The sequence below is a fragment of the Bidens hawaiensis genome, unplaced genomic scaffold, assembly GCF_021521415.1.
Source record: "Bidens hawaiensis isolate Kalapana, Puna unplaced genomic scaffold, B.hawaiensis_p1.1 tig00027057_1, whole genome shotgun sequence".
Classification (NCBI taxonomy): Eukaryota; Viridiplantae; Streptophyta; class Magnoliopsida; order Asterales; family Asteraceae; genus Bidens; species Bidens hawaiensis.
The window spans coordinates 1-257958 of NW_027494356.1; the positions used below are offsets into that span (position 1 = coordinate 1).

Genomic DNA, 257958 nt, shown 5'->3' on the forward strand with positions numbered 1-257958 from the left:
GTGATTCTTGACTTATTTAGTTAAGATTATCATAGCCTAGTTGTGAGTTATGACTATCTATAATAATAAAAATAAAATTTTGCAATTTTTTTATTTCTTGTACACATTAATTATGGTGTTTTTCTAATTACACTTTACATTGAATCAATAGTTAATACAACCTTTTTTTAATACTAATTGAGGAAATACTAATAAATACATATAATCAATGACAGTATCATACTCTTCTAATAAAGTAAAATACTGCTAATGATGTGTTAAGCCCATATTCTTTCTTGATATATTTTTTCTTCAAAAATCTTAATATTTTCTCTCATTCATTCTAGATAAATAAATCCATTGATCAAATAAAATATACTACCAAAATTATGGGATTTGAAATTAATAACTAATGGTCAATGTTTTTTTTTTTTCAAGAATACTAAACATAATTTGATACCAAAATTGAAAAATATATACATATAAATTTAAATTATTTTTAAAATATACATGTTTTAATAATACTTTTTTCTAAATATAATTTCATGATTTAACTAAATATATATTTGAATTATCTTTTCTAAATACCTTCGATGTATATTTCTTTTTATAATTGTAGAACCTCCATTTCAAATCATTCAAATGATGTTTCGATAATTTTAGATAATATATATTGAAGAATTACAAGTTCATCAGGAACAATGCAAGTTTAATTCATTTGATTTATATATATATATATATATAAATAATTACTAATAATTGATTGATTGGTAATTAGTTTGTTTCATATGTTTCTTTTACCTTTAATTTTATCTTTTCTTTCAAATAATTCATCTTATTTCTTTTTTAATACTTGACAAATTTCGTGTATTACATGGGTTCAAAAGCTAGTTAGGATATATTGTTAGACCAAGTATAACACATATAATGTTCTCTTTTCTACCGATTATAGTGAGACTAGGCTTTTGGGAAAACCCTCACCTCTTTAGTTAGCTCCACACGATAACTACAAACCAAGTATATGAGAAACATGAAGAAACCAAAGATGTGAAAAACTCAATCAAATGGATTCCTAAGTCTAGAGTTCCATAATTCACAAGAAGCGGGAATGGTGATAAAAAGTAAATTAAGTGTTTTGGTCGAGGTAGTAGTCTGAAACAACAATCTACAATGTAAGAAACTAATATCAAGAGATTGATCTATAACTAATTGGTAATTGGACAAAATATTCTATGTTAGGTCGGAAACAATTTTAAGAGTAGAAGTATGGTAAGATAACAAAAGCACAAAGCGACTTATCATTGCCTACATCAACTATTTCCAAACAGAGGTAGGGTTTCATCGTATCTTGAACCTTACAAATATCTCATGTCATGTAAGTTGTAGTGTCAAAATTCGAGATTGAATCCATCTGATTGTTAAGGAGTCCAAATAATGAGATATTTAGACATGAATTTATTTGTAACACTACTAACCACGCTATTGATTGCAAACTAGATATTGTTTAGACTAAGAGTTTTGTCAAAGGAGCTAAGTCGAATTAGGTTCGAATGAGATTTGAGTGGTTGGGTGCCTTGAACCACCATGCATGTTATTAGGGTTTTGATTTGAAGTTTGGTCAAAGGATCTGACACGCGTGTTAAGGAATGGATCAAGTGATTCGGTGTACACAACCAACTTTCCTGGCAGTGCCAGTTTGGAGAGAAATTAGTGTTGCAAGAGGCATCGGTCTTCCACTTAACATTTGCAATTGTTTCAAAAGAAATTGGAGGTGTTCAAAAGATAATCAACTTTCCAAGCAACATGTGTTGTTGATTCGAAGGGGTTTAACGATGACTGACCCCTACAACCCGCTTTGGGCTTGTCCTCGGTCACGGTTGTTGCAGAGATAATAATATCAACTGTCTTTAACATTGTCTGATGTTCATTTTGCAAACGTGATCAAGTCTAAGCGAGCTTTGATACCATAAACACAAACAATTAATGATTCCATAAAAGCAACACTTAATACATGCCTACATGGTATGCTTATGGACATGTACTTTCCATATACCATCATATATATATGTGATGTGTTTTTCAACTCAAATTAAAAGTTATAAAGACACTTACAATGGATCAGCTACAAGAAGTTGAAAAAGGTGTTCACAAGGACATGGTCCACTAACATTAGTGTAATAAAAGTTAAGGGGAAATCGCAACTGCTCTAATAGTGAATATATTGTTACTTTTAACCAATCAATAATAGAGTAAGCATTGGACAACGAGAAACAATTGAGAAAAATAGGTCCCAACAATTTTATGAATATTTACTATATGAGTTAAGTGTGTGGGTGAGTGATTGCGTGGTTAAGGACTATATGACCCTACAATACAACTTGCTAAGGACATGGGACCCTACCAATTTCATGAGTTTTGCAAGTGTAGCCGCCTCCAAAATTGAATATTAGACATGCACCTTTTCAAAGGACTTTAATTCCAAAAAGATAATCATAAATAGCAAAGACTACAAACCATGCATCAAGTTATTAAATTTTATGGTGTTACGTTTAAAATACAGTAAGGTTTCTATGAAATATAACATCTTTCATCTTAATAAAACAAAGGGGAAAACTTAGAAAGAAAGAAAAAAAAATGTTATATTCTTTGCTTGATAGATTTCTATTACACTATTCTTTTTCCATCTCATATAACTAGAACTAGCATCTGTCTATCTCAATCTCTCATGGTCCCATTTTGCTTTCTTTATGTGCTTTCTATAAATTATTGATCTAATTAAAATGTCATTTAGACATTCAGACTTCAGACTGTTTGGTTGTAAACAGAAAAATATCTTAATGGTTAAAATTAGGTCTGAATCATTCAGACTTGTTGTTGTTGCTGAATGAGACAGAGGCTCATTAAGATCTGGATGAACCAAACAGCCCCTTACATGGCCCCTGCCTCTTAAAACTCTTTTTAATAAATGGAAAATTACAGATAACAAAAGGGTATTTAGTATTTAGTGGGCCAACGTTTAACATGGGGATATTAAGGATTTTACAAAAGGCCCAAATTAAAATTTTCCAATCGACTCATTCCATGAAGGAGAAAAAAAAGGTATTTCACCCGATAGGCCGATAAATGGCACTAAAAATTTAGAAAGATGGTGTTTGGGGGCTGAAATTTTGGATTTCGGGTTTCTGAGGTCAAGTTTTTTGGGTTTGGGATTTTTAAATTCAAACCCGAAACCGACTCAAATCCGTCATGGATTTTTCAGGTTCGTCTAATTTGGGTTCGGGTTTTATCATGCTGGGTAAATCAGGGTTCAAGTATTTGAAAAAAAAAAAAGAAAAAAAGTCAAATGCTTAAAATTATAACAACATAATTTTCTTCACTTGTTAACACAAATAACCAAATAAAACACCACCATGACCTAAAAATACAACCCGTAAACAAGTAAAATTGAAAAAAAAAGGTCTAATGATTAAAAAAAAATGAACGTAAACGCCTTCAATCTTCAAGTCCGATTCTTTACTTATTCCTCTATTTTCTAATGCTATATTAAAAAAAAGGTCAAATAAAATAAGTACTAGAACTTTTAGATATAACATGAGCAAACATTAAAAATAATAATAGAATTACATTTATCAGTTGTTTTTGAAATTTCATGATTGAAGTAGAAATCTCTTTAATTCGGGTTGACCCGAAACCTAAAATTAATTAGAACCAGTAACTGACTCGATTCCGGTTGGTGTTTTCTCTGGTTGGGCTTTGTGTTTTGGTTAAAAGTGATTGGCATGATAATCGATGATAAGCAATGTTGCAAAAGTCGCTAGGCGGTCCCTAGGCGGCCGACCCCTTGGAGAGAGTACTTGGAGAGTACTCGGACGTGATAAATATAAAGAAAATTAGATTTTGGGTAATATATATATTTCAAATATCATACGTTTACTAATATTTATAACAAAATAAATTAATATCAATATAAATAAGAGAAATACATTTTTAAACACTAAACTATTCATAAAATGTTAATCATTAATTAAAGATAATGACATTCGTTCTTTAATATTATAGAAATACGAATTATGTTGTATTTCTTAAGTCAAAATAGACCCAAGTTAACCGACTAGATGTGATTCAGGCTAATGGTGACCACCTTTGACCAATTTTAGTAACTAGACGGAGTTAAAGAAACTCCACTCGGCACCATACCTTGTAGCGAGTACTCGGGCCTTGTAGACCTACTTTTACAACATTGATGATAAGTATTCATGCAACTTAAATGCATTTAGTTTGATTGTTGATACTTTGCTTTTCATAGTTGACTGGCATAATAAGCATGCATGTATACACAATGTCTGCAAAATAACGACGGTGACCTAAAAGTCTTAATCAAAATTTTCATTATAAGTTTCGAATCTTTAGCAAAATCCAGCCAGCCAACAAAGAATTGAGCTGCGGGAATGAGTCAAACTAGTTTATAATGCATGCACAAAGTCGATTTATAATTAGTGCTGACAACTTCTTATATCTTGTTATTAAAAACTTTAGATTAACATTATTGTTGTAAACTTGTAATTGGACTTCTTTTTATGTTAAAGCGTTTTTATAATCGTGTTGACACTCAAAAATAAAAATGCATGTAAAATGTTACCGGTCAACCTATCACTTGATTAGTAGGGAGTATTAAACTGGCCTTAAGAGCATCCACAACAACAAACATCCACAAACCGCCACATAATAGCCACATCAGATTTCAATTTTTTCTCAAAAACTTCAACTTTTTCTATAACAACAAACCTTCACAAACCTTATTAAAATATATTATAATTGTATATATATAATATATGTATATATGCATGTGAGAGAGAGAAATGTGTGGCCCCATAAACATGCCACCTTGTAAGTTTGTTGCAAGTTTGCATACACAAACCCAACCTTCACAAACTTGCTCCACAACAAGAGACGTTTGTCATCCAAGTCCATTCTTTTGCCACATAGATTCAAACCTAGGAAAGTGGAGCTTGTTGTGGATGCTCTAATGGTTGCGGTATTTTCACTTCTTGATCTAGGATTAGATCAAATGATCATCAATGCTTATGGTTTTGCAATTATTATTGACAAGACTTATAACTTACCATTATAACATATAGACATTTTTCAGTGGGGAATTAATGTGTTTGGACAAGGAGAAACAATAAGGCAATATGGTGAAGGCTTGCCTACATGTATATGACCCTACAATGCAACTTGTTTATGGCACGTAGTCCTCCCTATAGCACGTTCTTACATTTTTTTTAAATGTCAAAAAGACATATAATAACAGATTACAACGACCCTTGCCTTCAGTAACCGCTTTATAATAAATGGAACATACAATGAAATAAATAAATGGTACCTCATTGTATTAAAGGTATAGTAGCATGCCAGCGTGTTGTGATTCAGATGTTTTACTTGTAATTTGCACCAGTATGATTGGTCATAACTCATAAGTCTGTCAAAATAATAAAATAACTTTACATGCTATATTTGCTTTCATGGTGGCTTTTAGATTGATAATAATAGAGAAGAGTCGAGGTCGAGAGTGTGATCATTATGTGTGTTACAGTATTATATATACTATATAATGAGGAACTTATATAATCCTACATAAATCCTACATATAGTTACAATGAACAACACAGGCGCGCATCGATCGTGTAGTGTAGGCAACTTACATGGGAAGCTAAAGTAATCCTACACAAATCCAACACGATAACAATATATAATGTAGGCACCACTAATGTAGTTTAGACTTTACTACTTTAGACAGCTTATATGTGGAGCTTAGGTAATCCTAGACAAATGATACCTAAAAATATATAATTTGGTGCCATTAATATGATCTAGGCAACTTGTATGGGTAACTAATGTGGTGTAATCTTATACTTCATGCTGAGTGGAATGTCAGACTTAAAAAGGGAAAATCATCTTGATGATGTATATATGTTCAAAAAACCAACACAAAAGGCCTAATTACCCTTTCAAAAATAAATAAAAGTGTATGTTTATTCTCTTATGTGTTACATGTTTGTCATTATTATATACCATTATTTACAAATAACCAACAATTTTTTAGGAGGGTTTATTTTAGGTCTCTAATCACATGGGGTTGGGTATTTATTTAAATAAAAATGGGGCCATAGCTTTTACTGTTGATGATTAACATGTTTGTGTAGGTGTGTACGTAAGAGGTGTAATAAAGAATGCTAGTAACGTTGTCGATCAGCGAAAATTTTCTAATTGCTATTCGAATAAGTCCTTATTTCCTTAGCTTGCCACCTAGCCCTTTAATTTCAGGTAGCACGGGAAATTAAGGCCTTAATCGAAGATAGTATTGACGAATAACCTTATAACATATACCTAGCTTCTTAATCTCTTTTGATAGGGTTTAATCACCGTAGATATTGGTGATTCCTTGAGACTTGAGAGTATACTTAATCGCCAATGCCAATGGAGATTAAGCCCTTATTTGCCAATATCAAAAGAGAATAAAAAGCAGGACTTATTTGCCAATAGCATATGGAACTAAGGTTTTTCACTAAGAACATTACTTACATTCTTTGATCCATCCTTACACAACCACACAAATATATTATTCTTTGAAACGGGTTCACCCGCGTATCGTCACAAGAAATCTCTCAGGATAACACAACATCTCACATTCTCACCGCAGCCAGCGTCTCTCTCGTTAACCACTATTTGTTTTCTCCATCTCAATTGCGGTTACATTCTAACCTAACTTGATAATCTAATTGGGCATTCGAGTGTCTAATGACCGATTTTTGTGACCTAGCTTAAATCTGTTCGAAATTGGAAGCTTATCAGAAAACATTCATCATCATCACCAGTACTGGTAATGCTTTTAGAGTCAATTACTAAGTCCATTGATTATTAATAGGCGTTAATTTGCATGCATACTCTAGTGTAATGTAGGTTAAATATACTTGCTGGTGAGTTTTATAAAGATTGGTGGAATGCAAAAATTGCATGCATACTAAGTCCTGTTTACTATTCTCTTTCTTAATTATAATATTGCTTTCTTTTGCATTGCTACCATGACTTGCTGGTATAGATTAAAGTAATTTTCATTTTAGATTAAGTAAAACTATACTATAAACATGACACAATTCATTTAATTACCGGTTTGTGTTACTTACTAGTGCTATCTCTAAATTGCTGTCCCGTGGATGCTGCTACCTAAACCTTTCATTTTATAGCCACAACATAACAGGGTATGTTATTAATATTTATTCACCATGCAAGCACACACTTGTTTTTGTTTTCTTAAGATCATAATATCATATTGTCGGGCTCTTTATAATTTGCGTGTGATTTTTTATGGCTTTTTCAAGACATCATATTAATGTGTGTGAGAAATTCAGCAGATTCCATTTTTTAGGAACCTATTGATTAGGATTTATGCACTTTGTGTTCCTAGTTTGGATGTTAATAGTAATTTTATGTTGATTACCAATATTATAGAATCATACAAGACAATCTTAAATGAACAGTTTGGCCACTAAGAATAATCTGATCAGCAATTGACTTTGACTTTATAGGACCAGTAATTGACCTTGACTCTAGTATTACTGTAAAAACTAAATGATAATACACTTGTCTTTCAGCTTGGCGCATTCAGAGTTGTCAATTGTGTTTTATGAGAAGGTTCTTCTTGCTTGGGATAAGTTCCTCAAAATAATAATATATGTGGTTATTATTATTATTATTATTATTATTATTGGTGTAATCATGTTCATCTTTGCAATGGTTGGAGTGTTGCTTGTGATGCAAACCTTAAGTTCGTTTTTACATCTGTATGCTAACTGTGCTGGAATGGCGAACTTATCCGGGTGTGGTTTAGAATTACCGAGGCAGTCTTTAAGCACAAAGTGATGAAAATGAAGGTACTTTTTAGCAATGTTGCAAAAGTCGCTAGGCGGTCCCTAGGCGGCCGACCCCCTTGGAGGGAGTACTCGGAGAGTACTCGGACATGATAAATATAAAGAAAATTAATTTTTTGGATAATATATATTTCAAATCTCATAAGTTTAGTAATATTTATAACAAAATAAGTGAATATCAATATAAATAAGATAAATACATTTTTAAATACAAAATTATTCTAAAAAATGTTAATAATTAATTAAAAAAAATGATATTCGTTCTTTAATATTATAACAAAATAAGTGAATATCAAAATAAGTGAATATTTATAACAAAATAAGTGAATATCAATATAAATAAGCCTCGTTCTTTGTCTCTCTAACTGGGTATCGGTGAATCCTAGTGAGAGATTATTTACTGCACTTGCCCCAGCTTGGGTAACTGGGGTAGTGTTCGTAAAAACTGTGTAGTCGCCGGTATTCCCCCCAGTAGATGGGGTTGTGGTTACCGGAGTTTCTTTAACCATCTTTCCAGAAGTTTGAAAAAACTGAAAAGAAATGAAGTTCTAGCTTTTATGCACGGATGGCGCCAATGAAGAAACACTAAATGACCCCGGGCAGATTACGGATAATCTGGGGGTTAAATAGATGTTTCCCACGAGGGGTTAGACCCGGCAAAGATGGTTCTTCTGATAACCTGCAAAACAGACACCGTGAGCTCGTCACTGAGAAGGGGGGGGGGACCTCCTTGTGACCACCATCCGGCGTGAGAATCAGACTAGATTGCTCTTGAATATAAGTGTATATTAAAAGATTGCTAGAGCAGATATCAGGTATAAGATATAAGATACAAGATAAGATGAGATGATCATACCATTTGGGGTATTTTTAGCCGAAGGTAGGTTTCCAAGAAGGTGTAGCCGGCTGAATAGTATTCATGTTCTACCAACTGTGGCCTACGCACGTGCCATGCTGGTAGTTGGTGGGTAGGCAGCGGCCGACAGTGACCAGGCCTGCTGTGTACTATTCCTTTTCCACCAACTGCAGGCTATGCACGTGGTATGACAGGAGTTGGTGAGTAGGCAGCGGCTAATAGTGACCTTCAGTACAAGAGCATGCTGCTCGCCATACTGTTGTCAATGAGCTGTCGTATCTCTGGTCAGATCTTTTGCCCATACCTCGTCAGGTACAATACAAAAGATCCTCCAGTATCGTACAGACTGGCTCATTTGGGCAGGAGTATTCCCCCTCCCGCCTTTGTGCGGGATTGTTCCCGGCTTTGCTCATTCCTTCAGGTGACTACTGAATTATTGAGAGCTAAGTGCCTTGTGCGTGTAGCCTTGCTGCGCGGGTGGCCTTCCCTGATGGCTTGTATCCGCAGCTGCGGGAACAGGCGGAGTACTTCACCATTGGGAGGCATTTCCTGCGGGAACAGCTTGCGTACTGCGCGTAAGGACGTCACGTCTCTGAGCATGGTGGGTCCTGCGGATTCAGTTGGTTTCTGCGCAGACGTCTCTCTTCAAGGTGAGTCATGCGGGTCCAACTGGCTCTGCTGGGACCTACCTCTTCAGTAGACATTGGAACGTGCATAACTAACTCCAAATACCAGAACACATGTTACAACCAAGACACTTGAACCTACTAAGGTCTCATAAAAAACAAAAATATTAGAAGTAACCATTGTTATACATTACTAAGTTATCAAATACTTTATTATGATTATTATACATGTACTTTTTTTAGGTAATAACATATAAGCTTGATGATCAATGTACATACAAGCCACACATATTCGGTTTTTTAGGGCGTGACACCGAATTCAAGGGTTTTGCAACTAAATAAATTTATCCTATCAATTTGAAACTTTTGTAAAAGCTTTACCAAACACTTTTGCTTTTTAACAAACCAATAAACAAGTTTTAGAAGCTCACCCAAACATCCGCATAGCAAAGGTGTTGTCGCATAAGGGTATCAAAGGAGAGCGATCACGATGGTGGTGTTCAGACGGAGCTCAAAGATTAATGGAAGGGATCAAGGTTTCAAAAGTTGATTAAATGAAGATAAATTGAGACTTTCGTCACCATTTATTCTACCTAGTACCTAGCTAGTTTGTTTTAATTAAAATGTCACGTATTTAGATATTAGCGCTAATAAATGTCCTAGTGTATTTTATGTTTTATGTAATATATGGTATGATAAACATAAAAAAGAAATTATTCTAACTTTACACCAACTATCAAAAATTTCAATTATTACTATGTTTGTACTAATTGGCATGTTCATGATGTAACTTTTGTCTTTTGTTGACATGACAAGCATCAAAGATAAAAATTCACTATTATCTTACACTTATAAAGATTTGAACCAACAACGTCATATTTGTGAGAGGAGACACCGTACCACTAGACAAATATTTGATAAGCTACTTTAGGTTAGTTATACATAATAACATGAATTAAATATTTGATACCTTAAAATGCATGTTTTAAAATTTAAAATATTAATAAAGGTTAATCTATTATTATTTAGTTAACTCTAATATATATATATATATATGATCCAAGAAGTTGTTCATTTTGGCCTTGTCCACACAACTTGGGCAACATACCACATGCAATATTTATTCTGAAACCTTGCATTGTTTTTCAAAGGTATAAAAACTTACATGTGAACATGTTTCCACTCATCTTTTGTTAGATGAAAGCTGGATTTTGATGCCAACATAGTTCATATGGATTTTGAATATTATAAAGTAAATAAATAAAAAAATAAGACTTATAGTTGTGTCAGGAGAGTAATATGCTTTAAGATATTAAAAAGGAGCATTCTTTTTATATTTAAGGTTGTAAAACTCATGCCTAGGCATTATTTTTATATTTAAGGTTGTAAAAATCATGCCTAGACGCTAATTTAACTGAGGATCGATTGAGATTGAATCTTAGACAACCTCTAATCATCATCTCAATTCTCAAAGAAAGCTTAAAGATATAAAAACTAAACCCCTAAATAGATAAGACATATGAGAATGCAGCTGATATTGAAACTCATAGGTTGTATAATTTTTTTAGAGTTCAAGTTTGACAAGCCATGTCACCATTGATTTGAGCTAGTCCTCTCAGTATTATCAACAACGTATGGAATACATAAACTTAAGTTACAAAATCACTTGTTGCTTAAAGTTTGACCTATGTGTTTTGAAACACCTATACTTATGAACATCATATCAACTTTTAACACCAAACAAGTATCAATTTCAATATTTCATATATTTGAGTTTAATTCTTTGACCCAACATACCTATTTCTCCAGGAGCTCAAACCTTTTGACTACATGCATGTTTTATTTGGTTTTTGCTACTAAAAGTCGTGACAAAATAGGCATGCAAGAATATCAATAAGATTTAGACAACTAGCCACCTCTAGACACTACACACCCAAAAGTACATACTTAAACCCAATCCCTAATGGCCTAATTACTCAAATTTGTATATTAAAAGTAACTGCCTTGAGTTTTCTATGAGCTTTGCCGGAATTGTAGTCCACTCTCTCTACTAAAGCGATGTACAAAGGGATACATAAGCTTTAAACACCTTCATGTTCACTGTCTTAGACTCCTCTCTGTAAACTCTGTATTTTTTATTTTTTTTATTTTACAAAGTACAAACTTGAGTCATAACGAATATAATAAGTATATAATTTTTAACTCCATATTATCGAACAAATTTATCATTTAAGGATAAAGTTACCATATTTCCCGTAATAATCATATTATCGTAGTAAATAACCAAAATGTTCACTTTGACTTTTATCACATTTTCTCATTTTCATGAGAATTTCCTAAGCAAATTTCGAATTATTAATTGTCGTTGAGTAAAATACCTCTATATAATTTTGAGTATGATATTATCATAGTTTCTTTTCAATTAAATAAATAAAATTTTACGTATAGGCATTTGCCGTCCGGTTTTAATGGTTTTAAATTAAACCATGAGTCAAGCCATTTTTAACGGTTTTTGGTCACCGAAACTGAAACTAGGCCGCTGAAAATTGAAATCCAACAAAACCAAACCATTAACAATGGTTAGGTTCCGTTTTCGTTTGTATTTCGATATTAAATTGAGTTTAAAATAAGAATTATGAATCTACTTATAACAATAAATTATTTCATGGTTACAACGAAAAAATAAGCACCCATAAATCTACGTGATTACCAATGTCTGTATTCCCCGCTGCATGAGGCACCCGTCTAGTATTGTAAAAGATTCTAACCTCTCTTAAAAAGGTAGTTTTGCTGGAAAATTATCTTTTTCTTAAAACAAAGCACAAGATTGTTAGCAAAACCCACTATTTAACTAGTGGTTGTTATATTATTAAATGTGTTTCAATAATTAATGAGGATTGTTGTTTGTTCCAATCTTAAAAAAAAGACATGAAAAGTTGAGTTGTCTAGAAAATATACGAGGACGAGATTTATGGAAAACAAAACATAAAACATAAGACGTGGGATGCTTTGTTGGTTTGTGGAGTTTGTGAGTGTTGAGTGCTCCTTCACTATTCAGCCTCTTCTTTTAGGTGATCATTGATACTTGCCAAAGGTCATGCTAATAGATAATCATCTAAAATTACATAAACCACCCCTCGAGACATCCCCACTTGACGTTTTGTGTTTTGATTTTTGACTAACCTTAGTCAAAGCCATTATATATCCATTAGCCATCAAAACTAGTTTTATACCCGTCCGGTGGACGGGTTGTTTAATGTTATAAGTATCTTTCTTTGTAATATTTTTAAGAGAGAGTATTTGTTTATCAACTTCAAAATTTTTCTTCAATAATCAAATTTAACTTGAAGATGTGCTTAATTTTTCTTTTTGTCACCAAATTACCTTATTCTTCACTGCTTTAGTCTAAGACTCTGGTTCAATGATTAGATTTCATATGATAATTGGACATTAATAAATCTAAAGTTGGTTCCTCACCTTACAATTTTTTTAAAACTCAAAACTATAATAACCACTAAATACTGATATCCACAACTAATATAAGCCTATATATGTGACATTGATTTGTGGTTTTTTTCTTTGCAAGACGCCCACACTTCCCTCATATTTCTCGGCTCATGAATTTCCATAGGCCACTCCAAGTCAACACTACCATCAATCCCATATTCTACCTTCTCACCTGACCATGCTTGCATCCATATCTCTGATTCCTACTCGCTTGGGGTCCGTTTTGAATTAGGATTTCCATCAGACAAAAGCAAATAAGGGTGACCAATGTGCTTGCTAAGGTAGGTTTCATGGAAACAGCATACTCCGCATTTTGGCACTCCAATGTGCCAACAATTTGTTTCACTGATCTTGGTATTAAACATGCTTCTAACAGCAGCTCTCCATTTGGCCCACTCTGAAATGAAATAACATTGGTTATGTCATATTAACTATTAAAATAAAGGATTAATACATAAGCAAAGGCTAATGTACTATTAAAATATAAAATACCTTGGCTTGTCTGTCCATAGACAAAAAGCGGTGCAATTGAATACTTCTAACACTTCATTTGCAATTAGAATAACTTGTTCGTATAAATCTTTTTTGCTGAATCGTTGGGACAAAAAAACATGTCATAAATTTTGAAAAGTCAGAACCATTATTGCTCTGGATTTCTGACCTGTAAGCAAGTGACTAATACACTGAGCTGTTGAGCTACTTTAGTTTATTGTTTTGGATTTCAAATACTCCACTCATCCAAAACAAATAGAAACAATGTTCATGAAGTGAGTGACTAATATCTTTTGCTACAAAATAGACATACAAAATAGTTTTGGGACAAAGACCAAACATATCAATAAAATAAAAATACTAGAAGTAAAAAGATTTGAAAGAGCCATGATATGTGAAACTAAAAAAAAAATAGTACATATTTCAATTAATCAAATAATGTAAAACTAAGTAATGCATTTCACTAACCTCTAGATCATTTAGAAATCATTTGACTTTTAAAAATGATATATAAAAAAAAAAAGAAAACCTTTATTTATGAGGCATCTATGAACAGTTTATTATAAATAAAGTTAAGGTCAATTATAGAACAACCATAATTTCTTTGTATCTATCATATACCATACACGTGTTCCATTGTCTCAACTGTAGCTGCTGTTGTAAACTGCCACTCAGCTTTATCATCATGAAAGTCAAAATGTTTCAATATAATTATAACTGCAGTTACACGTTTTAATTTGCCACAAAGTAACACAAAATTTATAAACAAACGTACTAATATGATGAATATCCCATACCAGTGTCGTTAGTTGTGATTGTGGTAGTCCCAAATGGAGTAAGAGCTTGGAAAGGGATCATATTGAGTCTAGAGAACTTGTGACTTCATCTAGAAGCAAGATTTTTGGTTGTGTAATTACTTAATTAGTTCCGTTACAATTGAGCTCCTTTCTTCTGACATGCTGACATCTGTGTTTTTAGTTATCCAAGCTGAAAAAATTAAGATAAAAATTATCATTTTACTCTATTTTTGATATTATAGAAAGAGCTATTTGCATAAAATAGAAGACAAATTTTGGTTCAAAGTAACCAACCTTTTTTGTAGGCAAAAAGCCATCAAAGTTGGTAACTTTTAACCATGTTGACTTTTTTGGGATGAAACTCAGTTATTGTAGGTAATTATCTTCACAAAATGTTTTTTCTATAACAAAATAAGCTAGTTACCAAGTACCTAATCAAAGTTGGTAAGTCTTGATTTTAAAGTTAACTTTTTTAAAACCAAACATTCTGGTCTTGGATGGGTATGCAAAGACAACATCCTTAAACTTCAGCCCACTTTTAACAGCATATATCTTTGTTCCATGTTTGTATGTCGAGTCTATGTTCGGGACACGATTAATAATTTCATTCACAAGTGGGGCTGAAATTATTGCTTAAACAAAATGTTTTACTATCATTAGAGAAACTCCAGGACCACTACAATAGTTAGTAAGATTGCTGTTTAAGTTGACTAATTTGTTTATTATATGTTGGTCTTGTTATGTAAAAGATATGACGCATATACCTATTACATCTCTCCATATGCAATGCATACACCTGCACGGATGATATCTCCACCTTTGATTCCATTTTTCATGACCAAGATGCCCCCAAACCTGATCATAAACGCGAAAAGAGAAGTTATAATTCCAATGCAACAAAAAACCAAGACTCATGAATACAGGAATAACTTTTTTTTTTTTTTGTTAATACTTGTCCGGCTTATGATTTGTTAATTGCTATGTTTTAGCATTTAGTCGATGACAAATGTACCTTTCCTTTGAAGATGTCAGCAGAAAATTCCATCTTTGTGATTTGCAATCTGAAGATAAAGAGTATTATAAACATCTAAAAGCATGGAATTGAAGGTTAAATGCAAATTGAAAAAAATGACACAAAGATGATGGCAGAAATGAAAGTCTTACCAAAAAAGACATTCAAATTTTGATTTTGGGATGCGTTTCTAGTATCTTTTTCATTTTCCATTTTGTACAAAAGACCTGCAAGACAAACAATTTCAAGTTTAAAACTGATGATTATAACAATTGTTAGCAGCAACTTAAAATTAGGTCAACGAAATATTTAAAATTGGGAAAAATTGCAAACGAAGAACAGCTAAGCCAAATTTGATGTTTGGATTGCAAGCTAACTGGAAATTTGTTTTTCACTCTTCGAATTAAAATCCAATACGCATAGTAATCGGGTCAAATCAACATAAGCGACCCGATTTATGTACCGCACCTTAGGTATTGTCCTGCTAAATATATGATCTTAGTGGTTGCAGTGGCCGATCAATATCTTCTCGGTAGAAGGTTGGAGAAAAGAAAAGGAAGAGGAAGAAATGAGTATTGTATTTGTATTGTATCCAATATGAAGGTATAAGCCGGTAAATAGGGAAGCGACGTGGGGAGGGAAAGGAGGAGGAAGCGAAAACCGCCTGAGCGTATGTAACCGTCGTTAACTTCTCTTAACCTCTCCTTCTAGAATAAATCTCTGGACTTTAAACGGCCTAGATTTAATTTCAGTATGATCCAACGATGACAATTCATCTAAATGTTGGTTACATTCGCCGGAAACAATATATTATATAATTTTGAGGGTAAAAAGCATTAGAAGTCAAAAGTTACAACCTACTTTTCAATTTAATGTCCATACCAAACTTAGTTGAACACTAACATACCATTTATGTTCACATTTAAGTTGAAGTTCATTAAGTTAAAACTAGTATACAATTGAGTGAAAATTTTAAATTCTGTAAAATTTTAACTAAAATAAAAACTAGAAGTCTAAAACAGTTAAATTACTCTCACTCTTGAGTCAGGTGACAAGGGAATATCTCATTTATCACTAGTACGCGCCTAACAGGGGCGCAGCTTCACTAGGGCCAGAGGTCCCCCCCCCCCCCCCGTTTTTCCGCTTAGTAGTGTATATTTTCTGATATTCGGCCGAAAATTTGTATACGTAGTGTAAATTTACCCGTTTTTGGTCGAAAATTTGAGCCCCCCCCCCCCCCCCCCCCCGAGTTTATGATTTTCATAATACATTACCCGTTTTTGGCCGAAAATTTGAGCCCGACCCGCCCGAGTTTATGATTTTCACAATACATTTTGAGTCCCCCCCCCTGACAAACTTGTCCAAGCTTCGCCACTAGCGCATAATACAATGTTCATACTTAATAGAGTTACACAAACTGAGGTGGTCATGTATTCATATTTCATAGTCATGTCAAGACTCATAGTCCGGATATAGGAGTATTCATAGTCTGTTTGGTTGTTTCGATAGAAAATGTCTTATCAGAAGCCAAAAGTGTATGATAAGGCAAGTAGCCCAGTTTGGGTATCTAAACGTAAATTCTACAAAGTGGATACCCGAACAAGGGTGGTTATATAATATATGTGGTAACTGGTAACGGTCACTAGTAATTGTTTTGTAAACGTGCAATCAAGTCTAGCTAAGTTAACAATATATTCTTAAACTTCCATGACATAACCATTATAAAATGCAACTACTGAACTACACAAAACTAAATCAGAATGACAAGATTAAATCATAGCGATGTTGTTCCATTATAAGAAGACTTAACATATAAGCATATACACATGTTCTTTCATGCTCATTTTTTTTATCTCAAACTTTTTTGGGTTTTAGGTTTATTGGCTTCTCATCAAGCAAGTCAACTCGCTTTGTTGGTTTTTAATTGTTTTAACAAAATGCATATATTTCAGAATCTTATATAATATAAGAAATGAACATATTATTCCCTATATAAGGCACAGTATATTATATAAGTAGTGTCGATTGAGTTGAGATTAAAAGAATCCGATATATGGCCATACTTTATACAACTCTCATGTGTTGTAGTTGTTGCCTCCAATACAAGGCTTCACATCTTGTGGATTTGGTTGTCTGCTAACTCCAACTCCAACTCCAACTCCAACTCCAACTCCAAATCATTATCTTATATATATGGTCAAAATGGTACGAAAATATATAAAGATACCAAAATACATATATTTTATGCGAGAGGTATAAGTGTCCATATATGACTGCGTACTAGGTTACAAAACCACATATTAGGTTTTATAATTGTGTACAATATATAATTAGGTATCATTATATCGTGGGTAATCGCATACCAAGTTACATAATCACGTATAGCCACACACCAGGTTAAATAATTACGCACCATTTAAAAATTTTCAGAAACCGTAGCATTATTATACTCGAATTAAAGATAATAAAGTTTTGTATTTATGGTGTAATTTCAAAAAGTTAAATAAAGCATTAAAAAGTTATTCGAATAAGAAATGGTAGAAGTTTTGAAATTTTATTATTTGGTAACAAGCAAGCATAATCAAATAAATTATTATCAACTCGAATTCACACCCAAAACGATACATGTCGAGCTAGACTTGTAGATTGGCTTATAAACTTAAATTCTAGTTGGTGAATAAGTATAGACATCTGAAGAAACACTAACCGAACCCCGGGCAGATTACTGGTAACCTGGGGGTTAGATAGATGTTTCCCACGAGGGGTTAGACCCTGAGAAGATGGTTCTTCTGATAACCTGCAAAACAGACACCGTGAGCTCGTCACTGAGAAGGGGGGGGGGGGTTCCTCCTTGTGACCACCCTCCGGCGTGAGAATCAGACTAGATTGCTCTTTAAATATTAAGAGATTGCTAGAGCAGATATCAGGTATAATATGATGATACAAGATAAGATGAGATGGTCATACCATTTGGGGTATTTATAGCCGAAGGTAGGTTTCCAAGGAGGTGTGGCCGGCTGCAACAGTGTTCCTGTTCCACCAACAGTGGCCTACGCACGTGCCTTGCTGGTAGTTGGTGGGTAGGCAGCGGCTGATAGTGACACAGTACAGGAGCATGCTGCTCGCCATACTGTTGTCAATAAGCTGTCGTATCTTTAGTCAGATCTTTTTCCCATACCTCGTCAGGTACAGTACAGAAGATCTTCCTGTATCGTACGGACTGGCTTATTTGGGCGGGAGTATTCCCCCTCCCGCCCTTGTGCGGGATAGTCCCCGGCTTCGCTCATTCCTTCAGGTGACACTGAGTGATTGAGAGCTAAGTGCCTTGTGCGTGTAGCCTTGCTGCGCGGGTGGCCTTCCCTGATGGCTTGTATCCGAGGCTGCGGGGACAGGCGGAGTCCTTCACCATCGGGAGGCATTTCCTGCGGGACCAGCTTGCGTACTGCGCGTAAGGACGTCACGTCTCTGAGCATGGTTGGTCCTGCGGATCCAGTTGGTTTCTGCGCAGACGTCCCTCTTCAAGGTGAGTCTTGCGGGTCCAACTGGGCTCTGCTGGGACCTACCTCTTCAAGTCCCCCCAGTCCAATGTTCTTCTCATGAGTGTTTAATAAAGTGAGGTGAACTTTTGGACTTTAAGCAGAGGGTTTTGAAAAGGGTTTTTTAAGGTTTTCCATGGGGATTCTTCCCGCGGAAGTCCTTGTCACTTGCAGAAATTCCCGAGTTTCCTGCTTGGTCTTTGGGTATGATGCGGGTAGGCTGTAACCTCCTCGCAAGTCAGGAGCGTTGAGTCCCACTTGTGTGGATTCTCCGTGAGGTTTTGGTAGTTTTGAACATAGTGATCAATTATGTTAAAACAACCAATTCCATCCTGGAGCTTCAAACAACGTAGTTCTCGACGTTCCCGCTATGCGGGGATGTTATTTCCGTTTACGCAAGCATTGCCCAGAAGATCCTTCTTGGTTTCAATTCCTAGCGGAGCGCTAGGTATGTGAAGGGTTTTGCCTTAACACTGTACCTGCGCTCGTCTTACGGTTACTTTACTTCCAAGGTATTCCTGGCGTCAATTCCCTGCGGGTGCTAGGTATGTGAAGGGTTTTGCCTTAACACTGTACCCGCAGCCGTCTTACGGTTACTTGTTCGCCAAGGTTTACTTGGCTTCAATTCCCTGCGGGTGCTAGGTATGTGAAGGGTTTTGCCTTAACACTGTACCCGCAGCCGTCTTACGGTTACTTGTTCGCCAAGGTTTTCTTGGCTTCAATTCCCTGCGGGTGCTAGGTATGTGAAGGGTTTTGCCTTAACACTGTACCCGCAGCCGTCTTACGGTTACTTGTTCGCCAAGGTTTTCTTGGCTTCAATTCCCTGCGGGTGCTAGGTATGTGAAGGGTTTTGCCTTAAACACTGTACCCGCAGCCGTCTTACGGTTACTTGTTCTCCAAGGTTTACTTGGCTTCAATTCCCTGCGGGTGCTAGGTATGTGAAGGGTTTTGCCTTAACACTGTACCCGCAGCCGTCTTACGGTTACTTGTTCGCCAAGGTTTACTTGGCTTCAATTCCCTGCGGGTGCTAGGTATGTGAAGGGTTTTGCCTTAACACTGTACCCGCAGCCGTCTTACGGTTACTTGTTCGCCAAGGTTTACTTGGCTTCAATTCCCTGCGGGTGCTAGGTATGTGAAGGGTTTTGCCTTAACACTGTACCCGCAGCCGTCTTACGGTTACTTGTTCGCCAAGGTTTACTTGGCTTCAATTCCCTGCGGGTGCTAGGTATGTGAAGGGTTTTGCCTTAACACTGTACCCGCAGCCGTCTTACGGTTACTTGTTCGCCAAGGTTTTCTTGGCTTCAATTCCCTGCGGGTGCTAGGTATGTGAAGGGTTTTGCCTTAAACAATGTACCCGCAGCCGTCTTACGGTTACTTGTTCGCCAAGGTTTACTTGGCTTCAATTCCCTGCGGGTGCTAGGTATGTGAAGGGTTTTGCCTTAACACTGTACCCGCAGCCGTCTTACGGTTACTTGTTCGCCAAGGTTTACTTGGCTTCAATTCCCTGCGGGTGCTAGGTATGTGAAGGGTTTTGCCTTAACACTGCACCCGCAGCCGTCTTACGGTTACTTGTTCGCCAAGGTTTACTTGGCTTCAATTCCCTGCGGGTGCTAGGTATGTGAAGGGTTTTGCCTTAACACTGTACCCGCAGCCGTCTTACGGTTACTTGTTTGCCAAGGTAAGGGGTATTTTCCCGCCTACTTTTTGATTTTGAATTTTGAATTTTGAAATTCGAAGAGTTGGTGGAAAGAACAGTCCAAAACTCTGAAACGTCGTGCGACGGTTTCTTCTGACTGTGTCAGATCGTGCAGGAAGTTATGGTGACGTGACAGTACATGGTCATTCCAGACGCTTTTACAGGCGCGTGGGCGCGATTTTTCGGGCGCGTGGCCGCGAAATTAATGGTACGCGTCCTGTCAACAGCTGTTGCCAGCTTGCTTTTTGCCACGTGTCATAGTTTCATTGCACCTTCGATTTCTCTCTCCTCCGCATTAAATTCATCGCATTAATTGCGATTAGTATATAAAGGGGGAGAGGCCTCTTTATAATCCACACTTTCACCCTTCTCTTCTTCTTCTTAGCGATTTCCGACAAATACTCACCTTTTCAGGCAAGCATTTTCCCGAAATCGTTTTCTTCTTTCTGCAAGATGTCTTCACGTGATCTCGAGTCTTCGGCCGATGACAAGAGTACTGCTGGCGAGTGCCAGTGTGCTCTGCCCGGCGATCTGTACCGGTATGTTGTCAGGAAGTTCATGCTCGATCCTCTCGAGCCTGAGTTTCCTGAACCCCATCCGACCGTGTACGATGCCCCCAGAGGCAAGATCGGGGTTTATGCAGCATTCTTTGTCTATGGGAATCTTAGGTTCCCATTGACAAAGTTTGTTTACCGTGTCCTTCAGAGGCACGGTGTTCATTTGACCGAGTTGCACCCCATGGCGATCGCCAAGATTCGCCATTTCGAGTGGGTGTGCCGGATATTGGGCGTTGAGCCCTATGTTGACCGCCTGATGACCTTCTATACTTGGAGGTGCATCCAGGGGTGGTATACCCTGACGACCCGAATCAAGGGTTTGAAGATTTGCGCGACCGAGCGCAGTCTTCGCGCGTGGAAGCAGGAGTTCTTTTTTATATCCGCTCGCGCCATCCCCATTGCCATGAAATTCAAGAATGGGCAAGCGCTCCCAAGCCTTCACGCCTCCAGCTATCAGGAGGCGGAATGGTTCTCTAAGATATCTCGGGTCCAATCTCCGGTTTACCGGTTTGCGGAGTCCGGGATGGTGATGTTGGGGATGAGCCGGGTGTGGAAGGCTGCCGATGCGCAAAAGATCCCAATCGTCCTCGAATACGGTTCGAACTCTGTTCCTTACGGTATGCTTTCTTTCTTTTTGTTGATTTAGAATTTCTTCTAACTTTTTTCCTGTTTATTTCAGAGAGGAACGACCTGCAGTCGCTCCTAAACCCGCGGGAGACTGACGGTCCCGCTCGGATGGGTACTCGCGCTCTGGATGAGAACGAGTTGCCTATCCTGGAACAAACGGCGGATCGGTTCGTGGAGGTCTATCCGCTAGGCCATGAGATCCTTAGCGCCCGTCGGCCAGGTAAGGCGCTATTCGACCCTCAACCCCTCAATGTTGAAACCTCTGCTGGAATTCCTGTAATCGTATGTTCTGATGAGGAATCCGCAGATGGTCCTCCGTTGGTGCGGAAGAAGAAGGCTGCCGGCGGAAAGGGGAAGGAGAAGGTGGCCTCAACAGCCGATCCAGCGCCTCGGTCTGACTCGGAGACCGAGAGCGAAGAGGTGGCGGGGAATCCCGGTGGTGACAAGATCATTCCAGAGGCTGTGACAACTGTCACCGAAGAGCCCAGGATGACAACGGTAACCGGCGTGAAGAGGCCGGCTCCATCGGGTCCGTCCCCGCCTCTCCGTACCTTTAGGCTCAAGAAAACCCGTAAGTACAACTTTCCTTTGTTTTTTATCTTTAGTTTAATATCGTTTTAACACTTATCTTCTTTGTGCAGGCGTGGATGTTGACGCATTCCAGGGTGTATCTCAGAGTAGTACTCCGCCAATGACGGTAGGCTTGGTCAGCCTACCTGAGGCGACGACCCAGGCGCCTGCGCCTGCTTCCGCTGGTCCAGTTGCTCACTCCTTTGAGCCGACTGTTCCAGCTGAGATGACGTCACCGCCGGCTGTGAGTGCGATTTTTACAGCATCCTTCACCGAGCCGGCGGTAACTTTTGCTGCGGATACCGCGGCGGCGACCGCGGCGGCTGCTACCATGCCCCCGCCATCGGCAACAACGGCCGATCCATCAGGTACGCATGGGACTTCTCGCCGATCTCTGCTACCTTCCCATCTGCCTGACCTCTTGGATGGTTTTCCTTTGGGTTCAGGTGATGGGTTCGGCGGTTATCGGCCTGTCATTGACCCTACAGGTGCGTAGGGTTCTTTTGGCCCATTATATATATATATATTCTTTATCATCTTTTCCTAACTGCTTTGTGTTTTTTGCAGTGTCGGATTCCAATGAAGTGTATGTTCCACGATGGAACATACGCCGAGGAACAACCCTTCGAACCCCTGTGGAGTGCGTGGACTGGGCTCGTCACGCTGCTCCCAGTGGTGCGTTGGGGGAAGCCATGGCTAGCTACCAGGAGGGTAGGCTTAGCAATGAGCTTCGGGTTCTCCTGGCCCGGATGCAGCCGCGTGTCGAGCTGCTTTGTCGTGAAAACGACAAGTTAAAAGCAGCTCGCGCTAAAGAAGTATCTCAGGCGCGGGCTATCCGGGAGGAGAACCAAAAACTTTCCGCAGCGGCTGCGGATAAGGAGAAGGCCTTCAAGGCCCTCGAGGTTGAAGTTCAGGCTCGACTCGAGGCCCGTTCCAAGGCTGCCCAAGCTGTTAATGAACAGCTTCGGCTGGCTAAGGAAACTGCGAGGAACGCAACCGAGAGGGCCACCAAGGCTGAAGCTGTTGCTGAGCCTCTGCGCGTGGAGAATGAAGAACTTAAAGCCAAATTAGAGGCTCTCCAGCAGGCTCATGATGCCTTGGCGATGGAGGATGCTAAGAAGCTTCAAGAAATCTTGGACCAGAGGGGGGTGCTTGACCATACCGAGCGTAAGCTAAAGGGCGTCGAAGAGGCTGCGGCTAAAGAAGTGTTGCTTGCCAACCTCAGCAAGAATGAAGCCGAACGCGCCCATAACGAAGCTCAAGCTGCCCTCCAAGAGGCTCTGGTTGCCAAGGAATGGCTTCTTCGAGAAGCGTTGTCTCAGGTAAGTCTAATTTCATGTCTTCACGCTTTTCCTTATAAATAGAAAAGGTTCTGACTTGTATATATTTTTTTTGTAGGTTGTGCATCGGGTCTTTGCTGAGACCTCTTATGATGATGCTATGAGCGCAGCCCTCAACGCTTCTCACGAGGATGGGGAAAAGGTCGGCTTCCTGCTTGGTCTAGGGTTCGTTGAGAAAGGCGTCCCGCCATCCAACTTCCCTTTGTACAATGTTGATACTGAAGCCATATATGACCAAGCAGTAAATCAATACGCCGCCTTCCCGCATCCGGTGGTGGAGAAGGTAAACGAAGTTGCTGCTGCTGATGATGGGCTAGCTATCCTCAAAGCTTTCCTTGAACTGCCACGCTCTACTGATGGGGCTGGTCCAAGTGGAAGTGGCCCTGAAGCCTGATCCTGAAGATCCCTTCTCGCTGCTAGGATAGATTTAGTTTGTATAGATTTCTTTTCTTGTAGGCGGGTAGTTACCCGGCCATTCTTGTAATGAATACTTATGAAATATGAATCTTTGTGCGGGTAAGACCGCTACTTTTGTTGGGTTCCTTGCTTTGTAAACGTTATATGACTTGCATACTTTAGTTTAAATTAGCAATTTTCCAAGTGTTTAGAATAAGTTAACCTTTGAACGTGGTAGATAGGTGTGAAGCTCTGCTTCCTCTTCCGTGATTGTGCGGGTAGGACCGTCACTTGCACGTAGTAGGATGGCTAAACTTTACCATCTGACCTGCGTGTAGGTTTTCCTTATCTTTTGAGGATAAGTTAACCTTTGAACGTGGTAGATAGGTGTGAAGTTTTGCTTCCTCTTCCGTGATTGTGCGGGTAGGACCGTCACTTGCACGTAGTAGGATGGCTAAACTTTACCATCTGACCTGCGTGTAGGTTTTCCTTATCTTTTGCGGATAAGTTAACCTTTGAACGTGGTAGATAGGTATGAAGTTTTGCTTCCTCTTCCGTGATTGTGCGGTTAGGACCGTCACTTGCACGTAGTAGGATGGCTAAACTTTACCATCTGACCTGCGTGTAGGTTTTCCTTATCTTTTGAGGATAAGTTAACCTTTGAACGTGGTAGATAGGTGTGAAGTTTTGCTTCCTCTTCCGTGATTGTGCGGGTAGGACCGTCACTTGCACGTAGTAGGATGGCTAAACTTTACCATCTGACCTGCGTGTAGGTTTTCCTTATCTTTTGAGGATAAGTTAACCTTTGAACGTGGTAGATAGGTGTGAAGTTTTGCTTCCTCTTCCGTGATTGTGCGGGTAGGACCGTCACTTGCACGTAGTAGGATGGCTAAACTTTACCATCTGACCTGCGTGTAGGTTTTCCTTATCATTTGTTAGAAATTGTCTTGAACCGTTCGACGCGCGTCTGTCAATAGGTTAGTGTTCAGTTCCCTTTTTCATGATTCATGCGGATAGACCGGCACTTTCATTTAATGGGAGGACTGAACTTTTCCCCTTCGACTGACCTGCGTGAAGGTTTGTCGTTTATTGGGTTTATGCGGGTTTTGCCGCCTTCCCCACGCAACGACTTTCCACGCATTTATGCGGTGAAAACCGGCATATCCGTGTTGATAGTTCATAAAAATGTAAAATCATCAGCGTCAATGTTTTAAGGAGAATCGTTTCCATTAGAAGTGGCTCTTGGCCTTTTCTTTACAAATTTGGAATTGATTTACATGCAAACTGTGTAAATGAGCTCCCTTCCATGTTGTTGGGATGGGAGTGCCATCGAGCCGATACGCACCTGGTTCGGGATCTCGTTCTTTACGCAGCATGTAGTCTCCATATTGAAGCTGGAATTCTATTCGTGTTTTCCCCAGCTGGGGTTCTACACGCATCCGCCTGCTCAGCGTTCATTGCGCCACGAGGTGCGCGAGCGTCCCATCTCTGACGAATGCCTCGACCATGTCCTTCACGTCTATGCATTCTTCGGTGTTGTGGCCTTTTGTCCTGTGAAATTCACAGTATTTGCTCCGATCAGCATTGTGGCGATGTCGGATTATTTGAGGCTTTGGCCATGGGAGCTCCTCGGTGGCGAATATCTCGGTGACACTTTTAATGAGCGGCGTCCATCTGGAGTTCTTATTTGACTGTACGTTATCCCTTCCGCCTAACCGATGCTGCAAGCCGGATGAGGTGTCAAAGTTTACCCTTGACTGCCAAATGCCTAGCTTTCGCTTTTTGTTTAATCGGGCGGTGAGAACGTTGTCTTCTCTTGTTTTCTGGGTGTAGAGGTTTGTGCTATGTGGGAGGTCTCTACCCAGTTGCCTCTCCGTTTCCGCAAAGCGTTTAGCTGCTGTCATGATGGCATCCCATGTGGATGGCATGCCATCTTTACCCGTTAAGGTGCGGATGAGCTCTGGGTCGTTCGCGCCCTGAATAAAGGCAGCGCGAACAAGATCTTCGCTAATGTTACCCAGGCTTAGCTTCTTCGAGTTGAAGCGAGTGATGAAGTCCAGCAAAGATTCATCTTTTTCTCGAGTGCACTTGAGGATTGTCCATTGCTCCTCGGTATACTTTCTTTGCTGGCTGAAGTGTTGGCTAAACTTCTGTTGGAAGTCAGCCCAGTCGTAAATGTGGTTGACCGGTAGACGATCGAACCATGCTCTAGCAGCCCCGACCAGTGTCATTTGGAACATGTAACACCATGTAGGTTCCGTCCAACTACTGACGGTTGCTCCCGCTATGAATCTGTTCAAATGATCATCGGGGTCAGATATACCGTCATATGTGCCTATGCTTGACATTTGTTTGGCACTTTTTGGGGCGATCGCTTCCGCAATGTCCCTTGCAAATTTGGACGTTCCCGCATTTGCAACGTTTGGTCTGAACGTTTTGGAGAAGTCTCGTGGACTTCCACCTGTGCTTTTTGGTTTGAAGGCTTGTCCAAAATGCCTTTTCGGTTGGGAGTCCGTTTCCTTACACTTCCCTTTTGCCCTATGGCGAGGGTTCGTGTCGGAGTCGGATTCCTCCGAGTCATCCCCTAAGTATTCGAATTCGTCGGCCTGTTGTACGGAACGCAAGCGTTCGTCCAACTCAGCCTGGAATTCCTTTTGTCGTGCCTCCGCCCATGCCTTAACTTCATCGAGAGTTTGACGGGGGAGTCTTCGTTTCTCAATCTGGGTATCGGTGGATCCCAGTAGGTGATCATTTACTGCACTTGCCCCAGCTTGAGTAACTGGGGTAGTGTTCGTAAAATTTACTTCACTTGCCCCCGCTTGGGTAACCGGGGTAGTGTTTGTAAAAACTGTGTTACCGGTATTCCCCCCAGTAGCTGGGGTTGTGGTTACCGGAATTTCTCTAACCATCTTTGTAGAAGTTTGAAAAAACTGGAGAAAAATAAAGTTCTAGCTTTATGCACGGATGGCGCCAATGAAGAAACACTAACCGAACCCCGGGCAGATTACTGGTAACCTGGGGGTTAGATAGATGTTTCCCACGAGGGGTTAGACCCTGAGAAGATGGTTCTTCTGATAACCTGCAAAACAGACACCGTGAGCTCGTCACTGAGAAGGGGGGTTCCTCCTTGTGACCACCCTCCGGCGTGAGAATCAGACTAGATTGCTCTTTAAATATTAAGAGATTGCTAGAGCAGATATCAGGTATAATATGATGATACAAGATAAGATGAGATGGTCATACCATTTGGGGTATTTATAGCCGAAGGTAGGTTTCCAAGGAGGTGTGGCCGGCTGCAACAGTGTTCCTGTTCCACCAACAGTGGCCTACGCACGTGCCTTGCTGGTAGTTGGTGGGTAGGCAGCGGCTGATAGTGACACAGTACAGGAGCATGCTGCTCGCCATACTGTTGTCAATAAGCTGTCGTATCTTTAGTCAGATCTTTTTCCCATACCTCGTCAGGTACAGTACAGAAGATCTTCCTGTATCGTACGGACTGGCTTATTTGGGCGGGAGTATTCCCCCTCCCGCCCTTGTGCGGGATAGTCCCCCGGCTTCGCTCATTCCTTCAGGTGACACTGAGTGATTGAGAGCTAAGTGCCTTGTGCGTGTAGCCTTGCTGCGCGGGTGGCCTTCCCTGATGGCTTGTATCCGAGGCTGCGGGGACAGGCGGAGTCCTTCACCATCGGGAGGCATTTCCTGCGGGACCAGCTTGCATACTGCGCGTAAGGACGTCACGTCTCTGAGCATGGTTGGTCCTGCGGATCCAGTTGGTTTCTGCGCAGACGTCCCTCTTCAAGGTGAGTCTTGCGGGTCCAACTGGGCTCTGCTGGGACCTACCTCTTCAACATCACTTGTATTCAACTCGAGTCTGAACCTGGTTCGATGAGCTGACTAGTTTTCTATAATGCATGCGTATTTTTTATACTAGTTTTAAATATCAAGGTAACGACAATCTAAGATTACAAAAATTTGAAATGTCATCATGAGCTAGCTAGGTGGTCAAGGGGTTTTCTAGTTTACCCATCGTTCCCGGCTACCGTCAAACAGTATAACCATTGTTCAAGCTCGCCGCACAACTAATTTGTGCCCCTATGGGCCCTAGGCAAACAAACACCCTACCCCCTTCTTAAGGCCGGCTATGCGTTTTCAACTAAGTGGTTTCCTTTTGAGGGGATCTCCGGCTCAGTCCCTACTAAGTGCAAATTCTGTAAATATGGTTGAGCATCACTAAGAAGTATTCGAACTTGGGGTAAGGAGAAATTGATAAGTGTTATCATGGTTTGACAGAGACACCGCTGCCACTAAGCTATCACCATTTAAAAAAACAATTTACAAATATCCAAGGAAAGTTGAAACTGTAAATTGAAAAATGTATACGTGCAAATCAAAGAACTCTAGCTGAATTTTGAGCATCTTCTACAAAATGGCGTGCCCCATTAGGCCCGGGTGTTATGGGCCATTTTATGTTTCAAATCAACCATCATTCTAAGCACTAAAAGTCTACAAATATCTCAAAAACATTCATGTAGCAAACATATATCGACCTATGTTCCTATGTATCTATCAACTGGTCTTTAACGGCTCGTTACTTGGCTTCTTGTACATTGCATTTTTTTATAGAAAGAATCTTTTTTCCCCCCAATTTTATTGATTAGAAAAACTGAGAATTGAGAAGAATGAACCCATGATGTAAGACCGTAAGTGATTGCTACATTAAATCTAGTCAAACTAGTAACACTAATCATCAAAAAGGAACACTAGGATCATCAAAAACCCTTTTAAAAATGTAATCTTGATGATCTTTATAAATTAGAAATTATCATCAACAAAAACGATCCAATTGAATAATCATCACACTCGTATCATCAAGCGAGCCTCGTGAAACCGAGAGTTCAACTAGCTTCTTGCAAGCCGAAATTGCATCTAATTTATGCATCAAAGGTCGAGCTAAATCAACCGCTTCTTGATTGCTAACTTTCTCCCATAGACCATCGGAAGCCATGATCAAAAACTCAAATTCGGGCACGATTTTGAAAATTTTGGTTTCGGGTTCGGCTGTAATCCATTGTTTTAAGCTCCGATCTCCAATTCCTCTCGAAACCGCTAGTGTCCCAAGAACTCGAGAAACGCCTCGTATAGAATCGACATAACCACCCTGCAAATTATCCATAAAGATTCATTAATCCAATTTTATAAAAAGTGTTGCAAGTAATTAAAACTGTAAATATTACAGTTGTGGAACCGGAACCCGTGGTCATAAGGGTCTGTTTGACCCTTGGGTTCCGGTTCCATCATATGTATTTTTTTAGTGAATTCTTACCAGTGATTCGATTCGTTGTTTTTCATCCGGTCTTGAAGGGCGGTGATCCGAAGTGAGGGCTTCGGCTGCTCCACCTCTACTAACAACCGCTCTACAATCACCCGCATTCGACACAACAAGATTCCCAGAGGTAATAACCGCGGTTACACAACACGCCCCGCCCCGTTGTTCTTGTTTTAAAAACTCTGAATCTGTAGTCAAGTAACCTTGTTTAACTGCCTCAACTATTTCAACTTCACCCATCTTTTCCACTTCATTTTTAATATTCTTTTCAAGATTTTCCGACGCGAATTCAGCCGCTTTCGATCCACCATGACCGTCAAAAACACCAAAGAACGCCTAAAAACATTATCAAAAACAAAGATCAAAACATGTTTTAAATAATAATAAAAAAATATAACCAAAAGTTCTATTTTTTTTTTCTTTTTACGACAAATGTTAGTTATACTCTACTTTACTGTCTTACTTGTTTATTATCTCCGTTAAAATCGACTTTAGCTTTAAACCGATCTTCCATATGGTCCCTCTTCCCTCTCTTACAATAAACCGAATACCCATCTTCATCCACCTCCACCTCCTGCCACCGGTCCTCCACCGCCGCCGCCGTCGTTGACCGGTCAACGCCAAAAGTCAACGACCCAATCGGAATAGCTAACTTAGTTGGTCTCTTTCTCTTCAATACCGTTACATCTTCGTTTGATGTTCTAATAAGTCCACTGACCGGCGTCGGCGGTCTTTGCAGCCGGAACTTGAACGGAGACGACGGAGATGAGGAACATGATGATGGGGAGGCTCTTGATGTCGGTGAGAAGACCGGTGAGTTAGATATTGCAACGGTACACATGTTTGGTTGTTGTAAGTTCGTAACGTTTGAATTTGTGTTTGGTTTTTGATGGAAGTTGGTTAATGTTTTTTTGAGGTTATATAGTAGTTAGTGGTCAAAGTGGGTCCCAGTATTCTTCTCCGTGTTAGATTTGTGTTCGGTTCTCATTGCTGTACCAATTTATTTTCGTTGGAAAATTGCCCCTTCTTCTTCTTCTTATTATTAGCAAATGAAAGGTATGATTAATTTAAACTATAATAATAATAATAATAATAATAATAATAATAATAATAATTTGTTTTTCTAAAATTGATGTTCTGTTTTTTAAACATACTAAATATAGGTAAAACCAAGCATATTGGACCGGAACTAGACTCCAAACTAGTTTAGTTGAGAACTTAGGATGCGTTGAATTATGTTTTTGTTGGGTTAACCGGTCTTTACAAGTTTGGCCATTAACGGGTGAACTACTTCAGTTATTAGACCGTTTTACTTGTAATATATAAGATTAAACCTAAAGCTAATAAGATTGATACTCGTAACCTTTCATACACATATTAATTAGTTTTAGGAAAGAAGTCATATGACTGATAAACCAAAAATTGACCAATTGGTTGTTAGCAAATAATGCATACAGTGCACAATGCTGATATTTTTTTAAATAATAAAGGAAGAAAAGTTAAAGAACCGAATACACTGATTTGATTTATAATATGAATTCATATAGTCTTTATTTGCTTTCTAAAAATAAGAAATCAATATATTTAAAATTGGTCAAATGCCAGTCAAAAGAGGAAAGTGGTCAACGTATTTGAAATCACGCTCAACTTTTTTTATTAAAACTGATGAATAAATAATTAAATACCAAGCCACTCGACTTTTACTTTTTAAGATTTTGACTTTGAATTCCAAATAAAAAGGATTTTGACTCTGTAGCCGTTCAATATTTTTTCTTTTCGTTGACATTTTAAAGGGAGTTCCTAAAATAGCAAGACCAGCTAGATCGCTTTTACTTTTGGTGAATGGTTATAATAAACATGTAGGAAGAGAGCACCCGTTTTTAAACTAGGCTGTTTGATAGAAGCCGATTCGAGATGGTTAATCCCCCAAGATAGTGACCCTTTGAGCGGGTTAGACTTCAAAGAAATAATAGAGAGAACGAGACATTGTTTTATCAATTTTCTTTTTAACATTAAACAAAGTTAAAATGCCTTATATAGGCTACAATGCAAAGGAGTTAATAAACCAACACTACTCCACTACTCTAAATTCTAGGAATGGAACATGCAACATGGAAACATGCGAACTAAATTAAAGGTTCATAACTTAAGCATGCGAATGAACGTGATTAATATGTTGTTGATTTGTTCGGCACGTATCGCTGTTTATATAATTTATATAAAATCAATAAAGCTATGCTTGAGTGTATTTTTTATGAAATGGGTGGCAAATTTGGGGCGATGAAATGGGCGATAAAGTGGTGAGCGACTAGAAAAAAATTTGTCACATGCGTGTGTTTTGATTTAATATAATTATATTAAGTATGTGTGTATAATATATATGCTATAACACCACTACACTATTTAAATAAAGACCCTTATATTGTTGACTGGGCGTCATATAACACAAATCACCTCATTTTATGGCTCCTTCAATAGTCACTACACATAGCCTGATCACGAATTGACACTAGTAAATCTAAAGATATTACCTCATTTGTCAAATTTTTATTTTCTACTTCACTATTTGAATACCTCCTAAATTAATTGTCCACTTCATAAAAAAATAATTAAAATTTAATAACTTTTATTGCTCATCTTTTCCTCCCCCCCCCCTTTTCCTAAGGTCTACCTCTACTCAATTTGTGTTAAGATAAAATAAAAATTTTAGCATGTGTCATTTATATTTTAACATGTGAGATTATATAATAACAAGTCTGAATGATTCAGACCTGAATAAATGAGTTAGGTCTCAATGAGCCTCTGTTCCATTCAGCAGTAACAACAAGTCTGAATAATTCAGACCTAATTTTAACCATTAAAATGTTTTTCTGTTTGGAATCAAACAGTCTGAAGTCTGAATGAATCAGATGTTTACATCTGAATGGTTCCATTCAGTTGTAAACAAACAGCCTCTAAATTGACGTAATTAGTTTTGAAGGGCAAAAATGTCAATATCAAAGGTCAAACACGTTATTTGCTGGAGGGATGAATAAACATTAATATTGGGTGTGCTTGACTCGTTACACTCCTCATGTTGCTTTCTCAGCTTACCAATATTAAAATATCTCTCAGCTACTAGTACATGATGCACAATTAATTGTACATAGTATTTATTTTTGGTTTATACTAGTTGGTGGACCCCCGCAAGGAAAACCATATTTGACAATTTCCATATGAATTCACAATGTTCTCTATTAAGGCCAAATCACAAACAAAACCGTACGGGATTGAAGCAACATACATGTGTATTCTATTGCATTTGCTTATACATACAAAACACAAAACACAGTATCCACTTCCCCTGGCCGAATAACACCCAATAATCACGGTTCATGAAACAACATTTATCTCAGGCATTACGTTGAAAATTTGGTGTGCAACAACAGCGTGCCTGAATTTTGCATAAAACTTCATTAAAAAGATGGCAATGCAGGAATCTGAGGAGTACCCATTAACGACTGCATGTTGGTGTAATGACACCGGTTAACGATTAACCCATCTTTTTTAGTTGGAAGAGGAACGGCTTGGTGGCATGATGTAATATTTTCACTCAATAATTAACTAATGAAACTAATTAGCATAAACCAATTGTGCGGAAAAAGCTTCTGATTTTGCTAATTGTTGGGCAAGATTGAACTTTATCAACATCCTGAATTAGACAAAAAAAAAAAAAATGCTAAATGGGATTGTCGACTGACCACAGTATTTGCAAAATTTTCGATAAGAACATCTATATGATTGACTAATTGTTTGACTAATTACGGTTGGAATTTGTTACCTGTGGAGAAATCCTAGAAGCTGAGTAACCAAACCCTAACTTATCCCCCAAAAGCAAAAGCTCAATGGCTTTTGGGTGTAGGGGTCAGCCATTGATTACGGAAAACAAACACGTAGCAAGAACCACTAATAGTTGGCAAAACCATGATGAGGAAAGCAAACAGATGTCAACACATCAAATATGTTATATGAGGTCAGCAAGGTACAAGTATGAAGAGCACAACTTACAACTCATGAAGCACACAGTTAGATGAAAATAGTGTACAACAAATATTGCCTACGTACATTTGCAAATGTAATATATATAATTATGTTTTTATATTGTATATTTTATATTATAGCTTCTTAACTGGGAATAGCCTACAGACAGATGGCACGTTTTAAAGGGATATGCATCTTGAAGGAAACTACAAAGAAAGTTCACTCTTTGACAATAAAAATATTATTATTATTTTTACTTAAAATGGCCTGTTAAACATGCGTGTTTTTTGGGTAGGAGTCATAGTGGACATTAGTGGTGTCAATCTAAGTCAAACTAATTTTTGTAAAAATAAAATTAATTACAGTGTTTATGGTAAGTGTCGATGTTGAGAACATACGACAAGAACTAAAGTCTCAATAAAATTTATGTTGATCATATCATAAGTGACGGCAAGACAACTGTGTCAAGAGTCAAAGTCGGTTGTAAACCTTCTAATATAGACGGAAGAACAAGTCCAATGTCACATTACACACAACGTGAATAAATTAGAATCACTAAACCGACAAAAATAATTCATTTTTAGTTAGTGGAAAACTATATTCTACTAAAACCAATTTTTTTGTGGTTGGTATTTTGAACTTTATTAGTATACAATGATAAATATGTAGATATGGACTAAATACCAAAACAAGTGTCTGAAGCAGTCATAAATTTATACAAAAACTTGCTATAAAAAATAGTACTATCTACTGATTATCAATACTCTTAACAGATGTAATGATGGTTTTGTTAATGTTAATGTGTATGCTACTCATGATCAGCGTTAACATATATGGGTTAAACCTCTACACATGCGAAACTCGTGTGTGGAAACATGGAAAACATTGGGGCGATTTGGATGAGGTTTGAAACTTCGAATGCCGGATGATAGAGTAAATTTGAATTTTTCTTATTCGGGTGTGATGGCATAAAATGATTTAAGTACGTATGGATTGATGTAATATTCGATGGGCGATTCCCGACTCACCTATACGTCATATGATGGTTAAAACAAAGCAAATTCAGCAGAGTTCTAGTTTGTGCTTAATTATCAATCGATGGTCATACACATCTTTAAATGATATTCCAAGATAATGCTTAATTGGGTCATTTTGCCCATTATTACTAATTCTATTAAAAGTATTTTTTTTGGTCCTCCCGCTTTTAGGCTCCACAATATTTTAAGATTGGCTATCAAAAATTGTAGCTAAACAGAAAAGGACCCAGATCGGGGTTGGATACAGTGATACACCATGTGAGCCAAAGAGCATCCACACCATTAGGCCGAAAAGGTACCTAGGGACCACCCTCCTTAACAGACTTACCCGGAGACGGAGTACAAGTGGTATACGCACATACCACCATGTTCGACCGAGACAACTGGGTAGGGGGGGAGACTAGGGATGAGATTGAGACCATAACCGTACCTGACCCCGAAAGTACATGTACCTAAAATCAGTAAATTTTGGTATCCATACCCGTACCCGAATTATATGGTACGGGTACTGGTATAGGTACGGGCGTACGGGTACTTTGGGTACGGTACTCGCTTTGGTACCTCTTTGTTCTTTTTTAAAATCTCCACTAAACTAGGTATCAGTAACGGTACGATACCGACAATCAATTATTTATAATATCAAAACCATAATACCTCAACCAAAACATAATACCAAACCCAAAAATGAAACAAATCAGTCATAATATAAAATTCATTTCATTTTTCTTTTTTTAGTTTATTGCTTCTTCAATTTCTATATAAAAACAAGAGAGAAAGCTAATATATGTTATTTAATTATATACACGATTACACATACATAAAATAAAAATATACGAATATACACATATAAATTGAGAATGAACTTATTCAACTAATATATATTATGTTTTGAAATCTTGTTTGAAAGTTAAGTTATAAGTGTTGGAAACATAATAAAAACCCATATATATTCTAAACGAGTATCAGTACAACCTCCAGCATCTTAAAGAAATCAAGTTATTAATTTTGAACTATGCATTGTAATTTACTTATCAACCCTCCAGCCTTATTTTATTATCATTTTTATTGAGTTAATGTTATCTAACAGGGTTGATAAGTATACTTATCAACCCTGTTAGATAACATTAACTCAATAAAAATGATAATAAAATAAGGCTGGAGGGTTGATACCCTCCAGCCTTATTTTATTATCATTTTTATTGAGTTAATGTTATCTAACAGGGTTGATAACAACACTTATCAACCCTGTTAGATAACATTAACTCAATAAAAATGATAATAAAATAAGGCTGGAGGGTTGAGATGCATTGTAAAATAAGGCTGGAGGGTTGATAAGTAAATTACAATGCATCTCAAAGAATTCAAGTTATCAATAAAGCAATGAAGAGCTACAAGGAGGAAAATACACATACAACTGAAGAAGGGCAATAGATTTGAGTTCATGAATTCCAAAATCTTGTGAGGGCATCGTCACAATCATCAATCCATCTATACTTCAACTTACATGGTTTGAATTTTGAAGTTTATTTACAAACAAGTACTATATCTTTTAATTATTAACTAAAATTGGGAATCTTGATGGCCTAAAATAGTTGATTTAGAACATTCATTGGGATAGAGGATTGTGGATTGTCACCCAAAATTTATGTGAATACAACTAGAAATCTAACATATATAATAGTAGTTTTACATCATCTAAATACAGTATAAACCTACAATCTCTAACTTTTAATGGATTTTAATCAAACAATACGAAAAATCAAAGTTTCAAATTACTTGTTCGATTTGATTAGAGAATCATAAACACAACTCAATTACTTGTTATATACATTCAAGTTCATAAAAAACAAATCCTTTTTTTGTTATTAATGTCACTAGCCCTCAAACAAACACCTCATAAAATAAAATTATAAAAATGTTCATAATAAAATTATAACGCTAAAAAATTCAACAATTAATTTGCAGATGTAGTTTCCCAACGTCCAAATGCAACATTAATCGTAACACCGGATAGCGAGGGGAACATTTTTTCTAGGCTTCAATCCATAGAATAATGGAAACACTAATTAGTTTTACCAAAATCCTCATTCTCATATTAAAAAGCCACAAATGGTTAATATAAAAAGATTCAAACGAATAAATTTGACTCAGTCCCCTAGATGTTCATAATAATTGCGATCATGCTTGCAAATCATTACAGGTCTGTATTAGCTCATCATTGTCAATCCCTCCCCGAATTGTATAAGGCTGAGGGGTGTGGGGCTTCAACGGGGGCGCTAGAGCCCCTCCGCTCGCGCCCCCAGGCGCTAACACCACACCACCGGGGCGCTAACGCGAAAATCAATGCAGGCGTGAGCCTGTTAGCGGGAGAAGAGAGAGAGGAGCTTGTTGAATTTTAGAAAAAGAGCCGTTGGGCTCTTATTAAATTAAAAAAAAAAAATTCCTATATAACCCATTTCACCCATTTTTATACCACAACTTCAAACCTTCACCCAAAATCAATTCATCTTCTCAACTTTTTTTTAAAAAAATGGCTGGAAATTGGTACCCAAACCTTGATTCAGATTATATTGACGACGGTTTATGGTCGTCACCGCACCAACCGATGTTTTATTCGGAGCCGCAAGATTCATCCGGCTTTCAACCATCCAACACACAACCGTCTCCTAACTTTGTTGTTCCGGAGACACAAGAATCACACGGTGAAGCTACGGGACCAAAAAGACGAGTCCACCGGAAAAAACAACTTGCAACGGACGGGTCGGGATCGGCTTCGACTCCGAGGACGAAACGGAAAGCCACTCCGTGGTCATCGGATGAGAAGGAAGCCTTGTGTCGGGCTTTGATAGTCATTTCTGAGGATCGGCGTTGCGGTAATTGTTTTAACGTTTTTAAAAATGATTTTTAATAAAAAAGTTAAATATAAAAGTTAAATGGAAATCTAATTTATTTATTCATTTTGCAGCCGACTAACAAAAGAGCAAGATTTTTTGGACAAAGGTTAGGGAGACGTTCTACATGCTCGTTGGGAGTACAGAGCGGAACGCCGATATGATTTCGGGTCGGTGGTCCGAAATCAGAAAATTTGTCGGCTTGTTTACTAATCTTTTCAACAGGAACAGCGGTCATATAAGACCAAGTGGCAGTGATGATTTGGCGGTTTACAATTTCACGGTCGAAGAGTGGAAGCAGGAGTGTTTGCGGAGGTATGGGATGGTGAAGACGTGGGACGATTTATTGTTGTGGGAGAGGTTGAAAAGGTGTTCCAAGTGGGTTGAGCTGGTGGCGCCGGACTTTGATGCGGAAGTAAGGGCGAAACGGACTAAAACTAGTTCGTCTGGAGCGTATAGCACTTCAACCGGGTCGGATTGCCGCGTTGGATTCGACCTAAACATTGCGGAGGAGGAAACGTCTTCACCGCCGAGGAGGCGGCCATTGGGAAGGGACGCCAAGGGGAAAAAACCGGCTGAGGGGGAAGCCGTAAACATCGCCAATCTTGTTGAATCCCTCAATAAATTCAACAAAACCATGAAGGTGGTCTCTAATGACAAAAAGGAAAAAAGTCGAATGAGAGATTTGGACTTTCTTACTAGAGACTTCAGTAACCTAAATCCGGTCGATCAAATGCTAATGGAAAAGCAAAAGGAACGTATCCGAAAGAGGTTGATCGAAGAAGACCAAGCCGAAGAATAAGAATAATGTTTTTTTTAGTACTTTAATTTTTATTTTATTTTTAGATATTAATGTGTTTTTTTTATTAATGTGTGTTTTTTTAATAATTTATGAGTTTTTTTAATAATACGTTGTTTGAATATATTTATAAAAAAATAAAAAAAAAATTCGCTGGAGCCCCTCCACACCAGGGCCAGGGGCTCCAACACCCCCCTTATCCAGTTTCTTTCTCTGCCACACGTCATAATATTATTGGTTGGAGCCCCCATTAAAGCCCCCCCACACCCCTCAGCCTAAGTAATCAATTCCTATATAATAAACAGTACATTTAAAATAGGTATCTGTACCACACATCAGAAAAATTATTGTAAAATTTTTTTGGTTAGGTACAGATTAGGTACAATTTAAAGTAAAAAAAAAATTATAATTGAAAATTTGTAAAAACATGAGAAAACCAAATACAATAAGTACTAGTTCGTTATAGTATTGGTACCGTACGATTACCCTAGTGTAAATTCATAACCTATGTAGCTGCCACAACAAGTTCATCAATAAAAATCTATTGAAAACTATAATAAAATTTGAAACAGCACAATTAATATTGCTTCTAGGGAACGAGTCAGACAGAAACTAGTTAAATTCATGCCGACCAGATAAAAGAAGCCATATAAACAAGAAAACATGTTTTGTTGTTTAACCTAATTCTAAGTTAAGACTTAGTGTGGAAAAGACGGCTTGTTATATAGTGTGCGAACATGTAAATCTAATGGTTGAGATTAGTGTTAAGAAATAGACGGCTGAAACTTGAGAGTGATAGTTACGACTTACGAACACAAAGGCCCAATAGATATGATTGGTTATTATGAATACAAAGGCCCATGAAACAATATATCATGTGGATTGTGGATAGATGCTACAGTAGTTGTGAATAAAAAGGCCCAAACAATTGACAGTTTTTATTTTTTTTAGAGATATTGGTTTTTATTACTTTCAACTTTTGCTTGTTGGTAGATAACACTCCCAACTTTTATTTTGTCTCTCACCACTCCCAACTTTTACCCTATTTGTTTTTATAACTCCCCCGTTAACTAAAGACTAGCGTCGTTAGTGGAGACGCTGACGTGGCTTTTTTTTAATAAAATAAGAAGAGGTGTTATGCCTACTTGGAAATTAACTTTTTATTTTTAATTTTTAGTCTTTACAAGTCATCATATTCTCCACCATCCAACCTCCTACTACTAGCACCACTCCGATTTGGCCGGAAAATGATTTAACTTGACCGGATTGTTAAAAGCTTTATTTACGGATGTTTATTTAAATCGTACTTCAATTCGAATACATTGTATGAATTTATGTTCGGGTATCGTCTATCCGAGTCGGATCCTTACCCGAACATGATTATGAATTTTGTTTTAAAATTAAAATAATTGAATTTCAGACATGTATTCAATTTAAGAGCATTCTCATCTCATCCTCTATAGTTATGTGTGGGGAGTTTGCAAATTATAGGATGAGATTATGAGTGATTGTGACTTGTGAGTGTAAAATATAGGGTGAAGAGAGAAATGTGGTGGTTTTTTGTAAATTTGGGAACATTGTTTGCCCCTATTTATTTTTTAGTATTTGTTGGATTGGTTGTGAGTAGAGGAGGGAGCAAACTGTAATTATAAAGATATAAAAATATTATTTAATTGAAAAGAAGAGAGAAATGTAGTGTTTTTTAGTGTAATTATAGATATATGGATAAAGAACATTCCCCACTTGTCCGACTGTTGCTGAGCAGTTTTTTGATATCAAACGGATAGGTTGAGAATGCTCGAAATGAAACCGAATTTGAATTTTTTTTTATTCCAAATCAGTTCGACTTCTATTTAAAAATTTTCAAATAAATACAATATTTTTATTTATTAACAAATACAATCATAAAATATATGTCGTATAGACATATAGTATGTTTACATATACACTATAACAATAATTTAATATGTATATAAATACAATTAAATGATTAAAAAACAATAAAACAGGACGATTTAAAAAGCCCTCACGAGCCAAACTTAAGCTCAAAAGAATCAAACTCAAGCTGGAAAATAAACGAACTTAAACTCATTTCATTGGAACAAGCTGAACTTTAGTTTTAGACAAGTTTAGTTTCGACTTACACCATTAGATATACAATATAAAAAATATATAAGATTAACAAGAAACTACCAAATTCTTTAAAACCCGCACACAAATTACACTTGATTGAAGGTGCTTAAAACGTTTAAGAGGTCCTAGAAACCATAACCTTAATTCATCCCAATAAAAAAAACAAACTATAATACATTTTCATAAACCACCTATACATGCAAATCAGACACATAATGCAAGAACAACAAAGCCGTGTAAAAGAGTTGGTTCCATGTGTCAGGCAAGCCAGGAAGACACCAATGACTACAATCAGCCGAGTGGTCCGGGTTAGCCCGTTGACGCGGGCTTAAATCACCCGAGTAAATTGATGGGTGTGCATCTTTTCTCATCGCCGACAAGGTTGTGATATCGAGTATGTATGCTGGGTATTTCATTTCCCGAATCACTGTGTCAATGACCCTCATTTGACCCGGGTAGATCCCCGGGTGGGTGGACCCGCTCATCGGGCTTGTCTCACCGTAACAACTTTTTCCAATACTCGTGGCACCGACACTCCATTCCGAAGGGCTGTAAAGGTTCCACAGATGAGTCAGTTATTAATTATGGAACAAAAAGTTGGAAAAACCGTTGATTGATTTAATGCAAAAAAAAAAAAAAAGTGACACACAAGAGATGCAAAGTGTGAATAACATCAACCACTCAATTAATTTCTTATTCTATATTGGATATCTTTACCACCTATAACATTTAAAGCGGGTTGATCATCGTGTCTTAAGCAGCTTTCTTAAAGTTTCTTGTTTAACCGGTCCTACTAATCATATTAAAGGTGAACTTTAAATTGGCACCTAACATACGTAGTAACATCCAAAAGTCATATAATTGTGGCTAGAAACCAGGGGCTAGTAATAACGGACCCAAATTGAAGTTTTGAACAGTTACTTATTGGTTGATGGACCATCCTATGGATCTACCAGCCGACACTATCCTTTTCTCACGTTTATTTACCAACATATTTATTTTTTTATCATTTAAAAATTAATTACAAAATGTTGATAATAATGCATTTGTACCATGTCAGATTAGAGATACGTACTTGTAGTGAGTTGGGGAAACGGATTGGAAGAATATTCGAGTGTTAGTGGATTCAACATGTGAATCAGCCCATTGGGCCCATGTTTTCAGGGCTGTGTCCAGTGCAACCACCCGATCCATATCTTCATAAAAAGACCCACCAAACTCCATCCTGTCCCACCTGCACCACCACCAAGTTAATACTATTGCTAGGTTACTATAGACTTATAGTCCCGTGTATTACACACTTACACTGATTGAATAATAAAACGGCATGATTCGTAGATATGTAAATGCCTTTAAAAAAGTGATGTAACTAATATTACACGTTGAATGATGAAAGAAATGTTAACTTATGTAAATGTTAGATGAACTAAATTAACTTTTCTTTTTAAATAAAAAACGTTTTAGGAAACGAGTTTAGGGAAATCATTATTATTCTATATGAGAGAGAGAAACGGAAACAAAAAAAAGTTATATCAAAATATGTAGTATAGAAGTATCGATTTAGAAATCTTTATCTTTTATAACCGTTCCTAGTGTACAACTGTTAAATCAACCTAGATACCTCCAAGTCAAATTGTTATATGCATTTTATTATATAAAACTAAATTATTATATCACACTAAGTTAATACGAGAATCAAAAGAAACATTGTTAAATCATTTTTTTAATTCACAATTTATATTTTTTACATATAGATATACGTGTTATGTATGAAAAGGCCTTTGGATTAACGGTACTAAAGAGTTAGAATAATCGTTAGAAATGTTTTCATTTAGAAGTAGAAATAAAGTATATCAGTTACTAAAAAAAATTGTATGTGTATTATGTACTAAACATGTTTTTTAAATATCTAGGTTTTATAGATTAACAAAATTTGATCATAAACTTTTTTTTTGTTTGAAGAAATATTTGATATTGCAACTTAAATAATTTTTTACATAACAAAAATCTACATATTCTAATAAAGTAAAATAGTTGTGACACGTGTCAGCTTATGGTTAATCCTCATCATTTTTTCCCCTCCAAATCTAATATATGTTATATGTCATATATCAATAATTATTCACTTTTCTTTTACACCCCATTTATATTATATCTATAACATTATTAAATTATTCATTTTTTATAAACTCTATTTATATTATATCTATACACTTTTATAAAAAAACATTTACATACATTTGGCTCAAATTTGTTACGGGTAAAATAGGGGTAATATGAATATTTTATAAAATTTGATAGTGCAAATAGATTTATCGTCAAACTTTTTACGTGTTCAAAGTTTTGACTTGAAAATATAAAACAAATTAAAGCTAGAATTTAAATTGTGATTGAGTTTCAAATTTATTTTTAAGGAAATTTTTGGAAATAGTCAAAATATTTGATATTTTCACATTGAGTATTTTTCTCATGACTATTAAAATTTAAGAAAAATTGACAAATACTTCCATATGCCACCTCTAGACCTGTCAACGCTTATAACTTTGATTAAATTAGAAATATTTGTGTCAGCATTAACTTTTCCTTGAATAGTGGTCAGAATGTTGTATGTGAAATATATCGTACAAAATTATGCTCAAGTGAAGCAAAATATTCACAAAATTGAACGGGTTAACATGTTATTTTTGTCAATTGACAAAGTCGAGAAACCCCTCACACTTATCAAAATCTTTTTCATAGTACAGCTCAAAAATATTATATACGAGAAGTATTCTCCGAAATTGGCTCGTAACCAAACTTCTTTCAATTATACATATATGACACTGGGGATAAGTGTTATTGGGTATGTTTTCGTAGGTGCAGTATTTTTTTTGTTAAGTTTATTTCTTTTTGAAAAAAATTATTTTGTGATATAAATAAAATCAATTTATGTATGATTACATATGCATAGATGTAATAATTTTTTCCATATAATGTATTTCTTTATTTGTAACTTAATTATTTTGTTCATTTTGTGTAACTTAATTATTTGTAACTTAATATTATTATATGAGAAGTATTATCTGAAATTGGTTCGTAACCAAATTTCTTTCAATTATATATATATGACACTGAGAATAAATTTTCAATAAATAAAGTGTTATTGGATATGTTTTTGCAGATGCAGTATTTTTTTATTAAGTTTTTTCTTTTTTTTGAAAAAAATCATTTTATGATATAAATAAAATCAATTTATGTATAATGACACAGGCAGAGATGTAATACATTTTTCCATATACATTATGTATTGATTTATTTGTAACTTAATTATTTTGATCATCCCGTCATGTGTTACACGGGCGCTAAAGCTAGTTAAATAATATACTTGTTCTTCGTGTTTTGTAACATACCATACGATATATAAAAATAATAAAAAAGTACTAACCCTTGAAGTGAGCCTTTATGAGTCCACCAATGACCGGTGTTAAACAATAACACGTCGATAGCCATCCAAGCCTTTGAATTCTTTGTAATATCCTCCAACTTTAGCACTCTACGGCCACCGACGACATCAATATCCACCAAATACGGTGCCCGGTAAAATGACACATGGACCAAAATCCTAAATTCATTGCCATCAAATTCAAATCAATAAATTACATTCTTGCCTCGTGTGTCAGTCAGTAAAAAGTAGAAACTAGAGTATCAAATAAAAGTCGTTTAGTTTTGTGTAGTTTTAAGTTTTATCTTATTTGAATTCTTTTAAATAATTTCACACTACACAACCGAGCTCTAGCCGAGCTTTGCCACATTTAAGGTACTACACGAGCTGATCAATCTAAGCTTAGACTTGCTTAAGGTTTTTCTAAAAACATATATAATTTAATTAAATAATAAACAAGTTAAGTTCGAGCTCTAGTAAGTCAAAACAAGACGAGCTCGAGTTTGGGCTCGACTCAACTTATTTACACACCATGATAAAAATTTTAAATAATTAAACACTTTACCAGAAACTTAAATGTGGAGAGGGGATCCCCTAAAATTTTCTTGGTGGGCGTCCCGTGCACCGCCGACCACGTCATACAAATCAACGACTCCCATTGGTTCTTACCCAGTGAATCTCCCACGAACATCACCGTTTTCTCTCTCATTTTCGTAAGAAAATCCAGGCCGTTGAATCTGATAAATAAATAATACCAATAGTTTTTTTCTTAATATCAACTTTTGCAACTTACAATTAACTGATTAGCCAGAATTGGGTTACGAAATTAACCTGAAAATATATTTTATTATATGAGTCCCTTCATTATTTTAATCCGATCATTTAAGAGATTTTCTTTTACAATTTTAATAAAGGGACTCATATAATAAAAAACAGAAAATATGTTCTTTTTTATTTACGAAACATTGTTTAGGAACTTTACGAGAGATATATATATATATATATATATATATGCTAAGTGTAAAAAATGGTTAAGAGACTTTTACTAGAAAAAAGTACGTTTGCCCGAATTTATCATCTCCTAGAATTAAATGATTGACCAGAATTGGGATACGAAATTTACCTTGGTAGTTCACAATTGGCGGGTTTCCATCTATACTTGAGGTAATTCGAGTCGGGTCGGCCATACATTTGGCAATTGAACTCGGCGTCGATAATGCCCGGGCAAGCAGAAACGTTGTAAATCGGGTAGGATTCGTCATGAACCCATGAACAAAGCACATTTGGATTGGTTCGACTGACGAACTGGCTGCCTATATCCACCATGTTTGTTGATAGGATGAACTGGCCTTAGTGATGAAGCTAATAACACTAAGTTGAAAGATAACAAGGATAATAGTAAAAGATATATAGAAGGATTGAAAATGGCCATTGATGAAGATGTGTGTAATGTGGTGGGAATGTTATGGGATGAAGAAGGTGGAAAACTAAAGAAAGGAATTTGGATGGATTGTTAACTTTTGTTGTGTTGTATACTTCTTCTATGCATGTGAATTGAGTAAAGTTTAGGATGATGTTATTCTTCATGTATCTCGTGGATATATAGTGGGAGTTTGGTTTGGAGATGAATCAAAAATAAAATTAAATGATATTGTGTAATAATTTATTATAGAAAAATGATTTTTTTTTCCTAAATGTGATTCTTGACTTATTTAGTTAAGATTATCATAGCCTTAGTTGTGAGTTATGACTATCTATAATAATAAAAATAAAATTTTGCAATTTTTTTATTTCTTGTACACATTAATTATGGTGTTTTCTAATTACACTTTACATTGAATCAATAGTTAATACAACCTTTTTTTAATACTAATTGAGGAAATACTAATAAATACATATAATCAATGACAGTATCATACTCTTCTAATAAAGTAAAATACTGCTAATGATGTGTTAAGCCCATATTCTTTCTTGATATATTTTTTCTTCAAAAATCTTAATATTTTCTCTCATTCATTCTAGATAAATAAATCCATTGATCAAATAAAATATACTACCAAAATTATGGGATTTGAAATTAATAACTAATGGTCAATGTTTTTTTTTTTCAAGAATACTAAACATAATTTGATACCAAAATTGAAAAATATATACATATAAATTTAAATTATTTTTAAAATATACATGTTTTAATAATACTTTTTTCTAAATATAATTTCATGATTTAACTAAATATATATTTGAATTATCTTTTCTAAATACCTTCGATGTATATTTCTTTTTATAATTGTAGAACCTCCATTTCAAATCATTCAAATGATGTTTCGATAATTTTAGATAATATATATTGAAGAATTACAAGTTCATCAGGAACAATGCAAGTTTAATTCATTTGATTTATATATATATATATATATATAAATAATTACTAATAATTGATTGATTGGTAATTAGTTTGTTTCATATGTTTCTTTTACCTTTAATTTTATCTTTTCTTTCAAATAATTCATCTTATTTCTTTTTTAATACTTGACAAATTTCGTGTATTACATGGGTTCAAAAGCTAGTTAGGATATATTGTTAGACCAAGTATAACACATATAATGTTCTCTTTTCTACCGATTATAGTGAGACTAGGCTTTTGGAAAACCCTCACCTCTTTAGTTAGCTCCACACGATAACTACAAACCAAGTATATGAGAAACATGAAGAAACCAAAGATGTGAAAAACTCAATCAAATGGATTCCTAAGTCTAGAGTTCCATAATTCACAAGAAGCGGGAATGGTGATAAAAAGTAAATTAAGTTGTTTTGGTCGAGGTAGTAGTCTGAAACAACAATCTACAATGTAAGAAACTAATATCAAGAGATTGATCTATAACTAATTGGTAATTGGACAAAATATTCTATGTTAGGTCGGAAACAATTTTAAGAGTAGAAGTATGGTAAGATAACAAAAGCACAAAGCGACTTATCATTGCCTACATCAACTATTTCCAAACAGAGGTAGGGTTTCATCGTATCTTGAACCTTACAAATATCTCATGTCATGTAAGTTGTAGTGTCAAAATTCGAGATTGAATCCATCTGATTGTTAAGGAGTCCAAATAATGAGATATTTAGACATGAATTTATTTGTAACACTACTAACCACGCTATTGATTGCAAACTAGATATTGTTTAGACTAAGAGTCTTGTCAAAGGAGCTAAGTCGAATTAGGTTCGAATGAGATTTGAGTGTGTTGGGTGCCTTGAACCACCATGCATGTTATTAGGGTTTTGATTTGAAGTTTGGTCAAAGGATCTGACACGCGTGTTAAGGAATGGATCAAGTGATTCGGTGTACACAACCAACTTTCCTGGCAGTGCCAGTTTGGAGAGAAATTAGTGTTGCAAGAGGCATCGGTCTTCCACTTAACATTTGCAATTGTTTCAAAAGAAATTGGAGGTGTTCAAAAGATAATCAACTTTCCAAGCAACATGTGTTGTTGATTCGAAGGGGTTTAACGATGACTGACCCCTACAACCCGCTTTGGGCTTGTCCTCGGTCACGGTTGTTGCAGAGATAATAATATCAACTGTCTTTAACATTGTCTGATGTTCATTTTGCAAACGTGATCAAGTCTAAGCGAGCTTTGATACCATAAACACAAACAATTAATGATTCCATAAAAGCAACACTTAATACATGCCTACATGGTATGCTTATGGACATGTACTTTCCATATACCATCATATATATATGTGATGTGTTTTTCAACTCAAATTAAAAGTTATAAAGACACTTACAATGGATCAGCTACAAGAAGTTGAAAAAGGTGTTCACAAGGACATGGTCCACTAACATTAGTGTAATAAAAGTTAAGGGGAAATCGCAACTGCTCTAATAGTGAATATATTGTTACTTTTAACCAATCAATAATAGAGTAAGCATTGGACAACGAGAAACAATTGAGAAAAATAGGTCCCAACAATTTTATGAATATTTACTATATGAGTTAAGTGTGTGGGTGAGTGATTGCGTGGTTAAGGACTATATGACCCTACAATACAACTTGCTAAGGACATGGGACCCTACCAATTTCATGAGTTTTGCAAGTGTAGCCGCCTCCAAAATTGAATATTAGACATGCACCTTTTCAAAGGACTTTAATTCCAAAAAGATAATCATAAATAGCAAAGACTACAAACCATGCATCAAGTTATTAAATTTTATGGTGTTACGTTTAAAATACAGTAAGGTTTCTATGAAATATAACATCTTTCATCTTAATAAAACAAAGGGGAAAACTTAGAAAGAAAGAAAAAAAAATGTTATATTCTTTGCTTGATAGATTTCTATTACACTATTCTTTTTCCATCTCATATAACTAGAACTAGCATCTGTCTATCTCAATCTCTCATGGTCCCATTTTGCTTTCTTTATGTGCTTTCTATAAATTATTGATCTAATTAAAATGTCATTTAGACATTCAGACTTCAGACTGTTTGGTTGTAAACAGAAAAATATCTTAATGGTTAAAATTAGGTCTGAATCATTCAGACTTGTTGTTGTTGCTGAATGAGACAGAGGCTCATTAAGATCTGGATGAACCAAACAGCCCCTTACATGGCCCCTGCCTCTTAAAACTCTTTTTAATAAATGGAAAATTACAGATAACAAAAGGGTATTTAGTATTTAGTGGGCCAACGTTTAACATGGGGATATTAAGGATTTTACAAAAGGCCCAAATTAAAATTTTCCAATCGACTCATTCCATGAAGGAGAAAAAAAAGGTATTTCACCCGATAGGCCGATAAATGGCACTAAAAATTTAGAAAGATGGTGTTTGGGGGCTGAAATTTTGGATTTCGGGTTTCTGAGGTCAAGTTTTTTGGGTATGGGATTTTTAAATTCAAACCCGAAACCGACTCAAATCCGTCATGGATTTTTCAGGTTCGTCTAATTTGGGTTCGGGTTTTATCATGCTGGGTAAATCAGGGTTCAAGTATTTGAAAAAAAAAAAAGAAAAAAAGTCAAATGCTTAAAATTATAACAACATAATTTTCTTCACTTGTTAACACAAATAACCAAATAAAACACCACCATGACCTAAAAATACAACCCGTAAACAAGTAAAATTGAAAAAAAAAGGTCTAATGATTAAAAAAAAATGAACGTAAACGCCTTCAATCTTCAAGTCCGATTCTTTACTTATTCCTCTATTTTCTAATGCTATATTAAAAAAAAGGTCAAATAAAATAAGTACTAGAACTTTTAGATATAACATGAGCAAACATTAAAAATAATAATAGAATTACATTTATCAGTTGTTTTTGAAATTTCATGATTGAAGTAGAAATCTCTTTAATTCGGGTTGACCCGAAACCTAAAATTAATTAGAACCAGTAACTGACTCGATTCCGGTTGGTGTTTTCTCTGGTTGGGCTTTGTGTTTTGGTTAAAAGTGATTGGCATGATAATCGATGATAAGCAATGTTGCAAAAGTCGCTAGGCGGTCCCTAGGCGGCCGACCCCCTTGGAGGGAGTACTTGGAGAGTACTCGGACGTGATAAATATAAAGAAAATTAGATTTTGGGTAATATATATATTTCAAATATCATACGTTTACTAATATTTATAACAAAATAAATTAATATCAATATAAATAAGAGAAATACATTTTTAAACACTAAACTATTCATAAAATGTTAATCATTAATTAAAGATAATGACATTCGTTCTTTAATATTATAGAAATACGAATTATGTTGTATTTCTTAAGTCAAAATAGACCCAAGTTAACCGACTAGATGTGATTCAGGCTAATGGTGACCACCTTTGACCAATTTTAGTAACTAGACGGAGTTAAAGAAACTCCACTCGGCACCATACCTTGTAGCGAGTACTCGGGCCTTGTAGACCTACTTTTACAACATTGATGATAAGTATTCATGCAACTTAAATGCATTTAGTTTGATTGTTGATACTTTGCTTTTCATAGTTGACTGGCATAATAAGCATGCATGTATACACAATGTCTGCAAAATAACGACGGTGACCTAAAAGTCTTAATCAAAATTTTCATTATAAGTTTCGAATCTTTAGCAAAATCCAGCCAGCCAACAAAGAATTGAGCTGCGGGAATGAGTCAAACTAGTTTATAATGCATGCACAAAGTCGATTTATAATTAGTGCTGACACCTTCTTATATCTTGTTATTAAAAACTTTAGATTAACATTATTGTTGTAAACTTGTAATTGGACTTCTTTTTATGTTAAAGCGTTTTTATAATCGTGTTGACACTCAAAAATAAAAATGCATGTAAAATGTTACCGGTCAACCTATCACTTGATTAGTAGGGAGTATTAAACTGGCCTTAAGAGCATCCACAACAACAAACATCCACAAACCGCCACATAATAGCCACATCAGATTTCAATTTTTTCTCAAAAACTTCAACTTTTTCTATAACAACAAACCTTCACAAACCTTATTAAAATATATTATAATTGTATATATATAATATATGTATATATGCATGTGAGAGAGAGAAATGTGTGGCCCCATAAACATGCCACCTTGTAAGTTTGTTGCAAGTTTGCATACACAAACCCAACCTTCACAAACTTGCTCCACAACAAGAGACGTTTGTCATCCAAGTCCATTCTTTTGCCACATAGATTCAAACCTAGGAAAGTGGAGCTTGTTGTGGATGCTCTAATGGTTGCGGTATTTTCACTTCTTGATCTAGGATTAGATCAAATGATCATCAATGCTTATGGTTTTGCAATTATTATTGACAAGACTTATAACTTACCATTATAACATATAGACATTTTTCAGTGGGGAATTAATGTGTTTGGACAAGGAGAAACAATAAGGCAATATGGTGAAGGCTTGCCTACATGTATATGACCCTACAATGCAACTTGTTTATGGCACGTAGTCCTCCCTATAGCACGTTCTTACATTTTTTTTAAATGTCAAAAAGACATATAATAACAGATTACAACGACCCTTGCCTTCAGTAACCGCTTTATAATAAATGGAACATACAATGAAATAAATAAATGGTACCTCATTGTATTAAAGGTATAGTAGCATGCCAGCGTGTTGTGATTCAGATGTTTTACTTGTAATTTGGCACCAGTATGATTGGTCATAACTCATAAGTCTGTCAAAATAATAAAATAACTTTACATGCTATATTTGCTTTCATGGTGGCTTTTAGATTGATAATAATAGAGAAGAGTCGAGGTCGAGAGTGTGATCATTATGTGTGTTACAGTATTATATATACTATATAATGAGGAACTTATATAATCCTACATAAATCCTACATATAGTTACAATGAACAACACAGGCGCGCATCGATCGTGTAGTGTAGGCAACTTACATGGGAAGCTAAAGTAATCCTACACAAATCCAACACGATAACAATATATAATGTAGGCACCACTAATGTAGTTTAGACTTTACTACTTTAGACAGCTTATATGTGGAGCTTAGGTAATCCTAGACAAATGATACCTAAAAATATATAATTTGGTGCCATTAATATGATCTAGGCAACTTGTATGGGTAACTAATGTGGTGTAATCTTATACTTCATGCTGAGTGGAATGTCAGACTTAAAAAGGGAAAATCATCTTGATGATGTATATATGTTCAAAAAACCAACACAAAAGGCCTAATTACCCTTTCAAAAATAAATAAAAGTGTATGTTTATTCTCTTATGTGTTACATGTTTGTCATTATTATATACCATTATTTACAAATAACCAACAATTTTTTAGGAGGGTTTATTTTAGGTCTCTAATCACATGGGGTTGGGTATTTATTTAAATAAAAATGGGGCCATAGCTTTTACTGTTGATGATTAACATGTTTGTGTAGGTGTGTACGTAAGAGGTGTAATAAAGAATGCTAGTAACGTTGTCGATCAGCGAAAATTTTCTAATTGCTATTCGAATAAGTCCTTATTTCCTTAGCTTGCCACCTAGCCCTTTAATTTCAGGTAGCACGGGAAATTAAGGCCTTAATCGAAGATAGTATTGACGAATAACCTTATAACATATACCTAGCTTCTTAATCTCTTTTGATAGGGTTTAATCACCGTAGATATTGGTGATTCCTTGAGACTTGAGAGTATACTTAATCGCCAATGCCAATGGAGATTAAGCCCTTATTTGCCAATATCAAAAGAGAATAAAAAGCAGGACTTATTTGCCAATAGCATATGGAACTAAGGTTTTTCACTAAGAACATTACTTACATTCTTTGATCCATCCTTACACAACCACACAAATATATTATTCTTTGAAACGGGTTCACCCGCGTATCGTCACAAGAAATCTCTCAGGATAACACAACATCTCACATTCTCACCGCAGCCAGCGTCTCTCTCGTTAACCACTATTTGTTTTCTCCATCTCAATTGCGGTTACATTCTAACCTAACTTGATAATCTAATTGGGCATTCGAGTGTCTAATGACCGATTTTTGTGACCTAGCTTAAATCTGTTCGAAATTGGAAGCTTATCAGAAAACATTCATCATCATCACCAGTACTGGTAATGCTTTTAGAGTCAATTACTAAGTCCATTGATTATTAATAGGCGTTAATTTGCATGCATACTCTAGTGTAATGTAGGTTAAATATACTTGCTGGTGAGTTTTATAAAGATTGGTGGAATGCAAAAATTGCATGCATACTAAGTCCTGTTTACTATTCTCTTTCTTAATTATAATATTGCTTTCTTTTGCATTGCTACCATGACTTGCTGGTATAGATTAAAGTAATTTTCATTTTAGATTAAGTAAAACTATACTATAAACATGACACAATTCATTTAATTACCGGTTTGTGTTACTTACTAGTGCTATCTCTAAATTGCTGTCCCGTGGATGCTGCTACCTAAACCTTTCATTTTATAGCCACAACATAACAGGGTATGTTATTAATATTTATTCACCATGCAAGCACACACTTGTTTTTGTTTTCTTAAGATCATAATATCATATTGTCGGGCTCTTTATAATTTGCGTGTGATTTTTTATGGCTTTTTCAAGACATCATATTAATGTGTGTGAGAAATTCAGCAGATTCCATTTTTTAGGAACCTATTGATTAGGATTTATGCACTTTGTGTTCCTAGTTTGGATGTTAATAGTAATTTTATGTTGATTACCAATATTATAGAATCATACAAGACAATCTTAAATGAACAGTTTGGCCACTAAGAATAATCTGATCAGCAATTGACTTTGACTTTATAGGACCAGTAATTGACCTTGACTCTAGTATTACTGTAAAAACTAAATGATAATACACTTGTCTTTCAGCTTGGCGCATTCAGAGTTGTCAATTGTGTTTTATGAGAAGGTTCTTCTTGCTTGGGATAAGTTCCTCAAAATAATAATATATGTGGTTATTATTATTATTATTATTATTATTATTATTATTATTGGTGTAATCATGTTCATCTTTGCAATGGTTGGAGTGTTGCTTGTGATGCAAACCTTAAGTTCGTTTTTACATCTGTATGCTAACTGTGCTGGAATGGCGAACTTATCCGGGTGTGGTTTAGAATTACCGAGGCAGTCTTTAAGCACAAAGTGATGAAAATGAAGGTACTTTTTAGCAATGTTGCAAAAGTCGCTAGGCGGTCCCTAGGCGGCCGACCCCCTTGGAGGGAGTACTCGGAGAGTACTCGGACATGATAAATATAAAGAAAATTAATTTTTTGGGTAATATATATTTCAAATCTCATAAGTTTAGTAATATTTATAACAAAATAAGTGAATATCAATATAAATAAGATAAATACATTTTTAAATACAAAATTATTCTAAAAAATGTTAATAATTAATTAAAAAAATGATATTCGTTCTTTAATATTATAGAAATACGAATTATGTTGTATTTTTAAGTCAAAATAGGCCCAAGTTAACCGACTATATGAGTTATCTTGAATACAAGTAAGAAGAAACAAAACAAAAACAAACAGAACGCTTCCTTAACATAACATTAAAATAGATATAAACGAGTGTCTTATTTATCTAACTTTACATGGTAATAAATTATTGTAATGTTTTTTTTCTTTCCAATAATATCAGAGCATGTTGTTGGGCTAGGCTATATTTGTGCCAATAACCGGACCTGAATAGGCCTTTAACCTTGATATAACTGGGGTTGGTTTGATTATACAGAAGGATAGCCCAACAACTAGGACCTGTATTGGGCTTAAAGATGTGTTAACGAATAAATGTTGTTAATCGTGTTTAATCTCAATACATGTAATAAATAAACTAGACGGGTGCCCACGCGATGCAGCGGGGAACACATATCTTTGTAATTATGTAACAAGTTTGTGGGTGCTCGTTCGATTTGAAACCAAAAAACGTTCAAACCGGACATTGGTTTAATTTCACCATTGATTTTTTTCATTAACTTTTGGCCGGTCGTTTAACAATTTTCAAAGGTTCGTTTCGGTTTTCGACGACAAAAACCGGTTAATGGTTTGACTCACGGTTTAATTTAAAAATCATCAAAACCAAACCAGATCGCAAACGCCCCTACGTAAAATGTTATTTTTTAAATGAAACAAACTATAACAATATGATATTCAAATTAAAGAGAAAAACATGCTCGTTTTTATGGTGTAATTTCTTTAAAAAAATATTAGCTCATGAAAAAGTTTTTAATGCTTAAAAATCATGAGGGAAGTTGAGTTAAAAATAAAAATAAAAATCACAAAAGAGTGAAAGATCAAGGATCATAGTTGTAACAATTTTTTTAAAATTTACAAAAGTTAAGCAAAGTAAAGGGGTTAATGTTGTAACTATTATTTAGTAACCATATTTAACTTTTGTAGTTGACAAGTTTACCCATGTCCTAGATGTATTAAAGGTTGTACTATGTGTTGATTGACTTGTAAATCCCTTAAAATCAAGGTGTCTTAATTTGCCCTCCTTTCATACATTATATATAGTATAGATAATTGGTTGTGCCACCACAACATATCACAATCTTGTGATCCTAAATTTGTTTTCACCCAATCCTCTTATTTCATTTATTTGTCTTTACTAGTATCTAACCCGTGTGTTGCTGCGGCGATTACAATTCGCAATGCGATAGTTACTGATCATGTTGGATATATTGTATAGTATTTCTTTTAGTTATGTTATTTGTATAAGAGTTTACAAAAAAAATCTTACGTTTATTCTTGATTTTTCTTAAATTTTTCATGTTAGTTGCATTTATGTGGTTGTATCATAGGCATCGTTCATTCATGCCAATATTTGATTAACTTGAAAAATTAAAATAAAATAAGCACTTTTATTGACCATTATTGTTGTATTTCAAAATTGTTCTAATTTTGAATACGAGTATGTTCACCCAAATAATGTTACAAAGTGACCAAATAAAAACATAAAAAAAAAGAAATTTTGATTTATATAATCTAAGCTATTAACTATTGACATATAACGGTCGCAATTAACGAAATATCTATTGATTGGTCTCATATTTTAACATAACGATCTGCTACCAACACAATCCTAACACTTTAGGTCTCTGGAAAACATTTTTGGCCGAAAATTATTTTTATGGTCGGATAACTCAACCTTTTTAGGTGGTGGTGCTCAATGGTGGTGTTCAAATTGAGTTTTCCGGTGAAAAGATTATGTTTTCATGTCAAAACGTTTTTCCGGCGACCAAAGACTAACGATGTTAGGATCTTGTTATCCGTGGATCGTTGGGAGCAATTATATTAAAAGATAGGACTGTCAGCCAACTTTTCATTAATTGTAATTGTTATTTGTCAATATTCTGTTGTTGAAATTATTTAAATCCAATTTTCTTTAAAAATATATAGTTAACTTTAAATTCTAAAATATAAATGTGAACTACTTGTCAAATTATTTTCCTTTCTACGTTCTCCTTTGGGTCTTAAAAGTTAAACCTTGCTCGCCTCAACATGAAACCAAAGAAATTTAAAACAATTTACTAATTAGTTTAGTATGTACTATAAGTTTTGTAGTAAATATAATCCGCATATGAGCAATTACGAATTGGCTAGGACATGTATAAACGAAAATCTTTTCCTTTTGATTAAAAATGTTTTTCGTATTTAGATAGTTAACTCAAGGGGTATTTTTCATTGGAAATCGGGTTTTGTGGAAGACCAACTCGTGACTATTTTTTTCTATTTTAAGATAGTTTTTGAAATTATGCAAACCTACTTTTTTTAAGTTGCTATATAAATGATCTTATTATAAGTTGATAAGTCCACCGTAGTTCAAAATAAAGGTATGATTACACTTTTTTTAGAAAGTAAGAGAAGGTTCATGTACATTATAACATTAATATGAGAAAGTATGAAATAATACTAATTTATAAAAAAATTAGAACGTAAGAAACAATACCAACTACAATATCAATCTACATAAACAATAATTGATAATAACAAAGAAAAAAACCTAAAAATTACAACAAAAAAATCAAAATCAAGAACAAAATAATAACAACAAATACAAGTAAATATATATAACAGCAAAAGAAAAAAATTTAATAGTAACAACAAAATATAAATCAGCAAATACTTATAACGTCTCATAATATAAAATTAGCAATTACGAACAAAAAATAACAACAAACACCTATAAAAATAAACCAAATGATAACTAGAAATTTATTCTCACTGTTTTCATGTTATAAATAAAATGTATTTGATCATGTTTTTAGAAAGTAAATTAATTAAATTGTTACAAATTTTTTAATACAAATAAAAAAAATAAAACAATATTTTTATTACATATTCATTTAAAAGGTACATTAAATAATTTTGAATATATTTTATTAATATATCAAGTTTGTAGTAGAACAATATTATTATTTTTTCCTTAAGTTTATCATTTTAATTTTATTGTGGACATTCCACGCATATATGTAGCTCCAAGAATAACACATCATTGGTTATTATATATGGAGGTTTCGTTTGTAAAAATAATCAAAAGTTACAAAAAAATATAGTCTTAAAAGACTTGTACGTTTATGCACTACGACTTGTACATTGTAACCGTACATTGATAATAACCTTTATATAGAAACGTAGACAAAAATAAACACTTTGTGATTATACGTTGGAATTGTTAAAAAAATATTTAAAATATATAAGAAAAAAACAAAAAAATAAAATAAAATGTTGTGGGTATTGTAAAGTAAATATCTTAATATTACAGGGGCATTTTGAAATTTCGAATTTAATCAGAAAAAATATTTATCTTAATAGACTTGTACATTGATGCAACATTGGCTTGTACGTTATGATGCACGTATCAACATTTAATAAAATTTACATCAAAACGTATACAAAAATAAGGATGCCGCAATTGTATGTTCGAAATTTGTTAAAACTTAATATATTAAAAAATATAAAAGAAAAACAAATAGAAACTAAATTAGATAAATAAATAGGTAAACTTGAGAGGGTGTATAGGTAACTATTGAAGGATAAAAGTTGTAAATATAATTAAAACAATTAAAGTCGTGGATGGGTGTTAATTAAAAGATCAAAACACCCTCTTAACTTCCATAAGGCATACATTAGAATTAGTACCATAATCAAAAATATTTATACCTCTTAAAAATTAAAAGGTCCTTGACTTTTCCATTATATATAGTATAGATAATAGCTTGTTGAGACTTTTGACTTTATATATATATATTAAGCTGTCAGTTACCAATACATGAGTTTCAATCATATCTAGCCGGTAAAATAAAATGAGTCTGTTGACTAAATCAACCTGATTAAGTCTATAAAATAACAACACAATTTTTAATTTTGCTTTTAAGATTACAGTGTACCATATAATACCATATAATTTCAGTGTGTTTTATTAGAAAAATAAATTACTTTGACTTGATGACATGACAACAAATGTTACGTGTGGAGACAAAAGGACTAAGATTTTTTTTATTAGCAGAAACGATGATCGAACTTGTGATTGATAAACAACAAATGTCAACAGTTTTCATCTGTTATATTTTCCTTCAGTCAATTACATACCACTTTGTTTCATCCAATCAATATATTGACGATGACCTAGGCTAAACAAATAGACCGCATGCTAATGGAGCAATAACTTTATACCATAGAATTGACGGTTTTTCCAAATGAAGAGCCCGTTGTGAAATTGAGATCCACCCATATATACCATATATATAATGAAATAGTTACCATAATAACACATAATTTAAGTTTGTGTGTCATATAATGTGTCAACCTATATTCCATTTGTAGGTATGCCACATAAACTTGAGAAAAAAAAATTAAAATTAATCGAACCTTTTGTTATTTAATAGTATTAATAATAATAATAATAATAATCCAATAAACTAAAGAAGGTATGTCTAACTTTTTATCTTTATAAAAAGGTGACAAAAAGCGGTGTCATGTGCTTATAACAACAACACTGGAAACCATCAAACAAACACAAACACAAACACAAACACAAACACACTCTTGATCTATCTTGTCTTGCGCACAAAGAAAAGAGCAACCAAACAATCCTCTGATTCAATTGAATGAATGGCGTGTGTGGATGTGGCGATGAAAGCAGACGACAAGTGTTGTTCAAGGCCCAAATCCGGTGAGGGTTTGAGGCAGTATTACCTCCAACATATCCACGATGCTCAGCTTCACGTCCGCACAAGACCCATAATCTCAATCGCCTGAAAGCCCAGCGTAACGACCTTAATTCCACAGGTAACCCAACCCTACCCTACCTTTATTATTATTATTATTGATATTATTATTATTATTATTATTATTATTATTATTGATATATGTGTTGTTTTAATGGAACTTGTTGGTTTCAAATTAGTATGTTAGATATGTATCGAATTTGGTAGTCAAATCTTCTGTTGTTTCGATAAGGTCTTCTGTTTGTTTATTTCTTCATTAACGTTTTTATTAGTGACTTTTCTAATTTAATGATATAGATTTGAACAAAATTATTATTATTATTATTATTAATTAAAATATATACGAGTGTTATGTGATTATTTTATATATGAGATAAAAAAAACACCAACTTAAAGGTATCCGGAACGAACACGGACAAGAAATTTCGTTTGTTAACAGTTTGCTTGTTCGATATAAACGTACAATAACAGGTCCTTGTTCGGTTCGGCTTAATATGTTTACAGCCCTAGTGAAATCAGAATTGTTGAACGATACCTGCTATGTTTTATGATCTTGTTAGTTAGTTATGCTTTTGGGTTTGTATTCTCCGTGGATGATGTTGTTATGCTTTCGTCTCCACAACAAGAAACCATAATAATAATACTGACATCTTTAAATAGATTCAACAATTCAATCAAAGTTTCAACAAAACTAATTTTACTACCAAACTGTGTTGCTATTGAATTTCAAGTGTTACTGTATACAAGAGCGAGCTTGTTATTAATAAATATTACACCTTATATTATAATGTTAAAGAAATACAGTGAGGACGCTTAAGGAAGAGTTGCAGCTGCTTCAAGAGCCTGGATCTTATGTTGGTGAAGTTGTTAAAGTCATGGGAAAGTCCAAAGTGCTAGTCAAGGTTACTGAACTCATCTTTTATAAATATTATTTAAAACCTAATCAAAATATTTATTATTTCTTTTCTTTTATAACAAACAGGTGCACCCAGAGGGCAAATATGTTGTTGATATTGACAAAAGCATTGATATCACTAAGATCACTCCGTCAACCCGAGTAGCCCTTCGCAACGACAGTTATGTCCTTCACTTGGTTTTACCCAGCAAGGTTGACCCTCTCGTCAACCTTATGAAAGTTGAAAAGGTTCCTGATTCTACGTATGATATGATTGGTGGCCTTGACCAGCAAATCAAGGAGATTAAAGAGGTTGTTATTTCTAGTTTCTTTGTTTTTTTATTCTTCATCTGGAACATTTCATTTGATTCTAATATTTTGGAAAATGAAAATTCAGGTTATTGAACTTCCAATCAAGCATCCAGAGTTATTTGAGAGTCTTGGAATTGCTCAACCCAAGGTAACGATGCACACAATATCTATAGATACGCTTGTAAACCAAATCGAATGCAGCATGAGTTCGTTTAACTTTAATCGATCAAACTCTTTTGTTTTGTATACAAAGCTTATTGTTTATAATATTATATTGTTAATGTTTTAGGGGGTTCTGCTATACGGGCCACCTGGCACAGGGAAGACCTTGTTGGCAAGAGCAGTGGCTCATCATACTGACTGTACTTTCATTAGGGTTTCTGGTTCTGAACTAGTTCAGAAATATATTGGTGAGGGATCTCGAATGGTCCGAGAACTTTTTGTTATGGCCAGGTTAGTTTCAGGGTTTTGATTTTACCATTTATGTTTGAAAGTTTTTGAGCAAAACATGACCCTAATTGAAACTTTGGGCCTAAATGCTTTTGCTCGTTAATGATTAATTTTGTTTGTTGTTGCAGGGAGCATGCTCCATCAATCATATTCATGGATGAAATAGACAGTATCGGATCTGCTCGGATGGAGTCTGGAAGCGGGAATGGTGACAGTGAAGTGCAACGAACGATGCTTGAGCTTCTCAATCAGCTTGACGGTTTTGAAGCATCAAACAAGATTAAGGTAGTTGAAGGAATCATGGATGTGTTTGTTTGACTAAATATATACAGCATTGTTAATTTTTTTTTTAATGTTTTCAGGTTTTGATGGCTACAAACCGTATCGATATCCTGGATCAGGCTCTTCTCAGGCCTGGGAGAATTGATAGGAAAATTGAGTTCCCAAATCCCAATGAAGATGTGAGAATCTTTTGACTTTAAATATTTGAAATTTATTTTATTGAGACTGATTTTTGTGTGTGTGTTTGTAGTCACGATTTGATATTCTAAAAATTCATTCAAGAAAGATGAACTTAATGCGTGGAATTGATTTGAAGAAGATAGCTGAGAAGATGAACGGCGCTTCGGGTGCTGAGCTTAAGGTCAGTTCCTGTTCACTTTGACTTTTGACTTTGAAGTTTCTATCTCTTATAGTAATAATTAGTAGCTTTATGATAAAAAGTAGGCATTAGGGTTGTGCATGGGTCGATTCGTTCTGTTTCAGTTTTACTATATGGTCTTGAAAATAATGAGTTTGTTAATTTATGATTGATTTATTGTTATACATTTAGGCTAAAATATTTGAGACACTTTTTGTTAAATTCTTGTAAACTACTTAACATTCAAAGATCAAGCATGAAAATTTACATTCGGTTTGGTTCGTTTTATTTACATTTTAAAACTGAACCTGACCTTAAGTTTGGGTTTTGTGAAAACATAATAATACTCAACAGTCTTTTGTATGGGTTTGGTTATGTCCGGTTATTATGAGTGGTGTTCTTTTAGTAACAGGTCAAACTGACCCAAAATATTATGTCTCCTATGAACTAGTGTGTTAAATGTGAAAATAATAATTTAATTTGTTTATAATTTTTATGTGGTTGTGTTACTATTACAAATACAGGCTGTTTGTACTGAAGCTGGAATGTTTGCTTTGAGAGAGAGGAGAGTTCATGTGACACAGGAAGATTTTGAGATGGCGGTTGCCAAGGTTATGAAGAAGGAAACCGAGAAAAACATGTCTCTACGCAAGCTTTGGAAGTAATCAATTAAGTCAACGGCTTTTCTACCTAGTATTTGTTTTCAAATGTTTAAAACTTTTATGTTCGTTTGACTATAAGTGGTTTGTTTTGAATTGCGTTTATCTTTTGTATCCTTACCATACTGATATTACCTTTAAAGAATTAAAGGTGAACTTTTAAAAACACAATTGATGTAGATGAAAGATGGTATGAGAATCGTCGTGTTTTAACATTGAGCTTGAATACGTTGCAAGAGCATTCTTGTTTGCTTCTCTATCTTTATAATTACACTAAAAGATATTACATTTTTTCTCTGATATACAATTAAATAAGACTTTTACTGAATTGAATATAAAACAAAATTAAAAGAACTAATGTGTGACTTTTGAAGACATATGAACCACATATACACAGTTAACTCCATTCTCAGTTATGTATTTCATACTAATAGGTAGTGTAGCTTAACTTTCCAAATAACACTTTAGAGCAGGTTAAAAAATTCCATTTTAATGTAACACAAAGTAGAGTCTAACCTTAGATTTTGTTTTTTCTCATCGTTCATGACTATTTTTCACCTCTTTTCTATTACCTTTACAAGTGGTATCTGGGAGAGAAATCTGAGAGAGAATGGCTGCAGAGAATGCAAGTTTTCAAGTTCCAAGTGTTCCAAAGTTTGACGGCGACTATGAACATTGGAGTTTGCTGATGAAGACGTTAAAATCGAAGGAACACTGGGTTGTGATCGAACCTGGTTATACAGAACCACGTGAAGGTGCAGAACTCACTCCGGCTCAACAGACGAGCCTAGATGCTATGCGTCTCAAGGACTTGAAGGCTCAGAATTACCTATTTCAATCCATTGATAAGCAAATCGTGAAGACGATGACCCGCAAAGACACGGCGAAACAGATATGGGACGCCATGAAAAACAAGTATCAAGGAAACGTGAGGGTGAAGAAGGCACAACTGCAAAGGCTTCGAAGAGAGTTCGAGACCTTAGAGATGAAAGAAGGAGAAAGTATCACGGAGTACTTTGGCCGGGTGATGACAACGGCCAACGAGATGAGAAACTTCGGGGAAGAGATGGATGATGTAAAAGTGGTAGAGAAAATCCTCCGGTCTCTAACTGAAAACTTCAATTATGTTGTGTGCTCAATTGAAGAATCAAAAGATACTGATGAAATGACAGTAGATGAGTTGCAGAGTTCGTTGTTGGTGCACGAACAAAAGCTATGTAGAAGAACAAACGATGACCAGGTGCTAAAAACTGAACTCGAACCCACTGGCAGAGGAAGGGGAAGAGGACGAGGTCCATCCACGAGGGGACGTGGTCGGGGACGCGGAAGATCCAGACCCGACTTTGACAAATCATCCGTTGAATGCTACCGATGTCACCAACTCGGGCATTTTGCGTATGAGTGTAACCAAACAGAGAAGTTAGCAAACTATACCGAATTCGATGAAGGCGAAGACCTGCTGCTAATGACTCATGCCACATTGAAGGAGGAGCCGAAGAAAGGTTTGTGGTTCCTAGACTCTGCTTGCTCGAACCACATGACTGGGAGGAAGGATTGGTTCATGAACTTGGATGAAAGGTTCGCGCACACAGTGAAGTTGGGCAACGATCTTCGACTAAATGTGAAAGGAATAGGAGATGTGAAGTTGGAAATAGGAGGTGTCTCTCAAATTGTCTCGAAGGTGTACTATGTTCCAGAACTAACCTCTAGTCTCTTGAGCATAGGACAACTTCAAGAGAAAGATTTAACCGTTGTGATTCGAAGAGGTGTTTGCAAAATATATCACCCACACCGTGGTGTGATAATAACTTCAACAATGACCAAGAATAGAATGTTTTTGGTAAATGTGAATGTAAGAGTTTCTCAACACAGGTGCTTCAAGACAGCAAGTGATGAAGAGGGTCAAATGTGGCATAGAAGGTTTGGACATGTGAACTTCAAGTCCATTCGAACCATGCAGTATAAGGGCCTTGTGAAAGGTGGTAGAACCTACTACAAATTGTGAAGTGTGCAACCTAGGCAAACAGCAAAGAGAGAGTGTGCCAAAGAAAAGTATGTGGAGAGCTAATGAAAAACTCCAGCTCATTCACACTGACCTTTGTGGTCCAATCGAACCAGAATCTCCAAGTGGCAAAAGGTATGTGATGGTCCTTATTGATGATTATTCTAGAAAGGGCTGGGTGTATTTTTTGGGCAAGAAAAGTGAAGCTTTGGACCACTTTAAACAATTTAAAGTGATGGTAGAGAAAGAATCTAGGTTGTTCATTAAAGCATTAAGAAGTGATAGGGGAGGTGAGTTTAACTCAAAACAATTCAATGAGTTTTGTGAAAGTTCTGGAATTAAAAGACAACTTACTACAGCCTACACTCCACAACAAAATGGAGTGGCAGAGCGCAGAAATAAAACCTTGATGAATATGGTAAGATGTTTGTTAATTGAGAAACAAATGCCAAAATGGTTCTGGCCAGAGGCAGCAAATTGGGGCTGCCATGTTTTAAACCGTTGACGTGGGAGGAGGGCCTACAGAATCTAGTCAGATCCTTTTAACTTGATTTATCCCTTTATCTCTTGATACTTTGTGCTATGTGTACTTGGAAGAAAGAAGGTTTTCATTAATGCTCAAAACTAACATGCAGATGGAGCTCAAGAAGACTTCACAGAAAGTTTTGCATTTGCTCTAGTAAATGGTGCACTCGGAGTGTTTGAAGTTCATGGACGAAGGATCCGAGATTTCAGGTACATGTTTCTTAAGGATATTTGGAATTTTGTAGTCCCATTTAGGTCTAATGCATTCACTCATGTTCAGTTATGTCTTCCCTTTAAGTTGTCATGATGATTATTTCCAATTGTGCAGACCGAAATGGCCCGATGCATCATTTATATCTTCTGAAGGACTGATTACTGCAATGGCTTATCGTATTCCTCATGTGGTTAGTTTATTCTCTTGTGTATTTTCTTCAGGTTTAATATCATAACAAAAACAACATGATTTGTTTGTCAGGTTATGGGGGACAAATTAGGGAATGTTCGGTGGTGGGACGTGACAACTGGACAATCTTCCTCTTTCAGCACTCACAGGGAAGGAATTAGAAGAATCAAATTCTCGCCCGTTGTTCTTGGAGACCGTAGCCTCGGGCGTATCGCTGTTTTGTTTAATGACAATACATTCTCAGTATTTGATCTTGTAAGTGAGAAAAGTAGCATTTTGCTTCTTTTCTTACTTGTTGTTTTGCAACATATTTTTAGGTACATAATATTTGAATAATATTTGTCAAACCATATATAATTGAATTAAAATCTCACTTTCAGGATTCACAAGATCCATTAGCCAATTCCTTATTGCAGACTCAGTATCCAGGAACCCTTGTACTGGAACTTGATTGGTTACCGGTGCGAACCGATAAAAATGATCCTTTGATATTATGTATTGCTGGAGCCGATAGTAGCTTTTGTCTCATTCAGGTTAACATGTATGCATCACATCACATATCACTTGCTTTGATTTCTAGTCACGTTAAATAATAAAATAATCATTTGAGTGACAAAAGAACCAGTAATGTAACGCATCCCGGATGTGTGAAGGAACGTTTTCGACCAATGCCAATATGTTCTCCTGTATTGCTTCCTACACCACATGCCATGGTGATATAATATTAGCAATACTTTATTTGTCCTTTCATTCTGAACATGATAGGGTTAAATTGTATTTAATTTTGTAATAACAGGCATTAAGGTTGATCTTGCAATATAGGGTAAAGCCCTCATGGTTTGATACACATAGTGCAATTCCAGATATTAAAGGGAATCCCCAAATGTTAAGAAGTTCGTCATCTGTTGGAGACCTTCGTAGCTATTTGATTGACGCGTCACCTATTGGTGGCTCGGTTGTCCCCGAGTTGCTTCTTAAAGCATTAGACCCTTACCGAAGAGAATGTAAGATTTATACGATTAGGACCATTTCATAACTTTCAAATAATTCAGAAACTTTTAGAACTATTAACAACTAATCATTTTATTCATTTATTTTATATATTTAATATTATATGATGGTAGTTTTGTCATTTACTATATGTAGTAATTATGTGATTGCAAATGTGTAATCACAAGTTTATATATGCATAATAGCCAGATTGCGTATTTACATATATGTGTAATAACCAACAAAGATATATGCAATCAGAAATTTCATATAATATATGATAAAACTATCCTCCAAGAATATTAAATACATAACCTAAATAAATAAAACAAGTTCGTAAAGTTCTTAAGTTTCTAGGAAGTTCTGAAATGATCATGATCTTATACATACATACATATACATATACATATACATATACATACATATATGTATGTATATATGAAAAAAGTTCATTATTTTTTTTCTTTTTTTATAATCTTTTATATATGTTTTATCGAATCAGGTTGTGTATTAGATGACGAAAGGGTGCGACAGTATGCTTCTATACTCAATAAGGGTTCTGCTGCAAGGTTTTCTTTTGCTGCTGCAATATTTGGTGAAACCTTAGAGGCTTACTTTTGGTTGCAATTGCCGCATGCATTAAAACACTTGTTGAACATGTTATCTAACAAATCTTTAAAACGAGCACCCGTAAAACTTCCAACTACATCAGTTGATGATACAGCTACTCTAACTAGGATGTTTACCAAAGGGAGATCTAAAGCAGTGTCAACACACACAACTTCAGTGGTACATTTATGCTTCTTTACAACAAAAATCACACAAATTTAGTGGTAACATGATTTATGCTTCTTTACAACAAAAATGTCAGTTTGTTTGAGACATAATATGGTATCTGTCTTGGTAGAACGATGGCCAACTTAGGATGATGGCTTTTGACCAACAAGAGTTGTGGGAAAATGCGAGTGAACGTATTGCATGGCATGAGCAACTAGAGGGTGAACAATCTATACAGAACTGTGTACAATAACAGGTCCTTGTTCGGTTCGGCTTAATATGTTTACAGCCCTAGTGAAATCAGAATTGTTGAACGATACCTGCTATGTTTTATGATCTTGTTAGTTAGTTATGCTTTTGGGTTTGTATTCTCCGTGGATGATGTTGTTATGCTTTCGTCTCCACAACAAGAAACCATAATAATAATACTGACATCTTTAAATAGATTCAACAATTCAATCAAAGTTTCAACAAAACTAATTTTACTACCAAACTGTGTTGCTATTGAATTTCAAGTGTTACTGTATACAAGAGCGAGCTTGTTATTAATAAATATTACACCTTATATTATAATGTTAAAGAAATACAGTGAGGACGCTTAAGGAAGAGTTGCAGCTGCTTCAAGAGCCTGGATCTTATGTTGGTGAAGTTGTTAAAGTCATGGGAAAGTCCAAAGTGCTAGTCAAGGTTACTGAACTCATCTTTTATAAATATTATTTAAAACCTAATCAAAATATTTATTATTTCTTTTCTTTTATAACAAACAGGTGCACCCAGAGGGCAAATATGTTGTTGATATTGACAAAAGCATTGATATCACTAAGATCACTCCGTCAACCCGAGTAGCCCTTCGCAACGACAGTTATGTCCTTCACTTGGTTTTACCCAGCAAGGTTGACCCTCTCGTCAACCTTATGAAAGTTGAAAAGGTTCCTGATTCTACGTATGATATGATTGGTGGCCTTGACCAGCAAATCAAGGAGATTAAAGAGGTTGTTATTTCTAGTTTCTTTGTTTTTTTATTCTTCATCTGGAACATTTCATTTGATTCTAATATTTTGGAAAATGAAAATTCAGGTTATTGAACTTCCAATCAAGCATCCAGAGTTATTTGAGAGTCTTGGAATTGCTCAACCCAAGGTAACGATGCACACAATATCTATAGATACGCTTGTAAACCAAATCGAATGCAGCATGAGTTCGTTTAACTTTAATCGATCAAACTCTTTTGTTTTGTATACAAAGCTTATTGTTTATAATATTATATTGTTAATGTTTTAGGGGGTTCTGCTATACGGGCCACCTGGCACAGGGAAGACCTTGTTGGCAAGAGCAGTGGCTCATCATACTGACTGTACTTTCATTAGGGTTTCTGGTTCTGAACTAGTTCAGAAATATATTGGTGAGGGATCTCGAATGGTCCGAGAACTTTTTGTTATGGCCAGGTTAGTTTCAGGGTTTTGATTTTACCATTTATGTTTGAAAGTTTTTGAGCAAAACATGACCCTAATTGAAACTTTGGGCCTAAATGCTTTTGCTCGTTAATGATTAATTTTGTTTGTTGTTGCAGGGAGCATGCTCCATCAATCATATTCATGGATGAAATAGACAGTATCGGATCTGCTCGGATGGAGTCTGGAAGCGGGAATGGTGACAGTGAAGTGCAACGAACGATGCTTGAGCTTCTCAATCAGCTTGACGGTTTTGAAGCATCAAACAAGATTAAGGTAGTTGAAGGAATCATGGATGTGTTTGTTTGACTAAATATATACAGCATTGTTAATTTTTTTTTTAATGTTTTCAGGTTTTGATGGCTACAAACCGTATCGATATCCTGGATCAGGCTCTTCTCAGGCCTGGGAGAATTGATAGGAAAATTGAGTTCCCAAATCCCAATGAAGATGTGAGAATCTTTTGACTTTAAATATTTGAAATTTATTTTATTGAGACTGATTTTTGTGTGTGTGTTTGTAGTCACGATTTGATATTCTAAAAATTCATTCAAGAAAGATGAACTTAATGCGTGGAATTGATTTGAAGAAGATAGCTGAGAAGATGAACGGCGCTTCGGGTGCTGAGCTTAAGGTCAGTTCCTGTTCACTTTGACTTTTGACTTTGAAGTTTCTATCTCTTATAGTAATAATTAGTAGCTTTATGATAAAAAGTAGGCATTAGGGTTGTGCATGGGTCGATTCGTTCTGTTTCAGTTTTACTATATGGTCTTGAAAATAATGAGTTTGTTAATTTATGATTGATTTATTGTTATACATTTAGGCTAAAATATTTGAGACACTTTTTGTTAAATTCTTGTAAACTACTTAACATTCAAAGATCAAGCATGAAAATTTACATTCGGTTTGGTTCGTTTTATTTACATTTTAAAACTGAACCTGACCTTAAGTTTGGGTTTTGTGAAAACATAATAATACTCAACAGTCTTTTGTATGGGTTTGGTTATGTCCGGTTATTATGAGTGGTGTTCTTTTAGTAACAGGTCAAACTGACCCAAAATATTATGTCTCCTATGAACTAGTGTGTTAAATGTGAAAATAATAATTTAATTTGTTTATAATTTTTATGTGGTTGTGTTACTATTACAAATACAGGCTGTTTGTACTGAAGCTGGAATGTTTGCTTTGAGAGAGAGGAGAGTTCATGTGACACAGGAAGATTTTGAGATGGCGGTTGCCAAGGTTATGAAGAAGGAAACCGAGAAAAACATGTCTCTACGCAAGCTTTGGAAGTAATCAATTAAGTCAACGGCTTTTCTACCTAGTATTTGTTTTCAAATGTTTAAAACTTTTATGTTCGTTTGACTATAAGTGGTTTGTTTTGAATTGCGTTTATCTTTTGTATCCTTACCATACTGATATTACCTTTAAAGAATTAAAGGTGAACTTTTAAAAACACAATTGATGTAGATGAAAGATGGTATGAGAATCGTCGTGTTTTAACATTGAGCTTGAATACGTTGCAAGAGCATTCTTGTTTGCTTCTCTATCTTTATAATTACACTAAAAGATATTACATTTTTTCTCTGATATACAATTAAATAAGACTTTTACTGAATTGAATATAAAACAAAATTAAAAGAACTAATGTGTGACTTTTGAAGACATATGAACCACATATACACAGTTAACTCCATTCTCAGTTATGTATTTCATACTAATAGGTAGTGTAGCTTAACTTTCCAAATAACACTTTAGAGCAGGTTAAAAAATTCCATTTTAATGTAACACAAAGTAGAGTCTAACCTTAGATTTTGTTTTTTCTCATCGTTCATGACTATTTTTCACCTCTTTTCTATTACCTTTACAAGTGGTATCTGGGAGAGAAATCTGAGAGAGAATGGCTGCAGAGAATGCAAGTTTTCAAGTTCCAAGTGTTCCAAAGTTTGACGGCGACTATGAACATTGGAGTTTGCTGATGAAGACGTTAAAATCGAAGGAACACTGGGTTGTGATCGAACCTGGTTATACAGAACCACGTGAAGGTGCAGAACTCACTCCGGCTCAACAGACGAGCCTAGATGCTATGCGTCTCAAGGACTTGAAGGCTCAGAATTACCTATTTCAATCCATTGATAAGCAAATCGTGAAGACGATGACCCGCAAAGACACGGCGAAACAGATATGGGACGCCATGAAAAACAAGTATCAAGGAAACGTGAGGGTGAAGAAGGCACAACTGCAAAGGCTTCGAAGAGAGTTCGAGACCTTAGAGATGAAAGAAGGAGAAAGTATCACGGAGTACTTTGGCCGGGTGATGACAACGGCCAACGAGATGAGAAACTTCGGGGAAGAGATGGATGATGTAAAAGTGGTAGAGAAAATCCTCCGGTCTCTAACTGAAAACTTCAATTATGTTGTGTGCTCAATTGAAGAATCAAAAGATACTGATGAAATGACAGTAGATGAGTTGCAGAGTTCGTTGTTGGTGCACGAACAAAAGCTATGTAGAAGAACAAACGATGACCAGGTGCTAAAAACTGAACTCGAACCCACTGGCAGAGGAAGGGGAAGAGGACGAGGTCCATCCACGAGGGGACGTGGTCGGGGACGCGGAAGATCCAGACCCGACTTTGACAAATCATCCGTTGAATGCTACCGATGTCACCAACTCGGGCATTTTGCGTATGAGTGTAACCAAACAGAGAAGTTAGCAAACTATACCGAATTCGATGAAGGCGAAGACCTGCTGCTAATGACTCATGCCACATTGAAGGAGGAGCCGAAGAAAGGTTTGTGGTTCCTAGACTCTGCTTGCTCGAACCACATGACTGGGAGGAAGGATTGGTTCATGAACTTGGATGAAAGGTTCGCGCACACAGTGAAGTTGGGCAACGATCTTCGACTAAATGTGAAAGGAATAGGAGATGTGAAGTTGGAAATAGGAGGTGTCTCTCAAATTGTCTCGAAGGTGTACTATGTTCCAGAACTAACCTCTAGTCTCTTGAGCATAGGACAACTTCAAGAGAAAGATTTAACCGTTGTGATTCGAAGAGGTGTTTGCAAAATATATCACCCACACCGTGGTGTGATAATAACTTCAACAATGACCAAGAATAGAATGTTTTTGGTAAATGTGAATGTAAGAGTTTCTCAACACAGGTGCTTCAAGACAGCAAGTGATGAAGAGGGTCAAATGTGGCATAGAAGGTTTGGACATGTGAACTTCAAGTCCATTCGAACCATGCAGTATAAGGGCCTTGTGAAAGGTGGTAGAACCTACTACAAATTGTGAAGTGTGCAACCTAGGCAAACAGCAAAGAGAGAGTGTGCCAAAGAAAAGTATGTGGAGAGCTAATGAAAAACTCCAGCTCATTCACACTGACCTTTGTGGTCCAATCGAACCAGAATCTCCAAGTGGCAAAAGGTATGTGATGGTCCTTATTGATGATTATTCTAGAAAGGGCTGGGTGTATTTTTTGGGCAAGAAAAGTGAAGCTTTGGACCACTTTAAACAATTTAAAGTGATGGTAGAGAAAGAATCTAGGTTGTTCATTAAAGCATTAAGAAGTGATAGGGGAGGTGAGTTTAACTCAAAACAATTCAATGAGTTTTGTGAAAGTTCTGGAATTAAAAGACAACTTACTACAGCCTACACTCCACAACAAAATGGAGTGGCAGAGCGCAGAAATAAAACCTTGATGAATATGGTAAGATGTTTGTTAATTGAGAAACAAATGCCAAAATGGTTCTGGCCAGAGGCAGCAAATTGGGGCTGCCATGTTTTAAACCGTTGACGTGGGAGGAGGGCCTACAGAATCTAGTCAGATCCTTTTAACTTGATTTATCCCTTTATCTCTTGATACTTTGTGCTATGTGTACTTGGAAGAAAGAAGGTTTTCATTAATGCTCAAAACTAACATGCAGATGGAGCTCAAGAAGACTTCACAGAAAGTTTTGCATTTGCTCTAGTAAATGGTGCACTCGGAGTGTTTGAAGTTCATGGACGAAGGATCCGAGATTTCAGGTACATGTTTCTTAAGGATATTTGGAATTTTGTAGTCCCATTTAGGTCTAATGCATTCACTCATGTTCAGTTATGTCTTCCCTTTAAGTTGTCATGATGATTATTTCCAATTGTGCAGACCGAAATGGCCCGATGCATCATTTATATCTTCTGAAGGACTGATTACTGCAATGGCTTATCGTATTCCTCATGTGGTTAGTTTATTCTCTTGTGTATTTTCTTCAGGTTTAATATCATAACAAAAACAACATGATTTGTTTGTCAGGTTATGGGGGACAAATTAGGGAATGTTCGGTGGTGGGACGTGACAACTGGACAATCTTCCTCTTTCAGCACTCACAGGGAAGGAATTAGAAGAATCAAATTCTCGCCCGTTGTTCTTGGAGACCGTAGCCTCGGGCGTATCGCTGTTTTGTTTAATGACAATACATTCTCAGTATTTGATCTTGTAAGTGAGAAAAGTAGCATTTTGCTTCTTTTCTTACTTGTTGTTTTGCAACATATTTTTAGGTACATAATATTTGAATAATATTTGTCAAACCATATATAATTGAATTAAAATCTCACTTTCAGGATTCACAAGATCCATTAGCCAATTCCTTATTGCAGACTCAGTATCCAGGAACCCTTGTACTGGAACTTGATTGGTTACCGGTGCGAACCGATAAAAATGATCCTTTGATATTATGTATTGCTGGAGCCGATAGTAGCTTTTGTCTCATTCAGGTTAACATGTATGCATCACATCACATATCACTTGCTTTGATTTCTAGTCACGTTAAATAATAAAATAATCATTTGAGTGACAAAAGAACCAGTAATGTAACGCATCCCGGATGTGTGAAGGAACGTTTTCGACCAATGCCAATATGTTCTCCTGTATTGCTTCCTACACCACATGCCATGGTGATATAATATTAGCAATACTTTATTTGTCCTTTCATTCTGAACATGATAGGGTTAAATTGTATTTAATTTTGTAATAACAGGCATTAAGGTTGATCTTGCAATATAGGGTAAAGCCCTCATGGTTTGATACACATAGTGCAATTCCAGATATTAAAGGGAATCCCCAAATGTTAAGAAGTTCGTCATCTGTTGGAGACCTTCGTAGCTATTTGATTGACGCGTCACCTATTGGTGGCTCGGTTGTCCCCGAGTTGCTTCTTAAAGCATTAGACCCTTACCGAAGAGAATGTAAGATTTATACGATTAGGACCATTTCATAACTTTCAAATAATTCAGAAACTTTTAGAACTATTAACAACTAATCATTTTATTCATTTATTTTATATATTTAATATTATATGATGGTAGTTTTGTCATTTACTATATGTAGTAATTATGTGATTGCAAATGTGTAATCACAAGTTTATATATGCATAATAGCCAGATTGCGTATTTACATATATGTGTAATAACCAACAAAGATATATGCAATCAGAAATTTCATATAATATATGATAAAACTATCCTCCAAGAATATTAAATACATAACCTAAATAAATAAAACAAGTTCGTAAAGTTCTTAAGTTTCTAGGAAGTTCTGAAATGATCATGATCTTATACATACATACATATACATATACATATACATATACATACATATATGTATGTATATATGAAAAAAGTTCATTATTTTTTTTCTTTTTTTATAATCTTTTATATATGTTTTATCGAATCAGGTTGTGTATTAGATGACGAAAGGGTGCGACAGTATGCTTCTATACTCAATAAGGGTTCTGCTGCAAGGTTTTCTTTTGCTGCTGCAATATTTGGTGAAACCTTAGAGGCTTACTTTTGGTTGCAATTGCCGCATGCATTAAAACACTTGTTGAACATGTTATCTAACAAATCTTTAAAACGAGCACCCGTAAAACTTCCAACTACATCAGTTGATGATACAGCTACTCTAACTAGGATGTTTACCAAAGGGAGATCTAAAGCAGTGTCAACACACACAACTTCAGTGGTACATTTATGCTTCTTTACAACAAAAATCACACAAATTTAGTGGTAACATGATTTATGCTTCTTTACAACAAAAATGTCAGTTTGTTTGAGACATAATATGGTATCTGTCTTGGTAGAACGATGGCCAACTTAGGATGATGGCTTTTGACCAACAAGAGTTGTGGGAAAATGCGAGTGAACGTATTGCATGGCATGAGCAACTAGAGGGTGAACAATCTATACAGAACTGTGTACATGAGTGAGTTTATATCGTTGTTGAGTTTTTAGATTGATGGGGATGATTCATAATAAACCAATTGGTAACTGGATTTCCTAATAATATATATATCAGGCTTGTGATGGTTGGTAATTTGAATGCTGCTGTGCACTTACTGCTATCAACTCCACCAGAGAGCTCGTTTTTCTATTTGAATGCTTTGTGTGCGATTGCTCTTTCATCTGCAGTTTCAAGGTCGTTGAATGAACTAGCGGTTAAGGTAGTTGCAGCAAATATGGTGAGGACTGACAGGTCATTGTCGGGCACGCATTTGCTTTGCTCTGTTGGGAGATATCAGGAAGCTTGTTCACAGGTTGTATTTTAAGGAAGTTATTGTTTCTGATAAATACCTAAAACATGATACTTTGATTATCTGTTTATGATTGATTCTTAAAGCTGTCTGTTATGTTCATATGTTTGCTCCAAGATGCTGGATGTTGGACCGATGCTGCAACTTTGGCAGCAACACATTTGAAAGGAACTGACTATGTAAGGTTCGTTTATGTTCGTTCATTTAAATTTGTTTATGTTTGCTCCCTTATGTTCGTTAGTTTACATTTTTTAAGTTAGTCTGGTTACGTCGTTAATATATTCATTTAAATTTTGTAGGCTCATCACAATTTTGTCTGGTTTTAATAACTTTTTAACCCAATAGACCAAGACATTCTTGTTCACGTGTACTTTGAATTGATTTTAGCTCAGTTATGTTCGTTCTTGAGCCATTTGTTTATGCTATTAACGAACGAACACAAACACGTTCAATCATTCATATTCTTAGTGAACGAATGCGAACAAGAAAACCTTGTTCGTTAACTGTTCATGTTCGATCGCTTGTTTGGTTAAAGTTAAACACCGTTGGTATTCGTTCGGTTCGCTTACACGCCTAGTTGTACAAAATGATAAGGAATCTTATAAATAGGACAGTTCATGTTTTTATATTATTAAACTGTGTATATTATTATCTTCTTTTTGTTTATTCAAACTTAACAAGGCAGAATATGTTATTTAGATATATTTTATATGTATCATCTCATTTGTTATATTTTTCAGGGTAATGCAAAGATGGGCAGGACATGTCTTAAATGCTGAACACAACATATGGAGGTATAATTCACTTATAAATATTTGACCTGTCTTAACCTATTCAAATAGCTGGACTTCTCTTGAAACTTTGACCCGAATGGTTGACTGATTATGGAATGCGGGGCACTAATAATGTACGTAGCAGCTGGTTCATTGCAAGATGCATTAGCAGCACTGCATGAGGCTCAGCAACCCGATACAGCCGCCATGTTTATTATTGCCTGTCGGGAAGTTCATGCTGAATTTATAGAAAACTTAGATCCTAATGAAGACCCGTCGGTCAAGGAAAAGTTGCTCGTATTAGATGGATTAAACCCACAAAACGAAGTAGTTATCGCGGTTGGTGAGTTATACACCAAGTACCAACAGAACCTAGTCCATCTCTGCATGGACTCGCCGCCAATTTCGGAATAATTCAAGTTTTTTACAGGAAACTGAAGCCAAGTAATGGATATGTAAAGCTTCCGGTACGGTTACAAATAATATGAGTGGTGTTCTTTTAGTAACAGGTCAGACTGACCCAAAATATTATGTCTTATCTTAACTAGTAAATTCTATGAACTAGTGTGTTAAATGTGAAAATAATAATTTTATTTATTTATAATTTTTATGTGGTACAAATACAGGCTGTTTGTACTGAAGCTGGAATGTTTGCTTTGAGGGAGAGGAGAGTTCATGTGACACAGGAAGATTTTGAGATGGCGGTTGCTAAGGTTATGAAGAAGGAAACCGAGAAAAACATGTCTCTACGCAAGCTTTGGAAGTAATCAATTAAGTCAACTAGTATTTGTTTTCAAATGTTTAAAACTTTTATAAGTGGTTTGTTTTGAATTGCGTTTATCTTTTGTATCCGTACCATATTGATATTACCTTTAAAGGTGAACTTTTAAAAACGCAATTGATGTTGATGAAAGATGGTATGAGAATCGTCGTGTTTTAACATTGAGCTTGAATAGTTTGCAAGAGCATTCTTGTTTGATTCTCTATCTTTATAATTACACTAAAAGATATTACATTTTTTCTTTGATATACAATTAAATAATATTTTTTTACATCTCGCAATAAATAGAGGATGCGCAGAGTTCTTTCAAATTTACTTATCTTTTTAAAATTTTCTCTTTCTTCAAATCACAATCACTTAACATCTTTTTAAAAATATTTAGACAACTTACGTAATGCTGCCGAGAATGCTCTACTATCTCATGTGCTCTCATAGCATACTCTTGTATAGAATCTGATGTTTCTTTATGGATTAATTTAGTATGGAATCTAACTTCGAATAGTGCCAGCGTGTTGCGGCGGAAACACATCGAAGATTTGATCAATATGGGTTTGGTTAGTTATGGTACCGGAATTTGCTATAGCAAAATTCACATTCCTTATAGTTTACGATACAAGATATAAGAGTGCTTTGCGGCGAGTATGAAATGTGGCCACGTCACTGTTGGTTATAGGAATTTAAGTGCTGCATCAATGATGGATGTTATAGTCATTAGGGTGAGGAAATGGTTCACCTATTCAACAAAACTACTAACTCAACAAACAGGCAATCCACTCAACCCAAATACCTACTCGACATTTATTTTTTAATTTCCTATTAAACTATATAAGTTATTTAAATAAGAAAAGTGATGTCTCGGGCTCAGTTGGTTAAAGTGATGCCTCGGGCGGGTATGTAAGTTTATTATCTTCCAAATTAAATAACTTAACAGAATGTTCACATGTGTTTCTTTTGTTTTTTAGTCAACCCGTGGTTTAAGATCACGGTTTGATCTAAGTATTGTTTACATGTGATATTGATAATTTTGCTTTTTTGCATTGAAGTGACACTACAAGTGAATAATGAATCCGTGAACCTTGTATTTTTAATTGAATGATTCTTTTGAAATCTTATATATTATTCGTACATGCATGAGGCAGGTTTAAAATAAATCATGCAATATATATGTGTGGAAGTTGATTATGAATTCTATTTAAAGCCATCCTATCATTTCTACAATTAAATTGTTAGGAGTTTCATAACCTGTGTTGTGAGATTAGAAAATGACTCCACGAGTGTTTCCTGGTCCAAATAGTTCTGATTTGTTATTTTTAGGTGAAAATCACCGAGCCTACCATTTGTTTCATAATAACAATTTTAGTCAAGAACCCCTAACAGTTCGTCGTGGCGATCAAAAATTTTGGGAATGCGTTAGACGTAAACCAATACCGGAGAACGTCATGCGCCACATACGTGTTGCTGGTTTTGGCGGTGTTATTGAATGCGGTGAACTTTTTAAAACGCAATTAAACATCCATGTAATATTGAATTTTGTATTGACCTTTCCTAAGTTGACCAGTTCCATTCTTTCTCAGATTACCACTGTTATCTTTCATTTTTTGCGTTAACATTAAGTTAGTGGAAGTTCGGATTTCCTCATTTCCGAAATCAATCCAGGTTCTCCACTTCCACCGGGATCTTAACCAAACTTGGATCAAAACACCTAGGAAATAAGAAAATGAACAAAGCGGCATCAGAGGTGGGGTAACTTAACTTTCTAAAACTATACTGAACTGAATATAAAACAAAATTAAAAGAACTAATGTGTGACTTTTGAAGAACTATGAACCACATATACACAGTTAACTCCATTCTCAGCTATGTATTTCATACTAATAGGTAATGTAGCTTAACTTTCCGAATAACACTTTAGAGCAGGTTAAAAATTTCCATTTTACCATTCATACAATTTAACCCATAAATGATAAATCAACATTTTTTTTGGTATTTGTGTACCATATATAAACTTTAATATTTTCTGTTTTAACACAAATATATACACTTACATACTTGAACTATACATACGAAAGTTCCAATTCATGCCTAGCTAATACATGGTCTTAATTTCAAAATAAGTCAATCTTATCTTTTGATCACAAATCTTGTTTTATCATAACTTTGAATTCCTTCAGACCATACATGCAAAGACTCAAATGGTTCATATATGTGCTGTGAGACCAAAAGTTGTCATATTCTATTATGCAAATAATGATCTTGGTTGCATCAAGATGGAGTCTATTTTATTTTATAGTAAAAAGATAAAAATTATTATTTGTAACGGTACCGGAAGCTTTACATATCCATTACTTGGCTTCAGTTTCCTGTAAAAAACTTGAATTATTCCGAAATTGGCGGCGAGTCCATGCAGAGATGGACTAGGTTCTGTTGGTACTTGGTGTATAACTCACCAACCGCGATAACTACTTCGTTTTGTGGGTTTAATCCATGTAACACGAGCAACTTTTCCTTGACCGACGGGTCTTCATTAGGATCTAAGTTTTCTATAAATTCAGCATGAACTTCCCGACAGGCAATAATAAACATGGCGGCTGTATCGGGTTGCTGAGCCTCATGCAGTGCTGCTAATGCATCTTGCAATGAACCAGCTGCTACGTACATTATTAGTGCCCCGCATTCCATAATCAGTCAACCATTCGGGTCAAAGTTTCAAGAGAAGTCCAGCTATTTGAATAGGTTAAGACAGGTCAAATATTTATAAGTGAATTATACCTCCATATGTTGTGTTCAGCATTTAAGACATGTCCTGCCCATCTTTGCATTACCCTGAAAAATATAACAAATGAGATGATACATATAAAATATATCTAAATAACATATTCTGCCTTGTTAAGTTTGAATAAACAAAAAGAAGATAATAATATACACAGTTTAATAATATAAAAACATGAACTGTCCTATTTATAAGATTCCTTATCATTTTGTACAACTAGGCGTGTAAGCGAACCGAACGAATACCAACGGTGTTTAACTTTAACCAAACAAGCGATCGAACATGAACAGTTAACGAACAAGGTTTTCTTGTTCGCATTCGTTCACTAAGAATATGAATGATTGAACGTGTTTGTGTTCGTTCGTTAATAGCATAAACAAATGGCTCAAGAACGAACATAACTGAGCTAAAATCAATTCAAAGTACACGTGAACAAGAATGTCTTGGTCTATTGGGTTAAAAAGTTATTAAAACCAGACAAAATTGTGATGAGCCTACAAAATTTAAATGAATATATTAACGACGTAACCAGACTAACTTAAAAAATGTAAACTAACGAACATAAGGGAGCAAACATAAACAAATTTAAATGAACGAACATAAACGAACCTTACATAGTCAGTTCCTTTCAAATGTGTTGCTGCCAAAGTTGCAGCATCGGTCCAACATCCAGCATCTTGGAGCAAACATATGAACATAACAGACAGCTTTAAGAATCAATCATAAACAGATAATCAAAGTATCATGTTTTAGGTATTTATCAGAAACAATAACTTCCTTAAAATACAACCTGTGAACAAGCTTCCTGATATCTCCCAACAGAGCAAAGCAAATGCGTGCCCGACAATGACCTGTCAGTCCTCACCATATTTGCTGCAACTACCTTAACCGCTAGTTCATTCAACGACCTTGAAACTGCAGATGAAAGAGCAATCGCACACAAAGCATTCAAATAGAAAAACGAGCTCTCTGGTGGAGTTGATAGCAGTAAGTGCACAGCAGCATTCAAATTACCAACCATCACAAGCCTGATATATATATTATTAGGAAATCCAGTTACCAATTGGTTTATTATGAATCATCCCCATCAATCTAAAAACTCAACAACGATATAAACTCACTCATGTACACAGTTCTGTATAGATTGTTCACCCTCTAGTTGCTCATGCCATGCAATACGTTCACTCGCATTTTCCCACAACTCTTGTTGGTCAAAAGCCATCATCCTAAGTTGGCCATCGTTCTACCAAGACAGATACCATATTATGTCTCAAACAAACTGACATTTTTGTTGTAAAGAAGCATAAATCATGTTACCACTAAATTTGTGTGATTTTTGTTGTAAAGAAGCATAAATGTACCACTGAAGTTGTGTGTGTTGACACTGCTTTAGATCTCCCTTTGGTAAACATCCTAGTTAGAGTAGCTGTATCATCAACTGATGTAGTTGGAAGTTTTACGGGTGCTCGTTTTAAAGATTTGTTAGATAACATGTTCAACAAGTGTTTTAATGCATGCGGCAATTGCAACCAAAAGTAAGCCTCTAAGGTTTCACCAAATATTGCAGCAGCAAAAGAAAACCTTGCAGCAGAACCCTTATTGAGTATAGAAGCATACTGTCGCACCCTTTCGTCATCTAATACACAACCTGATTCGATAAAACATATATAAAAGATTATAAAAAAAGAAAAAAAATAATGAACTTTTTTCATATATACATACATATATGTATGTATATGTATATGTATATGTATATGTATGTATGTATAAGATCATGATCATTTCAGAACTTCCTAGAAACTTAAGAACTTTACGAACTTGTTTTATTTATTTAGGTTATGTATTTAATATTCTTGGAGGATAGTTTTATCATATATTATATGAAATTTCTGATTGCATATATCTATGTTGGTTATTACACATATATGTAAATACGCAATCTGGCTATTATGCATATATAAACTTGTGATTACACATTTGCAATCACATAATTACTACATATAGTAAATGACAAAACTACCATCATATAATATTAAATATATAAAATAAATGAATAAAATGATTAGTTGTTAATAGTTCTAAAAGTTTCTGAATTATTTGAAAGTTATGAAATGGTCCTAATCGTATAAATCTTACATTCTCTTCGGTAAGGGTCTAATGCTTTAAGAAGCAACTCGGGGACAACCGAGCCACCAATAGGTGACGCGTCAATCAAATAGCTACGAAGGTCTCCAACAGATGACGAACTTCTTAACATTTGGGGATTCCCTTTAATATCTGGAATTGCACTATGTGTATCAAACCATGAGGGCTTTACCCTATATTGCAAGATCAACCTTAATGCCTGTTATTACAAAATTAAATACAATTTAACCCTATCATGTTCAGAATGAAAGGACAAATAAAGTATTGCTAATATTATATCACCATGGCATGTGGTGTAGGAAGCAATACAGGAGAACATATTGGCATTGGTCGAAAACGTTCCTTCACACATCCGGGATGCGTTACATTACTGGTTCTTTTGTCACTCAAATGATTATTTTATTATTTAACGTGACTAGAAATCAAAGCAAGTGATATGTGATGTGATGCATACATGTTAACCTGAATGAGACAAAAGCTACTATCGGCTCCAGCAATACATAATATCAAAGGATCATTTTTATCGGTTCGCACCGGTAACCAATCAAGTTCCAGTACAAGGGTTCCTGGATACTGAGTCTGCAATAAGGAATTGGCTAATGGATCTTGTGAATCCTGAAAGTGAGATTTTAATTCAATTATATATGGTTTGACAAATATTATTCAAATATTATGTACCTAAAAATATGTTGCAAAACAACAAGTAAGAAAAGAAGCAAAATGCTACTTTTCTCACTTACAAGATCAAATACTGAGAATGTATTGTCATTAAACAAAACAGCGATACGCCCGAGGCTACGGTCTCCAAGAACAACGGGCGAGAATTTGATTCTTCTAATTCCTTCCCTGTGAGTGCTGAAAGAGGAAGATTGTCCAGTTGTCACGTCCCACCACCGAACATTCCCTAATTTGTCCCCCATAACCTGACAAACAAATCATGTTGTTTTTGTTATGATATTAAACCTGAAGAAAATACACAAGAGAATAAACTAACCACATGAGGAATACGATAAGCCATTGCAGTAATCAGTCCTTCAGAAGATATAAATGATGCATCGGGCCATTTCGGTCTGCACAATTGGAAATAATCATCATGACAACTTAAAGGGAAGACATAACTGAACATGAGTGAATGCATTAGACCTAAATGGGACTACAAAATTCCAAATATCCTTAAGAAACATGTACCTGAAATCTCGGATCCTTCGTCCATGAACTTCAAACACTCCGAGTGCACCATTTACTAGAGCAAATGCAAAACTTTCTGTGAAGTCTTCTTGAGCTCCATCTGCATGTTAGTTTTGAGCATTAATGAAAACCTTCTTTCTTCCAAGTACACATAGCACAAAGTATCAAGAGATAAAGGGATAAATCAAGTTAAAAGGATCTGACTAGATTCTGTAGGCCCTCCTCCCACGTCAACGGTTTAAAACATGGCAGCCCCAATTTGCTGCCTCTGGCCAGAACCATTTTGGCATTTGTTTCTCAATTAACAAACATCTTACCATATTCATCAAGGTTTTATTTCTGCGCTCTGCCACTCCATTTTGTTGTGGAGTGTAGGCTGTAGTAAGTTGTCTTTTAATTCCAGAACTTTCACAAAACTCATTGAATTGTTTTGAGTTAAACTCACCTCCCCTATCACTTCTTAATGCTTTAATGAACAACCTAGATTCTTTCTCTACCATCACTTTAAATTGTTTAAAGTGGTCCAAAGCTTCACTTTTCTTGCCCAAAAAATACACCCAGCCCTTTCTAGAATAATCATCAATAAGGACCATCACATACCTTTTGCCACTTGGAGATTCTGGTTCGATTGGACCACAAAGGTCAGTGTGAATGAGCTGGAGTTTTTCATTAGCTCTCCACATACTTTTCTTTGGCACACTCTCTCTTTGCTGTTTGCCTAGGTTGCACACTTCACAATTTGTAGTAGGTTCTACCACCTTTCACAAGGCCCTTATACTGCATGGTTCGAATGGACTTGAAGTTCACATGTCCAAACCTTCTATGCCACATTTGACCCTCTTCATCACTTGCTGTCTTGAAGCACCTGTGTTGAGAAACTCTTACATTCACATTTACCAAAAACATTCTATTCTTGGTCATTGTTGAAGTTATTATCACACCACGGTGTGGGTGATATATTTTGCAAACACCTCTTCGAATCACAACGGTTAAATCTTTCTCTTGAAGTTGTCCTATGCTCAAGAGACTAGAGGTTAGTTCTGGAACATAGTACACCTTCGAGACAATTTGAGAGACACCTCCTATTTCCAACTTCACATCTCCTATTCCTTTCACATTTAGTCGAAGATCGTTGCCCAACTTCACTGTGTGCGCGAACCTTTCATCCAAGTTCATGAACCAATCCTTCCTCCCAGTCATGTGGTTCGAGCAAGCAGAGTCTAGGAACCACAAACCTTTCTTCGGCTCCTCCTTCAATGTGGCATGAGTCATTAGCAGCAGGTCTTCGCCTTCATCGAATTCGGTATAGTTTGCTAACTTCTCTGTTTGGTTACACTCATACGCAAAATGCCCGAGTTGGTGACATCGGTAGCATTCAACGGATGATTTGTCAAAGTCGGGTCTGGATCTTCCGCGTCCCCGACCACGTCCCCTCGTGGATGGACCTCGTCCTCTTCCCCTTCCTCTGCCAGTGGGTTCGAGTTCAGTTTTTAGCACCTGGTCATCGTTTGTTCTTCTACATAGCTTTTGTTCGTGCACCAACAACGAACTCTGCAACTCATCTACTGTCATTTCATCAGTATCTTTTGATTCTTCAATTGAGCACACAACATAATTGAAGTTTTCAGTTAGAGACCGGAGGATTTTCTCTACCACTTTTACATCATCCATCTCTTCCCCGAAGTTTCTCATCTCGTTGGCCGTTGTCATCACCCGGCCAAAGTACTCCGTGATACTTTCTCCTTCTTTCATCTCTAAGGTCTCGAACTCTCTTCGAAGCCTTTGCAGTTGTGCCTTCTTCACCCTCACGTTTCCTTGATACTTGTTTTTCATGGCGTCCCATATCTGTTTCGCCGTGTCTTTGCGGGTCATCGTCTTCACGATTTGCTTATCAATGGATTGAAATAGGTAATTCTGAGCCTTCAAGTCCTTGAGACGCATAGCATCTAGGCTCGTCTGTTGAGCCGGAGTGAGTTCTGCACCTTCACGTGGTTCTGTATAACCAGGTTCGATCACAACCCAGTGTTCCTTCGATTTTAACGTCTTCATCAGCAAACTCCAATGTTCATAGTCGCCGTCAAACTTTGGAACACTTGGAACTTGAAAACTTGCATTCTCTGCAGCCATTCTCTCTCAGATTTCTCTCCCAGATACCACTTGTAAAGGTAATAGAAAAGAGGTGAAAAATAGTCATGAACGATGAGAAAAAACAAAATCTAAGGTTAGACTCTACTTTGTGTTACATTAAAATGGAATTTTTTAACCTGCTCTAAAGTGTTATTTGGAAAGTTAAGCTACACTACCTATTAGTATGAAATACATAACTGAGAATGGAGTTAACTGTGTATATGTGGTTCATATGTCTTCAAAAGTCACACATTAGTTCTTTTAATTTTGTTTTATATTCAATTCAGTAAAAGTCTTATTTAATTGTATATCAGAGAAAAAATGTAATATCTTTTAGTGTAATTATAAAGATAGAGAAGCAAACAAGAATGCTCTTGCAACGTATTCAAGCTCAATGTTAAAACACGACGATTCTCATACCATCTTTCATCTACATCAATTGTGTTTTTAAAAGTTCACCTTTAATTCTTTAAAGGTAATATCAGTATGGTAAGGATACAAAAGATAAACGCAATTCAAAACAAACCACTTATAGTCAAACGAACATAAAAGTTTTAAACATTTGAAAACAAATACTAGGTAGAAAAGCCGTTGACTTAATTGATTACTTCCAAAGCTTGCGTAGAGACATGTTTTTCTCGGTTTCCTTCTTCATAACCTTGGCAACCGCCATCTCAAAATCTTCCTGTGTCACATGAACTCTCCTCTCTCTCAAAGCAAACATTCCAGCTTCAGTACAAACAGCCTGTATTTGTAATAGTAACACAACCACATAAAAATTATAAACAAATTAAATTATTATTTTCACATTTAACACACTAGTTCATAGGAGACATAATATTTTGGGTCAGTTTGACCTGTTACTAAAAGAACACCACTCATAATAACCGGACATAACCAAACCCATACAAAAGACTGTTGAGTATTATTATGTTTTCACAAAACCCAAACTTAAGGTCAGGTTCAGTTTTAAAATGTAAATAAAACGAACCAAACCGAATGTAAATTTTCATGCTTGATCTTTGAATGTTAAGTAGTTTACAAGAATTTAACAAAAAGTGTCTCAAATATTTTAGCCTAAATGTATAACAATAAATCAATCATAAATTAACAAACTCATTATTTTCAAGACCATATAGTAAAACTGAAACAGAACGAATCGACCCATGCACAACCCTAATGCCTACTTTTTATCATAAAGCTACTAATTATTACTATAAGAGATAGAAACTTCAAAGTCAAAAGTCAAAGTGAACAGGAACTGACCTTAAGCTCAGCACCCGAAGCGCCGTTCATCTTCTCAGCTATCTTCTTCAAATCAATTCCACGCATTAAGTTCATCTTTCTTGAATGAATTTTTAGAATATCAAATCGTGACTACAAACACACACACAAAAATCAGTCTCAATAAAATAAATTTCAAATATTTAAAGTCAAAAGATTCTCACATCTTCATAGGGATTTGGGAACTCAATTTTCCTATCAATTCTCCCAGGCCTGAGAAGAGCCTGATCCAGGATATCGATACGGTTTGTAGCCATCAAAACCTGAAAACATTAAAAAAAAAATTAACAATGCTGTATATATTTAGTCAAACAAACACATCCATGATTCCTTCAACTACCTTAATCTTGTTTGATGCTTCAAAACCGTCAAGCTGATTGAGAAGCTCAAGCATCGTTCGTTGCACTTCACTGTCACCATTCCCGCTTCCAGACTCCATCCGAGCAGATCCGATACTGTCTATTTCATCCATGAATATGATTGATGGAGCATGCTCCCTGCAACAACAAACAAAATTAATCATTAACGAGCAAAAGCATTTAGGCCCAAAGTTTCAATTAGGGTCATGTTTTGCTCAAAAACTTTCAAACATAAATGGTAAAATCAAAACCCTGAAACTAACCTGGCCATAACAAAAAGTTCTCGGACCATTCGAGATCCCTCACCAATATATTTCTGAACTAGTTCAGAACCAGAAACCCTAATGAAAGTACAGTCAGTATGATGAGCCACTGCTCTTGCCAACAAGGTCTTCCCTGTGCCAGGTGGCCCGTATAGCAGAACCCCCTAAAACATTAACAATATAATATTATAAACAATAAGCTTTGTATACAAAACAAAAGAGTTTGATCGATTAAAGTTAAACGAACTCATGCTGCATTCGATTTGGTTTACAAGCGTATCTATAGATATTGTGTGCATCGTTACCTTGGGTTGAGCAATTCCAAGACTCTCAAATAACTCTGGATGCTTGATTGGAAGTTCAATAACCTGAATTTTCATTTTCCAAAATATTAGAATCAAATGAAATGTTCCAGATGAAGAATAAAAAAACAAAGAAACTAGAAATAACAACCTCTTTAATCTCCTTGATTTGCTGGTCAAGGCCACCAATCATATCATACGTAGAATCAGGAACCTTTTCAACTTTCATAAGGTTGACGAGAGGGTCAACCTTGCTGGGTAAAACCAAGTGAAGGACATAACTGTCGTTGCGAAGGGCTACTCGGGTTGACGGAGTGATCTTAGTGATATCAATGCTTTTGTCAATATCAACAACATATTTGCCCTCTGGGTGCACCTGTTTGTTATAAAAGAAAAGAAATAATAAATATTTTGATTAGGTTTTAAATAATATTTATAAAAGATGAGTTCAGTAACCTTGACTAGCACTTTGGACTTTCCCATGACTTTAACAACTTCACCAACATAAGATCCAGGCTCTTGAAGCAGCTGCAACTCTTCCTTAAGCGTCCTCACTGTATTTCTTTAACATTATAATATAAGGTGTAATATTTATTAATAACAAGCTCGCTCTTGTATACAGTAACACTTGAAATTCAATAGCAACACAGTTTGGTAGTAAAATTAGTTTTGTTGAAACTTTGATTGAATTGTTGAATCTATTTAAAGATGTCAGTATTATTATTATGGTTTCTTGTTGTGGAGACGAAAGCATAACAACATCATCCACGGAGAATACAAACCCAAAAGCATAACTAACTAACAAGATCATAAAACATAGCAGGTATCGTTCAACAATTCTGATTTCACTAGGGCTGTAAACATATTAAGCCGAACCGAACAAGGACCTGTTATTGTACGTTTATATCGAACAAGCAAACTGTTAACAAACGAAATTTCTTGTCCGTGTTCGTTCCGGATACCTTTAAGTTGGTGTTTTTTTTATCTCATATATAAAATAATCACATAACACTCGTATATATTTTAATTAATAATAATAATAATAATAATTTTGTTCAAATCTATATCATTAAATTAGAAAAGTCACTAATAAAAACGTTAATGAAGAAATAAACAAACAGAAGACCTTATCGAAACAACAGAAGATTTGACTACCAAATTCGATACATATCTAACATACTAATTTGAAACCAACAAGTTCCATTAAAACAACACATATATCAATAATAATAATAATAATAATAATAATAATAATAATAATAATAATAATAATAATAATAATAAAGGTAGGGTTGGGTTACCTGTGGAATTAAGGTCGTTACGCTGGGCTTTCAGGCGATTGAGATTATGGGTCTTGTGCGGACGTGAAGCTGAGCATCGTGGATATGTTGGAGGTAATACTGCCTCAAACCCTCACCGGATTTGGGCCTTGAACAACACTTGTCGTCTGCTTTCATCGCCACATCCACACACGCCATTCATTCAATTGAATCAGAGGATTGTTTGGTTGCTCTTTTCTTTGTGCGCAAGACAAGATAGATCAAGAGTGTGTTTGTGTTTGTGTTTGTGTTTGTGTTTGTTTGATGGTTTCCAGTGTTGTTGTTATAAGCACATGACACCGCTTTTTGTCACCTTTTTATAAAGATAAAAAGTTAGACATACATTTATATGACCCCACCCGACCTGAACTGACCCGGATAGAGACAAAAATATTGTAATATTTAGCATACACATTAGACACTTGAATAGTTTCGATCCCTGTGAAATTTTTTTCTGGATCCGCCACTGAGTTGAGTAATGTTTTTTGATAATTAAAATAGACATCACTGTAACTATTATTACAGACTTATAGTATTAAAAAAGGTGAGTTGATTAAAATATTACTTTAGTTTTCTAAACTACCGAACATACTCGAACAAAATGGATACCTGATTAGACAAAATCTGAATAAACATGAACGTGACAAGACTAATCCGTATCCATTTCATCCAACTCCATATCACACAGATCAACTGTAAAAAGCTAACATTTAAAGTAAAAAGGTCATAAATCAACTAATTATGATATCAAGAATTAGGATAATGATTTTTAGTACTCTGTACTCCCACCTGGATTGAAACGAAAATAGTATATTTCAGGATTCATTGCTAACAATGTGCTCATTGCTTCTTCCATGCATTTTCAATCAATACTTGACCAATGTCCAAATATCACCCATCCATCTTTAATTAGAGAAAAAATAGATAGAAGTAAAAATTATATTATGCCACAAATAACAATATAGTACCATCAGAGTAATGATCGAAAATCAAGATAACATAGAGCTGGAGATGATGCTCTTATAGATTGCCATAAATCATGTCTACAACTTCCCACATAAGCAGTACTACTACTTACATACCCAATTTGAGCATCAACATAACGGTTGATAGATACCCACATACAATAATGTTACATGCATTAACTTCCAACAATAAAGAAGCGGAGTAATGATTACCGTTTATCAAATCAGTGAACGGTTTCAATTAGTCTCCACTGATACTGGCCACTGATTGCAACCTTTGATTGCATAATGGTTAGGGGGTTTCGACTTTTTTGTAACATCCACAAAATTTTGATCCAAATTTGACAACTTAGAAAAGTTGAAGGATCAAATTATTCTCAAAAATAAGTGATGAAAAAATCTAAATAAAAAAATAAAATTATTTTATAAGGAACTAAAAATGTTCACATCATCTCAAGTTAAAGATATAGAAAAAGGAAATTCAAAGGATTACGACAACATCCAAATATACTAAACCAACATAACAGGTTACCAAACATTCAGTAACAATGTTTATTTGTGTTTATTCATTCACTAAACCAACATAAAATATTTTTAATTAACGACTAAAAACGATAATATATACACCGATTTTATTACAAAATTCAAAGATTACGACAACATCCAAATAGACTCATAATTTAAGACAAAAACTCGAACTTCATGAGCAGTCTCGCTGCAGTATACGGGTTCCCTTTTCGGTCACACAAAGGAACTGCCCGGATTCCGGGCCTCAACTCAGAAACCGGAAGGCATGTTTGACCAGCAAAGTCATCTTTCTCAGACATGTCATATTCATGTACTTCAATTCTAAGTAAAGCAATTTCAGGAACAGTTAATTCAAATGTGAACTCTTCATTCCAAACTGGTGTCCATGTATCCTCTATTGGTTTTGTTTTTCTCATTATCTCATCAGCTGGTGCTCCTGCTATACCAACCTGTGTTTTATAATGTTTTATTATTATTGTTAACTAAAGAATGAGATTAAATATTGTTAATGTGTTAGTTACCCTTGTGTAGAAATCTGGTGGGGAGTATGCATCAAAATGAGTTTGTTTGAAATCTAGATGCCATCCATCTCCCATATAAACTTTCACCTGTTAAGTCACAGAGTCGGGTCAGCTATATTTTTTAACGGGTCAAACGGTAAAATCAAATTCAGTTTTAAAAGGAATGGGTTGAAGCTCACTCAAAGCGTGCTAAATATTAGATTAGGTTTTATTTATGTTTATTCACAGTCACAGGCCATCTCTTATTTCAGTTATTTGTCATACCCATGTAAAAAATCAAATTAAAAATTTCATACTGTAATTGAATTAATTAATTTTTTAAAAAAACTTTATGTAAAAAGAAAATGTAAAAACCTATTTTTAAACAAGAAAAGGGTTTATTGAATAAGAAACAATTTTAAAAAATAAAAATTAGAAGTTACCAAACAGCCCCCAAAGTCAATAAAAGTCCGAGTGACCAAAATTCTAATAGAGAGTTTCGGTTTAAATTTTAAACAATAGGGTTATCAATTTCATTATTTTACAAGCTTTGTTCGGTTTGGATAAATTTTTCAAAATAATGTTGAACTTTCTTTTAACTTTTGTCACATGTTGGGTCTCTCAAAATTTGATTTTCTTTGTACTTTTGTCACCAAAGTTTCACACGTTTATCTATTGACCCTTAAACTTTGATAACATAAACTTTGGCCATAAAGCTTTTAGTCTTTCATCTTTAGTCTCAAAGGTTTTACACTTTTACAATAAAAACTTTTAGACTTTCAACTTTCATCACAAAACCTTTAGAAACGTTTAGACTTTCAGCTTTGGCAACAAAACTTCTACAATGACCCAAACCAATACCAAAAAGTTTCCATTGCGTTCTCTTTGCAAAACGCGATAGCTTTCGAACATGTAATGCATTTAAATGTTCCACCGTAACATGCGGATATAAATACTTATGATAACCTAAGATAAGATAAATATCGAAGTCCTACATCGTAAACATGTTTTTGATTATTTTAATGTCTTTTTATGCTTTAAATATGTAATTTTCGTGTTTTAGTTCTGGTATCGTAATCAGCGTAACAAATACCGAATGACTTCGTGTCAACTCGCTGCCCTGACGCTCGGACTCGGACTTACCGACCATAATACCCGTAACAAGAGTAACCTATACCAGTATACCGAAGAAATTCGCGTTGACTCGTTGCCACAACATTTGGGTTTTACACACTTACTAACCGAATCCACGCTAACACATTGTCGCAACACAGCATAAACAAATCCAGGTATTATCAATAATAATTATTGTGGATACCGCTTAAATTTTATTATTCAAATTTTTATATATTATTATTACTTTTATCGTAAATGACCACAATAAAACGACCGATCACAAATCCTATTCCTAATCGATCAATCACAAACCCAAAAATATTGTTGCGGCGGTTAAACCACAAACCCTATTCAAATCGACAGTAAATTCGCAATCCGTAAACATGGCGGCGAACCATGACAATGTATGGTACCTAGACAATGGTGCAAGTAACCACATGACCGGTAACCGTTCTTTTTTCACAAATCTCAATGAAAACATTACCGGTAATCTACACTCTGTAAAAGGATCGTCCGTAGAAATCAAAGGCAAAGGAACAGTTACTTTCGATCTCAAAACCGGACATGAACAAACACTTGTTGTTCATCAAGTATATTACACCCCAAACTTACCCATTAACATTTTAAGTCTTGGTGTATTATCAAAACTCGGGTGTAGGGTAGTTATGCATAACGAGTTCTTATGGTTGTATGACTCGAATGAAAGCCTTTTAATGAAAGCGTTAAGATCGAGTGATTGTTTATACAAGATTACCTTACAAACTATACCCACTGTACCCACTCGTGTTGCTAACACGAAGAATGTGAAGATGGAAACGATACGATTAATGTTGGCTTTAGCCGCTAGAGAACAATGGGAAGTGCACCATTTGGATGTTAAGTCGGGTATTTTGCGTTCGGTCGACAAAGCGTTAAAAGACATTGGGTTTAATGTGTGTGCACAAGATCAAGCGATGTATAAGCGTGTTGATGAGAAGACGAAAATGATCTTGATTGTTGGGGTGTGTGAAGATGATGTTATTGTGACGGGGAATAATCAACAAGAGATTTTAAAGTTTAAAGCGCGGATGAGAGGAGAATACGGGGTGAGTGATTTGGGGCTGCTTGCGTGCTATCGTGGGATCGAGGTAGTGCAAAGTAAAGATGGAATCATGTTGAAACAAACTAGTTATGCTAGGAAGATCTTACAAGAAGCGGGTATGTATGAGTGTTGTCTGTCGAAATACCCTATGAAACCGAAACCGGTTTTGTCAAAGGATGAAGGTGGAGATTTGGTTAACGAGACCGTTTACAGAAGAATAATTGGTAATTTACAATGCCTCACACATACACGCCCGGATTTAAACTGTGCAGTTGAAATGGTAAGCCGATACATGGAAGCACCGAAGCGTAGCCATTTGGAAGCTGTGAATCGCATTCTACAATATGTTAAAGAAACCGAGCATTACGGGTTACGATATGGAAGAACTGGGGAGAAACGGTTGGATTGTTACAGTGATAGTAGCCATGGAACGAATCTGAGTCTTATGACGGATGGAAGAAGTACCACCGGGATGGTATTCTATCTTGGAGACGCACCAATTGCATGGTGCACCCAAAAACAGCAAACCGTGGCTATAACATCATCTGAGGCGGAGTTCATAGCAGCATCAGAAACAGCTCGGCAAGCGGTTTGGCTGCAAAGCTTACTAGAAGAATTAACTGGGAAGAAGGTGGAAAAAGTGCGAATGCTAGTAGACAACAGGCAAGCTATTGTGTTGATGGAAAACCCATGGTTACATGAGAGTATTAAACATATAAGCTCGAAGTATCTCTTCATTCAAGAATGTGTAGAAAACGGGCAGGTAACAGTTGAGAATGTATTTGCTCACGAACAGCGTGCACACATATTGTCAAAAGTGTTACCAAGAATAAAGTTTGCTGAGATGCGGGAGCTGTTAGGTGTCAAAGATCTAAGAGGAGCAAGTCAGAATTGAAGGGGAGATTGTTGAGGTTAATTTCGATTCAAACGTATGTTTTAAGTCAGTTTGTTTAAATTTCTAGTTAATTGTTTTGTAAGTCATGTTTATTGAGTATTCTTGTTTCAGTAAAAAAGACTTGACCTTTAAAGTTTTCTTCACTGAAAGCTTTGCTTTGGGATCAAACACCTCATTGTTAGGCCCATTTTTCATCAGAAAATCTGGTTTTTTCACATAACCGCAACCTCCATTAGCTCGAAACATTCCGTGCATTAACCAGAGTGCTCTACCATATCCCTGCATTAATAACAATTAACTTAATTATTCAACGTTACAAGTTACATGGTTTATAACAATATAATGTTATGTAACATGCACACCTGCATGTTAAACGCAATCATTTGAGCTCCATGTAGCCAACCGATCAACGGTTTGTAATTAGAGGAAGTGAACCGAGTGCCTTTAGGGTATATCCTAAGAATATTCTTCTGTGTAAACCTGGAATACAACAAAAGATCTTGAAACTTGACCTCAGGAAAGATTTCATAAATGTAAGAAAAAAATAAACGAATGGGACCATATGCGTTATGTTTATACAGATATGAACATACCACATGCACCATCCGTGTAAGTTTTTCTAATCATGACTGTAAATGATAATGAATGATTTAATTATTTTAACCTGATTATTTGCTGTTGATGGCGTTCTACAGCTCTTTCCAACTCCTGTTCTGCCAAACTTAAGCGTCTAACTTTATCGTTTTCAACTTTAAGTGCTTCAGTTAAACCGCCTTTCGGTTTGCCAGCATGAATAGCAATCAAACTTTTGTAAACAGGACAAGAATCGGCTCTCTTTATGTGGGTTTCTATATCTTCATTATCATGATCACTTTCATCACTTTCACACTGCACATAATTAACATATAGTTCATTAGTTCATATATGAAACACAAAAATGAACATCATCATGAACCAACCAACAAACCTTAATGCTTTTGTCTTTGTATGGTAGAGCACGTGAAGACTCTTCGCCCCAACCATCATCATCGGATAGATCTTTAACCCTTTGTGATTTGGAACGTTTGTCCTCTTCGGCTTCAAGGTACTCTTTTGGAGGTTTCGTTGAAATTAGAATTCGATACTTCAAGCTTTCGGGTGATGGTAGTTCTTTTAGATCACCTGGTTCGGGGCGGAGTAACATCTCCCCAAATGTTTCAGTAAGCATCTAGAAAAGAAGCGCGCGAAAGAATTAATAACATGATAACACGAGGGAGTATCATAAATCATATTACACAATAATAAACCTCAAAATGTAGATAAAAAAGAGTTACCTGAGCAATAAAACTGGCTAATAAACAAAATGTAAATAAAACTGGCTAATAAACAAAAGGGCAAACATATTCACCTGAGCAACCTTCTCTTGAAGATCAGGTGTAAGGTGATCCTCTAGTGTGATAATAACCGGATATGCAGAAGCTGTGAAAGCATGCTCTTTGATTGATTTCAAACACTTTACAAGTTCCACAGGTGTTGTGAGAGTCCTGCATGCATACAAACAATAGTAAGTGTTTAATCAATAACCACTAACATTCATGGTTCAGAAGCATGTAGTGAATATAAGTTGCATGTATACCTTCCATGAAGAACATGCACATTGTCTCTAGAAGAATTTGGCCATAAATCAAGTTCTATTACTCTTACGCCTCGTTTCAAAGCTTTGATGATCGGGACATCGCTGCAAGGGCTACTTAACTGGTTTCCAGTCAAATATGAGTTGTGACCGGTGTAAATGAAATAATGTGACAACGGGGCGGTCATATCTTGGTGAACCTAACATTAGATTAAGAAAATGTGTCAGAAACTTAAAATAAACTACATAAATCATTGTTATGTAACATAATTAGTCAATTATTATGCTTAATGTCATCTTTTATTCTATTTTATTTGATTTACCAATCAATTACCACATATTATGCTTAGATATTAGATATTCAGAAATCACAAAACCTTTAAGTTAAATCTTTAATCTTCAATCACTACCTTTCCAATAGTGGGCTACTAGCCATCCTCGCTGTCACATGCCCCATAATATAAAAAATCTAATTGGATTTGAACCAATATACTATCTGGACAAAAAAACTTTTTTACTTTTCAGTGACACCATTGACCAGTATTCTCACAGAATATGTCAGAGCACTTGTGGGCATGTTTGTTTTCAAATAGTAAAGATGAATCAGAAGTGAAAAAATCAAATTTACCACATGTGTTGGTTGTCCACCTATCCTTATGATTTAACAGCCAAATATTCCAATTAAATCAATCTAACCACAAATGTTGGTATATCCAAACCCTAATTTTCAAATTTCCAATGGCCTTAATTTCATCATCACCAAAAATACTAGGGGTGATCAAACAGATCTTACCTACCAAAAACCGACCCGACCTACTAAAGATTATAGCCTGCAACCGACCCTATGGTTAATACTCGCTTTTGGTCCTAGGCAGGTCTCTCGGGTCCTAGAACCGTTTTTAGTATTTGAACCGATTTATGCAAATTCTAGGCCATTCTTGCAGACATCGACCCGATCAGAACCCGATTTTTTGGTATTTGTAGAATCCAGAAACCAACCCCTATTGTATTCTAAGAGGGTATGATCAGTTCGAGTTTGACCGGTCTCACGGATCGGTTCAGATGAAGTGGTGAACACATACCAAAAATTAAAATTTCTGAAAAATACCAATACCGTACCGAAATATATCAATACCAAAAACGAGCTCAACCATATACCAAAAGCGAGTGAAACCACTTACCGAACATTGTACCGATTTTTTTTCGGTTCGGTACCAGTACCATTGAAATTACCGAAATACCGAAGGGTAACTATAACCGAAAACATGAAAAACCGAGTACCTATACTAACTGTTCGGCCAGTATCGGTACAGTACTAGTATTCGATAAAATAATTGCATCCCTAGATAATATTTTGCTAATTAAGGTAACAACAATCTAGCCATAGTTATCATTTAGCAAGCATCTAGAAAAAGTATTAAACAGTTACCAAAATCGTTTTAACTTTTTTCCCTAAAAAGCAAAAAAATCTGATATAAAAACCAAATATCTTAAATCTACCAGACACCAAAACTCATACCAACTAAGAAACATAATAATAATTATATTATTATTATTACACACGTACCTGAGATCCAATAGGCGGATTAAGTTCAAAACTGAACAAATAATGATGAAAGTCCTCTAACGTAAACGTCTTCCGGTTAATTAACGACGTTATCGGATGCCGTTTATGCAATACCTGCTCCACTATCCGCTCAACTTCCGTTTTCTCAACCATACTAACTCCGTTACCGGACTGATACTCGTTAATAAACACTAGCAGTTGGTCAGCCGTCATGTGTACCGCACCACCGGCGTAACGGTCAAACGCCTGCTTGACGTCATCCGGCGGATCGGCTTCCGTCACTTTAAACTTTCTGGTGAAGCAGCAACAAACTCTGTAACTTCCCATTGTGGTTGACTTTCGTTGACTGACCAGATCTGTTGGTTGATTGAGTGGTTATTGGAGATGAAGAGATTGGTTGCGTAGTGAGTGTTTAAAGTCAACAGATGGATGTATACATTAGATGCGTAATGTATGTATGTGTATGCGTATATATAAATGCGGAGCACATGTGTGTACTGAAACACGCATTGATTGATTTCATATACACAGATGAAGAAGATGGAGAGAGAGAAATAGTGAATTTGGTGTGGTATATTTTTTTTCTTATTTTAGACTTTTTATTTTATTTTATGTAATAATAAAAAATAATAAATAAACGGCTGGTGTTTTATTTAATGAAAAGGGTTGACGAATAGACTTCCCGCCTTTTTATTTTTCAAGTCCACTCCAAACATATTCACACTATTCATCTTAGTATTTTAGATTTCTCATTTCTTTTTTAGTAGCGTTGCTTTTCGAGTCTACCTGTAACAGAATTTCAAACGTTTCTAGTTATTTGATGTTTCAGGTGTGACTCAAAAAAATCTAGTAAACAAAAACCCCAACGATCACGTAAACCCACCCACCCATCAAATGATGCAGACACCAAAGCTTGAAATGACGACCTCTTCTGGTAGAAGTATCCAAGCTCCTGATATTAATAATTGGTTATGTTAAAATGGGCAACAAGTCATTTTTTTACTTGTTTTTAATTGTTATTATTGATAAACCAAACTCGTAATCAAGTTTAACTATATTAAGAATTAACTATGTTAAAATGTTTAGAGTTTAAAGTTTGTTAAGATTTAAAAAAAAAAAACTTTGATCTCGCTTAGATGTCATGTTTGGTTTATGTGTGCATCGTGAAATAGCGAACCAAAGATTAAAAAGAACACCCACTTTTCAAATATGCTAAGCTTGATGTGTTTCAGTGTGTGTCGCTAAAAACAAATGTTGGTGTTTCATCTTTCTTTAACTCTGTCCTTGTTTATTAGTTGAGGTTAGCAAATTATGGTTAATGGATTTGAGGTATAAATTCAGGTGAATCGATCTTCGGTGGGGTGGGAATGATATGAAAGTTAATTTTGCTCCCATTTAGCATATTGTTTTCTTCCTTTGTTTTAGTTGTTGAGGCCTAATTAGACTTAAAACACTTCAATAATATATTATTTTTTTAACATTTTATATATGTAAGAGTTGATTAAAGAGTTGAAACGAAGCACTCTTATAATATATCGTGTGTGCGCGCGCACAAAATTATGAGGGGGGGGTTAAGAAAAATCGATAGGAACGTACTGAACGTACAGTAGATGCATGACACAAGCATTTAATTGAATTGTTCTTACATGATATGCTTAATGAATTAATTTAGACAATTGTTCTTACTGCAAAATAAAGGTATTTGTTTGCTTGTAAATGTAACATGTTACTCAAATCTCACATTGTGTTCTAGTCTATTATGTTCATAAAAGAGATAATAAGTGTGAGAATGTTTCATATCAAGTATCACTAATGTGGTTAGGATACATTGGTCGTTGATAAGAAAAGAATTCCAATGCTAAGCTTGTTGTAATGGTTTAGCACCTGAGACGACTGTGACTAAAGAAACATTTTAAAGTTAAAATTTATTTAAAACATAAACAAAATAAACTCACGCTTAAAGTAACAAATCACAAACATTAAAAACCTGACAGTTTTTTCAAGTAATAAATTGTTTTATGCATATGTGTGAAACAGACATGAATGTGAACTACTTCACATGATGATGAGGTTAAGTGACAACTACAGTACATAGAATAATTACATGTGAATGATTGAGTATTTTATTAAGGGTTAAATATATATGTTACATATGGTCTTTCGAAAACTACAAAGAAAAAGTCAAAAAGATTCTAATTCTCAAAATGCTTCTTATGGTATAGAATCTCCTTTCAAATTATGTAATCTCCTATTCTCCCATAAAAATACCAAATTACCTTTTTACAAAATTTATCTATTTTTAAACCCAAACATCTTCTTTCATTTATTTGTATAGTGTTATAATTTATTTGGATAATTCATTCATAACCATGTTTCTCCTTTGTTATCCTGCAGACACAATACTAATACTAGCTTGTAGCGACCACTATACAACACTATTGATATTTCATATTTGTCCATTCGATCTCTCATTATCGCCCCCCCTCAACCCTAATTCACCCACTAGTTTAGAAAGCAATTGTGAAACATCTATTGCCTCACCTTAACCACCATTGTGCAACTATAGTCTCCCATCCACCATCTACGCTAATCACAAAACCCAGGATTATCCTGTGAATATCTTATTTTACTTTCCAAATCACAAATAAAAAAATAATAACACTTGCAGTTACTATAAAACATGAAACGAATATTTAACAATTTGGAATTTGTGTTTAATCCACACTTCAATTTCGACTTGAGTTAGAGCTACAACTCCGTCTGCAGTTTGGGTTTTAAACTATATATATGGTTTTGCTCTTTACATGTCTAATTTATATTCATGTTATGTAAACCCTACTAGGAAACCAGTCAAATTCCAACAAAATTTGTGATGCAACAAAATTCGTCGCAATAAATTTTAACTTTTTGTCACAAATGTTGCTAAGTAAACCAGTTTAAATATATAAAATATAATAATAAAATAAAATTACTGAAATATAAATAAGTATTAGTAGTGTAATTAATTCTAATCATAGTTAAAACATTTATGTATGTCATATGTATGAACTTCTGACACAATATTTGCGTAGGAAAACACGTATAAGACTATTTCCTTCTAGTGTTTTTTTGCCATTTTTTTCGCCAATGTCAATTTCCTCTGCATTTGTGACGAAAATGTGCATAAGAAACTACAGTTTTCCTATTAGTACAACTATTTTACTTGTCTATTTTATATTCATGTATCAACGTATTTTTAAAACACTAACATGTCTTACTCTTTTAATTGTTTATTTCTACCTGGACTTTTGTTAGAACCTTTTCTGATTAATCATTTTTCACATGAAACTTATTTGTATATTTTATAACTATAGTATAATAATAATATTATCTGAAAGAGACACTCTCGTATGACGCTACCTAAAATAATAAATATCCTTGTGATCATTTTCTTTATATCTTATAGACAAAATGACGAGCAGAAGAAAACAAGGCTTGTTTAATGCATTTGTGACTCGTTCACCATTTTTGGCATGCCATTATTTGTTAGGTTGTTTAACTTATTCTTGTTAGCATATATACATGTGTGTATTAAATACTTAAAACTAAAATAATATACGTATTTGGGTTCATTTAGTTAATGACACATGATGTTATATGTTAGATCATGTAATTATTGAACAAACATAAGCATATTAATGAGGTTTTTAGGTCTGATTAAATTTGTAGACTAGAAGATACCACAAGTTATATGTTGCATAGAAAACTAGTGAACTAACTTTTCTTGTTGGGGGTGATTTCTGACCCGACCCGAAACATAGTTATGAAAAATAAAGGTTGTGTTTTATGCCTAACCTATTTAATAAACATATAGTGTTTAAGCGGACATGTTTAGCCCATGTGTTGCCACTTGAACATCATATTCACGTTACTGTGTTATCATATTGTAGTTCCTTTTTTTTGTAAAGTCGCCACTCCTGTCAACATTAACGGATCCAGTAAATTTATTACATGCGTCTTTCTCAAAAATATTTGATGAATTAGTGTTAATTGAATAATAGGTACATAAATAACATATGAAAATTGAGTATCAGACATTATATGACACATAAAAACTTTTTTCTTTCAAATGTTTAAAGACAGCTGTGTTTAGTATTTATGTATTTATATATTTATATATTTTCTCTGCTTGCTAGTAATTTAACATCTACATTTAGAGACATAAATTCTGAAAATGTTTTGGCACATGGCTTATGATTTATGCAAAGACTAGTGTAAATGCATGAAAAATGCATACTATATAATATTGGTAATTTAGTCAACGTAAATCTATTTTATTGTAATACTTTATGGATCTAGTAATTCTTAAAAGAAAAAAAAAGTTTGTTTTCACCAACTCAATATTTCCATTAAGTTCATAACTCACAGCTATTCACCTCGCCATTCTTCAATTTTTTTGAGATTTAATAATTGATTGTTTGAATTGTTATTAAGAGTATCCGAAACACGACACAATTTTAAGAGTGTCCGAGTTATGGTTTAATATCTTTGACGTGAATAAATACGAGTCTTATTCAAGTTCACTCATTCAACCCTTCAACAACATAGACTACCATAGTTCTTGTAATGAAACTAGGAATTAACATCAGTTTTACAATCAAGATTTACCATGTTGACCCAATTTGTCAAACTGTACTTTTCTTATGATCTAAGTTTAGACAGGTCAAATATCAAAGTTTTAGATATTATAGACCCATGAAAGTCAAATGCTGTACCTTTTCCATAATCTGACTTTAGACAAGTCAAACCAATAATTTTAAATTTCAATCTTATCATCAAAATTACCAAGATGTTCCTATCCCTAATGTAAACATGGATACCACAACCTCTATGATTAAATAACACTGTTTACATTTCTATCAATTGCAATTGGTTATAAAAACAGGTTTGACTTTAAATGCCAGATCTAAAACAAGCTTTCACAAACACGAACAAACTGAAAATTTTGAACTCTACCAACTGAAGGTAAAAACAGTCGTATCGTTTACACAATAATACACATGCTAAACTTTATGTGCACGTATGGTTAAAAGATTCACAGTTCATCATGCATTGGTTGTTCTAAGTTCAAGTCAAAGTCAACATTTGGTACAACAACAGGTTCATTGACCTGAACAACGTTGTTTATACGTTCTCCAGCCATACCGGCTTTAATTGCACGAACAACCTTTCTCTGCAACTTGAGTATTCCTATTCTCTTTGAAACAACATAGAGAACCGCTAACGAGAACAACAAGAATCCCACACTAAGTATTATCCTGCCCACATAAAAGTCAACAATACATATTAAACCAGTACTGTTATTACTAGTAATAGTAAATAGTAATCATATTAAGAGTTCAGACATTCAGTTATTAAAAAAGTTTCAACATGGGTATACCACTTGTACAGTAGTAGATTAGGATTTGTCTGACCTGTCAAGAACATCTTGGCGTTTCATTGTTGAAAGCAAGTTACGCGTTCGCGTTAGTAACGAAACGTGACCCTTGTATTCGCTTTCCGCTTTCTTTAACACTCCAGTTGATTCCTCTGTAACAAACATATTTTTTTTATCAAATCCTTTAATTTTGTTTGGATTCATGTTTTGGAACCGATTATTGTAACTGGCAGTGAAAATCATATATGAAGACAAGACTAACCAAAGGCCATGAGTGTGCTTCCGCTCCGTTCAACCTCCTGTAAATATCATTTTTATATTTTTTAAACAATATGTTTGTAAATAATCATAATCATAAGCTACACGGAAAATAAATGTTAGATCAATTACCTGAACCATCAATTGCCTCGTACGACGAAGACTCTCAGTAATGCTCTCGGCTGCTGATGTCATTCCAGCTTTTGTCCTGATGATAAAATACACTAAATTTAGCATATTTTAAGTAACACTTATTTCTAAATAAATATATTTATGCCATAATATATACTGTGTTATGATTAATGATGATATACATACTGTAGATTCCGCCTTCTGGCTGTGGACTCTTCTCCACCTCCTAACAGAAGCTCCCTCTGTTATTAATAAAAACTTATGTCATTTCACATAATGAAATAAATACGTACACATTTAGTACCCTCAAAATACTTATCAAAGGATAAAAATAAGTAATTCAAGTTTATCATTACCTCTTCTTGGGCAGCTTTTCTCATATTAGCCTTTGCTTGCAAATTAGCATTTCTCAAACTTGTCCGCAGACTAACACAAAGGGGAAAATAAGAACCATGTTCGTCTTTTTTTATCAATCTTGTAAATAAAATTCAATTAATTTCTAATACAAATCCAACAATCAAAGATCATGACTCCTACTAAAGAAATCATACAACTTAGACAGCATATTACAGGTTGGAAATTAACCGAACAGAAAAACCAATCCAAAACCAAAAAAAACAACTCGTTATTTTTTGCCAACTATTTTTTCGACCTATTTTATGTTTTATTAATTTTCAACAGGGACTGAAAGCAAAGAGAATCTAAACAACATGACATGATAAAAAGACTCATTTTCGGATTGAAAACGTTCAACATCGATCTCTAGCATGTAGCAACATGTCAAGAGGTAAAAATTTGGGTTCCCTTAAGTCCTTAACTATAGAACTGAAAAACCAATCACTTTATATCAAGATTGATAAACTATTAACTACAATAAAACAATGTATTCAACAACATATCCCACTTAACATTTAAAAACTGCAAACTGTTAGATAACAAATAACTAAATATGTAAAACTATTCTAGTAACTAACTCATTTCAGAACTTTTATCTAATGCTACATGTTTTCCAAAAGGGTAAGCAGGTAACTTCAGCTCAAAATACGGTCAGGACGTATATATATATACACTTTTAAAACGGTGATTATAGTTTATAAGCGGGCAGGCGGTAACATAACACAGCCTCTTTGTGCATCAATTTTTTACCTTTTTAGCTTAAAAATCCAAAATTTTCAAACCCAGATGGAAAAACCGAAAAAGCTGAAACCAAAAACACCGACATCTCGGCTTATATGATTCGGGTTAGACCAAAACTGAACCAACTTACCAACCCATGCACACCCCACCCCTACTAGCAAGTCCAAATAACAAAATTAGAAATCAAGTCAAAATCAGGGCACACATATAATACACAACTCGATCAATTGTCTCAAATTCCATAACAAATATGTAAAACTGTCCTAGTAGTTAGCTCGCTTTCTAATTTTTTATCTAATGCTACATGTTTTCTAAAGGGTACGCAGGTAATTTCAGCTCAAAATCACGTTAGGACGATACATTTATCCATTTTTAAGACACAGGTTATAAGCGGGCAAACGGTAACATAACACAAATATACATATAAAAAACCCAAATCGAAAAAACCGACATTCCAGTTTTCGGTTCAGGTTTAGCCCAAAAACCGAACCCAACCCAAAAAACCCGAAATCGAAAAAACCCACATTTCACTTTTTTATTCGGGTTTATCCCGAAACCGAACCCAAACCAAAACAGCAACCGACATTTCGGCTTTTGGTTCGGTTTTAGCCCAAAACAGAACAGTCAAAATTAGGTCACACTAATGATATATCACTTAATTGATTGCATCAAACTCACTCATAAACAATGCAATAATCAATAAAACAACTTCAATTCCACTTATAATAATAATACTAATAGGTACAAACCTTTCAATTTGCTTATTCCACGATTGAAGCGTCAATTGGGCGTTTTGAATGTGATCCTCGGTGGGTAATTGTGGTATCAATAGATCAAGATTAAACTGTGCTGCGGACAACATAGCGAGTCCGTCTTGAGCAAGTCCGTTCAATCTGGGCAACGATTCTTTGGTACCTGCATCGGTGGGTTTTGATTTACCGTGTTGTTCGATTGATTGGATGTGGGTTAGGGTTTGAAGATACGCTTCGTCCCAATCTTTCTTTATTTTGTTGAATTCATCAACCACGATATCGGTTGCAGTGGGATCCATTATCAATCGATTCTAGGATTTGGGTTTGTTTTAACATTAAAAATTTATGATGTTTCTGAAAATATTATATTGTCATAGTAAATAGTTTGGGTTTTTTCAAGGTAGAATCCTAGAATAGTGATGGTTAGTTAACACGAATTTGGGGTATACCAAAAAAACAATTCGTCAGATTAATATAGAGAAAATAGAGAAAACGTAAGTTTTTATAAATATGTTTATTCAGTCGGTAAAACTCATGCGATGGTAAAACTCAAGCGTTGTTGTTTCCGGGTTGAGGCGATAACTCGAAGTGAATTTGGTGTGTTTTGGTTAGGGTAACGGAACTAAAACAAAAGGATATATAAATTTGAGGTGAACCAATTTTGGGGCGTCGGTCAGTATCACTTAGGCATTGGCAAAACCAGAGCATTGTCAGTATCACGAGTGTTGGGTGGTCAAACTACGCGTACTCAACCGGTTTCGGTCATGTTCGTTAACGTGGCAGAATTAGAACAAAAATTAAATCAGTTAGTTTTAGGATAGGTTAGTGAAATTAAAACATAAATAAAAACTGACGTTTGGTCGGGTATTCGTTACGATACTAGAGGGAAAAAATAAGAAAAAAAAATTGTGGACCAATTTGGTGCCATGAATTGACCCAATCAAGGCTTACCGGCTTCAAAATCCTCATTTAATCATATTGATTAGTTAATCATTGCTCAACTATTTGTCCATTATTAATATTATCTTCGTTCTATAATATAAAATAATAGAAATGTGACAAATAATTAAAAGGACAATTATTCTTTTTTTTGTGCACGGCAAGAAAAGATAGTATATTAAAAAAAAGGCGCGGACGCCTCCAACGGGAAGCTGGGAAAAACAAAGACAAGAAAGAAAGAAACTACAAGAGAATGAGCGAAAATAACTAAAGCGACCCGAAGAGCCTCTCAATCCTTAGTGCAAAGCAACGGAGAGTTGGCCCAAATAGACCAATTAACTTCCTTGTGCTTCAACCTAAGCATAAACCAACCAAACAAACTCCTTTTTAATTTCTTCGACCGTGAAATCTACATACAATGACCGAGCATTAAACACCCTCTCATTCATGTGTTTCCAAATGAACCAAAAAACAAAGTATACAATCACTGTCAATAAGCGTCTTTCACGTTTACATTGTGATACTTCAGTGATGTCTAATAATTTCAAATTGTCTAGATTAGTAAAGTCCCACCCGCAAATTAGTATTCAGCTTAAAAACCACAACATTAAAATAACAAAATACAAAAATAACACCACAAACAAGTTCTTAGAAAAGGAGTGGTCTTTTCTACGTATAGATTCTTACAACATCTTGAAAATTTCAAGATCAGAATAAGAATTGGGATATGTGTTTTCATGTCGGAGTTCTTTTCTCTCTTTCTTCAATAATTCAATTCAACAAATTCCCACATCTTACCAGTTATTATGTCCACTCTTTGTATTCAGTATCGTATGAGGATGATATCCGTTTCACTTTCTTAAAAAATCAATACATCGACATGATACACATTCAAGACAGAAACATGATAACACCAACAAAAATAAAACACATAATCTAATTCTACATGTTTTATAAAGAGTAAGCAAAGGTAACTTCAGCTCAAAATCCCGTTAGCACGGGTATATTTGTGATTTTAAAAAACGATGGTTATAAGCAGAGGGCCTGCTGGCTTGCTGTAACATAGCACAAAATACACAGCAAACATAGGACAATACTACCCCTCCCCCCATTCTTACAGTTTTTAAGAATCTTACAAGACAAAAAGACACTTTGCAGCCCCAAACAAAACACTACACCTAGTACAACTTTTTAAGGTTTCTTCTTCTTGCTGCTCTTAGAAGGCGTTATTACCAGATTCGGCTTTTTGTGCTTCAAATTTTTACCTTTTTTGCTTGAAAAACCATCACCAGAATCATCATCGTCATCACTTTCATCTCCAAACTTCTTGCTGTTTTTTCTATCGCAGACCAGGATTTTACTTTTTTCTTTTTCTTGCACCATCTGAGACTTTTCCATTGGCCTCCAAATAAATAAGGACCTAAAACAAGATCAACCGAGTTTTGTATAGTCAGTTTTACCACAATTAATTATCAAAACGCCCGTGTAATTAGGGTTGTAAACGAAATAACAGGAGCTGAGCATATTCGTTTTCGTCCAATTAACTTTAACCAAACAAACGATCAAACACGAATAACTAAACTAACAAAGTCTTCTCGTTCGTGTTCGTTTATGTTCGTCATTAACAATATATACAAATGGTTCACGAACTGAAGATAATTAAACAAACATAACTAAGCTAAGCTGTAATGGGACAAAAAAATTTAAAAGAATGTGTTGGGTCTAAAAAGTAATGTGAAAAAACAATTTGTAAGTCTAAAATAGTTAAACTAAACTAAGTTGTAACGAGGCAAAAAAAACAAAGTATATATTAAAAATGTAAACGAACACACTTAAATAAACGCAGGCTCACGAACAAAACTTAACGTAAACAAATATAAATAAACGCGCATTCACACAATCACACTTGAATAAACGAACAACACATGTGTTCAAACTAAATAAACAAGCATAAACGAACTTCCAAGCGAACAATTCACGAATTGTTCACTCAACGTTCAGTTGGTTTACAGGCCAACTGTAATGATTATATGGAGAAACTAACATGATGGGAAAAGTAGAAAGAGATGGTCAAGTGAAGTCAAAGTCAAACCTTGAACTACCGGTTGCTAAAACATCATCGCGTGGATGCAACTTGTTCACGGGACTAATTGTGGTTATGTTTGGGTCCATAACCTCAGATACTAGTTGACCCGTGCTGATGTCAATAAAGTCAATGGGATGCAAAGCAGCTCCATTGTAGTTTTCACTTATATAACGCCCAATAACCACAAGGGACTCTGACGGATCCTGCATAAAAGATCAAGTTCAGTACGAGCCAAAACAAGTCCCACTCATAGAATACCACACAAAGATAAAATAAAAAAATAATAAAGCAGCACCTTCGGGTCCCACTCAGCCCGAAACGGAGTCAAATGCCTATTAAAATCATGACTGTGCACAATTTCTCGACTTGGGGTATCCAAGTTACCAAAAATAGAATCCCACACACGAATCCGATTATCAATTGATGTAGTCACTATTTTACTTCCACTTAAAGGAGAAAAATAAGCCGAATTAACAACTCGTTTATGAGGAAGCTCGTGAAGACAAGACTCAGCTTCTAAACGCCTCATATCCCAAATCCGAGCCTAACATTCATAATGATACATCACACTATAGACAAAAACTCAAAAAACTAAAGTCAGAGATATAATAATACTTACAAAGTGATCATTTCCACAACTTAATAGAAAGTCGGGTTGAAGAGGGTTGCAATGCAATCCAACAACTTTGGTTCCTTTCTTATGAATTAAAACCGGATCCCCTATTTTAGAATTGGCACGTGCATCCACCCTACATGTATAATCAAATGTACATAACATTTATTCATGCATCGACTTTAGTTAAAAAAAAGGACAAGTTAGCATACATGTGTAAGAATCCAAAACTATCTGCAACAAGCACAAGACCTTTCTCTGCATTCAAGTCCATACCATACAGCATTTTCCAACTGTTACGACCCTGAATTATTATTTTTTTAAAACTTTTTACAAGCATTCACACCAAAAAGTTAATAAAAACAATCAAAAGGAGTACCTGCCATCCGTTTGGATTGAGATCCATCAATGTAGTTGATAAACCTGTTTCCAAGTCTGTGCAACTAACAGTTCCATCTGAAGATGCTGTATAAACCGTTCCATCGTTTGCTGGACCGAACCTGCAAGTTCATTATATTAAGTGTTATATGCTTATATTAAGCGTTTATTATTATGTGGTATGAAATAACGTACTTCATGTTGTTGAGTAGGGCCTTATGTATGTTCCCATATACAGTCTTCTCATACACCTTACCGAAATCCCAAACTCCTAATTGTCCTTTCTGTAATAAAGAACAAAACTTTGAAATATAAGTCAAAACAAGAAATTAAAACTAACTTCAAATGTATAGTTGCTAACCTTATCGCCTGATAGAAGAAGGTTGTTATTAGTTGGATGGAATTCTAAGCATGTGACGCGTCTGCTATGGTATCTAATCACTGCACAATTCACTTCATTTGGGATCACAAATGCAGGTTTTATCTATCAAAGAAAACATCGAGAACAATGAATTACAGGTATTTACTGATTAAATAAATGATGAGATTATAAGATGAAGTAACTTGAAACTTACGGAAGAAACTCCATGGCGAACTTGGCGTTCGAATACATAATCGAAAGGGTTATGCATACGTTTACGAGAAGCTGGAATGACCCCAAACTCCATAGCCACCCGGTGAGGACAAGTATTTGTTGTATGACCTTCACCATTCAAATAAACAAAAATTTAGACTATTCGGTAACCTCATTAGCTCAAGAGTAACAAACATATAGTTAGTTACTTAGTCAAATAGCTGTGAGTTAGTTGACAGTTACAAAAAGGTTACAACCAAACCACGAACTAAGACTATTTTACAACTGAAGTCCTGAAGTCCTAACAAGTATTGAATCCTCAACAAAAGCTGATTCAAAAGTTGGCAGCCAGAAGAGCCCAAACTTCAAACCAACACAACTTGGGCTAGAAACGGAGTTACAGACTATAGCCATCGTATAGAAAGGCTCAATGAGCCAGATCATCTAGCAGACAGCCATAGATGGTTTGGCCCAGCTATCAGACGCGAATCCTATCAATTAAGGTTCCAATTACACCACTAAAATTTTTTCCCCCAATGTGAGCAATTTTCAATCTTTTCGTTGTTTTAGCCAAAATGCATAAATCTTTTAGTCTTATTTTCAACAATTTTGGCCAACATGTAGGGACCTCATGTAACATTTAACGCAATCATTTTTCCACCAATTTCTATAAGATATATCTTGATTTTCACAGAACATCAGTTGATTTTAGACTCAACTTCATAACAGTTATCGACTTATGAACAATAAACTGACAGATAAATCAACAAATAAGCAAAATACCAGGCAATTTGCAGAGAAAACATGGCTTCATAGGGCAATCAATGTAAGTAGCTCCTTGAAAACCAGCTTGATGACCTGTTCTCTTACAAACCTAATAAAACGCATCAAATCATTACATTCAAGAACGAATTGATATAACTTGCCAAAACGAAAATGCGCCCAATGAACTTGGATTGAATAACACTCAATCTTATTAACCAGGAAATATATAACTCTAAAACTGATTACAAACTCATAACCATAATCACAACTTTGATTAGGTTATATAAACCATGACTCGGTACAATTAGAGATGAACTAGATCTCCTAATTAGACATAAATAAAGCCCACATCACATGTAATCATAAATTAGATGTAACTCATTTAATTTATCCTTAATTAACTGACCCAATTCCATAACTCAAAAAATAGCCTATTCGACCCAACCCGACAAAGTCTTTTGTTCGAGAGGGAAGATTTTTGTCCCATAAACATAAACCACAAATTATATAACTTCGATGTCGGTGCCACAAAAGATTTTTATTTTTTTGGCTTACTAACTTATGTGTATGATTTAGTGTCAATACCGTCCATACCAACGGAATTCGCATTGGTTTGCTGCTGTAATGTGCGTTTATTATTTATTTTTCATTTTAAATATGTTAATTTGTTGTACTTTAGCTCCGGTGAGCCACACCACTCAGGCTTTACCAACCGACTACACGTTTGACGTCCTTCTAAATATGTTGTTTTTTTTTTATCATAAACTATACGAGTGAGCGTTTACAAATTCATTTATAGTGTTTATTGTCATTACCGTAACAAACCTAACCGACTAACACTAAAACAGAAACAGAAACCCTAAAACCCTAATACCTTGCAGACTTTCTTCAGACTTATAGTAATAGGCGTTTTCCCCTTCTTATCGGAACCTCCATTATCTTTAACCTTTTGATCCTCAATTATTTCTTCTTCTTCAGACTCAACGACATCGTTTTCCACCTCTTCTTCTACTTCTTCATCTGAGCTTTCCTCAGTGTCAGTGTCTCGCTCAATAACTACCTTTGGAAACGACGCCGTTCGTCTTGCTCGAGTCGACATTAATCCGATAGATACACTGTTTATACGTATATGATTTGTGTGTGTGTGTGGAAATGAAATTGAAGCAGTTGAGACTGAAGCGGGAGGAGGGTATGTGAACCGACTATTGAGAACTTGGAACTGATTTTACCAAATTGTCCTTGTGGGGGAGGGTTTGGGTTTTACTAAGTAAGGGTATTGGGGACATTTTCATAGATGGAAACTGGCGGGAGCTGACGTGGTGCGTTGTCGGCCATTCTTCTGCCATAAGTTTCCGGCGGTGTTTTATAAATGGTTGTGGGCCTAAATAGGGTCCATAATACATAAAGTAGGCCCAAATACCCACACCAAACTTTGTAGAAGACAAAGAAGTTCGGGTTATGGGCCTCAGCCCTCAACCATTTCGGCTTGTAAACCAAATCGGCTTGGGTCAAATCGGTTTGAGGAGAAACTGGTTCAGGTCAAAAACCGGTTTGAGGAAAATAGGTCGGATTACGAATTGGTTTCGGTGTCAAGAGGGAGAATGGGAATACAGATTGACGATTTCGTCGGGTTGGAATCTGTTTGGCTCAAATTGGTTTTAGAAGTGGCACTGGGTTGGGTTGGGTTACGAACCGGTTTTGGATTTCCAAACTGGCTCAGTTGGTACATCTTTGCAAACACTTATACAATCTCACAATTCAGTGAAAGTAATTGGTGAAGGAACAAGTATTAAAAATTTCATGAATTGTTACATTTATTACAGTACCGCTGATGGATACAAATCTATATTTAGACTAAATTCTTCGTTAGGTGATAATGGTCCTTTTTATGGTACCCATCTGGACTGATGTTACAATGTCACTATCTACTTTGTTATAAGGTGGTCCCGGTTACTTATTATGAAATGCTTGATTTGTCTTGTTTATTTTCTCTTTAACCTTACCAACATAGCTTCTTTATCCACACCAATTGGCTAGATCGAACCTTCTTGTGTTTGAAACGAACTGACTTGGGGTTTTACGGCCCTTTATATCTAAAAGGCTAAAATTATATTGTAGATTTACATATTAACTTTATGTTGGTGCTTGATATTGAGCTATATAAAAACGCATCAGGAAAAGACACTAAGAATAGTATAACATTAGACATTTATATTAGTGTTTTATTAAATTAATAAAGTAAAGTTAAATAAAATCGTTGTTAAAATTATCTACAAAAGTGTCTAGATCCGGAGTAGAAATTTTTTTTGTGACCCGACTATGTTGCAAAAATGACAGCCTTTTGATTGAGTATGGGGCGTCGAATGATTGATACGGGTTATCTCTTAAAAGTCTTCATCTACAAAACTAAAAGCGTTTATCAAGTTGAACAGCCCAAAAAGTCCAAACTATAATAAAGCAAAGAATAAGGGCTCGATTCAAATAGTTTAAACCCGGATTTGGTTTTAGTTTGAATGAGATTTTTAAGTTTTTATGATTTAAATGATAAAGGCTTAAGATAATTCAAGTAAAACTCAATAGTAATTTTATTATGATGTAAATCAAAAATTTAAAACGGACGTATTTATTAATAAAGGTACTAGAAGCACATAGAGATGTACGGATGTACCCAAAGAACTAGATTTACATCATTCAAACAATTAAGGGCATCTTGTGTTTTTTTACCAAATTACCTAAAAGTTTGTTAAATTTATAGGAGTAGAAACACATGGAGTTTCGGTAAGAAAAATATGTTTCAACCAATCACATTGTGTTCCACATGAAGAATGTGCTTTTAAATATTCTAAGTAGTGGAAACTAATATATTGTGAAGATTAGGGGTGTTCACGAAATCCGAAAAAAACCGAAATCCGAACCGAAATCGATACCCAAATAAACCGATCCAAATTCTTATTCGGATATTCGGATCGGATCAATCCGAATATCCGAATAACTAATTCGGATTCGGATCGGATTCGGATATGGAAATTTAAAAAATTCGGATTGTTCGGGTTATTCGGATATCCGTTTAATCCGAATAAAAAACATGATTTTAGTGCTATTTTCCGGTTTGATATATTTATTAGACTATTATTTGAACTTTAAACTTAAAATTTGTGTCAAGAGTAGTTCGTATTTTTCGGTTTATATGTTTATTGTGATTCTAAACTATTAAATATTATGAACAAAAAAATAGGAAAATCTTTTAGGTTTATTTCGGATTATTCGGATAATTTCGGATTATTCGGATATATCCGAATCCGACCCGAATTGAATTCGGATAGATTCGGATCGGATAGGAATATTCCTGATTCGGATCGGATCGGATTACGGATAGGGTCCAAAAATTTTCAAATCCGAATAACCCGAACCGAATAACCCGTATAATCCGTTATCCGATCCGATGAACACCCCTAGTGAAGATTTGCTATGGAGATTTGATTGGGGTTATTGTAGAGTGGAAATAGATGGGAACCGAAGGATACCTCTCGGACCCTTAGGCCATGGCCTCTAGGGTATACTCAAGTGATGGAAGAGAATGTTCTCGCTTGGCATGTGAATGGCGTCGTGATGGAAATGAAGCACGACACCCCTCTATTCCATTTCACACATGGCGTGGTGAGAATAACCCAAACCATTCTCAACCATCTAGATGACAGATTTTTTATTGGTTTAATTTTTTTACTTTTTAGCATTAAAGATATATTAGAAAAAACAGTAAGAAATGCAAAATGATGAATATAATATAGGTTGAGTGGTGAGGTGAATGATGAATGATGCAAAATGACACGTATAACACATAGCAACAAACCTTTTTTTTAGAAAGATCCAACGAATTCATTCATAAATTAGACATGGACTAGCACACTAAAATACATTCCGTCATTCATCATTGTAAGAGAACAAAACACGACAAATAAACCCAGCCCCAAACAATTCACACCTCAAAGTTATTGAAAATTTCCATTCCTCCTAAGTTACATGGCCAAGGTTCGATCTATTCCGAACTCAAAGAAAGCTAACGACCTTTATCTCTTCCCGACTTCCTGAATCACCGTCCTGTCATGAATCATCGCATTCCGAACCTTCCACAAGCTCCAAAGTATTATCATAGCAACAAACTAAATATAAAATTATATACTCACATTTATTTTTAGTAAATTCCATCGTCACTCCCCCAAAAAAAATATTCCTATCCTCACCGGGCCATGCATTATTGAGATGTGGGTCACAGTCAGTTATGTGGTCCATCAACAGGTCCATTTCATCCGTTGGTAAATTTAAATTACCACCAAACATTACAATTTTATTTTTATTTTATTTTTTAGTTGTTTCTTAAGTTCTTTTTTTCTTATAATAATAATAATAATAATAATAATAATAATAATAATAATTTTACCTTATGGGTCAAATTATAATGGGAAGTTTGCTGACCGCATATAGTTGAAAACTTAAACTAACATCTTTTTATAAAGATAACACTTATATCAATATAAGCAAGGATTGGCTTAATTCTTATCGATCGACAATTTGACATATAAACTTAGGGTAAATGTTATAAAATTGGGTCATGCTATGCATACACCAGTCCCCTGGTGTGGGAATAAGGCTATACAGCTCGTATAGGGCCTATACGAGTCGTATAGCCCTAACTTATTGACCTGCGTATGAACGTGTCAGTGTGGCAGCTTTTTGTAGTCTATACGAGCCATATAGACCCTATACGAGTCGTATAGATTTTCCAGCTCGTATAGCCTACGCAACTCGTCTGACCTATACGAGCCGTATAGAGTCTATACAAGCCATATAGATTTTCCAGCTCTTATAGCCTATGCAACTCATGTTGTACGTAAGTTGTTATGTATATTTTTATTTTGTAACCAACTCGGGTGTTGTTTTTAATATTTTGTAGTTTTAAAATTGAAAAAAAAAAACTATACGAGTCAAATAGACCCTATACGAGTCATATAGCCCTATACGAGCCGTATAGGGGCTATGCGATACAAAAGAATAAAACCTGACACTTCTGTTGAAAACGACTTGATCATGCACCTATATGAGCCGTATAGAGCCTATACGACTCGTATAGGCTACCCTGATGTATGAATAACCAGCATAGTGTATGTATAACCCAAGCCTATTAAATTTCACACAATAATAAACCATATAATTTAGTAAAATCATCTAAAATGCCATATCATCTTTCTCTATAACAACAATTCACACGTCCTGTAACTCTACTCCTAAACTATACATGTTTATAACAATCACGAGATTCAAACCCTAATATGTTGAAAATAAAAAAAAAATCTTAATCAACACATTGGTATCACTAGGCCAAAAACCCTTTAGGAGCCATATTAATCGATAAAAATATTAAAATTATAATTTGACCCGTTAACTTTTTACACAAGTTACATAATTAACTTTTTACGCAAGTTATATACAAAAATACACACCATGTAAAACTTTCAAGTTTTAACACACAAGTCGCATATTATAAACTAAAGAGTCCTTTAGAAACAGTGTAAAGTTGGAGTGAGTCTATATTTTTTAAAGAAAAAAGTGGATTTATCGAAATCAGTAATTTGTGATATTCAATGTTTATCGAAATCCGCATTTGAATACCGTCAGAAGGGTTGTCTTCTTTTTCACATATTCGACTGCTAAATTTACGGGTGTTTGATGGGTTTTTAGCTCTGTGTTTTCTTAAGACGATATTATTATTATGATAATGAGGAAGAAATATTATAAAGATTCTCTTAAATCACTTGAAGCTGATATTCAACACGCCAATACTCTGTAAGTTTTTTATGGTTCGGTTTGTATTGATGTATCGTTCTGTTTAGTCTGTTTATATAGTAGTTCTTTATAATATAGTTGTCGTTCTAAAAGAATATTATTTTTATGGTGTTATTCAGGGCATTAAATTTGATCAAGGATGGTGATGGATCATATGTTCAGTTCAGATTGCATTTTAGTCATGGGGCAGATTTGTTTTCAAAACTTTTTCCATGGTTGGATTGTAGAGTTGCTGGAGCGCTTGGTTTGATTCGTGTTTTTATTTATAAGGTATAACTTTAATGTTCTTTCTTGTAGTAAACCCAACCGGCAAACAGGTTGGGTCGGGCGGGCTCGATTTAGAATGGGTTAGGTTTTGAACAAGTCGTTTAAAAAAGTGTCTTTTTAGTTTGGGTCAGGACAGGTTCAAGTTGAGGGGTCGGGTCAGAATGGGTTTTGCCAAAACAGGCTTGTTAAAAAAATGTTTTTTTTTCTTTTTAAAATTACTGTACATTTCAGCTTTGTTTCTGGTTTTCGGCATTGGTTACACACGTTCAAGATCATAACAGCCCATTATGACCCGCTATATGAGAAACAACCACTCATATCGACCCAAGATAAACACATAAATTTAACCTTTAGGTTAATTATTTAATATTTGTTAAAACAGGTATATGCTGATGGGAAAACAAGTATGCATGTTCGTGAAAGAAAAGCAAGCATGAGGCAGTTTTATGGTAAGGATTTTGAAAAAAAAATTGGTTGTATATTAATATATGAAGTTTATATATATATATATATATATATATATATATATATATATATATATATACTTTTGTTATGAACATTTTAATGTGACACAGGTTTTGTGGTTTCCATCAATAATGCAACTTCAAAGTGGGATTAATGATATGGAGGAGAGGAAACAGAAGGAGATGTTGTTGACTAGCTACTCGCGAAAGGATGGTTTTGATAGGGAAAAACTCTCGGTTGCTGATGTGGAAAGAGAGGTCGAATGCGGGATTTGTATGGAGATTAATAGTAAGGTGGTGTTGCCCAATTGCAACCATTCATTATGCTTGAAGTGCTATCGCGATTGGTAAGATACATTTCTTTCTAACATTCAAGTATTTCAATTTTGACTCGTTTGATCAATTTGACCTGTTTGACTAATTTGATTTGTTACACACTAGCTAGAAGAGTTGAGTGTAATGTTGGTCAAGGAAACTTGGAAAATTGGAAAAACTTCAACTATTAGTTTGAATTCAAGAATCCCAAGTGTTGTAAAGCTAAAAGTTCGACTTTTTTTTTACCCGTTTGGCCCGTCACCCAACCAGCCTTACGAATTAGGGTAAAGTTGGTCAAATCTTTGATCATTTGAGTCAAGTGTTATAAAGCTAAATCTTGACCAGTTCAAGAATACCTGGAAAGGCCTGGCTTTTAACTTGAATTCAAGATTTCTCAGGTGTAATAAAGCTAAAAGTTTGAGCTTTTTCGTTTACCTGTTTGACCCGTTACCCTACCAGCTTCACAAGTTATGGTAATATTGGTCAAATCTTGATCATTTCAGTCAAGTGTTTTAAAGATTAATCTTAACCAGTTCAAGAAAACCTGTAAAGACTTGGCTTTTAATCTGAATTCAAGAACCCCCAAGTATTATAAAGCTAAAAGTTTCACTTTCTTTGTTTATCCGTTTGACCCGTTACCCTACAAATTAGGATAAAGTTGGTCAAATCTGGATCATTTGAAAGTGTTATAAAGCTAAATCTTGACCAGTTCAAGAAAACCTGTAAAAACTTGGCTTATAATTTGAATTCAAGAATCCCAAATGTTTATAAAGCTAAAAGTTTTGACTTTTTTTGTTGACCAGGCACGAGAGATCGCGATCATGCCCTTTTTGTAGGGAAAGCTTGAAAGGAGTGAACTTAACCGATCTCTGGATTTATATTGAAGCAAGTGACACAATTGATCTAGCCATAATCTTTAAAGAAAACACAAAGAGATTGTTCATGTACATAGAAAAATTACCACTTGTTTCAAATTCCAAAACATTAATAGTATAGCTGTATAGGTGTACATATTTGCAAGTTCTAATGTTTCTATATATCTAGATATTATTGGTTCAATATGTTACCAGTAATCTTTACATGAACACTCGCCTGCTTTAAACCGGTGAAATCTATAACGATCTCTCAACAAAATCTCTCGATCATAAACCTTTGAAATCAACTTTGCAACATTATGACAGTCCCCACAAACACGAAGATTCTTCATAACCCGAATCGGTTGATTTTTGGTCAAACTAATGAGCCCAAAAGCAATGGCTAGCTTCTCACTATGAAGATGCAATGCTTGTTCTTGCATATCTTCTTCTTCAACACATTGTAACACTTGAGACCGATTTGGTTCATACCCGTTTGACTTTAACTTCTCAAAAACCTCATTCAACTTTCCATATATTGTTTTAGATTGCGAGTGCGCGTTATCTCCCACAACAAACTCATGAACACAACCGTTGACTTCGATCGAACTACACCCCGGTTCTTTCTTTAATCCAACATCTTTCATTTGTTTTCTTAAACTAGCAACTTTATCCCATTTTCCCGATTTAGCATATACGTTTGATAATAAAACATACGCACCATGATTCCACGGCTCCAGTTCAAGCAACCGGGCACTCGCGTGTTCAGCAACTTCTACGTTTCCATAAAGTTTACACGCGCCTAACAAAGCTCCATAAACCGAAGCTAAAGGAGGCATCGGCATTGTGTTTATTAACTCTAAAGCCTCTTCCAAACGATCCGCTCGACCGAGCATATCCACCATGCACGCATAGTGTTTGACACCAGGGGTAATCCCGTAAATTTGCTTCATTTTTGTAAAAAGATCCCGACCCTCTTCCAATAAGCCCGTGCCTTTAGGCTTAACGTTTGACTCTTGCATTTTCTTGAAAAGTTTAACCGCGTCCCGTCCGTGACCGTGCATTGCAAGACCCGCAATCATCGCGCTCCAGACAAAAACGTCTTTATTATTATCATCACAACACTTAAACACCTCGAGAGCCTTATTCAGATCACCACATTTTGAATACATGTCAATTAATGCGGTTACAAGATGACACCCGAGTTTAATATTATGTCTCTTGATATACACATGGATCCAACCACCCATATCCAATGCACCCACTTGAGCACACGCAGATAAAGTACCAACAAGCGTTATATCATCCGGTTTTGCTTTATTACTCACTTGTAACTCATTGAAAACAATCAAAGCTTCTTTAGGGTTACCATTTTATTCATAAGCTGAAATTAACGCATTCCACGCAGCTATATCCTGATTAGGCATACTCTCAAAATGCTTTCGAGCAGTTACATAATGACCCGACTTTGCAAACCCGACTAGCATCGTTGTCCATGACACAATATCTTTCTGATGCATTTTATCGAAAAGTTTTTGTGCATCATCTAGTGTTCCACATTTTGCATACATATCCAGCAACGCATTGTTTAAATTCAAGCTTCGTGTAATCCCAAACCTCTCGATAACCGAATGAACTAATCTCCCAACCCCTAAATCCAACTTCTTTGTACAAGCAGTTAACACGCTCATCATTGTAACATTATCAGGCCTCAATCCTTCACACTGCATTTGTTTAAACAACTTCAACGCTTCATCCGGACAGTCACCTTGCGCAAACCCCGTAATCATCGAATTCCACGAAACAACATCTCTCACATGGATGTTCAAGAACACACTATACGCCAAGTCCAAACATCCGCACGACGCGTATAAATGAATAAGCGAGTTTAGCACAAAAACATCCGAACCGAACGACGTCTTAACTGCCATCCCATGAACAACCCGTCCCACTCTAACATCTGAAACCTCGGCTGCAGCTTTAATCACAATTGGGTAAGTAAACTTGTTAGGTGCCACTTCATTACCCCGGTGAATCATCTGGGTAAAGATAACAAGGCTTTGAATTGGCGTTTCACTCGACGAGTACGCCCGGATTAACGCATTCCAAGTGTAAACATTTGGTTGGAACATTTGGTCGAACAGTTGGTGTGCATAATTAATATCTTGTAAATTTGAAAGGGCAAAAGCGGAAATGAGGGTGCTTGCTGAAAAGGTGTCGTTGAAAAGACCAGTGCGGAGCATTTGGGCGTGAATTTGTTTGAGTTGGTTCGGGTTTGAGGATTGGTTGATGAGTAATATTGTTGGGTGGTGTGCAAAGTGTCTGTGGGTGTTGACTGGTGTGTAGGTGGATGAAGAAGGAGGTGGAGAGATGTGGAGGTGGTGGTGGTGGTGGTGGAACTGCAGGGTGGAGGCCGGCATGCTCGTGGCTGCCATGGTTGCACTAGCAGCCGGTGATGATCAGGTTGGTTCTTGTTGAGTTGATACCTGCGGCACAAACTCGGGTATGGTTTCAAATATTCAATACTTATGTGAACGGGTTTGGGGGTTAATTAAAACGAGTGTCTCCTGTACTTATGTGAAAGGTATGGTTTCAAATACTTATGTTACTTGTCTTCTGTCAGTGTCACTGTCACTTAAACGAAAGTGTTATGTTGGTTCACTTGTTATATATATATATATATATATATATTTATATATATATTTGTAGTGACTAATGATGACGAGTAGAGGTTGCAATGGTGAGGATGTAGGTGGCATCTGGTATTCTGGAGACAACGTTAGTGACGTCCACAATAAGAGTGTATGTAATGTTTGACTCTCATACCAAATAATATTGTGTTTTATCTATAAAAATCTTATGGGGTTGTTTATGGTTGATCGAGTAGAAGGGTCTAAGAGATCAATGATCTTGGATTTTTTTTCTATCTAGGCTTGCTTAATTGTTTTATTCTTTGTTCATTAAGAACTAATACATCCAAAATGTATTAGCGGTGTTTAAGGTGGGAAATTTAGTTAGATTCAATCTCTCTTATATGGACATAATAAAAAGAACGTGAAATTCACCAAAGACAACACAATATAGACGGTGTAGTTGTGGTGCCGTTGATGGGTTGATTAAACCTCTATGACTATAAATTATAAATTTATTTATAGTGAGAAAAACTTAAGTAAACTTTTTTGTGGTCAAAGTTTTAATAAACAAAGTTGGAATGTTATTGAACAACCTAAAATTTGGAAAAAAAGAAAACTATAAAGTAAATTTCATGGCAACGTATCGAACACAAGAGTATACGTTTGATTCGAGATAACTACTTTATTTTTAAGAAAATAATATATTAAAGAGGAGAATTAAACATTTCTTTTTTTCTAAGACCAAGCGTACTGGCACGTTGTGTGCCGCGTTGTGAGCTATAACGCGGGGGTAACTGCCCCCCCCCTGCGTTTTGTAATTTTTTTTTGCTACGTTATAAGTAAAACGCGGATTAATGGCACGCAAATCAAAAAAATAACCGTTGGGGCCATGTTAACGTTAGGAGCCGTTGGGTTTAAAAAAATTATATTAATTAAATTTATACTAAAAAAACAAACCAAACTCATTTTTTTAACACATTCCTTCCACTTCTATACCAATTATATCTTTTACACAAATATTTATACTATCATGTTTCCGAATAACAGCCAAAATATTCTCGGTTTCGGTCAATATGCCCGTCAAGGCAACCAAAATCCACAACCGAACCAATCTACCGCTCCGACGCCAACCATACCCGTCCCGCATATGACCCGCAAATGGCCGCGTACTTTGCATTTCTACAAAACTCTATGCCAAATGTGGTGCCCGGTTTCCAAAACCCAACGACAAACATTTTTGCCGGTTCGGGTTCCCAATCCGTCTCGGAGACCCAACTCGGGGTCGAGTTCGTGCCGGAGACACAACCCGTCCCGGAGACCGGAGGAGGTTCGAGCCAACGCAGACGTCCAAGAAAACACGGAAAGAAGCCCATCGACGAGTGCGTACTATGTGCTCGTGCTTGGTGCGCGATATCGGAAGATGCCAAATGTGGTATGTTTTTAAAATACATATATATTTTTTTAAATTTCTTATAACAATCATTAAACTTGTAATGTTTTTATTTTTTTTAGCGAACTATCAAAAAATGGGGGTATGTTGGCACAAAATTATAGAGTTGTTCCACGCGCTTGGTGGGGACTCACGCCGAGAAAAAGATTCGTTACTGTCGAAATGGGGCGACATAAACACCAAATGCTTGGCTTTCCATACGGTTTTCTCTCGGATGAATTGAAATAGGAGTAGCAGTGTCTCGGACGCTGAAGTCATTAAAAACGCGTTGACAGAGTATCAACATAAGGTTAAGTGGGGCCTTCAACTACTTTGGCATTTGGAAATACCTATTGAGGTTTCACCCAAAATGGGGCATGGTGTTGGATGCCGAAGCCGAAGGCGGTCCGCGTAAAAAAAAAAGTCTAAAACATCGTCTTCGGTTGATGTAGACACGCCCCGTTCCGACGCTCGAAACTTCAACCTAAGAGATAATGACGCCGTGAATACCATCGAGATGCCTCGGCCCGGGGGGGGGGTAGAAGAAGCAAGGCCAAGGGAAGGGGAAAGGGGTCGCTTCGTCGTCGGCAACGGGTTCGAATCCCGAAATGGAAAGTCAATTCAAAGAAATGAACTCTCGACTCCAAGCTTTACACGACCTTGGAACCCAACGACTTCAAGTAAATTTGGACGTTGTCAACCTACTTAGAAGGAATGAAATGGACAAAGACATCGAGGTTTTATCAAATGAGCTATCCGAAGACGACCCGATAGTCCAATCTCTAAAAGCCACTCGACGAGCGAAAATTTTAGAAAAATATAATAAGTTTTAGTTTTATTAGTATTATTTATGTATTTTTTTTAATTTAGTTTTTATTTGGAAGTTTAATGTATTTTTTAATTGTATGTTAATTTATTTAAATGATTTAGTATTTAAAAAAAACAAATAAAATTAATAATGAATGGGCGCCACGTGGCGCATAATGCCTGGGGGTGGAGAGTTATGACTACAGCCTGTTTTTGTAAAAAACCATAACTCTGACTGGGCGCCACGTGACGCATAATGCCTAAAGGTGGAAAGTTATGAGTACACATGGTCTAAGACTTCTCTAGTTCCTATTACAAGACTATAAATACTAAAAGAAAAATATTAACGAAAAGTACAAGTATTAAACTAACGTGCCCTAAATATTATAGGAAACATTTATTAGTCAAATGTTGAACCCTTAAATTATGCATCCTAGACTTGACTTGAGGCTGTTATTCAACATTATTTTGACCGAGTTGAAGACGCTTTGATGGATCTTCATTGTGCTATTATAGGTCAGATAACGGACCTTTGTGGTGTGTTGGGTATGCTGGACTACGGACCCAATATCGTATCAGTTCTTCAAACTCGAATAAGAGAAAGAAGAGTTTCCAGCCTCAAACTACGAGTTTGAATAAGATTCATTAGAAATCCATTTGATAAGAATTTAACCCCTCACATGTCTCATTTGATGATTTTGAGCATAAATCCAACCCAAATGGAATTTCCAGAAAATTATACATACGTCTAATGAGTTTGAATAATCACCAAAGAAAATCAACATTAATACAAATCAAATAGTTTGGGTTTGAGTTGTGGATTTTGTGCTCAAAAGTCAAAACGTAATCCAAATTAGATAGTGTTTATGGGTCTAAGGGTGTAGTCATACGTGATATTAATAACGTGTTAGAATTCAAAGATTATGATTTATAGCTAACCAAAACATGGTTATGTCATGTTTTTGTTGAATTTGTCTTAATTTGACCAAATTGGAACTAGCAGCTTAGCAAGAAACCAAGCCCAAATAACATACGAAGAACAAGAGAAATAACATGGGAAAACGGAAAACCAACACCCGAATGTTTTAACTTTCACACGTTATGGAATCCGCCATACAAACCAATTGTTAAGATGTGGTGATTTCAATTGTTTTGACCAAACAAGCTTATTTTTAGACTCAAACTTGTTTAAGCTCAACTCATTTGATTTTTCTCATTAGTCGATCTCGAGTTATTGGTGGGTAGCTCAGCTCGTTTGTAACCTTTTATTTGAAACATTAAATGAAAAATAAGGAGGTAAAGTTTCACGTTTTATTGAACAAAAGTAGAAAGTTAATAAGTCGGTGAGGAGACGTGGCACTTGTACAGAAACCATAGATCTTTCTTCCCGTGAATCCTGAGACATCACCCCTCGTCCAGTTTCATCTAATTGCCATACAGGTCCCTTCAAAAACACATCACAATTACACCGAACGACACGTGTCAATTTAATATACCAAATTTCCAATACATTCCACGTACGGTTGATATGAAAATCCTCAAACACATCAACTATACACCTCACACGTTGTCCTTATTGGAAGTTGAACTCCGGTAACGTCGTCGGAAAACCGCCGTAGCTTCAGGTGTTATAAAGAAAATAATCTTTCAATTTCAAGGTCAATTTTCATATAATTATATTCAAATCTCTATTAGTTTTCAATTTTTCATCAGATTTACGTACCCAACAATTTTCTCATATCAATTAGCATCGTGATTCAACACAATTCTTAATTTAATTAGCGGCTTTGGATCTAAACGCCTCCACACGTCATCGTCGTTCTAATGGGAGTGAAGGTGACGACAGCAGCGTGTTTGAATTGGTCTCAACCTTCAATTCCACACTCTTCGTCATCTTCATCCCTAACCTCATTCTCATCAATACGACGACAAACTTGTTTGACCTTAAACAACCGTTCTCGCTCCTACGGTACCTTAATCCTAGGTAATAAACAACATCGTATCAAACGAATCCTCAGTGCAACCTTCGATTCACCATACTCCGACGACGACTTTGATGGGAAATTCCGGTTCACGGAAAATGACGTCATCATATCGTCGGAGAACAATTCCGGCCAAAAACACCGCCGTGACGACGAGCTTGATAATGGGTTTGATGGGAAAAAGTTAAAGATACCGGAAAATTACGTCATCAATTCGTCGGAAAATAATTCCGATGAAGAGTTTGAAAATGGGATTGATGGGTTTGGTCTCAAATTCCGGTTACCGGAAAATGATTCCGGCGATGTGACGAAATGGGCGGGGAATATGATTCCGGCGAGTATTGAACGGAAGGCGAGTAGTGTGAGTTTACCGTTGTCGTTGCGAATAATACAGAAGAAGAAGCAGATGGAGGACGGGTTGATTGAAGCGGGTGAATTCGCTTATTGTTCGATGCAGAAAGCATTTTCTTCGATGGTGTTTATTATCCGTGAGCTTCAGAGTTACACTCTGCAAATGCGAGAGGTGTTGTTTCCAGAGGATTTACAAGGGATATTAATTCGGGTTCAGAAAGAGATGAATGCGTCTTTTGTGTGGCTGTTTCAGCAAGTGTTTTCGCATACACCGAATTTGATGGTGTGTGTTATGATATTGTTGGCTAATTACAGTGTTTACTCAATGTCAGTTCACGCCGCCGCACCGCCGCTGTTGCCGGCGACGGTGGAATCGGTCTCCACGGTCGTCGATCATACGAATATGAACACAAAATTTGATTTTATAAATTCCGGTGGAGTCAACGGCGGCGGTGGGAAATTCCGGAGAGTCTCCGGCACTGGTGGTGATGGGAAGTTTGACCCGAGAAATGAGCATCAGACGATTGTTCCTGACGGAGATTCGTCACCGGCGGTGAATCCGACCGGTGCCGGAGATGGGTCGGAGGTGGAGGAATTGGGGTTATGGGAGTCGGTGGTGGCGGAAGCTGAGGAGATGAGGGGAGTGGGCGGAGAGGGTGGGCTTGACGGTGAAACGAAGGGGAGATTTCTGTCGCCCGTGACGGTGAAAGTGGAGGAAGAAGTGGATGCTGGGGAGTATTTGAAGACGGAGTTTGTTTATCAGATGGGGGTATTGAAAGAGCCTGAGAACTCACTTTTGCTGGCTAATTATGCTCAGTTTCTCTACATGTTTTCACATGATCATAAAAGGTAAGTTTATGTTTCTAATGTTCATAGTAACTTCTTGTGGTTTAAGATAACTCTATTAAGTGTTAATCAACTTTATAATTAGTAGTATTCAATTGAAGTCATGGTGGTATAATATTAGGGTGATGGGGGCTTCGGAGAAGCGAATCGGGCAGTTTGGGTAGTTTTGAACAATCCACCCCGATGAATCAAGTTGTTTCGGAACTCTACACTTGATGAATCGGGTAGTGGATTTGGGAAACAAATCGGATAAAAGTACCCGATTGTTTGCCAACAAATCTAAAAGCTTTGTGTGGAAAAGCGAATTAGTTTGTTTTGGAATACCGAACTTATGAACATGGTACTTTTGGGTGAAATCGGGTAAAATTAGGTGAGTCTGTATCATTTTGGTTGTTCGGATTTGAGTTAACCGGGTAGCATTAGGGTATTAGAGGCGTTTCCCCGACTTGCCCGATAGACCAAACTGGATAGCCAATCAAACAGTGACCACTCGACTTACCCGGTTGAAATTGTTTCACTGGTGGCAGTATACCCATACCCGAATCAGTTTTCTTCAACAAATCCAGCTGATCATTGCTTCCATCGCACACATATAATTGGGTCACGAAGCCGAAGTGATGGCGCCTGCCACCGACCTAGCCTAGATACCCGCTTGCCGAAACCAATAATGCCTGAATACCCTTAGGAACACCCCAACACCCTTATAATATATGTTTGAATATTAACAATCAAATATAGAGAGTGACATCTTACACTTTTATATATATAATGTATATATTTGTGAACCCTCGGGTGGGCAAAAGTGAAATTGCACAAATTTTGACTTTATTCTACTAATCTTGTGAAAATAACGTTAAAGGTGGCGGAAGGTTAATCAGACATCATGTGGTGGCGTTGATAGCCGAACAACAAGGGTACATGCACCAATCAGCCGGCGTCCCGATGATTGAGTGTTATGTGCCTTATGTCCAAGGCTTGATGCAAAACTACTATTGAGCAGGGGGTCTCACCGGAAGCAGCCTCTCTATCCCCATGGGGTAGAGGTAAGGTTGTCTACATCTTACCCTTCTCAGACCCTACCATAGCTTTGCTATTGATGGGATATACTGAGTACGACGATGATGACGATTATGATTAACTAATCAGAATTTGACATATTTTATTGTCAATAGATCATTATTTTAGGTTTTTAATAAGTATTTACTTAGACACTATAATAATTTTCTTTTGTTTTTGTGGGATAAAAACAGGGCAGAAGAATACTTCAAAAAGGCTTCAAAAATAGAACCTAAAGACGCAGAAGCATTAAGTAAATACGGTTGTTTTTTATGGCATGCTAAGAATGACTTATGGGCTGCTGAAGAGACCCTTTTGGAAGCCATTTCTATTGAACCTAATAACCCTTTTCATAGTGCAACTTATGCACAATTCCTATGGAGCAACGGTGCCCGAGACACTTGTTTCCCGCTCGAGTCGCCAGAAAATGTCAACTCCGATGAGGCTTAACCACCACGGCTACGGTTATCAAAATAGATATAGAAAAGAAGGAAAAGATAATAAGTTTACAACGGCATTTGTTTTTTGGTTTAGTAGAGTTTTTCTTTTGCGGAGACAGAAGGGTTAAGTCCAGAGCATTGGTTTTGTTTTAAGGTCACCGGGGGTTAAAGCCTCTTCATCTCGGACGTAGTAGCATTTTTGCAGGTTAAGGGGCGTTTTCGGGGTGTTAAGCCATGCCGGTAGGGTGCGAAGGGCCGCCAAGAAGAATGGGCGGTGGCCCAGTAACTCCAAAAGAGGTTGAAGGGCATTAAAAGAGGTCCGTGGTTTCGCTGATGTGGCAGTGGCGTGGGTGTGAGAGCCCTTGGGCGTTCATTCACAACACACATATTGTTTTGTGAAAGTTATATGTTGCTCTGGGTTTAGTGATTTCTGATATGGGAAAGATTAAGAAAATTTTGGTGTACATTTTTAATAAAAAGATAATTGAGTTTTGTTAAGTTTTTTTAAAATTCATATTGAAATGTTGACTGTATGTTTATATTTTTTTATTAAATATTGAATACTACAAATTATTAAGAGGATTCTAAGTTGCATTTTTTTTTTGGAAAACAAAACTTTATATTACTTTTGTAAATTACTTAAAAAAATCCTGTAGTTTTAAAATAGTAGTTTTAATTTTTTTTTCTATTTTTATTGTAAAAGCTTAATGTTATACTCAGTTATAGTGTCACATGTTTAGTACACAACTACACTGTTCAGTGTGCCTAGGCCCCAAAGTTAAACCTTTTGTTTGGTAATGGATTCTTCTATACATAAAAATGTAAAATAACACCTCCCTCTGGAGTCTGGACTCCATTGATTAATGTAGTTCTGAACTTCTGATTAATTTTTTCTGTTTTCAACGATTAGGCTAATAATAGTAGTAGTAGTAAATGCCATGGTTACATACATTTATTTTTTAAACGAGAATCTTTATTTATAATATTAATACTACTACAACACTGTCCTCACGAGGCTCGAACCCTCTACATCTAAAATGTCGTTCAGTTCGTTGGGCACCGGGGCAAATGCCCTTTGATGATTGGTTACATATAACTTATGTAAACCAGCAACCTCATAATTAATGTGATGTGAATTAACTCAAAAGTCAAGGGTTGTTTGGATTTAAGTTTTGTGAATAATCTAAATACTTAGTTTACATAAGTATCCAAAGAACCTTACATAATAAGGTGTTATGGAGGATGATGTTTTGAGTGTTTCAAAATTCTAAATATCCAAAGAAACTTGGAAGTGTTTTTCAATTAATTTATTTGGTTTTCATTAACTTGATTTTAGGTTCGTTTAGTTTGCAAGTTGTATAAAGCCAGTGTGAAAACATTTGAACAGAATGAAAACCATATGCTTTTATATATTATTATCAACAATTTTTAAGAGTAGAAAAAAGATAACTAAAATGATAGCATACGCAAATCGTAACAAGAAGTTGCAATAATAATATAATAAAAATAATAAAAAGAGTCATCTTTTAATATGATATTAATTACCCATACAACCACGCTTTACGTGACAACATGGTCACACATCATTTACAAATGTTCAAACTTTATGCGAGCGAATATTCGATATACATTAGATGGAATTGAGATGGGTGCACAAGGTAATGTAGACGCATGGCAATGTTGTCACATAACAATTCACTAATTAAATGATGTTTTTGCATTAGTTTTAAATGTTATACTTACATAAATAGTTCTGCTTCGTTGTCTATGTTTAATCTAGGACTTCTCTATATAAAGACAAGAACATCTACTTAGTAGACTACCCCCACATTAGTTGAAAAAGATGTTATGCAACGCAAATTTTATATCATTAATCAATATATTAGATAAATACATGAATATACGCACAAAATTAATGTGAACTCCTTACTTTGTTTTGTGAATTGATTTGTCATACATTTTTATACAAACATCAAGTTATAATAACATATTAAAGAAAAAATTGTAGCATACCCTAACAAATACGAACCGAGTAGAATTAATGATCTTTTTTCAATAAAAATTTAACTAACACAATTGAAAGATGACATGCAAGAGTAAATTCATGTATGATATAAAAATGTAACTTATGTAGACGTTTATGGATGCAATTATTTTTTTACGCCAATATAAATGTATAATACATAATTTTCTTTATTTATTTTATAATATAATTAACATAATTTAATTAACTATTTATAATTAGCAAAATAATAATTGCTACTAAATGTAAAAGAATTCCCAATTTATGGAATTACAATCGAGGCTTGATGCCCTCTATTCTCCCAAATACCATCCCTCAATAAATACAATTATTAATAAGAAAAAAACATTTAAGTTCAAACATCCAATCATATCTTGTCACGTAATCTTTTGTTGTAAAAAAGGAAGTCCAAAGGTCACAGTCAAAAAATATTCTCAACCATTAGATTAACACTTGATCTAACGGCTCTCATCAAATGTACATGATCAACCCAATGTTATGTACATTTAACTAACATATTCCACAAGCATAAATACACCTCTAGAGTAACGCCTATTGGTCTTAACTCAATCATGGAAGGTGGCAACTATGGTGGTTATGGTGGCAGCGGTGGTGGCGGGTTTGCTAATTGCATGAATAATAATTATCATAACAATAATCCTTGTTTGTACAAACCCGCACCTCCACCATTAACCGCCATTGATAGATTCTTATGTGGTCGAACAAGAGTTGATCATGACCAAACTCAAAACAATGAGATTAATCAAACGTTTGTGTCGTCAAACACGCTTTCAGATTATTCGTTTTGGAGTAATATGATCCACAATGAAACCAGAAGTTGTTTAGCACCATATTTGCCACCTATCAAAAGCTATGAATTTGATGTTAATGGTGATCATGTGTTTGCTAACAACATTGAGGATCTAAATCGAGGATCAAACCGATTTGTGATCGAGAATAATTTAAAAGGTGGTGTGACCTCTAAGGTTTTGATCAAGGGACAATGGACAGATGCAGAAGATAGGTAAAAATTGTCACATTTTTTTCTTTAATATATTCATATATTTTTATTAATTAATTCCAAAATTGTTCATACGTTCTTAAAAGTTTATACATCATGATCAATTTTTTTACATAATTTTTTGTGTGTGTGTTTAGCAAGTTAATTACGTTGGTGAATGAACATGGAGAGCGGAAATGGGCTTCGATAGCGGAGAAGATGGCTGGAAGAGCGGGGAAGCAGTGTCGTGAGAGGTGGCGCAACCATTTGCGCCCTGATATCAAGGTTTTGCTTCTTGCATTAGTTTCAGTTCTTCATTTCATTTTTCTTTTCTAAAGATTTGATTTTTTTCTTAAATTATTGTAACGATTCTTACGCATATAAACACAAACCGTGCTACATCTGGATAATGGGTAAGCGAGCAACAAGCTGCGCTGCTATTAATCTTTCTTGTGTCCATTTTGCTAAATATTTTTTTGTTAATCTATACAAATTACAATAAAAACAACTGTTTTTCTCTTGTTTCTCTCAAGCTATTATTAGCGAAAAAATTTCGATTTGAGTAACACTTTTCATAAAATCGATCACTATCTCGATTGTCTTTGATTATTTTTTATTAGTTCATTTTACATGTTTTAGATCCATTTATGATCCAATGATGAATAAACGTGATAAAAATGTTGAAACAAAATATTCTTAAATGTAGCAAGTTTCATGTGACTTTTGAATACTTTTGTTCATCACCAAATGATTATAATCGGTTACAAAAAAAGTGTCTAAAAAGGAACTTTCTATTGCTTGTTATCAGAAAGATACATGGTGTGAGGAAGAAGTGAGAATGTTGATTGAAGCTCACCAGAAAGTCGGCAATAAATGGGCAGAAATCGCGAAACTAATCCCTGGAAGAACCGAAAATTCGATAAAGAATCAATGGAATGCAACAAAAAGAAAGCAGAATTCTAGTAGAAAGAACAAGAAAAGTGACACAAAAGATAATAAATCTAAATTCACTCTTTTACAAGACTACATCAAAAGCAAGACTAGTGATCAAAGTCTTGCCACCTCCTCAACCACCACCGCCGCCGCTAATGCCACCACAACCATAGGTAGTTCCACCACTATGGCCCCAGAGTTAACAAACTCTATAGAGATCACTAAGTCCAATGATGAGGAGTTGGATTTTATGCAATCCTTGTTCCAAACCACTGACTCTAATGAGTCCATTACCCATGTCTCCGAACCGAAATCTTCGACTATCGATCAATCCTTAGGGTTTTCTTCACTTACTACAACTACTTATGATGAGAACTGGAATGTGTACTTGAATAACTACATTGAAGACAATGATGTGTCACAAACCCTAGTAGAACATGATGAGAACTACTTGGAAGATTTTGATCTTCACAACTAGTACGAGGATTTGATAGAGATCAGTGGTGGAACAAAAACTTTCGGGTCATCATAAGGTTCTATTCTCTACCGACTATTGAATAAAACTTAGATCCGCCAATGGTAGAGATTGTTACAACTATTGACAATTTTTGTAAGGTTTGAACTTAGTGATGTTAAGGTTGAGGGTTCATTTTTTTTTCTATGTTTCATGTATCCTAAACTACTATTTTTTTTCCAACTTGCTGAGTTGATGTTATTGTGGGAGAGTAGACTGAATTTTGAGATGTTTTATTTTTTCAGATAAGTTATCAATAGTCTTGTGTATGTATGGTATGTTCTAATTATTTGAGCTAATCGATCTATACAAAAATAATTATTATAATTATTATTTATACTCATATGCTCTAGAGCTGGAGTGTTACGTTCGAAACGACCTCTCTATTCCTAAAGATAGATGTAAAGTTTGTCTACATCTCATTATTATTCCCATCATTCCCGAATCTTGCAAATAGCTTTTGCTATTTATGTGATTGACTTGTATGACTGATGTATTATTTATACTCATACTAAGTAAAAATTTTGTTTGAGTTTGTCTTTTATTATATTGAATATTGTATTTCAAATTAGTATTAGTAAACAAGGGATGTAACATTTTAATGTGTTATGCATCTATTAAATTTATATCACCCTTTTTTAAAACATGGAAAATTATTAATAAGATATATATCACCATTTTTACTGAAAAAGTTAACGTGATGAATACATTAAACGAGTCAAAAGGTGTGTTGTGTTATCTTTACATTAAATTCATGCAATATTGATTATTTCATCAAAACGTTCTATTAATTATCATAACATATAGTACTTACAATAGCAACACAATGAGTATTCATATAAGAAGTTTTTTTCGAATATTGGTTCTAAGGGATCAATTGAGATAGATATTAAAATATTAATATAATAAAACGTAAAAAACTTTTCAAATATACATATATGTGAACAATAACATTTTATCTCTTTTTTATATATTCACGATGAGTCACAACTACACCCTAAATTATACTCACATTGTATAGGAGAAGGGTAACAAAAATCTAGTAGATATCCATCCAACTTGACATAAACCTTCAATCATATTCAATCCAAGGCCAAATATAATGAATGGTAGGGCATGCCAATTATCCTACTTTTGGATGATTTATATCTTGCACCTTTTGATTAAAAAGTTTTGGAATTGATTTAGAAGATTCTCTTACACTATTTATTAATGATTCACCTTGTGTTCAACAAGATTGCTCTAAATGATTCATGGGAAATGAAATTATTTAAATCTGTAACACGCATAGTCTCCTTTGAAAGGTAACTTTTTATACATAAGATCATATTAGACGGGTGCTCGCGCGATGCAGCGGAAAACACATAATTTGGTAATCACGTAACAGATTTATGCCCGTTTATTGTTCTATTTGAAACAGTGAAATCGTTTGTTGGTATATGCAGACTAATCATTCTTATTTTAAACTCAATTTATTATCAAAATCGGAACCAAATCGTTGGTAATGATTCAGTTTGGTTGGTTTCAGTTTTCAACGGTTCGGTTTCAGTTTTCAACGATAAAATACCATTACTAACGATGTGGCTCACATTTTAATTCAAGACCATCAAAAGCGGACCACAAGCACATATACATAACATGTTATTTTTATAACTTAAACAAACTATGACAATATCATACTCAAATTAAAGAGAATAAAATGTTCGTTTTTATAGTGTAATTTTTTTAGAAAAATATTAACGTACGAAAAAGTTATAATCGTTTAAACATCGTGGGGGAAGTTGGGTTAAAAGTGAAATTAAAAAGAGTAGATATATAAAAGATAGATGTTGAATTTGTAACTATTTTTTACATTTGCATAAAGTTGGTTAAAGTAGAGGGACTAAAATTGTAACTATATTGGTAAAATCTTACAATACTAATAAACAAAAATAATGATGCCTAGGTGTCCTAACCATATTCATTCCTAGATTAAAATTCCATACTAATCTTCTAATATCTCTTCTCCTTAATCCATGCTATCCTTGGGTCATTGGTGAAAATAGTTTGACCCATGAGTTACATCTCAAGATATAATGCATACATTAATTATTATTTACAATAATATAAAACCTAAAACATAATTTTGCTGTATACATTACTTTTTATTAAAGATGTCAACACATATTTTAACTATAAGGACTCATGAATTCGGTTTCTATTATGCGAGACTTCTCACTTCATATATATAATTTTTTAATTATGCTATTTAATTTAAATTTCCAATTAATGTGATTATTAATTTTGTATCTTTAATTTAAAATTATAAACTTAGTCATTCTAAAAAAAACTTTTAAGCATTGAAAAAATGATCAGTTATACCTAAAGAAATTTGGAGTCCTGTAATTTAGATTTTTTCTAAAAGGTTATAAAACCGAATTCTTTGTTTTTTGAAAACTGTAAAATTTCGTTTTTTATTTCATAAGGATTTATTACATAATCAATTTCAACAAAACAAATCTTATGTTACTCTACTAATAAACAAAGTGTTGATGCTTAGGTGTCAAGCTTACACTCACTCATAGCCTAATTTTTCATCATAATTCCTAATATATCATCTCATTCATCCTAACTATCCATTAGTCAAAACCATTTTATCAGTTGGGTTATAGCATCTTTAGATGGATTTTATTAACTATTTAAAGGTGTATAAATGTCACGTTTATAATCACCATTCAAGAAGAATTGATGCTAAATATAATCAATTATTGGGTTAGTTGTGGTTTTTTAACATTGCATAAAGTATATATTTAGGTGTGCATATATGTAATCTGATGACATTATACTATAGATTATTGTCTATATGCACATTGATCATCATCTTTTAAACATTGTTACACGAAAAATTACATTTAGTTCATATTATCCACCATGTGTAGTACACATAGTGAAACATGAAGAATATACATTTTATAAGTCGTGAGACGTGAAAAACTTATAATTCATAAATCGTTTACTTTGTCTAATACATTTATTTACATGGTAAATGAGACCTTAAATTATGTTTACAAATTTGAAAATACTTCTTTGTATACAAAATTTGTATCGCATGTTGCGCTTAATGTGAAGACACATTTTGGGCATGCAATCCTATTACTAAATTGTGTTTGTCGCATTTCAGACTACAATTGTATCACATGTTTTGTTCTGATTTGACATAAGGTAATCATCGAATACCTATGGATCATTTAAAAAAAATGATGACTTTGGTTCATTTCAAAACAACTTCAATAAAAACTAATAAAGCCTCAAAGGCTTGTGTAGGCACTTGCATTTATAGCAACTCGATTTATCATCATCAATGAATCTTTTAGATTTATTATATGGTATGTTAAGCTACACGCAATTTCTATAATGAAAAGTATTTTAAGAATCACAATTAAAATATCATACCTGATTTTTGAATTTATTTTTACCTTTCATTCTGTTTATTTTTTTTAAAATAACAAAACTTATTTATTTTTATCATTTGACAAATCCCGTGTAATACACGGATGAAAAAGCTAGTAAGAAATACACGTGATATTTGTGTTTCAAATGACCACTTTGTCCATTTTCAAACTTGTACCATATGCTTAAAGTATTGTAAAACCTTTAAAATTATCATATTAATTTGCCCTTCACTCATATATTATATATAGTAAAGATGTTATGGACTATGTCAAAGGACGTAAATTTGTCATGTTATCAAGTTTTGGTGATCTATACCAAAAGCACCTTGGGTGCCATGGGGGCGTTCCTATCCTACTTTGATTTGCTTGTTGAGCGTGAGTGCATGTAAGTTTTCTTTCTTTTTTTATTAAATTACTGTTTAATAAAAAAATAACTAATTAAATCACTTCACCTCACTCCATAACCACCTTTCATATCTCATCCTACCATAATCCATGATTTTAAATGTAAAATGTGAAAGCATTTTGTCACCTCATAACTTACGCGTCACAGTTTATCACCCCTCCCATGACATGTGGCCTAATACGTATATTAGGTTTATTGTTTTTTGAACGACCAACTAAGTAACGTCGGGTATTCCGTACGCGACCCCCATTGGTTAAAGGTAGCCCGAGCCGGTCACTATTCCGGACGGACGAAGCCCCTAGCGGTCCACCATATTGAGGGATTCACCGGATAAAACCCGACCCCCACGGCCGTCAAATGGCACGACAGCGAGGAGCCGGTAAAACCGGGTGAGATTAGGACTCGAACCCTGGCAAGCCAAAGTCATCCCTCATATCTCCCATATAAATTGGTGATAGCGAGGTTTGAACCCCATAACTCCCACTAGTAAAGTAAGTACTCTATCATTGAGACACATCCAATTCATAATATATTGTAATTAGGTTTATATTGTAATATTCTTATATATAAATCAATATATTTCAACCATAGAATTTGTAAATGCATATTTTATTTTATTTTATTCTTTTATAAAAAGAACACGACAAACAATACATATATGGGATCTACACATTAAAAAAAGTGGGGTCTTATTTGTTTAATTTCTTATTACCAAGACCCCATCACATAAACAAAAAAACAGCACTTCAAGTACAAACTCATTAATGCCCATACCACTGCTTCTATAGCCTGCCTCGCACCATACTCATACCGTGTACACAATCACAAAACAAGGAAGCACAGCCCTCGGATTAAACACGATCAACTCGTCTTCGTCGTCTAACCTGCCCTGCACCGCACCATGTTCCTTTCCAACTAAAGAATCATAACCCGGATCATTTTTGTCACACATTTCCTGATCACACCCAACCCGACCTGCTATGACACGACATACTAGCATTGCCCGTTTCACACACATGAACCTGAATTCTTCCTCGATGTCATAAGGGATTGACACGTGTCCTTTCCAACTATTTGGTAAAGTGGATATACCATCCATTTTGGGTGAAAACCCGGATCCGATTATGTTGCACACACTACAATATTGTTGGGTGCATAGGGTGGAATTACCGTTTTGCGCTAGGTCGCACAGGAAAGTTGTGCAGTAAAAGCGTAACAACTCATTGCCGTCGGCTATACATCTTTCGTCCCTCCGTCTATTAGAGAAAATATATCAGTTAGGGTATACGAAAATTTTTTAAGCTTGTATAAGAACGTATTAGAGGACCACATATATATTGAATTCAAAAAACAAAAATAAGCGTTTGTTACGTGGAACTATACGAATACAAAGTTGTTAAATAGAATTTAAAATTCAATAAAGTTCTTAATTAGAAAACATTATTAGTTTAGTCCCAATATTCATTAATCATATTATTTATCTTCAAAGTTTAGTTCATTCCTCATCATCTTGATAATATTTATCACCATCAATCGGTTCGGTTTTTTAAAAATGAATAACCAAATCGAAATCAAAAATTTGGTTTTCCAAAACAACAAAAAATTAACCGTCGGTTAATGCTTCGGTTCGGTTTTTTTCGGTTAATTCGGTTTCGATTCGATTAATTCAGTTTTCTGTTCACCACTGTTAATAAACTCTAACTAATATATTATCTGACAACAACGTTGTGTTGCGAAGTGTTATGGTATACAAGATAATTAAAAGAAAAGATATATACAATTATAAACCTTAACTAACATAGTTTTCGATAACGATGTGATGTGTGATGTGTGATGTGCTATGCTATATTGTTAGTTGTGGCATATATATAACAAAATTTTAAAAATATAACAATAAGCTCTTAACTAATATATTTTCTTCGTACCGTTCTGAAATGTGGTGTTGTGTCGCCTTCAACTTCACACTTTCCCTATATTCTTCAAACCGGTTGAGTATCTTTGGACTGTTATGGATCTTCATGACCCGGTGGATAGTCGGGTTTTCACCGGGCCAACCCGATATAAATATCATCCGGACTACATTTGTACCCGGATCATCATCCAACATTTCACAAATAGCATGTTTGATAGATTGGTGTTGTTCAAGTGACCCGGGTTTCTGAAAAATCTCACCACAAATCGGGCACGGGTGGATTTCGGTTTCTTTACGTAGAGGAAAGTATTCGGATCCTCTAAGTGATCCGGGTCGGGCTGACATACGGGTTTCGGGTGTGATGATGGAAGTTGAACGTGTGGAAGATGATGTGGAAGGTATTTGTTTGAAAATGGAGGAATGATCCGGGTCGGGTTTTGATGAGAATGTGAATATTCGTTTGATGAATGACCAAGTGGAAGTGATGGAGTTATGGTGTTTTCGGGGTGGTTTTGGACGGCTTCGGGTCGTGTAGAAGGTGATGAAACAACCAAGGTGGAGGAGGATGAAGATTAGGGGATGTAAATCGGCCATTAACGTCGAAAACTTAATCGAAATCGATGAATGTTGATGGTAATGGTAAGCTCATGAACTTCATGAAAGAGTTGAAGAGTGTAATAATATGGAAGAATGGGTGAATGATTCAAGGTAAGCAAGGTCATGACTTCATGGCATCTTGTGCTTCTCACTCAATAATTATAGCAGTACCATGGGGACTTTGAAAGTGATTTACTATATTTCAAGAATATAAAGTAGTTTACTTTTTCATTTGGACCATTTTTGTTTCATTTTATAGCTATAGGGATGATAATAGGTTATCGAAAGTACGAGTCCCATACCATGTTGTAAAATCATGTTTCATGCCTGGCCGGATACCCATTGGTATGTATCGGGGAATTACCCGATATGTATCGAACATATACGCGAGTTTTGGGCATACTAGTTAGTTTTGAAAAGATACTCATGAGATTTTTAAATAACGCTTTTATAAAAATCTTATTTGTTTAATAACTACAATAAATTAAAATATAATAAATTACATACGTGTCGTGATCACTATAACGAAACTTCAAAGATTTAAAATGTATAAAATTTATAATGATATATATACAGCAAGATAAGCTAATACCTCATACCATCAAAAAATAAAAATAATGGTAGTAGCTACATATGAAAAAAAAAACTCATTTTTCACAAATTAAACTAGAATCAGAAGTACAAGACCAAGGATTATCATACAAATATTAAAATGTATGTGTATTTCAAAAAATTATAAAAAGAGGTGTTGGTTTGCATTTGTACATCTTACATGAATGGAGTATCCAAAGCTCTAGCACCCTTTTGGAGTTATAGATAACTCTAAGATCTTCTATGTTTCTCCATTTGGAACAATGGCATAAAATATAATATCTCATTTAATTCTCAGTTTAATATTATAATAATTAAAATGTTGATGTAAGATGTAAGTAACTAAAGAAATACACGTTTGAGCATTGTCTTTTGTCGATCACGTGAACATTCCTTGATGTACGTATACTATGTTGGATTGATGATGAGTACTTGATTCACTAATGTTTATTATTATTTTTGTTGGTGACTGCTTGATTCACTAATGTTTATTATTATTATTATTATTATTATTCTTAAATATGGTTACTTTTTCACCTTCATAGTTTTATTATAAAATGAGTGAAAACATAGTTAGATACTTAAAAACTCTTTCAATAAAGACATGACATTGTAATTAAATCTTATATAGGTTACAACCAAGATTAAGTCGGAATGTCTGACCTTAAATATGATCTATGTGGTTAGGCTCATCGATTATGATTGAGAGGAAGACTTCATAATTAAACGTGTTTGAATGAGATAATTAAATTACAGTAGACCAAAGTTTTGATGTAATATACAAGGAATATTTTGGTTCATATAATAACTATTAATGTTTGTCGCTTATGATGTGTTAGCTTACGTTCAAAATATAGCGTACACGTTTAAACTAAAATGTCATAAAAAGTCAAATTACAGATAAAATAAATACTAATACTAAACTTTGGTGTTAAAGTCCAATTTAGCATTAGGGGGACGGGGTGGTGCGTGATGGAAAAACCATCACGCGTGATGACCATCTCCACACCGCCGTCGCCCCTTGTCACGCGGAAAATAGGTGATTTGCGAAATGGCCATCACGCTTGATGAATGGTGGTTTCCAAGAAAAAAGGACAGTTGGGAGAGCCGTTGGGAGAGCCGTTGGTTCAAGCTGTCGCTCAAAAACTCAAAGCAACAGAACTCGTTTTTCCGGTGAGAATTTTCCGGCGAACTAACGAGGTCTTCATCGCCGATTAGAGCACCGTTTGAAGCAAGGTTTATGCCAATCGATTCATCTTTACACTCCGAAGAAAAGCCCTATGCTTTCATTTGCATACGCTAATCAAGAAGATCGAATTTTTAGTTTGAAATTCTAGGGATTGTAATGGGTTCTAGAGTTTTAAAATGGTTCCAGACTTCACTGTAACTGGTAAGGTGGAGTGTTGGTTATCCGATGGTGTGGTTGTGGTTCAGTGGTGTGGCGGTAGTGGTTACCGGAGTTCGACGGTGGCAAGTGGTGGTGGGTTGGTGATGATGGCGGCTGTATATATGAAGAGAGAGAAGGAAGAGAAGAGATAGTGTTTTGTGTCAGGAGACTATATATTGTTTTATTTTTATATTTCAATATTTATTAAAAAAAATCTCATCACACCATACCACACCACACCACCATCCCTAATAAAAAACCATCACATATGATGGATTTGGGATTGGTGATGTGGCATCATTTGATTGGGTGGGGTGTGTGATGAGTAATGCCACCACATCCACCACCCCTCCCCCCTTAGCTGAGGAACTATTCTTGCCAATGGATTCTTTCAAATCCTTAAATACATATAGATTATCAACATCTCCTTTTCCTTTCCAAAGATAGACTTAAAAGAGTGTAGGTAAGTATGTTCTAATTGCTTGGGGCATATTTAGGCCATGTTTGTTTTTGCCTCTTTTCACTGAATGGGGGAAAACGTCTGATTCGGTCAGACGTATTCAGACGTGGGGCTGTTTTTTTTTTCTGGCATTAAGAGGTTCAACGTCTTAATAGCATCTGAACCAGTAAGATCTTTTAGTGGGTCTGAAAACCTCTTAACCCAAAAAAAACATACGTTTGTCTCCGGCCTCCATTAACTTCTAACCCGGAGACTAGGCTCCATCTCCGACGACTAGAGGTTCGTCTCTAGCCTCCACCTCTTAATGATTCAGATTTCAGACATTTGAACCACCTCTTAACATTCAGATGTGGTATTCAGAATCAGACTTAAATCTCTAAAAAAAACAAATGGGGCCTTAGTGGGCTAACACCTAGCTCCACATAGGATGAAAACGCCCCCAACACCAAAACATATGAAGCGTGATTTGGGGCGGCAACATGAAGCGAACAATGATGTGGGGCGGGAAGAGGTGTGTAATTAATAGTATGAACTTATCAAATGCAAACACATCACACATTTTTTATATAGTCTCTTTATGAGCCAATACACACTTTTGGGGCATTTTTTACCTACATGTTCGTGACACAACGAGACTTTTTTTCACTTTTCTATGAAACCACTACGAATGCCCTTAGAAGTTGATAGCTATGATTTCTAATTGCATACAATAGTTATATATGATGACTAAAACTTGTCGTAACTCATTAACGTTAGATACGACCTGGTTAAAATCTTGTTTTGCCGTCAGCTCTTTTACCCATCATACTTCTTGTGTGACTATCTTTCTCATTAACCCACTTGTCCAGCCCCGAGCTCACGAAAATTTAACAAGCCGGCTCAACTCATTTACACCTCTACATTTTTAGAATTAAAAAAAATGATTACTTCTTTTGTTAATCATATTTATTTTTTGTTGTTTGATAGGGGGTGTTGCTTGGTTTGTCTAATATTATAGGAGTTTTTGATAGTGCTTTTGGTACTGCAACAATCAGTCCATATATCTTGCAACAAGGTGCTATTTTATACCTTAACTTGAACAAAAAATATTTTTATTACATGAACCAATGTGTTAAATAAACACAATATTGTATGTAACTACTCATCATCCTTTACAAGCAGTATTTCAGTACCACCATTAATGGCAGCATCCAAGAAACCCCTTAACTCTTCAACACTTTTGAACGAGTACGGAGACTCGAAATCACTATCCAAATTATACCAAACACCATTAATCTTTTTCAGACAAACCCAATGTCTGGACTTCCAAATCCCACCATATCTTGTCACAGGAACATTTAACACAATTCCTGTTAACTTACTTTCAGACTCGTCAAGATTAATCGATGAAGCTTTATTACGCCGATCATGCCAGATTACCTTCTTACCCTTTCGTTCCACTGCAGCTATTAACACGTTTATTTCGTAATTACCGGTTAGTGAATTATGATGAGGCTTGAAGATGACCCGAAGGTGTGTCCAGTTCCCTTTGTAAGGATCTTCAAGAACTAGTTTTTCGGCTATTTCGTCCAAATCTTTTCTCGTAAATGCATCCTTCTCCTGCATTGTAACAAAATATAAATTAACTTGCAAAATTTCCCAGAATATCTAAAGATTGGAACTTGATACAAATTGAAACATATGAAACCGGCCTTGTTCAGATTCGATCGACGCCGTTTAGCTTTAACTGGATCGAACCAAACTGAACAAGGTGTTGTTCATGTTCGTCCGTTAAGCTTTTATCGGACAAACTAACGGTTCACGAATAGCTAACCTAACAAAGTTTCTTGTTTGTGTTCGTTCATTTAGGTAATGAAGTTGTTCGTGCATGATTCACCGACACAAATGAACACAAACATTGTTTTCTTTGATTTGAATAACTGAGAATGGTCGGTGTCAACGACTCAATCCAGCTACCAAGTTTGTGTTGTTGTTTTTAACATTCATATTCATGTGTATATTTTACATATAAATAATCACAAAATACTCAATAGATAAACTTGTCTTATAGCTAATAAGTTTGCTTGATGTCATTAAAAAGTATTAAAAACCTTTGATGAACAAACATAAACAAAAATAAGCAGACGTAAACACATACATTATCGAACATTCACGAACATGGCCTTTGTTTGCGTTCGTGCATTCAGTTAATCGAACGAAATTCCTTGTTCATGTTCATTCCTTTATCAATTATCAAACAAATGAACTTCCTGCCGAACAGTTTGGCGAACGATAACTATCGAAACGATAAAACTACATTTTTTTTTTATTTTTTTTAGGTTAGAACATGACATATATCATAGAAACATCCAAACGATTTACAATGAAGTGGCAGGTAAGCGGGCAACAAGCTGCGCCGCAACCCCCTTTTGGATAGGAAACCCAATCCGACTAAAAACAAAGTTTCGATTCTTATGGGCTGATACGTTACTATACACAACTTTCTGAACCCTATTCAAAAGGTCCACGGCATCCGGAGCTAAAAAACCAAAAGTGTCAAAGGCGAAGGGGATAAATGTGACATCTGCCCCGATCCGACCCGACCCAGGTACCCGTTTCTCTGACCCGATCTCTTTCTTTTATGATTTAATATTTATACTTATATTTTACTTTTAATAACAATATATATTTTCCTTCCCGCCTCTCTCTCTTTTCCTTCCCGCCGTCCCGTCCCTCTTTTCTCTTTCCGCCTTCTTTTCCCTCTTGTCGCCGTCCCGCCCTTAAGCCTTGAACCTCTGTCCTTTGTTCCTTCCCGCCTAAGGTTGTCTGCGCAGCTCCACGCGCCAGACTCTTTACAAGGAAGCCTGCGTGAAGACCACCTGTTACTGCGATACGCGAGACGAACTGTCCCCGCAGCGCGCTAAGGATTTTAGTTCTTCCCGCGGCGCGCTATGGATACTGTTCTTCCCGCGACGCGCTAAGGAATATAGTTCTTCTCGCGACGCGCTTAGAATTGAAGTTCCTCCCGCGGCGCGCTTAGAAATATAATTCTTCCCGCGACGCGTTAAGGTTGGTTCTGTCTGCCTTCGCGCTCGCGCACTTTTGCCTTCGCGCTCGATGCCTTCTCGCGCTAACCCCTTGAGTTTTCTTCTGTTGAATCTAGCCGTTTGCTTTTGTGTTGTCTTATCTTTTGAGCTGTTGACCTAACCTGCTTTATGTCTGAAAAGTTACTTTCGGCGCAGCATGCGCACCAACCCTATTGGTTGGCAGAAAAAGTGACTGACATTATCTTTGGAGATCTGCTTTTTCCATGCTTGACCAGTACCTTTATCTGAACCGCCCATGCCTTTTTACTGTTCCCTGTCAGCTTTATCTTGCCCCCTGCAGCTGCCATATCTTTTGATATCTTTTGCTTTTGGAATCTTTTACTTTTTGAGATCTTTTCCCCTTTTTCTAGGGATTGTGTTCCCTAGGGTTTCTCTATAAATAATAATATTATTTTTCCTAACACATCACACACAAACACTTAATTTAACCTCCTCCTTGCTCTCTCTGCCGCCTTCCTCTCTGCCTCCGTCTTCCTTTCTATTCTGCCCTGCTTTCCGGTAATATATATATTATATATAATAATTTACTTATTAATTATGTTAACTTATAATCAAGACTTAAATCAATTCATTAAAACAATAATCTTATTTATAGGTTAACTTGTGCTTGTTTAAAGTTGGTTCTTGCTTTATCTTACACCGCATCGTTTATCAAGTGAGTAATCTCGTACCTAATCCCTTTTTGCTTTTAATGTTTTGGGATGTTCATGTGTTCATACAAACTTAGAGTCTTAAACTTGTTTATGAACTTTAGTCGCGCAGTATCCCATGTGTTGAGGACGTAGACTTGGCTGTTTATTTGTATGTGTGGATCATTAACCGTCTTGTCGGTCTATTCCGCAGTTCTCATGGTACCATTAGATGAACACGGGAGAACTATCGTTTATGATTTTCTCTTTTGTTTACACATGCACAGTTTGTCTTGTTTGTGAGCTCAATTGTGAGCACTGGCAGTCTATGAATCTTAGAGTTGGCCCCGATCAGATTACACCCCTGTTGAAAACCAGACATACACATGTTGCGCGCAGATTTATTGTTATCTATGTATTGTATTAAACTTGATTTCTCACCAACACGCAAGTGTTTGACGTTTTATTTTAACACATGTTCAGGTTTGCTGTAGCTGTTCTGAAGCTTGTGGACACGTAGGACGTTTTTACTTTTGGACCTAGATTAAAATGTATCAAGACAAGTTATTGCTGTTCGAATATTATGATTTATAATATATTGATTTATGATGATTTATGTTATCTTGTGTCTACTTTGCGCGTGCGCGAATGAATGTATTTATTAAATATTGACACCCAATAGTGTCACGAGTAATGAAACAATATGTGGCGCCCCGATGTATAATCCGCCTTTGGTCGGGGTGTTACAATAAACACGTGTTGATTCTCCAAACAAGCTCTCTCGTGTTTAGCAACCTTGCCCGATGCCGCCTTCAATGCTGCCTGGCCTGCTACAAACCCAGTGTCCCTAATCCCAACAAGAGGGGACACTCCTGTGAGGTCGACACAAGCGTGTTTTCCCCTTACCCACCCAAAAACAAGAATATCGGGCGGTCGTAATGTAGATCTTCCTTCTTGAGGATCCGTAAGAAAGTTTACGGGCGTTTAAGAACATCGCATAGAACATCCCTCACCAAATCATGCCTGTACTTAAACCCAGGCAACTCTTTGCAGTGAACCGCATGCTCGCCAAAATAATCCAAACAAACCTTACGGCAAACCGGGCACGGTTCATCTACCGGAAACAAAGGGATCATTAACTGATACTTCAGAATGGCCCGGTACTCCAAAGCCGACATATGTTGGCCCAATCCTTCAATAGGGAGAAACTTAAGAAATCTTGAGCCTGAGGAGCCCGAAGACACTCAAACACCGCTTTCTGACGAGGGGATAAATCAAACTTCATTTCCAAACTCTTGATGATTCCACTATAAAGGGCACTCGCCAAAGCATGTTGGGCTTTAGGGGGGCGGTGTCTTTATTAGAGAAACCGCTAATGTCAAAATCGGGAAGTGAAATGTGCAACCGATCTATCGCACTCCCATAATCGGAGTTGAACCCATCAATACCACAACCTCGAAGAATGTGGTCTTGCAATTCCCAAGATTGCGTCCTCGATGACACAAACGCATAAGTAGAAACGTCTGAAGCTGAACATAAACCCAAACCTCCAAAACGAGTCGGAAGTGATGCCAACCTCCATTGAAAATCTCCAAAGAAGGACCACCACAAACCACAATGTCCTCAATCGCCCCTCAAAGGCCATTGTCAAACACAGAAACTGTTTCCCCTACATACACAGGTTGGCATGTTCTGAGACCAAACAATAACTTTCCAACTCCCATACATGAGCGGAGCAAAATGAGCTCGCATTGAGGGTCCCGCAAATGCGGGAGATAGCTCATCAACTCCACAGCTCGCGAAGCCCAATGGAGTGATAAATTAACAAAATGAACTAAAACTTCATAATCTACTAATTCCAAACGGTTGATTGGATCTAATTTCAGTGTTGTAATCAAATTACGAAAGTATTCAATTGACGACCTACAGCTACAGATAATGGATTAATTAAAGGGTTTGAATATAAAACATGGAAAAGATTATTGAGGGCGTGTAAGAGGCAAAATTGTAGCTTTTGCTTTTCATGATATATTATATGATTCCTTTCGTCTGCCATCGATTCTTCTAAAGCTCGAGTGGAATTTAGTGTTTTACGATGAGATCGTAAACAAGTATCTTGGTTTGTTTTACTCCGAGATCAAGTGGATGATGGGGGCCATGGTTTGGTTTTATGTGTTCTTCAAAAACTGATTTTTAGTTCGGTTTTGGGTTTGCATATACAGAGAATATGAAACACGATCTTGAAAACTATGTGTGTTAAACAAGTCGTGTTATTGGGTTGACGGGGTCCAACAACCTTACACGGACCCAAACATGACCCATACCCAAAAACTGTGTTAGGCACGTGAATCCAAACATGATACACATATTTGCGGACCGATTTGACCGTGACTTGTTTAACTAAACCAACCTTGTAAATACTAAAAAAAATCTGAATTTGATTATTAGGTTTACATGTTCGGTTTTTTTACCGAACTTGAACGTCTAATAGAGATACCTTGCTACCAACATCAACCATTTAAGGGGGATTATCCTAAATTTGTGAACTGAAAACAAAATAAAGTAGAATCAAATACTATAAAAAATAGTTTTCTTTAACCTTTTGTTAATTATACTTTATATTTTTTTAATCAGCGAAGGAATAAAACCTGGCTAAGCTGGGGTATACAGTTCGTCTGAAAGACCACTATAATAAAACTCGATTAAGATCATAAATATTCGTTTCACTTCTAATGTCAATGAGTTGAGCTGGATCTAAAGCTAAATTTCACGGAGTTACTCCTCGGACTCTGTGTGGCGCCCGAAGGCCAGACAATAGGTCCGCTCATGATTAGGGTTTGCTGGTTTCGTCCTGCATTTAACTCATCACACGAGCGGCAACAGCTCGCTATCTGCTATCTATTCATCATGCAAGCACGACTAGGCATGCACGGTTGCACGCCTTCTTTTCCGCTGATATCATGCCCGATAAAGTTCAGGACGAGTCAACAAACCCAAACGTTTCACATAAATCAAACATCTTAATCTTTAAATATTTGGTACGTGACATAAAGTTCATCTAGTGTTATGTTTTAATTTCTATCCCTAGCTCCCGAGGCGGTTCGCTTCTTGGAGCGAGTGCAGAAGGTGGTTCACAGTGACTCGCAGAGCCCGAGGAACCAAGGATTTATATTTAGTAGGATAGGCTTTGCGATTCAAAAGGAGATAGCGGCGCAGTTTGTTGTTCGCTTATCCATTATCCAGATGTAGCTCGCTGTGTTATATAAAACATTAGAACAAAAAAAAAAAATTATTCAATCGGATAGGCCTGTAACGCCTCGAAGCGAACAGGATAACACACACTCATCCAAACCTTCCTCAAACACACACAACAATGGCTTCCATGATAACACCACCATCATCAATCTCATTCCTTTCTTCCTCCATCTTCTCAAACCAAACCCGACCCATTTCACTACTCACCAAAACCCACTTCCCCAAATCCACTATCCGCTCCGAACTCGCCACTCTCCCAGTCCTGTCATTCGACGGCTCCAAGGTCGGAGAAACAACCTTAAACCTCAAATCCGCCAGCCCGGACACCGCCCGTGCTGTCGTCCACCGTGGCATCACCACAGACTTAAACAACAAACGCCGCGGTACCGCCTCGACTCTCACCCGAGCCGAGGTCCGCGGTGGCGGGAAAAAACCTTTCCCGCAGAAAAAATTGGGCCGCGCCCGCCGCGGGTCCCAGCGTACCCCGCTGCGACCCGGGGGAGGGGTCGTGTTCGGCCCAAAACCCCGGGATTGGTCGGTTAAGATTAATAAGAAGGAAAAGAGGCTTGCGATATCGACTGCGTTGGCTAGTGCCGCGGTTAATGGGATAGTGGTGGAGGAGTTTGGGGATAAGTTTGAGAAACCGAAGACGAGGGAGTTTATTGAGGCGTTGAAGAGGTGGGGGATTGACCCGAAGGAGAAATCGATGTTTTTTATGACGGAGGTGGATGATAATGTGGTGTTGTCGAGTAGGAATATCGGGACGTTGAAGATGTTGACTCCGAGGACTTTGAATTTGTTTGATATTTTGAATGCGGATAAGTTGGTGTTCACGAAGGCGGGGTTGGATTACTTGAATGACACGTATGGGTATGAAGATGATCAGGATGATGAATATGAAGATGACGAAGAACAAGAAGCCGAAGGTAAATTGATTAATTGAGGTTCATATTCATATTCATATTCATATTTATATTCGGTTTGAGTTGCATTGTTGGATTTGATTATTAATTGTTTTCGTGTTTTAATATGAAGAAACAGGATCAGAGGCAGAGGCAGAGGAGATTGTGTTGCCACCGAGTGATGCTTGAAAGTTGAACACTTTGTAGTTGCATCAAATAACTATTTGGTAAATGTATTATTTTTTTGTAGCAGATTATTGATATGAGGCATTAAGGTGTTGACGTGTTGTATGTTTACTTGTGTTTATTCTGTTCTGGTAAAGTAAGAAAAGATTGATCATTTTCTGTTCTTTGAATTTGCCTAAGGGTTTTGTTTATATTTATAGTTCTTTCAGTAGTTGGTGTTTGTTTATGTGATTTAGGAAGCTATGAAGTATTAGGTGTATAGAAATTAGTCTGCGCGCGAATATGAGAGCCTTTATGGAGGAGAATGTTTTGCAAGACAACATGATCATGGAAACATGGCGCTTCGTTGGATAGACGACACTGAGACGAATCTTATTGTATCTTGGAGTTTCAGAGGTTGAAAGAATTGCAGGTTATCTGAATTCATCTCTCTTCCTGATCCAGTTCAACTTACATGGTTGAAAGAAACCCATCAAGCAGGTAAGAAGACCGATCGTTTGGCATAGATTTCGATTACTCTTCAGACTGATGGTTGAAACGGGCTAGATTGGGTCGGGTAGAGAAGCATTTTTTGTCCAAAATTTTTCACTGAAAGCGTGGTGCTTTGAAGTGTGTTGACAGCCCGAGTGATCAGTTGCGACAAATAGGGTGTAAACGAGCCTAGTCCGAGCTCGACTTGTTTTGACTTATGAGGGCTCGAGCTCAGCTCATCAGTTTTTATTTCAAGCTCGGGCTCGGCTCCTTTATTATTTATCACTTAATTTATCTTCGTTTTAAATTATTTTTATATATTGAGAAAAACTTTAAATGAATCTAAGCTTGGCTCGAGCTCGTGTAGTACCTTAAATGAGCCAAAGCTCAATTGGGTAATGTAAAATTAATGCATAGAAAGTCTAAAAGATGTAAAACTTAAAAACACCCAAGGCTCATTAACGCTTGACGAGCCTAAACGAGCTTAACATACAAGGCTCGAGCTTGGGCTTGATAACTAAACGAGCTTTGTTTGAGGCTCGAGCTCGGAAAAGCTCAGCTCGTTTAAAGCTTTTTATCGATCCGAGCTCGAGTAGCTCTCGGGCGGCTTAACTCCTCTATTTTGGTTTGGTTATGTGTGCATAAGTAATCGAGTTATTGAACCAAACCAGCATTAGAACCAATCTTAATACTTTTATATAAGTAGGATGGTATATGTTAGAAAAGTATTATTAGAACCTATTTATAAATAAGTTATCAATTTTCACTTGTTTATCTGTAGTTAAAAATACTGTTGTTATTTTCTTTAATCTATGATGTAGTTGAATTTATTATTTGAATATAGCTTCTTCAATCTGCACAGGCCCAAATCCTTGTAGTTTGGTCTTACTCACCTAATTGTATAACATAGCATATTCATTTAGTTACATATTGTAACAATTACAACATCTAGCCTAACGTTGTTAGTTAGATGTCCTTAAAAATTACTTATTGTAACAATTACAACATCTAGCCTAAAAATATCGGGTTGTGAAGAAACACTAAGTGACCCGGTACAGATTATAGATAATCTGGGGGTTAAGTAATGTTTCCCACGGATGAGATCTAGCTGAGAAGGCTGTTCTTCAGGAGACCTGCAAAACAAACACCGTAAGCTCGTCACTGAGAAGGGGGGGGGGGGGTTCCTCCTTGTGACCACCCTCCGGCGTGAGAATCAGACTAGGTTGCTCTGAATATAAGTGTATATTAAGAGATTGCTAGATAACTGGATAGCAGATGGTCTTACCATTCCAAGGTGTTGGAGTATTTATAGCCGAATGTAGGTTTCCTAGAAGGTACAGCCGGCTGAATAGTATTCCTGTTCTACCAACAGTGGACTATGCACAGGCCATACTGGTTGGTGGGTAGGTTACGGCCAACAGTAACAAAGTCGGCTGCACTATTCCACCAACTGTAGACTATGCACGTCCCACCTACTGTGGATTGTACGCAGGCCATGCTGGTTGGTGAATAGGTTACGGCCAACAGTAACACTATTCCACCAACTGTAGGCTGCGCATGCCCCACAGTAAGGGTTGGTGAGTAGGCAGCGGCTAATAGTGACAAACAGTACTAGAGGGTGCTCCTCCTCGCACTGTTGTCGGTGAGCTGTCACCCTGTGATTGGCTCATGGGCTGTTCTGGTCAGATCGTCTGTCCTATCCATACCTTGGTAGGTATAGTACAAAAGATCTTTCAGAATCATACAGACTGGCTCATTTAGGCGGGATTGTTCCCGCCTTGCTCATTCCTTCATGTGACTACTGAAGTATCTAGTGTCTTGTGCGTGTAGCCCTGCTGTCTGCGGGTAGCCTTCCCTGATGGCTTGTATCCGCAACTGCGGGAACAGGCGGGGTACTTTACCATTGGGAGGCTTTCCCTGCGTGTACAGCTTGCGTACTGCGCGTAAGGTTCTCTGAGCATGGTGGGTCCTGCGGGAGCAGATGGCCTTTGCGCAGACGTCCCTGTTCAAGGTTAGTCTTGCGGGACCAACTGGGCTCTGCTGGGACCTACCTCTTCAAGTCCCCCCAGTCCAATGTTCTTCTCATGAATGTTCAATAAAGTGAGGTGAACTTTTGGACTTTAAGCAAGGGGTTTTGAAAAGGTTTTTAGTTTTAAGGTTCTCCGTGGGGATTCTTCCCGCGGATTTCCTAATGTCACTTGCAAAAATTCCCGATTTTTTTGCTTGATCTTTGGGTATGATGCGGGTAGGTATGTAACCTTCTCGCAAGTCAGGAGCGTTGAGTCTCACTTGTGTGGATTCTCCTTGAGGTTTTAGTGGTTTTGAACATAGTGATCAATTATGTTTAAACCACCAATTCCATCCTGGAGCCTCAAACAATGTAGTTCTTGACGTTCCCGCTATGCGGGGATGTTATTTCCGTTTCCACAAGCATTGCCCAAAAGATCCTTCTTGGTTTCAATTCCCTGCGGAGCGCTAGGTATGTGAAGGGTTTTGCCTTAACACTGTACCCGCGCTCGTCTTACAGTTACTTTACTTTCAAGGTACCCCTGGCGTCAATTCCCTGCGGGTGCTAGGTATGTGAAGGGTTTTGCCTTAACACTGTACCCGCACCCGCCTTATAGTTACTTTGTTGCCGGGGTTTTCTTGGCTTCAATTCCCCGCGGGTGCTAGGTATGTGAAGGGTTTTGCCTTAACACTGTACCCGCATCCGTCTTATGGTTACTTGGTTGCCAAGGTAAGGGGTATTTTCCCGCTTACTTTTGAATCTTTTTGAATTTTGAATTTTGAATTTTGAAATTCGAAAGGTTGGTAAGGATAAGAACAGTCCAAACAGAAGAAACGTCGTGCGACGGTTTCTTCTGACTGTGTCAGGACGTGCAGGAAGTTATGGTGACGTGACAGTACATGGTCATTCCAGACGCTTTTTCAGGCGCGTGGGCGCGATTTTTCGGGCGCGTGGCCGCGAAATTACTGGCACGCGTCCTTTTGACAGCTGTTGCCAGGTTGCTTTTTGCCACGCGTCATAGTTTCTTTGCACCTTCAATTTCTCTCTCCTCCGCATTAAATTCACCGCATTAATTGCGATTAGTATATAAAGGGGGTGGAGGATCCTTTCCAATTCATACTTTCACATTTTCTCTTCATCTTTACAGCGATTTCCGGTGAATACTCTAATTAGTCGAGCATTCCCCTGAAATCGTTTTCTTCTTCCTTTTGCAAGATGTCTTCACATGATTTCGAGCCTACGACCGATGATAGGAGTACTGCTGGCGAGTGCCAGTTTGCTCTGCCCGGCGATCAGTACCGGTATGTTGTTAGGAAGTTCATGTTGGAATACCGTATGCCCGAGACACATAATTAGGTTAATGTGGCTAGTTGTGTTTGATCCAAGTCGGGTCATACCCAATAACGAGTTAGACACACACCAATTATGTATTTGTTAAGATAAGATCTATAAGACAAATACAGAACACGACACATTCAGAAAATCGGATTTCTGAATACTTACTTGAAAGTGTTAAATAAATTAATTGGTTAATTTATTTATTCAAATAATTATTATTGGAATGATTATTTAACTATATGTTCTTTTGTAAAATGGTTTATAAAAGATGGGGTGTTTATATATTTTATAAAGTATAAAATAAATAAAAAAAATATATATATATAGAATTTTGGGGCCGGTTTTGGGTGGGCCCCACACCCTAATGTTATGGTCAAGTTTTGTCATGGATTTGGTGGATGTTGAGTATTTCTTACTTGACTTAATACCTAACAACATGATATGATTTGATTGTAAGATATTTATATATCAAGACTTTCAAGAACTTTCAAGTAAGTAACAAAACCACACAACTCTTTCTTTTCTTTCTTCTTGTTTTCGGCCAAGACAAAAAGAAAAGGCTCGGGTCTCGGTTTTTGGTGTTCAAGCTCCCTAACATAGCTCGGTGTGTGTTGGAGGCTCGGGGTATATTCCGTTTGAGGATTTTCCTTTGAAAGTCTAGCATCAACATCATCATCTTCTTCAACCACCAACTACATCTCTTAAAGGTTTAAGAATGTAAGTTTTACAAGCTTTGATAGTTTAGTTTTTCCGTATTACTTGATCCTTGCCTCGGGTTTCTAACATATAGATTATTGGTAATCTTATGACATGAATAAACTAGGTTGTTCATGAACACATATCATATAAACTTGTAATATATATATATATATATACATACATATGGATAGATATGTTTAGTTTGTAAATATCACGCTTCCGCCTTAATTGTGACTAGTTAAATGGTTAACTAAGTATAAATTATCCATAGAAACCCAACAGTTCATGCTCGATCCTCTCGAGCCTGAGTTTCCTGAATCCCACCAGACCGTGTACGATGCCCCCAGAGGCAAGATCGGGGTTTATGCAGCATTCTTTGTCTATGGGAATCTTAGGTTCCCATTGACAAAGTTTGTTTACCGTGTCCTTGAGAGGCACGGTGTTCATTTGACCGAGCTGCACCCTATGGCGGTCGCCAAGATTCGCCACTTCGAGTGGGTGTGCCGGATTCTGGGCATCGAGCCCCATGTGGACCGCCTGATGACCTTCTATACTTGGAGGTGCATCCAGGGGTGGTACACCCTGACAACCCGTATCAAGGGTTTAAAGATTTGTGCGACCGAGCGCAGTCTCCGATCGTGGAAGCGGGAGTTCTTCTACATATCCGCCCGCGCCGTCCCCCTTGCCATGAAGTTTAAAAATGGCCAAGCAATTCCGAGCCTTCACGCCCCCCAACTACCAGGAGGCGAATGGTTCTCGAAGATATCCCTGGTCCAATCTCCGGTTTACCGGTTTGCGGAGTCCGGGATGGTGATGCTGGGGATGAGCCGGGTGTGGAAGGAGGCGTCTCAGGTTCCCATCCTTCTCGAATACGGTTTGAACTCTACTCCTTATGGTATGTTTTGTCTTTCTTGCTGATATGAGTTTGTCTTCTAACTGTTTCTTTTCTTTCAGAGGGGAACAATTTGGAGTCGCTCCTGTACCCGCGGGAAGCTGACGATCCTGTGCGGATGGGTACTCGTGCTCTTGATGAGAACGAGTTGCCCATCCTGGAGCAAACAGCGGATCGGTTTGTGGAGGTTTATCCGCTGGGCCACGAGATCCTGAGCCACCGGCGGCCAGGTAAGGCGTTATTCTCTCCTCCACCCCTCAGTGCTGTACCCGCTGCTGGAATTCCTTACACCCTGTCTTCTTCTGAGGAATCCGCAGATGGTCCTTCGTTAGTGCGGAAGAAGCGGGTTGCCGGCGGGAAAGGGAAGGAGAAGGCGGCCTCCACAGCCGATCCAGTGCTCCTATCTGACACTGAGTCAGATAGTGAAGAGGCGGGGGGGAAGCCCGGTGGTGAGAAGACCACTGTTCCGGAGGCTACGACTGTTACCTCTGGAGAACCAATGACGACGACGGTGACCGGCATCAAGAGACCGGCTCCATCGGGTTCGTCCCCGCCCGTCCGTACGTTCAAGCTGAAGAAACCCTGTAAGTACAACTCTCTTAGCTTTTATCTTCATAGTTTAATCTTCAAGTCTTTTTAACACTTTTCTTCTTTACGCAGGTGTGGATGTTGGCGCATTCCAGGGTGAGGGGCCGAGTACAACCTCTCCGCCAATGACGGTAGGCTTGGTCAGCCTACCTGAGGCGTCGACCCAGGCGCCTGCGCCTGCTTCCGCTGGTTCAGTTGCTCATTCTGAGCCGACTGTTCCAGCCGAGATGACGTCACCGCCGGCTGTGAGTGCAATTTTTACAGCATCCTTCACAGAGCCGGCGGTTACTTTTGCCGCGGATTCTGCGGCAGCGACCGCGGCGGCGACTACGGCGGCTGTTACCATGCCCCCGTCATCGGCAACGACGGCCGGTCCTTCAGGTACGCGTGGGGCTTCTCGCATCTTTCCGCCACCTTCCCATCTGCCTGACCTCTTGGATGGATTTCCATTGGGTTCAGGTGATGGGTTCGGCGGCTATCGGCCTGTAATTGACCCTACAGGTGCGTAGGGTTCCTTTGGCCCTTTTTTACTTATATATTTTATCATCTTTTCCTAACTGCGTTTTGTTTTCTGCAGTTTCGGATTCCAATGAAGTGTATGTTCCTCGATGGAACATACGCCGAGGAACAACCCTTCGTACCCCTGTGGAGTGCGTGGAATGGGCTCGCCACGCTGCTCCTCATGGTGCGTTGGGGGAAGCCATGGCTAGCTACCAGGAGGGTAGGCTAACCAACGAGCTTCGAGTTCTCCAAGCCCGGATGCAGCCGCGCGTCGAGCTGCTTTGTCGTGAAAATGACAAGTTGAAAGCAGCTCGCGCCAAGGAAGTATCCCAAGCGCGGGCTCTTCGGGAGGAGAACCAAAAGCTGTCCGCAGCTGCTGCGGAGAAGGAGAAGGCCTTCAAGGCCCTCGAGGTTGAGGTTCAAGTGCGACTCGAGGCCCACTCCAAGGCTGCCCAAGCTGTTAACGAACAGCTTCGGCTAGCTAAGGAGACTGCGAGGAACGCGACCGAGAGGGCCACCAAGGCTGAAGCCGTTGCTGAGCCTTTACGCGTGGAGAACGAGGAGCTCAAGGCCAAATTAGAGGCTCTCCAACGCGCTCATGATGCCTTGGCGATGGAAGATGCCAAGAAGCTCCAGGAGATCTTGGACCAGAGGGGCGTGCTTGACCATACAGAGCGGAAGCTTAAGGGCGTCGAAGAGGCTGCCGCAAAGGAAGTGCTACTTGCCAACCTTAACAAAAGCGAAGCCGAACGCGCCTGCACCCAAGCTCAAGCCGCCCTTAAAGAAGCTCTGGTTGCCAAGGAATGACTTCTTCGAGAAGCGTTGTCTCAGGTAAGTCTATCTTCATGTCTTCACGCTTTTCTTTGTAGATAGGGTGTTGACACTTGTATATTTTCTTATGCAGGTTGTGCATCGGGTCTTTTCAGAGACGTCTTACGACGATGCAATGAGCGCAGCCCTCAACGCTTCTCACGAGGATGGGGAACGGGTCGGCTTCCTGCTTGGTCTAGGGTTTGTTGAGAAAGGCGTCCCGCCATCCAACTTCCCTTTGTACAATGTAGATACTGAAGCCATATATGACCAAGCAGTAAATCAATACGCCGCCTTCCCGCATCCGGTGGTGGAGAAGGTGAATGAAATTGCTGCTGCTGATGACGGGTTACCTATCCTTAAGGCTTATCTTGAACAGCCACGCTCTACTGACGGCGCTGGTCCAAGTGGAAGTGGCCCTGAAGCCTGATCCTGAAGATCCCTTCCCGCTACTAGGATAGATTTAGTTTGTATAGATTTACTTTCTTGTAGGCGGGTAGTTACCCGGCCATTCTTGTAACGAATATTTATGAAATGTAAATCTTTGCGCGGCTAAGACCGCTTGATTCATTGGATTCCTTGCTTTATAAACGTTATATGACTTACATACTTAAGTTTAAATTAGCAATTTTCCAAGTGTTTAGAATAAGTTAACCTTTGAACGTGGTAGATAGGTGTGAAGTTTTGCTTCCTCTTCCGTGATTGTGCGGGTAGGACCGTCACTTGCACGTAGTAGGATGGCTAAACTTTACCATCTGACCTGCGTGTGGGTTTACCTTATTTGAGGATAAGTTAACCTTTGAACGTGGTAGATAATAGGTGTGAAGTTTTGCTTCCTCTTTCGTGATTGTGCGGGTATGACCGTCACTTGCACTTAGTAGGATGGCTAAACTTTACCCATATCTGACCTGCGTGTAGGTTTTCCTCATTTTTTATTTTTATTTTTTTTATTTTTTATTTTTTTTTAGGATAACCTTTGAACGTGGTAGATGATAGGTTGAAGTTTTGCTTCTTTGTTCGTGATTGTGCGGGTAGGACCGTCACTTGCACTTACAAGGATGGCTAAACTTTACTTACATCATACCTGCGTGTAGGTTTCCCTTAACGTTGTGTTTATGCGGGTTTTGCCGCCTTACACACGTAACGACTTACTTCTCCCCGTTTATGCGGTAAATACCGGCACTAGTGGGAAGTTCATAAGGATAAAGGTAAACACATTATGAAAGGAGAATCATTTCCATTAGAAGTGGCTCTAGGCCTTTTCTTTACAAGTTTTGGAATTGATCTACATATAACATTTGCGTAATTGAGCTCCATTCCATGTTCTTGGGATGGGAGTGCCATCGAGCCTTTCGAGCCGGTATGCGCCCTTTCCCAGGACTTCTTTGATAATGTATGGCCCTTCCCAAACCGGGGCCAGCTTTCCCGGGCGCTCTTGGTTTGAAGCCTCGTTGTTACGCAGTATGTAGTCTCCTATCTCGAAGTTGCAGAGTTTTACCCGCGTGTTGTAGTACTTTTGCATTTGTCGTTTGTAGTTCTCTTCACGCACTGCGGCTAAGTCTCTGCGTTCCTCGGCTAGCATAAGGTCTAACCGTCTTTCCGCATCATTGTCTTCTGGCTGGATCAAGACCCTTGGTGAGGGTAAACCAATTTCGACTGGGACCATGGCTTCAGTGCCATAAGTGAGACTGAACGGGGTTTCTCCCGTACTGGCCTTCTTCAGCGTTCTGTTTGCCCAAAGGACGTGCGGAAGCTCGTCCACCCAGCCGGATCTGTGTTTCAAGAGTCTTTTCTTTATGCCATCGACGATGCTCTTGTTTGCTCTTTCCACCTCACCATTACCTTGCGGGTGTGCCACTGAGGTAAAGGTGTGGGTGATTTGAAGTTCTTTTAGCCACTGTTGTAGCTTCTTGTCAGCAAAGTTGGTGCCGTTATCGCTCACCAAATTCTGTGGAAGTCCAAAACGACAAATAATAAATTCCCAAATAAATTTTTTGATATGTTTTGCGGTTGTTTGGGCTAAAGGTTTTGCTTCTATCCACTTGGTGAAGTAGTCGATGGCTACCACTAGGAACTGAACATTTCCTGCTGCAGTGGGAAATGGGCCTGTCACATCGATGGCCCATTTCTGAAATGGCCATGAAGAAGTGACTGGAACAAGTTCATTCTTCGGGCGGTGCGTGTTGGGTGCGTAAAGCTGGCAAGACCTGCATTTTCTGATGTATGCCAGTGCATCCGTATGCATCCCCGGCCAAAAGTATCCCGCGTTGTTTAGCTTGGCTACAACAGCGCGGGGACCTGCGTGTACCCCACAGATGCCTTCGTGTACTTCCCTTAGGAGGTAATCAGCATCTTGGTTGTCCACGCATCTTAAGAGTGGGCCAAGAAAGTTACGTCTGTAAAGGATGTCATTGATAAGTTGATAATTTAGTGCTTTACAGCGTAGTTTTCTTGCCTGTGTTTTTGACTCTGGTAGTGTTCCTGCTGCAAGGTAATTTATTATCGGTGTCATCCACGTTTCTGTACCGGTTTGGATGACACAAATTTCCTTGTGCGGGACTGATGGTGCTTCGAGGAGTTCAATGCGGATGTCCTTTCCCAAATGGGTGAAGGCTAGTGACGCAAGCTTGCTTAACGCATCCGCAGATTTGTTTTCGCTGCGCTTGACGTGTATGACTTTACAATCATTAAAATCACGCATGAGGGTTTTTGCCTAGGCGAGGTACAGGGCCATTGTGTCGTTCACAGCCGTGTACGTCCCATTTATTTGGTTGGCCACCAGCATGGAATCCACGTGGGCTTCCAAGTTTTTCACTCCCATCTTACGCGCAATTCTCCCACGGATGGCGCCAATGAAGAAACACTAAGTGACCCGGTACAGATTATAGATAATCTGGGGGTTAAGTAATGTTTCCCACGGATGAGATCTAGCTGAGAAGGCTGTTCTTCAGGAGACCTGCAAAACAAACACCGTAAGCTCGTCACTGAGAAGGGGGGGGGGGGTTCCTCCTTGTGACCACCCTCCGGCGTGAGAATCAGACTAGGTTGCTCTGAATATAAGTGTATATTAAGAGATTGCTAGATAACTGGATAGCAGATGGTCTTACCATTCCAAGGTGTTGGAGTATTTATAGCCGAAGGTAGGTTTCCTAGAAGGTACAGCCGGCTGAATAGTATTCCTGTTCTACCAACAGTGGACTATGCACAGGCCATACTGGTTGGTGGGTAGGTTACGGCCAACAGTAACAAAGTCGGCTGCACTATTCCACCAACTGTAGACTATGCACGTCCCACCTACTGTGGATTGTACGCAGGCCATGCTGGTTGGTGAATAGGTTACGGCCAATAGTAACACTATTCCACCAACTGTAGGCTGCGCATGCCCCACAGTAAGGGTTGGTGAGTAGGCAGCGGCTAATAGTGACAAACAGTACTAGAGGGTGCTCCTCCTCGCACTGTTGTCGGTGAGCTGTCACCCTGTGATTGGCTCATGGGCTGTTCTGGTCAGATCGTCTGTCCTATCCATACCTTGGTAGGTATAGTACAAAAGATCTTTCAGAATCATACAGACTGGCTCATTTAGGCGGGATTGTTCCCGCCTTGCTCATTCCTTCATGTGACTACTGAAGTATCTAGTGTCTTGTGCGTGTAGCCCTGCTGTCTGCGGGTAGCCTTCCCTGATGGCTTGTATCCGCAACTGCGGGAACAGGCGGGGTACTTTACCATTGGGAGGCTTTCCCTGCGTGTACAGCTTGCGTACTGCGCGTAAGGTTCTCTGAGCATGGTGGGTCCTGCGGGAGCAGATGGCCTTTGCGCAGACGTCCCTGTTCAAGGTTAGTCTTGCGGGACCAACTGGGCTCTGCTGGGACCTACCTCTTCAGGTTGCTTTCAACCTTGTATGTTGGATGTTCTTAAAAATTAACAATTACAACATCTAGCCTAACACTGTTAGTTTTCTGACTTTATCGTTATAAAAAAAAGGGCATGCGCCCACGATGTGAGGGCAAACTTGTTTAGTACTTCACTTCAACCCCAAGTGTTGGTTTCATCCTTTTGGTCCTTGAGGTCAAACTTCTTGTATCATTTTGTTGAAGCTTCTTGTATCACTTTGGTGAAGATGAAGTGAATTGATGTATTTACATTTGATTAATACCACTATGGTTGTGGTTTATGTTTTTGCTATTCTTAAAACTTAAAAGCCATGATCATCTAATTGAATATGGGTGCTTAAATATTGTTATCTATAGTTTTAAACTAGTGTGTGTTTTTTAGTCCAATTTTGACGAATCAAAATATTCATTTCCGTAGGTTGTAAGGCCTCACAACAAGATATGGGATCTCACTACCCGCAACTTGGAGTATTTCCATTCCACAAAAACATAAAATGCACATGTGTTTATTTCAAGCACCCTATACCAAAATATTATTGGGAAAATTCTCAAAATAAGCGTTTATTAAAACGTTTTTCAGGTTTTAGGTGCCATTTGCAAAAAATTCTCAAAATAGTTGTTATAAACTAGTTGTGACGAGTAGTTTATGATTACACACGAGTAATTTGTCGAACCAGTTAAAACTTGCCACGTGCCCTTAAACTAACCGTAACGAGTATGTTAATTAATCAATTGCTCGTCACGACTAAATAAGTTTTATGCCTCGTAATCAATGCCCACGAGTAATTCATAAGTCATTTAGTCGTGACGACTAGTTTACCTATTTTACGTTCCCCACATGAGTTGTTTATTAGTAGTTAACTCGCCGCAACTAGTTTAACCTTACAATATACTCGTCGCGACTAAAGAACTTATGAATTACTCGTGGGCGTTGATTACGATGCATAAAACTTATTTAGTCGTGATGAGTAAATGGTTAGTAAATCTGCTCGTTACGATTAGTTTAAAGGCATGTGTCAAGTTTTCATTGGTTATACAAACTACTTGTCACGACTAGATTATAATGCATATTTTGAAAATTTTTGTAAATGACACCTAAAACTTAAAAAACGTTTTCATAAACGCTTATTTTAAGAATTTTTTCAATATTATTTGCAAGGGCAGACATTATACTAATAGTCTAGAGTCTAAAAGCTTCAAGCTAATGTAGTAAAGTTAGTAAACTTTTCAACATTATAAGTAGTTATTTGACAAAATGGCAAAACGAATCCTTTATGTTTGCATGTTTTTTCAATTGTCGTCCTTTAACAAACTTAATGACAAAGAACATCTTTTAAGTTTCAATTCCCTATCACGGAGTTAATTTTTTTTGTTAAATCTGGTCATGTGCCTTGCACATGAGGGTAATTTGGTCATTTTTATCTATTTATTAAAAAAAACTTTTAATCTCTTCACCCACCATCTTCACCCTTTTCTGCCACCCACCTCCACACTATCACCGGTATCTGTTACCCACCCCCACCGCCACACCAGACCGCCATCGCATCTCCGCAATCTCCGATTAACCACTGTTTACCACCACCACTCAGGTACCAGCCTCACCTCCACCATGAACCATCGGACTTTGAATAAAAAGCAAGAAAAAGGTTCAAATAGATCATGAGATTCATGATCTAAGATACTGACGATACATCTTTCATGCAACTGATTATCACGTTCATGCTTGTAGAAGAATATGTTCCGGACAAGTTTCATCTTCAATACAAGATTGTTCGTGTATTTTATTTGACCCAAATTAGTGGTATTTAACCTGTGCGCTACGTCGAGAACGCGACAGGAATTTAGTTGACATCAGTTTGATTCACAACGATATCAGTAGATACCGGCACCCGCTGTAGCAACCAAAAGAGAACTAAAAATAAATAATTTCATAATATGATCAAAAGGTATAAAAACATGTTCCGTTCGTTGTTTCTAATTGATTGTTTAACTTTAAAATACTTAATAATTTTTTCTTTATATAAAGTAACCAGGGCCGGCTCAACGGTTTATGAGGCCTAAAGCTAACTAAAATGTTGGGGCCTATTTCAAAAACTATTTTATATAAACTTTCCTCTTTTACCCGAGCTTTAAACTGTGACATTCGTCAATTTCGGGTCTCGTTTGTATTCGTTTATCATGTAAACCGACCCATTTTGTAAACCAAAGCTTATGATATAATCAAAATGATGGATTTTATGTTACAATATTGTTTTACACTTGTTGGGTCTTGAAAACATTCTTTTTGGTCCTTAAAACTCCTTAAAATGACTTAAACCAAACTTTGGGGACTATTATTGTCATTTACCAAAAACTTGTTTGACCATTTCAACCATCACATGCATCTTTACCCTATTTGTATGAACCATACTCTTACCATTATAAAAGCAAGGCTCTATACACCATTTTGGTTGTTCATCTTCTCCAAAATCTCTCTTAAATCCAAATATTCATCTTCAACATTTTGTTATTTTGATTTCTTAAGGTCAACTAACTATAGTGTTTCATTTTAACTTGTTCATCTAATATTACTAACACTTGAATATGGTGGTACAATATATATATAATACACACCCCTTGTTTCCTTTATTTGTTACTTCACCGACTCCGGTTGGTTAAGTTTCGAATGTCATAAGGCAAGGCTTCATGGAGGACTTCGTGTTCTTGATATATATATACACACACATAACTTATTATACATATCACTTATGACTAACTTCTAACCCTTTTAGTTTGTTCATCTTATTTACAAGTTCCATGGTGTGGGTTTGTATAAGACTAACCTCGGTTTAACCGAAACTAGTCCAAACAGGAAACCGAACTTTTGTTTACTAGTTTTGTTAAAATAATTGTTTAAACATGTTTATTGCTATATTTGAGTTTCAAAAATAATTTTTACAAGTTCTTTGATATTAAGCATATGGAATCTATCTATGAACTTGTTGGGAGATGGAAACCGAACTAAACCGAAACTTTTGCTTAAAAGACTTGTAGTTAACTTTTTAATTGTAAAATTTAAGCTTTCTTCATTTATAAACCAATATACAAGTTCTATGATATTTGGGCATGTAGAAACCATCTATGAACTATTTGTGAGATGGAGACCGAACCAAACCGAACTATACCAACTTTTACTCGCTTAAGACACAAGTGTGTTTTTAGCTATCAAGACTTGTATATTTCTTTAAAAGTAGTTTACAAACTGATTTTAATTATTTTCTTAAGTACTTGGTATTGTTGGATCCAACTAGATCTCATCACATAGTTTGGACCGACAAAACCGAACACTCCCTTAACGTGCGTTGTTAGTTCTAAACAATAGATCTACATACTTGGTTAAGTGTTAGTGTGACACTCGTCAATTTCATGTTAACTCCGTTAATCCAAACTCCGTCAATTCAAACTTAAGATCACTTGATCTATAACGCACATCTCATTGCATTTAAACTAGGGTTTAAATGACGCTTGACAATCACTACATATGTAGTCTTTCGGGATTACACCGAAACGCAAACGAGTTGACGCAAACCATTGGTGAATAAACGAAAAACATCCAAACAATAATTATTTGATAATTATGTGGTAGGCTTATGTGATATTTGATAATATTGTATAGAACATTAACTCAAGATGCAAACAAGTTACTTTATGCTAGAAAAGTAATAATTAAAAGTTGAGGGGCCTTTATGTAACATATTATTATTTAATAATAACAAAACCCTAACCTCCCTCCCTCTCCCTCTCATACGATCGGCCTCCCTCTCCCTTCCCCTTTGGCTGCCGTAAACATACACACACATACATACAATCTTTTCAAGCTTTTGGTTGAAGAATTAAGGTGCTAGGAAGGTATTAACAACTACTCTATGCATTCTTTGTGTTTAATTTTGATATTGAATGGGTTAATCAAAAACCTAGACTCTTGAAAGTGATGATTAAGATGAGTTAGGGTTTGATTATATGCTTGATGATGATTTGCTAATGAAATTGATAACTAGTTGTGTTATTGTTGTTGTTAATCATTGTTCTTTGATTTTAAACTTTCAAGAAAAACCCTAACTATGTGTGTAATGTGAGATTGATATGCATGGTTGGTAAATATTGTGTCTAGAGTGTCATATGCATGAATTATGGTTCATAGATTGTTGTTATGTTGAGTTTTGATGAAAACTGGTACTGGACAGATTGTAAGTTATGTTTAGACAACTGTAACTGAATGTTAATGTGGTAATTGGTCGAGGTTGTTAACACTACAGTGTACTAGGTTGAGTTTAGTTTTTATAAAGTCCAAGTTTGTAATTTTTGGACGGGTAAAAGTTAACTTTTATTATTTTACAAAATTGAAGTGCAAGTCTGAATTGTGAGACCTGTTGTTAGGCTGTTTTGTAATTATCATATCTCATAAACTACAAGACCAAATGGGTTGGTTCCACTTCTGGAAGTTAACATGTTGAGTTAAGAACCTAACCCAATTGGTCTTCAATTAATTGGATTTTTCATTTAACGGGAATAACAAATAACATTCTGTTGCGCATGATTTTGACTCCTGTGAGTTTACTGTAATGTTTTGATCATTGTGAGAAAACTATGTGGAATAAAAATACAATAAAAATAGTTCTGGAAACCTAACTCATGTGTTCTTTTGTGACGATTTTTGGTGAATTAATTGATATGTTATGATCTGTTGAATAGAGTAATCTTTCAAGTAGAAATCTGTCTTGACAGAACTAGCTGCTGAACTATATGAAAATACATGAAACGTGCTTGTTGTTAAATAATTGCTACGTTTTTGACCAAATTGCCCTTGTGGGGATAATTGCTAGTAATGTACAATATTAATACTTGACACGTAAGTAGCTGTTCACACATGTAACGTATCACCAATGTGTTTGTTGAGTCACACACAATTCACAAACGAAACACGAAACGTATCTCATGCATAGGTATTATGTGCCGAGTCTAGAGACTCAATAATAGTTCTAACACTTAGAAAATCTCATTCTTGTTTTAGAACGCTAGTGAGGATTTTCTGTGACGCGCATCTCTTGGTTGACTTGTTTTTGAATTCTTCCCAAACAGTGAGTTTCACGTTCCCCTTTTACTCTTTTAAACGCTTTTACTTGGGGGAGAATACATACTCCAAAACGCTTTAGATTTTGTTATTTATTATATATCACTTGTAAAGGCTAAGTGGCAAACGAACCAACTAAAGTCCTTCATAACATCGAACCGTTTAATATTGGATAATAGCGAGTCATTGTTGAGTAGTACTACTGGGTTTGACAAACCCCACCCAACGCTAAACTCGACTGGAGGTCGAGTGGGTGTAATCTTGGCTAACACATTACCATGGTCGTGGTTGACATGGTGGCAAGGCAATTGATAAACAGTCAGCTTCGGTGTCGAACACTTAGTAATACTTGTTGTATAGGCTAGCTACCTATCGATATATAATTGACTTAACATTATCTGGTAACGCAAAACGCAAACGCAAAACGCAAACGCAAATGCTTTATTTATATAAACATGTGAACTCACCAACCCCGTGTTGACACTTTTAGTATGTTATTCTCAGGTAGCTGAGGCGGGCGCGCGGTATAGGATCATGCATTACCTTGAACTCTATCGTTTTTGCAAACTTGTTTTTAAACTGTTATCATTTGGGTTTTAAGTCGTCCTGCGTGACGCAACACTTGGTTTATGATTTTACGCTTCCGCACTTATTTAAACTTAAAAGTTTTCGTGGTTTGAAAACTTTATTTATGTTGTTTGATTATAACTAATGATTCCGATCCTGTTAGTTCACACCCTCTGACGGTAAAACTCCGTTAGTGGATTTTGAGGGTGTGACAGTTAGTATATTTTAATGAGTTATCTCATAACAATTAATATGTTGGAAAGTTGACTTTGGGTTTGACCATTTGTCAAGACCCGAATCGACAACCCGAACACTCGTTAAAAACCCGTTTTAATATCTTTGTCCCAAAGGAACTTGCATGTTAGCATTTTTCCCACCTTATTACTTAACATTGGTTAAATAAATATTAAGGTTAGATACTTTAACCCGGTTTCGAGCAAACTTACATTTTTAAAGGATTGTTATTATAAATTCTTAAATAGTTATATTTTAAACCTTGAACTTTAATTGTTTACTTTTTGCAACAATTATTTTATTTAAAGATCTTCAAGACAACCATTCTAAATCCAAGATTTTATTGTCATTTAGGCCTTGCTCGTTAAACTTTATCCATCCGGTTATTCATCTTTTACCGATCAAGTTTTATACTAGAACGTGAGTAACTTCATACCCCGTTTTCTATCTTTTGTTTTGGGGTGACATTTCATACTTATTCAAATCAAATGCTTTATACTTGAGTCTTAAACCAAAAACGTTGTTATATACTTTACTTGAATAATTGCTCGATTTAGTGTTCTATGCTTATATGCCTATGTGTTTATCGCTTTCGGTTGGTGGAATCTATAAATCCTAGACTACTTGGCATCCCCTTGTAGCAAGGTGTCGTTAACGAATGCAATTAACGATATTCTATTAAATCCTATACTACTTGGCAATCCCTTGTAGCTAGGTGGCGCTAACGTAATTCTATTAGCGATTGTCAATTTATCCAAGTTTATAGCTATTATTTTTGGTTTTGTATACTAGTTTTGTGGCTTTTCATACTATATATCTATTGTTCAAACTTATGAATTGCTCACCAACCTTTGTTTTGACAAATTTATTTTATGAAATGTTACAAGTTTGCATCTAGGTTGATTATGGAGTTCGGTGAAGAAAATGACACAAATACCGTTAGGATATTAGTAAAAATGAACAATATTTGATTTGCTATATTTTGTTGTATTTGACTTATGAATATTTGGTTATGTGACATTTTCGATGTTGTGAAATGAAATGAGTTTGTTAAATATTGTCGCTTTAAATAATGTCATGCGCTTATGGGCAATCGTTACACCTCGGCATGTTCCGCCGCCTTTGATCGGAGTGTGACACTTCAACCACATACACCTCATTCCCCTCCCTACACCATCAGACTACTACACCTGCCAACCATGGCACACCACACCACCAAACAATCAAAATAACACCGTCGATAAGATATGCCATAACTTTTAATGTCTTTTTCTATGTGACCATCCTTCCTTGTGATAAGATATGCCATATGACTTATGGCATGTCAAGTTTTAGGATAAAGTAAAATAATAATCATAATCATGATATTAAATATATTAGCTTTTATAGTTTTATACTTTAATAAATATATATTTTCCAATGGTTCAAAAAATTGTAGGAAAAAAAAAACGCCCCCGTCTTACAAAACCACTGCTAATGCTATTAAACGTAATGCTTTCATTGCCTTAAATGATATTTTAGTTAATACAACGATTTAATTCATTTGATCTGAGTGGAAATTTCATTATAATTATATATTTTCTTTACCAAATCATTATCCATCCGATTAAACAAATCCACGTCGTTCTGGTGGGTCCCGGTCTCCGGTCAAACTCTCTATCTACCAACTACTCACCGGCGCACACTTACACTTGCACACTCTCCTACTATAAATAGTACCTTTAAATCATTTCATTCCGGTCAACTTTGAAACCGTCGCCAGTTTCATTTTCCGATCACGTGACAATGGGAGACACGGGGAAAAGTGTATACAAGAACGCAAACGAGCCGATCGAAGCTCGAGTGAAAGATCTTATTAGTCGTATGAGTCTGAAAGAGAAGTTGGGTCAAATGACTCAGATCGAACGAGCTGTTGCTTCTCCTGACGTCATTAGAGATCTATGTATAGGTACTGTACTGAAAACGAGTGTCTGTTCATTCGGTTCGGTACATGTACCGGTATTATTGATAATAACAATAAAACCGAATGGTGCCCATAGAAAAAACATGAATACCCGTGGTTTTATTGGTACCGATATTATTGAAAATACTGAAAGTACCAATACCGAGAACATGAATAAAAAAAATACTAGTAGTCTAGTACAGGTACCGATACCGATACCGATTGTCTTTAATTAGTACCGTTACCAATGAAAATACCAAAACCAATGGTACCGATACAGAAAACATGAAAAAACATCTATATTGATTGTGTTTGATCCGTAGTGAAAACATGGAAAAACGAATACCGGTACATGAACCAATTGTGTTTGATTGATACCGTTATTGAAAATACCGAAACCGAAAACATGAATAAAAAACCAATACCGAATGGTGCCAACACTAAAAACTTAAAAAACCAATACCGGTTCCGGTACAATTGAAAATACCGAACAGTATCACTAAGGAAAATATGAAACACGGATACAGGTATCGGTACCGATTGTGTTCGATCGAATACATGTGTGCATATTTAATATCTAGTTGTTAGTTTCAGTGAATTGATTTCAATTTGTTTGCAGGAAGTGTATTGAGTGGTGGCGGAAGCAAGCCGTTTGACAAAGCGACGTCGTCGGATTGGGCGGACATGATCGACGGACTTCAAGCCGGCGCGCTGGAATCGCGGCTTGGTATTCCGATATTCTACGGCAGTGATGCTGTTCATGGCAATAATAATGTTTATGGTGCTACTGTTTTCCCTCACAATGTTGGCCTTGGAGCTACCAGGTTACAATTGCTATTTATACTTACAATGCCTTGTTCATGTTCATCCGTTGAGCATTTATCAGATAAACGGACAGTTCACAAACAGCTAACCAAACGTCATTTGTTTTTCGTGTTCATTCATTAAGGAAATGAACGTATTTGTGATTGGTTCACGGACACAAATGAAGAACACAAATGAACACAAACAATGTTTTATTTGCTTTGGTTAACCAAGAATGGTCAGGATCAAGTTTTCGGTCCAACTACCAAGTTTGTGTTAGTGTTTTATCTAACATTCATATTCATATGATAACTTTAAATAAAAATTAATCACATAACAATCATATAAATTGTTTTATAGATTAATTTTGCTTAAGTTTGTATGATAAGATTAGAAATTAGAAAAGTAATTAAAAACATTTAATGAACAAACATATGCAGATTCACAAAAAGACATTAACTAACATAAACGAACACATTATCGAACGTTCACGAACACAATTGAAGTTATTGAACAGAATTTCTTGTTCATGTTCGTTCATTTTCTAAACGAACGAGCATAAACCAACTTCCCACTGAACCTTAAACGAAAGTATGTCGAATGTTCAGTTCATTTACAGCCCTAAATTTTAGCAGCTTAGTAACTTCGGGTTATGTAATTCGATTCAATGTATTGCAGAGATCCAGATCTGGTGGAGAGGATAGGTGCTGCAACTGCACTTGAAACTAGGGCTAGTGGCGTTCAATATGCGTTTGCTCCTTGTGTTGCTGTAAGTTCTTTGTGTTGCATTAAACCCAAAAAACCAAGCCAAAACAAAAAACCATGGTTTGGTTTTATGTTTTTTGTAAGAGCGGAACCAAATTTATAGATTTTAATTTTAAAAGTTTAATGCATACGTAACTCAAATATTTTAGCCCAACTGTATAATAATCAATCAGTTATTAATTAGGAGTGTGCATGGAACCGAAAAAACCAAACCAATATTACCAAACCAAAATAAAAACTGACGGTCTGTTCCATGATTTATGTGAAAACCGAACCGAACGATGCACATCCCGATATTAATTAACAAAATGATTTAGGCCTAAATTCATTATTTTGGAGTTTTTTTTTTCGGCCCAGAATTTTGAAGCTCAAATAACAAAACCGAAAAAACCAAAACTGAATTGAAACAAAAATAAAACCAAAAAACCATAACCATACGGTTTTCAAATACTAGAAACCGAAGTTTTGTTTTTTTGGTACAGTTTTAGCCCAAAATCGACCCAAACCGAACCGTTCAAACCCCTACAATCATCTAAACAATATATTTCTGTCTGTTCTTTCAACAACACTTATTTGGTGATTAATCTCTCCGTTTTCACAAAATCGTGCAAGATAACAAAGATCTGTGTTGGTATCTGCAATTATTATCCATTAATGAACAAATTTGATATATGTTGAGACTTCTATTTCTTAGTTATGATACCTTCATTTGTAACAGTCATAATCATACAAATAAAATATACCATAACTTTACTGTTTAATGTTGGCAGGTATGCAGAGATCCTAGATGGGGAAGATGTTATGAAAGCTACAGTGAAGATACACAATTAGTTAGAAAGATGACATCATTAGTAACCGGCTTACAGGGAAAACCACCCGTTAACCACCAAAATGGATATCCATATGTAGCTGGAAGGTAAACAAAACATTACATTATGCAATAATTAAACTTTAGTATCATAACGAGTTAAAGACATTTTAATGATTATTTGATTCTAGGAACAATGTTATGGCATGTGCTAAACATTATGTTGGCGATGGAGGTACCGACAAAGGGACAAACGAAGGGAATACTATAGTCCCGTTTGATGAGTTGGAAAACATTCACATGTTACCTTATTTAGATTGCATTGCGAAGGGCGTTTGTACAGTTATGGTATCTTATTCTAGCTGGAATGGAACCAAAATGCATTCTCATGGTTATCTTATAACCGATATTCTTAAAGAAAAGTTGGGTTTTAAGGTTAGTGCCATATATTAATATGTCATTTATGTTCTTTTTAGACCTGGCAAAATCGGCGAGTTGGGTCAGAACAGGCCGGACCTGATCCAGCCATTTTACCAGTCTAGTTATGTTACTTCTAATTGGGCAAACAAGTAAAATAATGAAAGGATTAGATTAAAAAGAAGTGGGTCGTACAGAGTGAATTTTTTGCATAACATCGTCTAAATCATTTATTCAAAAATCATAACATAAAACTATTACTGAAATAATAAAGTCTGGTAACTGCGATTAACAAAATAATTACTAACAAAAAATGGATTTTTTGGATAGTGTTTTGGGTCAATTGACCCGTACCAAAGAATCACCCTTTTTGACAATTTGACCCGTTACCTGACTCACCTAGGATTGTAAACGAACTGAACGAACATGAACGGAGCATGTTCGTGTTCGTTCATTTACCTTTAACCGAACAAATGGTTGAACACGAATAACTAGATGAGCGGGGTTTTGTTGTTCATTCGATAACGTGGTCGTGTTCGTTTATGTTCCTTCGTAAACAGTATAAACAAGCTGGCCATGAATGTAAACAAATGATCATTACTGAGCTAAAACTAATTAAAAGTAAATGTGAACAACATCCTGAGCCTTAAAAGCAGACTAAATTGTAATGGACCTATTTTTTTTCTTTATGAATATACTAATGAGCATAAACGATCGAACTTAAACAATCGCAAAGTGACGAGTATAAACGAATGCAAACAACGAACATAAAGATTATAAATAAAGGAACATTAACGAACATAAATGAATGGACAAGACAAGTGAATATGTTCGTTCGTTTAATTAAATGAACAAAAACTTGTGTTCATGTTCTTTCACTTTTTAAATAAGCGAACATATACGAATTTCCCATCGAATGGTTCACTAAACTTTTGGTTCGTTTACAGGGTATTGTGATTACAGATTGGGAAGCACTTGATCGGTTCCATGATCCTTTTGGTTCAAACTACAGAAGTGCAGTTTTATCTGCAATTAATGCTGGGATAGACATGGTAGAGTAAATTATAGTTCTATACCCCCTCAAAATAAGAATATCTATACTTTACACCCCTCTAGCTTTATATATTTGAAACTTGCAGGTTATGGTTCCGTTCAGATATCAATTGTTTTTGGAGGATTTAGAATACTTGGTAGAATCGGGAGAGGTATCAATGGCAAGAATTGATGATGCGGTTGAACGAATATTAAGAGTTAAATTTGCTGCTGGTCTTTTTGAATATCCAATGACGGATAGATCTTTGCTTGATATTGTTGGCAGTAAGTTACACTTGCAGATTAGTAATCTAGCATGTTTAATTCTATATTTACTTTTTTGTTTTAATAAATATGATCAAATCATTGTTGCAGCCGCACAGAGAATTAGCTCGTGAAGCGGTTCGAAAGTCGCTGGTTCTGTTGAAAAATGGGAAGGATCCAAACAAACCATTTTTACCGTTGAATAGGAATGTTAAAAAGGTTCTTGTTGCTGGTAAACATGCATATGATCTTGGTTACCAGTGTGGTGGTTGGACAGCCACGTGGGAAGGTACCAGTGGAAGAATCACGATTGGTAAGTCAATAGTGGTACCTTTAATATAATAAGACTGGGAAACCGGTCGGGTCTGGTTGTGTAGCAGGTCATAAGGGTTCAAGTCAAACAGGGTCAAAACATGTTTTTGGCCAAATTGGGTTTGGTTAAAATGGGCTGTTTAAAAATGACATCAATTTGGTTTGGACAAAATGGGTCAAGTGGGACTTTTAGAAAAGAAAAGGCATAAATATGGGTTCACGGATAGTGTTTTGGTTGCTACTGGTGAGGATGGCGGCCGTGGTGTCGGTATTTGACTAACTGAGAATTTTATTTGACCAAAATGGACCCGCTGTATGATTTTAGAAGGACCCAAATGAACCCATATGCAAGTTTTTTTTAATTAAATCAACTAATTATGTGTAAATTTACGCGATCACAACTCATCAAAATATCTTTTCATATGTGAAAACTAAAAAAACAATGTTATAGGAACAACGATTCTCGATGCTGTAAAAGAAGCGATCGGTGACAATACAGAAGTAGTATACGAAGAAAACCCAACACTTAAAACCCTTTCCGAACATGAGTTCTCATATGCAATCGTAGCCGTTGGTGAAGCTCCATATGTTGAATCTGGCGGTGATAATTCAGAGCTAATAATTCCCTTTAATGGAAACGGGTTACTGAAACTCGTGGCACAAGAAATCCCGACTCTTGCGATTTTGATATCGGGCAGGCCATTGGTTTTGGAGCCATCGGTTTTAGAGACATTGGATGCATTAGTTGCTGCATGGTTGCCAGGAACAGAAGGAAATGGGATAACAGATGTTATTTTTGGAGATCATGAGTTTCATGGACGGCTTCCTGTTTCGTGGTTTAAATCCGTTGATCAGTTGCCTATGGATTCCAGTAAAAACTCGTATGATCCTTTGTTTCCTCTCGGGTTCGGTTTAAAATCTAAAGTTTGAACATGAGGTTGTTGATAATGAGGTTGTTTGCTCTTTTTCTTTTGTAAACAGTTGAACAGTCTCGTCTAATAAACACTTTTAATGTCGTGTCTTTAATGGGCTAACGTTTATAGAACGGTCTATAAACATGTAGTGGAGACAATATGTGACGCCAAGGGGGTGCCACGTCATCTTTTGCCCCTTGAACACCATTACACAAGCGCTAAAGAGTAGCATCAAAGACCCATCCACCAAAGCTTTGACGGTGTGTGGATAACTCAAAACCAATTAATTAAACATTTTATTTATATTTTTAAAGGTTGGGTTAGCCTCACTGCCTACCTACGCGATAGTGATGTGACATTTTAACAATGGCGTGTAGTTAAAATCACTATAGTCTACACATAACCTTATGGGTTAATAATATTAAAGAGTTTAACTATTCTCTCTTTTTATAAAGTTATTTAAGACAATTGTAAAAGACAAATAATAAGCTCTTTAGTTGTTTTGTTGGGAACCCTAAGTCTTGTGTGATATTGATGGTAGCAAGACAATTGGCAAAACTTTCTCCAAAAGATGCTTAATTATATTTGGATTTCTTCATTGTTTCATTGACCAACTCAATGGAGGATAGCAAGCTTCAATGGTACCACTCTTCAATGATTTGTCTTCCCTAGTCCTAAAAGCAATCAATAATTCATTTGTAGAAAGTGCAAATTCAATTTATAAAATAAGTCTAAAATATAAAGTGAAAAGGCATGTACAAATGTGTCCACATCATATTTGAAAGTTTTCTTTCTATAACTTTTTTCTATTTATTAGCATGGTTAAACTATATATAAAGACTAAAAAAACAAATATGCGTATGCACTTATTTTAGTTTTTCAGTCTATTATTTTTTTTCAAATAATGACTTATCAAACAATTACCGTACCGACAATGATTATTACAACTCGGTTGTTGCTAGTTATGTTATCTAATATTTGTCACTAAACCAGAATTTAAACTCTTATTACTTCAAACACAGTTTTACAAATACAAAAACAAAGAATAAAGAACATATATAATGGACGGAATACAAAATACCAATCAAAAGAATCAACAATCATAAGGTCGGAAGTCAACACTATGAAGATGATCATAAAAGTGAATCTGGAAAACTGATAAAACGATGATATACATTAGACCTAGATGGTTATTTGAAGAGGACAAGATGATTAGATGATGTTGAATGACTTCGCCTTTCGCTCCTCTTCATTCTCTTGTATATATGAGGATGAATCCATCCAAGACACAATGGGCCCTGAGGCCAATTGTTAGCTTATGCCTATATTAACCCGAATCAGCAACAACCCTTTTAGGTCACGATCGATTAGATGGCTCATATCCATTATTCTCAATATAAAATGAAACACAAATACAAAACAAGTTAACCAAAAAATTCATGTATTTATATGATTATATGTTCGTTAATGAATTGGAAGTATACATGTATTTCAACAATATCAAATATCAACTTTTCAGCACAAATCTAAATCCTGAACTCCCCTTTGCTCATACAAAAAGCTTTGTTGCACTAAGGTAGCATTTTGACATGGAGAATGATAGGGACACCACACAAGAGATCTAGGTAGATCTTAATGACCCACATTAAACACCATTAGACAAACTTTTATATTATTTTATTAAATTAAGCTAATTAATACCTCCTTTCAAGTATATTCCATTTTTTGATTTCCACGTCATTCTGCCCAAAAAGAATAAGAATTTAACCATCAATAGTGAGGGAATTTATATAGCAAGTAGACTTGCCCAAGTGCAACATGTGTGGTGTTTGTCCAATTCCTTTTCATTATTTCAATATACTTATAGTGATTTGTATATTTACTTTTTCAAAATTCTTCCAAAATAAATTGGGAATAATTCATGCACTAAAGCACAAATCATATGTAAACAATCTCAATCTCAAGTACAAATATATAATAAGAAAACTCTTAGTGTAGCAAACTGTTGTGTGATTATCTAAGTAATTCTAAATGGTTGAATGATAAAGTGTTAAAAAGAATGACCCCTAACACATAAAAAAGATAAGCTTAGATCAATGAATCAAACTTTGTACATGGAAATCATGCTTAAGTCTAATCACTAAAGAAGTGCATCTATAAGTAGGGTCTTAAAAGATAACTACCAAGAGAAAGATCTTAACAAAGATAAAAGGAAAAAGATAGAACATATTTGTGGCCCTCAAAGATAAGATGCTTCACGTGCAAGTGGAATTCAGATTCGGATTCAGCTTCCACTAACGAATAGTAGTCGTTACAAGATGTTAGCAAGTCAAGTTGGATGAAGAATCAAGCATCTTAAAAAACACATTGATTTTATATCAGACATAGAATCTTAGATATGATACCCTAGTAAAAACGACAATATAATGTAACCAAACAAATGGTTGTATATTACAACCAAATGAGTTTTTTTATTCTACATTTTTTTTTTCAAAATCATTATGCATTCAACCTAAGTCATGTTCGTACAAGTGAAGCAACACCATTATAATCGTCTCGAAAAAAGAATTTTTCATTCACATACATAGTTATTTTGATCCAACTACAACCATAGCAGGACCCACGATTTGGACATAAAATTTAACTTTCAAGTCATGATTAAAGACACTTTAATCTAGCAAGAAAGACTAATCCACCTTAAACCCAACTCAAGATACTTTATTATAAGGTGTTTGTTGTCGAAAACCTAACAAAAGACAACTAGCCACATGTAAAGAACATAGACTTACGTCGTTAATCCATTAGGAGTATCTGCATAGGAAAAATAAATATAAACCTACAAATACTATAGTTCAAATAGATTATCGTTATAACAAGAGGATAAAACTTGAATAGATAAAGTTGCGTTCGATGTTTATTAGATTTTTGTCCTTTTAACGTTTGTTCTAAAGCAAAATTCCAAAGAACATGATGATCATAAGGTGCTAAACAACTATAATATTCACATTATAGATAACACCAAAAGAGAAATAACAGAAACACCATGAAAAAACATCTAAAAAAGCTACTTAAATAAAAACCAAAAAGAAATCAACCATAATAAAAATCAACCATGATCAAAATGGTTCATCCTTGAGGGTAATGCATTGCTGGTTGCATCTGAAAAGACATGCTCTGAGGTGCACCATAAAACTCGTCACCGCCACCACCACCCGTTCTAAACCCTATATTACCTCTATATTGAGATGCCATGAAGACATTACCATTTGTTTGGTTAAATGTCGTCGCACCACCACCACCACCATCACCATCATTGGGCTGATTCCATTGAAATTTACATTGCTCCGGTGATGTTCTTTTATTCTTTGGCAAAGGGTTTTGACTTTCGTTGACATTGACCGTTGTTATGTCGTGAATACTTGCTCGTCTTTTATCTTTCCCACCCGAAAGCTGTCGAATGAAATACTTTTGAGCATGACTTGCAACTTGTGTTGGCGTTCTTGTTACAACATAGTTCCTTGATATATTCCTCCAATCTCCTTTTCCATACTTCTTTAGCCCCAAAAGAAACAATCTACAATCACAATCAAATTATTAAAAAGGGTAGTGACACAGCTTGTTGCTCGTTTGCCTTATGTTTGATGTAATCAATACTTTAATTTGTTTTTATTCATTCTTTGATCAAGAAATAGAATCGGAATTCGATAAAAGAGACTTACTTATGCTCTTCTTCTGTCCAAGGAACTCCCTTTTTCCTCTCGTGTTCAACCGGTCGACCCCCCACCACAGCCACCGGAGACATTGTCCCACCGCCACCATAGGGCGGCGATTTGCACCTATCAAACTCATAACCATCCCCCCATTCCAAAGTAAAAGGACAAGTATTACTATTACTATTATTATTATACCTATACTTTGGTGAAAACCCTGCTTCAATACTACTCACATCATCTTCCAATTCCTTATACTGTCGCCGCACATCCGCCACTGTCTTCCCTGGCACCATCTCCGCCACCCTCTGCCACCGATCAGGGGTGTCTTTATCAAACTTTGCCAATGCATTTTCAAACAATTTGTTCTCAACAGGGGTCCAAATTGTGCTCTTTATACCCCCCTCCACCATCCAATTTGTCGAATTCGAAACAATCCCTGTTTCCCACTTCATAAAACTTAATAATTGAACAAACCCAGATATAAAAATCAAATCTTTATGCTACCCACTTCATAAAACTTGATAATTGAACAAACCCAGATATAAAAATCAAATCTTTATGCTTTCCACTTCATAAAACTTGATAATTTAAAAAACCCAGATATAAAAATCAAATCTTTATGCTATCCACTTAATAAAACTTCAAAATTGAACAAACCCAGGCATAAAAATTAAATCTTTATGCTACCCACTTCATAAAACTTAATAACTGAACAAACCCAGAAATAAAAAGCAAATCTTTAATGAAAAATATGAACTTTGGAAACAAACCCACTTCAGAAAAGTTGAAAATATAACAAACCCAGAAATAAAAACCAAATCTTTAATGAAAAAGATGAAGCTTGAAAAACAGGGGAGTGGATGCAAGAGTGTTATATAAGCAGCATCCAACCACCTGAAGAAGAATCTTAAAAAGATCCACTTTTTTATTTTGAAATTAAAGAGAACTGTTTCCCCAAAATTGGATTGGTAAACATCAAACCCTAGTATACAGTGAACAGGATCTGACTTGATAACATGATTTCTAAAATTAGAAACCTCTAAATTGAGTTGAGTTGAGAAAGAAAGGGTTTATGGAATATTATGTGTGGAAAGAAATTGTAGGGGTTTTGATGGTGAAATTGAGGGATGATGAAATTGAGAATAATAATAACCAGTAGGAAATGAATCTAGAGATGAAAGAGATATGGAGAAGGTGGTGAATTATGATTGGTGGAGATGGTGCTGTGGGTACTGCAATATAAAAACAGGTAGCCACTATTTTAATCATTATTATAATTGTTATTTTACCTTTTGTTCATTTCTTAATCTTGCTGCTGTTAGTTTATGACTTTATGTAACTTTCATGTAAAACCAATGTTTTACTAAATTGAACTCAACTGGTGTCACGAAGGGATATCCTGTTAAGATGTCTTTTACAAATTGAAGGTTAGAGGTTTAAGGTTTCAATCATGTAAAATATATATATTTATTCTAAGAGATTTAAGAATCACTGTTAAAAGGTAATTAAATAGGTTGCTTATGATTTACTGGTTGCGGGTTAAATGAAATAAAAAAAACAAGTTCATCTAATGCTCATGTAAATATAGAAAAAGAAAATTTTTAATGTTTTTTTCTTCTAATTTTCCTTTCAAAATGGACGATTTGCAGATAATAAAATACTCTTATAATTAGTGAGTCTGTTTCATGGATCAGGTAAGAAAAACTAAGAAGTGGGTATAAATTGTTTACTTCTATGTTTAGATTAATTTAAGTTTCATGTTTACTTTTACACTTAAAAAAACCACTTTACATCTCCCTATTATATTCCATCCTTCTTTATGTGTGTTTACACTTTCTTATAAATGAAATTGCATAGATAATATCCTATTCATTAGGGGTGAGCAAAAAACGGTTCGGAACCGATAGAACTGAGGAACCGGAACAGAACCGGTTCCTCAGAACCGCTAATGTGTGTACCGGTCCGGTTCTCGGTTCTCAGAATTTGCCTTAAACGGTTCCCGGTTCGGTTCCATGTAAAACCGGCGGTTCTAGACTTGGAACCGAAAAACCGGAATATTCAAAACGTTTTAAATAAATTTACCAATCTCCATTTTATATAGAGTAATTTATTAACCGGCATCCATTCAATTATTTTCAATTCAAATCTTTTTTCTTAACGTTCAAGAACTAGCAAACATGATCAATTTTGATTGAAGTTGTCAAGGTAATTTAATATAAAATGATATGATCTTCCATTAATCTATCGTTGATAATGATTTGTTTAACTTCAACACTTAGGTTTTAATAAAAAATATAACGGATGTTCATGTTATAATCTAAATTAGTTTTACCATGAAAGGAAACATACAATTGTATAAACTTATTTTGCAATTTGCAAAGTTTTCATAACTCATTTGATAAATAAATGATCAAACCGGCTATAGCCAGAACCGATTAGCGAGAACCGGCTTTAGTGATTCAGGAACCGAACCGGTTTACTATAATAGGTTCCGGTTTCAGTTCTATTTTTCACTCATTTTCGGTTCTGATTCGGTTCTCGCGGTTCTGAACCGTTGCACAGTCCTACTATTCATAGAAAAATTTAAAGTTGCAAACTTATTCTCATTTCTATAAGTTTTATGCTTCCGTCATTAGTATGAAAATAAGGGATTAAGGGGATTTTCGTTGTATCAAAGAGTAACGATAAAATTATCTATTTAATTAAATATATATTATTTTAATTGGTTTTAGTTTATTTAATAAATAAACTATGTTTTTTATTTGATTTTTAAGTAATAAATAATTTTAAAATTTCTTTTATTTCAATAGAAATGTCGGGAGTACAAAAGTTAAGACTATAAATTTATAATATTATCAAGTGTGCATATAAAATACAAGTGACATACATATAAGGAAAGAAGGCATAATAACACATATTCTAGTCAATGAGGCTTCAGTATAATATATGCATACATATCCACATTATCTTTTATCGAAGAAAGAACAGAACGATTAGGGAATCTAAACAATAATAAACATGTTAATATTTTAAAATAAGTTATGTAATTCTGAAATATATTAGAAACTTATACAAATTACAAATTATTTTAATATTTTATTAACAAAATAAACCTTTAATAAATTTGAGAAAACCACTTAAAAGAATCAAACACTAGTGTATGCAATAGATACACTAAAATGATAATTATTGAAAGATTCCTCTCTGATATATGTTGTAACTTTAAATCGTGTGTATTATTTGCTGTAACTTACAAAAATACATGTTTTATATATGTAAAAGAAAATAAAGGTTCCCTCTAGTTTATTAGCGTAATTTTTGTTTTATAGTTTCTCATTATCCAATATATTAGCGTAATTTTGTTTATGCGTGTTTTGCATTTCATGTATCGTGGTTTGCTAGTTTCCGGATTTAAACATAAAGTAGAATCAAGTTCAAACCTCGGAGTCGTATATTAGACACTTAGACTTTGTTACATCGGCAAAATGCACCGTACAATTCATGAATGTGAAATATGATTATCAGGTTATACAGCCAAATAAAAAACTAAAAGTGAGACCTTACTCTATATATAATTCCACAAGGTAAGGTAATTAGGACTTTACGGTATATTTTAAGAATCGTTGAAATTTTGTTTAGTAGCTCAAAATCTTGATTTCTAAGTTTTGTACTTACGAATATTGAAGATATGTTGACCTTCACCGTTTGACAATGAAAATAAATTTATGAGATAACTTGTTGAGTTTTAATTACAGTTTATGAAATCATACCTTTTTAATTAAATTTTGATTTCACACTAACCAGTACTTCAGTTTTGGATTATCATGACACGTCTATTAAACTAGAGTTTTTAATAAATAAAAAAAGTCAAAACACACCGTACCAAATATGACCAATTCTTGGCATGCAAATTCGAATTGAATATAAGAATATGCCTTGAACTTGTATTTCACTATTTTCATTTTTTACACCACGCGTCCATTTATTGCGTTTTGGACGCCCACAAAGCATAGATTCAACAAAATTGCCTAGCTACATACCTTCCATAGAACATAGAATTTATTCTAAAGTGAAATTTGATATCTACTTATCTACTATCTAGTCCCTTTTAACGTCAAATTAACGTACGCTCGAATACTCTTATAAACCATCTATATCTGCTCATTACACGATTTGAACTCTCGACTTCTATGATAGAGGAGAGACGTCAATTACACCTATAGTCTTAATATCGTGTGCATGTTTCTTTTCATTTTATAAATTACAAATTAAATTATCAGATGCTTGAAACTATAATACGTATCGCTAACAAACGCTAAAGAAAATCAAGTTAAATAGCACTTTTAACTTGTACTTAACAAAAATAATATAAGCCCTCAACTCCTATCATGCCTCCATGCTACTGATCCATCTCCCATTCGGTTAAACAACGGACCTTTAATGGTGGAATCATCCATCGGTTACACAAAAGAATGCTGTTTCCTAAAATTTTAATTTTTTGAAGAAAACCAGACAACAACATACTATGTGTGGTGGTGTTTTTGGTTGCATAACGAGCTGTTTGTTTATTTATGTGACATGGCATTTCAACAACTTTGAAATAGTTACCCTACGTGGTTGCTAGAACATTAGCATTTACCGTTTTTATCATCCATCATTATTTTACAAATCATAGCATACATGATCGTAGATGCTGTCAAAATAGATACGATTTTATACACTTGTTATCTTTCATGTCCCGAGATAAATTCACATATCACTAACCACTTACATGTCCCACATCATTATTCCAACATACGACCCCATTGTAGCCTCGTACATAAAAAGGATACTTACCACTAACGCAAATGTATCACTTCGTATAATCAAGTGAACATTCAAAAACTTTCCACTTTACCAAAAGAAATGTGTTATTTTCTTTATTGCTCCACCTAAAAGTCTTTTATCACTAAACTCCAAACACACACCTATATATAGCAGTGAATCTTAAAGAGATGCATTATCATTTTTAGATTCAAAGCATTAAGTCATGTTACATGAACATCTCTATGAGTTATTCGTTGTCGTCTATTTGTTAATGCTTCTTTTACCTCAACATCATAATTAAACCTATAATAGTAGATATTGCCTTTGTGTTCTTGACTTATTTTTGATGAATGGGGATGTAGTTAGGTTTTAAACTTTTAATATATACATACAAGATAGTTTTAATTTGATTTTATTTACTGATGTAACAATTTGATTCACACATGTTTAAGTTCTTGATTGTCCATTAATGCAAAAGTGTAACTAATAAGAAATTAAAGAATTGTATATGTCTCCCTCTAAACTTAAACAATTGCATATTTTCCTAAAATACAAGTTTTTAATGCATAACTTATAATGCTCTTCAAGCATGGTTTAGGAAAATAGTAAATAACCCAAGGTTAAGTTAGCTATATTCAAACTCAACTTCATTCATTTACATCCTAATGCTCACACATGGCCTCGCATATGCTGTCTTATTTTCTGGGTCACAAATCTTTTTTGTTTGTATTAATAAAGATTTGTAATGTAGAAGAGTATTAAGTTATTGTAAATTTGTAATTTGTCTTCTGGTTCAATGGCATGGAGTGATAGTTAAGACTTTGTATCTATAGGTCTCTGGTTTGAAACCTGACTTAAGGTGGGTCTTCTTAATTCTCATAGTGGTTGGTTTCTTTCTTGATGATGTTTCGTATGAGTCAAGCTTTAATTGTCAAAATCAGTATGGACGGTTAATATACCATCTCAGAAAGACTTGGATATTAGGGGTAGTTAGTTTTTTTTTTAAAGTATTATGTTCTTAGTCTTACTCTTTTGAATATTTTATTGCAGCTAAACATACATTCTCACGCAAATACATAAACTATTTGTGATTGCAGTTTGGATTAAAGTAAATAAAACGGTCATTTTCTAATCAACATCAACATTTTATAAGCTATAAGTGTTTTTTTATAAAGTTAGGAGGAGCTATCAGTAGATTCTCAGCCTCGTCAATGGGATTCGACACGATTTTAATCTTTTCTTTTAAAAGAATTATATGACCAATTCACTTTATTATGTATATGTGGTGCCTAGCTTATTATTATCATTATTATTGAATCACTTATGTAATTCTTTTGATAACCTTGTTACTGTGTTAGTCTATTGTTTATTTGTTTAATATAATGTTTCTAAAAAAGACTTGGTTATTAAAATAGGTATTATATTTATATGCTTTGAGTCTTACCTATTGTTCAAGCTATTAAGTATTAACCGTTTATGTGTATCATAGACGCGTTTTTATACATCGGTGATGTGACATCATCTCTGGGTTCGTAGGCAGATCTAGTATAGCTTGAGGGTAGGCCGTGCTACCCTTTAACTTTTTTGACAAAGTATAGTTTAGTTCAATTTTTATGTATCGGCTAATCATAAATAAAAGAAAATTAATTTGCGTTAATCCTTAACTTTTCTTCTATATCCGTCGGTTGTTATCAGTCTCTTTGTGTGCTCTAAGAAAATTTTGGACAACTTATTGTTTGATTTCATAGGAAATGGATGTGACGACTTTATAATTATTTATTCGGTTATTATGATTCTTGTGTAGTGTGGCAACATCTCATCTCATTTTTATTTTATAGATTTGGATTGGCAACTCATGAACTTCGGGGATAAGTTTGTTTAATTATTTGGTCAATTTATTGAATAACGTGTTTCACATATATTTGAACTCGTTGGACATGTGCCTATTTTTCCTGACCAGTTACTTTGTTTTGTTGGTCACATTTAAGACTAAACTTCGATATACAATAAAATAAGCTATACTTGTTAGTGAATGTATACGTTTTTACATTTTTATTTCATCTACTTTTGCATCTTATGATTGTTGTATCATTCTACATGTTTCCTAATAAACTGGCCCAATCATGCTTTGTGACAAGTAGTCTGGTTCACATAGGAAAGTGAGCAATGGGTAGACGATAGTGTTGCATGATATTTTCATGTTTTTGTCTCTCTGACCCTTTTTCTATTAATTATATGTTTGTTCACCATTTTCTGTTATTGATAGCTTAATATCAGGGCCGGCTCCGAAATAACGAATTTTTTTTTGGGCCAAAGGCGAAAAGGAGCATTTTTTGGATTTAAATAATTTAATTTGAAATGGGCTTACTTAGTTATGATTTGAGTTGTGTAAAAAAATAAATATAAAAATGTTTCAACTAAGACTAGAATCCACAACCTCTTGATTTGATGTCATACATCTTTGCCACTAGACCAAGTTAGTGGTTATGAAATTATGTTGAAACATTGATTATACATAATTTTTTTTTCATAAAAACACACACACACACACACACACACATATATATATATATATATATTTTCGGGCCTAGCGGGGTGTCGGGCCTGTGGCCGTCGACTACCCAGCAACACCCCTAGGCCGGCCTTGCTTAATATGACACTATATGTTTTATAGGAGAAACACTATGTTTATATCAAACCTTTTTAGGTATGTAGATGGTTATTGGAGTTAATTGTCTCTCTGAAAACAACCTCTTTGGAGTCTCCAGCAGGGCCGGCCATAAGGTGTGGCCGGGTGGTCGACGGCCACAGGCCCGACAACTATAGGCCCGAATTTTTTTTGTAAGTTATATATTTTTTTATTTAAACAATATGTATATTTAGTGTTTGAACTCAATTACTCCGTATATGATAATTACCTTGGTCTAGTGACAAAGGGTTATTACTCCTAACCCAAAGGTTGTGTGTCTACTCTCATCTGAGACATCTTTAATCCTATTTTTATACAAATGTTTTTTACACAACTCAATTATAACCAAATAAACTCATATAAAAATGAAATTGTTTTAAACCTAACGAAATACTACTTTTACTTAAGGCCCAAAAAAAATTTTGTTTTCTGTCCAAATTTTTTTTAACTTTCTCAGAGCCGGCCCTGGTATCCAGAATAAATGTATCGTTTGCCTACATTGTATTATCTTTAGACTCCATCGATAGCTTGATTTTTGATAAAATTCTAATGAGTATTTTTGTTGTTGGATGTTACAAGATTTGACTCATACTTTATGTGAAAGTGTGAACCTATAATATTTTCTTATTTATCTCCTTATGAACATAATATATTTCATCTTTAGATACATATATCATGTAAATGTGACGTCTCATCCTTTTGAATGAAGTGTTAAAACTTAAAAATTAAAAAGAGCACTATAGTATCATCAAATTCACACTTGTACTATTTTCTCACAAGAAGAAGATAACAAAGATTAAGAAACATCTATTTAAGGAAATAAAAAGTGTACAACACATAGAATATCGGTGCGTTTTAATTATTAGAACACTCTTGATATGTTTATGTTGTTTTAACAAGGATACTGCTTACCAAGGATTGACTCTACGTCTCTAACCCGTTATAAACAACACATCAACCCGTGGATAGTTAAATGATCGACATTAGGTGTATTCATCTAAGATGTAATAAAATAACCAAATGAGTTTGTTTCACCCATTGCTACAATAGTACAATGTTTTCATAATCTAGTTAAGTCCTAGCTAGTCTATCTTTTCAAAACTAAAATATTCTGAAAAACATAGGTATTGTTAGGATATTTTCAAAAGAAACCAATTTTAATTTTCATATACTAGATTACTATGTAATCACATTAAGTTGAAATTATTAATGTATTTTTCAATCTTCAACAAGTTTACACTTAAACTTTATTTCTAATATACCGGATTATTATGTATTTATGTAATTACGTTAACTCAAAATTCTTAATGTATATATTTTATTTAATTAATCTTAAATAGCCTCACATTTTCTACTACTCTTGCAAGTTGCAAATAGCACACATTTTGTAATATTAAATTACTACACGATCAAGGATCAACAATCAACCAAGGCACCAAGCAAACTCCATACCGACATGGTTCCAACAACGGAAAATACGAAAATACAAATAAAGGAGGCTTACATCATCATGTGCATAATCAATTTGTATTTTGAAGACTGAAAAACAAACTAGACAAATAGTTTAATTTCAAAATATTAAAATAACAAAATGATTAAAAGTATAATATAATTAAAGGAGAAGTAGTTCCATCAACCAATCATATTGCAACCCCCCAAAAGTAGTTGGGCCTTTCCCCTAATTAATTAGGGCACCTCTTTCTTCATACCTAAATTCTCATCAATATTTTTGGCTTTTTTCCAACATAAATAATTAAATAAATTTATTTCAAACCTTATGTAAGTGTGCACTAGTTAGATTATATCTGAAAATGATGTTTCATCTTACTTTTAAGTTAGTTTTACATATGGTTTAGAAAGTCAGACTTTATTAATTTTTATATAATTGGTTCAAAAGTCAATCAAACCATTAGTTTGACTTGCCTGGTTAAACAAGCCCATCAATAAATTTGATGGTTTTCGGTCATATGTTATAGTAACTAAAATACTCGTGGTTTTGGAGGAAGGAAAGGGGGGGGGGGGGGAGAGAGAGAGTTGTCGGGTTGGGTTAAAGGAGGGAGCCAAACACGGGGTTGAACCTATGGAATCTCAGCCAGTCACTAATTTAATATTTTTTTTACTTTTGTTTAATTTTTAATTAAACTACAAAGTGATAGTTCAATGGTGGATCGGTTAAGCCGCATTGTCTATGTGACAGTGATGTAATAATACTCTTGAGTTAAACCACAACATATGGACTTAGATATGTAAGCTCTAAACGTCACATACAAGAATAATTATCCATCTTTAGACATGTCGATGAGTTCATTGGTTAATTTAGAAAACATTAATTAAAAACAAGAGAAAACAATATTAAAAAAGAAGCTATTCTTTCTCCAATCTCCATCATTTTTTTTTGTGGGGGGGGGGGGGGGGGGGCTTTTTTAGTTTACTTTAACTTAGAATTGATTTATAACTTTAACAAAACTTTTAGATTGATCCAAACAGTAAATTAGAAACACTAATTCAGTATTTAACTTATTTGTGTGATTAGATGTTGCATTAAAAATTTGAAACTTTAATTATGATAAATTATGATAAAATGCCAAAATTGTTGTATTAATTTGGCCACCCCCGAAGTAAAGGTGACCCTTGATGGACGAAAGGGGTAAGGTCTGTATTTTTTTCTTTCCCGAAAAGTAATAAAATAATAAAATGAATTAAAATAATAAACAAAAGTATATCAATATTTATAGCTGGAAAATGAAGGGGGTACTGCTCGTGCTCCATCATTGTTTATTATTTAATTAAAATAATATACAAAGTTAATGAGTTGTATATTTAAATAGTTTTCCTACCCTATGAAATACTGATATGAAATACTGATATGAGGTGCGAAAATTGAACTCTTATTGAAGTACACGTTTGATTATATAATTTATACTAATGATTAACGTTGAATATATTGAAATTATCAATTCACATTGTTGTAATATTTTATTTTTGTATTCGTTATTATTATCACTAATGTCTATTTCTAATTATCTATTAAGTATTATGAATATTGGTATTATTGTCACCTTTTTATCCGCTGTTTTCTTTGTTGTCCAGGTCTATTATTGATCTTTTGTGGTTCTTTTATACAATTTCCCACATATAGTTTTCGAGTTGGGTGTCAATCTTGAAACATTTATATTCCTTGTAGCATAGGTAGGTTTGTCTAAATCTTATCATTCCCAAACTCTGCTAATAGTTTTGCTATTATTGAAATTTTTGCTCGCTTCGATTGATTGATAATATTGTTGATTTAATAAGCCAATATAAAAAGAACGAGATTTTAAACAACATATCTTTACAAAAAAACTGATGTAATGCATAGAGTTTATCAACATATGCAAAAAAAGTTTTATTTCCAAGACAACTTTTAAAGCATTGTTATTATATAGTTGATATTTGACATGCATAAATTACCGTCGATTTCAAATGTTGATGTTCCAAATTGGTCATCAAATGCCAAAGCCCAAAACTAACGAGCTAAAGCTAATGGTCTATTCTAATAAGTTTGGACCTACATTAGTCTGATCAATGCTAAGATTTAATACATAAATCAACAATATTGTAAATTTGTAAATATATGTCTAGTAATCACATGGGTTTAGTCAATTCTTAACCACCTTTTCAAGGGGCGTTCAAGGTTCTTTTTTTTTTCTTCGTCGGTCACATTGTCAATGATACGATTGATTCGAGATAACTAATCTCGAGAAAAAACAGATAAGTAGAATAGCTTTTAAACCAAGATTTCTGAATAGTTTCGAAAATAAAAGTCACGATATTTAAGGAAAAAAAAAAACAACTTCCGTGAAGAACTTATGCCACGTGGATGAGGAAATGGAATATGAAATGGGATAATGCAATGGAACACGTGCATTGCTGAGTGGGTGTTCTTGACTCAGTCTTCACTCTGACAAACGACCCATACAAGTCGGGTCTTTGTGGGTTGGGTATGTATTACGTGTAAGCCAACAAGTTATTAGCACATTAAGTTAAAAGTAAAGCATTACGGTCTAGTAACATGGACAAGTCAACTTTATGGTTTGTCATAGAGTTGAAAGACGCAATGTTTGTTGTATCCAAAGATTTATCTTAACCCAAATATTCACGGATTCACGGACTAGAAGAACTGAACCTAGTCGATATTCTTTGACATAGAGGTAACAATCAAGATGTAGTGAACAAAATCAGAATGATCTTATTCGGAAACATGGTTGCATATGATTTCTTTGTTTTCTCTCATATTTACTTAGGCATTGCGACTTATTAAATCTTTGTTCATACATTTGTATTCCAAATTTTTGAAAACGTTATTGTTGAACTACAATCATTATAAATATAAAAAGGCCTTTTTATGGCTTTATGGAGTGGGTTTATTTGGTCTATATGATTGGTGGGCCAAAACACCCACAGGCCCATGGTGTGAAACTACGTGTTAAATACTTAAATTTTGTAGATGCAGTTAGAGGTGTACAAAACTAGTTTTAAACCCAAACCGAACCGGTTTGGTCAATGGCTTGTCAAAACCGGTTTGACTCAAACCGGTTCGGTTAATAAACCGGTTTAGAAGCAAGATAGGCAAGCCTGGTCACGTCGGTTCGGTTTATAAACCGGGTTTCCTCAAACCGGTTCGGTTTTAAAACCGTTTTGGTAGATCTTAAGGGGAACCGGCCCTGAAACTGGCGGTTTGGGTCGGTTTGGGTGAAACTGGTTTTTTTGTACACCTCTAGATGTAGTCATGTACATCACACCACGGTGTGATACTTTGGAGCCGGGGGTCTCTTTGAAAGCAGCCTCTTTATCCTAATGGATAGAGAAAATGTCTACCTACATTTACACCTTCCCGTCCATAGCCGCACGCCAAACTAGGAGTAAGCTAGTTAATGGAGTAATTTCACGTCTAAGACATGAATGATGAATCTATAAAATCTATAGATTTGGAATAAAGTATAAATGAATAAGTGTCAGTTTTAGGCCGAAGTATTAAACACATTTAGCTAAACCGGCCATGTTGTATTCACAGAGTGATCCATTTTTTATTTTTTATTTTTTAAAATTAAATAAATGTGATTTATGTATACGCTAAATTCGTTGGGTATTTTATGTTTAAACCTAAAAGAAAAAAAAATCAACCATGCTTTATAGTTTAAACTTTATTATTTTATAAGAAATTATAGTTTTCATCTTATAGGCATGTCAAAAATACATGTTTCGTCATTTATCTTTTACACGTACCATAATTTTATACAAGATTCGGCATAGATTTCATCCTTTCTACATACACTAGATTGTAAGACAACTTTTATAAGACAATCGTTTTAACAATGATTCAAAAGTTCAAAGCATCACATTGCTTTAATTGGATCCATGTACATGACTACAACAACAGACGTACCTAGTAAATCTCACAAATAGCAAAAGCTATTAGTGGCGTGCGGCTATGGACAGAATACCGACGGTTTAGCTAAAGTGTAATATTATGGTTTGGCGTGCGACTATGGACAGGATACCGACGGTTGACTAGCTAGCTAAGAGGGGTGTGATTGTGGCCGACGAGGAGTGTAGTTTTTGCAATGCTGGTTCCGACACCGTGACTCACCTTTTTACTGCTTGTCCATTGGCTTTGGGTTTATGGGGAAAAATTTGCTTTTGGTGTCGGGTTTTGAATTTTTTTGTTTTTTCTTTTATAGATTTACTTTAAATTCATAGTTCCGGTGTTAGAGGGACGACAGAAAGAAAGGCTTTACACGGTATTGTGTCCACGGCTTGTTGGGTTTTGTGGAAGGCCAGAAACAACCTCAGATTCAATGGAAAAAGGTGTAGTGTGGACGAGATCTTTAGCAAAGTCAGGGTGGTTAGTTTTTTTTTTTGGTTTAAACATAGGGCCATGAATGGCAAGTTCGTTTCGGGGATTGGTGTAAATTTATGAATATGTAGTTGTTTGTTTGTTCCGGCCGGCCCGGTTTTCAGGTTCGGTATTGTTTTACGAAGTTCACGTGTCAAAAAAAACTAGCTTACTCCTAAAAAAAACTTAAATAGTATAAAAATGATGCCAAGTCAAAAGCAAATGATTGGGTATTGTACATTCCAAACTCCAAACTTCAAAGCGTAAAACAAATAAATAAAAGATGGCAGGACCATGAGAAAGGCAATCATTTGAGTTAAAATTCGGGGAGGAAGGGTTGGGTTGTAGTCATGTTTAAAAAACTGATTTAATAATCGTATCAAGATGGGCTTTGAAGTGGTATAATAAGTTGTATCGAGCTGTTCATACCGTTATGACTAGTTAATCACTTAATCCTATAATTTCATAAACATACAACTTTAACTTTAAAAATAATCCAAAAGTACATAATTCCATAATCAAAAATCAAGTTTTCAACATTTTCTTTTTTTAATAAAGCACAATAGATTTATGGTATCGGAGTGTTGAATGCATCAATTTCACGATCGCTTCAAAGATGAAATTCACTATTATCATCATCTATCATCAATAAGGGCATGACTAATTTCATTTCCTACAATATAAACATAATATACTAAAACAACGTAAGTAACATGTAACAAGTAACTTTGTGTTTGAGAAACCAGTTTATGCTTTTCCTTGCCAAACTTTATCTATATCATCATTATGAAGTTCTTCTTCAACCACCTGAAATTTCATATGATTTAAAAATCAAATTTGAAGATTCTTTAAACCAGTTTAACAGTCTGAACATGTAGCACCGGATTTAGCGACGATTCAAAACATTGGTTGTAGTGTTGACTTTGAGGTAGTGTGTTTGTTATTTGAGTCAAATCCGAATATGACGAATTTTGGTTTATTCTAATCAAAAGCTTATCTATACTGACTTTCAAATTCTAATTTAAATGTTTCGACTCAATATTCTCATTCACTCTCAAGCTGGGAGGGTGGAGTGGGGGTTGTGCTCACTCAACCCGCACGAGCTAGGGTGCTCCAAGATAGACACCCCACCGACCCTAAAAATAATATACAAAATTCTTTGGTATGAAATGAAATGAAAACCAAAGGAAACGTGCCTTATTGGGATGTTGACTATTTACCTTAAATGATGATTTGAATTGCGTGCCAACAACAGCCAAACCTTCACATCTACAAAGATATCTGCCCACCTCTCACATCATAGTGTGAACATCACCCCTAGCTAGTGGTTCCAAAAAGACGATTTAATGTTCAAATAACATGAAACTATATTAGAGCATTCTTAACACATTCTCAAAAGTTGTCAAACCCATATAATTTAAGGTAAATTTTGAGAAAACCATTAAAATCACCTCTATAATCCATTCCCTATTATATGGATGAGTTATATACAACTAAAGTAAATCCCTAAATATAGAGACTCATTTTTTATCCATACCATATAATATATCACATATCTTCCAATCACCATTTACTATATAATAAGACAAAAGAGAAAAAAATAATATAAAAATAATTTATGGATATAAATAGGGAATAGAATGTAAAAGAATTTTAAAAAATGATAGATAAATTTATGGAATGATTTTTTTTAGCTAAATTATAAAGAAATTATATGGAATGAGATGTGAATGCTCTTATATGTATATTTTGTATTATGTTGAACATTATTTTAACTAAAATTCGGTAGTGCAGGCTGTTTTTATCTTGAAATTCTATAGATATCTATATCTTATTAAAATTCTAGTTTTTTTTTATAATATTTAGAGTGTCTTACGGATAATCAATTGATGGGATTGAGACTCAATGATCTTGTTGAGTCATGGGTTTTCAGAAAGCTCGAAGCTTGCTCATAAATTACTCGCTTGAAAAACTTGCTTGAAATCAACCGGGGTGTAAATGAGGCGGCTACACTTTATTTGTAAATAGTTCGAGTTCAAGCTTTGCCATAGCTCTGCTTAGGTCAATTTATAAACAACCCTAATTTAGATTGTAACATAAATGGGCTTATCTTTTATACAAATGTTTGTGCCTCGCTTAAACATTTCCCATTTCGAAATCAACTTTTTTTTGTTTGTTTATTAAATTTTGAATAACAAGCTTTGTAAATAATAGATTAACTAACCAGTTAATTGTAAAAGTGGACCCAATAGTTATATATATGATGATGAATTCGATGATGATGACAACGACGACGATGATAAATTGAGGCCACTATTCGTATATCATGCGTGAAAAATGAGTATCGAATACCAAATGACACAAAACTAATTTATTTGGGAATACTTGACACCGGTACTAAACACTTGGGTTCGGCCTTAATGTTAAATATGAAAACCCAAATTACTTGATTGCAGTTTATAGAGAAGGTATTTTTGGTAACAAAAAGGCAGTAAGCTTTTGTTACAAATATAGAAAGATGGATAGCAAATGTCTAGTTTTCAAATCTTACAAAATTACCCATATTTCCAACTACACAATACTATGGGTAAAATTAAAACTCCTCATTTAAAGGTACTCGCAAAACAATGCTTCTTAAAATTGCTTATGAGGCAAAATGTCCAAAATACCCCTCCAAAAGCACCTAAAAACTCCAAAAATAGGTGCTAAATAGGTGCTTTTAGAGAGGCATTTTAGACATTTTTCCTTTTCAAAAAGCTATAAGCAATTTCAAAAAACAATCCCAAACCCCCTACAAAGAAACAATCAAAAAGCATTTCCGGAAATGAGATATAACTAATTTCCTTTTTCTGGTGTTAAAAGGTGGAGTATTATGTTTGTGGGTCAGATTCAACATGGATATAAATATGACACGAACTCAAAAGCTTGCCAAATACATGAACTTGAATATGTCAAAGAATTAGAAAATGTGTCAATACATCAACTTGGACATGTGTAAAAAATATTGAGTAATATTTAAAATATTTAAAATCCGAACACGTATCTTTTTAGCAAAATAACATGCTTATCCAATGTTTAAAGTAGGGATGACAATGAAACCCGAACCTGATAGAAATACCCGAAACTCGACATAAATGGAACGAGTAATACCCGACTCATTAGGGTTTGGGACGGGGTTGAGATTAGTTTTAAATTTTTTCTCGGGTTTGGGATTTCTAATATACCCGATTACCCGACCCAATTACCCGATAACATAAACCCATTTACCCGATTATATACCCAATGTACCCGATATAGCTTATTATATTATATATATACTATATGTCAAATATATTATTTGTCGAAACATGTTTATGTTAATAATTTAAGATATTTTATCTTTATGGTAACCATATTTGTAATCGATTAGTTATACTTTGTCAAAACTCAGCGGGTGGTATACTCGACAGGTATTTTATTAGAACCCGATAGGAAACCCGAAACCCGATGGGAAAACTCGAAACCCGACGGGTAATTACCCGATTAAAATCCGACGGGTTTGGGATGAACTTAATAACCAGGTATGGGTTTGGGAATACCCAAACCCGACCCATTGCCATCCCTAGTTTAAAGATATGTCGGTTACCAGAAATATAACTTCAGGTATTAAATAAAATACAGAACACAGCTTTAAAATCATGAAGTTAGGTAACCGCGTTTACCATGTACCATTAGTCCATTAGGCTGTGTGTAATGGGGCGTTGAATTGGACGAAGAGGGGCGAGAACACCGCCTATGGGCGAAAAGGGGCGGGGGCGGGGTTCTTTTATCGCCGATGTGGTAAAATAATAATATTATTATTATAATAATTTGACCGTTGTAACGGTAAAAAAAAAATAAAACAATATCTATGTATACATATATATCTATATAAACATACACGTTCTTCTCCATTTCATATCCATTTCATACACAATTCATACCCAAATTCTTCAAAAAATTTAGCAAAATGAATCCTACAAACAACCCGAACCAACCGACACTCGTGGAACTCGCCGCTACCATGAGAGAAATCATCAAAAAACAAAAAAAGTGTGTCGAGGAACTCAACGATGCCATAAAAGAAACTAACAGACAACACGAAAAGATTGCCCAAATGTTGGACTTGCGGGAAATGAGTGAAGAATACGAATCCCTCAAAGCAGCCGGATTACACGAAGAGGCCGCATTATTGCAACGACAACGAATTGAAAAAATGCACGAATATTATGGATATTAGTATTTTATTTAGTTATGTTTTTTAATATTTTTAGTTATGTATTTTTTTTAATTTTAGTGCATTATTAGTTATGTTTTTTAATTTTAATGCATATTTATTTAATTATTTAAACAAATTGGTTTTTATTTGTTTAGTTTAGTTATAAAAAGAAAATAAAAAAAAAAGATACCGCGTGCCTAACTTGTAGCCCCTACACCATTACACCTTAAAAACAATTTCTCATCCTTTGCTGACTGGGCTCCACGTGTCATAATCCGTCCTTAATTGTAGCCCCTCCACTACACATGGCCTTAGAGCATTCCCATCCCATCCCCCATAATTATGTGAGGGGATTGGTAAATTATAGGGATGAGTTTTGAATGATTGTGAGTGTAAATTATAGGGTGGAGAGAGAAATGTGGTGATTTTTTGTAAATTTGGGGAAACATTTAAGGAACATTGTTTGCCCCTATTTATTTTTTAATATTTGTTGGATTGGTTGTGAGTAGGGGAGAGAGAAAACTGTAATGATAAAAGTATTATTTAATTAAACAGGAAAGAGAAATGTAGTGTAATTATAGAGATGGGGATGGAGAACGGAATGTGAATGCTCTTAGCATATATATGTATGAAAATAATATAATAAGTGGAACTTGTGGATCAATAATTTAGACTTATCTACGTAGCAGAGTTACGTGGAAGTAACATTTGTCATTTAGTAAAACACATAAATAAAATAAAAAGGAAACAATAAATTAGATACGATTTAATGATAGAGCACACACTTTATTAGTAAAAGTAAGGGGTTCAAATTTTACTATCACCAATTTATATGAGAGATATGTGGGAATAGTGATGACCGTGGCTTGATAGGGTTCGAGTCCGGATCTCACCCGGTTTTATCGGCTCTTCGTTGTCGTGCCATTTGGCGGGCATGGGGGTCGGGATTTTCCGGGGAATCCCTCAATAGGTGGACCGCTAAGGGCTCCGTCCGGACTCGTGGCCAGCTCGGGCTACCTTTAGCTAATGGAGGCCGCATACGGAATACCCAACGTTATTTAGTTGGTCGTTTAAAAAAATAAAATAAAAAGGAAACAGGAAAATCAGTGGGGCCCATGGATCAATAATATGTTTTGAATCTTTTGGCCCACGCACTTAGATTCCTCATTTTCATCTTTAGTGTGGCTAAAGTCAAGCCTTCTTTTTAAATACACATTTTTTTCAAAGCATTTGCTCATTTATTTCCACTCTTTTAGCCGCTCTGTTAAGTGTTAACAAACACCCATTAATTCAGGTACTCCATTTCACTATAAAGTTCATATTTTTCTTATTTAATTCATGTTCTTGAAAAGGGTTCTTGATTTTGAACTCTGGGTGTTTGAAAAAACCTAAAATTTTGATAGATTTCAAGATTTTTCTGGGTATGATTCAGTTTCATTAACAGTGTGTTTGATAATAATATTATTATTATAATTTATTGCAAAATTGCAGCCAAGCTTCTTTCTTTATCAAGAATTGCAGGTCAAAATTATATATTTTATATTCATCAAAAATGATCACAAGATTTTTTTTTTTAGTGTTTTTAGGCCCATTTTGGGGGGGGGGGGGTTGGATTTAATATTATTTTGTAAAGTGATTATTATGAAATTAGTCAAATGTTTTACCAAAACCATAAATTCAAATTCAAGATTTTATAATTTTGTACTTGTTTTTGTTGGGAATTTCGGTTCAAGTGCGTTACTTGGTGTGCAAGGTTAAGTAACAAGATTTAAGGAGTGGATAGTTTTAAACAATTAAATGTGCTCAGATTTAATTGTTAGTATAATTATTATGCCCTATTATTTAGCCATCCTAGTTGTAGTCTAAACGTGATAGGTTAGATTATAAATATCTGTGCTTTGGGGTGTAGAGATTGTAATTGGGTAATTGAGTTCTGTGAAGTTTCTCAATAATAATATTCGTGTTTGGGTGTTAGCTAAATTAGCGATCATGTTCAATACCTGGTACCAATTCCATTAGTTTTTACATAAGTTTTTTTGTTGTTGTTGCTAATTCTGGTACATATATCCCATAAATTTGCAGTATTTAATGGTTTAAAGTAACCAGTTTGAAGGGATAAGATTGGTCCAATAATGGCAGAAATTGTAAATACAACCAATATGAAGGTTGATACAGAAGATGATACATACACTAAAGATGGAACAGTTGATTACAAAAACAACCCTGCTAACAGGAAGACTACAGGAACATGGAAGGCCTGCCCTTTTATTCTTGGTAAATCCTGCACCTTTAACTTTTAGAAAGTCAAACCTGTTAGTATTCATATCCTTATTTGACACACATAAGAGTAATTTTTAAGCTTGAAAATATTTATATTCTTACAGTTTTTTTACACGTTACTAACTTATTATATATAATTTTGTTTGTATGATAAATGAGTTATTTAATGTTAGTTTTGAAGTTAAAAACCAACTCATTTGACTCTTACAAGTCAAAATTGGTCAGTTTTTGATGGTTTAGTTTTAACTTATAAACAGGAAATGAGTGTTGTGAAAGACTGGCTTATTATGGGATGAGTACAAATTTGTTACTTTATTTCAAAAACAACCTTCATCAGCATAGTGCTACTGCCTCAAAAAACCTTTCGAATTGGTCGGGAACGTGTTATATCACACCGTTATTAGGGGCATTTCTCGCGGACTCTTATCTTGGCAGATACTGGACCATTGCAATCTTCTCAATCATCTATGTTTTGGTATGTTTATAGATATTTGTATAAGTACTTACGTATTTAGTTATATTAAGTGAATTTAAACATAAAAGTATTCGACACTTGAATGCTTGCATTTTACCATTCAACTGCTCAAGCAGTTAAAATGCTATAAGTATAATGAAATGGTCAAAAGGGTCAAAGTCGCCCAAAGTGTTTTCAAAAGCTTAGGGTGTGTTTGGTTACTAAAAAGCATCCATTTTTCTGGAAACTTAATTATGTTCAAGATGTGGGTGTAAATGAGTTAAGTCAAGTCAAGGTGGGATTGGGCTTGGGCTCGAAGTTAAATGAGCTAGCTCGGCTCGTTCATCTTAACCATTTGCTTGGTTGCAAAAAGTGTCCATATTTCTAGAAAGCTATTCTATGTTCAAGATTATGGTTGTTAACGAGTCGACCGGAGCCAGGTTGTGCTCGGGCTCGTGCTCAAAGTTTAAAAATCCAGCTTGGTTCGTCTTGTTTATCTCAATGAACTGAAATGTTTCATAAAAAGCTTGAGCCAGCTCGTTTAATTTTACCTTTTTAAAATTTGTATTTTTACACATATTGATGTATATAGAAACAAAAGGTAATATTTTATAATGCAGAATTTATAAAAAAATCAACATGTTTCAAGCTGCTACCCAACCCGCCCATTTTGCGAAATCTAACATTTATATATTTGATTTTGTTATCCAGGGTATGAGTTTATTGACATTATCAGCATCTATTCCCGGATTAAAGCCCAAGTGCATCTCAGATGAAAATTGCCATGCCACCGGTACAACAGTTGGAGTCACATTCTTAGCACTTTATCTTGTCGCCCTGGCAACGGGCGGTATCAAACCGTGTGTCTCATCCTACGGTGCAGATCAGTTTGATGATGCAGATGAGGTGGAAAAGAAGCACAAGAGTTCTTTCTTTAACTGGTTTTATTTCTCAATTAATATTGGTGCATTAATTGCTTCATCTCTTCTTGTGTGGATACAAGATAATGTGGGGTGGGGTTGGGGGTTTGGTATCCCGGCTGTAGCCATGGCGGTTGCGGTTGCATCGTTCTTTTCAGGAACTCGGTTGTACCGGAACCAGAGACCTGGTGGGAGCCCGTTAACCCGTATTTGTCAGGTTGCTGTCGCTGCGTGGAGGAAACGTAGGGTCCATATGCCAGATGATAAGACGGTTTTGTATGAGACCGAGGATACTAAGTCTGCGATTGTGGGAAGCCGTAAACTTGATCACACAGAAGATTTTGGGTAAATAGATCAACATGTTTTTGGCACTTTAATCTATTTACATAAACGGGTTGAAAACGGGCCAACTGGGTAAATATATGATAGACAAAAGTGAAGGTCAAATGGGTCAAAAATGGTTGTTTTCAAATGCGCACAATGTTTCTAAAATCTTTTTTATGAAAATTAAGGTATATTATACTACTTTAGTATATAACCGTGTAATCACTTTTAATAGATTAATTATTTACAAGTTCGAAAGAAACAACAATGGGTTAGCGGGCCAAAATTACTAGTTTTGTTCCTAACCCATTTAGGGCATGTTTGGGATTGCTTCTTTAAAATGCTTTTTGCTTTTTGGAGAGGCAAAATGTCCAAAATGCCCCTCCAAAAGCACCTAAAAGCACCAAATAATCCAAATTTAACATAAATTTATACTGATATATAAATAACAAACAAATAATTATTAACATAAAAATAATCCAAATTTATAACCAGAGAAGTTATAATATTACATGTATTCTTCAGTTTTTCTAAACATTGTGAGGTAGACTCAAAATATTATATGTATTGTTATTATTTTTTAAATATATTTATATGTCACTATTATTATTAATAGTATTTTATATTAAATTTGGGGATTAATTTAAACGAGCCACGAGTCGAGCTGACCCTGGTTCAGGTTTGACTCATTTACAAGTTTTTTTTCGAGTGAGTTGCCAGTTTTTTGAACAGCCCTCCCCACAACTCACACACAAAAGTGTTGATTTTGACCCGTAATCCAAATGGCCACTTTGCCACCTCACGGGCCACACCATATTTTGCCCAAAACACCTCATTTTTTCGCTTTTTACATTTTCAAAAAAACATTATTATTATTATTATTATTATTATTATTATTATTATTATTATTATTATTATTATTATTATTACTATTTTTGTAGTTTGTGGGACAAAGCCGCTATAGAGTTACAATCGGACCACACGAAAGGAGCCATCGACCCGTGGCGCCTATGCACCGTAACCCAAGTCGAAGAATTCAAATCCATCATCCGACTACTTCCTATATGGGCCACGGGTATCATCTTCAGCTGCGTCTACAGCCAAATGAGCAACCTATTCGTCCTCCAAGGTTCATTCATGGACATAACAATCAACAACTTTCCAATCCCACCCGCATCACTCAGCATATTCGACACTTTAAGTGTCATCTTCTGGGTCCCAGTCTACGACCGGGCCCTCGTACCCCTGGCCCGCAAATACACGGGCCACAAATCGGGCCTCACTCAGCTCCAACGAATGGGCACTGGTTTAGTCATATCAATCTTCGCAATGCTAGCAGCCGGGATTCTTGAAGTCGTCCGGCTCGGAATTGTCAGGAGAAACAATTATTATGATCTCGAGCATATGCCAATGTCGATATTCTGGCAAGTCCCGCAGTATTTTTTGATCGGTTGTGCTGAAGTTTTTACGTTTATTGGTCAGCTGGAGTTTTTTTATGATCAAGCGCCGGATTCTATGAGGAGTCTGTGTTCGGCTTTATCGCTTACAACGGTTTCTTTGGGGAATTATTTGAGTTCTTTGCTGGTGACGATTGTGATGTCGGTTAGTACCAAAGGGGGGAAGCCCGGGTGGATACCGGATAATTTGAACCGCGGGCAGTTGCAGAATTTTTTCTGGCTTTTGAGTGCTTTGAGTGTGGTGAATCTGGGGGCTTATCTTGTTGTGGCTAAGTGGTATACTTATAAACGGGCGGTCGGGACTCTTCGTTAAAAGGCTCGGTCGTGCAAACATTGTTCGACTTCATTTGATGTTAATTTTCAGTTTATGAGATTATGTGTGTGTTGGTTAGTAAGGTTAATGTTATATAAATGGATTTGGTTGAATGCATATTTCATTCATAAAATACATCATGTTTTATCATACCCCTAGTCCCTAAGCATTATTAATGGATTTTTTTTCTTTTATAAATTCAACATTAGCAAATTACATGATAAAAACTCATATGACATATTACTGTAACTTATTCCATCCATCTTTATATTATTATTATTATTATTGTTATGCTGAAGCAGGATGACATGAAAGACACAAAGTACATGTAACGTAGCAAATCATGGGTCCGCCACTGATTCTAGGGCCAACACGCCCAACAACCTCCTCGACAACTACCGACCTCAGCACATCCTGTCTTTTGTAAATCAGCAGCTGCACACACAACAGATTTGATTATCATTTAAAGTTGATAACAAGGCCTATTGACACGCAATGACTCGGTATACAATTAAACAAGTTTTGGACATAAATGGGTCGACACATTAAAGAAACAAATAAAAATGTGTTTAAATGGACTCAACTCGCCTAACCTGTTTATGACATGAATAAAATGTTTAACTAATTGTGTTAAATGGGTTAACATGTGAAGACGACATGTTTAAGACTTGTTTGTCAAAACGATGTGGCTTTATAATTTTGTAAATCATAAATAAATTTAATTATATCATGTTAGTTATATCTTATTATTTATTTACCGTGTTAAGTTAGTCATGCCAATAGTCGTTTCTTATCATTCATGATAGTTAATTATGTAAACGGCATGTCTTATTAAACGTGTTGTGTTGAGTAATTGTGTTAAAGGTGTCGTGTTAAACACAAGTTGTTTAACACAACACGTTTTGGGAACCCTACACCACTAAAGTTGAAACGACATGTCTAATTAAATGTGCCGTGTTAAAGGTGTCGTGTTAAACACAAGTCATTTAACACGGCACGTTTAACCACTAAAGTTGAAACCACATCTAGAAGAAGTAATACTATTTCTTGAAAAGATATATAAATGAAGGTACCTAAATTTTACAAGTAATGTCAAATCAAGTAAATTAAAATTCACATAAACCAAATTAAAAAAACTAAGGGTTTTAAAGTTATTACTATGTAAAAAGGTTAAAATTTAATAATTTTTATGAAAGGGTGATTATGAAACTCAAATCCGATAGAAAAACCTGAAATATTTGGAACGGGTAATACCCGTCCTATTAGGGCATGAGATGAGTTTAGAATTGGCATAAGATTTGTGTACATGCATGACCTTTTGCTTTTACCTCATAATTTATTTTCGATCTCGCTAGTTTTTTTCCGCAATAGTTACAATTTTTAATTAAGTTAGTCACCGTATATAATTCATTAAAAAAATATAGCTAAACACACAAATTTGCATAGTAGCATGCCCTTTTTTATTTATCATGAGCAAATAATTTTGTTGAAACAAAAATAAATCAAATTTATTTGATTTTTCATTTTCAATTTTGATGTTTCACACTTCGTAAATTATACGAAAATCATATACAAGCAAAAGTAAAATCGTATAAATATATATTTTTAAACATTTCATTTTTTTCTATAATTAATAGTGGACATCTTCGTCGATGACAGATTACCAATGGCTGATATCTTACGGGTCGTTAAACAATTTGACCATCAAATCGTAGATAAAAGCTTTAAATATAGTGATTTGGTATATTCATACATAAAAGATGTAACATGATAAATAAAACATGCATACACCATATATTAATGTAAGTATATGATGTATCTATATGTATAAATATTAAATAGCATACCTTTTGAGTCATGAGTCTGAAAGAGAGAGGTTCTTCCCGCATAGGAAGTGAGAATGAACACAAAAAGAAGGATCAAGAAGAAAGTGAACACAAAGGACTTCATGGCCGCTAACTACAAATCAATTTGGCTATATAAAATTGGTTTACCTTTCTATTTATATAGAAAAAAAAACATATATGCTATAATGCTAATACAATAGCATTTAAATTTATAAATAATGTGATATTTAAATATTTGATTGAAAAAGAATTATATTTCTATGTGAGTTTTTAATATTTACTTCAACAGAGGCGACTTATACACGAGTACATTTTATTAAAGGCAAATTACCATAGGTAAATGAAAAACTATACACGAGTACATTTTAGGATATTTTTCAGGTACTTGTCAGGTAATTTCGGGTATTGATCAGGCGTTTGAAAAACCCGATTTCGGGTATGGAATCGGTTTCGGTTTTCGGGTATTACCGGGTACAAATCGGGTCTGGGTCGGGTACGGGTATTGGATCTGAAATACATACCCTATCCGTATCCTACGGGTAGGGTCGGGCACAAGTATTTAAAACCCGGGTATAAAAAACCAGTTTCGATTTTTTTCGGGTCCGATTCTAAGTTTGGGTATTTTCACGTTTTGTGCACCTCTAATCGTGAATAGGGATGATATGTTATATCCTTCCATATTTTCATCTTTGACCCTAGACTTGGATTTTGGATTAGTTACAACTAAGTCGTTATACTTTAAAAATATTCAAATTAGACCCAAAATTTTGAAGGTTTTAAAGCTCACAAAATAATTAATTTGTTGGACATAAAAATTTTAGAGCAAATCTCTTACAATAAACCTCTTGTGGTACAAATTTAGTGGTCGAACCTCTTACGAGCCAACCCAAATCGAATGGTTGTTTGTGAATTGGTGCAAATTCAAATATATCAGAGGTTGAAGGCGATCACAACCTGTGAACAAATGCGATGATGAATGAAGATGTCAAATGAAGAAAATACTCTTCAATAAATCATGTGACACGTCAAAATCACAAGTGAAATAGGTCATAAGGATCAATAATATTTACCTAAGATGATTGAAATACGGTATTTCAAATACCCTCATGTGTGAAATAGGTCATGAATTAATGATACTTACCCGAGATGATTGAAATACCCCAATGTGCAAGCACATGACTCCCTTTTCCGTTAAAAACACACGACCGTCCATTCTGGACAACCATTTATGTTACTTGTCAGTAAATAATAAGGATAAAACTTGTAATTCCTAATACCTACAAACCAAATCCACAAAACAAGACAACACCAAGTACTATCCATGTAATTATCTATTATTATTATAAAGTGAATGTGAAGTTTGGCGCCACACCTTGGTTTTCTTATTTTGTTGGATTGCTATTATGATTTGTTTTTGACACCAATAAACATTAGTGTTCGGTTGTGAGTTTGATGGTTTGTTTGTGTTAAGCTTCCAAGTAACACAAGTTCGAATTTGTTTCTTTGCATGAACACTTTATTTCTTTAGTAGCCTTTGGCTTTCTTTAGTAGCCTTATCAGTCACTTTCATTTTCACTTTCATTTTCAGTTTCACTAGCCTTTTTCCTTTTTTGTATATGAACTTAGGTTCATCTTTTTGGTGGCCTCAACAATTATTAAAAACTAACCGAATTCACGTATTAACGCGGGTTTTTCCAATGTTTTTTTTGTTGTTTTATTATGTTTTAGTTTTGGTATCGTATCGACCATAACGGAGATCGACGGAATTCGTGTGAAGTCATTGCCTTAACGATAAGGCTTTACCAATGTCGAGTTTTACTAACCATTACCACTCTGCTGGCCCATCTCAAAAAATTATATATATTTTTTGTTTTAGTTTGATACTATATAAAAAGTAACTCATACTGACCGAATTTGCGTCGGCTTGCCGCCATAGCGCTTAGGTTTTACCAACACCTGAGGTTCAACGCTCGGGTTTTACCGACCGAATAAACATGGTGACGTATACTTTCTTTTATTATTTTTTATGCTATGTATATTTATTTTTAGGTTTTGTTTCGGTGTCATAAAGAACGTAACGTATATTGATCGAATTTGTGATAGCTCGTCGCTACAACGCCCGAGTTTTACCAACTAAATTCATCACGCAAATAACTAGTTCTTATAAAGTAAAGAAAAGGACAACTCACTTGAAAGTACAAAAAGTCCATAAGCCTAGTTTTGCCTTCCAAACCTATCCTGTCTTTTCCATTTAATGGAAAAGAATAATGATAAAAGTATATATTAAAAATATTCCACCGCCGCTTAGATTGCTCACCGTCACCGGCAACCGACTGATCGACTTCTTATCTGCTCTCTCACTTAATAAAGATCGAAATTATTATATTTCATATATGTTAAATATATTTTAGATCTACGCAGCTCTTTGTGACAGAGGTATAACAGGAGACTAAAGAAGATCAATACTTTTGCGACGCTTCAATTCGTTGTTAAAGGTGATTTAAAGTTTGTTTTGATATTTAAAAATAAGGCAATTAGTTGTGATTTGATGTTTAGTTTTATTTATTTTGTTTTTAAAGTTTGTTTTGATATCTAAGAATAAGATGATTAGTTGCGATTTAAGAGATGTTATTTGGCCGGGTTTGTAGGTAGGGTCAATTAGTGAAATTGGTAAAGATGTATTATCATAATTAAAATAGGTAACAAAATAATTTTCTTTATGAAGCTATGTCTATAAATAGGGATAAGCTCAAGCTAGTGTGATTTGATTTTGGCTAGGGTTTGCTTTTGAGCATCATTAGGAGAGATAGCTGCTTCTTCAATCAAGTTGGTTGTTCATTATCGCTAATTAGAGTCGGGTTGGGTCTGTCATATATGGTTTAGGGTCGTGCGAGTGGCAGTTTTTTATTATATATGTAACGTATACTACAACTTTTTTTATTGACTGTTTTTCGATCAACGAATTCTGTTGATTTGTTGTGTGATAGAATTAAACAATGATAGATGGTTCGATTGGTTAGCCCCTTCTCCTTCGAATCATCTATTTAGGTTCCAAACATCGTTGATTGTGGCTTTTTTCTTTCTTATTTTTTATTGTTAAGTTTTTTCGTTATTTTACCTTTTCTTTTTGGGTCGTGCTATTCCTACGCCTCCCTCAAACTCGAACGGTCATTCGGCGAATTCTAAAACAACCGTTTGAAAAGTAAATGGTATGATGTGACATCCAATTCTTTAAACGGCCGTTTGACAAATCCTCAAAAGGCTTTCTCACACATCCCCAAACGACCATTTGAATGGTAGGGACTATGATTTACCTTCAAATGGGTGTTTGATACATCCTCAAATGTCATGTTAAAATGGTGTGGGACTAGATAGGGGATGATGTATATATTACCCAGTGAAAAAATAATCTCAAGGTCTGCCTCTGCCCATTGTTTTACATGTGATACATAAAACGGTTATGTAATCTTTCTCCCCCCACCAAATTTCCATACCACTACAGTGTTTATGCGGTGCTCGTAGTTTTCTACTTAAAATTGGTTACGTATTGAACACACCCTTTGTTCTTATGCAGCCTTTATTAGCAAGAAAAAAAACATTTGTTTCTTGCTTGAGTTGTTTTGCGAAGTTAAATAATTTTTATGCAAAAAAGACCTCCATAAATAACACCCACACTCAATGTAGTTAAAGGCACTTGCCTAGGTGCTCGGGTGAGGCCCCTTGCATCTAAATTGCCTTGTGGCCATCAAGCGCATCGGTGAGCCCTTGACAATGGCTAGAGTTTGACCAAATCTAAAAATTCTAGCCAATTTTAAGTTTGAACATCTAAAAGGGGTCTAAAACATTTGAAAACTACCTAAACCTGCTTAAGACATGTCTAAAATCCCTAGAAATGGTTTGCTCATGTCAGATACCTTGCTTTTAAAAAGGCTAGGCTTTTTAAGTGCCTTGCGTTTAGGTCTACTCACCCTTTATGCCTTGAGTGCACTTAGCTCTTTCGACTACCTAGCTCTCAAGGTTATAAAAATATTCGTTCACTAGTTATTTATTTATCGAAGATCACCAACTTGTTATATTAAGTCCTTGTCTTCCTTGTACCATTAGTTTTTTTGGTTCAACCAACACAAAAATTTGTAGAGGAATTATTATATAAAAAAGTGACCAACTTTAGTTTATTTCTGTGTTGGATAATAATATTTGATTTAAAATATTTTTTTATAACATGATGAATCGATAAATGATGTTTTGGCAAGTTTGACCAAGTTGACTTTTTTGGGTCAAGTTTGTTAAGGTTGTAGAATGCAGATTATGTTAAATAAGCATTTCTAAAAATTTGACGACCTTTATTGAAACACAGTCGAACCAAGGCCAATTACCTTTTGATGTAATCGTATAATCTTATAGTCGTATCTTTTCATTGTTTTTATATTAATTGTCGCTGCTATAACTAATACTCTCCGTCTGCTTCTCACCACATGTTCTTCGATCTCCTTTGGTTGTTACCACATCACATAAACAAATTCCATATATTAATTTCAGAAACTTCACGAAGAATCGTTCACGCAACCTTGGTGGAAGTTTATATTTGTGACTAGTATTCAAACACATTAACCATGAAGTCAACTCTAAAACACCATAAGTCAACTCGAATGAACCGATTTAGCAACATCGATGATTATAAACTTAAACCGGTAATCCCCATTGGCCCACGTTTTCAAGCCGACGTGCCTGAGTGGAGGGGCCCGATACTTAATGAATCAGAGTCTTCAAAATGGTTGGGCACTGTGATATGGCCTAGGAAAGATACAACCCAAGAAATTGATGAATGTGTCATAGGGAAAGGAAGATCGGAATACTGTTGTTGTATCACTCCTGGTTCCATCCTATGTGTCAAGTACCACATTGGCGAGGAAACAGATCGCTTGCAGACGGTCTTGGGACCCGCTTTCCAGAAATGGAAGTTTGATCAAATGGGAGAAGCGGTTGCCAAACCATGGAAGCAATCGGACCAGCAGAGACTCACACAACTTTTGAAAAGTAATCCACTTTCCGAATGTCAAGATTCTATTAAACTCGCTTTGGAATGTTTCCCATTAAAGTCGAAGAAAGATATAGTCGAATTTTACTTCAATGTATACATCCCTAGGCGAATGAGTATGCAGACAAGATCGGGATACGAGATGGTTAATACCTATGATGATGAAGAAGAGAAGTTAAAGAGTCTTTCTAAAGGATCTAGAAAGAAGGCCCGGGTTGATTTTGTAGCCGCGTACAGTCCTAATCTTGTGAAGACGAGGTACTTGACCGGAGGAAGATGATCCTATATTGGGAACCGTTTAGGCTACAACTCGGGTTTGAAGCTGAAAAAGGTAATCTCTTGTCTCCCATAATGTTCATATTCTCCTTTCACTTACCACTATCTCCTCCAAAATTAGGAATCATATTCGGAATCTATAGGCACAGTCGATATCAAAGAACTAAGCTCAAAGAAGTAAGTCTCATGTCGCCCTTAATGTTTTGTCAAGAACTCAAGATTGACATACTCAATCTTCTTTATATTGGTTTTTCTTTTTTTTTTTCCTTTTCGTATATTGTGTGATCATGGTAGTTATTGTAGTGATCATGTGTTCAACAACCAAATGCCGTACATGGTTCACTTTTTTTCTTGTGCTCATTAAGTTGAGGAGCCTTGACGCACTATGGACACCCGATTTCGTGGTAGATACGGGGTCAATGTGGCATCAACATGTTGGAGGTGTTTTTGCTAGTGCTTAAGAATCAACACAACAATTCTAGATTTAAATCAAGAAGGCATTTTCTACACAGGCAAACCAATATATATCTTAAAATTAGCGAGTAAGTTTGCTCACCTTTGCCCGTAGGATTGACTAGAGTTTGGAACAATCCGCCGACTCATTAGCCTCCATGCTTTGACCTACTTATCATCATTCAATTCATCCATGGCATGTTAGAGTGCATAAATTATGGCTATTTAACATCATCATTTTCTCTTATGGGCCATAATGCAAGTAACATTTCTTTTAAAACAATTTCCGCATTCAATTCAACACAAGACATCATAAAATTCATGTTCATTTGAATTCATCTTAAGGGTCTATTAAGCAACACACAACACATCTATCATTTATCCTCATTGAAACATTTAATCAAACACCTTGTGGGCGGACAACTTTCAAGTATCTAGTTCATCATCTTTATTACTCAAAGAGAATTCTCAACCTATTCTCTTTCCCAATCTTTGTAATTACAGTAAAAAAACTACATTATCTTGTTAAAACCTCGATGGCTATAATTACAGTAAAAAAAACTACATTCTCTTGCTCAGTTAAATAATTTTATTTATACATTTATCATTACAGTTTTCTCTCTTCTCTACTCACAACAAATTCAACAAATATTAAAAAATAAATAGGGGTAAACTCTATTTCCCCAAATTTACAATAAATCACTACATTTTCTCCACCCTATAATTTACACTCACAACCATTCAAAACTCCACCCTATAATTTGCAAACTTTTCTCACATACTTTTAGGGAATAAGATAAGAATGCTCTAACTCATGTCCACTATTCAAATTTAAGAATATAAACAACGATTCGACATGAAAGGAAACATAAAACAAGTTCATTCATCGTAAAATAAAACCTACACTACATCAATTTTTGTTAGCAATATGAAAGAACCCTAATACACCCGATTTAAACTTATGAACCCTAAAATTTAGGCTCAAAACAACACAATTGGTACCATATACTTACATGCAACCATAAATCATGATGTTTTCATGCTACACAACACTCTAATTTACCCAATTTTGTTCAACATTCATCAACATTTTGAGCATAAACAATAAAGTTCCTGCAACAACAATCATGAAGTTCATCATCTAAAACCATAAACAAACATAAACTCTCTTTTTCATCCATGGTTACTCATTTAACTCAAGAACACAACAAACCTTAAGGTTTAGGTTAAAATTCACTCACCACACAACCAAATAAGTAGTAGAGGGTCAATTGGCCTTCAATTTCTTGTTTCATTAACTTAGAAATTGAGTTCAAGCGCTTCTCGTCGGGTTCTCCTTGAATCCCATCGTTTCCACCGTCACACCCCCTTTTCCTCTATGATTTTGACAAACTAAAACCCCTCTTTGGCTTATTAATATGAACTTTTGATAAATTGCAATTTAGTCTTCAAAGATTCATCATGCTTTGTTTCATACTTAAACTTCTACTTCTAAGCTTCAACAAATATTTTTGATATTAAACAAACCATAATTTGGGACATCATATATGTGTGTTTATATCACAATCATCGTTCTATATTGGAAACGATATTTGGGGTGTTACAAAGTGGGGGGCGTCTTAATTTGTTGGTCTGGTTGTCTTCATGATTTAGCAACCACTTCTCCCGTTTGATCAAACTTCCATATATGGAAAGTGGGTCCTAAGACTATTTGCAGGCTGGTTGTTTCCTCGCATATGCGCACTTAACACATTGGATGGAACGACATATGGTACATTCATAGGATTCTAGTCTTCATTTACCTATAACTCTTATATTTTTGATGATGTATTTTTAATTTACCATATCAAAGTGACCAACCATTTTGAAGAGTTTGATTCATTAAAAAATGGGCCATTCGACTCAGGCATGTGGGGTTAAGAACACGGGGCAATGGTGATTGCCGATTTTAGTTTATCATCATTGATGTAGCTGAAACGGTCTGTTTTACATTACTTTTGGTGTTTGGAGTGGGCTTCAAGATTAATGTGTTTACTTATTTGTGATTTTATTAGTGTCATAAATATGCTTTGCTGTGTGAAATTTTTGAAATTAATATATATGGAATGTGTTTGTGTGATGTGGTAAAAAAAATTCCTTCGATGAACATAAAAAAAATCGAGGGGTGAGTGTAGTGGCGGGTCCATGATTTATTTTTCAATTGGTGCACTACTTTAAGATGTTTCAATTTCATGGAATTAGATATAAATATTTCAGTTTGGTTCATTACATAATAAAAATACGACAAAATAATAAAAAAAGACAACATTCAAAATTGAAAACATATAATATAAATACAGTGGTATTTACAAATAAAAAAAGACTTATAGTTGTTTCCTACAAGTCTTTAATTTTGAAACCGTTGCATATTATAAATATAATTGTTCGGCCGAATTCCCAGACTATGGGAGGAAGGTGGCGTGGCGCCTGCGTAATCAAGGAGGAGAGGGGAGAGTCAGAGAACGGCGTTTGTAATTTTATCTTTGTTTAAATGTTTTGGTTTATGAAACCATAAAAAGCTGCATAGATTTTTTTTAAGTGGTGTAAAACAAAACATTAAAAGGATGGTTCACAATATAATCCAATTTAGAGACTTATCCATCATATCAACAACTTATATTCTAATTACGATGTTTCTTTTCTAAATTATAAGTGGTTCACTATATTATTTTCTAAAAATTAACACACTATTATTTCGAAACTCGGGTGGTTATTGGAATCCACCCATTTATTAGGTGGATCCACCCATGGTTGAGATTTGTCTGGAGGTAGTTAATGCAGCTGGAAGTTTACAAGACCGTCCGTAGTGGCCACAAATTGTGGCGTTTTGAGCTGAAAACGTCGGGGGCACATCCCCTCCCCCCCCGGCTTTTTGGCTAGGCATTTTGGCACAAACTTTTTCTACACACTCGTTAATGGCACAAGTTTCATGATTTTTTATCGTTAAAAATGACTGTTTATTAAAAAAAAATTATTTAATATTTTTTTAAACACAATTTCAACAATAAATTCCTATAAAATATACATTCCAACTTCATTTTTTAAACACTTTCTCCACTCATTCTCTATAACAATTACATATTTTCAATTACCAACCAATATGTTTTCGTTCAACAATCAGCAGCTTGGTTTTGACCAGTACGCCTAACAAGGCAACGTAAACAATCCCGACCCCAATAATCCAAAACCGAACCCATCTACACCGACCTTGAAAACACGTATGCGTTCGACCCACAAATGACCGCGTACGTACAATATTTAGGTTCTGGATTCCGAACCCAAATATGATGTCCGGTTTCCAAAACCCAAACATGATGGCCGGTTCCGTTTCCCAACCCTACGACGAGACGGTGCAGGACAAACACACAGACCCGGTGCCACAACCCGTCCCGGAGACACGTGGCGGTTCGAGCCAACGTGGAGGCGGACGTGTGAGAACACACTCAAAAGAAACCCACCGGCGAACCTCGGACTAAAAAGATAACTATACAGTTGAAAACCAACGAGTATGAACAACTTGCACGGGCGTGGTGCTCGGTATCGGAAGATCCCGAATGTTGTAAGTTTTTAAAAAAATATATGTTTTTTTTTAATTTTTTAGAATAAATATTAAACTTGTAATATTTTTATTTTTTTAGCAAAATATCAAGAAATGGGTGCGTCGGAAAAAATATTCGGTGATGTCAAAATGGACCGATATAAACTCCAAATGCATGATTTTCCATAGAGTTTACTCTCGGATGGTTGAAACATGGGGTAGCGGTGTCTCTGACGCGAAGATCATTGAAAGGGTGTTGGTAGAATTTCAACAGACGTCGGGCAACTTCCGTTACATGAACTGTTGAAAACGACTGAGGTTACACCCTAAGTGGTGCCATGTTAAACCCGCCAGCATGGAAGTTTTAGGCCTAACAAAAGGTCTAAAACATCGCCTTTGGTTGATTTAGAATCGCCAAGGTCCGATGCTCGAAACTTCAACTTAAGTGATAATGAAGTCGAGCATGCCTGTGCTAATATTTTCGAGATCCCTCTACCGCCGGGTAGAAGAAGCAAGGGAAAAGGGAAAGGGGTCGCGCCGTCGACGTCAACGGGTTCGAATGTCGAAATGGAAAGTTATTTCAAAGAAATGAACATTCGACTCAAAGATATACATGACCTTGGAACTCAACATCTTTAAGTAAATTTGGACGGCGTCGAAGTACTTTAAAGGAAGGAATTAGACGACATCGAGGTTTTAACAAACAAGCTATCCAAAGACCACCCGAGAGTCTAATATCTAAAAGCATTTCGGCAAAATATTTTTTTTGAAAAATACAACATTTAGTCTTATTAGTATTATTGTAATTTTTATTTTTAAATTTAATGTATTTTTTATTTTAATGTCATGTTTTTTTTTAATTTATTATTTAATTATTTAGTGAATAAACCAAAAAAATATTCAAGTGACTGGATGCCATATGACACAAAATGCTCAAGGGTGGAGAGTTATGACTACACCGTCTTTTTTCAAAAAGACAAAACTTTGATTGGGCGCAAAATGCCCAATTTTGACTACACATTGTCTAAGAAAAACAATAGAAAAATATGGCTACAAGATTATACAATTGCATTAAAATTTATTTTAAAATTTTCTTGATGGCCTGAAGACTAGACAACCATAGGTGCAAGACGCACTCATGACACTGAGTGAGCCTTGGGCCTACGCGCAAGACAGTAGAAAACAGAACCTTTTTAAGAATGGTCATTTCGGAAAGGGTGCGCGTGTAACCAAAAACATCGAGACGTAATCGAAATAGTCAAACCCAAACAAAAACCGACGATTTGATTCTATTTTTTCGAAAAAATGACTTTTTTGGTTTCGTTTCGTTATGCGTTTAATTAAAAAGGGAACTAAAATTGTGGATTTCTTTTTTGTACTTTTGAATTATAAGTAAATTATAAGAACTTAATAAACAGTATTAAGTAAAGCACATATATTTTAGTTTAAATGTATAATAATCTCATGAAAAAATTTGTGTTCAAATTCATTATTTTTTGTCCCAATTTCTTTTTCGACCTAAAATTTAATGATCAAATCTACCTATTCTAATAAAGTAAAATAATTGTACACACATGTCACTTTATGATTAATCCTCACAATTTTGTCTCATCCAAAACTAATATACGTCATAAATCAAGAATTATTCATTTTCCTTTTACACTCTATTTGTATTATATCTATAAAATGATTAAATTATTCATTTCTTTTTAAACTTTATTTATATTATATATCTATACAGTTTTATAAAAATAAATATTTACATATTATACTACTATACATTGTTAGTTAAATTTCACAACATATTTAACAAACACGGTTTGTTGTTGATTTTTGGATTTCACCAATATGCTTTAATTTTATAAAGTAATTTTTAATCGTTAAATTAAAAATATATTCTTAATAGTTGGTCTATTTTTTTAAATAAATACATTTTCTATTGGATTTTTTTTAGATTGTCATATAAATTTATAAATTATAAATATATGATTTAAATCTATCCATTTATTTTTTTCGTTAATTTATTATCTATGCATTTAAATCTACTCGTTTAATATTATCGGGTAGATATATTATCTTATTTGTAACTTTATTATTTAGATTATCCCGTATATTACACGGTCTCTAAATCTAATAGTAAAATGAAATAAACAATTGGTTTTCAGAACTTTGAAAACCACATTTTAACTTTAGCCCAAAGCTAACTCATATACACCAAAGAACTCAAGCAAGGAACACTAGATATGTGTGCAATAGACATCTCAAGAAAGAATCAATTTTTTTTTTCTAAACGAAGGCCGCATAACACATTTTGATTTTAGCTCAAAGCTAACTCATATACACCAAATAACTCAAGCAAGGAACAAGTATGTGTGCAACAGACATCTCAAGAAAGAATCAATTTTTTTTTTCTAAACAAAGACCACATAAACATTTTGATTTTAGCCCAAAGCTAACTCATATACACCAAACAAATCATCAGCACCATATGAACACTTTTAATGAGGTCAACTCGTATGTGTATTATTCCGAGAGAAAATTTTTGGGTAAGGTGAGTTGCATTATAAAATACGTCAATAAATATAAAAGAGATGACTAAAGCATTAATTTAATTATCGTCATTAGTACTTTATTAAATTTGTAGAAAACTAGCGGGGGTGGGGATTGTGATTAGTTTTTCTTATTTTTTAATTCAATTGTAGTGAGCTAATGACTCTTTTAATTCCATTTTCGTGAGCCAACTCTTTTCATAACTTAAATAAGTAAATGGTTTAAGTGTTAGAAATGATAGATGATTTTATAGATATCCAAGTGAATGCTAGCTAATTTACTCTATGTCCTCTTCCCGACCCACCAATCCAGAGTTTTCTTCACTAGTCATCTCCTTAAACGATAATGATCATCGATACAAACGTCTCACTCTTTAAAGGAAGTGATCACTTTCTTCACTAAACAAACCAAGTGCTTAGCTTTACAGTTTCTCTTAATCTCACTATATCAATATAGTGAGTCTTCATTTAATCTCTAATTTCTTGTATATCAGAGAGAGTTTCTAACCCAATACGAAACAAAAATATATCAAGATAGTGTATTCCCTTTCAAAATCATCAATAATGTGATGAAGCATCACTTGTCAAATCTCTAGAACAACCTCGACTCCTTAAATTACAAGTGAATACAATAAGGTTGGTAGCTTGAAAGCTTTTATTCTTGCTCTAACTCGTAATCTCTTCTTGATAATTGAACCTTCGTTACTCTTGAATCATGGAAGAGATTATTTTTTAAGTGTGTGTGTTGTAGTAGACCAAAGGGTGAAGACTTAGTTTAAATAAGTCTTTTATTTATAACTAAGCATGTGAGATGCAAGGTTAATTGGCTGGACACCCGACGCTTGAAGTCCACCGGTTTTGACAATGTATACGTTGTGTGAAGTCTTTCTTACTTTCTGTCATCTTTCTTGCAGGTTCTTCACATGTGACTATGTGAGAAAGTGTCCATATCATTTCTCACGTCTCCCTTCTCCAAGTAGCAAAACTCAAGTGTTTCACTTAATGGGTTAAGCAAGCTTTAGTTTGTTCAACCAAAGCTTCAAACATTTCCTTTTTTAAGTTTGAATTACCCTTTTGATGATGATTAAGTCACCAATGCAAGGTTTGAATGAAACACATTGTCAAAGAGGATTAATTATTTCAAGTATTATTTGATGTTCAGATAATACATATTTAGTCAAAATTGTTTAAATATACTTTTATAAACTTTCCCTGAGTGTTTAAAAACTAACAACTTAATTTGACTAAGTTGTATACTAATTTTCAGGGATTGAACTTGTGATTTATTGATTTTCAATATTGATGCAGAGAATTTCATGTGACTCTTTGTAAATTGGAACTTGTTAGTTTCTGTCTTTGATCTTAGAGTGTTCACTTACTTAATAGTGATCGTCAAGTGTTTCACTTTCTTAATTATGACTAATGATGATCAATCAAGTGTTAAAGGATATGTGTATGACATATATAATCAATGATGAATTAATACTCTTTCATGTCGCTCAAGGTTAATGAGTCATTATTAAAAAATAAAGGTTGATTAAAGTTTAAAGATTATTTTCCTTAAATGATGTTTAGTTCGTACCATACTTTATTACTGGTGTGATAGTTGCACTCTCTTAGATACATGTATGTGGGTAGGGGTGTTCAGTATTTAAATCGGACTCGAGTAACTCAAAATTTGATTCGACTCGTATTCGAATTTGAAGGTTCGAATTCGATTTTCAATCATTCGAATTCAATTTTAGAAATCGAATACGAATTTATGATTTTAAATTCGATTCGATTTGAAATTCGAATACAAATTATACATTTTATTTTTGTTATATATATACATATTTATGAAAAGATAAACCACATAAATCTTTTGAGTTATATAGATTTAAAATTAAAAATTAATCACTTTGGTCAATAATGTAATTGGACAATAACATTTTGAATATTTAGGATGTGATAACTTTAAATGATTTATTTATTTTATGTGCTTGTACTTTTTGTTGTTAAGAAACTCAAATTTGTAGCGGTTTTGAAACTGAAATATATTTTTTTAAATGAATTCGAATCGAGTCGATTCGAATTCGAACTTCATTATCGAATCGAATTTCGAATTAGCTTTTCTGAATTCGAATCCAATCGAATTTGTCGAATCTATTTCGAATTCGAATCCAGCTTCAAAATTCGAATAATTCAATTGGAATAGATTCGAATATTTGAAATTCGATTCGTTGAACACCCCTATATGTGGGTATTAATTTTAAACCTACTAAGCATACCAACTGATCATGAACACCAAAATTTCAAGGGGTTGGTGATAATATGTGATAATGAATGATAATCAAGAAATATTTTAAAGTGATTTTTTGTGTTCATATTTGATTTTACATTCGTATTACAAATTCATACATATATACTTCACTCATTTCTCCCCATCCTTCTTGCTCCCTTCCCTCATCCTCTCTCTTATAATATGTTGGTAATTTTAGTGTTATCAACATGTATTTTAGTATATTGGATTAACTTGTTGATGAGAATAATAATGTCAGTGATTAATTGAGTTAGGTGACACGGGAGTAGGGGCTCGTTTAACAACTAATATTATTTGGGTTTATTATATAAATAAACATTGGGCTTTATTTGTAATTACTCATGTAATTGAATTGGTCTTGGTAAAGTGGGCCTAATTGTTTTTAATGAAATAAATGTGGGAATATGGTTTTAATATTAACAACCGAAGTGATTTTCGATCTCACTTGAATCGTTCGATTAGAAGAGCACAAACGGGTACGGTTCTTCATCAATTTACAGAAATAATCAAATTTAATTTCATGAACAAATTTCTCTGTCTTATCTAATAAATCATTGTGTGTAGCTTACAAATAGATTTTTCTTAAAGTGATTCACGATTTAGAGATTAACCCAGCAATTGTTCAAGAAACCAAATTTGAAATCAAGTTTCCAAGTTTTTCTAATTACTCAATTCCATAATTAAAGTACACAATTCCTACACCATACATACACTCTATCTTTGCATAATCATATTACCATTTTGCATGCTTGTTATACATAAACATATACCATACTTGAGTGCCGAAAGATGGTCTTGAGGCTACGTGCTTGCCATACCTGAGTGCCGAAGGATGGTGCTAAGGCTACGTGCTTAGACATCTTCTAACGGTTGTTTCATGTTGTGGGTCAATTTGAGCTTGGGAAAGACTAGATTTGATTTGTGCAAGTCAAAGGCCTGATCGAATAAAGGGAGACTTGATGTAGGAGAGTGGGTAGTGGCATATCTAAGAATTATTTTTATCTGAGTCACAATTTCTCGGTATTTGTTTGTCTACTGAGGGGATTTTTTTACTTAGTCTGGACACTGAATTTTTTTTACCGAATTATTTTTTTACTTGGTAGGATCATCCGATTATTTTGGTGTTTTACATGTAAATACAAGGTTTTCCACTTGATTTGGTTCATGTGGGTTTTAGTATGTGATATTAATTTCAACTTGAGTTTTTTTATAAAAGAAATTGCTTCCACCTATACTAGAACTTTGTTGGGAAGAAAGATTTTAACGTTTAGCTAATTATTGGTTACTACCATAACAACTAGCCCCCGGACCTTTATACCACAAGTTTAAAGTTGAAATCTTGTGTACAACCTATAATTTTTAGTTATCCTTAATGCTTAATGTCTTGTCATAAAGGATATAAAACATTGAAGGGTATAGGTTTTGAACCCCAAGTCATTTCATGAATGAGCTCCGTGATAACTACATGTGTTGAAACTTGAAACTCAAGATTTGAAAAAAACAAAGTTTTATTCAACACATTGGTATCATTATGCTAAGACAATTTGGTATAAAATAATAGTTGCAGGAGGTGATTGTCGGATGGTTTATACAAACAACCAGTAGGTTATCGGGATGGTGCAATGTAGCCGAACCATTCCTCTATCCAGAGGATGGAGAGACTGTTTTTTCGGGAGACGTCTTATAAATGGTACTAAATAAGAAAAAAGTTGATGGGTTTTATAGTAAAGCATATTTAAGTTGTTAGAGAATAAATAATTGAGATTGGACCGATCTGGAGGTGTTGAAAGGCTCATGCTTACGCGTTTACAATTAAGTTAAGCATTCCAGCTTAATCCGTATCTTTATTCTTCTCCATATCATTACTTTAAAATTACAAATTTGCAGTAAAAAACAAGCATCATCAATAAGAAAATGCATGTAAACCACATACGTTCATTTCTTCTTTGCTTTTTAATTTTGAAGTTGAGATAAAAACAAAAGAAAAATACTCAATACGTTACAGTTATTAAGATAAAAACGAATTCAACACGTGAACATGTCAAGTTAATATAAGTTTGATCTCATTAGCTAAATGTATTCACATATTTTATAAACCAACTGAATAAATGGAAATGGGCTACAAATTGCTTAATTTAAGATGCACATAACTTTTAACTCGGTTCAGAGTAACGGGTCCATAAAATATAGATGAAACATTGTAACGAGAATGGTGTGACAAGTTATTAATTATAGGTGATTTGCATGTCTCTCGTATGTGTATTCATTCATCTTTAATCCAGATTTGGCTTAAAAGTTTTTTCCTAATTGTCATGATTCTATCTGATTTTGTTTAGATTGTGAAATGCATGAATTGCACTAGACTTTCATTAATAATTAAAATATGATCTTCAGGCATCTTTTCTAAGCTATTTAACAGTTATCTCATTGCCTATCACTCAACGAGTAATCGCCGGGTACTCCCCAACTAAAGCCTAGTACTCGCAACTCTCCAGTCGACCGAGTTGACAACGCCTAGCGACTTTTGCAACCATTTTGGACCTTTTCCATACTAACGGGTTAGAGAAGTCCAGTCCAAATAAGTCATCTTGTCCAAATAGTTAACTTCTTAAAAGACCTTACATGTGAACAAGTTTTAAATCATAAGAACAAATTATTAGACCAAAATGCTAAAGTTATTGGCAACATCCTTATTTTGTTGGGCCAACGTTTGAAGACCGTATATGTTTTGAAAAAATTGCCTAAACGTGTAGGTTCTTATCACTCATGCATACGTTTAGGGACGATTAGGGAGATGTGTGTTTAAGTTATTCGGTTATTATCAAAAGATTGCAAGTATTGAGTACTCAGATCAAAAAGGCTAATGTCGAGTCAACCACGCGCAACCCGATCCCTCCATTTTGCCAATGATGATAATGATAATAATAATAGTAACAGTAATAGTAATAATAATAATAATAATAATAATAATAATAATAATAATAATAATAAAGAATTTTCAGCATCCATGAACCTACAATTTGCAAGAAATGGCATCCATCTTAGGTGAAGCAGCTCATACAAACATATATCAAAAGTCAAAGCAGTAAAAGTCAAACTCATGAAATCCAAGATTCATTTACACTTATATGGCCTCATACTTTTGCCCAAAAAAAATAGGTCAGATGTATAAGAGTGTAATATCACTTCACAAAAGGAATCCCAGACGGAACCCGTTCCATATACGCGTCATATTCCCTCCCAAAAAACTGTTTCAAGAAGAATTCCTCATACAGGATTCGATTATAGAAAAAACTCCAAGTGATTATTGCAAACGCAACGGTTGACACAGGGTTACATAGCATTACTTGAGTACCAACAGACCAAATAAAAAAACCAGTATACCCCGGATGACGAACTATACCATAAATACCATAAGTTATTAACTTATGATGTTGTTCATGATATCTCTGAATAATGTGAGTAAAAGCCTTTTTAGCAGTAAGAATCGCGAGCTTCCTAATGGTTTCCCCAAAAATCACCATGAAAAGACCCAAATTTCTTATCGACCGATTGTTTTTTAACGTGGGGAAATAATATAGTTCAATTAGGTATTCTGTAACCGAGAATGTCATTGCTAAGATGTAATCTTTGCTGATTAACAGAGACTCGGTGGTTACTTTTGATTTCCCGTGACACGCGATTGCTAAAAGGTATTCAGAAGCATGAAAGAAGAGGATGGCACAGAACATTTGTGATAATTGTCTGTGTGCAGAATCATTGAATGTTTCCATCATGTTTACAAACAGATGGAAAGTTGATTGATGTCAACCCAGGAATTCAGTAAGGTAAATTCAGTGGCTAATTACTTCAGACCTGAAAAGGATAACATGAGCCAGTTTTCAAATCATATGCATGATCAACCCGAAACATAAAAAACCAAACCAAATCAAAATCAATGGTTTGGTTAGTAGGTTTTCGTAAAAACTGAACTTACAGTTTGGTTTTGGTTTTGCATGTAATAAAAACCGGAAAACCCAAACCAAACCAAATTTATAAATTTTTTTTTTATTTTTTTATTTTCATAAGAGTTCACTAAATATGTAACTCAATATTTTAGCCCAAATGTATATTAATCGATTAGCTATTGATGTATAGTAATCAATTAGCTATTGATTAACAAACGATTTAGGCCCAAATTCATTATTCTGTGACAAAGAAAATAATTTCAGCCCAAAATTTTCAAACTTAAAAAACAAAACCTAAAACACAAACCGAGAACGATTTTCAATAACTTAAAAACCAACCCGAACCGAACCGTGCAAACACTTATCTACAATTTGGGGGTACTTGAAACCCTAACTTTTGTTAATATCACGTAAGGTATTTTTGTTTTTCTTTTGACAAGATCAAACCAGCATGACGACATGCATACTCAGTCACGAAGCAAAGAATCACAATTTAATTAATTAATCATGATATTCAAATTATCTGAATATTACAGGAGTTTCGATTCATATTTTGTGTGAATAGGTTAACAAAAACATATAAATTAGCTCATGATTGTAACATGACGAAGGCTAAGAAATTGAACAGATCTAATCAAATTAAATTCCGAAACGATCTTAATTAAAACTAGAACATTTATCGTCGGAATTAAACAAAAAATTAATTATGCAGAATTAGAAATTGTGATTCGTGTTATGAAAAACGAAGAGAAAACTTACGATTAACAGAAATGAGGTGAATAAGTTATGAAGAGATTAGCGAATGCGTGACCGGTGCTCCGAGTGGCCGCAGGTGGAGATGATGATTTTAGATTTGGGAGAAACTGATTTCACTTTGTCATATTGGAAGAAGCATGAATATATGCGTGTATGCATGTATGTTGACGACGTATTGAAGTTTGTTTAACATGCTATATAATTTTATTTTATTATCAACAGTAACATTTTTACCTTTATTATTATTATTATTAGAAAATTTGGTTTTTATTGGTTCAAACTATTTCATTTTTGTCGACGCTTCTCCCAACTTTTATTTTTGTTGGCAATGGTCACAACTTTAACATTCGTTTCTTCCACCGGTTTGCGACTAACGGGGTACTAACTTCGTTATGTAATTAATGACGTGTCTATCATACATGTCAAAAAAATATGACATGACTACCTACATGTATATTACCTTATTCATAATGTGTTTACACTCACAATCAATCCTTAATTTCACCGGTCACACCCAAATAAAACTCTCAAGAACCGGTTTGAGCCCAGAATCCGATTTGATTTGTGCACCTCTAGTTTAGTCCATCAAAATACAGACAACTACCATAAATTATATAAGAGCCCCACTCAAACAGTGCTGGTCCACTTTTAAAATTTGTGAATGACTTTTCTCTGTATTGTTAGAGCTCACCTGATTAAAAAGCCGATATGACATATTGTGACAGTGTTATCAATTTACTTGATCAAGTCTCGTGACAGGTTTAATGCAGGATAGAAATGACAGATAAAGATTAAGGTACACTTGGAAGTTAGATCAAATAATATAGTAATAGTACTCATGGTATCTTATAAAAAGAACTTAGTATGGAATTGGTGCAGAGAATATCCACACAGAAACACATGCTCTCATTACCTTTTTAAAGTAACCTGAATCTATCTTTTGGGCTACTAATAATTATATTTTTTAAGACACATGAATCACTCATAGGCACTGTTGCAAAAATCGGGACTAGTCGGCGATTAATCGCTAGTCAGCCGGTCACTGATTAATTTTTGGATAATCGGCTTCATGATAAAAATGGGATTAATTTTTGTATAAACGGCTTCCTGATAAAAATGTGTGTATATATCTACATAATTGAAAACTATAAAAATTCCAGTCCGATTAATCGCTAGTCCCACCCCACAACCTGACCAACAATCAGCGAAATCTACAACACTGCTAATAGGTTATGATGATTCTTAACCAAAATATCAACTAATTTACAATCAGTTTGATCAAACTATGCACAAATATCATCACAAAACTAAGCATAGTAACATTTAACAAGACTTCTGTTATTCCCATGACCGAAAGTAAACACCAAGCGCGATTCATGTAACATTATGATATGCTTTTGTGCACATAACAAGTACAGAAACAAACTAACAGAATCTACAGATTTACGCAACTTAGTGCAGCTGCAAACCGTTGATCGCCATTGATGGTACCCTGCTTTTTACAGACTTATTCCTTCGAGAGTTCCTAAACGGTGACAAATACAGCCTCAATAAACCACTATTAACATCACTAGTTGAATACCTTCGGGTTGTTGAATTTACATAACTGGGGTTTCGAACAATTCTCGTTTCTGGGATATGTTCTAAATTCCTTTTGTCACCATTTTTGTCATTAAACCTTTGCTTGTAACCCCATAAATTACACACCTTTTTCCACTTACTTGACATCGCATTCTTCTTCTGCTCGGTTGATGAATTCTTGATGTTCGTCAAGTTCATCGGACTTGCTTTGCTAGTCGAATTGAATGCATTTGAAGCAGATTCATTGTTATTATTGTTATTCTTGATGGAATTCAAATGCCATTCTTTTAACTCCTTTTCTGTAATAACCAACTTCGTACCTTCAAAGATAACATCACTAGCAGGTGAAACACGCGCATTTGAAGCCGATTTCACATCATCACCACCAAATCCTGCTGTTTTAGTACTTGAACCTGTCATCGAACTCGAACTATTTCCTCTGTTTGAACTAGAAGAATCTAAAACTGAAGAAAATTTCACATCATCTTCACGTATCGAACGCATTTGCATAGTTTCCACAGTGGAATTTGCAAGCCTGTTCGCAGAGCCTAAAGTCATGTTATCAACAACGGACAACATCGGAGTAAGCCGAGGAATCGTTCTCGCCATCACGTACCCATCCCACGACGCTCTATGCTCATCTAACGAAAACCGTGGCTCTTCAACAGACACTCGATGCGCATCCATCGAAAACCTAGGCTCCGTATCACACGACCTCCTCCCAAAACCATAATCCGCTACCTCTGATTGAGTCTCCCTAAATTGCGAACCTCGCTCTAATTTCAACCCAGACTTCTCATTTCCGTCATTCGTACAACACATGTTTTGCTTCTTTTCCATCCGCTTAACCCGCCATTTCCGCAATTTCTCGCTCAAAACCGAAGCTCCCGGGACGAAATTATTAATCCCCCTCTTCTCTTTCTCTTTCGATTTCGATTCCAATTCGATCTCGATTATCTCCTTCATTGTCTTCAAATCCCCTTCCATAACCTCATCATCATCATCAATTCCATTTCTCACAATTACCTCATCCGAAACCCTAATTTCACCGTCCGAGCCGATATCATCATTCTCATCAACCTCTTCTTCATCAGCAGCATCCTTAACCTCCAAAACCCGCTCTACGCCACTCGAAACCCCCAAATCCTTCAATTCGACCCCGAACAAATCCGATAAACTACTCCGAGCCCGAACATCACACGAATTCCTCCGCGGGTCTAAACTCAAATCAATCAAACCCTTCTTCTCCGCCGCCACAGATTTGCTCCGGCGCAACTCCGTCAACGGCGCCGGAGCAGAATCCAACCCCGCGAGATGGTCTCGCAAACACAATGCACAAAACCCTGTTACAGGCTCGCTCGGGTGACGATTACAAGGCGATAACCTGCGAGTACGGGTACGGGTATAGTTACGGATACGGGTTTTGGGATGGTGCATCATGGAAAGAAGTGGTGGTGTGTGACAAGAGTGAAAAGTAACATATTTAAGGGTTTCAGAGTGTAACTGATGTGGAGTAAATGCAGGAATTTGTACACTGAACTGTAAACAGTTGATTGAATGTTAGATGACAAAAAGTGGATGTGAATGTTTATTATAGAAACACTTTATAAACACCACCAGTTATGGAAGAACATGATTACTTTTTATCCGTTTTATGTTTATAAGGGTGTTTGTCTCTAAAGTTATCAATTAGGACACCTAACTTAGGATCTTGGTCACTTTGTAACATAATTTATACCGAAGTGATTTTTAACAAAGGCGTCTATCTTGTTGTTGAAAAGTTTGTTGTTTCTAGCGTTTCATATGTAACATGATGTTGTAAATGATATGGTTGTGTGTCTTTTTTGGAAGTTGGTAATGGAATAATATGAGGATTCGGGAATGTGTTTGACCGGGTTACCAATTATTGGGTCGTAGTTTACATTGTAATTCGATTTGAAACCAGATATACTGAGAATTTTTAGAAGATTAAGAGATGGTTTGTGGATTCTTCTATTTCACAATTAAATATGTGTTACTTGAGATGAAACTTACTCCCCCTTTTTGATAAGGTTGTCGCTGTAGGTAATTTGTTTGGTATAGCTCTTAACTCAAATAAACTGATTTTTAAAGGTGTTCACTTTTGTTTGGACTATATTTTGATATTATTTTGTTGAATACGTTTTGTTTGATAAGAAGGGTAATTGGGTAAGTGTCACTAAGGGTGCCCGTAGTGGGCGAGAAAACAGCCCATTTTGGGGTGACAAACACTTTTAACCCCCACCCCCACGCCCCCTCACAAATATATGGGGCGATAGGGGGCAAGAAATACATGTCGCATGTGTGTGTGTATTATTATTATTATTATATATGTGTGTGTGAGATATATACATATATATATATAGATATATATATATATATATATATATATGAGGCTACAACACCATTACACCAAAAAAAACCTATTATTTATTGATTGGGCGTCACGTGTCGCAATTCGCCCCAATTTGTAACCCCTTCACTACACATAGCCTAAGTGATTAGAAAGTGAATTGCTTGAATAATCATTAATCACCCATCTAAACTCGCTTATCACAATTGTTAGTGATGATTGTTTGGTTTAGGATGGAATAAAACATTGTTTGTCACGTTTTAAAGTTTTAAATATTAGATACGTTATTACTTAACACCATATCATTTGGCTTAAAGAAAGCCTTGATAGTTGGTACAATCAAGAGGAGAGAATAATTCGTCTTCTGCAAAAAGAAAAAATATATACACGTGTTACATGCATATGATGTATATATGTACAATACACATCATTGGTGAACCTACATTTTTTGTACTCGTATAAATTTTCGAAAATGTTGATTGAGTCATTATCACTCAAGTGTCAATATTTGTATAATATATTGAAAAGAACTATTAGATAATATATGACACGCATCTTTTATCAAAAAAAAACTATTAGATAATATATGACACGCATTTCTTTCCAAATAATGTGTGTCACTAATTACATGCAATTGTATGATTCTCGAGTATATGTAAATACAATAAAAATGTAAATATTGACTTTTTCAACCATCTATTATCAACTTATGCTTTGGGCATGCTTATCCGTAACGTTTTATTGGCATTGATATATTAAAAAGTAAAAAACTAAAAGCAAGAGCAAACAAAGGGTGTAAGTTTTTTTGAATAAAAGTTGGGGGTGACAAATGCTTAATTGGTGAAATAATGAAGCACAAAGTGAAATTTGGTGAGATCCGGAAATTATACTCCGGTGGATGCACGTGCATTCTGCCGAGTATGGGGACCTGTGCATAAACATTGCCCGGAATACGATGCCTCGTGTAACCTTAGTTTTCGTGAACTTTGGATGCTAAAAAAGTAAAAGGTATCATCTCCAAAAACACCATTAATAATTACAAACGCCACAAGGAGACATTATACATACAAACATAAATACCAAATTCTTCCAAGCGACTTTTAGTTGTTTGGAATATTGAAATGCTTATTAGACCATGCTTAATCATAACTAGATACACCCGGGTATTTTACGTCATGTGGTGCTAGTCATTTTTTGGACATTTTGCAAAAAGTGGGTGTAGTGGGAAAAAGCCTCCAAAACGTCTCTCTCCTCTCACTCACAAAACCCTCAAAATTTATGACATATGCGCGTTGCGTAGGAAACGTTTGTTCTAAAACGCCTAGCCATAATGCTGGGTGGGGGGGGTGTGCCCCGGTGTTTTCGTCCATGACGCCACCATATCGCCACCACTACGGGTGATCTTATCCACATACAACTCATTTTATCTGAGCTTGATTGTTAGAACATTAGTGTTTTTACATATTAGTGGCATAAACTTGTTAAAATCAAACTAAGACACCCATAAGGGTTTCACAAATTTCTTGTGATGACATGTATGATTTGAACTTTGATGCATCATCTTGCCTTACACTTAATGTAACATCCCAACCCGGAGTAGGTTGACGTGTCACTATTACGGATATCATAAACCAAACAACTCCATTAGAAAGAAAGAAATAGAGTCCAAACCAACGAGTTCAAGCAATTGAAAGGAATCCTAGGTTTTATTTAATAATGCAGAAATAAAAGAAAATAAATAAAATCTTTATTCTTGAACTTCATTTTTATTCTCATCACTGGTTTCCCTTATTTCCCGGATTACCTGTGAACAAATAAGAAAAACACAGACAAAGATTACACGGCTGAGCCAAAATTGCCCAGTAACGGATAGAACAATACTACATGTAAAGACGAACTTACGAAAAAAAAACAAAAATAGAACTGACACTAGACCATAACTGAACTAACTGAAACTAATACATATACTAAATATAATACTAATACGAATGCCGATGTAACCCAATATACTAAATAACAGAATCGAATATAAAACAATAATAATAATAATAAACATATACAGAAACAGATGCAGAAACATATATCAAACTACACGACAATAATATATCCATTAAATAAGTCTTGTACACATAATCACCCAGAGCCAGAAACAGAAACAGAGGGGTACACAGTTAGCTAATCTATGCACCAATGAGATGGCACGTGTGGCATACACGCGTTGTTCCATTCCCCAAAAATCAGAAATCAGAAACAGAACATAACTATGATCGATCCATACGCCCCTAAGTGGCCCTAATACTTCACAAGTACTAGTTAGAGACGCCGTGAACTTTAATTACGCACTGTCACGACAAGTGCCATGCCGTTGACGCCCCAACGACAAGTCGGAAATTGCTCGGGTAACAGAGTACTAAAACTAAAATCATATAACTAAAATATATTATATTAAAATAACTAAACTCAAAATATAACTGACGCGTAACAAAAATCCGTACTACAAAGTAACGGAATAGAGTCAATACTATAAGTAAGCGAAAACAAAAACCATAACGAAGTAACGGAATATAATTTATACTATGAGTGACAGAAATCAGAAACCGTACTACGAAGTAACGGACTATAATTAATACTAAGAGTAAACGAAAACAGAAACTGTACTACGAAGTAACATAATATAATTTATACAATAAGTGACAGAAACCAGAAAGCGTACCTTAATAGCCGATAAGCAAGCAAAACAAATAAAATTTGTCCTTAGCTAGACACGAGAGCCTACAAGTCCGACATATTTCAATTTTTAGACTTACAAAGTTCATTATTATTATTTGAACAATGGAGTTTCCGGCAACGTGAACTTTAAGATCTTCAATTACATGTTTGATGTTATACATATACTAGCAAAAGTGCTCGTGCGTTGCCGCGGGTTCACGAAAGTTATCTCCTCGTATTAGTTGGTAGTGTTTGGTGTAATGTGTAATAGGTTATCATTGTTTTTTTAAGTCATTTTAGCTGGTTCAAACTGATTATTGAGATTTCAACCAGGGTGATTAAAGTTTGATAACATGACATTTATGTTTGATAATTTCTTTTATGTTGCAAAAAAATTATAAATCAGAATATTTTTTCATGGTATTTTGATCATTTAACATTTATTGCTGGTAAGTTTTTTTTATGTTTCAAGACATTATCTTTTTCGAATTAGTTGTGAACGAACTGTATATAGGGTAAAGGGACGGGCATACGTGATTTGATTGTGCACATGTTTACTGGCATATGCATATCTAGGGCTCTCACTTTTAATCATAACCCGAAACCTGAACCGAATAACTATTAACCCAAACTCGAAAGTATCCATACTTATAAAACCCGAACCCGAGTACAGCCCGAACTAATACAAGTCAGGTACCGAGTACTTTCCAATGGGTTCGGGTAAACCCGAATAACCCTTTTGATTAAGTATCCTATTCAATTATTATATCATGCCTTAGCCTACTCAGTGAATATCCTACGTATCAAATTCCTATTCTAAGTCACCTATTCCATTCCGATTCCAACCCTTCTATCTATTACTATTCCAACATTTATTAACTCCAAAAATTAAATATGACTATTTATTCAATTGATCGATCGGTTTTTAGGCCCTGTTCATCAGTCGACCGGTTATTCGTTCCATCAATTGAACCATTCTTCACACTCTTTCGATTGGATTATGTGGTTTGTTATTTGCTTATGTAAGTTAAATTTGAAGATGATATATTTTCTTGAATTCTAGCATCTATATGTTTTTATAATTTTTTAGGTTAAATACTCGAAACCTGATTAACCCGTATTCATAAATCTCGAGCTCGAATAACCTGAACCCGAATAACCAGGGAGAGATTATGGTCGGGTGTGAGTATTCGAAAATAATTTCTTGAACCCGAGGAACCCGACTTGAGAAACCCGAAACCCAAAAGTACAACCCGAAAACACCCATATGCATATATATGGGATCGATGGTGTTATAAAGTAACTGATGCTTGTTTAACTTGCAGAAATAAAAATATTTTATTTGGGACATTATAAGCTGACATGTAGGAATGTGAAGGGGAATAACAAAACAATAGAACTTTAACAGACTTAAATAGCGGTTGAGACAAGGGTCTCCATGGAGATCCCCCCCCCCCCCCCCCTTCCCTTCTTTTGATGGTAAACCAATTAATGTGGCAGGCGCGTCGTAATGGTTTGTTGACGACCACAATCTCATATAGTTTTGTTGTGTAGGCCATAGCTAGAGGTGCACAAATCGGTTTTTTTGAAAAAACCGGTTCGGTTATTAACCGGACCGGTTTTTTTTATCCAGAAAAAAACCGGTTCGGTTAATAACCGGACCGGTTATTAACCGGTTTTTGTCAATGAAAACTCAAACCGGCCAAACCGGTTTGGACCGGTTTAGAAACCGGTTAGAACCGGTTATTAAACCGGTTTTTTTACAACCGGTTTTTAATAACCGGTCTAACCGGTTAACCGGTTTTTTTTTTTTTTTTTTTTTTTTTTTTTTTTTTTTTTTTTTTTTTTTTTTGCTTTAGGGTTTAGGGTTTAGGGTTTCGTTGTTAGCATTCTTTGCTTGGAAGATTAAAAACACATAACTTTCATTTATAGCTTTTACATTAAAAATACAAACATTAAATCGTTATCGCATATTCGTAACTCAAAAATACAAACATTAAAGAATGCTTAGACACGATTACATTAACAAGTTGATGTTTGTTACTCATTTTCTTCGCTACCCGATCCCGAGCTATTCCTTAGGTAATCGTCGTACGCGGCTTCTTCATCGGTCATTGGTTGAGTGTGTCCTTGATTGACCTCGTCTTCATACAAGGCCGCCTCATACTCCATTTCCCCCTCGAGTGAGCGTTGATGTTGTGCCCTATCTAAAGAGTCCAAGTAATCCTTGTAGCAAATCGACATCTCTACAGCTGGTGGAGTGAGTCGAGTCCTCCTAATCGATATAACCCTGCCAGAAACAGAAAAAGCAGACTCCGAAGCTACCGTGGAAGCTTGGACCGTTAGTAAATCTTTGGCCATGGCGGCGAGGATCGGAAACTCATCCTCCTTACCTCTCCACCAAGCCAGCATATCAAGACTTCTAAATTCATCCGGAGTCATGTGTTTCACAAAGTTGGTACCACCATACCTTCCAAGTTCACTGCTTGGGGTGTTTACCCTTTGACGTTTACCGGCGTCTTCCCAAATCATGTAGTACATCCCCATTTCAAGGTCGGTTTGGGATTGGGATTGGGCAACAGCTCTTAACGAGTCATGAATTTGGGAAGACGACCCGTGTTTTGTAAGGTAAACATCATACATGTTTGCCAAGGTGGTGTTGAAAGCATTCTTTAAAGTTTGGTTATAATGGGGGTTTTGATCGTCGTTTAACTCTAGCTCATCACAAATTTTTTCTATTAAAGCTTCAACACCACCAACATTGATGCAAGGGTTTAACGCAGCCGCACAGGTCAAAACAGCGGGTAGTTGTTGAAAATATTTTCTAAATTTTTCTTTCATTTTTGCACCCATATCAAAATAAGGTGCACCCCTACAATGAATTTCAGTCAACTTTGTGCACATGACAGCAATTTTTGGTAAAGCAATGGGGCTTGTTGGATAGTAAACCCCGGATAAACTAGTTGTGCAAGATTTAAAAATTTGAAGAACCTCCGTAACGATCTCAATCAATAACCAGTTTCTAGGATCGTACGGTGCACATTTACCCCTATTTGACAAAATTTGATGAAACGCAATTAACGATTGTTTTTGTTGGATGGCTTTCTCAAACATTTCACAAGTCGAGTTCCATCTTGTTGGACAATCCCAATTAGGCCCCAACCGTTGACAGTTAGCTTCTTCACAAAATTTTTTGTATCTTGAAAATGTTGAATTGTTGCTAAAAACATCTCGTAACATTCTTTTAAAATTGTTTCTTTGCGTTTCGATCACGTTTAACCCATCTTGCACGGCCAAGTTGATAATATGTGCAATGCATCGGCTATGAAAAAACGCTCCATCACAGATAGGTTTATACTTTAATTTTAAATGGCCAACCGCGGCCGTATTGTTGGACGCGTTATCAAACGATATTGAAAAGATTTTATCTTCAATCTTGTATTGTCGAATGACTTTATCCAAGAGTTTAAAAATATTTCTACCCGTGTGCGGGTAATCAAACAATTGAAACGCAACGGTTCGTTTCATCATTTGCCACGACCGGGGGTCAACCCAATGAGCCGTCACACAAATGTATGAGTCGGGCGAACCATTAGGTACCGACCACACATCCGTTGTTAAGTTCACACCAGTTTGTAAGTTTGAAAAGTATGAAATTAGTTCGGATTTAGCGTTTTTCCATGCTTTAAGACAATCTCTTCTAAGGGTCGAACGACTTACGTGTTGGTAGCGTGGTTGAACATACTTTTGCATCATCTCCGTGAATTGAGGGTTGTCGAAGTGGTTGAAAGGAAGTGATTGTTGAATCACAAAGTTGCCAAACTGTTGACGTACCGCTTCAAGGTCGTACGTAAACACCGTTCCTTGATTCGTCATCTCCGGCTGCGAACTACTTCCGGATTCGTCCTTCAAGACCTTGCAAGAGGGCTTTTCTACATGAGCTCTTAAACTGGAGTTTGCTTCTTTGTTATAAAACTTCAAACAATGTTTGCATCTAGCTTTTTGGGTTCCGTTAGACATTTCGCATAGGTCGAAATGTTGCCAAATATCTTGGTTTCGTTTCGTGGGGATGACCCGAACGACGGTTTCTCCCGTGTTCGAGGCACCCATGTTGACCGATGAAGCAGCACTTTGGGAGGCCATGATAATCGACTACGAATTAAGAGTGGTATACTCGAGTATGAAATAAACGACTACGAAAGAAGAGCGTTTGGAGTTGTATAATCGCGTATGAAATAAACGTTTAGAGCGTTTGGAGTTGTATAATCAAGTGTGATCTAACCAATACCCAACCTAAACTATATATAGATGTTTGTGGGGGTAAAATGGTAAAAAAACAAAAAAAAAAACGGCTAAAAAACGGTCAAAAAAAAAAAAAAAACGGCTATAAAGCCGTTTGGTAACGTTCGAAAACCGGTTTAACCGGTTAACCGGTTATTAAAAAACCGGTTAACCGGTTTTTTTTTATAACGGTAATAAACCGGTTATTTTAAAAACCGGTTAAACCGGTTTTTTAATAACCGGTTATTAAAAAAAAACCGGTTATAAAAAAAACCGGTTATAAAACCGGTTTTGGCTCCAAAACGTATAACCGATACGTAAACCGGTTACGTAAACCGGTCAAACCGGTTTTTAAAAAAACCGGTTTTTAAAAAACCGGTTTCCGGTTGAACCGGCCAAACCGGTTCCGTAACCGGTTTTTTTGAACACCTCTAGCCATAGCAAACAATTTTTCGTTTGTAACGTAATAGATGATGGTAATCACAAGTTGGACCACCGTCATGATGTTTAAAGATTACATTGAACATATACCATAACAGTTTTATGTCATAAGTATCACGTAACGGTAGTAATATTAGTTTATGTTTCCTTATATGTAACAAAAAGCGTATCTTATATGTATTAATATTTTTTAATTAAAAAACATATCTTAAAAAATTGTAAAGTGGTCTGGGACCAAACATTGCGACAACAAATTGGTATCATAACAAATATGGTTATACATTGTTCCTAAAAATGCTAGTTTTCTTTTATATTTGAATCGCATTTAACGTTGATATATGTCATACAATGATTGAACCCCAAAAGATGTTGGGTAAACCAATTGCAGCTACTCAGATCAGACGACGACAACATGCCTGGACATGGTGAATTTCGATGGGGACATGAGGGGAATTTAGCGGTGTTAACTGGGTCGAGTTAATCTAAAGGGTGGGTCGGTTGACAGGTCATCTATAATCGAACTAACAGCGCCCTTTTTTTTTACATAGCGCATCAAAGCTACATAACACAACATACAAGAACGATGGTGAAACTAAATCGACCATACTTACTGACAAAGTTAAAAAGAAATGGAATTACCGGCATGATTAAAAAACACATCAAAATAACAGCACCGTCGTTTCGGGTTAAATCACAAATAACATTCAAACAAAAAAATTACTAACAAATTAATGCATATATTTAAACACACACATATGTATGTATTTAAATACGGCTCATCACTGAGATTGTCCTTTGTCAAATTAAAAACTTGAAAACTAACAAAATAATATCGATAATAATGTCAATAAATCAGATACAATACACCATCATCATCCACTATCACTCCTGTTCTTTCGTTCTTGCACATCACTGATGTACCATGCTGCTGCATTAGAGTTCCAAGACGCGTAACGATAATGATGCCTTGTTATGGTTAACATGATAGATGCCACAAAAATGTAGCCTGCACCATTTGAATTAAAATGTAAAAAAATTTGTCTTGATTAAGAAAATGATTGAATAAATTAATATGCTGGTCAAACCTCTATGATCGAGAAACTGGTTGAGTTGTGACTAACTCGCATCATCCCTACAATGCTACACTGGGATTCAATCGGCTGTAGCATCTTGCCTGAAACTCTGTCATTAAAACATTGCAAGTAAAAACTATGACGTTCGAAATCACAAGCACTATGTTGCAGTTTTTGTACTATACTAATAGTGAAGCTTCACTATACTATAATAGCAAGTGAGCACACGCTTCGCGGCGGGTATGTAATTTTAAAAGTAATTACTAATTTAGTCAGTATAAGTTCGGTTTGTTATAACTATTTCATAGCATCACTCAAGATAAGGACTATTAAGGGTAAGTTTGCGTTCAGGTTGCATTCGGACTCGTTTTATGTTTTCAAGTTCGTCTCGGTTGCCCCCGAGTTCGACCCATGTAACACCCAAACTGTTAGCATATCAAAGAAAAACTCAACATATCATCTGATTTGAGGGTTTTCTAGTTCATATTTCCCTTTTTTAACTCATAACCCAACCCGTACTCAACCAACTTGTTCCACCCGAACCGAATAACCAAATGGCCGAACGTTCTACCCGAATGACACCCATTCACTCTCACTTAAAGTCACCTGTATAAATCAGAAAAGTCATAATACAAATTATCATTACTTAGATGGAAGAATCAAGAAGAGATAAAGTAGCTAATAAGTTATGAATTTACTTTTGAGTTAATATAAAATGCCCAAATTACTTCCAATCTTTAAAGTTTATCAAAATTTCAAACAAACTGATTGACCATTTTTTGTATTTGACTTTATTGTTATTGATTCCAATCTTGTTTTCTTTGAACGTTAAATTTGACATAAATTAAATACTTTTTAAGCCATGAAATGTCCTAATTAAAATATTTTTCAAGCCATTTCGGGTCGGGTTCAGGTCAGTCGGATGTTGGTTACTCATGTTCTGGTAACTCGAGGTTGGGATCGATAATTAAGATTAGATTGGGCCGGTCAAACATTCTTACTCAAGCTTTAAGTTTCTCTCTTTTTAATCTAAACCCGGTGTAAACTGACCCAAAACCATCTGATTCGAACATGATCATCGAGCCCGACCCATCCATATATCATACTCAAGCTTTAAGTTACTACTGTTTCAAAGTATCGGTGATTATATACAATGCACAAAGCCAAAACAAAACAGACACAACAATAAAAATGCTACATTTAGTTTTACTAATTGTTTACAAAAAAAACAACAACACCGTGTTAATATATAAAAGGTAAAATGAAACTCAGTTTTGTTCTCGGGTTTCGATTTCCACAGGTCGGGTTGTTTGGGTTTTGGACTTTCAGGTATTGTTTTATCAGTTTTCAGCCTACTTCAGGATGGTTTCGGGTAAGTGGAATGTTGCATACATCTTTGGTTGGTTGGGTTCGGGATGCAAATATTTAGGTTATTACAGTAATAACAATAGTAACAAGAGAATTATTTTGTAATGATAATTAGCAAATTATCTAACTGTTATGGATCAATCATCCAATAACACACAAACATAAAATCTTACCCAACCCGCTAATCCTAGTCGTGAACTTGCTTTTAATTTCATACAAATATATAAAATTATAATAATCAAGTGTAGATTTTTCATGTACGTTGTAGATTTTTCTCTAAAATTATAATAATCAAGTGAAACTTAACATTCGAAGTCAAAGGAAGCAACTTTCCTGTTCAAAAACTAAACTAAAAATGCTAAAGGTTGAGGCACACAAAAAAACTGTTACACAGACATTAAAACTCAATTAGACAACAAATGTTAATTCAATAAAAATATCATTTTATTGTTGTAACCCATATATTAACAACAAAAAACAAACTTAGTTGTCAAAATCTAATTCTTTTTGATGTGGATTTGATCAATTGATCCTTTGCCGAAAGGCTAACATCAGCGGCACCAATAGACATAGCGGTCTGCTCGAACTTAACTTTGAAAAGTACAAATGACTCGCTTACTTTGATCCTTACTCGATCCATCTAGAGTTAACATGGCAAAGGGCTTTTGAATTTAGTTTGAAAAAATTAACGACTTAACGGGTCAAAGGGGGTTTTGAACTTTAGAGAAAGCGTGCCAACTAAAGTTATGCCTTTTTAGAAGATCCAGTTGATTAAGAATTCCAGATCCGATGTAAACTGGATAACTATGATCACCTAAATGAACATCAACACTGATCACCTAAATTGTTGCCATCGTCTTCTAAGAGGCTTGTATGATATGAATTTGTGCATAATGAGGCAAAAGTTAAATAGCTTAAAAATCAATAGAGTTAGCACAAATGAGTATTAATAAGAAAATTTAACAGAAAAAGTTCTACTATAGTCAACACAAGAATGGAGTTAACTCTATACTCATACCATTTAAATCGGGCATGTGCCTCAGTACCACCGCCCAAATTTGCCGCCATCTTAATCAACCGCTAACAAACCCTACAATCACCAAAATCAATCCAGTCAATAACAAAAACAGTTACGACAGAATCTACACACCAAACATCAATCAAAACGTGTATTAAACCCTAGAAATTATAACATGTATAAAGGATTTTGAGACCCTAAATAAACAAAGTTGAATTAAATTCTAGAATCTAGATAATTCAGAGTGTTGATTGAAACTGACCTTGCCCGAAGAAATCATCAACAACCTTCACACACACCCGTTTGAACTCAGTTCATCAATAACCTACAAACCCTTCAGTTCAAAATTTGTACAGCCGCAAGGAAGGAAGGAAGAAGATGATGATGATGATTAGAATCTGTCGTTTGTGTTTCCCCATTGACGTCGTCGTGAAGAGTGGGGGAAGTTAACCGATAAGTTTACTGGCGTCTTAATCATAAACATCTGCATTCAATATCTACTCAATGACTTCAACTTAAATAGATATTAATAGATATTTCAATCCCATTGGATAAAAAGGTAAATTTATAAAACGTTAAGCTTCATCAAGTTATGCCAGACGCTTTAAGAATGAAATGATACAAAGACAAATTACTTTTTCTGTCTAATTGTAAAATGTCGCTTCTGTCCTCGTCCTCTAATTGTGAATTTACTGCTTCGTCCATCACTCGTGCTTAATAATATAATATAGATACAGATATATATATGTATATTACTGATTTAAAGACATTGTTTTACAACTTCTAAAATAAATGTGTCATTCATATAAGCATTTTATTTTATTAAATACTTTTGATCATGAAATTCTACACCACAATTGAACATATAAAATTCAAATAAACTCACATGTCTAATTTATCAAACAATAAACTAATTTATAGTATATCTGTATGCATGCATTCACTCTTTCTTATTATATTATTTACTAGAAGGGAAATTAAAATGAACTTTTGTTACTATCACCTCCAACAACCATAACAGAGTGCTTGAAAGCTTGTGAGCATAACGTAAACTAAAACGGTATAATCAAAACTTATTTGCAAATTCTTACAACCAATGGTGTGTGTTAACCATGGAACGAGTCAGAATCAAGGTGTTAATATATTTAGTTGAAACGTCATATTTTTATGTGTATACAAATGACCGGATCATAAATTTCAATTGCCGGAAACGACTAAATCTTCATCAAAGATAAAATAAGTCTCTAAACTTAAACGGACCAGATACGAACGATTACCTTGATAGCCGAACGGAACGAATTAAGGACTATGGCGGTGGTAATAGGTTGCGGTTTCACGAACGCAGGTAAAGCAACTGGTAGGGTTTCATGAGTTGGGGTTTTATACGTCGTCAGGAATAACGCACAAAACCTATTTTGACAAAATATCCGCTTGGTTGTTACGGTGGATGAGTTTGAAAAGGTTGTTGGCGAGCCAAGCCAAGCTCGAGTCGAATATCATACTGAGCCGACTCAGCTCTGCTCGAAATTAAAGATAAAATCTTAAACTCGAGTTTGCCTTGATTATTTTGATATTTATATGATTTGAGTACTTATAATCATATTTTTGTAAAACATATCAAAAGATAATAATATTTATATAAACATGAGGGGGCAAAGTTGTAACTAACTCCTAAAATAATAAATTTTGTGTAAGTTGGGGTACTATATTTGTAATTAATTTTACTTGTAAAACTAACTTGTACATTCATGCATTAATGACTTGTACAATTTAAACCGTTTATCTATTTTTAAAAAAAATTATATTGACACGTCAATAAAAATAAGTTCGTTAAATGGGTATGTTAAGATTTAGTTTTAATCATATTTTTGTAAAAGATATAACAAGAAAACCAAAAAGAATAAAGTTAGAATAAAAAATTGGTTAACCATGAGGGATGAAAGTTGTAATTATTTTCTTAAATTAACAAAATTTGATTAAAGTTGAGGTACCAAACTTGTAATATATTTGTTGAATTCAACTGAACGTGTGTTGATTGTGTTTAAAAGACCATTTTGTCATTTATTACAGTTGTAGTTTATGTCTTACAAATTGTAAATCCCTTAAAAAAGTGTCTTAATTTACCCTTATTTGATGTATTATATATAGTAAAAATAAAGATATTAACTCAATTTAATACTTTAAAAATGTACGTTTCCTTTTAACTACCTCTACTTGATATAATAAAACCCATACATATAATTAAATATTATCTTATTTAACATTAATTGATATAACATTAAACTGAGTCTTACAAAAATTCAAATTCAAATACAATTTCATGTAAATCCATAACCACTTTAATAAATATCTACCATCTTAAAATTCAGGTTATTACACGTAACATAAATAGCAAATAACAAATACTTTCATTTAGTTTCCACTTTTAATCATTTTCTACACTCTCTTATCTTTAAAAAGCAATAAGAACACAACGTTAGGATTCATCCTATGTGAAACGCCCCAAATTTAATAACCATTTTTATAATATATTTGACGCAGAAAATACGGTTCTAAAAATATATTTTTTTTCTTTCCAATAAGACAAAATTATATTATATTAATCGAACACAACATTTAATATGTACAATAACTTGTCTTCTAATTAAAGACAAAACATACTCGTAACTTAGTTTTAAAACTTTATAAAAAAAATAGAAATGTAAACTTCATATTTGTATTGATGCCCAAATCCAGACACTTGATCTTCCACTATTGATCCAAATCTCGATTTCTAAGTCAATACAATACCAAGTTTAGTACATATTATATATAATAAAATAAATATACACCACATACTAAAACGAGGACAAAACAATACAAGATTGTGAAATGAAACAACCTCGGTGTATGGTATCTGGAGTTGGGCATACATACGCACATCTTGGTTGGTGTATCTGTTGGCGTACAAGACATGCCTATAGCTCTGAAGCTGGCTTACACTACACCGGCTTGCCCCATACAACATCATCTGATTTTATTTTAATTTATTTTTACTTTTAACCTCACGATTCGAATCAGGCTTTCGTACCAGCTTCTAATCAAGATAACCACCACCAAATGACGTTTACACATACCATAAATCAACGTTTCAACTCAATTCACAATTAGAGACCATTATAGTTTGAACACCTTTAACCAAATTTTATAATTTAACCATACTAACGGATCATATTTTAAACTTTGCCTGATGGTAATGTTTTGATCCAACGCATCATATACATCTCATCTAGTCAACATAATCACCATAAAAAAAAGCTTACAAAAAAACTAACTTTTTATCCACCATCTTGACCTCGTATCATCAAAATAGTCATGCACACACTTTTGACCACTTATAACAATATTAAACGTATAGCTGAAATTCATTGTTTTATTAATAAAACCATCACAAAACCGCATCAAACAAATTTTTAAAATTTCTATACAACTTTTGGCCATAATTCGTGTCAGAATAAATGTTTGAGGCATTGAAACAAGCTTTGCAAGTAGTTTGACCTAGTTACTGAAAATCACCACCTTATTCACAACCACATTAAACAAATTTGGAAAATTCTATAAAAATTGCATTAAATCATTTATGTTACTAGACAACTTCTGACCAAAATTCATGTCAAAATCAAATGTTAAGGTCCCTAAACAATGTCTACAAGCAGGTTGGCCTGGTTACAACAAGTGTAATTCTACTTTGCTAACATGTTGTGACCACTTAACTAAGCTCCTTTGAACTCAAACTTTTGTAGAACCTAAACACATGTTAAACTTCATATAGAAATGAAGTTGTTTAATACCCGAAATAGCCCTCGTCCCGCAACTGTGAAATGTGGACAACAATCTTTATAAAATTAGTCTAAACTGCACTTATTTCATTCTACTTATGTTATAAATAAGTAGTTAATATCACATGGACCCACTACTCACCTTTGTCTCGTATTGTTGACTTCCTGAAGTCAAACTCATAACATAGTTTCCGTCAGGTTCAAGTTAATAACTAGTTTCCACACACATGGATTAATCCAATATGTTAGCTTGATTATAATTATTACTCAATTAATCATATTCACCAGCAATGAGCACAAAATCTTTAACCCGTATTTATTGCCCTTTGCAAATTTGTTCATTTAACTTTATAATACCAAGTTTTTACAATAAATCATATACTATTAAAATGGGATAAAATTTGTTCAATTAAGCTCAACAAATTTCATCCAAATTTATATAACTTTTTATTTAGGAATTTTATTAAACACTTGGCATGGCATAGAATCTTACTAATTTGATCTTTATTATTCTTTGACTAATTACCATTTAAGAACATAACTAACAACTCTTCATTACAACTGAAGTAATTTACACCCATCCATTGTCTTACCATTAAAACTCAGTTTATAGAAAACTCAGTTTATAGATATGAAAGTAATAGTGCTTGAACCCATTTACTCAAATATCTAGTATTATCTCAAAGAATGACAAATTTACCTTAAAGTCCTATAATTCATTTATTTTGACTTTTTAGTCCCCTATGAAAGCTTATATGGTTAATCATTTAACAACACACGTGGAATAATTTTTCAAAAAGCAAATAAGAAATTTTCAAAAGGTTCAAAATGAAGCTTTTCCAAATGGCTTATTGAATTTGTTTTTTAAAAAAGCAAATAAACAAATACGTAATTTCCAAAAGCTTGATCAAGCACCCTCGTAGATGGTCTAAGAGATCCAAACAGTTCCTTACGACCAATCTTCACTTGGATTCTTGTTGGCGGTTGTTAGAAGGTTTGCGGAAAAGAGACGTTAGTTATATCCATGGTTAAGGTTGTTCGAAAAACTCGCAACATGTATAGCTTGTTTCAAAACAGAGATTATACCAAAACCATAGTCAACAATTTAGTAAGTCAATTAATCTTGAAATCTAATTAAGTCTACCTTTAATAAAAGACCAGATGGTAAAAGTAAGTCAAACAAAAAAAGTAAACATTGGTGGTCAACAATGGGGATCAATTGTGATGGTCAACGGTGGTGGTAAACTATGATGGTACATTGTAGTGATCAACGGTGGTAGTCCACAATTTATATGGGCATTAGTATACTAAGTGAAGAAACACTAATCGACCCCGGGCAGATTACGGACAATCTGGGGGTTAAATAGATGTTTCCCACGAGGATGAGGTCCAGCAAAGAAAGTTGTTCTTCAGGTGACCTGCAAAACAGACACTGTAAGCTCGTCACTGAGAAGGGGGGTTCCTCCTTGTGACCACCCTCCGGCGTGAGAATCAGACTAGATTGCTCTGAATATAAGTGTATATTAAGAGATTGCTAGAGAAGATAAGATAATGAGATATCAGATGATCCTTACCATTCCAAGGTGTTGGAGTATTTATAGCCGAAGGTAGGTTTCCAAGAAGGTACAGCCGGCTGAATAGTATCCATGTTCTACCAACAGTGGGCTACGCACAAGCCATGCTGGTTGGTGGATAAGCTGCGGCCGATAGTGACAATGCCGGCTGTATACTGTTCCTTTACTGCCGGATATGCACTGTTCCACCAACTGTAGGCTACGCACGTCCCACAGTGAGGGTTGGTGAGTAAGCAGCGGCTAATAGTGACAAACAGTACTAGAGGGTGCTCCTCCTCGTACTGTTGTCGGTGAGCTGTCACCCTGTGATTGGTTCATGGGCTGTTTTGGTCAGATCGTCTATTTTGCCCATACCTTGGCAGGTATAGTACAAAAGATCTTCCAGAAGCATACGGACTGGCTCATTTGGGCGGGAGTATTCCCGCCTTGCTCATTCCTTCAGGTGACATTACTGAAGTATCGAGTTAGTGCCTTGTGCGTGTAGCCTTGCTATCAGTGCGGGTAGCCTTCCCTGATGGCTTGTATCCGCAGCTGCGGGAACAAGCGGGGTACTTCATTGGGAGGCTTTCCCTGCGGGAACAGCTGGCGTACTGCGCGTAAGGTCTTCTCTGAGCATGGTGGGTCCTGCGGAAGCAGTTGGTCCTTGCGCAGACGTCCCTCTTCAAGGTGAGTCTTGCGGGTCCAACTGGGCTCTGCTGGGACCTACCTCTTCAAGTCCCCCCAGTCCAATGTTCTTCTCATGAATGTTTAATAAGTGAGGTGAACTTTTGGACTTAAGCAAAGGGTTTTTGAAAAGGGTTTAGTTTTAAGGTTTTCCATGGGGATTCTTCCCGCGGAAGTCCTAATGTCACTTGCAGAAATTCCCGACTTTCCTACTTGATCTTTGGGTATGATGCGGGTAGGTCTGTAACCTCCTCGCAAGTCAGGAGCGTTGAGTCCCACTTGTATGGATTCTCCTTGAGGTTTTGGTAGTTTTGAACATAGTGATCAATTATGTTAAAACCACCAATTCCATCTTGGAGTTTCAAACAATATAGTTCTCGACGTTCCCGCTATGCGGGGATGTTATTCCCGTTTCCGCAAGCATGGCCCAGAAGATCCTTCTTGGTTTCAATTCCCTGCGGAGTGCTAGGTATGTGAAGGGTTTTGCCTTGACACTGTACCCGCACTCGTCTTACGGTTACTTTACTTCAAGGTATTCCTGGCGTCAATTCCCTGCGGGTGCTAAGTATGTGAAGGGTTTTGCCTTAACACTGTACTCGCACCTGTCTTATAGTTACTTGGTTGCCAAGGTAAGGGGTATTTTCCCGCTTACTTTTGAATCTTTTTGAAATTTTGAAATTCGAAGAGTTGGTGAAAGGATAAGAACAGTCCAAACTGTTGAAACGTCGTCCGACGGTTTCTTCTGACAGTGTCAGGACGTGCAGGAAGTTATGGCGACGTGACAGTATATGGTCATTCCAGGCGCTTTTTCAGGCGCGTGGGCGCGATTTTTCGGGCGCGTGGCCGCGAAATTAATGGCACGCGTCCTTTCAACAGCTGTTGCCAGCTTGCTCATTGCCACGTGTCATAGTTTCATTGCACCTGCGATTTCTCTCTCTTCCGCATTAAATTCATCGCATTAATTGCGATGAGTATATAAATGGGGAGAGGGTCCTTTGCAATCCACACCTTCACTTCTCTTCATCTTCTAAACGATTTCCGGCGAGTACTCACTATTCCGTCGAGCATTCTTCTGAAATCGTTTTTCTGTACATCCAAACATGTCTTCTTTTGCCGAGGAGTCTGACGTGTTCGTCGAGAATCCTTCGTCCACTTCTGATAAGGACGATAAGAGTACAGCTGGCGAGTGCCAGTGTGCTCTTCCGGCCGACCTCTATCGGTACGTCGTCCGGAAGTTTATGCTCGAGTCGTTCGAGCCTGAGTTTCCGGAGCCACACCAGACGGTGTACGATGCCCCCCAGGGCAAGATAGGGGTGTACGCTGCATTCTTCGTTTATGGGAATCTCAGGTTCCCATTGACGAAGTTTGTATACCGTGTCTTGGAGAGGCACAGCGTGCATCTGACGGAGGTACACCCGATGGCGATCGCCAAGATCCGCCACTTTGAGTGGGTGTGCCTCATTCTGGGCGTGGAGCCCCATGCTGACTGGTTGATGACCTTCTATTCTTGGAGGTGCATCCAGGGGTGGTACACCTTGGTCAATCGGATCAAGGGGTTGAAGATCTGCGCTACCGAGCGCAGTCTTCGGTCGTGGAAGCGTGAGTTTTTTTATATCTCCGCTCGCGTCATCCCTCTTGCGATGACCTTTAAGAATGGGAGAGCACTCCCCGCCCTTCACGCCCTCAACTACCAGGAGGCGGAGTGGTTCGCCAAGATCTCCCGGGTCCAGACTCCGGTATACCGCTTTGCGGAGTCTGGGATAGTGATGCTTGGGATGAGCCGGGTGTGGAAGGAAGCGTCACAGGTTCCCATCGTCCTCGAATACGGTTTGAACTCTGTCCCTTACGGTATGCTCTGTCTTCTTTGTTTATATAGGTTTGTCTTCTAACTGTTTGTTTCTTTTGTTTCAGAGGGGAACGACTTGCAGTCACTCCTGCATCCGCGGGAGGCTGATAGTCCCGCTCGGATGGGTACTCGTGCTCTAGATGAGAACGAGTTGCCCATCTATGAACAGACGGCGGATCGGTTCGTGGAGGTCTACCCGCCAGGCCACGAGATCCTGAGCGCCAGGCGGCCAGGTAAGGAGTTATTCAACCCTCGACCCCTCAATGCTGAAACCTCTGCTGGAATTCCTCTAATCTTGTGTTCTGATGAGGAATCCGCAGATGGTCCTCCGTTGGTGCGGAAGAAGAAGGCTACCGGCGGGAAGGGGAAGGCGAAGGTTGCCTCCACTGCCGATCCGGTGCCTCGGTCTGATTCAGAGACCGAGAGCGAGGAGGTGGCGGGGAACCCTGGTGGTGATAAGACCACTGCTCCGGAAGCTGAGACGACCGTCGCCTCCGAGCAGCCCAGGACAACGACGGTGAGCGGCGTGAAGAGGCCGGCTCCATCGGGTTCGTCCCCGCCTGTTCGCACTTTTAGGCTCAAGAAAACCCGTAAGTACAAACTTTACTTTTTAACTTCATATCTTTCCGCCATTATACTTATATCTTCTTTGTGCAGGCGTGGATGCTACCGCATTCCAGGGTGGAGCGGGGAGGAGCACCTCCGGACCCATGACGGTAGGTTTGGTCAACCTACCTGAGGCGATGACCCAGGTGGCTGCGCCTGCTTCAGTTGGTTCAGTTGCTCACCCAGTTGAGCCAACTGTTCCAACTGCGATGACATCTCCGCCGGCTGTCAGTGCCATATATACCGAATCTGTTACTGAGCCGGCGGTGACTATTCCTGCGGGTACTTCCGCTGCGGCGACCACGGTTGTGAGTTCACCTCCGGTGAGTTCACCTCCGTTGGTTTCTACCGCGGAGGCCTCCATGCCTCCTCCGACGTCGGCAGCTACGGCCGATCCTTCAGGTATGCTTGGGGCTTCTCGCCAACCTCTGCCTCCTTCCCATCTGCCTGACCTCTTGGATGGATTTCCCTTGGGTTCAGGTGATGGGTTTGGCGGCTATCGGCCTGTTGTCGACCCTACAGGTGCGTAGGGTTCTTTTGGCCTCTTTTTTTTTATATCATCTTTCCTAACTGCTTTTTGTTTTTTGCAGTGTCGGATTCCAATGAAGTGTATGTTCCACGATGGAACATCCGCCGAGGAACAACCCTTCGCACGCCTGTGGAGTGCGTGGAGTGGGCTCGTCACGCAGCTCCCAGTGGTGCGTTGGGGGAAGCCATGGCTAGCTACCAGGAGGGTAGGCTAACCAATGAGCTTCGGGTTCTCCTGGCCCGGATGCAGCCGCGCGTCGAGCTGCTTTGTCGTGAAAACGACAAGTTAAAAGCAGCTCGTATCCAAGAAGTAGCTCAGGCGCGGGCTGTCCAGGAGGAGAATAGGAGGCTCTCCGCCGTTGCTGCGGAGAAGGAGAAGGCCTTCAAGGCCCTTGAAGTTGAAGTTCAGGCCCGTCTCGAGGCCCGTTCCAAGGCTGCCCAAGCTGTTAACGAACAGCTTCGGCTGGCTAAGGAAACTGCTCGGAACGCAACTGAAAGGGCCACCAAGGCTGAAGCTGTTGCTGAGCCTCTACGCCTCGAGAATGAGGAACTTAAAGCCAAACTAGAGGCGCTTCAACAGGCTCATGATGCCTTGGCGATGGAAGACGCCAAAAAGCTCCAAGAGATCTTGGACCAGATGGGGGTGCTTGACCACACTGAGCGGAAGCTAAAGGGCGTTGAAGAGGCTGCGGCTAAAGAAGTGTTGCTTGCCAACCTCAACAAAAGTGAAGCCGAACGCGCCTGTAACCAAGCTCAAGCTGCCCTCCAGGAAGCTCTGGTTACCAAGGAATGGCTTCTTCGAGAAGCGTTGTCTCAGGTATGCGTAATTTCATATCTTTACACTTTTCTTTGCACATAGAAAAGGTTTTGACACTTGTATTTTTTCTTGTAGGTTGTGCATCGAGTCTTCACGGACACATCATACGACGATGCCATGAGCGCAGCCCTCAACGCTTCTCATGAGGATGGGGAAAAGGCCGGCTTCCTTTTCGTCTAGGGTTCGTTGAGAAAGGCATCCCGCCTTCCAACTTCCCTTTGTATGATGTGGATACTGAAGCTGTTTATGACCAAGCAGTGAACCAGTATGCCGTCTTCCCGCATCCGGTGGTGGAGAAGGTGAACGAAGTTGCTGCTGCTGATGATGGACTAGCTATCCTTAAAGCTTTCCTTGAACCGCCACGCTCTACTGATTGTGCGGGTCCAAGTGGAAGTGGTCCTGAAGCTTGATCCTGAAGATCCCTTTCCACCATTAGAGTAGATTTTTATTTTTGTATAGCTTCTTTTGTATGCGGGTATGCACCCAGCAATCTTTGTAATATTTGAATTTTGATGGAATAAAGATTATGTGCTAATTCCATGCATTGTTTATTTTACGCATGTTTTGATTTAACTTAGCAATTTCTTTAGTACTTAGATAAGTTAACTTTTTAACGTGGCAGATTATAAGTTTATGCTTCCTCTTTCATGATTGTGCGGGTATGACCGTCACTTACACTTAGGATGGCTTAACTTTACTTATATCTGACCTGCGTGGAAGTTTTCCTCATCTTTTCCTTTGAAATTTTCTAAGTGTTCAGAATAAGTTAACCTTTGAACGTGGTAGATAATAGGTTGAAGTTTTGCTTCCTCATTCGTGATTGTGCGGGTAAGACCGTCACTTGCACTTAGTAGGATGGCTAAACTTTGCCTACATCCGACCTGCGTGGAGGTTTTCCTCATCCTTCTGTTAGAAATTTTCTAAGCATTTTGAATAAGTTAACCGTTCGACGCGCGGTTGTCAATAGGTTAGTTCAGTTTCCTCTATCATGATTTGTGCGGTTAGGACCGGCACTTTCATTTAGTGGGATGACCAAAGTTTACCTATGACTGACCTGCGTGAAGGTTTTCCTTTTGAAATTTTTACCGTTTTATGTGTTTATGCGGGTTTTGTCGCCTTCCACACGTAACGACTTACTTCTTCCCATATTTATGCGGTGAATACCGGCACATCAGTGTGGGAAGTTCATAAGTATAAAGGTAAGGCTATCAACACATTGTGAAAGGAGAATCATTTCCATTAGAAGTGGCTCTAGGCCTTTTCTTTACAAGTTTGGAATTGATCTACATATAACATTTTCGTAATTGAGCTCCATTCCATGTTCTTGGGATGGGAGTGCCATCGAGCCTTTCGAGCCGGTATGCGCCCTTTCCCAGAACTTCTTTGATAATGTATGGCCCTTCCCAGACCGGGGCCAGTTTTCCTGGGCGTTGTTGGTTCGAAGCCTCGTTGTTACGCAGTATACAAGTCTCCTACATTGAAGTTGCAGAGTTTTACCCGCGTGTTGTAGTACTTTTGCATTTGTCGCTTGTAGTTCTCTTCACGCACTGCGGCTAAGTCTCTGTGTTCCTCGGTTAGCATAAGGTCTAACCGTCTTTCCGCATCATTGTCTTCTGGCTGAATCAAGACCCTTGGTGAGGGTAAACCAATTTCGACCGGGACCATGGCTTCAGTGCCATAAGTGAGACTGAACGGGGTTTCTCCCGTACTGGCCTTTTGCAGCGTTCTGTTTGCCCAAAGGACGTGCGGAAGCTCGTCCACCCAGCCGGATCTGTGTTCCAAGAGTCTTTTCTTTATGCCTTCGACGATGCTCTTATTTGCTCTTTCTACCTCACCATTACCCTGCGGGTGCGCCACTGAGGTAAAAGTGTGGGTGATTTGAAGTTCTTCCGGCCACTTTTGTAGCTTTTTGTCAGCAAAGTTGGTGCCGTTATCGCTCACCAAATTCTGTGGAAGTCCAAAACGACAAATAATAAATTCCCAAATAAATTTTTTGATATGTTTCGCGGTTGTTTGGGCTAAGGGTTTTACTTCTATCCACTTGGTGAAGTAGTCGATGGCTACCACTAGGAACTGAACATTTCCTGCTGCTGTAGGAAATGGGTCTGTCACATCGATGGCCCACTTCTGAAATGGCCATGAAGAGGTGACTGGAACAAGTTCATTCTTCGGGCGATGCGTGTTGGGTGCGTAGAGCTGACAAGACCTGCACTTTCTGATGTATGCCAGCGCATCCGTATGCATCCCCGGCCAAAAGTATCCCGCGTTGTTTATCTTAGCTACAACAGCGCGTGGACCTGCGTGTACTCCACAGATGCCTTCGTGTACTTCCCTTAGGAGGTAGCCAGCATCTTGGTTGTCCACACATCTTAAGAGTGGGCCAAGAAAGTTACGTCTGTAAAGGATGTCATCAATGAGTTGATAATTCAGTGCTTTACAGCGTAGTTTTCTTGCCTGTGTTTTTGACTCTGGTGGTGTACCTGCCGCAAGGTAATTTATTATTGGTGTCATCCACGTTTCTGTGCCGGTTTGGATGACACAAATTTCCTTGTGCGGGACTGAAGGTGCCTCGAGGAGTTCAATGCGGATGTCCTTTCCCAAGTGGGTGAAGGCTAATGATGCAAGCTTGCTTAACGCATCCGCAGATTTGTTTTCACTACGCTTGACGTGTATGACTTTGCAATCGTTAAAATCGCGCATAAGGGTTTTTGCTTGTGCGATGTACAGGGCCATTGTGTCGTTCACAGCCGTGTACATCCCGTTGATTTGGTTGGCTACTAACATGGAATCCACGTGGGCTTCCAAGTGTTTCACTCCCATCTTACGCGCAATTCTCAGCCCGGCCAAGAATGCTTCATACTCGGCTTCGTTATTCGTACTTGGAAAATCCAGTCGAATAGCGTAAGTGTATTCTTGGCCTGCTGGGTTGGTTAGTTTCAGCCCTGCGCCTGAACCATCGTTACTGGCTGCTCCATCAGTGTAGAGTCGCCAGACATCATTGATGTCCTGTGCTGGAGAGGGTTGAGCCTCTTCCTGGCACTCTTTTTCCCGCGATGCAGGCACTTCCGCAATAAAGTCGGCCAAAACCTGGCCTTTTATGGCTGGTCTTGGCTTATACTTTATCGCGTATTCCCCCAACTCAATTGCCCATTTGGCTAGGCGTCCCGATAACTCGGGTTTGCGTAGAACGTTTGCCAGTTTGAAGTTGGAGAGAATGGTGATTGGGTGACCCTGGAAATATCGTCTTAACCTGCGTGAAGCGTGTATAAGTGCTAAGACTAATTTTTCGAGGGTAGAGTACCGGGTTTCTACGTCTGTTAGGATACGGCTGACATAATAGATTGGCATCTGGATGCCTTTCCGTTCAACTAGCAGAACCGCCCCTGTTGCTCTATCTGTTGTGGAAAGGTATAGGATTAACTCCTCCCCCGCTCGTCGTCCGAGTACTCGCACTCACTGTTCATGTTGAGATGTTGGCGAGTACTGCCGAATTCGTCAGCCTGTTGAAGTAAACGCAAGCGTTCATCCAACTCAGCTTGGAACTCTTTCTGACGTGCTTCAGCCCACGCCTTAACTTGATCGAGTGTTTGGCGAGGGACCCTCGTCCGTTTCTCCAACTGGGCATCAGTGAACCCCAGTGAAATATTGTTTACTGCACTTGTCCCGACTTGGGTAACCGGGGTAGTGTTCGTAAAATTTGTATAACCGCCGGTGTTCCCCCCAGTTGCTGGGGTTGTGGTTACCGGGGTTTCTTGGTCACGTACTGGCTTTGGGACCGGAGTAACGTTAACCATTTCTTCAGAAATTTTGAAAAAACTAAGAATTAGTTCTAGCTTTTATGCATGGATGACGCCAATGAAGAAACACTAATCGACCCCGGGCATATTACGGACAATCTGGGGGTTAAATAGATGTTTCCCACGAGGATGAGGTCCAGCAAAGAAAGTTGTTCTTCAGGTGACCTGCAAAACAGACACCGTAAGCTCGTCACTGAGAAGGGGGGTTCCTCCTTGTGACCACCCTCCGGCGTGAGAATCAGACTAGATTGCTCTGAATATAAGTGTATATTAAGAGATTGCTAGAGAAGATAAGATAATGAGATATCAGATGATCCTTACCATTCCAAGGTGTTGGAGTATTTATAGCCGAAGGTAGGTTTCCAAGAAGGTACAGCCGGCTGAATAGTATCCATGTTCTACCAACAGTGGGCTACGCACAAGCCATGCTGGTTGGTGGATAGGCTGCGGCCGATAGTGACAAGGCCGGCTGTATACTGTTCCTTTACTGCCGGCTATGCACTGTTCCACCAACTGTAGGCTACGCACGTCCCACAGTGAGGGTTGGTGAGTAGGCAGCGGCTAATAGTGACAAACAGTACTAGAGGGTGCTCCTCCTCGTACTGTTGTCGGTGAGCTGTCACCCTGTGATTGGTTCATGGGCTGTTTTGGTCAGATCGTCTATTTTGCCCATACCTTGGCAGGTATAGTACAAAAGATCTTCCAGAAGCATACGGACTGGCTCATTTGGGCGGGAGTATTCCCGCCTTGCTCATTCCTTCGGGTGACATTACTGAAGTATCGAGTTAGTGCCTTGTGCGTGTAGCCTTGCTATCAGTGCGGGTAGCCTTCCCTGATGGCTTGTATCCGCAGCTGCGGGAACAAGCGGGGTACTTCATTGGGAGGCTTTCCCTGCGGGAACAGCTGGCGTACTGCGCGTAAGGTATTCTCTGAGCATGGTGGGTCCTGCGGAAGCAGTTGGTCTTTGCGCAGACGTCCCTCTTCAAGGTGAGTCTTGCGGATCCAACTGGGCTCTGCTGGGACCTACCTCTTCACTAAGTTAATCATGTTAAATGAATCTTGATCTAGTGAAAAGTTATTATAGAAAAATCAAACGTAAAAACTAAATATAAGTTATTGATAATTTTGTGGGAAAAGTTTTAAAACTACGAGGGGTCCAATTTATTAACTTAAACAACCATAAGGATGTAAAGTGCCAGGGTATAAGTGTCTTTTCACCACACTTTGAACATTCAACAAATGGTTGACTTAACAAGGGGTTGGCATTGCAAAAATTTACACACTACAAGGACTAAGCGTGCAAAGGGCCAACCACAAATGCTTAAAGCCTTAACCTGCAAAGGGGTGCCAAATCTGGCTAGAGTATGTTGTCTTAACCAGACTTATACTGGTTTTAGAGTCTGGCTTGAGCGTTCCTTCAGGAAACCATATCACCAGTTGACACTTGACAGTCGTTGTGTCATTACAAAAGCATAACTCTCTAGCGTAACACATGGTCGGAAGAAATCATGTAAGGCTTGAAATTAGATCTGACAGCCTCCCAAGGCCCAACTAAAATCTTTCATTGCAATAATCCATCAAAGTGACACCAAGTAGAGATCAAACTTTGATCTCCATTAAAGAACTCAAACCTCCTACCACTATGTTACAAATAGGCATCTAAACATTGAGATTTTTATTTTTATATAAATAAATTATTAATATTTTTTTTAATTTGACAAATAATCTTATGTCATGTGGAGTGTGAATAACAAACTGTTTTTTATTTATTTATTTTTATCTTATATAACTTAATAGATACAAAAAAATTTAAAGTTCTAAATATATCATTGTAATGAACTTTTTTTATTTATGATATAAATTTGATTAAAATTCGAGTTGTTAATGATAATACACAGGTGATTGAACATAAACTCACACCTCATTAAAACGATGTCATGGTTAGTTGGTTACTCTTTTTTCTATAACTCGTCCCATTTATTCATTTCACCTTTCTATAATATAATATAATGCATTATAAAATTTTAAATATGTACTGTGAATGGTTTATTTAATCTACGTTTTAACAAAAAATTTGCTTAAAATCGAATGGGTCTGCTAGAATTGATTTTTTTCTTTTACCATGATGAACGAAACCGATATTGTCTGAACAACATCGCTACAGGTACATGTATTCCTTTTCTTTTTCCACTGGATTCAACACATATGTCGTAGCGTGCGAGACGGGTTTACGTAAATGGTTTAAACCCAAATGCGTCACATCGTGCAAACACACATATAATTATAGTTTAACAATAAATAATTTGTTTTCGAAACCAAAACATAACACACTAATCCATAAGATGAATTATGTGAAAAATCAAGAATAACTAAAAGATAAATGTCAACTTTTAATATTAATTTATTTAAATTATGACCACTGATGCTTTGGCACCCAACCGGATGAGATCGGTTTATTTTTTGCAAAAAAGAAACCATTAGTAGTTACTAGCCAAAAACATTTATTTTCCTTTATAATGTTTCGGCCACAGTCACTTGCAACATCCTTATCAAAAACATTAAAAACAGCGTTTTTTATAACGGTACCATCTTCATCCAGCCAGAAAAACTCTCCAACGAACTTAGTTGTTTCTCCAAGATTCATGCGAAAGTTCCAATGAAATGCGTCCTTTGGGACCATTGTTTTGTTTCCAAGATCATCATCACTAGAGTAAACATGAGCAGCGAGACTTTCGATGTTTCCATCAATCACTTGTATTGTATACCGCTGGAATGAAGACGTTACAAAATAAACATGATATGTTAAAAAGCAAAGGAATATAAAATGTGTTGTATGACTCATGTTAGGTTGGTGATACTCAACATATTAGTTGTTTCCTTTATATAGATGATTCTCAACAAGTGTTTAATGACTATTTATTGTAATAATATTACTTAGCTTTTTTCTTACAAATCTTTTATATAAAATGATTTTAAAAGATATTAAACGCTTATCTTACATATTTGACTTGCCAATATTAATAAAAAATGCATATCTATATTTTACCATTTTTATAATAGTTATATAAATGCTAAAATAAATATATTTATAAATTTTAAAAGGTTATTATAAATAAAAAAATTTCAAATGAAAACAACCTGATCGCAAATTATTTGATTGTGTAAATACGCTCGCTTCAATTAAATCATTTCAAGTTTTAATGTGTTTATTAGGCATTCAAATTATGTAAATATGTTTTATTAAATTAAAGTAAAAACCATTAACGAGCGAAAAAAATGATATTAATATGATAATATTATTAGTATACCTTATATTACAATAATGATGTAATATTACAGAAATAGTAATAGTATAATATTATAGTAGTAGTATAAGAGCATTCTCATCTAAGCCCTTGTATTATATGAGGTTTGTTTTTTATAATTTAGAGAGTGATTTAGGGTATTCTGGGTAAATATTTTTTATGTTTTAGAAAATATAGTGATTTTTCAGTATATTTGAAAAACTACTGTTCACCTTTATAAATTGTTAATATATTTTGAAAGTGGTTTTGAGTGAAGGAAAGATAAATGATAATGATAATGATAAAGGTATAAAAATTAAAATGAGAGAGAAAATGTAGTGTGTCTTAATGTAATTTAGATTTAAGGATAGATAGTTGGATGAGAATGCTATAACATTGTAATAATATTATAGCAATAATAATAATAATAGTAATAACATAATAGTATTATACTTGCTAGTTGGTGTTTGGTTTTGAATGTATGGTTTTAAATGGTCGTTAATTTAAAAAAAATAATCGCATAAGATAGTAATAGTATAATATTAATATAGGGTTATATTATTATATAAAGAGAACAAAAATGAGAAGGTTTTAAAGGAATTTGTAGTAACATAAAAAAATCCCATAAAAAGGTAAAAAATAAAAAAAATCGTAACTCAATATATAATAAAAAAATGAAAAAAGTAAAAACACAAAAATGTTTCCACTGTCTTTCTCGTTCTCATAAAAAAACACAATAATAAGTGTAAAAAGTCGTTGTGTCTTTTTGTTTATCCTTGTGTTTTGTGTTTATTTTTGTCATTGGTTGTGCCTTTTTTTCCTTTACATTGTGTCTTTTTTTCTTTATATTGTGTTATATTGATATACGTCTGTTATACATCTCGAATCTCGTGTAAAGTTGTGTTTCCGCAATGTTTTAAGTTCGAGTTTTGTTTATCTTTTATTAATTTAGGTTTTGAGTCAAGTTTTATATATTTATCGTGTTTTAACTCTTTTGGTGTCTTGCATGTTTTACTTAATTCTTTTTATCTTTTCATGCGAAGTTTAAGTACGTTTTGCTCGTTAATGATTACATGATTGTTCCACTTAGCGTTTCGATTTGTTTTCATGTAGATGGTGATTTGTAAGAAAAGAAGGTCTAGAAGGTTCTAAACGTTACTTGGAGTTCAAGAAAGGGATCTAACATGGTTAAATAATAAAGAAAAAGCAAAAAACGAAAATTCCCAAAAGAGGGCGCCGCGCCGTGCCTAGGCAAATGCCCAGGATGCCTTCGCGGGGCGCCTAGGGACTCCTGACCAGCCAAACTTTGTTAAACCAAGGCCCAGCTCGTTTATTATATAATGGATGCAAACCTAAACGAATGGAGAGCTTATTGGCAGCCGATTTTGAGAGAATTATTAAGGGTTTGAAGGTGATTTGAAGCTAGGAACCAAGAAGGATCAAGAGTTCTTTCATCCGGGTGTTCAAGGATCAATCGCAAAGGGTTTTATCGCTCTAACTTTCGTTCCTTGTTCATTATTTGTCATGTCTTTCCTCTTTGTTTTTAATGCTTGTTTAGGATTGTTTTTAATAATGATTCTAGGCTAGACTTCATGTTTACCTAGGTTGATGAATATGTTTAAGACTTGATTCTTGTTTTGGACTTATGCTTTGATTATGGTTTCGTTGATTTAATAGTAAAAGACTTGATTTTGTTTCCATGATGCGTATAAGTATTCATTATCTTGATTGATTGTTAACTATTGCTTCACGTAGATCTTTTATCTTTTGATTGTGTTCTTTAGATTTAGGGTTTCTGTTTAATCAATTACTTGGTGTTTTGATTATTATGGTTAAATGGGCCCATTAGATCATAGAAGCTTGTTGATAGTTGGTTAAGGTTTTAAATGTTTGCTAAATTCCAATAGCTGTAAGGTGAGGAGTTGTTCATGTGTCTTGGTCAATTGCATGCTAGGATAGTTAGTGATAATATTTTTGCTTATTGTGTTGATTCATGTTCATGATGTCATGTTAGCTTATCAAGTTATCTAGGGTTTAGTATTTCGTAAGATTGCTTGCTTTAGATACTATTAATTAACCCTAATTGATGAATTTGCGGAAATCAATTCAACTGATTGCTTAATAATCTAATAATTGTTCTTTGGGATTTCATTTGATTCAGTCAAAGGTCCTTATTAGGGTTTGTTAGATGAACACGTTTAGAAATCAGTTTCCATAATCATGTTATTTTTCCATTGCTTGATGATTGTTGATGCATGGGATTCTTACCTAGGTAGATTCCTTCTCTGATTGGTTTCGATCTTGTGTTTAGTTGTTTGTTTCTCGTTAACTTGTTTATTTACTTTCTTAGTTTAATCTTAGTTTAAAAATCCCCCTTAAAACATTAATAATAAATAGTCGTGTCGTAAGTCGAGTCTAATTAGTTAATTAACGTAATTTATAGAGTCCTGTGGGTTCGATATTCCGGACTTACTTAGCTTAGTACAATTGACTGGTTCACTTACCGGTGTTTTGTTTAGTTGAGTCTTAGGTCTTGTTTTTATTAATTGTTTAATTTATTTAATATTTATTGACTGTTTTTAGCACATCATATATTACTTAACATTGTGCTATATTTTGTTTGACATTGTGTTATATTTTGCAATCTGTTGTGTCTTTTGTTCATTTTCGTTATTATGTCTTTGATCACACCATTGTGTCTTTCCGTCAATTTTTTTATTTTATTCGGGAATGATGGCGGAAACATTTTAATTTTTTTATTTTTTTCGTTTTTTATTTATATTTTGAGTTATGACTTTTTTATTATTTTTTTAAATTTATATTTAAGAGGTGTGTGGTAAAAAAATTCTTCTCACACTTCTTATTTGTGTGTCTATTCGTATTTTAACTTTACTCTATTAATATAATATGATATGAATAGTATAATACTAATTTACGGTCAAAACATTTCAAATTTTCAATAATACAATATCAGTGAAAATTAGGACTTGGGATAGAGGTAGCCAACTGTAAAACTAGTTAGGCATTGGTTGATTGATAAGGTACGGACTAGCGATTAATTAATATTGATTGGATTATAATTTACGTGTAACTAGAACTAAGAACTTTTAGAACTTGTAATAATCAAACATTTTTTTAATTTTTTTTCATATATATTAACATTATTTGAGGCTAGTTTAATTACCATATTATATATATAAATTTTTGATTACACATATAAATCGCAAGTTTACATATGTGTACAATTTATGTAATAAAAATTATACATATGTGGAAAACAAATTTAGATATGTGTAAAAACTTTTTATCATAATTATAATTGTAAATATAGATATAAAAATGATAAAAATACACTTAAATAACATTAACATACAAAAAAAATATATACAAAACATTAATTATTTAAAGTTTCTTCAAATTGTTAAATAATTTAAGAGTTTTGTAATGATACTCATATATATATATATATACATATATTCAATTTTTGGTGACAGATTAACTCGATTTTCATGCAAGCCATTCATTTTACATGTAAATAAATAATATAAAACTCGATTTAACAGATAAAAAGTTAGTTTTAGTATAAACTTTTTTAAAGTTTTTTGCTTATATTTACTCGTAAAAGACATTCTAATAGAAAAGTTTGATTTTGTCACTAATATTATTTTTTACCTTTTTTAACTGTTTAAAAAAAAACTTTTTTGTAATGAAAAATGACTTCTACATGTGTTTATATGTAAAAGCTCAAAAAATGATCACATAAAAATGTGTTTTTACATGTAAAAATGTTTTTTTTATTATTTACTTACATATAAAAGACATGATTTCCCCGTTCACAATTTTTTTATTCCCTTTTGAACCGCGCCATAGATTAATAGTAATAATAATCATAAGGTTAGTAACAATAATAATAACACAATTAATGAATTTGTTAATGTAAAGAGTAGTACACGCCAAAAATTTGCATATCTTAACAACACTCAATATTAAATTCAATATTACGTAGTAAAGCTTCAATACTCATCAATCAAACCCATCACGTATTTGGCCTTTTTATCAAGACTTCGGTTATCTACACACTCTTTGACTTATTCACACATCTTTGGAATCCATACGATCGTATGGCTTTTATACGATCGTATAGATCTGCAACTTTTGTCATTCTGTCTGATTCTCTGTCAGATTCTCGCAGCCTTTGTCTGCTGTCTAGGAGCATTTCATACGATAGCATGGACACTATACGATCGTATAACTTTTTTTTTAACAATGTCACTTTCGTATGAACTTTGGGTTTGTGAGTTTTTTAAACAAGCAACTGTACGATCTTTTTTATGACATGTGAGTTTTGAGAAAGGGTATAGCTTTGGGTAGATGCATGTATTATTATATCACGTCGGAATATTGTATCGTGTCATTGCGTAAAACGAGGGTAAGTAAGTACGGGATATTATATCATATATCATGCAGCATTCATGTCCATGTATCATTACGTTTGTTTTTAACATACATGGTTAACTCAATCAATTTTGGTTTTTGTTTTGTAGTTTCCATACAATCGTATGGGAGCCATACTATCGTATGACTCCCAGTCAAACTCCGTACGCTGCGCAAGCAAGTGTACTTTTGTTGTACTTTTATTCCATACGATCGTATAGCTCCTATACGATCATATATAAGGTTTGTGAGTTTCTAAAAGGAATGTATGAATAACATAATTCTTTATCAATGACATAGGATGACATTTAAAACTTATGATTTTATGATTTAACTTATAAGAATTATTTCACAATAGTGTTACGTTTTTGATGGTATTTCTGAACCAGTCAAATATGAAATATTAAAATCAGTATATCGTCCAATGTTTTAACTTAAATCATTCATCAAAAGGGTGGGCCCCGTGAAAACACAACCATAGGTTTAAATATAATCACACAAAATAACCACCAACCAACTAACACATGATCTCATCCATCCCATTCTCATCACTCACATTCACCGTTTCATTATCAAATTATCTGAAAACGAATTCTGATACTTACAACACACCGGAATATCTCAGGGCTAAATCCGTAATTACCTGATAATCTGATATTATTATTATTATTATTATTATTATTATTATTATTATTATACATGGCTAATAAGGCCTCCAATTTCTCAGATCTAATCCAACGCGTGACGTCATCCTGCTTGCTCAGTCCAATCAGTGGCGTCAGACACCTCACCGATGACGTCACGGACATCGGAGACGACGATTCCGATTACGAAGACTGTGAAATTGAGGCGTCTCCGTCTCCGGCGCCACGTCAGCTCCGACGAAAAGATAATGATTACAAATCCGAACGAGAGGTTGAAATGGAGACGTTGTTGAGTGACGTGTTCGAAACGGTGTCGTTAATGAAGAAGGCGTACGTCAGCATGCAGCAGGCGCATTGTCCGTGGGATCCGGATAAGATGAGGAGTGCTGACGTGGCGGTGGTGGCTGAGATGAGGAAGCTAGGGTTTCTGAGGGAGAGGTTTCGGAGGAGAGTGATGAGAGGTGGCGGTGGTGGTGGTGTGGTGGTGGCCGGAGTGACGGTGAGGGAGGTGGTGGCCCCGTACGAGGCGGCGATGGAGGAGATGAAGAAGGAGGTGAAGAATAAGCAGGCGGAGATTGATAACTTGAAGGAGAAGTTAAGTACGGTGGTGGTTACTGGTAGTGGTGGAAGCAATGGAAGGAAAAGTAGATCTCATCAGTCAAAGAAGAAAGTCAATTACAGTAGTCAACTCCAAGGTAGCACTTTAACCGAAATAACTGACAAATCCTGAGTAAAGTAAACAAGTTGGATCAGCTTGTTTACAAATCAAGTTTTTTTCAAGCGAGCTGCGAACTTTTTAAACAATTCGGTTTAAGGTTTTTCTAGTATTTGTAAACCGAAATTTACTGTTTGATTTTAATTACGGCTTGTTATAAAACTTGTTTATATTGTTTGTTATTTGATTTATGGCATAAATTCATTATGTGAGTAAAAATATTTTAAACACACTTTTATTAATAAGTGGTTAATAAATGTTTTGGCAAAAGAGTCGCTCAAATTGATTATTTTTAGCTAATGTTTTTCGTGACTAAAGATTTCAAGTGTAAATATAATCCGAAAACCGACTCATAGCCAAACCGAACTCATATGTAGTCATGTAGATTGAAAAATCAAAACCAAACAGTTTACTGAACTGATATACATGCAAACCCCAGAGTTTACCAATCCCATATGGTATTTGTAATATACAGAAGTATTTAATCTCACAAATGTATAATCATTTGTACCGTACAACTGTTTACTGGCCCAGGCCCCAGTATGCATTGATACATCATACATGTATGGTATAACTATTTTTTACTAGAATAAAATCTCAAGTAAATAAATATCTATCCATATTCCATAGTTTACTTCCGTACAATTTTATACTCTTTCTTATTGAATGTATTTATGACCTTCACTATTTGATCTAAATGTTTTATTTCCATATTCATCAAAATGGTTAACAAATGCTTTTGGGCAAAAATTTTAGCCTCGAATTGTTATTCAAGTCAATATTTTTTAGACCTAAACATTTAAGGTAAAATGTAAGACCGAAAACCGACTCATTACCAAACAAAGTTTATACCTGAACCGAAAACTGAACAGTTATCAAAAACTGATATTTTGGCTTGCTAATGCAGTTTTGCCGTCGCCAATGCCAGAGCATTTCGAATCATGCATAAGTTCAGTAAAAGAAGCATCAAAATCATTCTCTTCACTTCTCCTGTCACTCATGAAATCATCGCATTGGGACATCACAGCCACCGTTAGATCCATCGAAGCCTCAACCACACCCACCACCACCAACAC

The 257958-nt window shown here is 35.8% G+C and overlaps 17 protein-coding genes, 1 long non-coding RNA gene, 2 other non-coding genes and 7 pseudogenes across 31 annotated transcripts; 11 read left to right on the forward strand and 16 right to left on the reverse strand.

Annotated features, from left to right (window-relative positions):
• Nucleotides 1-13797: 13797 nt before the first annotated feature.
• On the reverse strand, nucleotides 13798-15822 carry LOC143574570 (uncharacterized). Of its 2 annotated transcripts, XR_013142619.1 has the most exons (5): nucleotides 15666-15822; nucleotides 15350-15424; nucleotides 15198-15246; nucleotides 14950-15040; nucleotides 13798-14375 (listed from the first exon to the last, which is right to left on the reverse strand). It is a non-coding gene; the product is annotated as an uncharacterized LOC143574570 (long non-coding RNA). The 2 variants fall into 2 exon arrangements; XR_013142618.1 differs by having other exon boundaries at nucleotides 15350-15822.
• A 12767-nt stretch (nucleotides 15823-28589) lies between these two features.
• On the reverse strand, nucleotides 28590-30144 carry LOC143574551 (putative protein phosphatase 2C 25). The gene is made up of 3 exons (XM_077059141.1): nucleotides 29709-30144; nucleotides 29243-29581; nucleotides 28590-29077 (listed from the first exon to the last, which is right to left on the reverse strand). The coding sequence occupies exons 1-3, from the start codon at nucleotides 30084-30086 to the stop codon at nucleotides 28745-28747; spliced, it is 1050 nt and encodes a 349-aa protein (XP_076915256.1). The 5' UTR covers nucleotides 30087-30144; the 3' UTR covers nucleotides 28590-28744.
• Nucleotides 30145-36265: 6121 nt separating this feature from the next.
• LOC143574580 (small nucleolar RNA snoR136) lies at nucleotides 36266-36409 on the reverse strand. The gene has a single exon (XR_013142622.1). It is a non-coding gene; the product is annotated as a small nucleolar RNA snoR136 (small nucleolar RNA).
• A 34-nt stretch (nucleotides 36410-36443) lies between these two features.
• LOC143574579 (small nucleolar RNA SNORD25) lies at nucleotides 36444-36528 on the reverse strand. Its single transcript, XR_013142621.1, has one exon. It is a non-coding gene; the product is annotated as a small nucleolar RNA SNORD25 (small nucleolar RNA).
• Nucleotides 36529-40287: 3759 nt separating this feature from the next.
• On the reverse strand, nucleotides 40288-45152 carry LOC143574571 (protein PMR5-like; annotated as a pseudogene). Its single transcript, XR_013142620.1, has 5 exons — nucleotides 44670-45152; nucleotides 44107-44283; nucleotides 43550-43726; nucleotides 41201-41359; nucleotides 40288-40674 (listed from the first exon to the last, which is right to left on the reverse strand). The product of XR_013142620.1 is annotated as a protein PMR5-like (transcript).
• Nucleotides 45153-58126: 12974 nt separating this feature from the next.
• Nucleotides 58127-61335, forward strand: LOC143574552 (26S proteasome regulatory subunit 8 homolog A-like; annotated as a pseudogene). The gene is made up of 9 exons (XR_013142616.1): nucleotides 58127-58303; nucleotides 59047-59144; nucleotides 59225-59449; nucleotides 59535-59597; nucleotides 59739-59902; nucleotides 60028-60184; nucleotides 60262-60360; nucleotides 60432-60542; nucleotides 61064-61335. The product of XR_013142616.1 is annotated as a 26S proteasome regulatory subunit 8 homolog A-like (transcript).
• Nucleotides 61336-66460: 5125 nt separating this feature from the next.
• Nucleotides 66461-75618, forward strand: LOC143574553 (26S proteasome regulatory subunit 8 homolog A). 3 transcript variants are annotated; one of them, XM_077059144.1, is made up of 8 exons: nucleotides 66461-66582; nucleotides 66663-66887; nucleotides 66973-67035; nucleotides 67177-67340; nucleotides 67466-67622; nucleotides 67700-67798; nucleotides 67870-67980; nucleotides 75313-75618. In XM_077059144.1, exons 1-8 carry the CDS (start codon nucleotides 66556-66558, stop codon nucleotides 75451-75453), a joined length of 987 nt encoding a protein of 328 aa, XP_076915259.1. In that variant the 5' UTR covers nucleotides 66461-66555; the 3' UTR covers nucleotides 75454-75618. The 3 variants fall into 3 exon arrangements, with proteins under 3 accessions (XP_076915259.1, XP_076915260.1, XP_076915258.1); XM_077059145.1 differs by lacking the exon at nucleotides 75313-75618 and adding an exon at nucleotides 68426-68549 and having other exon boundaries at nucleotides 67870-68029; XM_077059143.1 differs by lacking the exon at nucleotides 75313-75618 and adding an exon at nucleotides 68502-68773 and having other exon boundaries at nucleotides 66462-66582.
• On the forward strand, nucleotides 70691-75100 carry LOC143574564 (uncharacterized). Its single transcript, XM_077059156.1, has 13 exons — nucleotides 70691-70928; nucleotides 71274-71373; nucleotides 71492-71567; nucleotides 71639-71821; nucleotides 71947-72107; nucleotides 72192-72279; nucleotides 72363-72570; nucleotides 73059-73345; nucleotides 73464-73585; nucleotides 73679-73916; nucleotides 74000-74097; nucleotides 74654-74712; nucleotides 74814-75100. Exons 1-13 carry the CDS (start codon nucleotides 70691-70693, stop codon nucleotides 75098-75100), a joined length of 2145 nt encoding a protein of 714 aa, XP_076915271.1.
• Nucleotides 75619-77726: 2108 nt separating the features above from the next.
• On the reverse strand, nucleotides 77727-82253 carry LOC143574565 (uncharacterized; annotated as a pseudogene).
• Nucleotides 82254-84170: 1917 nt separating this feature from the next.
• On the reverse strand, nucleotides 84171-87383 carry LOC143574554 (26S proteasome regulatory subunit 8 homolog A-like; annotated as a pseudogene).
• Nucleotides 87384-88787: 1404 nt separating this feature from the next.
• LOC143574555 (phosphoinositide phospholipase C 4-like) lies at nucleotides 88788-96048 on the reverse strand. Its single transcript, XM_077059146.1, has 9 exons — nucleotides 95489-96048; nucleotides 93925-94121; nucleotides 93697-93832; nucleotides 93277-93516; nucleotides 92974-93197; nucleotides 92672-92789; nucleotides 92436-92588; nucleotides 89239-89325; nucleotides 88788-89166 (listed from the first exon to the last, which is right to left on the reverse strand). The coding sequence occupies exons 1-9, from the start codon at nucleotides 95813-95815 to the stop codon at nucleotides 88870-88872; spliced, it is 1779 nt and encodes a 592-aa protein (XP_076915261.1). The 5' UTR covers nucleotides 95816-96048; the 3' UTR covers nucleotides 88788-88869.
• A 4313-nt stretch (nucleotides 96049-100361) lies between these two features.
• Nucleotides 100362-103547, reverse strand: LOC143574572 (uncharacterized). Its single transcript, XM_077059160.1, has 7 exons — nucleotides 103181-103547; nucleotides 101651-101720; nucleotides 101481-101536; nucleotides 101295-101370; nucleotides 101167-101203; nucleotides 100942-101056; nucleotides 100362-100785 (listed from the first exon to the last, which is right to left on the reverse strand). Exons 1-7 carry the CDS (start codon nucleotides 103480-103482, stop codon nucleotides 100563-100565), a joined length of 879 nt encoding a protein of 292 aa, XP_076915275.1. The 5' UTR covers nucleotides 103483-103547; the 3' UTR covers nucleotides 100362-100562.
• Nucleotides 103548-105054: 1507 nt separating this feature from the next.
• Nucleotides 105055-219561, reverse strand: LOC143574563 (protein DAMAGED DNA-BINDING 2-like). 2 transcript variants are annotated; one of them, XM_077059155.1, is made up of 12 exons: nucleotides 219549-219561; nucleotides 109413-109477; nucleotides 108557-108647; nucleotides 107775-107902; nucleotides 107561-107683; nucleotides 107395-107483; nucleotides 107201-107321; nucleotides 107034-107125; nucleotides 106828-106957; nucleotides 106504-106752; nucleotides 106215-106411; nucleotides 105055-105542 (listed from the first exon to the last, which is right to left on the reverse strand). In XM_077059155.1, the coding sequence occupies exons 3-12, from the start codon at nucleotides 108585-108587 to the stop codon at nucleotides 105314-105316; spliced, it is 1389 nt and encodes a 462-aa protein (XP_076915270.1). In that variant the 5' UTR covers nucleotides 108588-108647; nucleotides 109413-109477; nucleotides 219549-219561; the 3' UTR covers nucleotides 105055-105313. The 2 variants fall into 2 exon arrangements, with proteins under 2 accessions (XP_076915270.1, XP_076915269.1); XM_077059154.1 differs by lacking the exon at nucleotides 219549-219561 and having other exon boundaries at nucleotides 109413-109737.
• Nucleotides 114034-116480, forward strand: LOC143574562 (E3 ubiquitin-protein ligase AIRP2-like). The gene is made up of 5 exons (XM_077059153.1): nucleotides 114034-114379; nucleotides 114499-114649; nucleotides 115029-115096; nucleotides 115224-115457; nucleotides 116229-116480. Exons 1-5 carry the CDS (start codon nucleotides 114306-114308, stop codon nucleotides 116419-116421), a joined length of 720 nt encoding a protein of 239 aa, XP_076915268.1. The 5' UTR covers nucleotides 114034-114305; the 3' UTR covers nucleotides 116422-116480.
• LOC143574560 (pentatricopeptide repeat-containing protein At2g29760, chloroplastic pseudogene) lies at nucleotides 116325-118714 on the reverse strand (annotated as a pseudogene).
• Nucleotides 122927-125998, forward strand: LOC143574573 (uncharacterized). Its single transcript, XM_077059161.1, has 2 exons — nucleotides 122927-124330; nucleotides 125578-125998. Exons 1-2 carry the CDS (start codon nucleotides 122973-122975, stop codon nucleotides 125831-125833), a joined length of 1614 nt encoding a protein of 537 aa, XP_076915276.1. The 5' UTR covers nucleotides 122927-122972; the 3' UTR covers nucleotides 125834-125998.
• LOC143574567 (uncharacterized) lies at nucleotides 128419-130257 on the forward strand. Its single transcript, XM_077059157.1, has 3 exons — nucleotides 128419-128870; nucleotides 129005-129131; nucleotides 129655-130257. Exons 1-3 carry the CDS (start codon nucleotides 128419-128421, stop codon nucleotides 130255-130257), a joined length of 1182 nt encoding a protein of 393 aa, XP_076915272.1.
• On the reverse strand, nucleotides 134773-136927 carry LOC143574574 (uncharacterized). Its single transcript, XM_077059162.1, has 2 exons — nucleotides 136056-136927; nucleotides 134773-135386 (listed from the first exon to the last, which is right to left on the reverse strand). The coding sequence occupies exons 1-2, from the start codon at nucleotides 136634-136636 to the stop codon at nucleotides 134936-134938; spliced, it is 1032 nt and encodes a 343-aa protein (XP_076915277.1). The 5' UTR covers nucleotides 136637-136927; the 3' UTR covers nucleotides 134773-134935.
• Nucleotides 140040-144939, reverse strand: LOC143574575 (josephin-like protein). Its single transcript, XM_077059163.1, has 2 exons — nucleotides 144762-144939; nucleotides 140040-140676 (listed from the first exon to the last, which is right to left on the reverse strand). The coding sequence occupies exons 1-2, from the start codon at nucleotides 144846-144848 to the stop codon at nucleotides 140215-140217; spliced, it is 549 nt and encodes a 182-aa protein (XP_076915278.1). The 5' UTR covers nucleotides 144849-144939; the 3' UTR covers nucleotides 140040-140214.
• On the forward strand, nucleotides 146164-147271 carry LOC143574576 (large ribosomal subunit protein uL4c-like). 2 transcript variants are annotated; one of them, XM_077059165.1, is made up of 2 exons: nucleotides 146164-146973; nucleotides 147089-147271. In XM_077059165.1, exons 1-2 carry the CDS (start codon nucleotides 146166-146168, stop codon nucleotides 147136-147138), a joined length of 858 nt encoding a protein of 285 aa, XP_076915280.1. In that variant the 5' UTR covers nucleotides 146164-146165; the 3' UTR covers nucleotides 147139-147271. The 2 variants fall into 2 exon arrangements, with proteins under 2 accessions (XP_076915280.1, XP_076915279.1); XM_077059164.1 differs by having other exon boundaries at nucleotides 147083-147268.
• Nucleotides 165984-171609, forward strand: LOC143574556 (uncharacterized). The gene is made up of 9 exons (XM_077059147.1): nucleotides 165984-166191; nucleotides 166805-167009; nucleotides 167668-167758; nucleotides 168525-168670; nucleotides 168754-168997; nucleotides 169927-170031; nucleotides 170119-170309; nucleotides 170395-170588; nucleotides 171039-171609. Exons 1-9 carry the CDS (start codon nucleotides 166029-166031, stop codon nucleotides 171515-171517), a joined length of 1818 nt encoding a protein of 605 aa, XP_076915262.1. The 5' UTR covers nucleotides 165984-166028; the 3' UTR covers nucleotides 171518-171609.
• LOC143574557 (transcription factor DIVARICATA-like) lies at nucleotides 174389-176333 on the reverse strand. The gene is made up of 2 exons (XM_077059148.1): nucleotides 175221-176333; nucleotides 174389-175075 (listed from the first exon to the last, which is right to left on the reverse strand). Exons 1-2 carry the CDS (start codon nucleotides 175664-175666, stop codon nucleotides 174628-174630), a joined length of 894 nt encoding a protein of 297 aa, XP_076915263.1. The 5' UTR covers nucleotides 175667-176333; the 3' UTR covers nucleotides 174389-174627.
• Nucleotides 194013-198668, forward strand: LOC143574558 (protein NRT1/ PTR FAMILY 8.1-like). Of its 3 annotated transcripts, none has more exons than XM_077059149.1 (5): nucleotides 194013-194115; nucleotides 194904-195095; nucleotides 195359-195576; nucleotides 196267-196820; nucleotides 197741-198668. In XM_077059149.1, the coding sequence occupies exons 2-5, from the start codon at nucleotides 194954-194956 to the stop codon at nucleotides 198567-198569; spliced, it is 1743 nt and encodes a 580-aa protein (XP_076915264.1). In that variant the 5' UTR covers nucleotides 194013-194115; nucleotides 194904-194953; the 3' UTR covers nucleotides 198570-198668. The 3 variants fall into 3 exon arrangements, with proteins under 3 accessions (XP_076915264.1, XP_076915266.1, XP_076915265.1); XM_077059151.1 differs by having other exon boundaries at nucleotides 194098-194115; nucleotides 194935-195095; XM_077059150.1 differs by lacking the exon at nucleotides 194013-194115 and adding an exon at nucleotides 194173-194242.
• Nucleotides 205030-205734, forward strand: LOC143574568 (AT-rich interactive domain-containing protein 1-like). Its single transcript, XM_077059158.1, has one exon. It carries the CDS (start codon nucleotides 205030-205032, stop codon nucleotides 205732-205734), a length of 705 nt encoding a protein of 234 aa, XP_076915273.1.
• LOC143574561 (protein-S-isoprenylcysteine O-methyltransferase B pseudogene) lies at nucleotides 217794-218462 on the reverse strand (annotated as a pseudogene).
• Nucleotides 219562-220063: 502 nt separating the features above from the next.
• Nucleotides 220064-223011, reverse strand: LOC143574578 (uncharacterized). Of its 2 annotated transcripts, XM_077059167.1 has the most exons (3): nucleotides 221916-223011; nucleotides 220510-221885; nucleotides 220064-220241 (listed from the first exon to the last, which is right to left on the reverse strand). In XM_077059167.1, exons 1-2 carry the CDS (start codon nucleotides 222333-222335, stop codon nucleotides 220767-220769), a joined length of 1539 nt encoding a protein of 512 aa, XP_076915282.1. In that variant the 5' UTR covers nucleotides 222336-223011; the 3' UTR covers nucleotides 220064-220241; nucleotides 220510-220766. The 2 variants fall into 2 exon arrangements, with proteins under 2 accessions (XP_076915282.1, XP_076915281.1); XM_077059166.1 differs by having other exon boundaries at nucleotides 220510-223011.
• A 33206-nt stretch (nucleotides 223012-256217) lies between these two features.
• LOC143574569 (protein GRAVITROPIC IN THE LIGHT 1 pseudogene) lies at nucleotides 256218-257953 on the forward strand (annotated as a pseudogene). The gene is made up of 2 exons (XR_013142617.1): nucleotides 256218-256862; nucleotides 257790-257953. The product of XR_013142617.1 is annotated as a protein GRAVITROPIC IN THE LIGHT 1 pseudogene (transcript).
• The last annotated feature ends 5 nt before the right edge of the window (nucleotides 257954-257958 follow it).

What these genes read in the sequence shown, in the direction of transcription:
- LOC143574564 (XM_077059156.1), top strand. Translation starts at nt 70,691, where the DNA reads ATGTGGAGAGCTAATGAAAAACTCCAGCTCATTCACACTGACCTTTGT. An exon ending in CTTATCGTATTCCTCATGTG is followed by an intron (nt 71,568 to 71,638) that starts GTTAGTTTATTC and finishes TTTGTTTGTCAG; the next exon opens with GTTATGGGGGACAAATTAGG. An exon ending in TGTCTCATTCAGGTTAACAT is followed by an intron (nt 72,108 to 72,191) that starts GTATGCATCACA and finishes CAAAAGAACCAG; the next exon opens with TAATGTAACGCATCCCGGAT.
- LOC143574568 (XM_077059158.1), top strand. Translation starts at nt 205,030, where the DNA reads ATGAAGTCAACTCTAAAACACCATAAGTCAACTCGAATGAACCGATTT.
- LOC143574551 (XM_077059141.1), bottom strand. Translation starts at nt 30,086, where the DNA reads ATGTGTACCGTTGCAATATCTAACTCACCGGTCTTCTCACCGACATCA. An exon ending in TTAACGGAGATAATAAACAA is followed by an intron (nt 29,582 to 29,708) that starts GTAAGACAGTAA and finishes TAATGTTTTTAG; the next exon opens with GCGTTCTTTGGTGTTTTTGA. An exon ending in AACAACGAATCGAATCACTG is followed by an intron (nt 29,078 to 29,242) that starts GTAAGAATTCAC and finishes GATAATTTGCAG; the next exon opens with GGTGGTTATGTCGATTCTAT.
- LOC143574574 (XM_077059162.1), bottom strand. Translation starts at nt 136,636, where the DNA reads ATGGCCGATTTACATCCCCTAATCTTCATCCTCCTCCACCTTGGTTGT. An exon ending in CAACACCACATTTCAGAACG is followed by an intron (nt 135,387 to 136,055) that starts GTACGAAGAAAA and finishes TTTCTCTAATAG; the next exon opens with ACGGAGGGACGAAAGATGTA.
- LOC143574557 (XM_077059148.1), bottom strand. Translation starts at nt 175,666, where the DNA reads ATGAAGTGGGAAACAGGGATTGTTTCGAATTCGACAAATTGGATGGTG. An exon ending in TGGACAGAAGAAGAGCATAA is followed by an intron (nt 175,076 to 175,220) that starts GTAAGTCTCTTT and finishes TTGTGATTGTAG; the next exon opens with ATTGTTTCTTTTGGGGCTAA.
- LOC143574553 (XM_077059144.1), top strand. Translation starts at nt 66,556, where the DNA reads ATGGGAAAGTCCAAAGTGCTAGTCAAG. An exon ending in AGTCCAAAGTGCTAGTCAAG is followed by an intron (nt 66,583 to 66,662) that starts GTTACTGAACTC and finishes TATAACAAACAG; the next exon opens with GTGCACCCAGAGGGCAAATA. An exon ending in CTTCGGGTGCTGAGCTTAAG is followed by an intron (nt 67,981 to 75,312) that starts GTCAGTTCCTGT and finishes GTACAAATACAG; the next exon opens with GCTGTTTGTACTGAAGCTGG.
- LOC143574578 (XM_077059166.1), bottom strand. Translation starts at nt 222,335, where the DNA reads ATGATGCACCATCCCAAAACCCGTATCCGTAACTATACCCGTACCCGT.
- LOC143574575 (XM_077059163.1), bottom strand. Translation starts at nt 144,848, where the DNA reads ATGGCAGACGAAAGGAATCATATAATATATCATGAAAAGCAAAAGCTA. An exon ending in CCCTCAATAATCTTTTCCAT is followed by an intron (nt 140,677 to 144,761) that starts GTTTTATATTCA and finishes GTTACAATGCAG; the next exon opens with GAGAAGGATGCATTTACGAG.
- LOC143574556 (XM_077059147.1), top strand. Translation starts at nt 166,029, where the DNA reads ATGGGAGACACGGGGAAAAGTGTATACAAGAACGCAAACGAGCCGATC. An exon ending in TATCCATATGTAGCTGGAAG is followed by an intron (nt 168,671 to 168,753) that starts GTAAACAAAACA and finishes ATTTGATTCTAG; the next exon opens with GAACAATGTTATGGCATGTG. An exon ending in AAGAAAAGTTGGGTTTTAAG is followed by an intron (nt 168,998 to 169,926) that starts GTTAGTGCCATA and finishes GTTCGTTTACAG; the next exon opens with GGTATTGTGATTACAGATTG.
- LOC143574572 (XM_077059160.1), bottom strand. Translation starts at nt 103,482, where the DNA reads ATGGATCCCACTGCAACCGATATCGTGGTTGATGAATTCAACAAAATA. An exon ending in GAAAAGCTGCCCAAGAAGAG is followed by an intron (nt 101,537 to 101,650) that starts GTAATGATAAAC and finishes TATTAATAACAG; the next exon opens with AGGGAGCTTCTGTTAGGAGG. An exon ending in GCCAGAAGGCGGAATCTACA is followed by an intron (nt 101,371 to 101,480) that starts GTATGTATATCA and finishes TTTTATCATCAG; the next exon opens with GACAAAAGCTGGAATGACAT.
- LOC143574562 (XM_077059153.1), top strand. Translation starts at nt 114,306, where the DNA reads ATGATAATGAGGAAGAAATATTATAAAGATTCTCTTAAATCACTTGAA. An exon ending in ATTCAACACGCCAATACTCT is followed by an intron (nt 114,380 to 114,498) that starts GTAAGTTTTTTA and finishes GGTGTTATTCAG; the next exon opens with GGCATTAAATTTGATCAAGG. An exon ending in TTCGTGTTTTTATTTATAAG is followed by an intron (nt 114,650 to 115,028) that starts GTATAACTTTAA and finishes TTGTTAAAACAG; the next exon opens with GTATATGCTGATGGGAAAAC.
- LOC143574576 (XM_077059164.1), top strand. Translation starts at nt 146,166, where the DNA reads ATGGCTTCCATGATAACACCACCATCATCAATCTCATTCCTTTCTTCC. An exon ending in CGAAGAACAAGAAGCCGAAG is followed by an intron (nt 146,974 to 147,082) that starts GTAAATTGATTA and finishes TTTAATATGAAG; the next exon opens with AAACAGGATCAGAGGCAGAG.
- LOC143574555 (XM_077059146.1), bottom strand. Translation starts at nt 95,815, where the DNA reads ATGGGAAGTTACAGAGTTTGTTGCTGCTTCACCAGAAAGTTTAAAGTG. An exon ending in ATCCGCCTATTGGATCTCAG is followed by an intron (nt 94,122 to 95,488) that starts GTACGTGTGTAA and finishes ATCTAATGTTAG; the next exon opens with GTTCACCAAGATATGACCGC. An exon ending in GTGCATGTTCTTCATGGAAG is followed by an intron (nt 93,833 to 93,924) that starts GTATACATGCAA and finishes GTATGCATGCAG; the next exon opens with GACTCTCACAACACCTGTGG.
- LOC143574558 (XM_077059149.1), top strand. Translation starts at nt 194,954, where the DNA reads ATGGCAGAAATTGTAAATACAACCAATATGAAGGTTGATACAGAAGAT. An exon ending in TCTCAATCATCTATGTTTTG is followed by an intron (nt 195,577 to 196,266) that starts GTATGTTTATAG and finishes TTTGTTATCCAG; the next exon opens with GGTATGAGTTTATTGACATT. An exon ending in GATCACACAGAAGATTTTGG is followed by an intron (nt 196,821 to 197,740) that starts GTAAATAGATCA and finishes CTATTTTTGTAG; the next exon opens with TTTGTGGGACAAAGCCGCTA.
- LOC143574567 (XM_077059157.1), top strand. Translation starts at nt 128,419, where the DNA reads ATGGAAGGTGGCAACTATGGTGGTTATGGTGGCAGCGGTGGTGGCGGG. An exon ending in TGGACAGATGCAGAAGATAG is followed by an intron (nt 128,871 to 129,004) that starts GTAAAAATTGTC and finishes GTGTGTGTTTAG; the next exon opens with CAAGTTAATTACGTTGGTGA. An exon ending in ATTTGCGCCCTGATATCAAG is followed by an intron (nt 129,132 to 129,654) that starts GTTTTGCTTCTT and finishes GCTTGTTATCAG; the next exon opens with AAAGATACATGGTGTGAGGA.
- LOC143574573 (XM_077059161.1), top strand. Translation starts at nt 122,973, where the DNA reads ATGGGAGTGAAGGTGACGACAGCAGCGTGTTTGAATTGGTCTCAACCT. An exon ending in TTTTCACATGATCATAAAAG is followed by an intron (nt 124,331 to 125,577) that starts GTAAGTTTATGT and finishes GGATAAAAACAG; the next exon opens with GGCAGAAGAATACTTCAAAA.
- LOC143574563 (XM_077059154.1), bottom strand. Translation starts at nt 109,637, where the DNA reads ATGTCGACTCGAGCAAGACGAACGGCGTCGTTTCCAAAGGTAGTTATT. An exon ending in GTCTGAAGAAAGTCTGCAAG is followed by an intron (nt 108,648 to 109,412) that starts GTATTAGGGTTT and finishes GCGTTTTATTAG; the next exon opens with GTTTGTAAGAGAACAGGTCA. An exon ending in AGTTTTGGATTCTTACACAT is followed by an intron (nt 106,958 to 107,033) that starts GTATGCTAACTT and finishes TTATACATGTAG; the next exon opens with GGTGGATGCACGTGCCAATT.